This window comes from Lates calcarifer, linkage group LG2 (genome assembly GCF_001640805.2).
Source record: "Lates calcarifer isolate ASB-BC8 linkage group LG2, TLL_Latcal_v3, whole genome shotgun sequence".
NCBI lineage: Eukaryota > Metazoa > Chordata > Actinopteri > Centropomidae > Lates > Lates calcarifer.
In genome coordinates, this window is record NC_066834.1 from 7,424,947 (window position 1) to 7,654,461 (window position 229,515).

General features: G+C 40.6%; 11 protein-coding genes and 3 long non-coding RNA genes across 30 annotated transcripts; 6 read left to right on the forward strand and 8 right to left on the reverse strand.

Annotated features, from left to right (window-relative positions):
* The first annotated feature begins 5,215 nt into the window (after nucleotides 1-5,215).
* sema6dl (sema domain, transmembrane domain (TM), and cytoplasmic domain, (semaphorin) 6D, like) lies at nucleotides 5,216-25,960 on the forward strand. 5 transcript variants are annotated; one of them, XM_018683597.2, is made up of 20 exons: nucleotides 5,216-5,527; nucleotides 11,957-12,131; nucleotides 12,699-12,810; nucleotides 13,847-13,907; nucleotides 14,119-14,181; nucleotides 14,305-14,406; nucleotides 14,694-14,784; nucleotides 15,021-15,140; nucleotides 15,472-15,560; nucleotides 16,381-16,598; nucleotides 16,703-16,834; nucleotides 17,484-17,639; nucleotides 18,093-18,266; nucleotides 18,625-18,765; nucleotides 19,002-19,079; nucleotides 19,207-19,265; nucleotides 19,856-19,912; nucleotides 20,432-20,614; nucleotides 21,667-21,908; nucleotides 22,025-25,960. In XM_018683597.2, the coding sequence occupies exons 2-20, from the start codon at nucleotides 12,005-12,007 to the stop codon at nucleotides 23,159-23,161; spliced, it is 3,342 nt and encodes a 1,113-aa protein (XP_018539113.1). In that variant the 5' UTR covers nucleotides 5,216-5,527; nucleotides 11,957-12,004; the 3' UTR covers nucleotides 23,162-25,960. The 5 variants fall into 5 exon arrangements, with proteins under 5 accessions (XP_018539113.1, XP_018539116.1, XP_018539115.1 ...); XM_018683598.2 differs by lacking the exon at nucleotides 5,216-5,527 and adding an exon at nucleotides 5,561-6,508; XM_018683600.2 differs by lacking the exon at nucleotides 20,432-20,614.
* An 18,159-nt stretch (nucleotides 25,961-44,119) lies between these two features.
* Nucleotides 44,120-47,105, reverse strand: LOC108887909 (RING finger protein 148). Its single transcript, XM_018683596.2, has one exon. The coding sequence runs from the start codon at nucleotides 46,666-46,668 to the stop codon at nucleotides 45,580-45,582; it is 1,089 nt and encodes a 362-aa protein (XP_018539112.1). The 5' UTR covers nucleotides 46,669-47,105; the 3' UTR covers nucleotides 44,120-45,579.
* A 3,136-nt stretch (nucleotides 47,106-50,241) lies between these two features.
* On the forward strand, nucleotides 50,242-68,935 carry LOC127143133 (uncharacterized). Of its 6 annotated transcripts, XR_007814341.1 has the most exons (7): nucleotides 50,242-50,468; nucleotides 52,986-53,473; nucleotides 54,674-55,161; nucleotides 56,362-56,849; nucleotides 58,050-58,537; nucleotides 59,738-60,204; nucleotides 68,042-68,935. It is a non-coding gene; the product is annotated as an uncharacterized LOC127143133 (long non-coding RNA). The 6 variants fall into 6 exon arrangements; XR_007814344.1 differs by lacking the exon at nucleotides 68,042-68,935 and having other exon boundaries at nucleotides 50,242-50,480; nucleotides 59,738-60,242; XR_007814340.1 differs by lacking the exon at nucleotides 68,042-68,935 and having other exon boundaries at nucleotides 59,738-60,242.
* Nucleotides 60,146-75,655, reverse strand: LOC108887908 (uncharacterized). The gene is made up of 4 exons (XR_001961713.2): nucleotides 75,261-75,655; nucleotides 73,021-73,203; nucleotides 68,960-69,048; nucleotides 60,146-60,244 (listed from the first exon to the last, which is right to left on the reverse strand). It is a non-coding gene; the product is annotated as an uncharacterized LOC108887908 (long non-coding RNA).
* A 573-nt stretch (nucleotides 75,656-76,228) lies between these two features.
* On the forward strand, nucleotides 76,229-82,169 carry slc24a5 (solute carrier family 24 member 5). The gene is made up of 9 exons (XM_018683589.2): nucleotides 76,229-76,409; nucleotides 76,760-76,939; nucleotides 77,210-77,293; nucleotides 77,543-77,646; nucleotides 77,796-77,896; nucleotides 78,842-79,125; nucleotides 79,254-79,460; nucleotides 80,565-80,666; nucleotides 80,875-82,169. The coding sequence occupies exons 1-9, from the start codon at nucleotides 76,253-76,255 to the stop codon at nucleotides 81,195-81,197; spliced, it is 1,542 nt and encodes a 513-aa protein (XP_018539105.1). The 5' UTR covers nucleotides 76,229-76,252; the 3' UTR covers nucleotides 81,198-82,169.
* On the reverse strand, nucleotides 82,070-90,735 carry myef2 (myelin expression factor 2). The gene is made up of 17 exons (XM_018683586.2): nucleotides 90,561-90,735; nucleotides 89,298-89,500; nucleotides 88,482-88,534; nucleotides 87,491-87,498; nucleotides 87,306-87,399; nucleotides 86,723-86,914; nucleotides 86,476-86,629; nucleotides 86,322-86,371; nucleotides 86,172-86,232; nucleotides 85,522-85,629; nucleotides 84,991-85,035; nucleotides 84,785-84,883; nucleotides 84,583-84,678; nucleotides 84,321-84,380; nucleotides 83,065-83,249; nucleotides 82,736-82,787; nucleotides 82,070-82,437 (listed from the first exon to the last, which is right to left on the reverse strand). The coding sequence occupies exons 1-17, from the start codon at nucleotides 90,668-90,670 to the stop codon at nucleotides 82,274-82,276; spliced, it is 1,734 nt and encodes a 577-aa protein (XP_018539102.1). The 5' UTR covers nucleotides 90,671-90,735; the 3' UTR covers nucleotides 82,070-82,273.
* A 2,766-nt stretch (nucleotides 90,736-93,501) lies between these two features.
* Nucleotides 93,502-97,219, forward strand: ctxn2 (cortexin 2). Its single transcript, XM_018683593.2, has 2 exons — nucleotides 93,502-94,251; nucleotides 95,214-97,219. Exon 2 carries the CDS (start codon nucleotides 95,283-95,285, stop codon nucleotides 95,526-95,528), a length of 246 nt encoding a protein of 81 aa, XP_018539109.1. The 5' UTR covers nucleotides 93,502-94,251; nucleotides 95,214-95,282; the 3' UTR covers nucleotides 95,529-97,219.
* A 3,531-nt stretch (nucleotides 97,220-100,750) lies between these two features.
* Nucleotides 100,751-112,451, forward strand: slc12a1 (solute carrier family 12 member 1). The gene is made up of 26 exons (XM_018683585.2): nucleotides 100,751-101,228; nucleotides 102,649-102,789; nucleotides 103,064-103,139; nucleotides 103,727-103,822; nucleotides 104,252-104,391; nucleotides 104,498-104,608; nucleotides 104,712-104,823; nucleotides 104,938-105,065; nucleotides 105,245-105,329; nucleotides 105,543-105,700; nucleotides 105,788-105,895; nucleotides 106,055-106,178; nucleotides 106,282-106,383; nucleotides 106,683-106,838; nucleotides 106,938-107,037; nucleotides 107,136-107,247; nucleotides 107,540-107,680; nucleotides 108,346-108,452; nucleotides 108,544-108,626; nucleotides 109,002-109,127; nucleotides 109,805-109,933; nucleotides 110,299-110,410; nucleotides 110,607-110,693; nucleotides 110,849-110,984; nucleotides 111,093-111,160; nucleotides 111,269-112,451. Exons 1-26 carry the CDS (start codon nucleotides 100,974-100,976, stop codon nucleotides 111,402-111,404), a joined length of 3,129 nt encoding a protein of 1,042 aa, XP_018539101.1. The 5' UTR covers nucleotides 100,751-100,973; the 3' UTR covers nucleotides 111,405-112,451.
* Nucleotides 105,808-113,924, reverse strand: LOC127143134 (uncharacterized). Its single transcript, XR_007814352.1, has 3 exons — nucleotides 113,599-113,924; nucleotides 106,908-107,058; nucleotides 105,808-105,932 (listed from the first exon to the last, which is right to left on the reverse strand). It is a non-coding gene; the product is annotated as an uncharacterized LOC127143134 (long non-coding RNA).
* A 138-nt stretch (nucleotides 113,925-114,062) lies between these two features.
* dut (deoxyuridine triphosphatase) lies at nucleotides 114,063-116,430 on the forward strand. Of its 2 annotated transcripts, none has more exons than XM_018683590.2 (7): nucleotides 114,063-114,239; nucleotides 114,938-115,094; nucleotides 115,350-115,441; nucleotides 115,563-115,607; nucleotides 115,704-115,778; nucleotides 116,093-116,163; nucleotides 116,294-116,430. In XM_018683590.2, exons 1-7 carry the CDS (start codon nucleotides 114,122-114,124, stop codon nucleotides 116,348-116,350), a joined length of 615 nt encoding a protein of 204 aa, XP_018539106.1. In that variant the 5' UTR covers nucleotides 114,063-114,121; the 3' UTR covers nucleotides 116,351-116,430. The 2 variants fall into 2 exon arrangements, with proteins under 2 accessions (XP_018539106.1, XP_018539107.1); XM_018683591.2 differs by lacking the exon at nucleotides 114,063-114,239 and adding an exon at nucleotides 114,259-114,429.
* A 346-nt stretch (nucleotides 116,431-116,776) lies between these two features.
* fbn1 (fibrillin 1) lies at nucleotides 116,777-175,302 on the reverse strand. Of its 3 annotated transcripts, none has more exons than XM_018683584.2 (67): nucleotides 175,284-175,302; nucleotides 172,902-172,995; nucleotides 172,387-172,678; nucleotides 170,425-170,507; nucleotides 169,122-169,220; nucleotides 168,093-168,188; nucleotides 167,386-167,481; nucleotides 161,402-161,599; nucleotides 160,156-160,281; nucleotides 158,699-158,824; nucleotides 157,396-157,548; nucleotides 157,010-157,279; nucleotides 156,039-156,191; nucleotides 155,835-155,954; nucleotides 155,603-155,728; nucleotides 154,451-154,573; nucleotides 153,295-153,417; nucleotides 152,254-152,406; nucleotides 151,663-151,716; nucleotides 151,417-151,542; nucleotides 151,197-151,322; nucleotides 150,942-151,061; nucleotides 150,560-150,697; nucleotides 150,415-150,465; nucleotides 150,183-150,308; nucleotides 149,847-150,074; nucleotides 149,627-149,752; nucleotides 148,370-148,498; nucleotides 146,880-147,005; nucleotides 145,169-145,294; nucleotides 144,940-145,062; nucleotides 144,058-144,183; nucleotides 143,322-143,447; nucleotides 139,485-139,607; nucleotides 138,631-138,753; nucleotides 138,397-138,522; nucleotides 136,672-136,794; nucleotides 136,316-136,438; nucleotides 136,031-136,198; nucleotides 134,425-134,493; nucleotides 134,209-134,334; nucleotides 132,677-132,799; nucleotides 132,439-132,597; nucleotides 132,269-132,340; nucleotides 132,056-132,181; nucleotides 131,811-131,933; nucleotides 130,768-130,893; nucleotides 130,552-130,668; nucleotides 130,335-130,460; nucleotides 130,122-130,241; nucleotides 129,297-129,422; nucleotides 126,478-126,630; nucleotides 126,282-126,344; nucleotides 126,068-126,187; nucleotides 125,823-125,942; nucleotides 125,611-125,733; nucleotides 124,954-125,085; nucleotides 123,943-124,068; nucleotides 123,108-123,314; nucleotides 122,501-122,626; nucleotides 122,111-122,233; nucleotides 121,389-121,505; nucleotides 119,909-120,037; nucleotides 119,694-119,813; nucleotides 118,879-119,110; nucleotides 118,615-118,798; nucleotides 116,777-118,422 (listed from the first exon to the last, which is right to left on the reverse strand). In XM_018683584.2, the coding sequence occupies exons 3-67, from the start codon at nucleotides 172,578-172,580 to the stop codon at nucleotides 118,042-118,044; spliced, it is 8,745 nt and encodes a 2,914-aa protein (XP_018539100.1). In that variant the 5' UTR covers nucleotides 172,581-172,678; nucleotides 172,902-172,995; nucleotides 175,284-175,302; the 3' UTR covers nucleotides 116,777-118,041. The 3 variants fall into 3 exon arrangements, with proteins under 3 accessions (XP_018539100.1, XP_018539098.1, XP_050930712.1); XM_018683582.2 differs by lacking the exon at nucleotides 175,284-175,302 and adding an exon at nucleotides 173,164-173,207; XM_051074755.1 differs by lacking the exon at nucleotides 175,284-175,302 and having other exon boundaries at nucleotides 172,902-173,208.
* An 11,497-nt stretch (nucleotides 175,303-186,799) lies between these two features.
* LOC108887900 (SHC-transforming protein 3) lies at nucleotides 186,800-200,545 on the reverse strand. Of its 2 annotated transcripts, XM_018683580.2 has the most exons (14): nucleotides 198,969-200,545; nucleotides 198,666-198,744; nucleotides 198,009-198,571; nucleotides 195,565-195,635; nucleotides 193,808-193,868; nucleotides 193,593-193,712; nucleotides 193,415-193,468; nucleotides 191,154-191,205; nucleotides 190,924-191,050; nucleotides 190,139-190,331; nucleotides 188,843-188,915; nucleotides 187,959-188,055; nucleotides 187,708-187,855; nucleotides 186,800-187,607 (listed from the first exon to the last, which is right to left on the reverse strand). In XM_018683580.2, exons 2-14 carry the CDS (start codon nucleotides 198,715-198,717, stop codon nucleotides 187,479-187,481), a joined length of 1,740 nt encoding a protein of 579 aa, XP_018539096.1. In that variant the 5' UTR covers nucleotides 198,718-198,744; nucleotides 198,969-200,545; the 3' UTR covers nucleotides 186,800-187,478. The 2 variants fall into 2 exon arrangements, with proteins under 2 accessions (XP_018539096.1, XP_050930739.1); XM_051074782.1 differs by lacking the exon at nucleotides 198,969-200,545 and having other exon boundaries at nucleotides 198,666-198,764.
* Nucleotides 200,546-200,650: 105 nt separating this feature from the next.
* secisbp2l (SECIS binding protein 2-like) lies at nucleotides 200,651-218,464 on the reverse strand. 4 transcript variants are annotated; one of them, XM_018683576.2, is made up of 18 exons: nucleotides 218,179-218,464; nucleotides 213,368-213,576; nucleotides 211,717-212,044; nucleotides 211,470-211,608; nucleotides 210,604-210,827; nucleotides 209,805-209,829; nucleotides 209,563-209,678; nucleotides 208,957-209,067; nucleotides 208,719-208,829; nucleotides 207,788-207,955; nucleotides 207,430-207,571; nucleotides 206,656-206,831; nucleotides 206,392-206,524; nucleotides 206,127-206,289; nucleotides 204,783-205,003; nucleotides 204,250-204,404; nucleotides 203,821-204,040; nucleotides 200,651-203,408 (listed from the first exon to the last, which is right to left on the reverse strand). In XM_018683576.2, the coding sequence occupies exons 1-18, from the start codon at nucleotides 218,197-218,199 to the stop codon at nucleotides 202,798-202,800; spliced, it is 3,273 nt and encodes a 1,090-aa protein (XP_018539092.1). In that variant the 5' UTR covers nucleotides 218,200-218,464; the 3' UTR covers nucleotides 200,651-202,797. The 4 variants fall into 4 exon arrangements, with proteins under 4 accessions (XP_018539092.1, XP_018539091.1, XP_018539089.1 ...); XM_018683575.2 differs by having other exon boundaries at nucleotides 209,563-209,681; XM_018683573.2 differs by lacking the exon at nucleotides 218,179-218,464 and adding an exon at nucleotides 214,097-214,159.
* A 155-nt stretch (nucleotides 218,465-218,619) lies between these two features.
* On the reverse strand, nucleotides 218,620-224,777 carry cops2 (COP9 signalosome subunit 2). The gene is made up of 13 exons (XM_018683571.2): nucleotides 224,611-224,777; nucleotides 224,001-224,114; nucleotides 223,823-223,900; nucleotides 223,597-223,722; nucleotides 223,379-223,468; nucleotides 223,208-223,285; nucleotides 222,913-223,087; nucleotides 222,627-222,805; nucleotides 222,305-222,357; nucleotides 220,932-221,029; nucleotides 220,749-220,831; nucleotides 219,873-219,931; nucleotides 218,620-219,221 (listed from the first exon to the last, which is right to left on the reverse strand). Exons 1-13 carry the CDS (start codon nucleotides 224,662-224,664, stop codon nucleotides 219,077-219,079), a joined length of 1,332 nt encoding a protein of 443 aa, XP_018539087.1. The 5' UTR covers nucleotides 224,665-224,777; the 3' UTR covers nucleotides 218,620-219,076.
* Between the last annotated feature and the right edge of the window lie 4,738 nt (nucleotides 224,778-229,515).

The window sequence follows — 229,515 nt, forward strand, 5'->3', positions numbered from 1 at the left end:
TGAATGGCACCTCGCAGCTGCCCACTGTGTGCGTCCGTCTGTTTGTCTGTCCATCTGTGTCAAATGCTGCGTCCGGTGGTAAGGTCGGAGAATGCAACAGCTACCTCCCACCGCGCCCAGCACAAGCTCCCACTCACAGCTGTTCACCAGACAGTCGGTACCACACACAGCACCTGTCTGCATGTGTGTGTCTGTGTGCATGTCTGTGTACGTATGTGTACCAGCCAGATCACACACACACAAGAATAGACCCATACTTCAGAGCGTGTGAACAGAGCAACCTCTGTAGCTCTTCCTTTCCTGTTCACACTTCAACCTCAGCCTGCTAAATCCTGCTTCTATCCTCTTCCAACCTAAATAAAGTCATATCCTTCCTTCCTGAAAATGTTGACTTCTCTTTTGGCTCATTAACTTCATTACTGAGAACGTGACAAGGTCTTGGATCATCTGCGTAGTTGACTGCTATGTTTGGAGCGTTCATTAACAGGGCTACAGTGATAGATTTTAACAGAGATGTTATGGGATCAATGCAGTAATGAAGGGCACGGTGTGTGGGAGGAACCATTTATTATCATTATCGGAAGTAATAAAACTTTTGCCCCCTAATGATGGACTCCCTCCCACACCAAGTGAATGTCAGTGGTAGGCCTGGGCTAGGACACTATCCTTAATTGGTGCCAAGGTGGCATTGCAAGACACATCGTCATTCATTTCATACATAAGACAGAGGGTAACTGTGTCAGCATCAGCTCAAATCCAGAAGCATTTCATTTCTCCAACGTGAGCTCTACGATAGCCGGGCAGATTAAAACATTTAGATAGGAACTGAAATGGGATCAATAAATAATGAGTCGAAAATGTCATGTGTGTCACTCAATCATCTGCAGTTCACATTGATATGGCAGCTTATCGCCGGCTGCAAATTACCCACAGCACTGGCTATGAATATGATTAGCATTCTCATTTTCTCCAAGAAAATTCTAATAAACACAATTACGTTATATCAGAATTTATTTCATACCTTTCTGTGCATTTCCTTGAGTAAATATGGCAGTCATCAGGACCGCATCAAAGCAAACTAGATTCTGTAATTTCTTTAAATTTAGAAGAGAAAACATGTTATGACAAAACAGATTTCCTTCCCTCTTGCCCTCATCTACAAAATAATCTCATAAAAAAGGAAGGTGAAGGAGCAATATGTGCAAACAGAGTACAGGTCATTTCACTGCAAATTACTGATATATGTTTCAGTCCCACCTCCAGTCGCTGTATTAAACTGTCAGCTATAAAACTTGTCACCTTTCTCTGACCTTTGGTTAAAACATATTTTCTATAAAAGCAGCTGATGAAGTAGATTGCATGGCATAATCATCAAATCTACCATCTGTGACGTGCAGCTCACATAAAGAGTCATAATAAAATAACTTTGACATTTGAATCCAAACAGTTATGAACTGCTCGTTGAATTATGCTCACTTTCTCTGTTAGGAAACTTATTATAATAATGCTATATGGTTCTCCGTATTCTTAACAGTTTTCTGATGTATTTTTGGAAACAGAGTCAAAGCCTCATTTCTCTGGTTGAGTGTTTCCCATAGCAGCAGGTGACTGACCTTTACGGGCTGGCATTGCTAGCAATGTGCTGTCAGTTTCTGTAGTGTACTGTTGACTGGAGCAGGTCATAGTCCTGTAAAACCTATAAAAATTGATACAAGTTTGGTTCCCCTTTTCAACAAGGTGAAATATGTAGCATTGACTGCATACTACTAGCAATTTAGGACACCTGTCCCTTTACAACATTTAGGAGGTCCCAAGTGCTCTTTAGCTAGTTAGCCTAGCTTTCTAATGTTAGCATTGATTCCCACTCTGTGAGACTTTCCATTCAAGGTATACCAACACCTGCTTTCATCAACTTTAAAAAATAGCTAGAGACATATGCAGTTTGATCACACTTCTGTAGAACGTGTTTTATTTGTAGTTAATTTTGTTATGTTTTATCATACCATTTGGTGTTTACTCTAATCCAAAAGGCTGGACACAAGAGTGAGTGAACAGATTTTTGACATGGGTGGCCCTAGTGGATCCAGCTGAGTTGGGGATTTAGAGAAAAGGTCTGCATGTAGATTGGAAGACACAAAAGCTTCTCAACAGGACTGCACAGTCAGGTGACAAATGGTGCCCCAGGCCAGTTGAGTGCCAGAAACGGCCTCTTAATCAATCAGAGGTCACCATGGAGGCTCAGGCCTGACTGCCTCCACCCTGAGATGCAGCCATCTGATAGAACACTCAGTGCCAAGCAAAAAGCCCACAACCTTTTCTCCTAGTTAGCACACCACTGATGCGCTTACTGTCATTTCATCAGTTCTGAAAACTGGACCACTCACAGCAGAGACATGTTTGATTTTCTTTTGCTTGGCTCATTATGACAGTAATGCTCTAGTCAGTTGGGCTGTCTTTGACATGTTTAAATTCAACTTGACAGCTTTTAATTTTGTACCGTTTGTTACTCGAGACGTGTCCCCTTAACTTGCTCTGCAGGGATATTCTCAAGTCCTCTGATTAGAAGGTGGGAAATGGTGATGTTGTATTAAATCATCCAACCCTAAGGTTCTTTCCCTGTTTGGCCTCCGCCCCAACCTGAAGCCTGCAGTCCCCCATCCTTGACACATGGCCATCTGTACCGGCATTTCAGGCAGTAAATAAGGGAGTGTCGGGTGGTGCACTCTCTGGTAGGCCCAACCTAGGGCCAAGCCCTCACATTCTCCTCTGCACCCCAAGGCCCACCCTCACACGCCCCCTGGGGTTGACCTACACACTGCAGGACCCCCAAGGGAGCATATCAGGCTTTAGGGGTAGCACAGGCCTTCTGTCCAATGTCTACCCCCACCTTCCACATATATCAGTCTGCTCTTCCATCATTTATCTCTCCATCTCCCTCCATCAATACATTCATCTGCCAGTTCCCACTATCAGTCCAAGCATACTCTCAGACTCATAGACCTTTGTCATTCATCCATCTGCTTCACTGCCATGTTTGTAAATGTCTCCATTTAATCATCTGTTCTCCAATGACTCAATTATGTGATTTGTTCAGAAAGGCACTTTTTTTCAAGCTAGGATTTTGGAAGGCAATCAAAACATTAATGCACTCAACAAGTGTTTTGGCTTCCTCATTTTCAATATCCTCCTTAAATAATCATCTCTCCATTACAGAGTGGTATATTTAGGGGACATATAGTTTGTCATATGTGTAAGTACACTGTAAAATCATGGAGAGTGTGTGAACTATCCTTTAATAAATTGCCTTGCATTGGTAATAATTCATTTTAAGTTGCAAAATAATGTGCTACAAGCAGTTTAAGAATTATTAAAGCCAACAATCATGCACCAAAACCCATTAAAACCTAATGAAATGGTGTCACATTGCCATTACACTCCCAGTAAAACTGTCATTTCACTGGATAAAAGACCAATCAATACTTCAACCAATCACCAGACACCCACAGATCCATATATCTATTCACCCATCCTGCCACTCAGTAGCTGCATGTCTGCAAGTCTTTGACACATTGATCCATCCATCTTCCTCCCTCTCCCACAATAATAGCTGCTTGTGCTGATTCAGTCCCCACAGGTTACTGGGGCATCACACAGACTGACCAGGACTGACAGAAACATTAGCTGTGGTCACATGCACATGTTTTTTCAGTCTGATTGAAATCATTCCAATTGAAGACTTCGGGTCAACTGTTTATATGACGTTTAATAAGTTGTAGTGAGCTAGCACATTTAATCAGGACATCTGTGTGACATGCGCAAAACTGACAAATACGTCATACATTTGTCAATGGCTATCTTATCTCTGCAGCACGTGTTTGATTAGCTCCCTAACCCATCCAGGCGTCTGTTCCGTCCTTTAAGAGTTTGCCTTAAAAACAAACTCTCCACAGAGGAGCGGTTAAGCTTGGTAGCAGATATTAAAATCATCTATGTCAAGATGAAGGATTGGAATTTCATTCATGTGGGCCTGTTTATTCTGTCTGACATGTTTATATGGAGTATTTTTATTCTGTTTGGGCTTTCAAACTGATTAAATTTGACATTTTTTGGCTCCATGTAAACACACCTATTTGAGTGGCTAGACTGAAGTTTGAGAGACAGGCAGAAAGGAAAGGAAAGTCCCACAAATGACAGACTAAAATCTATCAGTTGAGAAAACCCTGGTGAGATTGAAGAAAAAATGGAGAACTATAAGGGGCCTGAGGAAAAAGGAACATTCTGTCAAGTGAAGAGACGGATTTCAAGAAGTAGTATCTTCAAATAAAAAAGACAGTGGGACGAGTGAGGGACAAGCGAAGACAACAACATGCACAAAGTGCCAAACCGGGATCAGGCAGATCAGCAGTGCAAACTAGTGTTTCCTGTGCAAGTATTGAGATGCAGATCCCACTTTCTCAGCTCATAATGGGGGGTGTCAGGAGCATGTGTGTGTGTGTGTGCGCGTGTGTGTGTGAGTGAGTGGGTGAAGATGTTCATGTGGAAGAGATTCACACACATCTGCTAACCTGCTTCTCTAATGGGGTGCAAATGGGCCTCCATTGTCCAGCCCTGCAAACCTGGCTGGAATGACCTGCCACGTTCGATGACGCCTTGAGCTTCGCATGCATACGAGAACATGTACTCACACTGATGTTTACATACACATGCAGAATGCCTAATGCCTATGTATAGACCCGGCAAACAACACTGGATAGGGGTAATTTAACATCCCTATAGTGATTCAGAGTTTCTCTCTGGCACACAGTGATGTTTGTAGCAATAAAAAAGTATTTGTTTTGCCAAAAAAACTGTATTTGAACAGACAAAAGAGTTTTGTAGAATATCTGTAAAATGTTCTGAATGTTAAATATTTGAAGTAAGTGTCATTTTCACCAATAAAACTTTTACTTTTTGTCAGTGGAGAGAATACACTTTTAAAGGCATGATCAACTTGATACTGTGCTGAAGCAGAGGGGTATTTGTGCTTAAACCATCTCTCTTTGAAAATCCAAACATTTCCAAAGCTGTGTTTTACTAAGCAGTAGCTTGACACAACTCAGCTGAAATGATTTTAACTAGGCGCTCTTGCTGACTTGGAGTTGGGGGATGGGGTTTAACAGAAGGGCAGGCAATACGGGGTCACACAGGAGGAGAACTGGGAGGGAGCGAGGGAGGGAGGGGGGTCGCTTTTTCTTTCTCTCCGGGCTCTAGGAAAGAAAGGAAGCCAGAGCAAGGCAGAGAGAGAAGCTCGAACCAAACTGAGGCGAGATGGATGGTGGGGGGAGGGACTGGAGCAAGAGCGCTGCTTATTGGTAGGCTGTGGATCCCTCTCTGGATGGATTGACTTAGCACGGGTCGAATTACACCATTTGCCGTGCATTAGTTTGTTTTTCTCTCAGCCAGGAGAAGTTGATTCACTACGACGCGCACAATATTTTCTTTGGATTACGGCAACAAAAAAGGATACAAAATAACCAATTCAGATGAGGTGAGTTCCTTGCAGCAACGTGGATTTACTTTATTGCGCCGCATTATGCAGTGAAAGTCGAAGGGGAAAAAAACTAGACAGGAGAAGTCTTTTCTGGGAAACAAAATATTTCTTCTGACCACGTCGCTATGCCGCTCTGCAAAACTGATGGTTGCAGGACAGAAATAGTTCAGGTTCGGACTATTTTTACTAATGCTTTAATCCAATATATTACTCATTCATTCCTCGTAAGACTGGCAACATTTACTGTATCTGTCCAGCTCGGAAGTGCTTCTATGCCGCAAATAAAGCGGCGTAAAGGAGAATAAACCAAATCTAAATTGTCTGGTTATCTCTTTTTTGTGAAGCAGTTTACTGATCTTTTTTATACTCTGTAAGTTATATAGTGGCGTCGTCAGACAGTTTATCATTATTGAACTCAGAGTTATGCGAAAATTGCCTGTTTGGATTATCAGAAGAAGAAGCGCAGAAAAGAGTTTTGCGTAAATCTAGGATTTGTTTTATTCCGGTGGATAGGTGCCATATCATGCGCTCCATCGGTCCGCACGCCCTCTCTTACTCTGAAATCAGCATTAAATCAATGATTGTGCATTAAGTCAGAGCGCGGCGCAGTAAGGATAGCGCGTCGTTAATGTTTATGTCTTTTCCCTTTGGTTTCCAAAGTTAATAGTAGTGGAAGGGGGCTGGTGTATTTGGCGTATGAGGGAGGGGGGCTGTGTGGTCGTGGCAGAGCTTTGAAGATCAGTCATCAGAGCGCAGGGGCCCGGGGACGGAGACAGAGCAGGCAGAATCAAAATGCTCTTATGTGGCGAGCGGAGCTGAGATCTGTGCGCAACTGGATAAAAGAGAAAAGTGTGGTCCGGATGGAGCGAAAAATTACAGGAATATTACATGTTGGGTGTTTTCTCTTAAATGGATTTACCAAAGGAATATGACATTCAGTCGGATTGCCCAATTCATGAGTGAATTCGGATTCTCAAGGTAGGTGTCCTCAATGATTTTTAATTATTGATGTAGGATATTTTTAGGGTACACTCCCCGAGTTGTATAAGATGGATCTTGGATTGAATAAAGAGCATATCACTGCCGGTTTCTCCGGAGAGCTACTTTATGAACACAATCCGTAAAGGGGAATCAAGTGCTTACATTTCAAAGTAAAATGCATCATTTTTTAAAAACAGAGATGTAAACATAGATTGTGACTGACCGACAGTCAAATCCGAGCCACGCCATTGTAGTCCTTTTACACACCTTCTGTGCCGAGAAGTGTCCCTTTTTTGCTACAGTTTCAGTTACAGTAGCTCGTCTCTATTGTTTTTCGATCCAATGAGTGTTAAATGGTTCAAGTCGTGAATTTAAGTGTTTTCTGACATTTCGGCTTCACAAAAATCAACTTGAAGTAAAGATAACCTCCCCAGGATTGGACGGACCATGCTGGAAAACACTGTATTAAATAATAAAAGACAGATAGGATGGGTAGTTTGACTTAAATGTTGTTGACTGCTCATTCACTAATGCTTCTTAATTTATTTAATGTATTCCCAATTTCATTATTGCATTCTTATATTGTATAATAAATCGGAGAAGCGCTCGTAACCTCTTAGGAGGCAGACCTGCACGGAAGCCCAGCCCTGTGCATGCATTAAGTGCTGTGGAGGCAGTTAAACGCAGCACCCATCACTGTTGTCACTCCACCGCTGCCCCCCGCGTCTTTGTTGTCTTTTGTATGAGTCCTACATGTGGACTAAAGGGGTCTGAAAAGATTTACCACGGATAAAACTTGAATGCCTTTACGCCCCAGTCCGCACAATGCGAGCACTGGAGCCCGGGCTGCTGCAATGGATTGTGTGCGCAAAAGGAAAGGAGCGGAAGATCTCCACGCAAAAAAACTTGAAAAATTACCAGCTAATGAAGGAAAAGCAATTAGGGAATAGTATTAAAGAGAAATAACAGAATGGCACATCTGTTTAATGAGGAGAATTGTGGGTGTGAGTGTTATAGACGTTTTAGGATTTGTTTTGTGGTGTCTTATTTAAGAAAGAGCAAAAAGAGATAAACCACAGGAGCATATTCTAAAGTTGTCAATATAGACTAACCTGGTGTGCTATATTAGTTGGAAAAGGAAAGGAAAAGTGTACACGCTTGTTAAATTTTAGTCTGTTTTTGGTGGAAAATTTATTGGTGCCATTCTCTCAAACCAGTACAGTTTCTTTACAGAGAGAAAGACAGAGTGGATTTGTTTCAAAACAACAGATGTGTGTGCATTTCCCTGAAAATCTCTAGTGTCTGAGAAAAAGGACAACCCCAAGCTTAGTTACTAAAACTGCAAACTTGATATTGGCAGGAGCACTTCACTCCAGCCAGGTCAAACATCAGAACCAGCTGTGGGTTCGTTGACAGCACAGCTGGTTGGTGTGTCTCACTTCGCTTCACTGGCCATGGGGTCAGAACTCAGCGACCAGAACGACCACCGTTAACCTCCACTACAGCCAGCTGTAACCCCGGAACAACCGCCATTAAACCATACAGTGATCAGTGTTAACCCTTTACAGCCTCATGGTTTCCCTAAACTGCTGCACGGAAATTATGTTGTCCAATCCTCAATTGGTTGAGTGATAGATGTTTGACCCTGTGTGCAGCATTTGGAGTCAAGATGTTTATATAGCTCGCTTTGTTCCCTCTGAACCCCCTTTTAGGAGCCCCCAGAACAGCTCTCCTGAACATAGGTCCACTGACCGGGGGTGGGGCTCTATTGTGTTGACTTGCCCAAAGCCCCTTTTGTTTCTTGGTCACACCTGCAGCTCAGCCCCTTTGTGCTCTACTATAGCAGAACTACTGCTGAGAGCAGCCTTTCTCCTGTTTCACTCCTCCTCTCGCCAAGGTAGAGAAGAAAGGGAGGAAAGCTCGGTTTAGAGTGGCACAGCCCTCTCCTTCTGCCAAATCTCTGAAGCAACAAGTCCAACCAAGCCCCTCAGAAATGATCCTTTAGGGTAGTGGTTATTACTGAAGTGGGAAAAGGAGTAGTAATCATTTCTGGGCCTGTGTGGTGGCTGCTCTAATCATCTGGCTGACTCACTGTCCTGTGTGGCTGCATCTTGATTACTTTCTCAGAGCCACAGTTGAGAGTTGAGACAGCCATGTTAGAGGATGTATCCTGTTTTGGACAGACAGCCACGCCGTGCTTACACATGCATTTAGACATACGTACACACAAGTGCGAGGAGTGAAATGCCTGAAACCAAACTCCTGGGCTATCTGATTTCCTGTGCTGTTAGGTTTACAGTTCAATATGGTGCTAGATGACAAGTCAAACAGCCCCAAGCAGCAGCAGCCATTGTTCTGCTGGGATTACATCCACCCATTACATTCACACACAATTTACAAAAACTCACGCACCACTGTTGTTTGCCATCCTTTTATTAGCCCCAATTCCTCCCAGTAGGACTTCCCTGCAAAAACACATCCATTCTGTGTTGCAGTAGAAGAGAGGTTATGGCTGACATATGCCAGTGAAAGCACAGCTAAGAGGAAAATATGTGTTAATCTGTCATTTTAAGCTCAGAGCACTAAATCTTCAGCCGTAACTACCAGAATTGGGCTACAGACCCCATACACCCACCATCAGTAGAAAAAGTATTCCACCAGACCCCATCCCCCTTCCTCCCTACCCGTGTTTAACACCGTGGGCCTGAGCCAACAACATCAGTGGGGAAAGTGCGTGGTTGTAGGACACTGAAAAGCCTGTAATAACAGAGGTAGAGTGAGGCAAGGCTGAATGGCACTGAGTTGCGTGACAAGCCCAGCGTTTCTAGGCTTGTTGAGGCCTACATGTGCATGCATGCACATACACACACACACACACACACACACAAACACACACTGGAGGGCAGGAACAAGAGAGTGCAAAGGAATAGTCAATAGAAAACATGCTGGGCTCACTAGAGATTGAGGAGTAATTTTAGATCGCTGACCTCTGGATGTCTTCTGTTTCTGTTTTACATTAAAGTTTCTGAGGAAAGCCTTCGCCTGCGCGGTATGGCTATTACCATGCAAGGAATCATGGGAGATCAGAGCCGAGCTTCTGCCTCTGGTTGGAGTATTTTTCTCCTCGATTGTTTAGTGAGGGAGAATGGCAGGGGAAAAAGTGGTGCGAATGTGTGTGCTTATGAAGAGGCGATACAGAGCAGGACTCTAAAGTCTGACAACCAAGGAAATGATTTACCTGTGAACGTGTCCAAGTTTTGGCTGGAAGCACAGCCTGCAGCCTGTATGATAGCACTATAGAATTGAAATGCCGAGCTGAGTTTATTTACCTTTCATAGCTCTTCTTTTTTTTCTATTGTTGTGCGTTAGGTATCTATTCCTGTCCCCGGCTTCTCCTAGAAACTCAGCAATTTATTGCTTGGGTTTTAACACAGCACATTTCTTGGTGCGACAGCGTCTGAACCAGGTAATAAAAAATAGCTGCGATGCTTTTAAGGAACACCACCATCTCTTTTTGCAGAGCAGTATCATCACTTCTCGTTTAGATTAAGCTGCTGACAGTTGTTTTTCTGTATAGATCTGGGAGCGTGTGTGCATAGATCTGTAGATCGTTTGTGTCCAGAGATTCATTTGTATCTAGGTTAGAGTGTGGTGACGGCTCTAGCATCATTGACGTTTGCTGTTATTGAAATATAATCTTTTGGCCCTCGTACAATCCATTTATTTTGTCAAAACACTAAACCCATGATTTAACTATTAAGTGGACTAATTGAGATGAAGTGCTGTCTCGTCCAGGCCTTGCATTACTCAGTCATAATGACATTGCTCTTAAAAGGGCCCCAGTATCCCACAGAGTACTGAATAGCCATGATTACACAGGGTTGATGACTAAAACACGCTGACATTACTCTGATTCCATCTCACCCCCACTTTCATTCTTTTTTAGTGACACATCATCATACAGTAACTGTTCAGGCCAAAATTGGGTTATTAGTGTCTGGGAAAAAAGCTTGATATCAACATGTAATGTCAGCGTAGCCAGTTCATATGTTATGTAAGTCACATACACTGGTTGATGTATAATGTTGCTGTCAGGTAAAGGCCTCATTTTCTACTTGACAACCATGTGTGTTATGGTTCGTTTAGTGTTTTAAACTAAAAGTTTGGAAATATTTAAAGCGCCTGCGGGCATTATTTCAAAATTGTCCAGCCTATTACAAGATGAAAGTGACCAGATTTAGAGCTACAAAGTTCTCACATGGCTTCAGTGATATGGTTAAGTCCATAGATTGCCTTTGCTGGCTGCTGATCTGCCATGCTTCCTGTGTGGATCAATCAAAGCACTAATGGCTTGGCAGGCAGGGCTCACAGACAGCACTGGAGCAGGTGTGCTTTGGGGCTAATTGAAAAATGAGTCAATACTATGTGTGTGCTTGTGCGCGCACACATGCATCAGTCTTTGCATTACACCATTTGAAAGAGTGATTATGTATGTGCAGCCGTGTGTATGTGTGTGTGTTTGTGTATCCCAGTGTGCTCCCAGCTAATCCATCCCTCTGCCTGTGTGACGTCTCCCGGTAAATTGTTTATATCCGTTCAGGCTTTGCCTGCATGAATAATTTGTTTGCCTTATAAATATTTGAATGTACACCGATCATTAATATGCACAGACGCAGTCTGTCTCTAAAGCACCCCTCAACACACTAACATACACACTAAACCCCTGCCACTCCCACAATAAATTATTACCAGTGTAGTTTCTGGTGTATCATGTCTACAATCAGATCCCGAACAAACTATTATCCACAAAAATTACTATGATGTCAAAACAACTGTGCACGACTAGATCCTCCAAACACAGAGATGAGTGAATCACTGCAATAAAGCGCACCAGCCCCAAGAAAAGGCAGGAGCAATAACAGCCAACAGAGCGCTAATAGAAGTCAGCTAAGGTCAGAGCAGAGGCTACACTGGTGATGGTGATGAAGTTGCAATGTGCTGATTAGTGTTGAGCCTGGCCCAGGACAAACCAATTGAAGCACAGATGTACAGAGACAGCAGGCCTGCCACGCTTCTAACAGAGTGGACTTCCGCTGCATCCAACACACACCGAGACACCCCACCGGTCAGTTGGCTGACCTTCCCTTAGACAGCAGATGCAGGGAGAGGTAGAGGGGAAACGCCAAGCACTGCCACTGAGTGCTCAGTCATCAATAAGCCAGAGAGGGCACTATGTGAGCATTATGTTTGTATTTTACTAACACAGTGTGTAGTGACAACAAACCAAAAAAAAGTCACTGCAGAAATTTTACTTTTTCATCATTCTGACTTAAACAAAGGGTTTGGATGTGGTTCATGAGACTACAGTTTGCAGCAGTGGGTGAAATATTGTATGAAATGTGTTACATCTGAAGCAACAACAGCGCACCTTTTGTGTGTCTACAGGTAACAACTCCACTAGTGTGAAACAGGAAGTGTCGTCTGTGAGCAGCCATGGGCCAGAGAGCTGCGCTTCTGCTCAGTGAGCTGCTGTTGCTGCTGCTGCTGACAGCCTCACGCACTCTCCTCGCAGTCAGCTTCCCCGAGGACATTATACCCCTCGACATCGTTGACGCACACTGTGAGTATGCGCACACAAATGAAGTCAGCAGAGATGGGGGTAGATATTATGAATACAGCAAAATCCCCCAAAAAAGGTCAACAACTATCCATAATGTGCACGTTTTCCTCACACAAGCCGCTATGTTGTTAGGCCTAACACACATAGAATAAAGAAAAATACTGGCAGCCTCCCACTTCTAGTCCTGTCAGCAGTTGAGTCTCTAGCATGCCATATCCATAGTAATAAAATCAATCTGCTCTATGGTCAGCTGTGGTATTAAGTGGATTTCATTTTCATCTCTGTGATGTACTGGAAGAAGAAGAGATGTGCTGACATAGGCAGCCATTATCTAACACAAACACAACACAGCGACCCACAGATATAATTGTACAGAACATACAGTAGATATTTGTACTGTGCCATTACTAGCAATTGCAGGGGGATTTGTATCAAACACATTCACAGAACGCCTAATCCGTACAGTTGTGTTAAATGTAGCAAGAAGTGAGTGTGGCTCATCCGTGTAAGAGCGTCTGCTTCTACCACGAGTTTCCCATTAACAGCATGTGTGTGATGTCTTCACAGTTTCACGGAGGTACCCTGTGTTCAGAGGCAGGCCCTCTGGCAATGAGTCACAGCATCGCCTTGATTTTCAGCTGATGACCAAGATACAGGACACACTGTTCATTGCTGGCAGGTAAAACTCAACACACGCTATCTCTGTCTGTTTCTCTTTCTCATTCACACATCCCCCCACACCAATATACTCAGTCGCTCCTTGGCAGGTAAACAGTGGCATAAGGGGGGGTAAAAAGCTCTTAGTATTATTGGTTCTGTGGCTACTAGGCCTGCATCTGATGTATATGGCCACTATTGATCCAGGAGAGGCGTCTATCATCCCGGCCTGATGCTCTGTCAGGGATTTCTTGGCATCTTTACATGTCTTTTTGGTATTTATGGGCACTGGGATTAATCTGACTGCCAGCACAAATATTGTAGCAGGAAATCACCTCGACATCTACAGTATAAAACTCTCAGCTCTGGAGCCCCTGTAATCACCACCAAATGTATCACTGTTGTCAGGTGGATCCTCCTATTGCCAGTTTTTGGGTCATCACATGTGTTTAAGTGAAAGGGAAACAAAATGTTCCTCTCTGTGGGCTTATAAAATCTGATCCTTGTTGGTTTTATGACTTTTTTATAACTGACGTATAATCAGAACAATAAGTGGTTGTATATAACAGCCAGTTTCATAAGTTATGTATTATATTATATGTTTTAGTCTCATCATTTTCAGTTTTTACAAGTTTTGACAGAAAACTACCCCATTTTTGAGAAGAAGACTAGTTTATACCAATTTCTTCTTAGATTTTATATTATATTATTATTTATATTATATTATTGTTTCCGCTTGCAAGAAGAGGCTGAAACCATAGTTCTCAGTACATAAGGTTCTTTAATGACAGGTACAGTTCAGAGAATATTCTCATTATGTAAAATAAACAGCAAACATAAGAAAACAATGCAAATGAGCTGCTGATTGTGCACCAGAGTCCCACCAGAGAGAATGTGAATAAAATACAAGAAATGGCTAAACCACATAGAGGATGCTCAGATTTTTATTTTCAAAACAGAAAAATTGAAAATGTTAAACCTTGATTATATTCTCTGTGCACGTATTCCTGGTTGTGCTGTGTCACTGAGCTGTGTGTTTTGTTGTTGTCTGTCCACAGAGATCAGGTGTACCTTGTCAGTCTGAGAGAATCCTACAGGAATGAGATCATTCCTTACCGGGTAAGATTCTCGCCACAAGCTGCTCTCTCAATCCCCAAACACTAAAAGGGCTCCATAGAAAATACAGAGCCATTCATCACAAACTGGACAGGTTGTAAAATGAGAGACTGGAAAAGGGAGGACTGTGTGTGTGTGAGTGACTGTGTGAGAGTGTATGCGTGTATTTACTGTGCTGTGCATGTGTCTTATTTTTTTTCTTTTTCTTAAACAGAAACTAACGTGGCGATCGGGCCAAACTGACAGAGACATGTGTGCTGTCAAGGGAAAACGCAGAGTACGTATAAAAAAAAACATTCACTTCACACCTTTTTTGTTTTATGTTCCACTGCACGGACATAGACTGCAAGTGATGCTGGCTGCCTCTCAAAGCGCTCTCCCATGTCGTGTCTGTTTTCAGGAGGAGTGCCACAACTTCATCAAAGTGCTGGTCCCCAGAAACGACGACCTGGTATTCATCTGTGGTACCAACGGCTTCAACCCCATGTGCAGATACTACAGGGTCAGTATCCATTGCCTGGGCCTGCCACGGCACTTTGAAAAAGTTAAAGCTTGCATGCTCAGATGTGCACAAAGGCACACACACACACAAAATCTATTGTTGTGTGAATGTCCTTCGAGTAATTTGGGTAACACACCCTTTATTTCAATTTCCTTTTAAATAAATTTGACTGGATTCATTTGACTGATTCATGTGCATGCTGGTGTTTCTGTCTGTGTGTATTTGTTTTCATGGTGTCCCTTGACAAACCCTCTTTAATGTGTGGGTGATTGTTGTGTTCCCTACAGCTGGATAACCTAGAGTTAGATGGAGAGGAGATCAATGGACTGGCACGGTGCCCGTTTGACTCCAAGCAAACCAACGTTGCCCTTTTTGCTGGTAAGGGTCAAACACACACCCGCCCACGCACACCCATAGTCTTGCCGAAGAAGAACTAATGTGTTCCTACTTATGCTCTCATTATCACCTCTGTGTCTTTGCCACGGTAAAATCTGTGCCTGCAGCGATAACAACTCAGCCAATTAAGCCTTATAAAAGAGGAGAAACAACAAAGCATTGAAGAGCAGTGCATCCTAGTTTTTGGTGACTGTGCCCCTTTGTTGTTTCGTTTTTAGAGGGAAAGCTGTACTCTGCCACTGTAGCTGACTTCCAGGCCAGTGATTCTGTCATCTATCGCAGTATGGGTGATGGATCAGCTTTGAGGACTATCAAATATGACTCCAAATGGCTTAAAGGTAAGCGAGTGGCTCTTCATCACTCTCGATCTTTACTTTTCCATCATCTCACTTTCCTGGAGATAACACGAGTCTACCTGCCACCCAGCCAAATGCCTGTGGTGCCTTTGCGTGGTGCATGTATGTACGTGGCTGTCAACTGTTTGTGGAGTGATACAGAGCACTCCCGCCTTGCCAAACTCCGTGGGGATATGGCCTGTTCTCTCCCAGGCAATCTAGGTCACCCCCAGTCATATACAGCCTTGTACAAATCCCTGAAAAATTCAACATGCACAGTGGTGGTGACGGTGCAGAAATACACTTCAACTCTCTGCCTCTGTCTCTCCCTCAGAACCTCATTTCCTGCACGCAGCAGAGTATGGGAATTATGTGTACTTTTTCTACCGAGAGATTGCAGTGGAGCACAGCAATCTGGGCAAGGTAAGACAGTGCACCTGCCGTTTATAATGCATTACATATTCTGCACAGATACAGGATGCAGGCCTTTATCCAAAAAAAAGGCTTACACCTCCCTCAGTGGATGCATTCCTGCCATAAATGGCCTCAGTAGTAATGGGGCCTATTCAGGCGATGACAGTACATCGCATTAGAATATAGGAGAAATTTCAACAGCCAGTGTTTGCTGGGAATGTTCTGCTAATGTAAAACCATTACACAGTGAGAGGATTTGTCTCCCAGAGATTGCTCGCCGTGTGTCTGTCTCCTCCTACGACACACACACGTACACATGCTGAGGGCATTAGGATGTTCTATGTTTGAGGCCAACTTCAGATTTGACCAGGCCTCATCCCTGAGTTGGTCTGGCCGAACTGCAGGAAGCCGGCATCCTCCCGTCAGCCACCAGCTAATAAATATTTCAGCCCTACTAATGCTGGGGTGACACCTGGCCTCTGATGGAGGTTTGCATTGGTAAATTATTAAAACTGTCTAACTCGACTGCTTCACACACTTCATTTATAATCTAAGCCCTGGTAATATGCGCAATCAAACACACATTCACATTGTGCCGCATTAGGCCAGTTAAGGCCATTGGATGTGTTCGTTTTTTAAATGTGTGCTCCAGTCAGGGGGGAACAATCTCCACATGCAAAGCCAAAGATGAGACTGTGTGTTTGTTAAGTCGTCTGTGCCAAGTTGCTACAGGATGGAGGGATGCATTATTCAGTGCGTTGAAGTGTTTTTAGTGACGTTCACTCAGCTTTCTTCCTCTTCCACCCGCCTCAACCCCTGCTCCTCGCAGGTTGTGTATTCCCGTGTGGCCCGGATCTGTAAGAATGACGTTGGTGGGTCACAGCGGGTGCTGGAGAAGCACTGGACGTCTTTTGTGAAGGCGAGGCTGAACTGCTCTGTGCCAGGGGAGTCCTTTTTCTATTTTGATGTGCTTCAGTCCATTACTGACATCATCAACATCAATGGAGTTCCCTCTGTGGTGGGTGTGTTTACCACACAGATGAACAGGTGAGCAATGGCTGCTGTTAGCTGCTGAATTAGCCAATGCAGAGGACAGAAATAAGAAATTTAGGAGTCAAACATGGACATTACAATGGTATACCTCTCCACAGTATCCCAGGGTCAGCAGTGTGTGCCTTCTCCATGGCTGACATAGAGAAAGTATTCTGGGGCCGGTTCAAAGAGCAGAAGACTCCAGACTCTGTGTGGACCCCGTATCCAGAGGAGAAGCTGCCTAAACCTCGGTAAGGATTTAACATTTCTGTGGCTCAAAAAAACCCTTCTGAAGCATAGAAGAAGGCAAAAAAGGCACCACATTAGAAAAGAGCTTTAAACGAGAAATTCAGATCTGAACCTGGCTCTCTTTGGCTTCGTTTGAGCAGGTGACACTTGACTCAGCAGCTGTTTACCACCTGTCATTTTACCCCTTTTTTAACCCTTCTTTGTCCAAGTTGAACCCAGTGAAATCAAATCTTTTTCACTAGTAAGGGACCAGGTTATTAGCTTTGACCCAGCACACACATTTACCATCTGCTGGTGATTAAATAATTAATTTGGAATAATTAGACGCGTTGCATATTTAACCCGTTTACAGTCAGCACGTATATTTGTAGCCCTGCCCTGTGTCCAAAACACAAAGTCCACGAAGCACCTCATTACCCCGGTAAATCATTGATGGAGGATAACCATGCATATGTATATTTTATGTTTCCAGCTGAGGCCTTTTTTGTGATCCTAATAAGCACCTGCTCCTCTCCCCCCACCGTCTTGTTGCACTTTCCATCCATTTCAATACACATTATTATTAGTCTCTGGTGTGTGATCGTATAGGCTGATCTTTGACCTTTTGCCCTCTGTGTGTGTGTCTGTGTGTGTGTGCACCCTCTATCCTAGACCCGGGTGCTGTGCAGGTCATGGTCCAGCTGCGTCCTTTAAGAGCTCCATAGAGTTCCCGGATGATACCCTGCAGTTCATCAAGTCCCACCCCCTCATGGACACAGCTGTGCCTTCCATCGGGGACGAGCCTTGGTTTACCAAGACACGCGTCAGGTAAACAGAAGAGTAAATGAGGAATGGGTCTTGATGATGGTGCCAGTGCAATACCCGAGTTTTGGAACTTCTGTTTTTCTGAATGCCTTACTTTGAGGAATAGAAACATTTTTCTACAAAGCCCTTTTTTCATTTTAACAAAATGTGCCAGTGTTAAATCAGAAGCAGCTCTACAAGAACTTTGCTGAAATAAAATAGTGCAAATGTCTGAATCTGAATAAGTAAAGAAGACTCAGAATCTGACAAAGTTTTTGATTCAAATTTTTCACACATGGGGATATAAATATTGAAGCATTTCTCTAGGCTGATACAAATGCTATTGATGAAGTAAAAAAATAGTTTGACCTTTAGTAACTCAAGAGCAGAGGTGATTATGTATTCAAATCTCCTCTCCTATTCTGAATGGAATAACCCCTACTGTGTGTAACACATGCCTCCCTGCTGTGTGTGAAGGTACAGGCTGACAGCGCTGGCTGTGGACAATGAAGCAGGACCCCACAAGAACTACACAGTGGTGTTCATCGGGGCTGAGTCAGGTGTTGTCCTCAAGGTTTTGGCCAAGACCACCTCTGTGTCCCTGAATGACAGCCTGCTTCTGGAGGAGATAGACGTCTTCAACAGGGCCAAGTAGGGATACACGCGCCTTTCATCCTCTTTCTGTCTGTTCTGTTCTCTTTTTCTCTTCCCCATCTGTCTCCTGGCTGAGGAGTCAGCAACTCTTAAAGTGAAGCTTCCTGACACAGATGACAGAAGTGTCTGTTTGCTTTCTGTGCATGCACAGTACATGATTGTTTTTTTGTGTGTGCTTATTCGTGGATGTGAACACGCAGGCTGCCATGTGTCAAGAGGTTAAAATCCTGTTAAACTGTGAGAAAAAGCCGTATGTGACTTCTCCACCTAACAAGTGATTAAATCTGCTGAGACTGAAACAGTAGACAGACTTATCTGATAAACCTCTGATCATGTTTCTCTTTCCCCTTTCCAGGTGCCTGTCTAACCGTGAGGATGACAAGCGTGTCCTCTCGCTGCACGTGGACAAAGACGCACACAGCCTATATGTGGCCTTTTCAAGCTGTGTCATCCGTATTCCCCTGAGTCGCTGTGAAAGGCACTCATCCTGCCACAAGTAAGTGACGTGCTAATGTGCGCAATGGGGGTTAAAATGTGCTCGGTACGATGGGTCATAGGTTTGTGACTTTATTGTTTTGTTTTTCAGTAAATGTCATAAAGGGAATGATAACAGCATCGCCTTATGCCTCGTGGTTAATGTTCAGTCAGTCACAAATGATTATACTGCACTTTCCAGAATGATTAAACCTGGCGTTTGATGGTGTGTGTGTGTGTGTGTTTGTGTGGTCCCAGGTCCTGCATTGCATCAAGGGATCCTTATTGTGGCTGGAAACCTCATGGAGCTTGTGAGAGGATACCGCCTGGTGTTTTGTAAGTTCTAGTCCCAGCTGCAATATGAAGTGCAAATATGACAGATGAGAAAAATGGGATAATAAGAATTCTTTGCAGCTTTGTGATTAATCTCTGTTTATCTATGTCCTTTTCTCTCTCTTTTCAGGACTGGATATGAGCAGGATGTTGAATTTGGAAACACTGCCCACCTGGGAGACTGTCACGGTACGGATCTCATCTCCATGCCATGCCATCTATCCTCAGACATACACACATTGAGATACAAGCACGCACACACACACTGACGCAAATGAAACACAAACTCATCTCCACACACACCATGAGCCTGCACACTCACACCAGTAACCACTCCAGTAACTTGCCCTTACATTGAGTCTATGTGCAGTATTAACACACACATCTACATACAGTACATGGCCACCTGTAACTAATGCTGCCCACGAGGCAGAAACATGGACATGTACAATCAAGGATCATGCTCAGCTGGTGCAAATGGTAGAGGTCTTAAGATAGCTGATGGCCAGAAAATGTGCCTTTACTGATCTTACCTTTAAAACGTCCACCCCTTCATTTGTACCAACTAAACATGACCCGGGCTGAACCTCAGTATCGATCAGAACCAGAGGGCCTCCAGTGACTACAGTGAGAAAAGGACACTGCTAGCGAGTGCTTTATATCTTCATTGTTAAACCCAGTAAACTGCACTCTTAGTGTCTCTCAGGGATTTTATTATTTTTTTAGTTTTTACTTCTGAATTCCCTTATACTGATTTCTTGTCCTTTTAATTCTTTTAGCGTTTTTGGGCACTACTTCAGCGCCAGATTACAAATCATTTGGCGATCCTACCTCTGGTTAGTTTGATCTTTTACTCAAATGGTTTCTTTCCTTGAGTTCAGCATCTCCAACCCTGTCTTTCCACCACTGCCACCATTCATCTTTTCTTACCAAAACACCTCCTGAATGCCAGTGTCACCCGCTTCATTTTCATCGTCGCAAACGACAGATCCTCCTGGCAACATCGGTGCTCTGTCGCAGCACAGATTCACTTCTTCCTTTTCACTCATCACTTCCTCCTCCCTCTTGCATGCCCAACCACCTCATACTTTGGCATCCTTACTGTTGTGTACCAACTCCTCTTTGATCCTCAGTATCCTCTCTTTTTTCCCCAAATTGTCTAAACAAAAATATGCTCATGTTTGTCTTTGAATGTTGAAACACAACATTTTTGCAAATTTTGATAAAGTCTATTCATTATTTGTTCAGACACTAACCTTGAAAATGACACATTGCCCATGCGTACTAACTGGGATGATAACAGAATGCTTTACCCACATCTGCACAGTTTGTTAACAGTTTGTTTGTTACCACAGACATGGAGTTTTCATCTGCGCCAGTCACTGTCCAGCCCAGTGGGCCCATACACCCCCCAGTACTCATACCCACTCAGAGCCCCAGCTCTGGGCCTGGTCCAGAGCTCTACGGCTCAGGCTTTGTGCTGCAGGATGACCCAGCCACCTCCCATTCTTTAGACTCTATCCCAGGGGGGCATGAGGGTAAGGCCCGCAGGGAGGCAGCCAGCATGCTGCATACAGCCTGATCTGATAGCTGCCCACAACTCTCATTAAGCCACACAAATTTGTATCCACACACAGGTTTAGCTATGCAAAGACATACATGTACGCAATGGCAGCTACTAAAGGTTTTTATTAGATAACATGGCAGATTTTAGATTTTAGTCTTTCTTTTTCAAATGTGTATTTTCATACATAATTTATGTTGCTATACATATTTTTATGTTACCATTGTTTTCTCGTTTATTTTCCTATGTTCTTTCTGTCTTTATTTTGAATTATTTATTCCCACTTTTCTGTTCATTAAACCATTCACTTACTGTTTTCATATTGTTTCTTTATAATCTTTTGTTTAGATTTAGCCTCTGTCTCTGCCACTATAAATTCTTTAACTCTAGATATAGTAACAGTTTACCCTGGCTGGTAGATCATTGACTGGGCCTGCTCTGCCACATCACTATTGTGGCTGCACAGTAGATGACTAACTCTTTCAATGTCTGTGGTTACTAACAAACTTCCAGTAAAGTAGCAGCTATCTCAACACCTGGAGGGCAAACACTGCTTCTCTTTACTCCGACCAACTTCCTGCTGGTTGATCTCTTGTGCGAAAAGATTGATTTGGCTCTCTATCCCAGATAAGAGTCCACTCCTAACCCTTTGGTACCAGTTAAACGCATGACAAAGCGTCTCTAATGGAACATGGATCAAGGCAACACTTTATGGTTTCCCTTCTGAACTAACATAACACTGCTCCTTATAGATGGTGAAATGGATGTGGGTACCTAACAGCTTCTGCCAACTTTCACCATACTTCGTCTTCATCTGGGTTTAGATCAGTAGAAATGTGTCAGTATTTATTGAATTTTTTGTCGCTATCTTGTATTTGGAGAGGGGGGGTATAAAAGCAGAAACTCATGCATGGTTGTGTTCGCTCACAAACATGCACATTTCTGCCGTTGAATGGGGAAGGACGCTTCACTGAGCACTTAGACTCTTGTCACCAGGGAGTTAACCAATACCTCAATGTTTTGTAGGTGTGTGGGATATCCAAGCAGGTGAGACCAACCAGATGGTCCACATGAACATCCTCATCACTTGCGTGTTTGCTGCTTTCCTCATGGGTGCCCTCCTGGCTGGTCTGATTGTTTTCTGCTACCGAGACTCATTCCTTCGTAAGCCAAGACGTGTTCACAAGGATGCAGAGTCTGCGCCATCGTGCTCTGACTCCACTGGAAGCTTTGTGAAGCTCAATGGCCTCTTTGACAGTCCTGTAAAGGTACAGCCATAAGAAAAGCTCCAATAGTACCAGAAATGAAAGTCTGGGTAGAATTGAGTGAACAAGATGTGAAACTGTGTCTAATCTTATTCTGATTTTATTGTGATGTTTTTTAGGAGTACCAAACCAACATTGATTCTCCCAAGCTGTACACCAATCTGCTGAGCAATGGCAAAGACCTGAATACACCCAATGGTGACACCAAGACCATGATCCTGCGGGAAGGCTGTCAGCCCCCTGAGCTGGCTGCCCTGCCTACACCCGAGTCCACACCTGTGCTTCAGCAGAAAGGCCTCCAGCCCATCAAAAACCAGTGGGAGAGGGCTCAGGGCAAGGTCAGTGGGCCCCGTAAGGAGTCCAACTCATCAGCGACAGCCAAGAGTCCTCAGTTTCTTCCTTCTTCTCCTGCTCCTCCCAATGCCAACTCCCACCACCCTCACCCAGCCCTGGGACACTCCCACATCCCGAGTGCAGTTGTCCTACCCAATGCCACACATGACCACCCTAATCTTGACAGTGGAGATGATACACTGCCACATTCGTCTGAAAAGAAGCTGAAGAACCCAGATTCTAGGGGAAGTAGGAAAGACCAGAAGAGGTCTGTGGATGCCAGAAATACTCTAAATGACCTTTTAAAACACCTCAATGACTCTGTGGCCAACCCCAAGGCCATACTTCAAGAGGGATCAGGGCCCCGCCCGAGGCAACATCTCACGCTGGAACCCATGGAGGAACTGACTGAAGTACCCCCCAAGGTGCCCAGCCGTGAGGCTTCCCTGTACTCTCCCTCCTCCTCCCTGCCGAGGCACAGCCCCACCAAGAGGGTTGATGTGCCCATGCCCACCACTCCCACCACACCAACGGGCAGCCTGAGCATGGGGGGCACCCTGGAGAGGCAAAGAGGGGGATATCAGCTCCACCGGAGTGCCTCTCACAGGCAGTCCTTATCCACTTCACCAAGTGGGGTAACCATGGGGGTGTCTGTGTCTCGCCAACACAGTATGAACAGAGGTGGTTACATGCCACCAACACCCCCCTCCAGACTTGACTCCCATGGTGGAGTGATGGGGGCAGGAATGCATTCAGCCCACCCACCTTCTGTATCCCGACAGAGCAGCTACAGTGGGCATGGCTCACTCCCTCGCACAGGGCTCAAACGGACCCCATCACTAAAGCCAGATGTGCCCCCCAAACCCAATGGGTTTTCACCACAGACTCCACAGATGCGAGTGGTCAATAAGTACAGTTATTAAAGGAGCATGGACACTTCTTAGTGAGCGCTTGGCCTTGACTGTAGAGTTTTGAGCCCTGAGGGCTTGTGGGGGGCTATGGATGGGGTAAGGCCTGGTGTGTGTTTGTGTATCGACTTGAGGTGTGTTTCCCCTTTAAATGATATGCACATTCACTCACACTAAAAAGGGAAAATCACACATGTGGCCAAAGATACTCCTTGGGGCATTTTCGCTCCCTACGTCTCCATCTCCCTCCCTTGTCACGGTAGCCACAAGATATGAACAGTGGACGGTGGTGAATCTGCTGCTCCCCATTGTATCTGGGCTTGGGTGTCGCCAGTTCCCATATTAGGTACAAGGTTTAGGACACCAGCAGGGGCTGCTACAGTGTCTCTGCATGTGGTACCAGGTCAAAAACAGTGGAATACTTGAAGAATGGGTCTCATTTGTCACTGCCCTTGAGCACTGTCTTCCCACTAATGTGAACTGAACAGAGAGGAGAGGTAGGCCATGCCTTTGTTAGTAAGATGGCTGGGGGCAGAGGAGAGGAAAATCAATAACCATAGTGTGCGTGTTGCTTAAAATACATGCGACTAAAAACAGCTGAATCAGGCAGCAAGCGAACAGAGAGAGACTGCAGATGTATGTGTTTGTGTGTGTGTGTGTGTGTGTGTGTGTGTGTGTGTGTGTGTGTTGGTTGATTGGAAAGCAGACTTGTGTAAAGGCAGCACCCATATTAGACCCTCATTAGTAATCAAGTTGCCACATGCCAGAGGATGCACCTTAAGACCTGTTTAAGACCTAAGTCACTGTCTTTCATTTCAACAATATTATCTCTACTTTGGTCTTATTTGAACCCATCTGAAGCGAGCCTAAACCATATTTTTGTGTCACTCTGTGGTGTTTCTAGTAATTTGGTTAGGCTGAGGTTAAGTTGGTCAGGCTGGGTGAATACTGGGACAGGGCCTCTGTAACTCACTGGGAAATATTACTTAGTATGTTTGCTGCTACTGGTTTTAGACCTAGGTGTTTGTCTGTGATGCATTTTTTTCTCTATCAGACTGGGATAGCCCCTGGTATTGGTGTGCACATCTGCTTGTGTGTGTGTTTGAGTGTGTGTTATATTGCAGACAGAGGCCAAGAAGTAGTTTTGAGCAACCAAACGCACTGTTAAAACTGATACATGGGGGAAAAAATGCTTCTCTCCAGGACTGAAACCTCCGTTACCTCCACTGCCCCTTTTTAGGAATTATACTGGTGGTTCAAGAGACTTCTTTCTTTATGTAGCAGTGGTATTAAGAAAAAAAAAACATACATTTCTCATCTCATTCTATAAATGAATTTTGAACAAAATTATTTGCCTTTTTAATGTTTTGCTGTTTTATTTAAAGAATTTACCATATGAAACTAAAGCAACACCAATGGTTTAGCCCATATGAATTCAACATTTCAGGGCACTTCTGCTGTATTAAACATTTGTGTCCTCTAATAGGAGAGCATTAGAACTTTCCCCCTACATTAATCCTATTAAGGGTATATTAAACTGACTCTAGAACAATACATGGATGTAACATCTCTGTCATCTGTCGTGCCGTGTTCCCTGTGCAGCTTTCCTGCGAGTGGCCAGTGTACAATCAACACAACATTTACCAATGTGTCCAAATGAGTCATGCTGGGAATGACAAGATCCTGTATATACTTAAATACTATAAATATGGATTATAAATATTTTTAGGCAAGTGAACCTGAATCTGTGCATTGTGTGCCTTATTCACCAAATGAACTACTACAGTATATCTTATTGGCATTGTCAATTGGTCCTCTGTATGTTATTGTCATATACTATATAAAGAATTTTTATATAAGCAATTTGAAATTCAGCAGGACACGTGTTGGAAAATCACTACCTAATCTAAACTGAAGTGACATGGAAACAAATTGACTGACAAACACTCCACTTAAGAACGGTAGTCATACTAAAGGACAGTCAAAAAACATTTATTTGGGGTTTTTCTCCTTTACTGCCGGTGTTGAAAAGTATGGTGTTAATCCACCACATAGAGGTGCCATGCAGTGAATGTATTTTCTTGACAGTGGGATGTAGGGTGGTTAGACCTTGCACTGTGGAGCAGTCGGCTCAATGCAGCACATCCTGCCCACAGCCAATGTATTAACACAGTGTTCACATGAAAGCCGTCTGTTGGCATGGGCGGCGGTCACACAGAATCTGTAAATCCCCCAGGATTGCAGTGACAGGAATTGTTTCTATTGGCCAGTAGGGACGACTGAGGGATCATTTCTCTTGGAAACTGGTACATTATTTGGGTGACATCTGCAATCTTATTTGAGCATCAGTTGCCTGTTTAGCCCAAAGCCACATTTTGTTTACAAGTGATGATTGTATGTAAAGACTTTCTGCCTGTCATCTAACCAGTGTTTGGGCTCTCTTTTCTACTCAACACATGCACACTGACATCACAAAACATACATTCAACATACATTGCTCAACTGCCTTGTACATTGCAATATGAACTGGGTCTTTCTGTTGCAATCTAAATTGAAGCCTTTATATTACAGTCTGAGCTATGTGTATGTGCAGATGAACCGGATTTTGTCATGTAATTTTGATTTAAATACTGTGCAACATGGCGATGCAAGGCCAGCTGTATATATGATCTCCAGAGTATTTGAGCGTGTAGATATGTTGTAAAGTTGTACTGTGAATGTGTAAATAATAATGATGGTCTTTGTTTCATGATATTTTTTGTTGATTTTTTTAACACAGCATGTATAGTTGAAATAAAACATTACTGCACAGAATGAGGGTCTTGAGGGTTTTTCCATGTCAAGGTCATGGGACTTAGCCTGGTTGTGTTTAAGTCAGCTCCTTATGTTATATCATGTGTTTGCGGCATGAGAGAGCATGACAGAGAGCTGGATCTGATCTTAGTGTCTTGTGAATCCATCCTAAGAGGCATGAGATGTACTCAGGACTTACAGTATGACTGGGATGTCAGTAAAACTGTGTGTGTCCTAGCTGAGCTCAGTGAGCTGACTATCAGACATTAAGAGTCTGCAGAATGATTAAGAGCTTCAGACTATTTTTAGAACTGGGTTGTTTTGAAGTTTGGGGCCAGTGCAGAGTCAACCACACCAGATAGCATGTGGGAAAGTTTCCAAAGTAGTATGTTCCTGTAGACACCAAACATCTGGACCAACTACTGCTCAGGGCATAAGATCTAAGCCACCAATGAGCTGTAGAGGAATGCGCGCACACACTAGCGCCTGTGTACAGTACATTTAAATGCATGCAGCATAAACACCAGTGCATGATGTTATGCTCAGATAGGGCTGTGATAAGATTAGCTGTCAACAACAAAGAATAAAAGAGTGATGGTTGGATGAAAGATAATCACTTTTCATGTGTTTCCGGTAAGCAGAATGGAAAATAATTAAACTGCCGGCTAAGGAATGACCAGTCACTCCCCTTTCAAAAAGATGATTGTACACACACAGTCACAACAGCACATGTGCCTTACATAAACCTCTGATAGGCATTAATGTAATGGTCACACAAATACAGAAAAATACATTTTGAAAACAGGATTTGGTGTTAACACGAGAGGAGGAATGCGGATACATCTGTCCAAACTGCTTCGAATCACAAACACGGGATGTCACTGTGGCTTAGCAGTCTAAAGGCATACCACATAACAGCAACAGCTCCAGTTTGAATCCGGTCAGGGACATTTATTGCATGTCATCTCCCCTCTCTCTTTTCCACACATTTCCTGTATGCCTCTTACTATCAAATGAAGCAAAATGGCCAAAACATAATCTTGAAAAACATCACAAACAACTTTTTACCATCATATATAATCATCATTTTGAGTGCTGACTTCCTGCAGAGGCTCAAGTCAATGACCACAGAAACATTTAAAGTCAGATATCATGAAGGGGGTTTCATCTCACGGATCTGCACATAAAGAAGTGCAGGAGAGGCTCTTAGAGTGCAGCCCCTGCTTTTTTGCAGGGAGGTGATGTTGCCCCTTTGGATGTTTGGCCGGGAGGCTTTGTGGCTCATCACTGCCGTCAGAATGTTGACACAAGTGCTCCTTCATTTGCTTTCAACAGGACCTCCTGAAAACTCACACCTCCTAGCAACCCAGCTCTCTCTTTCCCCCCCGCCCTCTCTCTCTCTCTCACACACACACACACACACACACACACACACACACAAGGGAGACATTCTCCCCTCTGGGTGTTCTAACGGGGGGGTTGGGGTGTGATTTGGTTGGGAATGGGGAACAAAGGAGCGCCTCTTGCTATTCTGATGTACATCCCATCCTCTCAATTTATCAGATGGTCTCTTTGAATTAGTGGAGGCAAATCAAACACAGCCAGTGATTCTGTAGCTGTTTCATTCATTTGTCCGTCCGCCTGGCCACACTTAGTCTCATTACTAGCACCGACTGTTCCTGGGCAAAAAGCATGTGTTTGTTGTCATACAGACATGTCTGAGTGTGTGTGCTTGTGTGTGTGTTTATTCCATCTCTCAAGGGACAGGAGAAGCAAATGCCAAAAAAAAAAAAAACATCTCTTAGCTAAATTTAAGTGGAACACTCCAAAATGTGCCTTGAAACTGCAAGAGGAAATACAGAAACACAAAACACTCACAAATACACACACACCACATACTTACACGCAGTGAGTGATTTGGTCCATTTCTCTGCTCTGTGGCTGCAGCATCTCTTTAGAAATTTAAGGACGGTGATTAGCCTGAAAATTATCCATCTATACTCCTTCCTGTCCTTTTTTCTTAAAAGCCCAGAGGTGAAACCAGCAATTACATTTACAAGCCTCAGTCATGGAAAGGTGCTTAGAGGGTTTCTTTGTGGGCTTCAGCGAGTGCATGTGCTCTCTCTCTCTCTCTCTCTCTCTCGCTCTCTCTCTGATGCATTAAAATCTGACAATGTCCTGGTAATGCTTCATTCGAGTGGAATTAAATAACAGGGAAGAAGCTGAAATTTCTTAGTGTTGGATCGGGAAAAAAGGTTTCGATGCTTTTACTGTACAGCCTCCACAGTCAGGAACAGCCATCAAAATCTAATCCATGTGCCAGGCGTCCTTACATTGACAGCTGATTAATGGCACATTTCGCTTTGAAAAGTGACTTAAAAGGCAGACAAGAAAAAGCAAGGAAGAGAGAGGGACTGTTGAAATATGGGAAATGGAAGCACAGTTAGGGAGGAACAAGTATTCCCTGTGTGTTTATGAGTAGATACAGACACTTAGATGGTGGGTAAACTATAAACAAAGCAGCTTAATGAGAGGGAAAAAAAGCATGGCACATACAGGGACTTCTCCCAGTTCTCCCTTACTGAGTTTCAGCCAAGCTCTACAATCAGCTGCATTGACACCACAGAGGGAGACAGTGGGAGAGATGGAAGGAGGGAGAGAAGTAGGCTACAGAGATTTTAATTCATTGGTATATTATATAATGGCTGCTAAGATTTCCCTGCAGTGAATGGCTGCTGTGTTCCCAGATAACCTCTGGAAAATGACACGGCAACCTTTCTTCAATGCCTGCATCTGCACTGCCACCTGTGTTTTATCAAGGGGCATAATTACTAAGAATAAATATGGAATGGGATAGGTGAAAATAATTATGCTGAATCCACAAAGAAAGTGCATTACAAAATGCAATAATGTCCAAAAACAAAAACATTGAGCATTGATTTTTATTACTCATCAGTTTTTTTCATTGTTTTTTGCAGTTCAAACACAGTAGCTCTATCACCTCAAAGTGTGCACTGTTACAATAATGAATTTATTGTTTTCTAAACATTGTTAAAGGGTCAGCAGTAAAACCTGACAATGTAGAACACTAAACCTTCAACATGTGTAATTTCATTAACATAAAAACAGTCACTCTGCCAAATAAATGTATTTTGGAATTAGATGTAACAAGGAATCTTGTTACCCCGCCAAGCTTGACATATTGAGTTTGTAAGCTTATCTATTTCACAACAGAAAATAATAATGAAGAGACAAAAGCTGTTGACATGACATGACGTCACAGGGGAGGATCACTGCTATTAGTATGCTAATGTGGACGAATGTTAACATGTTAGCAGGTAGGCTAATTTGGTGGTGATGTCTTAAAAGTAAGAGACTGAGGCCGCCGTGTATGTAAGAGCTTTGCGTTACGTAAGGTCGACACTTCTACACACACTTTACCACAATTTAATAAACATTACCGTCTGCGATATAGACGTGTTAAGTCCTTGCTCCGCCCACAGAAAACCGCTGCATTTCAAATCAAGCGCTCCCTTGCAGTTGCGCATGCGCCCTGCGGCGGCAGTTCGCAGTATAGGAATGACGTCAGAGAGCAGGCGGGTAAATCAAATGTTTGGAGCAGAGGGCGTGGAGCTAGCTAGTCACTCGACACGGATCAGTTGTTTTGAAGTATCTTGGATTTACGGCGCGTGATATTAAGCAAGAACAAATCAAATGCAAGGACTGTATGAGACTTGTTTCTGTGCCGCAAAGCAGTAAAAGCAACTTGTCCAACCACCGGAAAAACAAACTACAGTGAATGCATTAAGTACAAGAGGAATGACTAATGTTCCCTCACTGAATCTCCGTCCCTGACCAGTGTCAACAAAAGAAGACCTTTTACAGCACATCACTGAATCCATCCAGCTTCCAAAGACAGACTGAAATAATCTGCAGTTACATTTGGCCAGAGGTATGTGTCCAATAAACACTGGGTGAAGGTGGTGCACTGTTAACTCAATTTTGAGTAAAAAGTTTTGGCACAATTTTATTTCAGTTTTCCTTCAAGGAAATGTGCGGCGTCTTAAATTAGCTGGAATGTAATATGGAAATGAAAGCAGCGTGCTGTTTATTTAGAGAGAAAGTGCAATAAAAAAATATTTTGCCCCTAAAATCAATGAATAATCCTGAAAAATAAACATCTCAATATTGATCAAATAATCATGATTATCATTTTTGGCTATAGTCGTGCAGCCCCACTACCAAGGTGTCATTCAACAATCTGTACTTTAAAAGGGTTCTTATACCCATTAATGACCTCTGCACTGACAACCCCCTCCACCCAATATTGCTGCCTTGAAGAGGCTTTAAAAAAGGACTCATGGTTCAGTCACATAACATTGCTCATGTCAACCTTGGGCAAAAATAAATAAAAAGTACATTTTACCCAGCAGTAATTATTGTACATTTCTTTAGAAAATGTCTACATAGTTTATAACTCTTTGCACCCTGTGACATTATGGATACCTTTGAAGACACCACCTACTGTTAGGAAACATGCCAGAAAATAAACTTTTATATGCCATTCAGTATTAAAATGCGTAACATCAACCCGGCGGCAGAGGCCAGTCTGAGAGAAAGAGTCAGGAGACACAGACAGAAAACAGCATTAAGAGCAGGAGGAGAGAGAGAGAGAGATGAATATCTGTTCTATGTGGTTCTTTAAGATGCACAGACCCTGCTCCAGCACCTGCAAGTAAAGGCGCTTATCTGTCAGATTTCATCTGCTCACCAGGCCATGTGTGTGTGTGTATATGTGTGAGTAAAAAATCTGTTTTGGAGAAGGGGTGTGTGAGTGGGGCAAGTTGCAGCAAGCGTATCAAGAGCACATTCACTTACTGAGACTGTGAACACCTGAGAATAAACTGTTTTTGCAAGGGTACCACGACTTCAGGTTAGGGATTATCACAACACAGTGTCCACCTGATAGTTATATAACTCAACCTTCTTTATCTAGGACGAATAAACAACATTATTTCTCCCCTTCTTTTTTGTTTCTTTCCACTCTCTTTATCCACCCCCTCTGAAGCCTGACTCAGGCCCTTTACAGTGTGGGTGTTCTGAGAGCTTTGTTGGTAAACCAGAGGATTATCCCAATTGCTTTATGACTGAAGTCTAGTCTGCTATTATGGTGCTTTGTCATTGGGAAATCACATCTTCCCAGTCACGCACCCTGAGACACACCCCGACACACACACACCCTACCCCCAAGGGGTGACGGGAACCTGCACATCACCTGCAAAACCTTGAGCCTGGGAAAGCCCCGGGTGCACAAATGCATACAAAACACACATAAACAGCCTGTAGTATAGACCTGGCCCCTGGCAAATAGTTTGGCTGAATGAGCAGGAAGAGCTGAAAAAAAGCCATGTGCAGCAATATTTCTTTACATAACAAAGAGCCCTTTTAATTGCTGTTCAGATTGGAATTATAAAATCAGACATTAATTACTGATCACAGCGCACCTGCATGGGGACAGACCATGAATTGCAAAAACACTGAAATATAAGTATGTCCCATGAATCAGCTTATGCAGGGCAGTTGTAAGTGCAGCACTCTGCCTTTGTTACTGGGCTTAATTGAACATAGCTTGGATCTGACATTGGCTAACAACATGAAGTTAGCTCCCTCCTGCATTAGTGCCAGAGCAAATTAATTCTCCCTACAGATCAATGGGCTTATAGTCTATACACATCAACACAGAGAGGTTTCACAAGCAGACTGCTGTATCAGCTGCCTAATTTTCTGCCTTTACTCCACAGCCGTCCACCAACCAACCTTGTTTATCACTGTGAAGAAATCAGATCCACAGACTGAGGACAATACAGAGCCAACAACTTTCTCCTGTTGTTTCCCTCTTTTCCATCTATATAGATACAAACATAAATGCGCCCTTGCTGCCCTACACAGACTCCAGATCAATACGTAATTGGCGTCACACTGAGCAGATGAGCTCTCTCTCTCTCTCTCTCACTCTCACTCTTCCGATCCTGATTGAACACTATCTCTTTGTGTTGTTAAGGCACATCTATAGTCTCAGAGAGAGCGAAGGACTGAAGCAGGGTAGCTGGAAGGAAAAAGAGGAGTGAGGACAGAGAGAGAGGGAAGAAGATGGCACGAAAAGGAGGAAGAGCTGAGTGCCAAGATGTTGCACAACAACCCCTAGTCTTTCCAACAGGCAGAATTATCATTCAGGGCAAAAACACATCAACAATGATCCAATACCCTGGACTCACAGGATACAGCTTAGCGCCACCCCCATCCCTAACAGCACATACCCACACATAACCTAATTGAGGCTTTCAGCCTTTTTCATCTCTGACGACAGCAATGAAAAAATATATTTCATCACATACCCTCTACCCTCTTATTAGATGGGTCTCCATCTAAATGCAGTGCATTTTTAAAATCAGAATTTTTAGAGTTTCAGTCATTCCTGGGCACTGTAGTTTTTAACTCAATGGAGTAAATAGTGAATTTATCTGGGACTATTTTCAGATGTGGGTTAGTATACTTATGGTGCACCAGGGAGTAGGGATTGAGTCAAAATATATTACAGTGGCCATTTTTGTTGTAATGAAGAAGCATGTCAGCCGGTGTGATTAAGTAGCTCATTAATGTGTTTTTAATTGTTTTTGGACAACAGTGGCGGTCTACAGAAGAATAAGTTGTCAGGCTTTGGCTATACAAGCAATACTTAAAATTAGTTCATTGTTGATTTTGTTATTTTTGTGGTATTTGTTGACAATAAAAATAGAGCTTTACTAGATTTTTCTTTTGGATAATTACCCCTCAATAACCATAGAGTCACATAAATAATTATTCAAATGTGATTTATGAATTTGATTTTTGAAAAATGTTTGGGAGGAAAAGCAAAGCTACAATATGTTTATAAGCTACCTAAGCCAGCCAAAATGGAATTAATGATGTCACTGTTTTAAAATCTAGCTTTCTTCTCAGAAATTATAGACCTCAGCCCAATTTCAGCATAGAAATTGTGCCCTGTTAGGACTACCTGCTTTTACAATATGTTTTCATGCTAATCTTCATGCATCAAGTGCTTTTAAAATCTACATCATGTGGGGAAAAATGGCCAAGAACCTTTAGTCCCCAACAGTCTGCCCTTGAGTGCTGCTCTTACAATACCGGCTAGCCAGAGTAGTGGGCTTAGCTTTAGCTGCTGCGCCCCTGCATGATGTGGGAAGTAAAAAGGCTGTCGTCTGGCCTTAGGAGCACTTCAAAAAGCCCAAAGCAGTGTGAGCTGCAGCACAAGTGACAGACACACACAGGGGGGCAATGGCTTGTGTGCGTGTGTGTCTGAGTGTACTGTGTGCATGTGTGTTGCTGCATAGGTGCACGTGTGTTTGCGTGCGCTTATGCATGTGTGTTTATATGTATGTTATGTGTGTGTGGGTGCGTACTTGGATGAGGGGAGGCCTATTAAAAAGCTGCCTGAGGAGAGGGCTTTCAGTTGGGAATCTATGGGGGGCAGAGAGGATGGCAGGGCCATTGTGTGTCAGAGTTCCATCCTGAGAGCTGGAATTAGAGCCTTTCTCCTCTGCTCGGCTGGAAGACTCTGTACCACCACCGACCCTGTGTTTAATTAGAGCAGCTCTAGAGAGACAGCCGGGAGAGAAGAAGCGAGGGAGGAACATGAGTGACGAGGATGAGAAAGAGACAAATGAAAAGAAAAACATAATCATTGGGGGAAAGAGAAGGAAAAATTGGATTCACACCGTTTGGCAATGCTGCGCGAGTCTGATTGGAAGTGTAATGAGGTGAATGATAACAACATGTTATGAAATATGATAAAGGTTAACCCCAGTGGTGTCAATCTCTGTAACATGCCACTGATTTGAAATAGCAGCTAATGCGCCTAACTTTCAGAGTGTATTCGACTTTCAGTTCAATTAGCTTCCACTCTTTCAGGATTCGTCACATAAACAATGTGGAGGAGCGCATGAAATGCCTTTCTGGAGGTTATAGTCCAATCAAATTAGGTAAACAAACATTAATGGATGATAATGAATGTGAGCATTATCTCCAAATAGAGTGGCCATTAATATTGATGATTGTTTTTATCCCATCGCATTACAAACCAAAGCAACATCAATATTTGTCAGAGCAAATGAGTGCAAGAATGTACATTTATCAGTGATTGGATAACTAAGTGGATAGATGGAGGAGATAAACACAGGCTGTTGTCTCCTCTGCTGATGATCTATCCGTTTAGGCTTGTAAGGTTCATTTATGTTAAATGGGTTGATTGTTATGGGAGGTAAGCAATGTGTCAAGCTTTATTCCAAAACAACTCATTCTGTTTAACAGTTAATGCTATTAAGGTCTGCTGGTAAAAGGGTTTGTCTTCGAAAGAGCTTGTTTGTTCACTAGAGGTGCGATCAAAGGGGTTGTCCAACTGAAAAGGCAGATAATACTGGATGTCAGTGTAAGCGCTGTTGTTGATTTGTAGGTTTAGGTGTGTGTGTGTGCGTGTGTACCTTTAAACTCCTACCTGACAAAGCTCCTCACAAAGTAAAAAAAAGGTTTAGTGATGTTGATGATGGATTTTCTGAGACTCCCATGTCATAACACTGTAAAGCAATTAAATGGAAAAAGGTCTATCACGAGCCATCACAGGACTGGGTCTACAGTACACACACACACACACACACACACATGCACTCCCCTAGCACGAGGTGCGTTTTGACCCTGGCTATATTTGGGCTTTCTCTCTCCAGTGTGTCTTAATCCTGCTGTCTGCTGTGGTTCCACCTGATTAGTCTGATCATTCACTTCTGACAGGCCCATTTCTTAACTCACACACACAGACAAAGTCATGCACACTCATACAAGCACACATGATGCATCACACACACAGACAATCTGACGACAATCTCAAAGGGCAAGGAAATAAAAGCCTGAAGAGAATGACGTGTTTTGTCCGAGTCACTCACAAGGAAAATATCCCATCATAGCCTGTAGTTACCAGTGTCACACGTCACTTCACATGGCCAGTTGCAAATATTGGCTCATTTAATGTGAGGTGCATACACACTCACACATAATTAAAGCTTATCAACATATATAACTCTCTAAGGAAAAGCTTTCCACACCAAAATATGCATAATGAACCCACGTATATTCTCCTAGGGGATTTCAGTGCAGAGAGATAGGGGGCTATGAACTCAGAAGACAAGAAACAAATGCAAATGTTAGGTGCGACTGTGGAGTAGACGCTAGGTTTCCCATACAATGCCTGAACAATATTGCCTTCACCTGCTGAGATCTAAAGCAGTAATCAAGAGGCATGGAGAAACATGGAGAGCCATGGCGACTGTTTCTGTGCGGGGGACCTTGCTGACTTTGACTGACTCCCTCAGGCTGCAGATAAGAGTCAGCATCGTTTGTGTTTGTATGTGTGTGTGTGTGTGTGTGTGTGTGTGTGTGTGTGTGGACTCAATTTACTATATCCGTCGGGCTTGAAAACTGGGAGCCCACTATAGTTGTGGGGTTCATGGGGACCAAATTTCTGGACCCCATGAATTTAAATGGCTGTTCTGGCCATGGCTCAAGGCATTATGTTTTAGGGTTGTCTGTCTGTTCCTTTCTGGTAAACATGATATCTCAGTAATGTCTTCAGGGAATTTCTTCAAATTTGGCACAAATATTCACTTGGAATCAAAAATGAACTCATTATGTTTTGGTGGTCAAAGGTTAAGGTTACAATGCCCACACAAAACACATTTTTAGCCATAACCTAAGAATTCAAACGCTAATTAACTGCAAGACTGGTCGATAGGTAAACATCTGCAAGGTAGTAGTTTCCCCACATTTTTAGGTGTAAATGATTGATTAGGACAAAAATTTTTGGTATTAGTGTAATATTGAGCAAAAACAGTGTACCTGACAACCACAAACAGCTGCTATAATGTAAACAGTAAGCAATTGTCCACATCAGAGTATGTGCTTGTTTTGCCACTAACAGGCTGAGATTGTTATTCTAGTCTGACAGCATTATGGATAGGATCTCTTACAGATATAGATCTTTTTATTAAAGAATAAGATCCTTTCTCTTTAACCACAAACATTGCTATGTATCACTACCAGACTCAATTGACAAAAACAGTTATTTTACCAAGCAGAGCTCAGGAGTTGCTGGAATACTACTGCCACATTTGGTTGGTTTGTTTATATCGTTGTTTGGCACTTTTACTCATGTAAAGGATCTGAATATTACTTCCACTGGTTAACGTCACTCAATAACACAAACAAACTAACTGATCAAGGCAGCTGTATTCCAGCAGTTCCTATGTTCTGTCAATGGAGTCTGTTGTCAGACAGTTAAAATAATAATCTGAGCCTGTCAGTGGCAAAAATCAGCACTTTGGTGGATGTACTTTGACACAGACAAATGCCCTGATGGATTACATTGCAGCACCTGTTTCTGCTCAATACTGCACTGACTGCACAGATTTTTGTCCCTATCAATTATTTACGAAAATATGGAGGAATAAGACACAGGTTCAAAAATACCACAGTTGTTCTTTAACGTTAGGGTAAGGGGCTAGGGAATGTCTACGAGGGGGCCCAAGATAGGTAGGTTTGTGTGTGTGTGTGTGTGTGTGTGTGTGTGTATTCATGCATGTAGACTCTTTCTCTCTCTCTGTTACTCCCCCTCTCATTGATCTTGTACTGCAAGCCTTTCTTCAATGACCAACCTGCTGTTAGAGCTGTTACTCTAGTCGAAGTTGATTTAGTTGAGCTTACCATGCCTGAACTCTGAGGGACCATTCTGCTCAGTGGCTGTAAATTACATTTATCTACAAGGTGGATCAAGAGAGGGAGGAAAATGTGTGGTATGGGTCATGTTGTGCGTGTCCAAACCATGTTGGTACTGCTTTCTAATAAGGCACCCTTTATAACAGCTATGAAGCTTGAAACTAATGGCATTGACAGGAAACACCTAGTCTGGCATCAGAAAATATTCAGACCCCTTCACTTTTTGCACACTTTATTTTGTTGTAGATTAAATTTTAAATTAATTTAAGTACATGGTAAATACATGCTTTCAGAAATTACATTTTTGTACTTTATGAAGCCTCTTTGGCTCACTGCTTTGAGTTTTCTTGGGTAGGTCAGTGTATATAAAGGGTGCCTTATTAGAAAATGGTGCCACTACTTCTGACACCAAGGAAAAATTTCATTCCCTGGTGGCATCCCCACCTCACGTAAACCACAAATCCCAGCTCAGTCTAGACCACACAGGAAACTCTCACAAAGAGCTGTGGTTGCAGTTTGGAGAAGGTGAACACAAACAAACTTTGTCAAGTGATTCCTTTTTTCTCTCTCATCTGCAAAACAATCCTTTTCCAGCCTTCCAGCCTGAGGTTTTGTTTACATAACGGCACATGGTATTCTAGATGACCCTACCTGAAACCAGGGATTCATATCTTTTTCCCTGCTCTAACTCCACGTCCCTCCCCTTTCCGAGGCCTCTGTTCAGCTACAGACTGGCTATCCCATTGCTAAGACAAAGGAAGCTTCACTGGGTTGTAACTCATGCCTGCACATATAGAAATTAAGGACAAAGCCTGCTATTCTCCTCCAGCAACAACAACACCTTTTGTCCTCTCTTACAAAAGAAAACACAGTGCATTTGCCAGAAAGAGCTAAAAGAGTTACAAACAGCCTGAACATTTAACTGAATTCGACATTAAATTAGAAAATACATAAGAAATATAAGCTACGGAACAACAACATATAAATTTAATTTCTGACAGCCTGTGGATAAATATGCATCTGTCCAGAATGGTTGAAGGGGAGCTGAGGACTCTTGAGCAAACAAAGGCCCCTACCTCCTCTCAATCCACACACATTGTTCCTCATAGTGTGATATTAATATAAAAATAACTCTCAGGGGAACTCGTACTGTATTTTTGTACTTGTAGTGTTTAAACATACAGTATATACATCACATATCCCTTAATTTGCAAACTCACCAGCTTCAACCTGTAATTAAAAAAAAGGAAGGAAGGAAAAAACAAAAAGTTTTTTTTTTAAATAGAAAAAGCGATTAAAGTCAGTTTGTACAATACGCAGGTGCACTCTTCATTGGTCAGCTGATTTCACTGTTAACAGTATCTTAATATACAAGTTTGTGATACAGAAAATGAAAAGAAGTCACTCCTACAATTTTGTAATCAAGATCTTACATCAGACTTTAGTTTCCTCCTGCTGCCTATCTGATTGCTGGTGTGTGTAAAATGGTATTGCACTAATTAAATGTTAAGGTCACAAGGAACAAGTATGATGATAGTGTTGTATAAAACAAAATGTGGAGGTGGGGCAAAACACAGAAAGATGCTATTTAGAAGAGATTTTACTCAATGAACAGATTCCAGCCAGGACCACAACTGTGTATGTTATTGAAATTAAATGGGGGTTTGGAGTATGAATGTGCATGTTTTCATTGACAGACTAACTAGAGAGGTAACTGGTCAAAAGTGTGTCTGTCGATTTGGATTTGTATGCACACCAGCTGATTCATAGTAATTGGAAAATGAAAATAAAACGATTTTGTGTGAATAGATGTATGTCATGATACGGAGAAATTGTTAATTTTCCATTCAGTTGTGATTAAGTTATGAAGTACAACACACATTTGGATACACACACATTGGATCTATATTAGATGGTTTGCGAGTTAGGCTATGAATGATGGTCCCATACATGTGCATAGCTCTAATATCCTCTACAGTGGAGACAGCCCTCTCCAGGAAATGTTGGTACATCAGTCTTCTTAACATCTAAATCGTCAGTCTGTGCTGACATCTTATCTAGATTTAACCAGTGCCGCAGCCTCCCTCCATTCGTCCCCTGTCGCTGTATCATCCTCCCCCTTCTCTCTCCCCATTCCCCATGCTTATGCCAACTTAAGCCAGAGGACATAACCCAGCCTGGCATGGCAACTTCATACTTTATTACAAACCCTTACATAGACAATAGTTCAGTTGCACTAACCTACTGGATACAAACATTTAAGTTCTGCTTCTTTCTTCACAGATTAAAACTGAATGAGTCTGCTCTGTATTGTCCAAATAATTCAAAAGCTTGGACTCTATTCTTCACATCAAACTCTTATTTTAGAAAACAATAAGAGCTCTTCCTATTAAATTTTTTTTGGTTCTTTTTATATTACTGTATAAACGACATGATCTGCGAATAACTGGCAGGTCTCTGTTAATGCTAAAAGCTGAGTGACACTATCTGTATCAAATATATTCCAATTTTAGCAACTGTTTCTTTAATAATGCAAATGAAGTTGAGCCATGTCCTAGCACTGACCCTCCGTGTAGGAAAATTAGGACAAACCTTCCAGTGACTTTTATTGGTGAACCAAATGGCAGCCACAGCTTGTGGACAAACTGTGTAGGGAAGCCCAAGCAGGCCTGTGACAGATGGTCAGTGTGAACGGGTAACCGTTGACGATGTGTGCTTCGTTCAGGAGAGCAAATTCAGCACAATGGCAGGGAAAGAGACAGAGAAGAACCTGAAGCTTCTGTTTTGTTACTTTAGACGCATAAACCCACAATGGATGGAGACACAAACACACACAACCACGCAAAACAGGACAGAATAATATCACGCCAGCAGGAAAAGACAAGCAGAGACACAGCACCCTGTAGCCTGTTTTCTGCAAACACCATGGGAGTTATGCACATAAAAAAAAAAATCAGCTGACATTAATTCTAGTTTTTTCCAACTCTGTCTCACCTGATCTCTCCCTTACTGTACATCAAAATCCTAACACAAACATTGCCCCCTCCAACCCCCTCATAATGCATCTTTTCTTTTTTCTTTGTCCTGCTAGCTCTTTGCAATTAAGCAAATGGGTCATTAATTAATCGCTGCAGGCAACAGGACACACGAGGAGTTAATCAGACACGATGGATGGACTGCTGGGAAAGAGCATGACACACATACACAATCGCACAAACACATGGCCACTTTCACAAACTATTGACATTTCTGAAAAGTGAGCCTCCAGCAAGATGTGCATGAATAAAAATTACAGAAAATGGCAGGAGTTGATGAAAAGCAGCTTGATCATTGATTCATGTTGTCAAACTGTGCTGAGTGGCAGTTTCTTCTAGGAGGAAACTTTGGTTGAAACCTTGCCTCAGGCCGTCAACATTCAGAGAGAGACAAGAGGATATTTTTCCAGTGTGTGATGGTACACAGCTCAATCGCTGAGAACTAAGGACTGCTGACAAATCATTTTCGAGAAGTATATACAAATAGGGCTATTGATGGGAAAACCACACGGGATTTATATAGACTGGATTTATACTGAGCAAATTGGTTTGACAAGTACAGGGCTGGTCCCAGACAGGTGCAGGCTCGGTGCTGAGACATCACTTTGAATGTTGAGACAGAGGATGATTGTGAATGCAGACGTGTTTTTCAGGCCTTTTCTGCTTTAAAGGTGGGTTTCTCTTGTGGCACACAGAGCCGTTTCTTTTTATCTTTCTCTATATCTGGTTCTCTTCTCCTCTTTCTATTATGTGCGTGTGTTTGTTCAGTAAATGTGTTGTGGTAGGACTGAAGAAATAGCATGCACAAATGTTGGGAATGTTTGGAATCTTCACCAACAGAAGAGAAAACCTAACGTGCCTCATACCACACAGCAAGAAGCAAAAAGAGGCAGCAACTATTAACACATTTAATTATAATTAAATCTGAGTAGGGCTGCAACTAATGATTATTTTATCGATTAATTTTCTGATTGTTTTCTGAATCCTCTAGTCAGAAAATTGTGAAAAACCCTTTAACAATTTCCCATAGTTGAAACAAAGAAGAAAAACAGCACATTGTCACATGTAAAGGGCTGGGGCCTGTGAATCTTTGGCATTTTTGCCAAATCAGTTATCAAAAGAGTTGCTGATTAACATTTTATCTATCAACCAATTGATTAAACAACCCTAATAGTTTCTGCTCTTACCCCTTGGCCACCACCATATATACAAAAAATTAGAATAATGTCACAGTCCCAGAAATCAAGACATCCCACTATTTCTTCAGAATATCATGAAGTGGTTTCTCTTGACTTTTCAGCCAGTCAGCATAATGCTGTATTAATATTTCTCCAGTAGATGGCAGACCTTTAATCACTGCAGCCCATTTGGCAGCTAAACCAAACCAGGCTCAGCACTGAATGAATGATAAGTTTAACAAAAAATAGATGAAAGGAGTAGGTTTTTCCACCTATAGCACCATCTTTTGAACCATTGTGTGGGACACAGATAACCATGTGACATCACTTCCTTCCCCTGCCATTGAGTCAGAGGGGAAGAGGTGTTTCGTCCTCGGACATCCTCTCTTTCCTTTTAACCTCAAATGCTGGCCCAGCCTGCCCTTCGTCTGTCTGTCAGCAGGAAAAAGAGAGCAATTGAGGGTGAGCCAGCCGGCATGTCAAAGGACAGGACAGGACAGGGCAGTGACGCCAGTGACACAGGATGAGAGTTGTTTTGTCCAGTGCTCTCAGCTGATATCTGATCTGCCAGAGGGGCAACAAGAGGAAGGAAGGGCTGATGACATTGAACAGAGGCTAAGACCCTCACCTGGGCAAACATGAAACACTGCTGCTGTGGTGGTAATATATGCAGAACATGTGAAGTAGACTTTTCCTGATAAGATAACACTGGCAGCAAACATTCTTGCATGCTGATGCAATGAAACTACTTAGCCAGATATGAACCACTTGGACTATCAGTAAAATATCTGCAAATTTTTTACAGACGGACATAAACTGATCGGCCAGAAGACATAAACCCTGCAAGGAAGAAAGAGAGCTGTGACTAGTATTCTCAATATTTGCAGCCAATGAAATGCTAGACATGTGGAGTGGTTTGTTTATTTTACACACACACACACACAGACACACACACACACCATGGCTTGTGATCTGATGCTATGTAAGCAGTAAGAGGGGGGAAAAAAAAGAAATGTTTTATGCTGTACCTTACATCATTGACTAATGGATTCATTTGTGTCTTACTGCACTTTTGTAATCAAATTTCCCTCCTTCATTAAGATAATTACTCAGAGTCTGAGACAAGAGAGCCTGAGAGAAGACCAACTACTGTAATTTAATTAGAAAGACTTTCTTTTGCTCTGCTGAGACTGCACTACAGATGGAGACCAGACAGACAGACAGACAGATAGGTAGATGGATGGTGTGTTGAAGCCTCAGTACAGATTTACAGAGGGACCAATGATGAAAACCAGTAGAACTCTTCAAATGGCCCATTAAAGTGAACAGCCAGTGAAGTACTCTATTTCATTATGGCAGGATTTATTACTCTGTACTTTCCACTCAACCAAGAAATTGCCCTGGTACCTGAAGCTCAAAAATGAAAGGATAGAACTGGCTTGTGACCATGCAGTTTTGCCTTTTAGTTGGGAATTCATTCTAATTCATTGCAAGTAGCAATTTTCTCCAGTAGGTGGTGTTGCAGGGCTATCGTAAACATTCACTGGGACAGTGAGGAGATTGGGCCTTAAGCCTGAACTTCAAAACAATGTCTTCTGGTTAATTTAACCAAAAGCATAGCTCTAATTCTTTTATTTTATTTTTTAAATTCAGTGACAAGCCTCCAGCCAGGTTTATTCGTTGGCATGGAAAACATGAGATATTTACTGTGATTAGACTCTACTGGAACAGATAATCTCTAAACCACTACAGTAGTTAATTCCACTGTTTGATTCCTATCTAGAAGTGAAGGTCAAGTGTGGTATTAGAGTACAGCCACCGACTAGTATGCCATTAAATGAAAACCTTCTGACTCAATTTTCTCTTTAACAACTGCAATAAATCAGAGGAGCACCACCGCTGAGCAGAGCGTGCCTCTAACCCAGGGCTTGCCAGTTGTTCCCAGCCTGGCCAGTTAGTTCAGTATTGATTCTCTGTCTTGCTGTGATACCACTATAACCATCTGACCTATGAATGCTGAGGTCACAGCGCTGGCCTGAAATCCAGTACATGCTGGCCCCGGAGGGGAGAGGGAACACCATGAAGGAAAGACTTGGCTCACCCTCTGGGCTCAGGAGAGTAGCACTTTCACTAAAAACGTCTGCCCTCGGCTCATTCTCATTCGTTCGCCCTGTCTTCCCTCACCATGACACATCACCTCCCTTAACCCCATTCATGCATACACAGACTTTTAAAAACTGGCTCTCATGGGCAACTTGTAGAGATTTTGAGGTGACTGCATTAAAATAGCAGGATGTTAACACTGAAGGGGCATCGGAGCAAGGATGGGTTACCAAGCATGCCAAAGGTGCCAGTGCCAAGAAGCCTCTGACCATAGGGGCCACAGACCTAGATGAGAGGGCAAGACAAAAAATGAATATTAAAAATGATATATCTAGAATTTGAATGAGGGAATAGGTGACAGTACGTGTCAAATAAGAAAGGACCAGATACGTGTATCATCTTCTGAGTTTGTTTTTTTCTTGAGAAATATTTCATACCCTCACCTCCTCAGGCCTGAAATAGATAAAATAAATCAAACAATCTGTGAGGAAATATCACTCTATGGTTCAACTGCTCACTGAGCTTATGTTCCACATTAAAGCCATAATCTGTGCTGAAGGGCCATAAACGGGTATCACTTTATTTTAAGAGGTCACAAGCCAAAAAGGTACGGCACCTTTACTCTAGAGAATAACCTCAGTTTACAGTCTATCAGCTGGTCATAATCACACAAGCCCAAACTACTGACTGATAGCAAATACATTCCAGACTTTACTGTCGAGGTACTTGTGATGCACAATGAAAGGATAATAAATAATAATTCTTTCCATTCCATTGCCATGCAGCTGCACATCTCTGCTTGCTCAGTCTCACCCCTCTGCCTATGTGATATGATGATTATCCAGCTCAAGCTCAGGGTGTGTGCTGATTGGCTCCCACCTGTGCAGAGGTAATTACAGTTTCACTCCTCTCCAGCAATCATTGGGAACAAGACCATAGCTCTGGAAGTGAGACACTACCACATACTTGTATATTATTCCCCCTCCACACACACACACACACACACACATCCAGAAACACCATTCTTACAAGCACATATGCTATGCTAAGTTGGCCTCATTTTGAGGAATTTATTGCATACTAATAAGCATCAATGTGATTTAATACAGCAAGTCATATTCATTTTTACAGAACAATTTAAGACTCCTGGAATCTGTAAAACAGTAGTGAAAATGATTTAGTATTGGAAAAATACATTAAGTACCATAATCCATATATCCCCACCAGTAAACAAAGGAATGAAATAACTCTTTAGCTTTATCATTTACAAATGAACACACAATCTTGGAATTGCAAGAATCTAAAACATGTTTCCATATTTTACCCACGTGAGAGTTCAGAGGTAGACCACAAGGATTCAATAAACATTCCAAATAATTCAAAGGAAAAACCTGGAAGACTTTTCTCAAAAATAACAATTTGTGCTTGTATGTGAAAATCAACTGTTCAGAGAATGAAATGGACTATACATAAATTATATATTACCTTCATATCATATCAACAGTTAGAACTTAATGATTGATAAATCAGCCTCAATATATATCATTTCAAAAACCAGAACACATAATTTTCACCTATCCAACAGCCAAGATAACATTTTTGGAGGCATATCATCTATCATATACATATATTACATATCATCAGTTCCTGTGACATTTATTGCATGCTGTGTTTTCAGTGGGACTTTCTGTCTCTCAAAAGTAGCTATAGACCAGCCAGAAAATTATAAAGGACTTGAAATCCTTATTTCATATGTGGTAAACATCTTCCCACAGACCATATTTCTAAAGAGTTCTAGCCCCTCAGGTGCTGTTATTACCTCATCATAGTGCAATGTGTGTTATGCTGTGTTTCCAGTCAAGGGTGTGTTCATAAGGGTGTGTTTGCGAGGTTGTCCAGTTTGACAACCCAACAGTAAAGATGGTTAAACATACTCCAATTCAAAAAGATCAGAAATGAATCAACTGAATCAAGAGAAATAAATTCTGCTCTGATTTCAAAAGGCAGTGGTTAATTGTGAGAGACTGTGAGCAACGCAACCTAACAAGCCTTTTGTTAGAGGAAATTTGGCCTCAATTTCAAACAGACATTCAAATGCTTTGCTGCACTTCCTCCTTAACCAGTGTGTTTACAATGCAAAAACAGAAATTTGACACTGGCGTCTCTCCACAACAACTCAGCTTTCACAGTTTACTCTAACCATTTAAAGGTAGCTTTATGAACACACCCAACAATCACCAGTAATTAGATACTTGCACCAAGACAGACATAAAGAAAATGCAGTGGCATCCAACTAATTATACATGGTCCATTAAAATTTAAAATCTTTGGAATTAAAAAAAATCTACTTTAGCATGCCTGCATTACAAGATGAACAGAGTCTCTCCTGTTGGAAGATTATAGCTTGATTCCATAGTGCTGGTTCAGTTCATCCAAGAATATCTATTTCAAACAGGGAGTTTGACTATGCCCTGGTTAGTTGCTGTTTTGTTTCTGTTGCTGTTGTTCATCCTCTTGTGGCCTCCAAGTCTTCCTCATAGGCCCTGTTGTCATAGCGATGCTGATGTCTCTCTGGGTCAGGGCTCACTGGGTCAGTCAGTGGGACTTCATAGAGGGTGTCTCCTCCTGCCACTGTAATCACAGTGACATCTGGTGGCGAATCAGTAGAAATGCTCTCCTTTGTTTCCTCCTCAACCCCCAGTGCCTTTAGGATGTCGCACTTACACATGGGGCAGGTTCTCCTCTCCAGCAGCCAGGGCTCAATGCAGGCTTTATGGAAGATGTGATCACATGTTAGGACTGTCACCACTTCACCTGCCTTGTAGGATTCGATACACACAGCACACATATGGGAGTCAGAGGTAGTTTCCTCATCATCTCTCTTGAGTGTGCGTACTTGTAGACGCCCAATTGCCTTCTTTGCCTCAGATTTCAGCTTCCTCTCAGTGCGCCGATGCATGTTCAGATTGTAGAGACGATTTGCAGAGATAAAGACAAAGTAGGCGATTGAGGCTGCTGTCACAATGAAGAAGGCGATGGACAGGAAGTAAAGCCAGTATGTGTCCATCCAGGGCCCATGCGGGCTGCCTAGTTCAATAGCCATATTCACATCTGTCCCATTCTTCACCAACTTGACAACCTCCATGCCTTGAGTGTTGCCAATCATGATAGCCACAATGCCAGCTGCGTCTGAGTGTGCCATGTGAGTGGTGGTGTTGCCTTTGCCATCCTCATTATACACCACCACACCAGCTGCTCCTTGACGTTTGGCAGCATTGATCTTCTCACTGAAGGTACAGTTGCCCCTCTTCACCAGGGCTATCCAGGGTGGCGAGCTGAAATTACGGTTGTAAACAGGATCTGGGCCACAGCCTTTGGGGTCTCCCTTGGGGACTACAACAACACCTGAGACTTTCTCTAGGGGAGAGTTACGACCATACACCCCACACTCACAATATTTTTCTACAGTCTCATTGTTGTTGTTAACATAGCTTATTTCCACCATGGCGGTCCAAAACACAAAGGCAGCTGAACAGTGAACAAGCCCTGACAGATACAGCAAAAGCAGCAGACAGTGTTGTGTCTTCTTACCCATGGTAATGCTCTTCTTAAAACAAAAGGAAGCCCTCTGTTAGCTTTCTAGCTTCTTTAAAACTCCTTTGTTAGTCCCAGTTCCTGGTTTGTTTTAAGCCACAGCGATCTGAACACAGCTTCGGTTTCACCCTACCTGCTGTCTATACAGTAATCTGATATGAGCCTCTGGTAACATAACACGAGCTATGCGTCAGCCACTCACCTCTCGTTATCTTCCTGAACCTTGAACACTGAGCACTCCTCGCAGAGGGCAGGGTGCTGGTATTCAACAAATTGAAGTACACAGAACACACAGACTTGTGCTGTTTGTAGAGCCAAGGAACAATATACGAGAAGGCAAGACGCGATAAGCAAATGATAAGGATAATTTTGTGGACATAGGTCAGTAACACTGAGCAGTCCTGTGATACTAATAAAAGCTGCTGACTTTTCCTTGTGTAACAGTGAGCAAAGCAACTTAACCAGTTTTTCTGGTTTGACGTGTTTCCTTCCCCTATTTCTGTGACCAAGATGACTGCTGTGAAAAGCAAACAGACAAGTAGTACTCCTCTGCCTGGTGCTTATTTAAGTTAAAGTTTGCTTTTACCACACATTTTAACAAACATACAGAGACAAATTATGAATGTGTCCTTTAAGGGATTTGCACACAGTCATATAATAAAGGAGTTCCCTGTGTTTGGATACCTAGAGGAATACAGCTAGCATACCAGTGACAACTGAGCTGGAACAGGGCTTTGTCAAGTTTCCATTGTATCTTCTTACACACAAGTGAAAGCACACACAAACACACACACACACACACACACACAAAAACACTATCAGGGAGACAGAGAGGCTTCCGATGACAAATGAAATGGAGAGGTTTTACCTTAGTACTCCAACACACACACACACACACACACACACACAAACTGCACTGCACAGGTTTCTGTAGAATGTACTATTGAATAATACATCTCAGCAGGACAAAATCTGTAAATAAAGGAGAGCCTGGTACTTATTCTAGTATTGCCTCAGCTCACAGTTTTTTGATAACAGGAACAATGGTGCTGCTGTGCTGCTTAACTTCCTGAAACTGACATATTTACCTAAGCACAGCAGAAAGTAAAGTGAAACCTATTAATGTCATATGAACAACAAGAGAGAAAATGTTTTGTTTTTCTCCATAAAAACATTATACTGTAGTGGTGTGAATTTAGGGATCACATTTAGATAAGATAATCCTTTATTAGTCCCCCAATGGGGAAATTTACAAGATCTCTCAGAGTTTCTGCCCAATACTGGCATCTACTGGTCAAAGAGATAAACAGCTGTACTAAGTGAAGATCGAGCTACTCTGAAATCCAGGCCTAAACACTGTGAACAGCTGATAGAATACATGAAGTAAATCATGAATAATCCTTTTTTTTATTATTACTAGTCATAATTTAAATGGTATTTCTGTATTGTAGGTGTGATTATGAAACACCCATATATTTAAATATTTTGGAAAATAATATAATCATAATAATATACATTAATTATTGAATACATATTTATATGAATAAATACAGACCAATATATGTTACAGCCGTAACTGTAAAATAATAAGCTTTTGTTTCTAAACTCAGCTCAAAAGTCATGTCTTCCACTTCCACTTGAAAAATAAAATGTTCATTGTGGGAAAAGGTATTATTAAATCAGAGAGAAGAATATAGTGAAAAAAAAAACATTTCAGATTATGGAAATGGTGGGACAACACCTCTTGTTTGTGATTGGATAGAAGCCTAGTCAGTAGTTTGTTATCATATGACATCAGCAAAATGCAGCTGGAGGTGCCAAAGGTGGGAAGCCTATCACAGGCTCTCAAAATGTCTTCGCTTCTCATCGTCCATGGTTGTCACAGTCAGAGTCAGATAGGCCTAGTTCTCGTGTTTATGTAATGTTAAATTCACTGCTTTTTCTTTACTGTGTTGGGAGTTTGTACCTCTGTCACCAGTAGGCAATTTTAGGGGGGTACCATCCCCCTTGTTAGAAAAATAACCAAAACTCATCCTTCCTGTTAACCTGCCCCCCACCCAAACATGTACACATACAACCCCAGCATGAACAAGAGGTGCTGCCCCACCCTTTCTGTAATCTGAAATGTTATTGTATTTTGAAAATGTGTACTGCAAATGTTGTGCTTTGACCTTCAGGACCACCATAAAACGTAGTCAGATTATAATATGATTAAAAAAATTAAACCACACAGGGGCGCCATTTACTCATTATTGTGTGTTATCTGACAGTGATGTGCTGGGCTTACTACTTCAATGCCAAGCAGGGCCGCTTTTAGGCAGGCATACCTGAGGGGGCAGTCCCACCTGAAGACTAAGCTTCTGCTGGAATAGCTCCTTGGATCACCGAGGCACATAAACCCCCCGACCACGATAAGGTGGCAATCCCCCGGGGAGGGGTTAAAAATAAAGACGAAAAATAAAATAACATAAAAGATCCCTCATCCAGATTTTAACAATTAACACCATAACATAGAGTTTCTCAACTGGATGAGCCTGACTCTAAAAATTTGAACTTAACAGTTAGGCCAAGTAAAGTTTTTGCTTTTAATTCTCTCGCTACGACGAATTTGACGGTGCTTCGCCGCTTCCTCCAGGTTTAACCGTGTCGTGCTGCCTCCTGCTCACTGAAATCTGGCGCGGTCATGTTGTGTCTCGGGAACGAGGATCCTTGCCAGTTTACAGCGGAAGCTGTGTAATGTGTAAAATTAAAGGTAAAACATGAATAAATGACTCAAAGCCGAGCCTTCATTTTCACACAGTGATATTTTGATTTTGTGGTTTAGCATTGCATTTATCAGTCACTCGTCAGATTTTGTTCTCGAACTTTTTTTGTTTTTGTTTTTTGGCCTCGTAAGGATTCACTGATATGATATTGTGGGCGATTTTTAATAACTCCCACCAGTTTTCTTCAAAGTATTTTACATTCGGAAGTCATTTACCTTATATGTGATAGTTTATGTGCAGTGTCTTATTTTTTTATATACCCTACAGTCTATGGTGACTTGGGTTCATTAAACCTGTCATCCATTCATATTCATGTATTTGCTCAAGACTTGTCTCAAGTGTGGTAAATCCTCATCATGTAGAAAATCACGGATGGGGCTGGTCGCAGAGATGAAGCGGGACTTGCAGTACCCCCACCTGAACTTCCCGTGGTGCTGATCATTTTCTCTTCCGTCGCCCACAGCCGCAAGTGAAAGACTGTTAATCCGGGACAGTTAAATAAATTGAGTAAAAAAGTATATCTGACACCCTTAAACCTTATCAGGGGCAATAAAGGTGCCGCAACTTACTACAGTATACATATATGTTAGAGGTGCATGCTCATTAGCTTGGCTATTACAAATTACACGTGGCTCATGTCCACTTTGTCAGAAAACAGTCACAAATAAAGGAGTTTCACCTTCAGATTTCGTGCACTAAGATCCTATTAACCATCTAAGGCCTCTCTCCGTCTTTGCAGCGGATGTATTTAAGACGGTTTCTAGGCGGACCAGAATGGACCGGCCAATCAGCGTTCTTCTGCCAATGTTAACTGACGTACGTCGTCTTTGGCTGCGACGTGTCTCGTCATTGGCCAAGACGTTGTGGGTGGAGCAGAGAGGCGGAGAAACAGATTTAAACCAAGTTTGAACAGTTACTTCTGTTTGCTAGTACTGTGAGAAAATCTCGTTACCGAAGACGTCTAATACAAACTGTGGAGCTGCTTTTTTGTCCAACACGAGTGAGACTGGATGAACAACACACCTGCTGCTCAAATGTAAGGCAAACGGTTAGTGGATAGCGTTTAATTCAATTATCAGTCGTTTTAATCTTGTGGGTAAGAGCGTGTTTCTGTGTTCGTGTAACTAAAGTGTCCCTGACATGAGTTGTGGAGGGTGGTAACTAGTTAGTAGTCAGCTTGTCTGTTTACAACTCCGCTTGCATCTCTTTACAAATACTCTGCAGACCTTTTACTGTTTCTTTGTAATTTTGTGCTCCAGCTTGGTCATTTTAAGTCAAACGGGGGATTATCATGTCGATGTGATCATTTTATGTGTATTTGCGGTGGTATTGCATAGTTTTGCGTCTCTAGTTGTTCTAGCTTTTGTGATTATTTTGCATCGTATCGTGTTCTTATAGTTTTATCTATTCCAGGCCACTTAACGTTTATTTGTGGCCATTTTGTGTTTCGGTGGCAGTTAAGCATCTCATTGCGGTCTTTTTGCGACTCCGTTTTTTGCCTCTGTCCTTGAAGCTTTGTGGCAGCAACCATTGATCCACTGATGGTGACTTTACTTAGCTCAGTTTTGTGTTAAATACAAGCTTGAAAACTAGATTTTAACTCTGTGCTCTTCCACAAGTTTTAAGCCACAAGAGTAGGTCACAATGTATGAGCAGAGATTACTGTAGGAACTTATTATAAAAAACAATTTAAAAAATTGCTTTTCTTTCTGAGATCAATAAAGTCATATTAACATAGTAACGTAATTCAACATAATTTATTCACCTCAAAACTTAGTTTGCTTGTCAATATTCTAGTGTTTAGTTTTCGGTTTTGTATTCTCCTGCTCTGCCCAAGTTTTGGAGGTGAACTATTCTTTACTAATTAGTTTATTTGTGTTTCAAGTGTTGTACTTGTGTTTTTTCCAAAATAATATGTTGTCATGTCGAGTCATATTTTTTGCACTGTAGCGTACAGATGCACTAACTTTACCTTCCAAGCTCCACTCATTAACAACGCACCTCAGACTAGTTCTCAGCAGCGTCTCATCTATGCTGAGAGTCAAAAGCACAGAACCCAAAATCTTCCAGTCACCGTCAATATAACGGTGACAGTGACAAAAAAACGTGAGAGCTGACCATGCATCAGTTGTTTTTGCTACTTTCTTGGCTTTCATCAAGTTCTTTTTCAGAGCTGCAGCTGTAAATCGCCTGACGTAATTTAAATCACCAAAGCTATTTGTTATTTGTTCCTGTCATTTTCTGTCACATGAGCGTTTAGGTACAATAAACCAGTAACGCGGGCTGTCGGCCAGATGGCCGCACATCAGAACATTTTCACCCGACTACTTTCTGAATGTTTCAAGTCACGTCACTGTCACTTTATATAATATTCTAACTCTAATCTTAAACCAGATGACGGATATTTGTCATTAGATGTCTGGATCTCCAGACAGCCGCTCTCAACGTCTCGTGTCCGCGTCGCGGAGAAACATTGATTGTTTTAAATTTGAAACAAGGCCGTGGATAATTCAGCTCCCAGTAGAAACCTCCTGAATGATGAACACTGAAGGAATCCTAACTTAAAAAACAATCTGAGCATCTAAAAACAGTGAGCTAACGTTAGCGGCAGCTCGGTTAACAGCCCACAGGCCTTTATTAAACCGATTTTCAACGTGAAATTACTAAAACGACTCCTGTGAGGACCATTAAGCAACACCCCACACCCACCTCCGGCATAATGCCATAATTCGCTTCTTTTTATTGCCGACGTCTGTTGCAGTCTTTTGCTTGCACCAATACAGAGCAAGGTGCAGCAGAGAAGCAGCATTCGGCAGAAACAGAACCATAAACTAGTGATGGGTAGATGTCGCCTCATGGAGTGTGTGGCACATTCTCCTAACTGTGTTGACACTGTGTTGGTGTATCGCTTAATAGCGACATCTGCTTAATTACAAAAATCATTGCAGGCAACCTGGATAAAGAGAGTGGAGAGAGACTGAACTAGGTTCATTCATTCTGACATGTGGACAAGTGCTAACTGAATGAAAGAGAAGTGTATATATTCCAATTAATTTGTTAAATTAATTAATCATGTCTATAAATTGAAAAAAAGAAAAGAAAATAGTACTAGTTATAATAATAGTCAAAAACTCAAAATAGTTGTGAGTTAATCTTCTGCCTGTGGACTGAAGTGTAATGTTGTAATATGTAATGTAAATGAAGTTAAAATCCTGCTTTCAAAAATTTACTTGGGTGAAAGTTTTTGTTATGCAGTTCACAGTAATATACATGATTCCTCCAGCGATTAGTTGACAGACAGTTAATATAGAAATTTAAGATTTAAGATAATCATTTTAGTAAATTTTTCCTGTGATGATTTTTCTTGTCATATGTGACAGTAATCAGCCCATTTTCTGAGACACTCCTCTAATGTTTGTTAAATGTTCTGGTTCAGCTGTAATGTTGAATATTTTTTTAGTGTTTTCATGGTTAAACTGTTGATGAGGAATAGGTAGTAGTGTATTGATCATTTTCCTTTCTATGTTTCTCTTATTCTCTGATTTTTTTCCAGGTGTCACCACTTCTTCCACGACATCGTCCACGGTCGTCAAGACATCCTCCACAGTAGCTGAGACATGGTCCATGATCGGAGAGACATTGTTGAGGATGAGGGAGACATCGTCCACGATCAGAGACATTGTCTATGATTGCAGAGACCTTGTCAAAGACGAGAGAGACGTTGTCCATGGTCAGAGACATTGTCCCATGCTTCGTAGAGACCTTGCGATAGAATCGGCGGAGACGGGGGTCACCGATTTGATGGCATTGCCCGCGATCAGGGGCATTGTCAATGATCACAGAGACACCGTCTATGATCTCAGAGACATCGTCCGCAATCACAAAGACATTGTCCATGATCACAGAGACTTTGTCCATAATCTCAGAGACATTGTCCGCGATCACAGAGACGTAGTCCACGATCAAAGAGACATTCTACACTATCGCAGCGAGTCTTTGTTCAATGAAGAAGTTCTTTGACACCAGGACAGAGGCCTCCAGGTAATTCACAGACAGCTTTACATAAACTGTCTAACACAGAGCATGGACATTAAACTGTTGATGTTCAGTATTGAGTACATCAGAAAAGTGGAATCATAGAAGTAATCTGCAATATAAAAATAAACAATATATAACACATCAATAGAAGTAATGTAAAAGCAATTAGAAACATCGGAAGTAAGATGTAATTGTCAAAGTAATCTGTTACAAGATGCAGCTTGCAACCGTAAACATTTTCTGTAAATTTAGCAGTAATATGTAAAAAGAAAGGTAATATGTAATGGTAAAAGTAATTTTATATTAGAGGTAACAGTAAAAGTAATCTGTAATATAAAAACAGTGCAGAAGTATTAGTAATTCAAAATAGAAGCAAAATGTCACATTATAGTAAGACATAAAAATATCAAATATTACTGTTATTGTTAAGGATCAGTCAAAATGGGACGGATAAAAATCTTAACTTCAGTTTGATTGTACATGATCAGAAATCATTAATCTTGTGTATGTGCTAGACATACTAGACTACACTGTACAAAGCAATATCAATTCTACAAATAAAACATTGCAGTGACTTGTTCATTAGTGTGTTAATTTTAACTGTTGGTCAGAGAGTAAGTTTAAAAATATCTTTACAGTTTATAATGACCAGTTCTACACTTTCTTACGTAAAGATTTTCACTAATGCTGCTGCTAAGACCTTTGTAAATTTGGTTGTTGTTCATTAATCAAAAACAACATGACACAAATACATGTTAAATATGTGTTAATAGGAAGAAGGTTGAAATGTGATACGATTCTGTACGTGATCATCTGTGGTGGAAGAATAGTCAGACTTTTTACTGAAGTATAATAAACAACACAAGTTAAAATCCTGCATTCACAAATTGCCTTAACTGTTAGCGTTTATTATTGCTGTGCAGTTCACAGTAACATATACAACTGCTTCAGTGATTAGCTGATCTATACACAATTAATAATCATTTTACTTTTTCTCAAGTACTTATTGTTGGTTCTTCAGGAGGTGATGACAGTCAACTGTTCATTTTCTGAAACAGCCCTCTGTTTGTTAAATGTTCTGGTTCAGCTGTAATGTTGAATATTTTTTAGTGTTTTCATGGTTAAACTGTTGATTAGGAATAGGTAGTAGTGTATTGATCATTTTCCTTTCTATGTTTCTCTTATTCTCTGATTTTTTTCCAGGTGTCACCACTTCTTCCACGACATCGTCCACGGTCGTCAAGACGTCCTCCACAGTAGCTGAGACATGGTCCATGATCGGAGAGACATTGTTGAGGATGAGGGAGACATCGTCCACGATCAGAGACATTGTCTATGATTGCAGAGACCTTGTCAAAGACGAGAGAGACGTTGTCCATGGTCAGAGACATTGTCCCATGCTTCGTAGAGACCTTGCGATAGAATCGGCGGAGACGGGGGTCACCGATTTGATGGCATTGCCCGCGATCAGGGGCATTGTCAATGATCACAGAGACACCGTCTATGATCTCAGAGACATCGTCCGCAATCACAAAGACATTGTCCATGATCACAGAGACTTTGTCCATAATCTCAGAGACATTGTCCGCGATCACAGAGACGTAGTCCACGATCAAAGAGACATTCTACACTATCGCAGCGAGTCTTTGTTCAATGAAGAAGTTCTTTGACACCAGGACAGAGGCCTCCAGGTAATTCACAGACAGCTTTACATAAACTGTCTAACACAGAGCATGGACATTAAACTGTTGATGTTCAGTATTGAGTACATCAGAAAAGTGGAATCATAGAAGTAATCTGCAATATAAAAATAAACAATATATAACACATCAATAGAAGTAATGTAAAAGCAATTAGAAACATCGGAAGTAAGATGTAATTGTCAAAGTAATCTGTTACAAGATGCAGCTTGCAACCGTAAACATTTTCTGTAAATTTAGCAGTAATATGTAAAAAGAAAGGTAATATGTAATGGTAAAAGTAATTTTATATTAGAGGTAACAGTAAAAGTAATCTGTAATATAAAAACAGTGCAGAAGTATTAGTAATTCAAAATAGAAGCAAAATGTCACATTATAGTAAGACATAAAAATATCAAATATTACTGTTATTGTTAAGGATCAGTCAAAATGGGACGGATAAAAATCTTAACTTCAGTTTGATTGTACATGATCAGAAATCATTAATCTTGTGTATGTGCTAGACATACTAGACTACACTGTACAAAGCAATATCAATTCTACAAATAAAACATTGCAGTGACTTGTTCATTAGTGTGTTAATTTTAACTGTTGGTCAGAGAGTAAGTTTAAAAATATCTTTACAGTTTATAATGACCAGTTCTACACTTTCTTACGTAAAGATTTTCACTAATGCTGCTGCTAAGACCTTTGTAAATTTGGTTGTTGTTCATTAATCAAAAACAACATGACACAAATACATGTTAAATATGTGTTAATAGGAAGAAGGTTGAAATGTGATACGATTCTGTACGTGATCATCTGTGGTGGAAGAATAGTCAGACTTTTTACTGAAGTATAATAAACAACACAAGTTAAAATCCTGCATTCACAAATTGCCTTAACTGTTAGCGTTTATTATTGCTGTGCAGTTCACAGTAACATATACAACTGCTTCAGTGATTAGCTGATCTATACACAATTAATAATCATTTTACTTTTTCTCAAGTACTTATTGTTGGTTCTTCAGGAGGTGATGACAGTCAACTGTTCATTTTCTGAAACAGCCCTCTGTTTGTTAAATGTTCTGGTTCAGCTGTAATGTTGAATATTTTTTAGTGTTTTCATGGTTAAACTGTTGATTAGGAATAGGTAGTAGTGTATTGATCATTTTCCTTTCTATGTTTCTCTTATTCTCTGATTTTTTTCCAGGTGTCACCACTTCTTCCACGACATCGTCCACGGTCGTCAAGACGTCCTCCACAGTAGCTGAGACATGGTCCATGATCGGAGAGACATTGTTGAGGATGAGGGAGACATCGTCCACGATCAGAGACATTGTCTATGATTGCAGAGACCTTGTCAAAGACGAGAGAGACGTTGTCCATGGTCAGAGACATTGTCCCATGCTTCGTAGAGACCTTGCGATAGAATCGGCGGAGACGGGGGTCACCGATTTGATGGCATTGCCCGCGATCAGGGGCATTGTCAATGATCACAGAGACACCGTCTATGATCTCAGAGACATCGTCCGCAATCACAAAGACATTGTCCATGATCACAGAGACTTTGTCCATAATCTCAGAGACATTGTCCGCGATCACAGAGACGTAGTCCACGATCAAAGAGACATTCTACACTATCGCAGCGAGTCTTTGTTCAATGAAGAAGTTCTTTGACACCAGGACAGAGGCCTCCAGGTAATTCACAGACAGCTTTACATAAACTGTCTAACACAGAGCATGGACATTAAACTGTTGATGTTCAGTATTGAGTACATCAGAAAAGTGGAATCATAGAAGTAATCTGCAATATAAAAATAAACAATATATAACACATCAATAGAAGTAATGTAAAAGCAATTAGAAACATCGGAAGTAAGATGTAATTGTCAAAGTAATCTGTTACAAGATGCAGCTTGCAACCGTAAACATTTTCTGTAAATTTAGCAGTAATATGTAAAAAGAAAGGTAATATGTAATGGTAAAAGTAATTTTATATTAGAGGTAACAGTAAAAGTAATCTGTAATATAAAAACAGTGCAGAAGTATTAGTAATTCAAAATAGAAGCAAAATGTCACATTATAGTAAGACATAAAAATATCAAATATTACTGTTATTGTTAAGGATCAGTCAAAATGGGACGGATAAAAATCTTAACTTCAGTTTGATTGTACATGATCAGAAATCATTAATCTTGTGTATGTGCTAGACATACTAGACTACACTGTACAAAGCAATATCAATTCTACAAATAAAACATTGCAGTGACTTGTTCATTAGTGTGTTAATTTTAACTGTTGGTCAGAGAGTAAGTTTAAAAATATCTTTACAGTTTATAATGACCAGTTCTACACTTTCTTACGTAAAGATTTTCACTAATGCTGCTGCTAAGACCTTTGTAAATTTGGTTGTTGTTCATTAATCAAAAACAACATGACACAAATACATGTTAAATATGTGTTAATAGGAAGAAGGTTGAAATGTGATACGATTCTGTACGTGATCATCTGTGGTGGAAGAATAGTCAGACTTTTTACTGAAGTATAATAAACAACACAAGTTAAAATCCTGCATTCACAAATTGCCTTAACTGTTAGCGTTTATTATTGCTGTGCAGTTCACAGTAACATATACAACTGCTTCAGTGATTAGCTGATCTATACACAATTAATAATCATTTTACTTTTTCTCAAGTACTTATTGTTGGTTCTTCAGGAGGTGATGACAGTCAACTGTTCATTTTCTGAAACAGCCCTCTGTTTGTTAAATGTTCTGGTTCAGCTGTAATGTTGAATATTTTTTAGTGTTTTCATGGTTAAACTGTTGATTAGGAATAGGTAGTAGTGTATTGATCATTTTCCTTTCTATGTTTCTCTTATTCTCTGATTTTTTTCCAGGTGTCACCACTTCTTCCACGACATCGTCCACGGTCGTCAAGACGTCCTCCACAGTAGCTGAGACATGGTCCATGATCGGAGAGACATTGTTGAGGATGAGGGAGACATCGTCCACGATCAGAGACATTGTCTATGATTGCAGAGACCTTGTCAAAGACGAGAGAGACGTTGTCCATGGTCAGAGACATTGTCCCATGCTTCGTAGAGACCTTGCGATAGAATCGGCGGAGACGGGGGTCACCGATTTGATGGCATTGCCCGCGATCAGGGGCATTGTCAATGATCACAGAGACACCGTCTATGATCTCAGAGACATCGTCCGCAATCACAAAGACATTGTCCATGATCACAGAGACTTTGTCCATAATCTCAGAGACATTGTCCGCGATCACAGAGACGTAGTCCACGATCAAAGAGACATTCTACACTATCGCAGCGAGTCTTTGTTCAATGAAGAAGTTCTTTGACACCAGGACAGAGGCCTCCAGGTAATTCACAGACAGCTTTACATAAACTGTCTAACACAGAGCATGGACATTAAACTGTTGATGTTCAGTATTGAGTACATCAGAAAAGTGGAATCATAGAAGTAATCTGCAATATAAAAATAAACAATATATAACACATCAATAGAAGTAATGTAAAAGCAATTAGAAACATCGGAAGTAAGATGTAATTGTCAAAGTAATCTGTTACAAGATGCAGCTTGCAACCGTAAACATTTTCTGTAAATTTAGCAGTAATATGTAAAAAGAAAGGTAATATGTAATGGTAAAAGTAATTTTATATTAGAGGTAACAGTAAAAGTAATCTGTAATATAAAAACAGTGCAGAAGTATTAGTAATTCAAAATAGAAGCAAAATGTCACATTATAGTAAGACATAAAAATATCAAATATTACTGTTATTGTTAAGGATCAGTCAAAATGGGACGGATAAAAATCTTAACTTCAGTTTGATTGTACATGATCAGAAATCATTAATCTTGTGTATGTGCTAGACATACTAGACTACACTGTACAAAGCAATATCAATTCTACAAATAAAACATTGCAGTGACTTGTTCATTAGTGTGTTAATTTTAACTGTTGGTCAGAGAGTAAGTTTAAAAATATCTTTACAGTTTATAATGACCAGTTCTACACTTTCTTACGTAAAGATTTTCACTAATGCTGCTGCTAAGACCTTTGTAAATTTGGTTGTTGTTCATTAATCAAAAACAACATGACACAAATACATGTTAAATATGTGTTAATAGGAAGAAGGTTGAAATGTGATACGATTCTGTACGTGATCATCTGTGGTGGAAGAATAGTCAGACTTTTTACTGAAGTATAATAAACAACACAAGTTAAAATCCTGCATTCACAAATTGCCTTAACTGTTAGCGTTTATTATTGCTGTGCAGTTCACAGTAACATATACAACTGCTTCAGTGATTAGCTGATCTATACACAATTAATAATCATTTTACTTTTTCTCAAGTACTTATTGTTGGTTCTTCAGGAGGTGATGACAGTCAACTGTTCATTTTCTGAAACAGCCCTCTGTTTGTTAAATGTTCTGGTTCAGCTGTAATGTTGAATATTTTTTAGTGTTTTCATGGTTAAACTGTTGATTAGGAATAGGTAGTAGTGTATTGATCATTTTCCTTTCTATGTTTCTCTTATTCTCTGATTTTTTTCCAGGTGTCACCACTTCTTCCACGACATCGTCCACGGTCGTCAAGACGTCCTCCACAGTAGCTGAGACATGGTCCATGATCGGAGAGACATTGTTGAGGATGAGGGAGACATCGTCCACGATCAGAGACATTGTCTATGATTGCAGAGACCTTGTCAAAGACGAGAGAGACGTTGTCCATGGTCAGAGACATTGTCCCATGCTTCGTAGAGACCTTGCGATAGAATCGGCGGAGACGGGGGTCACCGATTTGATGGCATTGCCCGCGATCAGGGGCATTGTCAATGATCACAGAGACACCGTCTATGATCTCAGAGACATCGTCCGCAATCACAAAGACATTGTCCATGATCACAGAGACTTTGTCCATAATCTCAGAGACACTGTCCGCGATCACAGAGACGTAGTCCACGATCACACAGAGTCTTCGTACAATGAAGATGATCTTTGAGACCAGGACAGAGGCCTCCAGGTAATTCAACAGCTTTTCATCAACCATCCAACACAGGGCACTGAGGGCAGAAGTAATAGTAAACTAAAATAGAAGTAAAAATATCACAATATAGTAAAGCACCAAAAATGTCATAGTGTAAAAAGGCATCAAAAACACCAAAGTATAGTAAGACAGAAAATAGTCAAAAATTTGAAAATGATCAAAAAAAGTGATAATATAGTTTGGCGTCAAAAACCATCAATAAATGTCATAGTATAGTATGGTGTCCAAAAATGTCATAGTATAGTTTGGCGTCAAAAATGATAAAAAAAAAAGTCTTAGGTTGGCATTAAAAACCATGAAAAAAGGTCATAGTATAAAAAGGCATCAAAAACACCAAAATATAGTAAGACATAGAAAATTGTTAAAAAATGTCATAGTATAGTATGGTGTCAAAAATAGTCAAAAAATGTCATAGTATTGCAAAGTGTCAAAAACCATCAATAAATGTCATTGTATAAAAAGGCATCAAAAACACCAAAGTATAGTAAGACAAAAAATAGTCAAAAAAAAGTCATAGTATAGTATGGTGTCAAATATAATGAAAAAATGTCAGTATAAAAAAGCATTAAACCATCAAAAAAACCAAAGTATAGTAAGACATAGAAAATTTCATATAGCAAAGTGTTGAAAACCATCAATAATTGTCATCAAAAACCATCAAAAAAATGTATTGTAAGACATAAAAAATAGTCAAAAAATGTCATAGTATGGTGTCAAAAACCAAAAAAATGTCAGAGTGTAAAAAGGCATCAAAAACACCAAAGCATAGTAAGACAGAAAATAGTCAAAAATTTGAAAATGATCAAAAAAAGTGATAATATAGTTTGGCGTCAAAAACCATCAATAAATGTCATATTATACCATGGTGTCAAATATCATGAAAAAATGTCATAGTATGGTGTCCAAAATGGTCAAACAATTTCATAGTATAGCAAAGTGTCGAAAGCCATCAATAAATGTCATAGTATATAGTATGGTATGAAAAATGTCATAGTATAGTTTGGCGTCAAACATGATCAAAAATGTCATAGTATAGCATAGTGTCAAAAAGGGTAAAAAAATGTCACACTATGGTAAGGCGTAAAAAATGGTCAACAAATGTCATAGTATAGCATGGTGTCAAAAATGATTAAAAAAGTCATAGTGTAAAAAGGCATCAAAAACACCAAAGTATAGTAAGACAGAAAATAGTCAAAAAATGTCATATTATGGTGTCAAAAACCATCAATAAATATCATAGTATAGTTTGGCGTCAAAAAAAGTCATAGTATAGTATGGCGTCAGAAACCATGAAAAAATGTCAGTGTAAAAAGGCATCAAAAATACCAAAGTATAGTAAGACATAGAAAATTTCATATAGCAAAGTGTTGAAAACCATCAATAATTGTCATCAAAAACCATCAAAAAAATGTATTGTAAGACATAAAAAATAGTCAAAAAATGTCATAGTATGGTGTCAAAAACCATCAAAAAATGTCATAGTGTAAAAAGGCATCAAAAACACCAAAGTACCGTCAAAAAAACCCTAGTAAGACATAAAAAATGTCATACTATGGTAAGGCATCAAAAACCATCCAAAAATGTTGTAGTATAGTAAAAATGATTAAACAAAGTCATAGTATGGTATACCGTCAAAAATAATCAAAAAATTTCATATAGCAAAGTGTTGAAAACCATCAATAAATGTCATCAAAAGCCATCAAAAAAATGTATAGTAAGACATAAAAAATAGTCAAAAAATGTCATAGTATAGTATGGCGCCAAAAAGGGTCAAAAAATCTCACACTATGGTAAGGCGTAAAAAATGGTCAACAAATTTCATAGTATAGTTTGGTGTCAAAAACCATCAATAAATGTCATAGTATAGTATGGCATCAAAAAAAGTCATAGTATGGTATGGCGTCAAAAACCATGAAAAAGTGTCATAGTGTAAAAAGGCATCAAAAACACCAAAGTATAGTAAGACATAGAAAATTTCATATAGCAAAGTGTTGAAAACCATCAATAAATGTCATCAAAAACCATCAAAAAAATGTATTGTAAGACATAAAAAATAGTCAAAAAATGTCATAGTATGGTATGGCGTCAGGAAAAACATGAAAAAATGTGATAGTATAGTATGGTATCAAAAATTATCAAAAAAATTCATAGTATAGCAAAGCGTCGAAAACATCAATAAATATCATAGTATAGTTTGGCGTCAAAAAAAGTCATAGTATAGTATGGCGTCAGAAACCATGAAAAAATGTCAGTGTAAAAAGGCATCAAAAATACCAAAGTATAGTAAGACATAGAAAATTTCATATAGCAAAGTGTTGAAAACCATCAATAATTGTCATCAAAAACCATCAAAAAAATGTATTGTAAGACATAAAAAATAGTCAAAAAATGTCATAGTATGGTGTCAAAAACCATCAAAAAATGTCATAGTGTAAAAAGGCATCAAAAACACCAAAGTACCGTCAAAAAAACCCTAGTAAGACATAAAAAATGTCATACTATGGTAAGGCATCAAAAACCATCCAAAAATGTTGTAGTATAGTAAAAATGATTAAACAAAGTCATAGTATGGTATACCGTCAAAAATAATCAAAAAATTTCATATAGCAAAGTGTTGAAAACCATCAATAAATGTCATCAAAAGCCATCAAAAAAATGTATAGTAAGACATAAAAAATAGTCAAAAAATGTCATAGTATGGTGTCAAAAACCATCAAAAAATGTCATAGTGTAAAAAGGCATCAAAAACACCAAAGTACCGTCAAAAAAACCCTAGTAAGACATAAAAAATGTCATACTATGGTAAGGCATCAAAAACCATCCAAAAATGTTGTAGTATAGTAAAAATGATTAAACAAAGTCATAGTATGGTATACCGTCAAAAATAATCAAAAAATTTCATATAGCAAAGTGTTGAAAACCATCAATAAATGTCATCAAAAGCCATCAAAAAAATGTATAGTAAGACATAAAAAATAGTCAAAAAATGTCATAGTATGGTGTCAAAAACCATCAAAAAATGTCATAGTGTAAAAAGGCATCAAAAACACCAAAGTACCGTCAAAAAAACCCTAGTAAGACATAAAAAATGTCATACTATGGTAAGGCATCAAAAACCATCCAAAAATGTTGTAGTATAGTAAAAATGATTAAACAAAGTCATAGTATGGTATACCGTCAAAAATAATCAAAAAATTTCATATAGCAAAGTGTTGAAAACCATCAATAAATGTCATCAAAAGCCATCAAAAAAATGTATAGTAAGACATAAAAAATAGTCAAAAAATGTCATAGTATAGTATGGCGCCAAAAAGGGTCAAAAAATCTCACACTATGGTAAGGCGTAAAAAATGGTCAACAAATTTCATAGTATAGTTTGGTGTCAAAAACCATCAATAAATGTCATAGTATAGTATGGCATCAAAAAAAGTCATAGTATGGTATGGCGTCAAAAACCATGAAAAAGTGTCATAGTGTAAAAAGGCATCAAAAACACCAAAGTATAGTAAGACATAGAAAATTTCATATAGCAAAGTGTTGAAAACCATCAATAAATGTCATCAAAAACCATCAAAAAAATGTATTGTAAGACATAAAAAATAGTCAAAAAATGTCATAGTATGGTATGGCGTCAGGAAAAACATGAAAAAATGTGATAGTATAGTATGGTATCAAAAATTATCAAAAAAATTCATAGTATAGCAAAGCGTCGAAAACATCAATAAATATCATAGTATAGTTTGGCGTCAAAAAAAGTCATAGTATAGTATGGCGTCAGAAACCATGAAAAAATGTCAGTGTAAAAAGGCATCAAAAATACCAAAGTATAGTAAGACATAGAAAATTTCATATAGCAAAGTGTTGAAAACCATCAATAATTGTCATCAAAAACCATCAAAAAAATGTATTGTAAGACATAAAAAATAGTCAAAAAATGTCATAGTATGGTGTCAAAAACCATCAAAAAATGTCATAGTGTAAAAAGGCATCAAAAACACCAAAGTACCGTCAAAAAAAAAAAGTCAAAAAAACCCTAGTAAGACATAAAAAATGTCATACTATGGTAAGGCATCAAAAACCATCCAAAAATGTTGTAGTATAGTAAAAATGATTAAACAAAGTCATAGTATGGTATACCGTCAAAAATAATCAAAAAATTTCATATAGCAAAGTGTTGAAAACCATCAATAAATGTCATCAAAAGCCATCAAAAAAATGTATTGTAAGACATAAAAAATAGTCAAAAAATGTCATAGTATGGTATGGCGTCAGGAAAAACATGAAAAAATGTGATAGTATAGTATGGTATCAAAAATTATCAAAAAAATTCATAGTATAGCAAAGCGTCGAAAACATCAATAAATATCATAGTATAGTTTGGCGTCAAAAAAAGTCATAGTATAGTATGGCGTCAGAAACCATGAAAAAATGTCAGTGTAAAAAGGCATCAAAAATACCAAAGTATAGTAAGACATAGAAAATTTCATATAGCAAAGTGTTGAAAACCATCAATAATTGTCATCAAAAACCATCAAAAAAATGTATTGTAAGACATAAAAAATAGTCAAAAAATGTCATAGTATGGTGTCAAAAACCATCAAAAAATGTCATAGTGTAAAAAGGCATCAAAAACACCAAAGTACCGTCAAAAAAAAAAAAGTCAAAAAACCCTAGTAAGACATAAAAAATGTCATACTATGGTAAGGCATCAAAAACCATCCAAAAATGTTGTAGTATAGTAAAAATGATTAAACAAAGTCATAGTATGGTATACCGTCAAAAATAATCAAAAAATTTCATATAGCAAAGTGTTGAAAACCATCAATAAATGTCATCAAAAGCCATCAAAAAAATGTATAGTAAGACATAAAAAATAGTCAAAAAATGTCATAGTATAGTATGGCGCCAAAAAGGGTCAAAAAATCTCACACTATGGTAAGGCGTAAAAAATGGTCAACAAATTTCATAGTATAGTTTGGTGTCAAAAACCATCAATAAATGTCATAGTATAGTATGGCATCAAAAAAAGTCATAGTATGGTATGGCGTCAAAAACCATGAAAAAGTGTCATAGTGTAAAAAGGCATCAAAAACACCAAAGTATAGTAAGACATAGAAAATTTCATATAGCAAAGTGTTGAAAACCATCAATAAATGTCATCAAAAACCATCAAAAAAATGTATTGTAAGACATAAAAAATAGTCAAAAAATGTCATAGTATGGTATGGCGTCAGGAAAAACATGAAAAAATGTGATAGTATAGTATGGTATCAAAAATTATCAAAAAAATTCATAGTATAGCAAAGCGTCGAAAACATCAATAAATATCATAGTATAGTTTGGCGTCAAAAATAGTCATAGTATAGTATGGCGTCAGAAACCATGAAAAAATGTCAGTGTAAAAAGGCATCAAAAATACCAAAGTATAGTAAGACATAGAAAATTTCATATAGCAAAGTGTTGAAAACCATCAATAATTGTCATCAAAAACCATCAAAAAAATGTATTGTAAGACATAAAAAATAGTCAAAAAATGTCATAGTATGGTGTCAAAAACCATCAAAAAATGTCATAGTGTAAAAAGGCATCAAAAACACCAAAGTACCGTCAAAAAAAAAAAGTCAAAAAAACCCTAGTAAGACATAAAAAATGTCATACTATGGTAAGGCATCAAAAACCATCCAAAAATGTTGTAGTATAGTAAAAATGATTAAACAAAGTCATAGTATGGTATACCGTCAAAAATAATCAAAAAATTTCATATAGCAAAGTGTTGAAAACCATCAATAAATGTCATCAAAAACCATCAAAAAAATGTATTGTAAGACATAAAAAATAGTCAAAAAATGTCATAGTATAGTATGGCGCCAAAAAGGGTCAAAAAATCTCACACTATGGTAAGGCGTAAAAAATGGTCAACAAATTTCATAGTATAGTTTGGTGTCAAAAACCATCAATAAATGTCATAGTATAGTATGGCATCAAAAAAAGTCATAGTATGGTATGGCGTCAAAAACCATGAAAAAGTGTCATAGTGTAAAAAGGCATCAAAAACACCAAAGTATAGTAAGACAGAGAAAATTTCATATAGCAAAGTGTTGAAAACCATCAATAAATGTCATCAAAAACCATCAAAAAAATGTATTGTAAGACATAAAAAATAGTCAAAAAATGTCATAGTATGGTATGGCGTCAGGAAAAACATGAAAAAATGTGATAGTATAGTATGGTATCAAAAATTATCAAAAAATTTCATAGTATAGCAAAGCGTCGAAAACATCAATAAATATCATAGTATAGTTTGGCGTCAAAAAAAGTCATAGTATAGTATGGCGTCAGAAACCATGATAAAATGTCAGTGTAAAAAGGCATCAAAAATACCAAAGTATAGTAAGACATAGAAAATTTCATATAGCAAAGTGTTGAAAACCATCAATAATTGTCATCAAAAACCATCAAAAAAATGTATTGTAAGACATAAAAAATAGTCAAAAAATGTCATAGTATGGTGTCAAAAACCATCAAAAAATGTCATAGTGTAAAAAGGCATCAAAAACACCAAAGTATAGTAAGACAGAAAATAGTCAAAAATTTGAAAATGATCAAAAAAAGTGATAATATAGTTTGCCGTCAAAAACCATCAATAAATGTCATAGTATATAGTATGGTATCAAAAATGTCATAGTATAGTTTGGCGTCAAACATGATCAAAAATGTCATAGTATAGCATAGTGTCAAAAAGGGTCAAAAAATGTCACACTATGGTAAGGCGTAAAAAATGGTCAACAAATGTCATAGTATAGTTTGGCGTCAAAAACCGTCAAAAAATGTCATATTATACTATGGTGTCAAATCTCTTGAAAAAATGTCATAGTATAGTATGGCGTCAAAAATGGTCAACAAATTTCATAGTATAGCAAAGTGTCGAAAACCATCAATAAATGTCATAGTATATAGTATGGTATCAAAAATGTCGTAGTATAGTTTGGCGTCAAACATAATTAAAAATGTTATAGTATAGCATGGTGTCAAAAATGATTAAAAAAGTCATAATATAGGTTGGCATTAAAAACCATGAAAAAAGGTCATAGTATAAAAAGGCATCAAAAACACCAAGTATAGTAAGACATAGAAAATAGTCAAAAAATGTCATAGCATTGCAAAGTGTCAAAAACCATCAATAAATGTCATAGTATAAAAAGGCATCAAAAACACCAAAGTATAGTAAGACAAAAAATAGTCAAAAAAAAGTCATAGTATAGTATGGTGTCAAATATAATGAAAAAATGTCATAGTATAAAAATGCATTAAACCATCAAAAAAACCAAAGTATAGTAAGACATAGAAAATAGTCAAAAAATGTCATATTATATTATGGCGTCAGAAAAACATGAAAAAATGTGATAGTATAGTTTGGTGTCAAAAATGGTCAAACAATTTCATAGGATAGCAGTGTCAAAAACTATCAATAAATGTCACAGTATAGTATGGTGTCAAAAAAAGTCATAGTATGGTATGGCGTCAGAAACCATGAAAAAATGTCATAGTGTAAAAAGGCATCAAAAACACCAAAGTATAGTAAGACATAGAAAATTGTCAAAAAATGTCATTGTATAGCAAAGTGTCAAAAACCATCAAAAAAATGTCACAGTATGGTATGGCGTCGAAAAATGTCAAATGCAAGAGGTAGTTTATAGGAAAAGTTATATGTATTAATAGAGGCATTTGAGGGACATTTAATTACATTTGTAATAATGTTTGAGGACTTGAAGGTTTGGACAGTTTCTGTGATTAACATGTTCTGTCTCTGCAGGTGGAGAAGACTGCATCACCTGAAGAGGACAATCAAAGTAGTTAAATGTTCTTAAAGATGTTTAGAGATGTATAAGATTTTAATAAGCATGTCCTCATATGTGCTCACCACTATATGAAATGTTAAGTGAGAGAATAAAACAAAGAGTCTCCAAGTGGTCAAACATCTGTCATTATCTTTGCTGTGGTTTGTGAAATGTTGTCTATAACAGAATCAATAACGTTTTGTCACTTAACTTTTGAAATAAGTGTTTGTATTTTTGAATTAATATCACAAAATGATTTTGTAATGCAGAAATGCCAACAATTCTCTATTTGCAGCTTGCAATTAAAATGTATAACTGAGGCTGAAAACTCTGATCTCTGGCTAAATGCCAAAAACTGTAACCCTAACCCTAACCTCTGGCTACAAATGGCTAAAAGCCATAACACTAACCCTAGTAAATGTAAATGTAAAAAAAAAACATAGTACAGTATGTTGTCCAAGAAGTGATAAAAATGCCATAGTATAGTATGGCGTCAGAAAATGGATAAAAAATGTCATAGTGAAATATGGCATCAGCAATCTCATAAAAATGCCATAGTATGTCATCCAAACAGTCAAAAAAATGTCATATATATAGTAAGGCAACAAATAGTAAGGGATCAGAAACCATCAAGGCCAAATAACCATAAGGCGTGAAAAAGTGGCCAAAAGCTGTAACCCTAACCTCTGGCTATAAGTGGCCTCTGGCTAAAAATATTCACTTTCATACAATATTAAACAGACGGGCAAAATATGTCTCTGTGATCATTGACAATGTCTCTCTGATCGTTATTTTTATATTGCAGATTACTTCTATTGTTACACTTTTCTAATATATTGAACATAAACCATTTAATGTGTTGGACAGTTGATGTAAAGCTGTTTGTGAATTACCAATGTCTCTCTGATGATGGACCACGTCTCTGCGATCATGGACGACGTCTATGTGGTTGTGGATGATGATGTTGACCAAGTGGTGACACCTGGAAGAAATCAAAGAGAAACACACAAAGGAAAATGATCAATACACTACTACCTATTCCTCATCAACAGTGTAACCATGAAAACACAGATAAATATTCAACATTACAGCTGAACCAGAACCTGCTTGAATAGTTCCCTCTCATCACCTGAAGAACCAACAACAAATATTTGGAAGAAAGTAAAATGATTATTAATTGTGTGTCTATCAACTAATCACTGAAGCAATCATGTATTTTACTATGAACTGCACAACAATAATAAACACTATCAGTTAAGTCAGTTTTTTAATGCAGGATTTTATCTTGGGTTGTTTATTATACGTCTGAGTATTTCCTCCACCACAGTCAGTCACATACAAAATCATTATTTCACATTTCAACCTTCTTCTTATTAACACATATTTAAAATGTCTTTGTTTTGTGTTGTTTTCGTTTAATGAATTACAACAAAGATCTTAAGAGCAGCTTTTTACATTTTAACTAAAATAGTGTAGAACTGATTGTAATAAACTGTAAAGATGTTTTTTAAATCATTCTCTGACCAGCAGTTAAAATGAACATACTAATGAGCAACTCACTCCAACATTTTATGTGTAGACTTGATATTGTTTTGTACGGTGTAGTCTAGCACATATACATAACTAAGAATTTCTGATCATGTACAATCAAACTGAAGTTAAGATATTTTTCAATCCCATTTTGATTGATCCTTAACAATAACAATAACATTTGACATTTTTATGCCTTACTATAATGTGACATTTTTACTTCTATTCTGGATTACTATTACTACTTTTATATTACAGATTACTTTTACTGTTACCTCTCATATTAGATTACTTTTATCATATTACTTTACTTATTACATATTACCTGTTGCAAACGACATCTAGTAACAGATATTTTGACTACTACATCTTACTTCTGATATTGCTGATTACTTTAACATTACTTCTATTCCTTGTAGGTCCTGGCCCCTTTTTAGGTCCTGGCCCCTTTTAGGTCCTGGCCCCTTTTACGACAGCAATTGGTTCTGTTGATAACTGTACCAGGGATTTGAATACAACCTTGTCTAGTCTCCTTGATTCAGTTGCACCTCTCACCACTAAAATTAAACAGCCAAAGAGGTCCACTCCCTGGTTCACAGACGACACACGTGCTCTGAAGCAGGCCTGTCGGAAATTAGAGCGCAAATGGCGCAAATCCAAATCAGAAGCTCTGTATCTCCAGTGGCACCAGGGTGTTCTGGAATATAAGCATGCACTGTCTACTGCCAGAGCAGCATATTTTTCAAATTTAATCAATAGCAATAAACATAATCCTAGATTTCTTTTTGACACTGTAGCTAAACTCACTAAAAAGCAGCCGCCTCCTAGCTGCTCGCCCTTTACTGCCTGTGAGTTTCAGAATTTTTTCTGCAGTAAAATTGATGAGATTAGATTAAAAATCAGTTCAGTTTCTCCAGCATCTGCTGCAGAACCGGCTGTGCATCATACTGAGTCTCAGAGAGTTTCTGCTCTGATGAATTTTGACATTATATGTCTTGATTCATTATCTAAGATAGTACTAGCTTCTAAACCCACCACTTGCCTTTTTGATCCTTTACCGGGTAAACTTTCCAAAGATCTCTGGCCAGTCTTGGGCCCTGCAGTGCTGAATATTGTGAATCTATCGTTGACGACTGGCACTGTTCCTTCTAGCTTTAAAACAGCTGTGGTTAAACCTTTACTTAAGAAACCACACCTTGATCCTGGGTCTTTAGGTAACTATCGGCCTGTCTCAAATCTCCCATTCTTCTCTAAAATACTAGAAAAAGTGGTGTATCAGCAGCTTTCAGCTCATTTAGCTGATAATAATCTATTTGAACCGTATCAGTCTGCTTTTAGGGCCTTTCACTCTACTGAAACAGCACTTGCTAAAGTAGTAAATGATCTGCTACTCTCTCTAGATTCAGATTCCACCTCTATGCTCATATTACTTGATCTTAGTGCAGCCTTTGATACTGTAGATCACCGTATACTCATGGACCGACTGGAAAATAGATTTGGAATCTCTGGCGTGGCCCTCAGCTGGTTAAAATCTTACTTATCTGACAGAACTCAGTGTGTCTCTTGTAATAACACTGTATCATCCTTTTCTGATGTGAAATATGGGGTACCCCAGGGTTCTGTTCTTGGCCCCCTGCTTTTCTCTCTATATATTTCTCCTCTTGGCCAAATTATTCGGAGTCATGGAATTAATTTTCACTGTTATGCTGATGATACCCAGCTATATGTGCCTATAAAGGCTGATAATGCCTCTCAAATTAGGGTATTAGAGATCTGCTTGTCATCTGTTAAAAGCTGGATGTCTCAAAACTTCCTGCTTCTTAATTCAGACAAAACGGAAATGCTGGTTATTGGCCCAGTTCGATCATGTAACTATATCCCTTGACAGCTGTGTTATCTCTCAAAGTACAACAGCCAAAAATCTGGGTGTCACACTTGATCGTACTCTTTCCTTTGATCAGCATATTAAAGACATTACAAAGACCGCCTTTTTTCACCTATGCAATATAGCTAGGATTTGGTCTTTTCTTTCCATGGCAGACGCTGAAATTCTAGTCCATGCCTTTGTTTCTTCTAGACTGGATTATTGTAATGTTTTGCTTTCAGGACTACCGCGCACTAGCACTAAAAGTCTGCAAATGGTTCAGAATGCTGCAGCTAGAATGCTGACCAGATCGAGAAGGTTTGACCATATTACCCCGGTTTTAGCCTCCCTTCACTGGCTCCCTATTCATGTTAGATCAGACTTTAAAGTTCTCTTGATGACTTATAAAATTCTAAATGGGCTAGCCCCCTCATACCTGTCTGATCTTCTTAACCCTTATATTCCCTCGCGTGCTCTGCGTTCTCAGAGTGCAGGGCTGCTGTCTGTCCCTAGAGTCAAAAAGAAGTCAGCAGGCTGCAGGGCCTTCTCCTATCGGGCCCCCTTCCTCTGGAACAACCTCCCTAGTGATATTAGACAGGCTGACTCAGTTGAGGCCTTTAAATCCAAACTAAAAACTCATCTTTATGCCTTAACTTTTAACTAGCACATTATTCTGGTTCCTATTTCAGGATACCATTTTTCCCTCGGCAGGTTGGGTCAGTCTCAATGCATCAGTTAAGATTAATAGTTAGTAAATGTTATCCATGATGTCCTGCCGACGAGATTATTATTAACTGTCTTAATATCACTGCATCACTTTAACTGTGTGTTCTTCCCTCAAGCACATTACTGCCCAGGCTGTGCTTCTCTCTCTCTCTCTTCTACTGTCTCTCACTGCAGGGTTCTGCCTCCAGAGCTGGAGAGTCTCCTGCTGCTCCCATGATCCAGCTCAACCCATGATGCAACAATAATTAAAACATTTACTAGTGTTATTGATAGTGTTAGTGCTATTAATGTACCATCGTTTGTCATTATTATTCCTTTAGCTGTAATAATAATTATTACTATTATTATTATTATTACTATTATTACTACTACTATTTACACTTTGACTTAGTCTGTGTATGTGCAATGTTGTCTTTCTCCTACCCCATTCCCCCACCCCCCTCTCTTTCTGTCTAAACCCAACCGGTCGAGGCAGATGGCCGCCCACCTTGAGTCCGGTTCTGCTCGAGGTTTCTGCCTCTTAAAAGGAAGTTTTTCCTTGCCACAGTCGCCTAGTGCTTGCTCATGGTGGGATCTGTTGGGTTTTTCTCTGTAAATCTTATAAGATAAAGAGTACGGTCTAGACCTGCTCTATATGTACAGCGTCTCGAGATAACTTCTGTTGTGAATTGGCGCTATATAAATAAAATTTGACTTGACTTGACTTCTATTAACACAGATTACTTACACATTCTTTTTACATAGCAGATTACTTCTATTATTACACTTTTCTGATATACTGAATACTGAACACAAACAATTTAATGTCAGCGCTCTAAGCTGTTTGTGAATTACCTGGAGGCCTCAGGCCTGGTCTCAAAAAACTTCTTCATTATACGACGACACTCTGTGATCGTGGACAATGTCTCTCTTATCATGGAGTGCTGTCAAATCGGGGAACATTGTCTCTGTGAGTCATGGACAATGTCTCGGATCTTATCCATTTCAGTGGGCGAAGTGGTGACACCTGGAGGACATCTAAGAGAAACATACAAAGGAAAATGATTAATACATTACTACCTATTCCTCATCAATAGTTTAACCATGAAAACACAGCTAACATTACAGCTGAACCAGAACATTCAACAAAATATTTTTATGCCTTACTATACTATGGAATTTTTGACATCTTTTTCTTCTGGATTACTAGTACTTCTGCATTGTTTTTTTTTTACTGCAGATTACTTTTACTGTTACCTCTAATATTAGATTACTTTTACACAGAAACATTCAAAATTGATCCCAACTGGACTTAGTTTGTTGTAGGTAGATGAAATATGGACTGTAGTGTATAATTTGTCAACAGCTATGTGATGTGCAAAAAGTGAAGTGCCTCAAAGCAGAGAATACTGCAATAGCTAATGATCCTAAAGAAATATTGTGTGGAAACGGTGTTATCATTATTTGCTGTATGATTCAAAGAAAATGTGATAGGTGTTAAAGGTCACCGTGTGAGAGTAGATGTTAGTGTTCACTGCATACAATACATACTTTGTGTAATCCATATTAAATTTTTTTTTAAATGATACAAGAAGAGTTAAGAAATAATGGTGTAAAAATCAAAGATAACTTAGTTTAAAAAAAAATACAACCAGGACAGGCCAGAACATAATGGTGTAAAGCAGAGAATGAACAGGCCAAATGAGGACAGGGCCTGTCCTGACATGACCCTGTAAGCTGGAGTTGGCCAGAGGAAAAGCCCAGGTGCTTTCCAGTAGATAGTGGCATTTGGTGATAAGTTAATAGTGTATTTTAATGAGGGGACCAAGGATGGACATTTAGACAAACCAGTGTTTTAATGGTGTATATTTACCAAACCAATAAAATGACCAGAGGGGCATGGAAAGTCACAGCCAAAACTGTAAGAAGAGAGACATGAGCCAGTACAGTTTGGAGCTCTTCTGATGTATCTTGTATGCACTGTGAATTGTTCTCAGGTTTCTTTGTCGACAAATAAACTCTGCTGCCTTGGATACTTCCGTCTCCTGATAATGCTTGAACACCTGAATCTGGCTGAAGATTTCTGATCGCGGCCCAGTTGTTTGGGACTCTAAACCCAATCCACATCAGGACCACATATATAACATGCCCGGATGTACAAAAAAGTCTCATAGGCTGCGGTCCAATAGTCCTTTTTGCTTAGGAAGGTGCGTAACTGAGTGAGATGACTTGGAAGTATCTCAGTGGCAGCCATGATAAGAGCTAGTCGAATTCTCTAAAAGTTAAGAAAAAGAGCGTCTGTGTTTCCTATCTTATCTCCTTCAGCATAGGATACACTGGACCTTCCTTTACAAAAGGAAAGGAGAATTCCTTGCAGCAGCACCATTTAAAGCAACACACTGTCGTAATTATACCGCGGCAGATCCACATACATGTAGTTGAAACAGACCTCCTGTTTTATGATTGTGACACGATCCAAAACTTCTGAAAATCCTTCCCCACCATGGGGGCACATTGTCTTGGAAACAAACTCCTAGAAATTGTAATCACATCGACTTAAAACTCAGTCAGTATACTGTTAAAAGTTATCAAAAGCTTGCGTTTTCGTCAAAGGGGTGGCCGTGGGGGCACCTCAAATGTGCTGTTGCTAACGCTGACATCCTGGTGTAAAGCAGCCAGGTGCAGCCGCAATAGGATACAAAATAACCAGACACAAAACAATGACAACAACATGATATACCGCTATAAACTGAGTTAAAATGACCAGGATGGAACACAAAATTACAAAGAGATGCAAAATGTCGGCAATGTGACTGTAAACACTTACAACAGGGATTTAAACAGGCTAGCAAGAGCTCGTTGTGTTTTCACCATTGTATATAAAGACCCCTAATGTGGACGGGTGAAAACTCACAACTCATGTCAGGGACGCCTCAGTCACGGAAACAGAAACACACTCTTACCCATGCAATAAAACGACTGAGATTGGAAACACGGTCAAAAGATATGTCAATAAAAGAGAAGGCTAGTGCTAACGCTCGCCGCTAACGGAAATGCTAACGCTAGCCGCTATCTAGTTCGACCCATAGCCTTACCTTCGCGCCGCAGGTATGTTCAGCGTCCATGTCTCACTCATCTTCGACAAAAAAGCAACTTCACAGTTTGTTTTAGCATCCAGGCTTCTTCGGTAATTGAGTTTTCTCACAGTACTGACAAACCGAGCTAACGCTTCAGACGTTGGTTTTAATCTGTTTCCCGACTTCCGTTTCTCCACCTCTCTACGCTCCTCCCAGAAGTTCACGACCAATGACGACACACGCAAGCGACAACACAGAGAAAACGCTAATTGGTTAGCTAAGGTCATGGATCACGGATATATTATAATATATCCATACACCCAAAGAGAGGGAGAGAGCGCGGAGGGATACAGGGATGAGATTAAGTACAATTAAGTACTGCAATTATTTGCATTAAGTTTTAACACATTCTTTGTTTAGATGATCTATTAAAATGTGTTTTCTTAACTACTAAAATTTTGATTTGAGGAGGCAAGAAATTTGTTTGGGGGGGCGCATCTATCATTTAGGCCACATCAATATATCTATGTTAACAGTATAAATCCAGACATATCAGCCCATACTGACTTGGGGACGGAGGCTGGGAGATGCGGATGAAAGCCCTGGCAGCATTGTTGTGGGCTGATGTTTTTACATACTTGGCCATATTTAAGGGCACATAAATTTGTGCTGGATACCTGTTACCACAAATGAAAAAAACACACATTTAAAGAGGTAGAGGAACAATTTTAAGGTGGGTTCCTCTTGAATTAGTCCACACCCCTGATGCGCCTCAGGCTGCAGGCTGCACAAGTCGAGTGGAATGACTCGCAACTCGTGATCCCCCATTCTTTGTAGCGCCAGACCTTAAAAGATGCTTTCTCCCCCTGTAATCTCTCTCTTCGCAGCTTGTAGTCGTAGTGTAGTGTTAGATGCAAGCAGCTTCCTTGCACGCTTGTTTGAGTAACGAGACTTAAGGCCCATGACTTCTTGGAATAATTGCTAATTTTGCCTCACTGACTCAAATCACCATGAATAAGGCTGCGGCTCTGCAGAGAAAGAAGAGAAAAGATTTTATACCTTACTTTCTGGGATTTGTAATATTTTTGTATTGCACGGTCCACCTTGTGTCATTTACAGCAGAAACAGCTCAGGAAACCCACTCTGTCAGGGTGCGTCGGGCTCTTGGTAAGAAAACCATATGTTAAAATCAGTGTGTGATTGATTTTGCTCACTTTTAAAGTGTCTTTAAATCTCCAGTGCTTCTAGACTGGTGTGTTTTATCATTCTAATCTATTTAATGTGTCATCATAAATGTCACGGCTCATTTTCATGTTACACAAAGTATGAGTAATCAATTGTGGCTCAACTGTGACAGTGTTTGCTCTGGTAACCCTATCGTCTTATTGGCATGAAAATACCGTGTAACTGCCATTAAGGATTGAACCTCTAGCAACAGGCTGGCTGTTTGGAGTCTCAAGATTTTTACAGTGATGATCACTGAGCTGTGTGTGTGTGTGTGTGTCCTACTGTTTCAGAAAATGAGACAGAGTGCATCTCACCACAGTCCTCCGAGTTTCCTGAGGGCTTCTTCACGGTGCAGGAGAGGAAGGATGGAGGGCTCGTCATTTATTTTATGATTATATTCTACATGCTTTTGGCTGTCTCAATAGTCTGCGACGATTACTTTCTGCCATCTTTAGAAGTGATTAGTGAACGTAAGTAGCATGAAATACCCTTAATGTGTACAGTATCTGTTTAAAAAGGAGGTGGGAGTGGGGGTTCCTTGCATCATTACACTAACAGCACTGTAATATATGCATAATAGGAGAAGACAAGCGCTACAATAAATACATTTTAATGGTCGTTTTTGAGGTAGCAGTTTGTGGTATTGTTGAATTGGATTGCATATCATCAGGTGTCCCTGTCATTGTGTGCATACCATGTAAGTGATCATGTTTTCCTGGTGTTTTTTGCATCTCTCTCAGGTCTGGGACTGTCTCAGGATGTAGCAGGAGCCACATTTATGGCAGCTGGGAGCTCTGCACCAGAACTGGTGACAGCCTTTCTGGGTAATCATAGCAATAAAATAGCAAAAATTACTACCACCAATGTTGATGATGACACCAGCATCACCATCACTGTCACTGTGTTGCCTTCCCCAACCCAACAAACTGTGACTTCACCACCATATGGGCCTTTGATTAGAACATTTTTTTCCTCTTAGTACTGTGATATCTTTTCATTCTTCCTCATCAGTGTTTCCACACTGTCACTGTCCTGAAAGCTAATATGTGTTCTTTATGCATGTTGTGTGTTAGGTGTTTTTGTGACAAAGGGAGACATTGGGGTCAGCACCATCGTGGGGTCAGCAGTCTACAACCTGCTAGGGATCTGTGCTGCATGTGGACTCTTGGCCTCTATGGTACAGTTTCACAACATTCAGACAACGATTATCCACATTCTGACTACTTGTACATAAGAGCAGCACCTTTACTGGGTCAATGCGGAAGAGGCATTGCGTGCATTGTGTTGTATAAGCTGTAAACCATTTGTTTTTGTTTCCATTATCAGGCAGGGCGTCTATCTTGTTGGCCACTCTTCAGGGACTGCCTGGCATATGGCATCAGTGTTGCTGCTGTTATTGCCATAATTTCTGATAACAAGGTGTACTGGTAAGTGTACAGTATGTGTGTATCTGTGTGGCCTGACTGAACCTCAGGGTATGACACAATCTTCAAACCTTACACCACCTGTATGTACACGGTGGCTGTAAAAGACGAAGTCAGATACAACTGTTTATTGCGTCTTGTGACACTGAGAACAACAAGTGAAACTAGATCACAAAACAACTATGTAGTACATTACTGTACTGTGACTCACCTGCATTTATTACACTGACAGCACTGAGTAATAAATGTCTTAAATCATACAGTATCACATCATAAACACAGCAAATGCAACAGGAGTCAGTGTTTTTTGTTTGTTTTTTTTTAAAGATTTCCACATGTACTAGAATTACTTAATTTTGGTGATAGCACAGTATAAGCTGACAAAAAGTACACTTTGTTATGACTAAGATATGGTGTTTTGTTAAAGCAGAACTATGTATGTTAAAATAGAAATCCTAAACAAGCTGGAGTATTGAGTAACCAAACGCGACTCAATACAACTTGCTGGTGTGGGAAAAGAGACCTACAACTGACACAAGCTAACAATGCCTAAGCAGGGGACAAGAACGAGATGCATCAATCAGGAACAACCCCTAAAATGCTCTCCCCACTTTGTAATTTAAAATATATTTTAAAAATCTAAAAGCAAGATCCATTTGAGTTGGTATTGTCAGAGCTTTTAACCATACTCCACAGCTTCCTTCAGTAAATGGAATTAGCTCAGATATTATCATGTGGTCAAGGGTCCTGCACAAGTCAAATCATAATACAAGTTATCTAAGTCCACTACGCTACACTACTTTGCTGCAGTAGGCTATGAGAATTTAGTCAAAAGCTCCAGGAAAAGCTTAGTAAGTGGACCTTGCATTTAGAATATTTACCATTTACATCTCTCCCCAGGGTCAGGAATGAATTGTAATGCTACAAAAATTTATGTTTTGTTTACAGGTATGATGCAGCCTCTCTGCTGCTGGTCTATGGCGTCTACATTGTGGTTCTGTGCTTTGACCTTCACATCAGCGAGTTTGTCCTGAGGAGGGTGAGCCCTTGCTGCACCTGTCTGGGTAAAGGATCTAGGGAGAAGACTGAGATACAGCCTCTGATGGGCTGGAGCGACGACACCAGTCTGCGAGTCCACAGTCGCTCCAGGACTGACAGCGGCATCTTCCAGGATGACTCTGGATACTCTCACCTGTCTCTCAGCCTGCATGGCCTCAATGAGATTCCTGAAGGTGGAATGCATTTCTTAGTGACACAAGTGCACTGTTTTCCAGTATTGTAAAAATGATGTGTCCTTACCTCCATGATGATGTAATACACATTTACTTATATCATTTTTTTTCTGCTTGCATCCTAGCAGAGCATAAGAGCGTGTTTTCCGTGCCGGAGAGCGACCTGAAACGGATCCTCTGGGTTCTGTCTCTGCCCATCATCACTCTACTGTTTCTGACCATCCCCGACTGCAGGAGGAGATTCTGGAGGGGGTGGTTCATGATAACCTTCATTATGTCAGCTGTCTGGATCTCCAGTTTCACATACGTGCTGGTGTGGATGGTCACTGTTGTTGGTAAGATCATTGGTAACTTCTGTTATGAGCTTGTATAAAAACTTTACATTTCTTTAGTCTTGGCTACAAGTGTAAATCAGTCCCACCGCTCACCGGGTTGTTGAGCCCCTGTGGATCACAAGTGTTTGAAACTTGTGAGAAAAATGTCTTGATTTGCAGAGTAGAATCACATGTTGGTCTGCTGGCTAATTCCTGAGATGCCATTGTTCTGGAAAGTTGAGAGGGGGGTTATTGTAGCTCCAGTGGGGCATGTGCCTGCCCAGCTGCAGCAGGATTACAGTGTGCTTCACCCCTAAGGAAACACAGTCATGTGAGCAGTGGGTGTATATACAGAACTTCCCAGAGAGACACAGGTCCATTAACAGCTTTACTCTCCCACCCACCCCCTTCTATATCCCAGATGTAAACTATACAGCTGACCTAGAATCAGGCTAAAAAGCACAACTTCATCATGTGACGGTGGTAGTTCTACTGAAGTATAATGAGATTATTATCCCATAGTCGTCAGATAGGCTCACATGGAGGGAGAGTTTAGCCTTATGAAAGAGCAGGCATGGGACCCAGCAGGTACAACACATACAGTATGTGATTGAGAATGTCACAGTGTGCAATTCAAAGATGCTTGGTTAAAATGAGTGAGTGAAGATTTGGTTGCCAGTGGAGATAAAGACTTCATGAAAATATTTCTTTCCTTAAAGGTTACCAGTCAGAGCCATAGCTGCCTTTGAGGTCACAGGATCATGTTCTCTAATATTCCTGGAAATTTGGGGAGTGTATAATGCCATGAAAAGGAGCTTACATTCAAGGATTACACACATTACACTCATTTGGTTTTGCAAGGCTCATTCTAGAATAAATTAGACAGTTTTAGGGAAAGAACCTACATAAATGAGTTAAGAAGTCTCAGAATAGCATACCTAGCACCAGCACATGATGTAAGAGAAAACATATATAATTCATGCAATTGAACAATTAAACAATTAATAAAATAAAAAAATATTACTTCATCAGTTGATAATTTACTATCCCTATAGCAATAGTTAGTCAGCTGCTGTTCTCTCACCTAGTTTGATCTGATTTTGTGCTGGTTTTATCTTAACACAGGTGAGACCCTCGACATCCCTGACACAGTTATGGGACTCACTTTGCTAGCTGCTGGAACCAGTATACCTGACACCGTGGCCAGTGTGATGGTGGCCAGAGAAGGTGAACATTAATGTCATGTTTCTTCAGCTACAATTCATAACAGTGCCAAATGAATATAGTAGTTTTAGGCCTCTCAAACATTTCCTAAAAAATACCCAGATGCTTTAGCTACACACAACACACTAGGTTTCTACTTATGTTAAATACAGAAATTCTGTGTGAATAGAGAAATCACATACTGTACGTAAATATGTTATCTGTTAAACAGGGAAAGCTGACATGGCCATGTCCAACATAGTGGGCTCTAATGTTTTTGACATGCTCTGCCTGGGCCTGCCTTGGTTCATCAAGACCGCCTTTGTGGACACCAGCAACCCTGTAGAGGTCAACAGCACTGGACTGGTCTTCATTTCCTCCACACTCCTGCTTTCGATCGTTTTCCTTTTTGTAGCTGTTCACGTTAACGGATGGAAACTAGACTGGAAGCTGGGACTTGTTTCTCTCACATGCTACATCCTCTTTGCCACTCTGTCCATCCTGTACGAGTTGGGAATTATTGGGAATAATCCCATAAGACTGTGCGGTGACTGAGATTTGACCTTCTCAGGACTGAAGCCATATTTTCTGACTCCAATAGTCCGAAAACACAACAAAAATGTTAAGCCTATAAATCTTCAAATGTCAAGACAAGAAGACATGGTCCCACTCACATGCTTTTTAAGATACTGTTCCATGGAGGACGTGTCCTGGTCATATCTCAGGAAGAGGTTGATCTCAGTAATATTTGTCTTCCACCTTACTCAAGGCCCATTAATGGAAAATGTGCCATCAGACTGACTGCTGAGTTCAAATAACTTCAGAACTGTCAACAAATAAAAGGTGTCAACTCATTTGGCCTTGTCCTTCTTTTCAGGTGGGTTGGTAACTTAAAACAAAAGAGAGTCATCATCTAGATGTCACTGATAAGCTTTTATGAGCAAGTCCTTAGTGCCTGCAAGGAAGAGTGTTGGAAGTCATAAATGGTGAAAAACAAACAAAAGAAATTTTCCACTTCTTCTGTTCCCTAAAACAGAATCGCTGTTTTTTCAGTTGTTTATAATTAACAAAACTTATACGAACTTCAGATCTGATCTACACTTGCAATAACACCAATATGATCAAAAGTAGCAATTCTGTCCTACCAAAACAAAAAATACCTCAGATCTTCGAGGTCTGGGAATTTAGATTTCTTCCTGTGACTAGTGTTGGAGATCACGCCTAAAAAAAAAAAAACATACATTCTGTCCTTACATTATAACAACTGCTGCCTTTGTGATCAATGCAGAATTTCCCAACTTTTAAGAGGCCACTGTATGGCAGTGTTGAGCAATATTGCTTAATAGATCAACACCTCAGGTTCAGTTTACACACTGAAGAATGCAAACTTTGATACTTTGTTCTCAGGAGATTTTACAACCACCAGGTTTAAAAATTAAAAAGTTTATTTGTTCAAATAAACTGCCTGACAAATTAAAAAGGGCTTACAAAACAAAGATAAAAGAACTATAAACAAAAAAATTGAAACAGCGGACACATAGAGATATGAAGTAATTGTGTTTTTAAAACAAAACAAAAATCGGCAAGAGGGCTGAATGTGGAAGTGTGTTAGTATGACTTCTACAAAAGATCTAGGCGTTACGATCGATGCGGACATCCACCTCTCGGCCATTGATCTTGGTTCCATTCATCATCCTGCAGGCCTTCTCTGCACTCTCCGGTGAATCAAATCTCACTGTTCCACAGCCCTTTGACTTCCCATTCTCCATCTTGATCTCTGCAAACATTACCTGACCTGCAGTACGAAACAAAGAGCAATGAATGCATTCGGAAAGCACAATGTTTCACAGTATAGATTAATGTTCAGCTTGAGATTTCAGCACCCCTGTTCAACCACCGTCCCCGTGTCAATATCAGAAGGAAGGGTTTTCTTTGAGTGGTGTGTTGTATGTCAGTTTGTGCTAATGCATCAGCAGTAAAAAAAAAAAAAAAAAAAAAAAAACAAATTATATATATATATATATATATATATATATATATATATATATATATATATATGGAGAAAAAGGAGGCTATGGAGAAAAAGGACGTACCGCAGTGACTGAACTTCTCTTTCAGCTTTTGCCACGTAAGATCATAGGACAGCTGCAACACAGACATTGATATTTCAGACTATACACTTGTCAGAATTTACACGATACTGTAGCCTTGGAAGGACAAATACAAAATGCAAATAGAAGATGAGTGTGTTAATACTACTGAGCAATTCCATCATAAAATTAGTTGGATTCAAAAGAGAAAAATATGCTAATTGACAGCACCCTACTGTAATGTACAGCACCAGTTAATTCAATGAAACAAACCCATCAGGAACCACTAATAAAGTAATAATAAAGTTCTAACACATGTAGCCCACACTTACATTTCGCACAAAGATCTGGCAGCCTGCTTTGGACCCAGAGCCTCTGTCAGACATGCCTCCACCCATGTGGCCCGGCCCCCCACCTCCATAGCCTCCAAAGCCACGGTTCATGTCCATTCCTGACATGCCCATACGGTCAAAGCTGGAGCCCATACGGTCCATTGACATATTGCCCATTCCACTACCTGCAATTCACACACACACACACACACATAAAAATGAGAGAACAACCAAAACTAATGTGCTGTATATTTTAACAGGGAAGTATATGCAGGTTCCAGCACTGTTTATTTACAGTATATTAATAGGATTTTGAGACAATCATTGCATATCAGAACTACTGTAAACAAAACATTATGATGATGCCTTTAACTATCACTTAGATTTTCATTGACATGTCACTGAAGTGAGTATAAACACTGTAAAACTGTATTGACATTCCATCACTTCAGAACATCAGAGTACAATGTCACTGTGACATTGTTTATACAGGAGAGGAAGACTTTGTACCAGTTTGTACTCTTAGTCACCGAACAAACTCCACAAGGAAAAAAAAAATTTTGAAAGGATGCAACTTATCTTCTAATTGCAAAACACACAGTTTCACTAACATTCTTTTCCATTCTGTATTTTATGTGTAAATCAATAAAATGTTCAACATGGAGATGACTGAGATCATGATCACAAGAACTTTTGCAACGAAACATCCTTGATAAAAAAAGAAGAATGTCAGTAAACATGACATAACTGCTTTTCTCTGAAAAAAGGGAATTTCAGCCATTTTTACAGGCAGCAATGTTGACTGTGGCACAAGTTAAAACAAAAACTAGACATGCTTGCTGAATATCATATTAGAGTATATTACAAGTACTACAAAGCTTCAATGCATGCCCAGTACAAATGCAAAAAAGGTTCCTTATTCATGACCCAAACAAAGTGAAAACTGAAACATAACCAGGGTCAGTACATGTGTACTTGACTGGAAGACAGTCTCTCCAACCACTAGACTTCCTTGTCACCCATACCTGTTCAGCGAGTTATGAGGCTTAATGACTTGCTACATCAAAGTGCAGTAACACTCATTCCTCCTTTTACATGATTTGTTGTATAAACTGCCAAAAGACTATAAAATGATTAGAGGTTATAACTATTAAATTTCAACAGTAATAAAAAGGCTTGTGGCTCTGCTAGAGGGTTAGGACAAGAAATGATATATAACAGATTTAGAAAAATGGTGAATGGAATATCTCATGTACCTAATCCAGTCCCCATGTGCCCCATGCCACCACTGCCCATGCCTCCTCCATAACCTCCGCCTAAAGGAGAGAATACAAGCCGGCGCAGATTAGATCGCAACATAACAAGGTCACAAAAGCAAAGCAAACAGTCAGCCTATAAAACAGAACAGCACACATAAAAAATACAATTCCTAAAAACCATTTTAACTCAAAGCCAAACTACACAGAGGAACTTACGTAACCTTCCGTGTTTGGTTTTTAAGTATTAAGTATTGCTTACCCATTCCTCCGAAAGAATCCCCAAATCCTCGATTCACTGGCATGTCACTGTGGCCAAAGTCACGATCCATTCCACCCATTCCTGACCGGTACATGTCTCCACACAGAGAAGAAATGCAACCTTAGACTGAAGTTACCACACAAAGGTACATATCAATGTTTACGGTGTAACAAGTGAACGAAGAGCGAGTAAGCGTACTTACCTCCCATCCTGCCAACTGGAGCCATGTCTCTCCCTCCTCCAAAGCCACCCATGTTGCCCATGCTATCCATTCCCCCAAAGCCCCCGCTACCACTCATTCCTGAGAAAAGCAGCACCAGGTTTCAACATTGCTCTCTCTCTTTCATTCCACAAAAAGCAGACCTTTGGAATTTCACAGGGAAAACTCATGAGTAGCAAAAATCTTACCTCCACCAAGTCTGTTCATTCCACTGTAACCTGCAACATCCATACCTATGGCAGAAAAGGATGTCAGTCGGGCCATGCCAATACACATATTGTATCGATTTATATCAAAAGTGTGTATAAACACACAGAAAGGTACTGGTTATGAAATGTACAATGGTGCTTATGTCCACGGCACAATGTCCATCACATCATCTGTCATCTAAGAGTGTAAAAGTCCTGGTTTTCAGCTGTTCAGCTCTACTTGTCTTATCTCTTTAACCTATACTGACACTGCTACAAGGTCAGAAGAGCAGCCACATAAATGACAGCCAGGAGTTGATGGTTACACGTTGACTGCTTGTTGATTGCTGACGCTGATTGTTGTAGAATGGCGTTCAAAGTTGCTGATTAATACTGTCTGGTAGTGCTAACGTGTGGACATGCATCTAATTCTCTCTGACCAGAATTTGCCTACAAACTAATTTGCAACACAATATGTGTGGAGCATGTGTAAGCATTTTCATAACTAAAAATATTTGAGAGGTTACTGACCTCCAGGTCCCATAGAGCCCATGCCTCCTCCTCCTCCACCACTCAGGCGGTTGGCATTTATAGGCTGCCCGCCTGGCCCCAGTCCCATGCCAATACCACCTAGACCCCCTGCAAACAGAGTAATAAAGAATACACATGAAAACACAAAATGTATTTTATTCATATGTTTTTTTTTTTTCCCCCCAAAAATCAATGTCCATAAAAACTGTTCGATTACTGTATGCACAACATACCTTTTTGTACAATTAAAAACGCTCTTTTAAATAAATGCTTAAGAATTATTCTTCTCAAAAATGTTTTTCAATATTAAAATGCAGTAGCAAATACTATTTATTTTATCATATCTTTATGTATGAAGCAGCATGCACATGACAGAGGACATTAACAGGCCAACAGCTATCCTACAAATGCGAAATAACTTGCAAGCGACTGAATATTTCACTTCACACTAGTATACTGCTTCAGCAACATACCTGGGCCTTTCTATTATCACTGTAAAATATCTATGCAAACTTATTAATATCTGTCATTTGATCTAAGAGGGAATCGTACCTGCTACATTGATAATGTTAGTGCTATACTTAATTCACTGAGCTTATTTCTATGGATCTAATCTCAACAAGTGACTGCAGGAAACACAGTGTACTCACTTGGTAACTGAGGTGTTTTTTCTACTTGACGGAAATCATCAGGAGGAAGAGATTTTTCATCCTATAAAACCACATAACAAATTCATCTTCATATCCTCTGTACAGCTTAAGTTACATAATAACTATAGGGTAACTATATGGTATATATACCATTTTAACGTGCATCTGTCTGTCAAAGAGCATCTGTCCATTGAACATAGCTGAGTCCAAAGTCAAGGAGAAAGTCACCGTAAAATTTCACAGCTTTGATTTGAGTGCTTTTTCCTATTCTTTATATATTTTAGTGTTCAGTTCTGAAGGATACATATGGCCTGCACAGCCTCCAGTGGTTGCTCAAAAGTCACTGTTCCCATTCCGCGGCTCTTGCCATCTTTATCCTCCTTTACATCTGCTCGCTTCACCACACCTGCCATGCTAAACACCTCCTTCAACTTCTTCCAGCCCACCTTGAAATCCAACTGTAAAAACAACAGAAAGACACCACTACTTTTAATCAACATGCTCAACCATTGCTGGTTAGATTTGGAAGTTGCTCATTACAATATCCTCACGTTGGCCACAAACACTGTAGTGCCTAGTCGTCCGGCCTGCAGCGCATGGATGACCTCAGGTGGGATGTTGGGGTTGTTGGCAATGGAGGGTGGGAGGTTCATCCCACCAGGCCCCATGTCCTGCCCTCGACCTCCCTGTTGACCTCCTCCCATGCGCTGCAGCACACGCCGGGCATGTTCCCCATCAGGGTCCTTACAGAAAGAGAAAAGAGATACATTACAATTTACTTTTGATGTCAAATTTTATGAAAAATGCCAAATCAAGATATAGGTAGCACAACTCACAATTGTACAATGCAAGTTATCAAGTGATATATTATTGTATTTTATTTTCAGCTCCACCATTTTTGAAATCAATAAGATGGTAAAACTCAAAAACAACACTTTCTGCTGTTACTGGGAAATTTGCATTTAAATAGTGAAAAAACATAAGATGAGAAAGTGGGGGGCAAAAAGAAAAAAAACTGATTTATTTACTCTTTGAAGCCAAAACAAGTAGACTTGTTTTAAAAAAACTAACTAAAAAATAATAATCAACATTTTCAATTTTGCTGTAAACCATTCAACCGTGATTGGTCCCCACCTCCTTGATGTTGAGTGGCCTTCCATTCAGGTCGTGTTTATTCATAGTTAATATCGCCTTCTTCACAAACTCCTCATCTTTGAACTCCACCACACTGTTGAAACAGGAAAATAATGAGTCCATTCAAGCACAAGATTAAAAAAAACAAAAAGTTATATGTTTGATAAAGGGCAGTAGTTTCTTACCCACAACCCTAATCAGGGGGCATCATAGGAGTCCAGGTAGCACACATTTCCAAAGTTGTGGGAGTGAACAAAGTATAATTAAAACCAAGACAAATCAGTGGAACATCATTAATTTACAATATCAACATGCCTCTTGCCATTAATTGTGCATGTTTGCCATATTTTGCCCACTGGCTTGAGCCAGCAGATTTTTGGTTGTTATTGCAAACAAGCTTAAAAGGCTACTATGAGCATATTCTTTATCATTATCTGAAGCAATGTTGACAATTAAAATGTTTTAAATAACAAACAAACAGTAATAATTATTATTTATTAAAAGTTTTGGTAAAACATCTTCCACTAACAGATACCTGTGCATTGTAATTTACCTGAATTATTTTAATGTTTTGAACTGGACACATACAAGGAAGAAAATAAAAATTTAAAAAAGCATTACTGTATTTACTATATTTAGTACATTGTTTAGGGGTAACCAGTTTTACCAGTGCAATAAAGAAAAATTTAGTGGTTCAACTTTACATCTATAGTACACATTTTTGCCATAGAAGAACAAAACATAACCATAAAACACTACAGGATCTTTCAAGACTGTTTTGTTCCTTTGAAGTGAGAGCTGTGCCATAGAACAAAATTAGTAAGTAAGATTTTGAGACATGAGGGTAATCAATAAGACAAATCACACAACCCACATTTCCCTTTGGAAAATGGCCAAACAAACAAACTTTTAAACCAATTGAAATGACAACAACAAAAGCAAAAGTGTACTCTTAGATGAGTTCATTAGGCTACTTTACCAAAATCAACAGGACATCTCCCTTTCAAATGAATATCAATCATTAGCCATCTATCAGGCTCTAAACACAACCTACAATATCTCCAGTTCAGTAACATAGTAAGACCCAAAGGATCAGAACCTAAAAGAGCACTTGATTAATGAGAGCCTGCTGAGGGCATTTAAAACCTCGTGCAGCAAGTTGGCCACATCACTTACCCTTGACTTTCCTTCTGCATCCTTAAAGAGCTCCACGTATGTAACCTCACCAACTACATGAGACATACAAAGGAAAAATACCAAAAGAACAAAGGAATTTAAGTCACCAAGTCTTCAAGTCGCCGTTGGCCTTGGCAATGCCGCTACAGATGGAGATGTCCCATTAATGATCAACAGTCAGCCCAGACCAACATCCCACCAGACAACACCATGCCTTTCTGGGCAGTGACTGAGACACCCAAAGGCCAAGGCCAGAGAGAAACACAGCTACATTAAACCTGGGAAATTCAAAACACTTCAACATGATCAGTTTGTCAACAGATTCCATTCATGGCAGTGGAGAGTTTTAAGCTGTCCATTGACCTTTCAAAAGGCTTCATGAGACCCCCATAAATTCAAATAGTAAAACATTACAATATTTTCATTCATGTAAACAAGATTCACCTTGCAACAGATGCAACAAAAACATTCAACAATCAATTCTACTACTGGTTTGAGGTTACATTTTGGAGCTGACAATGCCATAAAACAAGTGACAATGTAACTACATTCATCTTCCTTTTCTCGCAGACATATCAGCCCAAACTAAATTAGTGTCCGTCCAAAAGAATTTATTAAAACTCCAATAACCTAATATCACACTATGCTGGTTCCCTACTATGTGCACTAAGTACATCCAAAGAAAGCTACAAACTAACTGACTACTGCTAGAAGTAGAATGCTCCATCTGGTAACAAACAAAAAGGGTCAAGAACTTCTAATCAGCTGAAGAGATAGAGAGAAGGGGAGACACATCCCCGTCACTGGGGACATTACCTTTCTCACGCATGAGATCTTTAATTGCCTGCCACTTCATATCATAGGGGATATTGCTGATGAACACCCGGTTCCTGTGGGCACCTTTCTTTTCTCCACCATGTTTTTCTTTGTAGGGATGGTAGCGGTTTCCTCTCCTGCTCCCAGAGGACTTTTCTTTAGCATCATGCTTTTCTTTGGAGGGCTTAGTTTCTTCAGCATCCCTACAAAAGGTACAAAGTTGCAAGTCAGAGAAAAGCCCATGTCACAGCCACATTCAGTGATCACATATTGTAATCTGTATGTTAGAAGACCTGTCAATAATTTACCTCAGGGAAAACAGTCAAACGTGTTATAAAGTTGCATGATCAAGATCAAAATAGGACCATATTTCTATAGAACACTTTGCATGGATAATCGTCTTTGAATGGAGTGTAAAGGGATTACTTTGCAAAGAATTTGTCTTCCTCCAACAAGTACAATAGCTAAGTAAATGAAATTCAAGATAGAGGTGAACTAGTAGTTCCTGGTAGTTTTCCTGTCATATCCTTTGATTCTGCTGGCAAAACAGCAGTGTAGCTACATGGACTGTCACAAAAGTAAACATAAGTCACTGGAGAAATCATCTTCGGTGAAGATACGATGTGTTTAACAAGGTCAACATTGTATTTTTAAAATATTGCAGTGTTAGGACATTTTAGCAGAGAATAAAGAAGGATATTTTATAAAAAATAAAGAAAGGACATAATTAATTGGAGTTATTTAGCAGCGTCGCCGAGCAAATAAACTCAAAGTATCTTAGATCAATGAAACTAGCAACTGAGTTGAGAGCAGCAGGGATGCTAACGCTAGCTGGTTTCTCACAACAAGTACAACCTTAGTGATTACTCCAGCTTGCTACCTTAAAGGGGTTAAGGCTAAGTTTAAATTGTTGATATGCCAAACACTGAATTTTTTAAACTGTATTAGCGTTAGCTATCACACAACCACAACAGAGTCTAGGATTAGCTCCCTGTGAAGGCTGACCTATTGCACCAGGTTTGACGTTAAGGCAAAAGTGAACCAGCTTGAGACTCCAGTTAGAAAGTATATAGCATACTTCTGGCTTCATGTTGGCGACAAACCTCACATCATCTATCACACAGGTGCTTTGTGGTGTTTGACAGCAGAGGTTAGAGAGGCTTCTTGGCTAACAATAGCTAGCACCCCAGGACTCCATTTTAGCTTAACTTGCTAACGGCTGCACAAACGGGACTGACCGGACAATTCATCGTTTTAACTCACGTTTTCACGCCATTCGGTGTTTCTTGAGATGTCTCGTCGGTCTCGGACTTGACGGATGCAGAAGATTCGTCTTGCTTTGGCTCCTCATCAACAGTTGCAACATCTGCCATGTTGAGGTTTGCTTGTCGCTCACAACACAAGATGCCTCTGACGCTACGCAGTTCAAAATGTGCAGGGGAGATTTGTGCCTCCAACGCGAGATTTGGGAGCTGTTGCTAGGCAGCCTGTGAGAATAGAATAAAATCGAATAGAATAGGTATTAGAGTCGAGGGGCCTGGGGAATGAGCACTAATAACAACACGGGAATGATATTTGGAAAGGTTGTGCACATGATTGCGCTGAGGTTTGTAGACAGTTTCAAGAGTCAGCAAGTGAATAAGGGAGTGAGTGAGTGGCTGAATAAGTGTGAGCGGACAAGTGACACTTTCTGATGAATGTTTCTGTGTTTCTGAAAAGTTCCCAGGTTCCCATGTTAATACCTGTCCATCCCGCTAAAGCAGTTTGATTCATGCACATGACAAAGTCAAAAGATATCTACTACAACCAGTAAGTCCCTGAATACTCAATACGTAAATGTTGTTATGCTAATAATATATTGCAACAGCTGTTTGTACTATATACTTGTTTTTTAATCTCAGACAGTAATTCATAGAGAAATACAAGTAATACATATAACCAACAATATTCCAGGCAGCACACTCACAGTGTCAGACCATAAAAGTCTGGCCTTATTGATTATAGTACAGAGCCAAGCCAATTCATCATTCCTGAAGCTATTGATTGATGTACTTTTATTCTACTGGAGGAACGATTTCATTTTCTTTATACAATATGCTGTAACACTTGTAGAGAATCCTCTTAGCATGTCCGTGCAGATGCCATAAGAAAAAAACAATTCAAAAGTTGATATAAAATTGTCCAGCTCCTAATTGCAAAATTTGTTTTTTAAACACGAGGACACTCACCACTGTTGCCAAGTGCTTGCTCATGGTTAGAACTGTTGGGTCTCTGTAAGTAATATTATAAACAGTATGGTCTAGACCTGCTATGTATGAAAAGTGACCCGACATAACTTCTGTCATGATTTGGCACTATATAAATAAAACTGACTTGACTTGGTAGCAGTAAAAAAAATCTTGAGTAGCTTGCCACAGTTGTAGATTTTTATCTTTTTGTAGAGACTAGAGTAGGCCTTTGGATCTGATTTCTTACAATCAGTGCCAAAAAAAACTTCTTTGCTGTGGCTTCCTTGGAAACACTCCAAACTAAAATATTATACACTTGAAACATCAAGTTGTATTTACAACAAACCAAACAAAAACACAATCAGAAAAGTTACTTTGTCACAGCATAGTCAAACTGGAAACTCACACCCAATGGTAATATGAAATTAATTGTTTATTTATGGCATAAATACCATAAAATTGCACAATATAAACTTGGCCTATGTCTGATATGGCAATTGCCAGCTCACTGAAGGCCTTGACTTAACTTTGGCCACATCAGGAAATGCAAAAATGTTTGTGGTCATTTTTCAATAGCTTCATTGGTATCTGTCTGTAATAAGAATATCGATTATTAGATTTCTTTTTAAAAAAAAGTTATACCATCCTTTTTAAATGAAAATTTAATTTACAATGGACCATGTAAATTTAATTAAGTTGTGGGCCCCAGGAGAATTAGTAATTTGTGCAATTAAGCTAATGGAGGCCTAATAAAGCATTTAAAATCTTGGTAATTTCACTGCATCTGTCTTTGCACTTTCATGTAAAGACTGTATTATCAGTAGTATTATTACAGAGGTGTGGTGAAGAGTTCATTAACATTAAAGGGAATATTGTTAGAGCAGTTCATAGAATCCTAGTTTTATAGTCCTCAGTATCAGTTTTGCTGCTGACCTGTTGTCTGACTGAGATAAAAGTCTGACAACCCTTATCCTGTGGACACTGTATATTTTAATATGGTTTATGCAACAGGTTTAGATGTGTGAGATGTGATCTGAGAAGTTCCCCCTCCAGAGCCAATAGAGTCCAAAGCATATCAACTCACCTTGACATGCAAGTAAAAGAACATCTGCAAGTTCTGACCATTGACAGATGTGATAAAAGCAATTCAGGAGCAAATGTTCTAATGTAAGTCATTGAACTTCTGCTCATTTTCACATGAATGGACTTTGTTGGAGCAATTCTCAGTAATGGATTAATGATAATAATGGCATATGATTCATACAGTCTGTAACTTGACCTTATCCATACTGACCACACACTATTGTGCCATGACCCAGTAGTTTTACATTTTGACCTTGTCTCTTAACTTGACATGAGGGCAATACAGAAAATGTCTAATGGTTTTACTGTCCATACAGTGTGACATCTCTTCATCTAATTTTCAAGAACTGTCCTTGAAATAAATGGGAATAAACCTCTGTCTATGAGTAGCTGACTTGGCTGACTCATCTCAGTGGGGGGTCACACTACCTATTTCTAACCAAATATAGCCAAGTATTAACAGCACAGTAACACTAGAAACTGCTACTGACCCAAGGAAAAAGAACAGTTCAAAAGTCACTGCAGAGGCATAAAACTTTGAGGTGGAAGTAAATGAGAGGGAGGTAATTCACCTGTGTTTAGATTCTCTCAGGGAATTTTTCAGCTGTTTACAACCGAGAAAGTAAAAAGGAACTCTTTATCACTTTTAAGCCTTGAATTATTGCACATCACACACTAGTGATGGCCATCTCCCCCATGGCGTGCCTTATCCTTAGATTCGAGTCACTGCACCACTGTGACAGAAACTACATCGCTGATACGAGTTTGTACTGCATAACAACGGAACAGATGGCCAGACGGTTCACTGCTGCATTCTGTTACAGCGGGCAGTCAGATGACCTGCTGATTGTTTTCTTATACAGTACTGCTTTTCATTCACTTCAGTAAAATCTGTTTAAATACTTCTCCCTCAGCATGTCCAGGGAGCTTGCATCCCTAGGGCTTTATGCAGAGGGGCTAATTCAATTTGACCACAGCAAACTGCACCAATTAAAAACACATCATCAAAGCAGGCTTTGAGGATAGTGCTGCGCTGGACCAAAAATACCTTTGCAGCAGCATTTACTGGCCAGGAGCAGTGAGAGGCAGCATTTCTCCTGCTGGCTGAGCCATGATATTCCTGTCACATTTTGGTGGAGTCATTTTGAGAAGAGCCAAAATAAGGCAGGGAGGGGAGAATGAAGAGAGAAGAAAAAGAAGAGGCGGATTGCTTGTTTATGCTGCTGCATCTGCTGTGGTGTTGCTGAAGGGGGGGGGCGAATGTTGTGAATGACTGAGGCAGCAGAGCAGCTGAGTGAGACTAACAAGTGGTTGCCATGCAGCAGGAGCAAGCGTGCGTGCTTCTGGAGGGAGAGACAGAGAAACAGAATGATAATGAGTAGGAGGCAGCAAGTAAGGGGGCATGAGGAGAGGAGCTGTATCTCTGCGAAGAGACACATATCATAGCTCGATCCAGCCTCTCCCATCGCTTCTCTGTCTCTCTCTTTATCTCTAGCTTTTTCTTTAGATGAGAGGTTAGCCTAGCACATCCAGTATGCCAGCAACGGATGGATTAACGGATATATGTCTGGGGGATCCAAGACGGAGGAGTTGCTCGCAAGACACAGCAGCAACAGGTCTGTAAGGATGGAACGATAATGACGGTGAGATGCCTGCTTTTTCTTTCTCCAGACATCCACACGAGAAAACCTGTCAATGCAGTCTCTCCTTTCTCTTTCACCCTACCTCACTCCCTCTCTCTCTCCTCTCCCTCTCTCTCTCTCTCTCTCACCATGCATACTTGTGCAGTGTCCTCCTCATCATTCTACTTCCTTCTCCCTTGTCTGTCTTTCCCAATTCTCTCTGTTCATTCCCCTGTCCCTGTCTGTATGTATCCTCCCTCTCTCATCTAATCCCCCACCCCCTCTGCCTTCCTCTCACTTGAGCCACCTGCTGCTTGTGTTCATATGAACATTTGATGAGCAAAAGAATGACAGAGGCAGACTCCCACTTATGTGGCCACACCAATTTTGTGATTATGTTTGGTCAATCACCGTTGCTTCTCTTGTCTGATGGAATTACACTGGCTGGCAGACATCTGCTCACACGCAACAGGTAGAGATCGCTTTCTTCTAAACCCAACATACGTGCATAACATCACATGCAATGTAACATTTTCATTGATGCCTTACTGCTTTGCCTATGTTTAACAGCTGGCTATGCACTGCGACACACTGTAATTCGACTTAAAGGAATGTAGTCATGGCACTGGCTCATTTTCCTGAACCCGTTTCCCTGCAGTCTCCCTCACTCTTCTGTTCATGTTTGCTTTTTGGAATTTTCTGCAAAATTCCCAGAGGGGTAGACTGAGAGAGAGAGAGATCGAAGTCTTCGGACATCTGTTTGATACCACACTCAAAATAGGCTATTTATAGATACCTGTAGCCCTGCTCAACATTTAACTGTGGAATTTCTGTATTTTCTCTACCATGTCTGCACCCTTATTTCTCACAATACGCAGCGTATGTATTAAGTGTTATAATACTTAAATAGGATGATTAGATGGATTGTCTCTGCACAAGAGACAAGACAGCACTAATGAAGCCATCATGTAATCTCTGTCCAGGTAACATGCAGGCTTCTAAACGCCTGACCCTATCGGAGGAAAGATGAGGCACCTAGATGTTGGTTTACCATGTTTAGCGTCCACTACAACCACTCCCTTGCTGCCATGAGCGGAAACGACATGATGGCGCACTCTCTGACTCTGGAGCAGAAGACGGCATTTGCCTTCGTAGGGATGCTACTGGTGTTCCTGGGGCTGCTGATAGTAAGGTGTTTCAGGATCCTGCTGGACCCCTACAGCAGTATGCCGTCCTCCAACTGGGCCGATGGCATCGAGGGGCTGGAGAAAGGGACGTTTGAGTATGCCCTTACTTAACACAGGGACACAAACATCCACAGATGTCCTCAATGAACAGAAATGCCTATAGACACACACACGCACAGACACAAATACACTTGCACACATGCCGACTCGCATACAAGCCACAGCCCTACACAACCGCCGTACCTGACACTGACACACCATTAAGACATCTCTCTGTGACAGACTCAACCAAGAGACTCCAGCTGTGTATGTTGTTCAATGTGTGTGCACTGTTAGTTCAAAGCCAGTGTAGAGTCTCTCTACTGTATGTGACTACATGTCTGTTGTGTGCGTCCGACCAAGTGTGAGGCAGATGCTGTGTCATATTCTCTGCCCTTCTGCCAGGGTGTTGTGCATTTCAGCTCATCGATTTACACGGAAATGGCTGAAGCTCCCTTTAACCCATGCCTACAAGTTGAATGTCTGTAGATTGTAACAGGTGGTAAGAGGTGGATGCTTGTGGGACTGGAAGGGGAATTAGGGTGTAGTGGGATTATTCAGATACTGTTTGAAGACTCAGGGACAAGATTCCTCATGTGAACTCAGAATGAGAAACAGAGTGGTTCAACATCTGCACAGCAGAGCCATTCTGCGCAAGAATGTATACTGTATGTTTTGGATACAGGGTATTATGTCAAACCAGTGCTTTGTGGACTAATCAAATCCAAACTGTTGGTAATCCAAAGGGATACTGATACTGCTGCTGCTGCTGCTGCTGCTGCTGCTGTTGCTGGTGTGTGTGTACAGATTGGTCCTTTCCATGGTGTCTTGTTTTTTGAGGTCATGCAGTGAAAGGCAACTGAACAAACTGTGATTTACATTATGGTGTTACTGTTTCTAAATGATGCAAAAACAACTCTCAGAGTTTGTACTGCTGCTGGTTTTGAGTGATGGTTCACTGTATGATTACATGTCTGAATGAAACTGAAAACACAACTGTTTACTTTTGACAGTATGTCTGCAAAGACATATGACAATGTTGATTTGTGGACTGTCAGCTTTTCCGTCTGTCAAGAGTTCTGTCTAAAGGTTGGCTGATGTGATCGAGCCAAAGAACTTTGAAGGAAAATGAGGATAAGAAACTAGGAAGAACTCTCATTTTCAGCGCTGCTTGTTTTCTAAAGACAAGGAGAAACTCTCACTACCTGTCTGCACAGGAAAAGGTCACATGGAAAATAGGGGTGGGATGTCTGTCAGCACTGCATGTAAACATCTTTTCCCTCCTATTCTCAGCCATCCTCACTCATTCTCACCTGCTCTCTTGCCTCCAGACAGAGGAAGACAGAACTAAACAGAGAATCTGTATTATTACAGCAGACTGGTCAAAGTCTTGAGTGTTCCTTTGCTAATTTCTACGATCTACGGTTTCTCCTTAGTGCTGTGAATCTGCCTTACTGTGACCTTCAATGGGTTTATGTGCCTTCATCTAGAAACATTAGAGCACCTGTTTATGTGTGTGTGTATGCGAGCGTGCGTGTGTGGCATATCATGATGACCGATGTGCGTCTCCTGACCTGTTGCTTGCTCAGCTGGTGGTAGAGATTGCTCACTGATATAGATTTGATTCAATGATATGAAATAAATAGAATTTCTTCACTTTAAAATATTGTGGGTCAAATTGTTGCTTTCTGTGTCTTATTGCAATCATGTGAAGTAAAAAGTAAGAGATTGATTTTACAAATCAACATGATACTTTAGGTGACAGCAGAAGCTCAAAATTCCTCCTGATGAAAAATTTTAAGACTTTTTGTCTGCTCTGCTTTTAAACTCAGGCAGTAGTTGTTCAACATTGCTGCGGCAACAAACAGAGAGCAAGAGCAGAGCATTAGAGCAGAAGAAAAAGAGGTGTTTTGAATTTTTAACACTAACACTAGTAGGAGCAGATTCTTATACACTTTATGATATGTGTGTAAAGGCCAGGTCTAGAGAGAGAGAAAAGGGCTAATGCAGCAGTAAGCTACGCACACAGGCACCCACTGACAGACTTGCGGTGACAAGGCAGGTCTTGAGCTGCAGAGCCTTCCGCACTCAGGGGCCAAGCCACCTCACACCTCCCTCAACACACATCATTGGTCAGGAATGCAATCATTATTGCACCATGGTCTCTGTCACCTATGTGACATCCTTATCTGAAATCTATTTTTAGTGTTAAAAAACACTGCCCCTTTCCTCTTAAACCTCAAAGCCTACTAACCTCAGAAGAAAAACTACCTACAGACTGTAAATCTATCAAACTTTAACAAATGTGTCTGGTTTGTATTGTGCTTTCACATCTGAAGTTTATTTAAAATTCCATAAATCTTTTCTTTTGATTGCACCAAAATTAGAGACAACTAACCTCGTCTTTGCATACAAGAGGAAGAATTATGAGGAAAGTGCCTTCAGTTATAGTTACACTGTGCATATTTCAAATGATGTCCTTACATTCCTCTGAATGCAACAGCAAACAGAGATAAGGAATAATTAAAATTATTAGAAATATTCATCTTTTGTTGATTTCCTTCTTTTAGGGACATAGAAGTAATTAGGACATTAATGTAATTACACTTTGCTACTGGATTGACAGAAAATAGGAGCTGAGTGCTTACAGAATCCTTGCAGGGCCAGTGAGTCAGCTAAATAGTGAACCTTAGCTTTTGATTATCAATCATCAGTTTTATTACTTGTGGTCTTCGAACCTCACAAGCTATGTCCTTGATTTGGAGTGATAAGACCAGGAGGTACAATAGCTTCTCTATTACTGAAGTTATCCAAACAGCTCTAAAAGTGTATAATCTACATGTAATGCTACTTTTAGATGAGTAATTTCCAAAAATAGCTTGAGGCATTCAGGTGAAGTGGTGAGTAATGAAGCTAATATTTTTTTATTAAAAAAGGCTCTGTTTTATCCTTTATTTATGGCTTCATGTAACTTCATATTTTATTCATACAACACAAATAAAGTTTATCACCAGATATAGTGGAGCATTCTGCTGGTGACAGGAATTTACTACCCTCCAACAAATACCTGCACTGGTTGCCTTGTGTTAGGAAATGAACTGTAGCCAACCTGAAATTTTAAATCAGAACCCCTGTGTCAAACCTGGAGCCCAAGCAAAGGTGTGTTTGATTTTAGACTTGGACTTAACCACGTTGAACACTGCTAGAAGCCTGTATGGATGGATAGGTCAGTGATTACCTACTGTGAGTTATATTAACATTTTATAACAGTTATTAATGATTAGAAAGCCATTACGTTTAATCATTTACATTTAATCGAGTCCAATCTTCAAAATACAACATGAACTCAACACTCACTTCTTCAATATTTCTTTAAAATATAAATACAACTAAAAAAATAATTTGATATTAAAAAAAATCAAAGTGGGATCCACCTTAGCTAAACATTTCTATTTAGCCAGCATGCAAGAGAATTACATACTGGAGAGTCTTAAAACTAGTCCATACACTACATTTATGCAAGATTTTAAATTCAATTTGATCAACTGACTTTTCTGATAAGTGTCTCTGACAGAGCAGGCTGCAGTCCAGCAGTAAGCTTCTCTATAACAAAGCATACAAGACATATGTTTGTTTCTGATCAACAAATACCATCAGTCAGTCTACACTGACTGGGCAAATAGTGGAGATGAGCTATAGGTTTTAATTAATCACAGCCCTTTAAGATGTAGTATCAGGAGTCCTGTCTGCTGATATGTGCTCTTTTGTACTTAATAACTTTTTTCACATTGCAGTGAGCAGAGCAAAGTTTGAGAAATACTGCAAAGGGGTGTTTTTCTGCCTTTTTTGAGCCCTTTGGACATTAAGTAGAGGAGAGCTTCTCTTGTTCACTTTACAAATTGGAGCATATGCACCTGCTGTCAGAGACTTGCCATATAGGCTCAACAGATCTCATTGGAGCACTGCATACTCTAGATTTACTCAGGCAGAGCAGGCAAAAGTCAAGCAGCCCCGATAATAAAAAAGAATCACCTTAATCTCAAGTTCAGACTGTGGGAGAGTGAGGATTGTTAACTACGTAGAGACAACTGCAATGTAACACACAAGAAAAGAGACCTTGCTCTGTGTTAAACACAAAATAAAGGAAGGATTAATATCAGCTGAAATGACCCTTTTCAGTTTGATTAGAACTGAGAAGCGAGACAGAGGCAGAAGAGAAGAGGAGAGTTGTACTGCAGTAGTCATTTTATTCCATGTGGAAAATTTCCTCTCTTCAGCATGACTCAGTCAGTGTCATTCTTGTAGAAAATTGTAACAACTTTGAACTACTGTGTTCTGAATCTGATAAGCATTGTGCAATTGATTGCCTCCATTCAATCTGCACATAAAAACACGTGCTGGAGTATTTTTCTCAGCCTGCAATACAGCCAAGGTCAGATTTCAAGTCATTAGTCTGCCTTTCACCATGTGCATAAATCACTGTGGTGTATCAGTAATAAGGAAGTTTACCTGTTAAGAGGTCTTTTAAAGGCACTTTAGAAGTCATGTGGCTATAGAGAAGTGCCTCCGGCATGTTCCTGTAATTCATGGTCTCATATTAACTCTCATTTTCCTCATGAATACAACAATTTCTTCTGTGCTTTACCCGACCCGCCAACGTTCCCACTCAACACTTTGTGGCAAAGAGAATTATTAGAGATAATGTTTATTTAATCAGTTATATTACACTTATGAGCCCAATATCTTACTCACTGTAAAACTGATTTGCCTCCTGTTATCACACTAGTTATATTGATTATATCCCATTGCTTATGCTTCTATCTGTAATTAAATTAATATTTACCCATCATCCCATATTAGCTTATTCTTTTTCTGCCGCAGTTGTACATACCATGAAGACTTAGCTTGCACCTTACCTTGAAACTTTTCCTACTGAGTTATATGATTCTAGTGGGAACCTCCACATGGATGTTTCCCTGTGATTCATCCAAAGGCCTGATAGGTCTTAGGAAATACTATCCATAGCCCCATAAACTGCAACCACAGAACAACATGTGCTGCTGCCCTGCACTTCAGACAATAATATTAGTAATCAATTCTCCAGAACTTAGGCAGCAAGCGCCTTTATCTCTCGTTTGGCGTTTATGACTTGGTTAATCGTTAAGCAATGCCTTTGTGTCCCCTAGGATGGAGCAAGGACATATCTGACACCCCTCGTTGAGTTTGAGTCTGAGGGTTGATCCAGAGAATTAGCCAATAGCTGAGAGTCTGGGATGCAGGGTATATAAAGGTAGGCCATCTGGGACAAACTTGAGTTTACTCACAAAAAGCTCAGAAGACAAGCGCTCTCTATAATTCTAATCCTAGCATAGTTTATATATCAATAAACAAGGATAACCTCGCCAGTTGCAGTGCTCTGCTCTTTTTAAAGCACTGTTGGATGACTGAAGACTTAAGACCTACATTGTTCTCTTATCCTTGACTGTTTAAGTCTGAGAATCCCTTTCAGCATTCCTGATGGAGAGGTTCAAGTCTAACGGAGGGGAGCATGTTAACTCCGCTTATGATTCCACCCTGGATGAACCTCCCATCTATGAGACCACCTTCTCCAACGGGGAGCACCGGACGGTCCGGCCTTCGGTGGTCAGTGCCTTTGGTCACGACACTTTGGACCGAGTGCCCAACATCGACTTCTATCGCAATGCGGGCAGTGTGAGTGGTCACCGGGCTGTGCGACCATCCCTGCAGGAGCTCCATGATGTGTTTCAGAAGGTGAGTTCATGTTCAAGTTGGTAAATATGAATGTTTCAGGTTCTCGTCACTTGTGGCCTCTTCTTGTCTTTTTGTTTTCCTTGTAATACACAGTCTGCACCCATTTTCCTCTTCTACCACACATTTGTCCTTCACCTCACCTTCTGCAGAACACAGCGTACACCTGTTTTTCTCCCTGAGTCCCAAATCCAACTCAGTGACTCTCTGACTGCAGTCTTTGTTCTGCTCCATAGTCACACAGTCCATTCACTCAGTTTAAAGACTCAAAACAGAGTGAAATGGGACATTTTACAGTGGTTTAATCATTCCACCATCATCACTTTCATTGTGTCCACAATTCGGCCATTATCTATTTGCCTAAAGACTTGTGAAACCAAAAAGGACACTTGGAAGTTATTTCTGGAGCTCAGAACAGCCATCAACAAACTTGATACACTTAAGAGTTTTTAGTGCTTTTTATTAGGCTGTTATACTGCTTTGTGTTGCAAAAGAGAGGGGGTTATAGGTCATTTGGGTTTTATGGGTTGAACTAGATTAGCATTCTGAACTTTTTTCATTTAGCCGTCTTCCTCTGCAGAAAATGAAAGAGACTATGTGTCATTCCAGTTGAAGACTTTTTTTTTTAAAAGATCTTAAAGTGTTCCAGTGATTCATGCAAGAATCCACAATTTATCTGGGAAAACTAAATACAGCTGACTCATAGTTTTGTTGCCAAACAATAAAATGAGTTTGATTACTTCAGAAAATGACTATGGTATATTTAATGTGGAAATATTTGGCTGTCAATGTTTTAAATGAATTACCCCGACACAAATTTACACGTTTCAAGTAGTCTAAGATTTAAATGACTCATTAGTATAATTTGCTGTAATCACCAACTCCATGCCACTGCAGCTGAAAGGGCTGGCAATTTGTTGCCAAGATCTCTTTCTTTCAGTAACTGGAAATGAAATGCATCAAAGAGGTCTCACTAAATCAGATGTCAGGCTATTAAGTGTCAGGCAGGAGAGTTATTTAAGATTTCAGTATTCATCTTCATAGAAAGTTGAAATGAGGTTTGTCTTTTTCTCTCCATTATTCTCTTCGGTTTTCAAGGACACACAGCTGCATAATGTCTCTTTATCAATCTTCATCCAAATCAAATCACTACAGTTTCCTCTCCCTTTCCAAGTTCTCCCCTGAGTATAACAGAGGAGGCAGGAGAAAGACAAACACACATTGTGCATGAAAAGACTGTGTGTATCCTCTCATGAGAGCTCATAAACACAGAGGCCCCAACTTCTTCATAATGACGTTCTTTTTCTTGCAAGTATAAAATGCATACTAACACCTAAATTGCTAAACGCACAATTAAGATAAATATTAAAACAAACTGACGTGTTTCCTTCCCCTTATATTTGCCTCCACATTTTCCCAACAGAATGGAGCAATCTCTGTGCCAGATACAGTGGAGGACGACGTTGAGGGGAGTGACGGGACCCCCTCTGATGATCTGGAGTCTGCTGTTCCTATTGACAGCAAAAAAGGAGCAGTAAAGTTTGGCTGGATAAGGGGTGTCCTGGTGAGTTATGTGGGGTCATGTCAGGCTCCCTCTGCTTTATAGAGACAGGGTCACCTTATATAACTCTGACCCGGCAAGATGAAGGCTCCATGTGGCTCTATAACACAGCGGGGCCAAGTGGGGCTTTCAAGACCATAGTATAGTCAACTATGAAAACTATGGTTAGAACATCTGTATGCTCCAATATTTATCTCATTATCATTACAATGTCTCTGTCCCTCACTTGACATGAAAATAAATCATGACTCACACATATCTGTCTTCTCCTCCACAGGTGAGATGCATGCTGAACATCTGGGGTGTCATGTTGTTCATCCGTCTGTCCTGGGTTTTTGGTCAGGCAGGCTGGGGTGAGTGAGACAAGCATACATGCTGGTCAGATGGGGCACATAGGAATACATAGACCCTTTGCACATAAATGAATTTTATACAGCATTTGATCCTCTTCACTTGTTTTAAAATCCTGTGGCTACCTTCTACTTATCTTATACTTATATAGGATAATATAGGGTGATTGAACTGGGACAGATTCAACTTAACTAGCCTTTTTGAGGTCTATGATTGCGAGAGCCAAACCTCTATGTGTAGCGTGTGTGTGTGTGTGTGTGTGTGTGTGTGTTTGGGGGGGGGGGGGTTCTTCACTGTGTGTGTTCATTGCTTAAGAACCTATCGATTGGCAAAGCAGCTTTTGTTCAGGAGGCATAACTAAATGGTTTTGAGAATCAGAGAAAGCCACGGGCAGTTGGCAGAGCAGGTACTGCAAGACGGCTGTAACTTATAGCCTCCAGGACTTTGACTCTCATTGAGTTTTTAAAAGCAGCCATGGGGAGGAGGGTGTCATTTCACTATCAGAATATAAGAGACCACCTAAATGTAACGGCTGAGCAAGTTGTGGTTGAAAATAATAGTTTTAAGCTGTTACATGTGTGCATTTCAGGTCTGGGAATTGTGGTCATCGCTCTCAGTTGTGTGGTCACCACCATCACTGGCCTTTCTATGTCTGCCATTTGTACTAATGGTGTAGTCAGAGGAGGTAAGTCAGTGCATAGTCAACATACACACACAAGGCAACTTCATATTCAGAGAAGCACAGTGACAAAATAACTTAATTCAACTATTGACTAACCTTTCTTGCTGGCATTTCACTCATAACTCATACAAGAGAGTCACTGCCGCTGGCACCAACAGTTAAAGATTATTTATAAATTTATATAGCCTGAGATAACACACACTAGTTCTGACATAAAATCTTTCACTGAGAGAATGGAATGAGCAGGAGGATGGTGTGTGCAGATAAAAGATACAAGGCTCAAACCTGCACCTGAATGTCACCTCTTGAAGCCCTTTCCTCCGTTTTATAGCCTACTTAACTTGTCCTGACATTAAATCAATGAATCAGTGATGTGGTGATTAATCATCCACTATTTTATGTATGTGTGCGTGTTTCATTTTGTCATTTCAGGAGGAGCCTACTACTTGATATCTCGAAGTTTGGGACCAGAGTTTGGCGGGTCGATCGGCCTCATTTTTGCCTTCGCCAATGCAGTGGCTGTAGCTATGTATGTGGTGGGATTTGCTGAGACTGTGGTCGAATTGCTCAAGGTGTGTGATGTGCAACGATCAGTTGACTGTTCAGGAAATGTCTCATTCCAACTCATTTTGACTATACACTTATCCTTGCCTCTTGCCTACCCTCTGTTACATTCAGGACCACTCTGCCCTCATGGTAGATGAAATTAATGACATCAGAATCATTGGATGTATCACAGTGGTGTTGCTCTTGGGGATATCAGTTGCAGGAATGGAATGGGAGGCCAAGGTGAGATATGAACATCATGCTGGTTGTTTGCCAGTCTCTGGGCTTATCGTGGTAAAAATGTGGAACCATAACTTTTATCAATTCAATTCATTTGTCTCCATAGGCACAGATTGTTCTACTCATTATCTTACTGGTGGCCATAGTGAACGTATTTGTAGGAACCTTCATCCCTGCAACCGAGGATAAGAAATCCAAAGGCTTCTTCAATTATAACTGTAAAACACCTTCTCCAAATCTTTTAACTTAAAAATGTGAATTCACAAAGCACTGTTCATCTAATTTTATCTTTCCCTCTTCATTTCTCTTCCCTCTTTCCCTTTTTTTCACAGCAAAAATCTTTTTAGAGAATTTCATGCCGGACTTTAGAGAGAAAGAGACATTTTTCTCAGTGTTTGCCATCTTTTTCCCTGCTGCAACGGGGATCCTGGCTGGAGCCAACATCTCTGGCGACTTGCGGGTAACTTTCTCAGAGGGGTCATTGCATAAGAGCCATGCATTGGAATCATTAGCTGCTATGTTACATAGATTTATGTGGGTTTTACATAGGCTGGAAGTGATTTTTTGAAAAACACACTTTATTTTTGCACATGGGATAGAATCATAAACAGTTTTACAGAGATCTGTGTTATTTCACAGGATCCCCAAGCAGCCATACCTAAAGGTACCTTGCTGGCCATTGTGATCACTGGTATCACCTACCTAGCCGTGGCCCTTTGTGTCTGTAAGTATGATAATTATACATTTGTGTTGTTAACGTAAAAACAACCTTTGGCGGGTACAGATAGACCTGATTTAGACATAAACCTTACATACATACATTAGATTCACAGATCTTGACTGCACATCCAAATTTTGGAATATTTAGAATTTCTGAGAGGTTGGTTGTTAGACTTTTATGTTATCAATGCATCTGTTCCTCTCTCTAATTGGTCAGCTGCCACTGTTGTCCGCGATGCAACAGGAAACATAACGAACGCCATTGTTCCTGGTGGATTTTGTAATGGTTCGACGGCAGTTGCTTGTGAGCTCGGCTATGATTTCTCCTCCTGCGAAGTGGAAAAATGCAAATTTGGCTTGATGAACAATTTCCAGGTACGCAGCCTCTAAAATCTATTCCTGAACACGAGAAAGAGTCTTGTTTCACCTCTAACGCTCTCCTCTCCTCGCCCTCTGGTACAGGTGATGACCATGGTGTCTGGGTTTGGTCCCCTCATCATTGCCGGAACATTCTCCGCTACTCTCTCCTCAGCCCTGGCTTCCCTTGTCAGTGCTCCCAAGGTCTTCCAGGTCAGGAACTTGCCATGCTTTTCTAAATGCAGTGCAACTAAAACACCAATGTTTTAGAGGAACTCTCCACTAAGAAACAACTAATTATTACTCTCAACTCCTGTAAACAACAACAACAACAAAAAAGTATTTTCTAACTCAACCTCTGTCTCTGCCCAGGCTCTGTGTAAAGACAACATCTACAAGGCCCTGTACTTCTTTGCCAAGGGACATGGCAAGAACAACGAGCCAATCCGCGGCTATATCCTCACATTCATTATCTCTGTAGCCTTTATTCTCATTGGTCAGTGCAATTGTCTCTCATGGCCTGGACATTACATCCTCACAACTCACAACAACAACAAAATGTATCATCAGACTGATGTTTTTTGTTGTTGTCTCCATAGGTAACCTCAACACCATTGCTCCTATCATTTCAAACTTCTTTCTGGCATCTTATGCTCTCATCAATTTCTCCTGCTTCCATGCATCATATGCCAAGTCTCCAGGTGGGTCTCTCTATAGACAAAGTAGCTTATAAATGAAAAATTCTGCCAGTAAACTGAAGTAATTCTACTTGTTTCCATCTACTGATTCCTCACTTGTTTTCAAGAATTATGTATAAGTGACTGTGGGTACATTAAAACAAGGCACTATTACAAAAAGTACCTGATTTAAGACATTCCCCCAGACAAACTGAATTGCATTAGCTAATTAGATTTTGATTTGTTTCTATACAGTCTGCAGTTACTTAATAACTGCAGACTGTATAGAAGTATACCTACTGGTCTTTCTTCTGTTTCCCCAGGTTGGAGGCCAGCATATAAATACTACAACATGTGGCTATCCCTGGTGGGCGCAGTACTCTGCTGTGCTGTCATGTTTGTCATCAACTGGTGGGCAGCTCTCCTCACATACGGCATTGAAATCCTCCTCTACATTTACGTCACAGTCAAGAAGCCAGGTGAGCTGTGCGTGTTCACGTTTGCTTACTTTGAGGTACATTCACGATGCCTCACATGGTAGACCTTACCTGTTTGGACTTTTTTTATTTTCTTTCCAGATGTGAACTGGGGTTCGTCCACGCAGGCAGTGACATTTGTGAGCGCAGTCAGCAACGCTCTTTCTCTGTCTGGTGTGGACGATCACGTCAAGAACTTCAGGTAAAAGTCTGCATTGCATCACTGTGGAGACAAAAATGTCTATTTCAAAAAAATACAGGACATTTTCAGACATTTTAACATTTTTGTGTCTTGCCCAGGCCTCAGATCTTAGCATTGACAGGTTCAGCACGGACCAGACCAGCTCTCCTAGATCTGGCTCACTCCTTCTCTAAGAACTATGGCCTCTGTCTCACCTGTGAAGTGTTTGTGGTAAGGTTATATCGTAATCTCATTAATTGCAAATGCAAAAACCACAGATATTACCAAAGCAGCATGTGTCATCTTCCTCAAATGTTTATTTAAAAACCAAACTTCTATTCAAAGATTTGCACATCAAGCAAGTTTAAATTGTGTAGAGTGCAGATTACACATGCAGTAGTAGTGAATATCAAGCAGGGATGAGGGAAATGCCAACTGTCTGGATACCTTAAACTAAAGTTTAGGGTCAGTTGTGTCTTCTGAATATGAAAAAGGTCTATGTGGGATATCATTCTCTCCCCAGGGCCCGAGATCTGAGGCTCTCCAAGAGATGAATGCCGGCATGGAGAAGAACCAGCAGTGGCTGAGGAAGACCAAACGCAAGGCATTTTACGCAGCTGTGGCCTGTGACAGTTTCAGGGAAGGGACTGAGAGCCTGCTGCAGGTCAGTGAGGCCATTATTTACACAACATTTCTTCAAGTGAGAGGAAAAAGAAAACCAATCAAACCAAGTAACCCAGAAAAATCCACTCGATTAATGTGTAACCTGCGTGTTTTGATCAGAGGGTGACAACACATTTAGACATTGCAGAAATTGGTTTTATTGACCTGTTTCTTCCGCACAACACAGAGTATCTATTGCTGTGTTATGACACTGACCTGCACTTGTCACAAGTATCTGCCCAGGACATTGGTGCAGGAGGAAGAAGAGGAGAGAGTTAATGAGGAGCAGGAAAACAGTCTTATGACTCTGGCTATCGCACTCTCGAGATAAAGCCTCAGTTCATTGTCGGGATTGCTTACTTCAAACAGCACGGCAGATTAAAAGCTATAATTGATTAACACTGCATTGGATGAGCCCCTGGAGACAAAATGAGATCTACTGAGTGATCTGGTCATAACTTCTGGCAGTAAAACAGCTTCACAGCCTTCTTGTCTGGGACATTTTGAAACTTTTTAGATATTGTTTTTCTTTTCTTTTTTTTTCTCCACTTAATGAAGACACCAGGTTTTACAACCCCAGGCTGGTGCCCATGCTGCTTGAGTTAACAGCTCCATCTGATTTGGGGTTTTATCTTTATGCTATGGGTGTTGTGCTCTTTCTTACAGGCTTCTGGTCTTGGCCGTATGAGACCCAACACATTAATGATGGGCTTCAAGAGAAACTGGAGGACTGCAGGCACAGAGTCGGTGCAGAATTATGTGGGGATACTGCAGTAAGTCACAAATAAACACACACTAATCAACAATAAAACATAGACAAGAGATCTGTGTGTTGAGCTGGTGTTCTCATTCTCTTTTTGACAGTGATGCATTTGACTTTGAGTACGGGACAGTGATACTGAGGATGAACCAGGGACTTGATGTGTCACATATTGTTGAAGCAGAAGGTCAGTATGAAGACTCTTTTTAACAGAACTTTTTTTTTAATCTACAGGAACTCAACTATTATGTGTATGTAGTGCTTTTTGAGCAAGCCACACAAAGGTGGGTTAAGCAGAAGGATCAAACACACACACAACTTTTATTCTTGCAACAACCTACAATAAAACAGCACTGATAGACCTGGACACTCTGTTCTGTAGATTACCAAGTATTGATAAGGGTCAGGTAGTTAGCAGATAAGATGACAAAAATAGCTACCAGTTTACAACTGCGCTGCTGTGTAAATCATTACAATAGCAAAGAGAAACACGGCTAATGTAATGTATATTTACAGTGACTACATATTGATTGTGAACTGTAAATCTGATTCTGTCTTTCAGAGGAGATGCTAAAGGCAGCGAAGGAGCAACAGGCACTGGAGAAGGAAATGATGCCAAATGGAGGGAAATCAAGAGGACTGTTTAGGAAGTCCCGGAAATCTTCTCAGCAAGTGCTCACGACCAGAGGTATCTATCAAGTGGTTTTTACTCTCTGTTAAAATACCTGACATTTCAGAAAGGCCTCAGCCTAAGGTGTTTAAAGCAACAGCTGCATCAATAAATGAGTATGGTCTTTAAATATTTGGAAAAAGAAGGTACATAATCCATTTCACTCTCCTCAATGCATTTCTGCTGAGTCAAAGAGAATAACATAGCACACATCTAACAAATGAAAGCAATAACACACATCGTTTTTGGAAACTTCTCCACACTCCCATTGAGATATAATTGATCCAAGTGCTCCCACTAAAGATATCTCTGAGGGTCTAATCCAATAATATGGTCCCTTTAGTTCCAATTGAAGAGCACCTCTTAAGAACAGCCCCTTCAACCCAGACAGCAGAGGGTGTCTGCAACCTCTCCCTCAATCTGTCTCTGTCTCTACATCTCTCACACGCACACACCACCGAGCTGCATCTTGGCAAGACAGCGATGGTCATTAGTATACAATCTGCATCCTACTCACTGGAACATTAGACCTGAGAGATGGCTGTTCCTGCTGATGTAGAGTAAGCCCTTAACGTTGGTTTGCGCTCGTTTCCCCATCCAACTTAGCTCTGCACGCTCTGTCAATAAATTACATTCCCTCCTACAGTTGCTCTCCCTCGTCCAGCTCTCATTCTTCGCATCTTTTTCTCTCTCAGTGTCAGTGTGCGGCCCTCCGCCCCCGCAGGTTGCCAAGATGAATGAGAGGCTGTTGGAGGCCAGTTCTCAGTTCAAGAAGAAACAGCCTAAAGGCACCATTGATGTGTGGTGGCTGTTTGACGATGGAGGTAGGTGCTGGTTCCCCTAGGCAGCCTTCCTTTATGTACCTTGGCTATAGATTATAACAGATACGTGCACAGAGACATGCCACGTCCTCCATTACGCTAATGCAGACAATCTGCCGACTGGAGCAATCTGACTGAATAAAATAAATAACACCTGAACAATTAAATAAATCCTGTGTTACTAGACAACACCTGTAGGATAAAAGCAGAAATATCATATCTGGTCATAACCACAATCTGATCACTTGTGGCCTGGCCTAAGCTTGATCTGTCCACCAAATTCATGGAGCTACTCTCTGTAAACAACTAGATTTGTGGGTATTACAATAATTTAAAAAAAACCAACTAATAAATGTCCCCTCTCTCAGGTCTTACCCTGCTGCTCCCCTACATCCTCACCACCAGGAAGAAGTGGAAAGACTCTAACTTAAGGATCTTCATCGCAGGGCAGCCTGAACGCAGTGAGCTGGATAAACAGGAGTGAGTAAAAAGAACAAATCAGTGTTTCAATATCAATTATAGGGTGGAAGTTAGATTCAGTAAATTATTTAGCAAAACCAAGATATGAAAATTAATGAGACAACAAAATCAGTTTATGATGTTATTTAGCATTAACTGAAAATAACTGCCAACACTTGTACAAAAGTTAATCAGTGTGGAATAATCTCTCTCGCAGGATGAAGTCTCTATTGCAGAAATTCAGAATTAACTGCACTGACATCACTGTCATTGATGACATCCACCTCAGACCAAGCTCTGACAGGTAACTACAAGTAATTACTAGCTGTAATAGTGACAGCTGAGCAAATGGTGCAACAGTAATAGCAAAATTTGATTGCCTCATAATATACATTATATGATTTTTTAAAAATTGAATATTTCCACAGTCAGCTCATGCTCTTATCTACTTTCCTACAGCTTGAGGAACTTAGAGGATATGATTGAGCCTTTCCGTCTGCACGAGGGGTCTAAAGACACCGCTCAGGCTGAAGCCATGCAGAAAGAGCAGCCCTGGAAAATCACTGACAAAGAGCTGAGCGAGTTCGAGGAAAAGGTAAAGGCACTGACACTAAATTATCACTTTCTATACAACACAGACATAATAATGCATTAGTTTGGTTGAAATTAATTGTTAAAAATAATAACTGCTGCTGTTTTACAGACCAACCTCCAACTACGATTGAATGAGGTGCTTCAGCAAAACTCCAAATCAGCCAATCTGATCATTGTGTAAGTATAAGAAACAGCTGGCAGAATGATATTACACTGCCAAGCTTAACACCCAGAGCAGGAGGAAACAGTGTCTAACACACAGTATGTACTTTTACCCCTCTGCAGGAGCATGCCCATTGCTCGTAAGGAATCCATCTCTGATTTCCTCTACATGGCCTGGCTGGATGTTCTGACCAAGGACCTTCCACCAACACTGCTCATTAGAGGCAACCACAAGAGTGTGCTTACTTTCTACTCCTGAGCACCTTGCAGGCTAAACATCAGAAGACAAGGTAGCTGGAAAGGGAAAAAATGGTAGTATCATATTGATGGACTATGGTCATAAAGTGCACAAGAATCTGGATATTATTCAGACTTCCAGAGCGACAGGGATGATTAACACAACCCAGCCTGTTTAGATAAATCCTGACAAGGACATTCATGCTCTAATTCTTATTTGGACATAAGAGTAGTGGAACAATTAACTGTTTGACTTGCAAAAAAAAAATAGTAATAAACAGAATTTTTCAAAAAGTGTTCAGCTGGTGACAATGATAAATTAAAAGCTCATTTTCAGCCACAGCTCAAACCTTGTTAATATTTTACCATTAACCTGCTTTTATTGCTCAGAGCTGTTTCATGAAGGTTTGTGGCAAGCTGTGCGGGCTGCGGTGAGCTTGCCAACCAGCAAACATTTTTAGTGTGATACTACACTGTGCAGCTACCAAAGAACACGTTTAACTGAGGGGACCAGACTAGTTTCAATAAAGAAAAAAGCATCTCTGACACTAAGTTCATAAGTGTCAGAGTTTAAATGTGAATTTAGGATCACAGACAAAGGTTGAGCTCTTCCTAACATGGTCAGATCAGTCCAATGAACAAAGGCAGAGACACAGACAAACAGACAAGGCTGCTCCCGGTGGTTACACTGAGTGAATGTGTTGCCTGCTGCCATGTGATTGTAAAATAAATGTATATAGTAGATGTCTGAATTTGGTAGTGGATATTTTTTGAGCATTAAAAAAACGTTTCCTACGTGATTAATAGCATTATATTTGCTAAAGGTTTGATTTTGATTTGATCTTTTATAAACATTCTTGATATTCAGTGAGTGTATAATATATATAATATACTGGTATTATAAAGCTGTTTACCTGTTCCACATCATACTGTTTAAATATTTTAGTGGACAATTTAGTGAAACACAAGATTGTAAACAATTCTGTATATTATAGCTTATTGTCTATCTTCCTATTTAAATATATAACTGTGATTATCTGAAATGAAAAATAAAAATTTTGAACTGAAATTGTCTCTGTCATTTTTTTTAAGTGATTAGATGACATAATATTCAATATTTTTTGTCCAGAGAAATGTGTCAGGGGAGGGGGAACCTTTTTTTGTTACTGTCCACTTGTTTGTTTTGCATGTTACTGTATTTACATTTTTTGAAAACACATTTTCAATTCTATATTCTTCCTAGTAATTTCATGGTTGTTATTAAAACACAAACAACCAGGTTTTTATGTGAGAAATACAAGCATAAAGTCTAAGTCTAGGAGAAACAAATGCATTTATGTAATGCAAAATGATTTCTAAAAGGTCTACAAAGTTGGTGGTCAAACATGCACATCTTGAATAGAAGCAGCAAATGGAATGGGAATTCATCCTGAATGGCAATGCTGATTTATTGCCAATGGAGGGCAGCAATGAACTAAATTGGATTGGACTATAAAGTGATGAGAGCAGTTGGAGGAGAAAGTCACTAAGAAACTAACTTGCTCAACATTCAAATAAATGTGCATGCTGTCTATATTATGATTCGATTATAGAATTTATGAACAAATAATAGGCTACAAGTCAAAATGTATCTTTGTATTTTAGCTAAACATACACATCTGTAACCAGTGGTGAATGAAGAACTTAAGAACTACTTAAGTGTCAATACCACAGTTTATTGTTACAGGTAACAGTCCCACATTCAAAGTTACTGTATTGGCAACAAAATACACTTAAAGTACCAAAAGTAAATTGAACTTGTTATGCTCATATCCTAATAAGATGTATTATATTATTTGTTGATATGCATTGATGCATTAATGTGCAGGATCACTTTCATGGTGCAGATGGTAAAGCTGGGGCCTATTTTAACTACTAGCATAATCTCTATTTATAAAATACTTGATATTGAGGACTGAATGAAGGGTATGCTGATTCTCAGGTAATATGTTGAACGCTGTGAGTGTGCAGTCAGGTATAATGAAACAGCAGGAATTCAAGCCAAACCAACTGTGGTTTATTGCAGTCTGGTATGGTAGGTGATTGGGTTAATATTTACCGGGGGTGGTTGATCTATGCAGTAAGGGTTAACAACTAATTATATGTTTTCATCTGACAGAAAATATAACGTAACATCTCAAGCAAAACAGGAAGGTAACAAGCACTAAAGAACTCACATTTTCACCCAGAAAAACAATTGTCGACGGGAGAGGCTGGGCTTCTGCTGCAAGTGGGCCGCAAGGCTCACACCTGAACTCAGTTCTATAAATAAGTTCCAGGCTCCTCCTCCTTCCTGCTCCTCCTCCAGAACTGCTCCCCAAAACAACAATAATCTGATCTATAACTAGCTACTAACTACTAACAATACACTAGTTCTCACATTGAAATAGTGGGGTTATAAGTACAATGTCTGACTCTGTTATATAGTGAAGTGTCAAGTTGCTTAAAATGAATACATTGTCGCGCACTTACCATTAAAAACTCAGACCGTGCACAATTCGATACAACACAGAATAGATTATTTCTCTCTACATTTCTACTCAAACAAATGCTTTTGTTTAACACTGCAGTCATTCTAGTCTGCTGAAGTGAGGCGCTGCATGACACCAGGAGAAGGAAATGCATAGCTGCAGACGGTCATCAGCTGAGAGGATGTAGCGTTAGTTAGCCGTTAGCTTAGAGACGGCGTTAGGTAACAGTATGACGCGAACGCTGCGAAGGTTACGGGATCTCCAGCTACAATGTGCTCCTATTTTTAAAGCAGCTCAGCTTTTTTCGGGAAGGGAGTTTCGTTCGCAGATGCCCAGTTGTAACAAAGGCAAGCAAGACATTAGGATGAATAAAGTCATCGCTAGCAACATGTCAAGCGCTTGTTGACGTTAGCTTTGCTAGCCTGCCTAGCATTTTGGAACGTTCACTGACCGGTCTAACAGGTTTATTTTTAGTGTTTTGTGTTCTCTACGGTGTACCGACACTACCTCTGCGTCTGTTATTTTCTAGTGCAATGCGTAAGTAAAGTGAGAAGTATTCTTAAAGTATTTATGTATGCTTTTGCTATGTGTATTTTTAACAGCTGTTTACACATGCAATTCTCGCGAGAACTTGTTCGAGAGCAAAATAGTGACGACAGTTGCCATAGTAACAGAGCATACTAACTTTCTTGCTGATTTATTAATTACCATTAAAATATTGTTCATTCAAGGCGCTTTTTTTTTAAATAAAAAACATGTGGTACCTTAGACGAGCTATTGGGGATGTCTTCATTTTTATGGTGTACAATACACTATCGCTTTAAGAGTACGTGGTTTGGGGAGGAGCTAATTTGGCGCAACTCCCAGCGCGGGAGATCTGTTCATTCAAATAGTAGAAGCGCCAAGAAACTCTGAACAGAGGTTTAGTTTGTCTGCATTAGTCTGTTTCCTATTTAGCAAATAGTAAGTCTTTATTCCTTTTTAATTTTTTTTAGTGTATTATCGGTTTTTAACTGTGAAAACTCTGCCAACATGCCCGTCCTAGAAGTCACAGATGCTTCTGCAATTTCTCCATCAAAGAGGGCAAAGTTAGAAACAAAGCCTGCTGACGAGAGACCTGTTCTCAGATTTGCTAAACTTTCTGAGCATGCCACAACACCTACCAGAGGCTCAACAAAAGCTGCAGGATATGACCTCTACAGGTTGGTTATACTTTAAATGAAACTTATATTGGGCTCCATTAATGACCTACTGTGGACGGACTCAGTATGTTTTAATACTGTGACCACATTTTCTTTTAACGGAAGTTGTAACGACTCGATATAACGTTGTTTGTGAAATTCAGTTGTCTATTTCTCCGATAGAATTTGAATCCACTTCATGTTGCACAAAAGCATCTGTCATATGAATATAATACCGTGTAAACCAGCTAACCACAATTCTCTGATTTTACACAGTGCATATGATTACTCCATTAGTCCTATGGATAAAGCTATTGTGAAGACAGACATTCAGATTGCAGTTCCACATGGCTGCTATGGGAGAGTGGGTGAGTGTCTGACATGCTGATGCAACCCTGCAGCTCTGGTAGTACGTTTTTCCTCTTGTGTCTGCAGACTGGAACTGTAACAGACAGACTGTAACCATCTCTTGCCATTTTTACTTCTCAGCGCCGAGATCTGGACTGGCAGCGAAACACTTCATTGATGTTGGCGGTGAGTCTTTACCTACTTACGCTTAGAATCCTTGTGAGTGTATGTTTTAAAATATCTGGCATTTAAAATGTTTCTAATATCTCTGTATGTTCTCAGCTGGAGTTGTGGATGAAGACTACAGAGGAAATGTGGGAGTTGTGCTCTTCAACTTCAGCAAGGAGACATTTGAAGGTGAGTTGTGGTGTCAGTGAAAAATATCATTTAAGAAATAAAATCAAAGGTACCATCAATACTTAACCTATAGATTTTATCAGTAAGATGATGCATTACTGTACATTATTCTTTCCATTTAGAACACATAAGTGGCAAAAAGTAGGCTGCAAATAAGTGTTTGAAATGCTAACTTAGTGCACCATGTTGCATTTAACTTCTAATGAGTGGGAATTAATGAATGATTTTGCCATCCATTCATTTAAAACTGTTTGTACAGATGTCTCAGTTACAAATTGTTTTTTCATGTCCTCCTCTTCCTCTTTGTCTTCTAGTGAAAAAGGGTGACCGAGTTGCTCAGCTGGTGTGTGAGAGGATCTGCTACCCAGATCTGGAGGAGCAAGAGGTAAGAGAATGCCTGTGCAGACATTGTCAAATGTTCCGATATATATGTCTCTTTACTGCAGTAATTTTAAGTATAATAATCAAAATCAATTTGATGACAATCAAAAAATGCTCTGCTTGTTGTTTTTCAGACACTAGATGAGACAGAGCGTGGTGCTGGAGGCTTTGGGTCAACTGGACGCAACTGAAACCTCTAAAATGTGATTGCAGTGCAAATGTATATGTTGAAAATATAAAGATTAAGTCCTAATAAAATTCTCTTTTTGTACTTTTGGGAGTCTGGTAGTTTCACTGGGAGTGCCATCTACATGTTCTCAGCAAATGTTATGAGCTCTGTCTGAAGTTCTTGTTTGACCATCCACACACAAAAAGTTCTACAAAGTTCCACATGGGGGCAGTGCAGGACAAGGATTTCATACCTAAACATAAGTTTGGCTCCACAACCAATTTCATCAGAATAATGTGAGCCTCACCAGCTAAAACATTCAGAGATCATATTGCACTTAACTTGGGTTACACACAACTGAGAAAGAATGATGTCTTAACATGAAGCTAGTAGCTGCCCATTGAGCTTGTTAATGTAATCTGGATAAAGGTGAAAGCACAGCAGTGAATACATATACACCAAAAAATATGTTTTTATTGTGAATTTACAACTAAACCCTCACTGATGTGAACAGAGAACACAGACTGGTGTCAGGCTGGTCCGTGGCAATGCAGCACTGATTGTACTTGTGAGAGAATTTGTGGCCACGAAGACCTCAGTGCATAATCATGAAGGCCCAGGTTTGGCATCATCAAATGTGTGTTGTGTGTGCAGGTGTGTGTATGTATACACAGTTTACAAAGGAAGTAGTTGGTCATTATAAGCACCATTACAAACCCCTCTATTCCAGGGGCTTCCTCTAGTTTACAAATGCTTCATAGATTAAAAGTGGCATTGATTATTACAGTATAAACACAATTTACATGTAGTATAGAGGAGAGCGGACAGGCTATGAAGCTAGCTGTTACGGTTGCAAAGACATGAAATCTTCAGAATGGCCGATGGGATTGTATCTTGTTGACTACTGAGTTTTGTATAGTAGTACAGTGCATTCAGAAGTCTATGTGGTTGTGTTGCTAGCACCAGTAAATATGAATTATTCTAGTCAGTAGGAAAGATGAAAAAGCATAGTTTAAATATGCAGTAGGAGTCATTCAAGCTCAGACATGGCTACATCTCAATAGTCCATAGTGGGTTCTTTTCCTCTCCTAACCATTCTCATAATCTTTTTTTTTTCATCTTCACTCCATTAAATTAATATCTGGGGAAGGAGAAATGTGTTAACTTCCATGTATTCAGGTTTGTTCAGTCATTTACCTGAGGGGAGGAAATGAATTTATTTCAGACTATTGGGACTCACCCTTTTTCTTCCACCTAAGCCAAGTTCTAAAAAACTCAGCCTTTAGAGCTTTCTGCAGTCCGCATGCCCTTCAAAATGGCACCTGATTCCACATATCATTATAGAACATTAAACCCTACAATTAAAAACCATTCACACTCTCAATAGTGCTTTACACATAGCTGATGTTGTGTGTCAGGGCAACATGTTCTTCATTTGACTGAAATCTTTCATATTGCCTCATTCAGCTGGTATTTTCCACAGAAATTGTATGTATGATATGTAGAATCATCTTTGGCAATCAAATGACACAGTCCCTCCCCCCACCCCCTTCTTGTCTCTTTGGTGGCGAGCCCTTCTCCCTGTTGGAGCAAGTAGAAGTTGCCCCTAGCCACTGACCCAGAGTCAGAGATGTTTGGCCTTTTTGGGGGGTGTGAGCCTGACACTGGATTAGCAGCTGCCGGCAACATCTGCCTGTCTCAGTCTTGTGATGGTTAATGGAGGATGATCTGCACCCTCATCTTCAGTATGTCTCCCAGCTGTCCTGTGAGGTAGTCTTTATCATGTCGGTCCTCCAGCTCAGCCAACTCCTTCTTCTTGTAGAGGGGCATGCTGCTGATCTGAAGGTAGTACGCCCCTGGGGGGAGGGCCTTCTTCTTGCTCAGATGCAGGTAGCTGACGCCATCTCTCTGGTTGATCTTGAAGTAGCCTTGTTCGTTCCCGTAGTCGATGCTGTAGCGCACGTGGTCGCTGAGGGTGGATAAGGCTGGGGTGAACTGAAGGATGTGGTCACGACTACTCAGGTCGCTGATGTTCAGGTGGAGCTGCAGGGTGTCCTCAACATCAACACTGGCCAGACTGACCTTCTCAGTCAGCTACAGAGAGAAAATGTGGTTCAATGGAATTTAGTGAATGGAAGATATATGACCTACAGTACAACATGTTTTTTGTCATTAATCAAGACAGACAAAAGGACAAGATGTAATAAAGGTGCACACAAAAAAACTGGGCTGTTGTCAGGATTTTCGCAGTAGTGAGGTCCAGAGTTCCATTGACAGACAGATTACCTGCATGTGCTCCTGAGGATATTCTTGTGTTGAGTTGGTGCTGCGACGTTTGCGTCCCTTCTTGGGATAGCCGTTGATCTTACATTCGTAGCAGGCTTCAGGAGACAGAGAATTATCATCCACTTCACCTCCTTGTCCACCACTGGGGCCACCACTAGTAAAGCCCAGACCAGTGACACAGTGCCTGAAAAAAAAGACAGAGCAGATCAGTCGACTAGAAACACCTATAGACAGCTCTCACACACAGTCACGTCATTAACATACCCTTGTCCTGCACGGAAGTATCCGGGTGGACATCCACAGAGGTAGCCCCCGTCTGTGTTAGAGCAGCCGAACTTGCAGGGGTTCTGGCTGGTGGAGCACTCGTTGATGTCTGTGCAGCCTCCGCTGGTCTGCTCGTAGTTGAAGCCAGTGGGGCAGAGACAGCGGAAGCTCCCAAGGGTGTTGTGGCATGACGCTCCCCCGCAGATTTGGCTGTTCAAACACTCGTTCTCATCTGGGTCACAGGAGGGTGACAGGAAGGAAACAAACAAGAGGTCATTCCAGTTAAAGGACATAAACAATACTGGGAAAGCCTGCATTGAATGTTGTGAATTCAAACTAAAAATAGAGTTTTAATTAACAAAAGCTTGTTATTTTGGGACATACAGAGAGGCACATTGGTTTTTGGTTTTCATCCTTTTAGAATCTGATATTTTCAAAACCTCTCAAGCCTCTTTCTTGTCACCCTCATAGTTTGTTTTTTGTCTGTTTCTTGTCTTGTAGATTTTTTAAGGTCTGCAAGTGGGATATTGAGCATTAAGTTTTAACATAACATTTCCTTTTCTCATGACCTTACCACAGTAAGGGAAGGGTTGAAATTCCACAGAAAAGGAAAAACACTTTGGACATATTTATATTTTAAGAGTGGCAGGAAAGAGGTGAAGGATGGATAAGTTGTTTTAAAAAGGTTCCAGGTCGGACTCTAGCCCAGAACATCAAGGCTAGATTGTACATACTTTGGCAACCAAATCATCAGGATGCCCCAAAAGGAAAGAATTTTTATATTTGCTGATAAAAAGAACAGTGGTATTACTCACCCACACACTGGTTCCACTGGTAGTGCTGCAAGTAGCCTTGTGGACAGCTGCACCTGTATCCACCAACTAAGTTCTGACAGCCATGCTGACACCTGTGGTTACCATCACACTCATCCATATCTGTCAGGGACAAACACACAAAGAAAACTACTGTACTGCCTATTTTCTGTAATTAATCAGCTGAAACTGAGGTTTGGTGTCAGTTGTTTTCAGACCTTCACAGGTTTGCGCATTGGGATCTAATGAGAATCCTCTCTGGCACTCGCAGTTGAAGCTCCCTGGAGTGTTCTGGCAGACACCGTTGGAGCCGCACAGATTGGGGTCTGTTGCACATTCATTGTTGTCTACATAGAGAGGAGAGAGGAGGGAAGGTTCAGACAAGGGTAAAACTGCAAACATGATATAAAGGCTGATTATGACCCCGATTTGGATGTGCTGAGTCATTTTCAAATCCTGGGGTGTCAACATTGGTCTCAAAAAACAGGGCAGGTCACCATGCACCGTTGGTACAAATAATCTCAGTCTGCATGTGTTTAAGAATAAAATCTCTCACCTCCTGGTTCAATCTCAGACCAGAGGAGGTAACATTAAACATTTGAGTGTGAGAGCTCATTCTTGACCTTGACAGAAAAAGGAAACTAAACTCTATATCTACTTGCTTGCTTTTCCTGGAAAAAGGTAGAAAGTGAGCCTCAAGTTTAGATTATTTTGTCAAACAACACGAACGTGTTTGACTGTTGTGATTGGAATCTATGCAAATCTGAATATGATCACATAGTTTAAAATGTGTAGTGACTACAATCAAAGCGGAGAGAGATGTGATCTCTAAACGTCGGTTGTTAAATGTGTGATCCTGGATTTTCATAGTCAGTTGAGATTTTTTTTTAAAATGTGTTCCAAGCTTTAGATCTCCATTTGGTCAAACTGTCAACATATGGGACATATTGTAGTGCTCAAAAAAAACATAGAGGGAGTCTATATTTTCCTTAAGCACTACCTGGCAATCCAAACAAGTCCAAAAGCAAGTATACTGGATAAGGACACATAGGAGTCTTTACAGCAGCTGCTTGAAAGAGCAGATGTATTTGATGGAATGAGGTCTTACATACAGTATTTACAATATGCCTGGAAAAGTCCCCAGTTCAATAACAATATTTTAGGGCAGTGGTTACTGAGGTATGATAAGTGTTTTATGTCACACCCATGTTTCTTCTTTACTCCTAAACACATCCACACCTACTGTATGTCATTTGCCTGGGGCTATTCCTACAGTCAAAACTGAGGGTTCCCTGCCTTTGATTTGATGTGAGATCATGGGAGCTGCTTTATGGTCTGGAAGAAAAAAGGTTGTGGTAGTCACGGCGATCCGCTGCAATGTTCCATAACAAAGCATCGCTAAGCTGCCATGACTACAAACCAGTCCAGCCTAATAAGATCAGTGTGATATCAGCCGGAGTCCATTAACTCTGAATGAGAGTTAGTAAAGGTTAGACAAGAGGGTGCTTCAGGGGTCTTTTATGAGCTGGGCTGGAAGACACTGTAAGAAAAGTTACAGTGTGAAAGAACAAACTGTGTGCACTTTGGGCATGTAGTACATCCCTTTCAGGAGTATACAGATCATTGTATAAAAAAGCATTTCTAATTACAAAACATTTGGTTGTGCTGTATATCTATGATCTGTATGTGTGTATTTACCAATGCAGGCAGTATGATGCTGGGTGAAGCCAGGAGGACATTTGCAGGTGAACCCACCAATGGTGTTAACACATAAGAACTGGCAGTTGTGCTGTTTGGTTGAACACTCATCCAGATCTGAAAAAAAAGACAAGAAGTTGTAGAAAGTAAAACATAAATTTGACAGAAAAGCGAAAACTGTTTAGTAGTTTGTGTGGTGCATTTAAGATACTGTGGTAAGAACTGTGTCAGACCACTGTATTGTATGCATTACTGTATGGGGGCTGCTCTTTTCTGAGTCAAATTCCAGTCCTTCTACAGTCACTGACCTGCAAATGAACTGCAAATGAACCAGACACCGGAAACACAGAGGGGTACTGTAGAGGGGGGAAACTACAGCTATGGTAAATAAAGATGAAAGAGGCCCCACAAACCGAACACCATGAGCACACTTGTTTAGACGTACAAACAAGTCTGGTAAACAGAGACACAGACAGATGCACTGTGTCCGAGGCAACACAGAGCGTCGGGTACACGTTCATGGACAAACGTGTGTATACGCACACACTTTTTCAAACGGAGCGTCTCGGGACAGTGAGCAGAACACTGGCGAAGGGCCCAAACCACTCAGCACTACAGAAGCCCTAACCTGGAAACTAAGTCAAGCAAGAAGAGCCGCTGAACTCATCTGATCCCAGTAGCACAATATTTAGAGGTGGTGTTTTTCTGTGTGTGCGTGTCACCTTTGCAGCTCTTTCCATCTTCTTGTAGGATGTATCCACGAGGGCAGGAACAGAGGTAGCCTCCCTCTGTGTTCTTACAGATGAAGTTACAAGGCTTTGGTGCCTGTATGCACTCATCCACATCTAGAGAGAGAGGGACAGGGTAAGGGTGGGACAGAAAGAGTGAGAGACAGAGAGAAAGAGAGAGGGAGTTTGATCCTGCAGCCAGAAATTCCATAAGGGGAGATGATGAGACAGACAGACTCAGGCTGCATTTTTCAGAGGAGTGTGTGGGCAGTCCACCCACGTAGTTTCAGCTCTTTACTAGACAGCAGGAATGAGAATGGGAGGTAGGCATGGTAGGAAAAGAGTCCATAAAATGTAAGTGCTGGAGGTGAAATTAAGCCTTACCCACACACAGCGTGCTGCTAATATCAGTAGTGTAGCCAGGTTTGCAGGTGCAGCTGTAGGAGCCCAAAGTGTTGATACACTGACCATTCTTGCACAAGTTCCCCATGACACGACACTCATCAATATCTGGACGGAAAAAAAAGAGAGGTTAGCCCCAGACAAATTTTTAGGGAAAAACTGCTCTATTTAGCTGTGCATCAATGCTATGTCAAGTATAAAAGCAAATTAATGCTTTGCAAATGATTTTACAGGCAAACAACAACAGTATGTTAATTTAACACCAACCACTGGTAATTGTTCTAGTTTTCAGGCGCAGGGACCATTCTGATATTATAGTAAATTAATGCAAAGTTTTTCTGAGGGCAAGTCTTAAATCTGTAGCCGTCATGAAAACCAAGAAAGAATTTGAAAATTAATCCAGTTTGCCACTGCAAGTTACTGAAATGAAAAGAAGCCAATGGTTGCCTGTCAGCTTTGAGGAAATAGCTAAAGATGTAAAGTATTTGTGACTTGTGGTTTACGGCTTAGTCATGTAAAACTACCAGTATGGTCATTTTAGTAATAATTTATAATAATTTAAACTCAAGCCTCTTCAGCAGTAAGATACCTCTGCCATCAGTGGTGTACCCAGGTCCCAGAGGACACATCCTCTTATACTGGGTGGTCCCCGGCAAGGGACAGAGCTCACAGTTTGTGCCCCAGCCTCTGCCTCCATCACAGCAGCACTCTGACTTGGTCACCATGTTCCTGTTACTAGAAGTCATCTGACACAGAGTGGTCAGAACCTCAGTGAAACAGAACCCTTCACGGTTATCTGGAGGGTGGGAGAGAGACAGAGAAAGGAACGTAAACGCAAGACAAACAGACAAGAAGATGACAAAAAAAAAAAAAAAAGAGGTGGGCCTCAGGAAAGCAGACCAAACCACCCAGACAGGATGTAAATAGATAACCCACACTGCTCTATCACCTCTGTCTGTGAGGAGTAAGATAGCCATATAACCACAGAGAGACCCTGGAGTTTTTCTCACAGAGTTCAGCACATCACGTCTACCCTGAAGTATATATTTAGATTAGGGAGGAAGGCTTTGAAAGGACTTCCTTTCCCCTATCTTGTCAGTAACAGATACACAGCTTTAATGAGACTGTCATGGAACAGTTAAATTCCCAGACATTAAAATTACTTTTTCACCTTCTTAGCCAAGACTCAATTGAATTAAACATTTCTGTTCCAATATAACAGCCATAAAATCTGTAATTTTAAAAAGAAATCTATGGTGTTATTTCCTATGAGGAAACAAACATGGATAAGTAAAATTAAAGAGGCATTATGGACACAACAGACCCTGATAAAAACTGACACTGAACTCAAATAAGTGAAAGTACAGCACAAGCAAAAAAACACAAACAATTAGAGCAAGATATATTGGTAACAATGTACGTACCAATACATTCAGTCTGTGTGGGGTTAGCGATGAAACCTTGGTCACATCTGCAGCGGTAACTTCCTACTGTGTTCTCACAACGGCCGTTCTTACAGATACCTGGTTTGGCTGTACACTCATTCAAATCTAATACACACACACACACACAAACACACATAAACAGTGTGATGATAAAATGGAAATATTTGTTACATAGGACTTGATGAAATTCTTTAAGTGGAAGTTCAACCAAGTTTTCACACACACAATATTTCACATTCTTGTGGCAGCAAACATGTTAATACACATTTAATTATGTTCAAATCATTTCACAAATCTGTTTGTTTCCCACTTTTCCTATGGCCTCTACCCAAACTACTGTCAGTGTATACTGTTCATATATTTATTTCCCCTATTGTTCATCATGGTATCATTGTCTTTCATTACACCCCAGTGCTGCTCCCTCTCTACATCATCGTCAACATTTAAGACTTGGAGCATTAGGAACACAGCCTATATAAAAGGGCCATCAACTCAACTACAAACACAACTTTATTACTCTTGTCCTATGAATGCCTACATATATAAAGTAATTAATCCTTTTTATCAATGTTGGTTTCCAATTTACCATTTGCAAAGGCAGGATTTTAAAAGGTTAAAACTTCACCAATATGAGTTTTTGACCAAAACCACTGATTGCTAGTATTTTGTGAAAAGATCAAGAGCTTAACGTTTGTTTTTTATGGCAAAAATGTGAAGGATTTTGTGTGTCGCCCATAATTATATTGTTGTGAGTTTCACAAAGTCTCTCATGGCTCAAGTCCATTGTATGACAGTAACAAACATCCACTAGTAACCAGAACAATCAAGGATATGGGGTGTGAACAACTCCTAAAACATAATCAAATCCAGAATACATCACTACAAAGTGGATGAGTAGAAAAAGTTTTATGCAAAGTGAAGCTGAGATTTGATGCCACAAATACAAAGTGATGGTCTATGATTTCACATGTGATAATGTGATAACCTTACCCATGCATCCCTCTCCACCAGGCTGCCGTGTGTATCCAGGGGAACAGATACACATGTATGTGCCAATCAGGTTCTTGCAGGTCATGCCTCTGCTGGCACAGTCATCTATGCCATCTTCACACTCATTCTGATCTGGAGGAAAAACAGCACATTGAGAGGTAAGAGGACGCAGAAGTGTGAAGAAATCTATGCATGTGTTAGACCAGTGATGCAACACAGACACTCATACACACTGCAGCACTTCAGAGTTTAATCCAACCACCCAATCCAACCCTGAGCTCTGTAGTGCTAACAGGCATGTGGCGGGAGAGCTGGTGGTCTGTTTGGAGCTCTAATGTAAACAGTGACGCTATAGACACTGACAAGTTCCTCCTGTCTCAGCGCTTCCCTCCAAATACAACCGTTGCTATGGTGCCCGAGCTATCTGAGAGTGCGGAGGTGTAAATAGTGACTCGGCCGGTTACAGTTTCCAGAGAGTGTTTTAAGTTTGTCCGAGCAGAGAACCCTTGAGGATTTCACAGAGATAGTGTGTTATGTAACTGTGTGGATAGGGCCAGCATGTCTCTGTGAGGAGCTTAGTTTATTTTCTACCAACGCTTTCCAGTAAACGGACCATGACTGAGAAAAGTGTATGAGTGAGTCATTTAGTTGTAGCACCTTTACACATCCTCTTGTCCTCGCGCAGAACGTAGCCCGTGGGACATTTGCACTCGTACGAACCCACCACGTTGACACAGCGGAAGGCGCACAGTAGAGGATTCTGTGCACACTCATTGATGTCTGGAACAGAAGGCAACAAGTTACAGGTGCACTATAAGACCACAGTGGCTGCATGATGGAAGTGAGAGTGCATACATAACGTGACATACCTTCACAGGTCATCATCGGACCAGGCTCAAAGCCGTCATCGCACGCGCACTCAAACCCGCCAATGACATTAGTGCATGTGCCGTTTCCGCAAGGATTGCCAATGTCACACTCATTAGTGTCTGTATTGAAGAAAGTTACATAAACCCCATTAATCACTTTAGTGTTATATTAACATCCACCAGGTGAATAACTCAGTGGAAGTGTGACAGAGACAAAGAGAGGAGGAAGATGAGGATAAACTGACCTTCACATCTGACTCCACTTATGTCCAGGCGGTATCCCATGGGACATTCACAGCGGAAAGAGCCGTCTGTGTTGATGCACTGGCCGTTAATGCAAGGGTCATTGATGCATTCATCAATATCTGCAATTAAAAAACATCAGCACCAAGAGAATTACATTCCACAACATGACAGAGATGCAAAATAGTGAAGATTCAGTGTTAATGACACACATACCTTTCGGGTGGTCATCGTCACCCCGTTGATATCCCTCATTGGGACAGAGAATAAGATATGCATCTGGAACCATGAGATGTGAAGAGTCATACATATTATTAAATAGTATGAATGATTTTGTCCATGAGCTTGCATACCTGAGTATGTGTGTAGTGTGTGTGTGTGTGTGTGTCTATGGCATTGGAAGAGTACATACCCTCTCCTTTGCTGGGGCAGATTTCACAGGGGTCTCCCCAGCCTTGACCTGGCATCCCAGTGCAGCAGCACGCTGCCTTGGAGGTGTTCTGAGGCTTTGGAGCCAGGCAGCGCCCATTATCAAACTTGGTGTAGCAGTAGTTCACACGGTTATCTAAAGGTTAACACACACAGAGAGAGGACAAATGTAGTGACAAATGACAATGATGATTAATGCAGAAGGAGAGTGACAGATGGAAGGAGCAATACCCATCAAATGTCTGATATACTTATTGTTTACTCCATCACTTTTACTTGTCTTAAACAAATAGCTTGACACTTTGGCAGATTCATTTATTCATTTTCTTGCTGAAAGTTACATGAGAAAATTGACATCACTCTAAATGTCTGTCCTTTAAATATGAAGCTAACAGCCAGTTATCTTATTTAAGCATAAAGACTGGAAACAGCTAGCCAAGAACCTGTTCAAAGGTTAAAAAAAAACATAAAAGCTAAAGCTTACTAATTAACACAAAAAACTGACAAAAATGGATCTTGTTTGCTTAGTCTGCTCAAAACAAAAGGTTTTGACACTTCATTGGCACAGAGCACCCTGTAAAAGTGCAACTTGTCAACAAAAGTAAGATCATTTTTGAGGTTAGGCATCTTGATAATCTTCTAAACCAAAGTATTTTTGTCTTTATAGAAGGCAAATTCTGACCCTGTTGGAATCAAAAAGGAAAAAATCTTGATAACTTAATAAAAGTTTGACATAATGGGCATATGATCATTAATTTTTATCATTAAGTTTTTATCACATTTTATTACTGTTTAGCTAGATTACAAGGTTTAAATGAGTAATTGAAGAAAAATTCAGGATTTTTTTTTTATTTCTTATTTTTATTTTTTGCATCTGGGTCTTACGGTCACACTTTTGGCCAGTGTTTCCAGAGGTCAGTGTGATATCTAATTACCACCACCACAGAGGTTTGGATGAGTGTTAAGCAAGTCCAATCTTAACCCAAAAGCCAACATGATGGTCTACACATGATGAATGGTTGAGGTCATGTTTCTGTGGTCAAATAGGACTCCATTGTAAAGCTGTGTCCAGCAGTGTACATGCCCCAACAACCCTGATAATGACAATGAGTATCGTGTTAGAGTGATCTGGGCTATAGATACTGTGAATTAAAACTACAACAATGAGACAAGAGAGACTGGCAAATTATCTCGTCAGTGATCAGTGTTTATCAGCCTCTCTCTCTCTCCCTCTCTCTCTCTGCTTCTGAAGGCTCTTGTTCCTCCCGAACTAGGCAGGCACTTACTTGTAATGAGAAGCATATGTTCGCGCTCTCCTGCTAGCACTGGCCTTCACTGAACTCAACACAAATAAGCTCTCTGACCACCATAGATCACACACACACACACACACACACACACACACACACACACACACACATATGCACGCACACCTGGCTCAGAGGCAAGGATCACATACATGAACACCTGGTGCTGTGAGGGGAATGTCAAAAAGTGTCATGTTACTTTCCTCCATGAAACTGATTTGTCAGCCTTTCCGCAAAAGAGATTTATGGTGCTTTGTGCACAGCTGCTGTGCGAGCGTGTGTGAGTGCACGCACGTGTGTGTCTGCATGTGCATATGTCATTCTTATTTTGTGGTTTGTAGCTGAAATATAAATATTGACAGCAGTCAAATGTTATGCTTTCTTACTATCGTCACCTAAAATGTCAGTGCTGCATAATTTCTTTAAATCAAAGGCAAAATAATTAATTAGATAAATGAGATTTGAAATAAATCACAGCTTGGCCAACAAAAGGTGGTGACACAAATCTGATGGTGGTGACAGATATTTAATGGTCATGATTATGGAAATTTGCAAAACCCCAATGGCATTATAATTTAAAACATATCATTAATGGGGGAGTCCCGGGAGACACATACCATGTACTGTTATCGCAATATGCTGAGTATGATTCCAACTACAATCTGGTGTTGGATGTCATCACCCTCTGTCTCTCCCCCTGTTTCTCTACTATCTACTCTATCAATATGTCTACCTAAAATAACTATTTATAATGTCTTCTCTCTCTATGGATATATAGACGAAATATTCACAGATTGCATCAAAAAAAATTAATTAATAGTAGGAGTGTACATAAACACCCACACATGATTTTCTTCATTGCCTTCATGTCTTTCATCATCTATTTTAATAAAAACAAGTGTTTTCTCAGTGGGACAGGGTTTGTCCTTGTTAAAAAACCTTGACCTCTTTTTCTGCCCATGTTGCTCACTCTCCACCCAGCTCCTCCTGTTTATCCCCCCAAAACCCTTGGTCGAGCACTTCTGACACTGGAGAGAGAAAAAGTGAAATGCAAACTGTAAACTGCCTCACTAAACTGATGATGTCATCACTTCAGTGTTTGGAGGGGGAACTCCCTAACAGAGGACTCAGCGCGCACCCACCCAACCCACAAACACACATATGTACATAAACACACACACACACACACACACACACACACACACACACACACACACACACAAGTGAGGAAATGGAAAAGTGATCTGTTCAGAGCCACCCTTGGCCTTGTTGAGGCAGCAGCAGCAGAACCAGCTGGAACACAGTGTGCTATCATGAAAGAGCAGGAAAAGTCCAACACCACCGACTGCTGCTTAGTCTCCACCAGCACTCAGAGACAGACTATGCACAAGTATTTACACTTTAAACTTGATGCATAGGATAGCTTTATAGCCTCTTCTCCCCTCTTTCTCACACCCACCCACCCGCACACACCCACACACACACATACAATTACCTAAACATCTGAGTCCGGAGGCAGAGACCTGGAAGCCTTCAGGACACAAGCAGGTGAAGCTTCCTTCAGTGTTGGAGCAGGTTCCAAATGTACAGAGCTCAGGTGACTGGGAGCACTCATCAATATCTGACACACAAAGAGCAACAACATTAACCACATGATGAAGTTTACACATTTTCAAATCAGATCCATAAAAACCCATTCTGAATTTCAGAATTCCATCTTACAGTGCTTTATTTACATCTAATTCTACTCTGAGTTACTGCAGGGATGAAGTCATCTCAGCACATCACGGTCTATCCAAATGTGATAAAACAGAATGTAATCCCACTAATGGGTAGTTGGATAAAGTCATATTATCTGAAGCAGCCCCCAGGTCACGTGTTCCCTCATCACAATGACCAGCTGCTGCTGTTACAGATGCTGAGAACTGAGTGCTGTTCCTCTCTACTTCCAGGAACAGAGCACAAGGCAGGAATGTGTTGAAGTCTGCCGAATATCTCTTCATCAGCCCCACTGTATAAACAATCCAAGTGTTCTGGCTTGGACCCACTCCCACATGTGAAAGGGAGAAGACGGGTGTTCTGTAGGAGTGGGGCAGTTGAAGAGAAGGAGGCGATGAAGAAGCAGTTTATTCTCTTCTTGCACACCTTGTTGTTCTAACCTGTGATATGTGCATGTATATATGTGTGTGTGTGTGTGTGTGTGTGTAAGCATGTCTAAGGTGGGATTCACTCCCACCTGCAGATACTGTAATTTATTACTTAAGAAATTCCTGTTTTTATTTGTCATGATGCAGAAAGGACTGACTTTATGCTACTGTACCTTCACAGGTTTCCTCATGGAGATAGTAGCCAGGTGGGCAGATACACCTGTAAGAGCCATCCAGATTCAGACAAGTTCCTGCACCACATGTGCCTGGATGCACTGCACATTCATTGATGTCTGAGGGGGCGGGGAGATACAAAAGGTATACATTGTAAAGCATACATGTTATATTCAGATAGAGATAAAAAATGAAAAGTGGCAGTTCCTTACCTGCACACAGTCTGCCATCTAAAGAGAGCTCATAGCCATCATGGCATATGCAGAGGAAGGTGCCCACCGTGTTCACACACTGCCCATTTCGACACAAGCCTCTCTGCGTTGCACACTCATCGACATCTGACCAACACAAAAACACCACAACATATCACACAAAGGCTATAGCGCTCATGCTTTTTCTCTTTTACATCACATCCACAGATACACGCACCTATGCAGTCACTGTTGTGAGAGTTCTGAAAGCCGGGGTAGCAGAGACAGTTGTACGAGCCCACTGTGTTCTTACAGGTCCCATTGCCGCAGGGTTGTCTCTCACACTCGTCCACATCTGAAACCATCATATAGTTTCTCATCACAGTTTTGCCTCAGATGGTAAACACAGTACACACTTAGCAAAGTAACACTGATGGGAACCAACAAAACTTACCGACACACATTGACTGGTCCCGCGTTGTCTTGAAGCCATTGGGGCAGATGCAGCGATAGCTACCCAGCGTGTCAATGCACTGACCAGGATTGCATATACCAGGGTTCTCAATACATTCATTTCGGTCTGAACAAGGAGGAAAAACAGTTGTTAACGTGTGAAAGAAGAAGTATGCAGTACAGTAGTATACAGTCTCACTGAAATATAAAATAACAGTTATAGCAGCATAACTAGCTAGTCTATTTTTGTATATTGTATATTTTGCATTTTATGCATTTTCATACTAAAATAACACCCGTTTTGACAATTCTGTGACAGCGAGCATACATTCTGACAGCCTTTCATTTCCAGTCCATAATCTTGCTTCTCCCACTGTCATCTGACAAGGCTCACTTGAGACCATGACAGCTAAAGAGAAAACGATTGGGAGTTCTCTCCTTTATTCAGTGAGACCTAACAACTCCTGTCCAAACTAACACCAAAACTCAACTTATCAAACAACAAGTACCTGGTCAAGCATGATCCAGCTATGCAAAACTAAAATTTGGAGACGTCCAAACAACCTTTTATAAAATCTGACAGTAATTTTTCATATTTATTAATAAATAGTGTTAATAGTGTAATTTTTAAATACTTTCAATACATTTCTCATTATGCTTTGCAGCAATGCTTAATCTTTTCAAATAGCTGCTAATCACTGCATGTAATTCACATATGTCAGTTTTCTCTCATTGGCCATGTTTTGTTGTTAGCACTCGTGAAAAGCGGGAAGCAAAACAGGAAGACTCAAAGAAGTCAGCATCATCCTCATGGAAGACAGCAGTTTTTTGGCTGCTTCCCCTAATCTTTTTTCTAATCCTGCTCCATGCTTCCACCAATTCTATAATCTCGCCTAAGGTCATTAGAAGTTAACTAAACTGCTGGTTGAATGAAGAGTGACGGCCAAGCATCAAAAAAATCATGTGCTGTAAAATCTGAGTACTGTTGACACCTTTTACCTCTTCAAATGCCATGCTGTATTTGATAACCACTTACAGCCTCACCTAGACATTGTCCAGTGGGAGTGAAGCGATATCCAGGTTTACACTCGCAGCGGTAGCTTCCTGGCATGTTCAGACAGGCTGCATTCTGCTGGCACACGGGTCCATTCTGACATTCATCAATATCTAACAACAGCAGGGACAGAGGTGTTCAAAGACTCTTTTCCAAAGAGTGCATCAATATAAAAACACTGACCTGATAATTCAAAGCATCGTATATTTTGTCACCACCTTCAACTGAGTCTTACCTTCGCAAATCAGCAGCTTGTCGTTGTAAATGAAACCGATTGGGCACTCACACCTGAAGCTGCCGATCATGTTGATGCAGACTCCGTTCTCACACACTCCTGGGATTTCCCTGCACTCATCAATATCTAGGACGAGAGAGAACGAGGGGACAAGATTAGAGAAAAACAAACATTCCTTTTTGCACATAAACCTTTAAATGGAGGAAATCTTACCAATGACCCGTCCAGTGGTGATGTCAATGTAATATCCTGGTCTCTCACTGCCGCACAGGATTGCAAACTCATCTGATTGGATACAAGACATGAGTTTATAAAAGTTCACTTTTAGTTTCTCATACTTTCTATACATATGTGTACTAGCATAAGTGTGCACGGGACCTCACCAGTGCTGGGCACAGGACACTGTTCACAGGGTTTGTTCCATGCACGGCCGATGTTGTAGGAGCAGCAGCACATCTTTTTGGTCATGTTGAAGGTCAGCTCTCCATCACACGTCCCGTTGTCAGAGTAAAAGTTTCTGTAGCAGTAGCTCTTCCTCATGTCTTTGTATTAGGAGAGAGGGTTAATGCAAAAATGGCACACCATTTAGCACAGTCGTGAGCGTGCAGCATGCAAACTTACCCATGCAGTTGTTTCCTCCATTGACCTGCATGTAGTCCACAGGACAGATGCAGGTGTAGTTCCCAATAGTGTTGTAGCACTGGCCTGGGCCACAGATACCTGGTCGTTCACACTCATTGACATCTGCGCGAAAGAAATTTGTCCATTATGCAGTGTCTGATTTTTTTTTAAATATATCATTTTGGGGCTTTTTTTGCCTTTATTGGACAGGACAGTGGCGAGAGACAGGAAATAGAGAGAAAGAGCAGGGGAATGACATGTAGCGAAGGTCTGGCCGGATCGGGGGTCCGGCACTAAGGCCTATGTGGTACGTGCCCTAACCATTCAGATATCAGGTCATCCCATGCAGTGTCTGATTTATATTCCCTTAGCTGTAGTGCCACACAATTATTTTGCTAATTTAAAACTTGTGTCTTAAAACAGCACCTGTGATCTAAAGGAAGGAAGGACCAAGGAATACATCATGATAAACATTGCCTACATGGAAGAACTGGGAACTACCTATATGCAGAATATTATGATCCACGTCTTGATCTATCTTTCTTGTTTCCTGGCAACCAGTAAATTCAATGGGAACTTTTCAGCTTTCAGCCAAGACACAAATGTAACATGTATTTGCTGCACTGTTTTCCTCTGGGCATATTTCTACACATTGTGTCTTTAGGCAAATGTACATTAACCTCCAATTTTACATAAATCATCTTTTGTGAACATAAATGACAACTACAGCCCGACACAGGGTAGAATTTGCTTTTAATACCTTCTACTCATGTCAATTTCCGTTTTTTGTAATAGCTTTCCTTATTTCTATACTTCAAATTCTTTCTCTACCAACATTACCACCACATAGCAAACACAGTGTTTGTTCCTCCTGACCCAGCTCACAGCTGAACTGCTGAATGACTAGAGACATGGTGGATGTACAGTCCTGGACTTTGCAGAATAGACACTCGCTTTTGTTCTTCTGGCCAACAAACACACGCTAATTAAAATGCCGCCAGCCACATGTCATTGTCTAACTCTTCTCTCCCTCCTCCTTTCTCCTCTCTGTTCCTGTTTCTCTTTTCTAAACACCCTTCTCATTTATCTCTTTTCCCACTCTATCTTTCATTCCCCCGTCTTTCCCTCCCTCCGTCATCGCTGCCCTGTCTACAGGGGACTCAGTGTACTTCCCTGAGGAGAGGGCTGACCACATCAGAGCCTCGCTCCTCTGGACACAGTTAGGCGCTCAGCAGTCTCATCATCGTGACTGAGCTTTGCTGGGTTAGCAACAGACGGGAACTAGAGCAGACACATATTGAGCTAGAATGAGTTGTCTACGGGGACAAAAGGGTCCAATATTTCTTTGTCTTTTTGCTCTCAGTGCCTTTTCCTCTCTCTCCATGTGTCCTCGCTGAACGAAGGCCTCGCCAGCTGGACTCAATTTCCTTCCCACTGAAATGTCCCGAGGCAAGAACTAGAGAGGAATAGGTCACCTGTGTGTTCATGTGTCTGTACTGGACTGCGCAGAAATACAAGTGTGTGTCTAATACCTTCACAGACTCTGGTGTCTGTGTTGAGGGCAAAGCCTCTTGAACATTCACACTGGAAGCTGCCAAAGGTGTTGATGCACTGTCCTCCCTGGCACAAGCCTGGCAACTCCTGACATTCATTGATATCTGCCAGAGAGAGGAGACACTCAGTAATATTGTGGGTGGAGGGGGTGTTATCTGTTTGAGCGTATACATGATAGCATGTTGCTGTCTGACCTTCCAAGATGACAGTGATTGGGTTTGGTCTGAAGCCTTCTCCTCCGGGACACAGCGTCTTGTACTCAGCTGGAACACAGAACACCGCACCAAATCAGATTAAGCAGCAACAATGACACAACACACAAACCACAATCAGTGTTGTTTTCTTGCAGGGTTTGACAGTAATGACTGGCTGATGGTGAGACGCTGAGTTAAGTCACATGCTCAACTGGTCAGGTGCCTGAAAAAAAAAAAAAAAAAAAACGGTTCTGGTCCTCGACCCGTTTCCTGTCGCTCTCTGTTCTTTTTCTGACCAGCCATCTCAGATCTCAAGAGTTATCTACAGAGCCCAGTGGACCGGACATGACTGCAGCTACTCAGAATTACAAAGTGAAAAGAAAAAGGTTTTGTTCTTGTCATAGAAGCAAGCATTTCCTTGAGCTGAAAAGCATGAGTCATTCCCTGTAATGTTTTGAACCATCTGTTGGCAATTTCCAAGCAAGTTGCACAAAGCTGTCTCATCTTTACCAGCAACAACAATTACAGCAAACACATACTCATCGCATGACAAGAGCAGGCAGCATGTAGCCTGTATGTTGGCAGAGCAGCTAACTCACACTTTATCGGGGCCTAATCTATTTTTTGGTGTTACAGGCAACAGGTGCCAAATGACTGACTGATTTACTCTTTCCATGTGGTAGAAAACAACTAATAAATGGATTTGAAAGGGTTGTTGATCAGACACGCTGTTGATAAGACTCTTACATTACTTTGTAAGATAGTGACATTCCAAACTAACTTTTCAAAACTGGTTCCTTGTTCACGCAACTTTAAGGGGGTTATCTTTAAGTTTTCTCTGCTTCCGAACATGGTTTCTTGCCAGGAGCTGGTGGTGGTGATGATCACCTCGTCACAACTGTTCATAATATTTCCTCTGAGCAGCACTACTTCTTCAAGGCAGTCTGGTTGGTTGCTATTAGAAGGTGACAGGTTGGCTAGGCCGGGGCTATCTGGTAAGTATCCTAACTTCAGTAGAAGAAAAGAAGTGAAAAAAACTAGACGCAAAACATTGGCCATGCTTTCCACCACCACAGCTCTTGGCGAGTAAGAAATGTTTGAGTTTGATGTGAACCAACATTTCCTCTAAACTGTTAAGTAAACAGTGATTAGTGCTAACACTGACTCTACTACTAGAATTTTTAACTTATTCAGTGATGGAAGACTGTGTCAAAACTTCAGATCAGTTATGGACTGGTGGAAATAAATTCTCATGTCTTATCGTGCAACTGAGCAAATCAGGTGTGCAGCTGCCAAAAGCCGAACAGATGATGAACTATCTATACACATTACATACGTATTAACAAATTCAGTGCAGTGATGAAAATATCAATAGCCAGTAAACACAGTTCTAAATTTACTGTGTGTTGAGTCTGGTGGGCCATACATTAACAATAATCATCAGCTGTAGAATTTCACTATGGCTGCCAGCCAGGAGGTGTCACCTCAGAACCCTCTATTTCGCTGCGTATGTCTAGCTAAAGGCCACAAACATTGCTATTGAGCTGAAACATCAAAATAAAGCTAAGTGCAAAGAGAGAGTCTTAGTAATGATGTGATGACTTACTTGTGTTGACAGAGGGGCATGATTCACATGGATTTCCCCAGCCTTGGCCGAGGGAGCAACAGCAGGATGCCTTTGAAACCCCAACTCCGATCTCATTGGAGCAGACCAGGCTCTCAGATGCATCTCCTCGGGAACGAACATCCAGGAAGCAGCTTCCAGAGCGAGTATCTGTTTACATATACACACACACACACACGTGTGTCTAGGTATACAGGTGTGTCTGGCCTTTTGCTAAGATCTAACGTCAACAATGTGCAGTGCGAACTTGTTGTTGTTGAGTCTCACCTACACAGCCCACCCGAGTGGGGTTGAGTTCAAAGTCTGCCGGGCAGTTACAGTGGTAACTTCCAGGGATGTTGACACACATTCCATTAATACAAATGGTTGGGTCAGCGCATTCATTGACATCTGAGAAATTAAGACAAAGCAGCAGTCAATAAAATGTCTTCGTGTCTTCAAAATATATTTGAGTTTTTTTATTTCTTGTCAGTGATGAGTGGGGGCAGTGACTTTTTCTCTGTATCTCAGGGTATATGAGGGCTTCTCATCTCTTCACTGCTTTTACACTCTTTCAAGTTTCTTCTGTTCATTGGGGTATAAAGGAAGGATCATTGGGCAGGCAGCTGGTTGACTTGTCTTACCTGTGCAGTTGCCTCCACTCCTGTCCAGCTCATAACCAATGTTACATTCACATCTAAAAAGTCCTGGCATATTCAGGCAGCGTCCATTGACACAGATGTCAGAAAAGGTACATTCGTCTATGTCTGTAAAAAGATGAAGGGAGAAAGGAGGAGAGAGGGGGAGGGAGAGAGGGAGGGAGAGAGAGAGAGAGAGAGGAGCCCAGCTGTGAGGGATTAGTGGATCATGGGATCATGGTGGAAAATTGGCAGCCAGCAATAGGAAGTGAAGGCCGCTCACCTCTGCTAAAGAATGACAGTTCTGGGGCAAAAAAATGCCCAGACATATCCAGACAGACACACACACATACACAATCAGAGCAGCAGCCAAGGTTATGAAATTGTGCTCTTCCACATCATTAGACTCTGCACAAGTCATTATTGTCCAGTCCTGCCTGAGCTGAGAAAGGGAGGACTGGACAGGTTATTTCAGGATGTTTGACACATCAGCACAACGAGGTCAGTCTGCTCATTCAATTGAGTCCAGCAATGCCTTATCACTGGAAGCATGAATCATGCTTGTCTGCTACCAGTCATAAATATGTTCATATGTCAACTCTACAGTAGCACAGCTCTGGGTTCATACAAGATCACTCTTCAGTGATTCAAGTCTACATGCAATCTTACGTCACCTTAATATTTAATTCTATTTATGTAAATGAAACACCAAAAAAAATCCAGAAAAAGATCTGCTGTTTATAGGACACCTAGAAAAGGCAAACCAGTGTGGCATGTAAGCAAATCATCAAGGGATATATCTCAAAGGTGCATACAGTTGTGTCTTAAATAAGAATCTCAACAGAATAAGAGACTGTACACATATCATTTCAGCCAATAGGATGTCAGGAATTGGCCAAAGATTCAGGAACAATAAATGTCAATGCAACGATTGCAATGTTTCTATTGAGTTACAGTCCATCCTTTCCTCTGCATCAGGAAAACTCAGTTACCAGATTTATCACTCTTAACTATACAACCTGGACACTAGCAAAAGAAAATTATGCTGAATTAAGATTGCAAGTTAACGTTAGCCAAGTGGTTATTGGATTCATACACTATTCATACACTACGTTAACATGAGTGAAAATAAGTGGGGACACAGTAAGAAACGACTTTATGTAAAGAGCTAAATAAATCTTTACATACAATCTATGGTTAGGACAGAGGCAGAATTTGTCTGTTAATTTGACTGTCTCATGAAAAGAAAAATCATTTGACTGACTAACTGATGTGGTAATTCTAACTTCACGTGTTAACATCTGTCATAGACTAAAATTCATTATTCACACACATATATATATATATATATATTGTTGGCTACAATTTCTCATAACAAAAAGTGATGTTGAAATTAAAAAAAAAAAAACAACAAATCAATCAAACCAAATATGAAAAGGGAACAATTGAATGATCCGCTGCTGTTGTCGGTTCTTGCAGTGTTCTCACAACTAAAACCACTTAGATTCTAACCATATTGTGTACTTCCCATGTCCAAAATACTACCTCACGAGTTCCACTTGAAAGAAGCATCTGTTCGGATCGGTTGTTTCTCCAAACAGGAAAACAAACAACCATTCACCAGAGCAACACCAGACCTTTTTGAATCACTCAACGTAATTTAGGATGTGGGCACCATTTCAGAGGTCTGGAACCAGGATAGTCAGGAGTAGCAGTGTCGTATTGGCTTACCCTCGCAGGCTTTGCCATCAGGAGTAGGGAAGAAACCCATGTCACATTCACAGCGGAAGCCTCCTGGCAGGTTCAAACAGTGGCCACTCTCACACAGGTTGCTGTTCTCTGCACACTCATCGCTGTCTGTTGTGGTGATCACACACAGAAACACAAGCCGTAAACACACCATGCATTCATGCATATTTTAAAAAAGCAACAGTGTGGTTTAGCACATGGGTTTGTATGTGTGACCTGAGCAGTAGAATCCATCTCCAGAGAATCCATCCTTGCACACACAGCGATATGAGCCCATGGTGTTGAGACAGTCAGCATTGTTGTTGCACATGTGTGTCCCATTGGAGCACTCATCCAGGTCTGAAACACAACAAAAAAAATAATTTATGCAGGTGGAAACTGCTTCAAAGGATAAGGCTGGTTATATTCCATGTTTTTCATACTCCTAACAAAACCCATGAAACGACCAAAACCAAACGCAGCAGGCCATCTCTAAAAACTTTGTAACTACTCTACCATAGCTGTGGCTCGGATATATAATCAATCATTCCAAATAAAGACATAAATCTTAACTGGCACAGAAATATTTCATTTAAAAAAAGGCAAAGTAATTTTCTAAAAAATCTGGGCAGAGTAGTTTTAAACAAAAGTTACTCAGGCAGGAGTAAACAGTGCATTTGTTGGGGGTTTCTTTTAAACTATGGATTAATACACAAGTATTACAGCACCAGGACAGTGAAGGTAGTACTGACTCAAAATTAACTTAATTGCCTGCAGTGTAGGACCATGTCAGTCAGTGTAATGATGTTTATTTATTATTTTACTAGTTTTTGGACAACAATGTTTCTATGGTACAAAGGAATAACATAAGCTACTGTATACAACACTTTGGATTGTCTATTTTCAGATTTTTACCATTTTGTCTGGGTGTTGAATCACAGACTTTCATTTAATAAGATTTTTTCACCTCATCTTTCTTGGCTATTACAGAAATTTTAATTCCTCCAATTTTGATGCATCATAATATCATGTCATATATACTGCAGATTATATATACTCTCTCAATGGATCTATTAAGTGGCTGCATTTACCTGTGCATTTGAGGCCATTGCCAATCCACCCTGGAGCGCAGTTGCACTTGAAGCTGCCGGCTGTGTTGGTGCAGGTAGCATGTCTGTCGCAGTTATGAGCTCCGATCTCACACTCATTGATATCTGACAAAGAGGAGACAAACAAGAAAAATAGACACTGCTCTGATGGTCTGGTGATTTGGGTCTACATTCTCTCCAGTGGGGTTCTTGGCACTGAGGAGCGAGTTGATGCTTGGTTTGAATTGTATAAAAGGCGGCGGCAGGAGATGACAGAACTAAGTCTTTCTGGCTCACTGTCTTCATCCACAAAGAGCTGTATGAAGGCACAGAGACATTCTCATGATCTCGGATACTAACAGCCTTCCTGCAAAGGTTTAATGAGCAGACCCAGACTGCGGATTTTCATTGTGAAAGTGTGTCCAGAGAGCTATAAAAAAGGCCAAGAGGGAGAGTGATATCCTAATGCTGAGGCCTTGTTCTGTCTGCTCTGTCTGAACGAGTATTTGTGAGGTTATTTTAGGCAAAGATTTCCCTCTTCACCCACAGACCCACAGACACTGCACCTCTCACATGAGGCTTTTGTAACAGCACATTACAGACCTTCTCTTAATGCTCATGTTTTGTTTTCTTGCCACCCCAGCTGTCAAGCGTGGAAATTCAATCTTTCCCAAATATAATTTCTATAAAAATGTGATGTGGTAATGTGCCAGGTCTACAAATAAACATTCCTTTACTGCAAAACCAAGATAATTATATCTAACCTCTGCCAATGTATGAAATATTGAGGGTACTTAGTAGATAATGTGGTTATAAAATACCTCTCTATATGTGCAAACCTATTGTATGTGGCCCTGGATTCTAATAAATGGACAACAACAATTAATGGAAACAATTAAATTGGCTGCTAATAAAATCTGCCCTGCCCATAAAGCTGTTTACATCCTGCAGGGTGTAACCAATAAGGATCTCCATGAAGCAGCTGGTGGTGATAAGACACAGTGAATGTGCCTGTGGCTCTGCAGCTCTGCAGCTCCTTCAGTGGTTCCGACATGATCAACTACATGGCACAATGGAAAAAGGCTGCATGGAGCTACAACAATGATGGCTGCTAATGTGAGCCAAAACAACCCTGCGAAACCTTGACCAATACAATACCTGGCTCCACGCCTGAGGTGTGACTGCTACAGCTTTGAGAGAAAGATTGTGCAAGTGTGTGAACGTGTGTGTGTCGCTGTACATCAAGGGAAGCCATGCTATGAACTTGATCAAGATGTTAGGACTTATCAGCCAATGAGACACACTCCTCTCTGTGTGTCTGTCTTTGTGAGGGTAGTAATTCAAAACACTGTCAATTAGAGATTAACGCTGCTGGTTTACAGTCTTCCTGAGGAGAGGGTACGGTATATTTACACTACATTTGATGATGGGGTTAATATGAGGGCTGGGAGCGAACAAATCTCCCCGGATTACAGACGGAATTAAAGATCATTTCCCCCGAGCCTTTGATGACAGAGAGAGCACAACAAACACACACACATTCTGATGTGGAAATGTAAAATGCAAACAGGGGTTGTTGCATGCGAGAAATGTGTCAGCGGTCACAGCTGGTGTCAAAGAAGAGGTTTGATTTAACTAGACTAATGCTTGACAGATGAAGGGCTTTTTCAAAAAGGAGAGCAGAGAATTATACATCTGCCGTGAGAAGAGGGGGACATGTCTAGCCATCTCCAAGTTTGTCTGTTTATCTTTTTACTTTCAGTTTAACTGACAAAATACCTTCTTGTATGGCAGCCTTTCTGAAAACCTGGCCTTGCAGTAACAGGTATAGATTCTTTTCAATTAAATTGTCTCACTTCTCTACATTTAAAGGCTCCCCTCTTTAATTATTTGGGTTATCTCTGACACGCTGGAAGCCTTTTTCCACTGTTTTTGTGAATAGCTTTCTGTGTGCTGTCATCTTTCCTCTGTGTTTGTTTTGACATAAGCAGAATTATGAAACTATGTGTCTTTTGATGAAGAATAACATCTGTGGCCACAAGTGATAATAACTGGATAATGGTAAATATTAAAAGTTACACAAGAGACGAGTCATAAAGTTAGTAAGCTGACTCAGTAATGTCAGTTACACAACAATATCAATCTAAGGTTTGCTAATATTAGCTACCATAAGCTACTGGTCATAACAGACCAGGCAGAATGAATTAAAGTGAGAATATATGTCAATTAGGAGACAATGGTAAATATTAAAGTGTAGTGTGACAGTGGCTCAAGTTGAGAAGAGTCATTAAGCTAGCAAACTGATTCAGTAATGACAGTGACACCAGAATATCATTAAACATTAGCCACCATAAGCTACTAGACCAAGTAAGACTGTAGTAGCAAAATGGGTGTGCTTCAACTTCTAATTTCTACGAGGATTACTGCGTCATTTCTTGTTTTTAAAGTCCAGTTGTCTTGCTTTAACTTATATCATTTGACTGTCCGATCATTTAGCAAAAAGATTAATTCAACTCGCTTAACCCCTCACCCTGATCCTCTCCTTAAATCTCAGAGCCCTGTAAAGTCCACCAGTACATCTCCACCCAGTCCTAACTTTCCAATGTACACAAGGAAACAAAAGCACTAAAGTCTATGTATAAATACTCACTCCCTGCCCCTGAGTTCTCAATGTTGTGGAATAAAAAATTCTTGTGGGAGCTTCATCAACAGCTGGATCAGATCTGGGCTTGAGAGCACCACTCACTCATTAACACTCACATACACATGCGAGGGGATTTAGTCCACACATACCAACGTGGTCACATAAGGCGTTTCCACAATGACAGCCGATTTCTTATGCATTTTTTTCGTCTGAATATACTGGATGGGAATCGTTTCCAAAAAGAGTAGCAGGTTTTGTTCACTTGTCTACGTATAACAAGACATCCTGCATGCCTGAGAGGAATTAGCGTCTTGATTCCCTGGTATTCTGGGGCTGAAACTCCAAACCTGTGAATCAGAACCGGCTGCTTTACTGCAACTCCAGGTTTCTCAAAACAAGGAAAATACTGTATGGACATTTTAATGGGATTAGAATGAGCAAGTGTGTGTGTGAGTGTGTGAGTGGGAGGGGGGTTTTGAATCACACTTCAGACAAGCCTGTTTATTTGCGTCTGAAGGAAGACGTGCTGCTGCTGACTATGTGTCTGAATCATTTCGATCGCGGAGACGAGGCCAGATAAGATCACTGCCTAAACTCTTAACTAGCCCTTAATTCCAAATTTTTTAAGTGGCCTTATAAATCAGATGAGAAGTGAGTCCAAACTAGAAAAGGACTCTGCCGGCCGGATGGACTTTGTATTTATGTGTTCTGGAGCCGTTACAGGTGATTACGTGCCGCAGAGCTCTTCCAACCATCACGTAATGTTTAACTGACCTTAATGAAAGAGCAACAAAGGAATAAACAAAGGTGCAATGTGATGCATACATCTGACTGAAGATCGTGATCTCATTGCCCCTGCTGCTGTTGCTGCTGCTGCACGTGTGTGTTAACATATGTGCATTTGTGAGCATGTTTCTCATCAAGTCAGACAGGAGCTCTTGAATGAGGGTGAGTAATGTCAGAGCTGCTTCTGGTTAGTTAGACATTCTCCTTGCATCCTCTCATTTCTCACCTCCCTCCTCAGTTTGCATTCACTGCGTCTGACAAAACCACACACAACACACCTCTCCTTCACCACTTAATCGGCAGCCACTCTCCACTGACTCACCATCCTTTCACTTCTGTCTACGTTCCTCCACTGGCAGGACATTCTGTTGTAGGTAGGGAATGCTCATGTGGGTGTTTGTGTCGCTCACCTGTGCAGCCTGTGGTCCCCTTGCGCACAGAGTATCCCAGGTCGCAGTGGCAGATGAAGGATCCCTTAGTGTTCTCACAGTTCCCGCTCAGACAGATGTTTGGGTTCAACTCACACTCATCAACATCTAGACACAAAGGGAGGAAACAGTGAAAACAGAGAAGGAGCAAGAATGTTAATGTGCTAAACACAACTACACTGAATGGAAGGTTCTGACAATGAATAAAACAGAATTAGCTCATTTGTTGATTCGGCCTGACAAACAGGTTTTACTAAGCCGTGATATATTAAGGTGACTCACAAAAGAATTACATCATGGGCTATATTGAGGTTTTAAAACATGTTTACTTTTAATAAATACAGCAATAAGAAAGCAAATGTTTCTGCAGACCCATTCAGAAGTCCTTACATCACTGATGTCAGGTTTGTGTTTTCACACTCAGTGGAACCAGACAGCTAAATGTCACGCTTTCCTCCCCGCTCTAGCAAACTAACACAATGTTCACTGTCTTATAAATCAAAAACAACAACATTACTCTCAGTTCGCTCACACACAGACTCACAGATCTGAGTCATTAAGTGCTCTGCTCATGACTCATATCTTGGATAACCTTTAAGATGATCATTACGTTGTTTCAGTAAATCTCTGAGAAACCCCTGGATTTAATAAGCACAGTGCCACAGAGAGTATGACTGCTGGAGTGTTTTATTTTGGGCATAAAATCTGCATCCGTTACCCAGGCATGTCTTCATATCCTCAGATGACATGAAGCCGTCAAAGCATAGGCACTGGTACGTCCCTGGGGTGTTGGTACACTGGCCTCCATCGCAGATGTCTGGGCTCTCCTCACACTCATCAATGTCTGAAGATTGAACACAGAGGGGGCAGAGAGGCTAATTAAAAATGGGAGCAGACAGGAAAAACTGTTAAAACTGTTAAACTTAATAATCCAGGGTTATTTTGAGGTATTACTTACCGTCTACGAACACATCAAGATACACCAATACATATGAAAAACCTGCTGTACATTTACTTTTTCACTCATAAATCACCAAGTTCAATTCAGGACAGAACTTGCAAGATAAACTGAACATTATGCTGAGCAATGGCACAGCAGTTCTTCTTCTTTTTTCTTCACAAATTACCCTTGATCTCTGTCTATATATCTGTCTCTGTTAATTAAAGGAATAAGAGTCACAGGAGTCGGTCTATGAACAACACATGAAACCTGCTGTCGTTCTCCAAAATGAACAACCTCTCAGCCAGTGCTGTTAAACTCATTTAAGCACCATCTCCCTTTATCTGACAATATTTTGAAGCTAATAACAAATGAACGGTCTTCAGATTTAGTCTTTTTTTCTCTGTGGACCAGTGTATGTTTGCTTTAAACATATGCCAGTCTAATTACAGCAGTTGTCTCTCTACAGTATAAATTAGGTTTCCTGATATGCTGCTCTTAAATCAGGTCTATCTAAACACAACCTTTGAAGTATCTTACTTCTAACCATATGTGTAATGTACAGAGAATCTTTACTGTAAGCCTCAATTTGCTTTAACGACCACATCTTGACAAATAAGGCAAAAGCACACATAAGAAGACGATAAAACAGCTACTCACCAGTGCAGCTTCTCAGATCAGGCATCAGGGCGTATCCACTGTGGCAGCTGCATTCATAACTACCCTCGGAGTTGGTGCAGAAGGTCTCACAGCCACCATTCTCAATGGTACACTCGTCAATGTCTAACAGGCAGAGAAACACTCACTGTTACATACCGGTGGCATAAAACCTCAGTGAAAACTAAAAATTACATATTTGTAAGGCAACAGTCACATATTCAGTACCTACCAACACACTCCAGTCTGTTCTCAGTAGATTTGTATCCTGTGTCGCAGGTACACTGGTAGCGGCCGATCATATTGACACACTGGCCGTTCTTGCACAGCCTGTCGCTCAACTCACATTCATTGATATCTGTGAAAGAACAAAGCAACTGTCAAATTCTTACGCTCAATCAATAAGGATAACCCACATGTTTAAAGCTGAAGGTAACAGTAGCATGTCTGCATGATTTCTGGACGTTTAAATCCTTGGACATGACATGCAAGTCAGGATGGAGTAAATGGAATAAGACACATGCTTCTGAACTCCAGCAAACTTCAAAGTGTCACTGAGGAAGGCATCCACCTAGTCCTAGCACTCACAATTATCATAATTATCAGCTAACCTGCTGATTATATTTCAGGTAATCAACATGTTTGTCTGGCCAACAATCCAAATCTCCATGATATTCACCAAAGACTTACATTAAAAATGTCCGGATAGTTGCCTTTTAACAGTCCTGTCAATTAACTAACTGATTAACTGACTAATTGTTTCAGCTCTACACCCACACTACATAACCAGTGCTTTTAAGTGTACACATGTGCATAAACAATTTAATTGAGCACCTGCCTGAGACCAGTCAATTACAGTGAAGACCATTAATAAGTGTTAAAGTACAAATTGTGACAAGATGTTTCATTTGCTATATAAATGAAGTTTATTTATATCCTAACACTTCAATGTGTTGCTTCAGCAGAGATAATGAAGTCCATTGTCCCAGAAGAGAGGAGGAAGGCGGTTTTCAGTAATGCGTTCATTGTTTTTATTACTTTGCGTGGTAATAAAGAAAATAAATGATCTTACAGGGCAGTGATTGAGAGTTACATCATGGACTGAAACCTTGACACACTACATGAGCTCATCAGAGTGAATAATGCACGATCAGCTCAATGCTATAAACTAAACACTGTGAAACTATAGAAAGCACTAGAAAAGCCATGCTCTTGTTCTTGAAGAAAGATTTGGTCCCTACTTGTCCAGTCAACATGGTGCTAAAGTAACCAAAATGTGAAAGAACAAAGGCTTCATACAACACTGACTGACTTACTGGAAGAGTCTGCTCTTTATTCAGACAAAATGTTTCGACCTTCACTGGGGCATTTCACAAAATGTGTAAAACACTGCCGTATATATACACACACACAACAAGATGGCCGACTATCAATTAACCAATGACAACAGGACACAGAAAAGTCTATTAAGCCTCTTAAGGATGCTGCATCCTAAAAGCATAAATTTCAGAATAAAAATACACCAAACAGTAAAAGCTACAATGCCATAAAAACAAACACATAATACAATCAAAAAATAAGGATGTTAAGGAGAAAAAAAATTAACAATTTAACATAACTAACTACTGTAACATCAGAGAGGTTTTACTGTGTTGTTGTACTGTGTCGTCATGTAAGTGAACCCTCCTTAGTGTCCGCATGTCAACATACTGTTCATGTAGGTACACACACTGGTCTAGAGTTCATATCAGCCCATTTATTAAAGAACATACTGTGTATCCCACACATACACAGACCTAACACTCCCACCCCCACACAGAGCCTCAGTGAGCCCACACACAGAGACAGACACAGAGGCAGATGGAGGAGGGCGATCCAAAGCTCACTCACACACACAGGACAGAGAGGAAGAGTTTGCCCGACTCTCCTCTCTAATGACTCACCTAGACAGGCCGACCCATCGGGTGCGATCTCGTGTCCCTCGGGGCACACGCACTGGAAGCTGCCCTCTGTGTTTACACAGTCGCCGCCACGGCACAGCAGAGGGTTCCTCTCACACTCATCGATGTCTGACAGGAGGAAGACCACAACCATGCACATCACACACAAAAAAACACAGAGATATTTAGTGTCAGGGTTTAGTCACACTTGGACCAGTTTCTGCAAATATTAGTTTCACCTGTCATGTATTAAAGTTACATTATGTGATGTGATATGCTTATATGATGTGAGGTCTGACTGGCTTTGGCACAATTGCAGGTCAAATTTCACCTTTGTTAAACTTTGACCTGCAAATTAGCGAGACTCCTGTTCAAGAGAGACTGTGGGACTGGGACTTCCTGATTCAGGAAGTACTTGAAGTGAAAGAAATACAAGCAGCAGCTCAACGGCTGGCGGCGATGTTGAGAACATAGATCGACAGTAACAAAAATAAAGAGTTTGGTAAAAAGCTGTATATATCTTTTACTTGTTAGTTATTTTTGTTAGCCTGCTAGGCCAGTCAGTATCAACAGCTTATGACTGAAACCCTGCCCAAATTATTTCCAGTCCCAGATACTTTTTTTTTTTTTTTTGCCACAGCATGCAAGTAAATTTTGTCTCGCCAATTTTAGTCTAATGGCGGCTTTAGGCCAACAAAAGTACTGAGACTTGCCATTTTGTGTGTACGATTTCTCCAAAGAATTTAATCAAACGGCGTCAAAGGCAGACCAGAGCAGAAATAGAGCATTAAGTATTTTCACAGATGGCAGAACATTAGTACTCGTAGCTTTATATAAAAACCATTTTGCTGGGCAGCCGATCGCGTGTCCCACACATGCGGGTCAAGTATGCAATAAAAAACAATTATCTTTAGACTTTATGGAGCAGTATTGTGAAGCGATTGTGACGACACTTGGGCTGCACAGACTAGGCTCTCTCAACACCCCACAGGGGTTTAAACAAAGCCAGTTTAACTCTCCCTCTCTCTCTCTCTCTTTCTCTCTCTCTCTCTCTCTCTCTCTCACTCACACACACACGTGTGTATATACAACAGCACACAGCCTGCAAATTTCAGATTACATCAGCCGTCTAAACAGTGAGTTCCAGGTCTGGCATGTTAGCCTAAGCACCTCATCCAGAGCTTATTGCCCAAGAGGGAGCATGGAGGAGATGGCTGGGCTGTGATTGGGACGTGGGTTGTGTGGCAGACCTTCCCTGTACTTGGAGACCTTTATTGGCTGGCAAAGCCCTTTGCTCTCAGATACCGCGACTTAAACAGGGTGTGAGAGATCAAGTTTCTCACTCACATCCTCACAGACTAAATGATTTCATATGAAAAAGTGCTGTCTCTGTATGTAACAGAGCAAAATCCGATCACGCTGAAGAGGCGATTAGCTGTATGTATGTTTAGTGCCTGCAGGTGTTGGTTGGTGTGTGAGGATTTGTCACTCACCCATGCAGTTTTTCATCATCATGAAGCCGCTCTCGTAGCCCTCAAAGCACTCGCATTCAAAATCTCCTGGCGTGTTGACGCACCTGCCCTGTCCGCACAGGTCAGGAGAGATGCGGCACTCATCAATGTCTACAGGAGAGGAGAGCAACAAAACAAGAAAAGGTAGAGATTCCCTTTACAACTGCACAAACATTAATGCATGCAGAGAAAATCACTTTAATTATAAATACAGAGAGATAAAAAAAAAAACCTACAATATACCACAGTGATTTAACACAGAAGTGAGACACATGTACGATCAGTGGCAAAAGAAATGAAGCTATGATATGAAATGTAAACATGTGGCAAACAAAGCATTCATACTTCACAAAAAGTTAGAACATGAAAGAAAGACTATAAAATAAGAATAAGGGGTGAATTTGAGGTCTTCAAGCCGATTCCTCCAAAGTCTAATTCTAAAGGCCTGATGCCTTTTCATTTTAATCCACATTTTGAAACACTTAGCCCAAAGACTCTGGGCTGGGATATCATTCATATGGGGTTAAAAGGTCTCAGATATCATTTACTTACAAGGAGCCTATAAATTATTTCAGAATAAAGTAATGGCACTGGCATTTAAACCTAAAATGATGTGTGCACATTTCAACAGAGCAATAATGCAGCTAAGCAGACTACAGGGACCAGCTCCAACAGGCCTGAAGCAGCCAGACTCCCATTAGACTGAATGAGCTGAATGTAGGCAATGGCTTTACACCACTTTACTGTAATTGGTGTTGGCAGAGGGGATTCAGAAAAGGGGGACTGATGAAGAATGGCTAGACTTGTAAAGATACAATGCAGCTGCAATATTGGCATAGCATGTTAGCTCCTGCATTACTGTCGCTATATGAGCTGCTGATTACTGAAAATCTATTCTCTGGAGTTATTTAAATAACCTAGTTAATCAACTGCTGCATGTGTTGTACTCACAAGTAAGGCCATATCTAATGATTATTTGTGTTACTGATTCATCTGTCAACAATTTTTCAACTAATTGTTAAGTCTTCAAATGTTTTTCAAATTGTGACATATACCCATTATAATTTCCACAAAATATCTTAAAATTTGCCCAAATTGCCCAAAATTCAAAGAAATGTAAATTGTAGATGCTGGGACCACAATCTAAAATCAAAACTAATCTCAAATTGCTGTTGATTTATTTCTTTATCAACTAATTTACAGAACAATTAATCGACCAATTCCATCAGCGCTACTCACCAGTGCAATTTCTCTCATCAGAGTCCAAAGCGTAGCCGTTGTCACAGCGACACCGGAAGCTGCCGATGGTGTTTCTGCACCTCCCATTTGAGCAGAGGGTGTTTATCATCCTGCACTCATTTATATCTAAAGGTAGAGAGAAGAAGGATAAAGATAGGTGCTAGATCATTGATAAGACAACCCAGGCTATCTATGCAATGCTGTGTGGTCAGTGCAGTACCTTTGAGGAAAGGCCTGCCGTTGATGAAGTCACCCCTGTGCGAGAAACCTGGGCCCCGAGGACAGAGCTGTGCATATTCTTGAGTGCCCTTCTCCGGACATTCGTCGCATTCCGGGCCCCAGGCCACGCCAACCGAGCAGCAGCAGGCATCCACACGGTGCTTCCCTGGGATAGGAGCCCCACAGCGCTCATCCTCATGGGTGAGGTAGCACTGCTCTGTACGCAGGTCTGGAAGTCACAGACACATATTTTGTATGGATGCATGTAATGAGAGTATGAAGATCGAGTGTTCTAGATTCTAGTGCGTATCACACGTAACACCAGATCAGTACCCACCAATGCACGTCCTGCCGCTGACATCAACAGTCATTCCGGGAGGACACTGACAGAAAAAGGAACCCGGTGTGTTGACGCACTTGCCATTGATACACACTCCGGGAAACACTTGACATTCATCCACATCTGACAGCAGAGAACAAACAGAACAGCATCAACAACAGGCCCAGTGTTTCACATCGCTCATAAAGTCTGAATTTCCAGATCTACATGTCATCGCAGCAGATCTTACCTTCACAGACGTTTCCTCTAACTCTAGCAAAGCCTTTACTACAAATTGGATCTGAAAAAAAGAGGGAGCACAATACGATCAAGTCAATGCAGTTTTATGGTAAAATTAGAAAGTGGTGCAAAATGGCGCAGTTTGATCATCTCACCTTTTTCACATTTGGCACACGGGCTGTTCCAGGCCTCTCCCAGTGTGGCGCAGCAGTGGGACTTCAGTGTAGCCCCGTTGATGTTGACCTCACAGCGATTATTGACCATCTTCAGCCAGCAGGTGCTCTTAGTAGTCTCTGATTTATGAAACAAACATTGTAGTTACTAGACAGTCAGTTATAAACTAGTGACTCCATGCTCCACCTGTTTCTTTTCTCAGTTCTTTCAAAGCGTTCATTTCAAACGATCCAAACTTTGGTAATATTTTGCCAAAATATAAAGAGTTTCTAATTATTTTTATACTGAATAAATAAACATTTTACCACTTAAAGTACTGTTTTGATAATTATATCAAATCCAAACAACATAATGCCAGCTTACCTATACATTCCAGTCCAGAGCTGTCCAGTGAACTGCCCATTGAACACAAACACACAAAGGACCCCTGGCTGTTCATGCAGTCTCCATTAATACAGGGGCTAGAGTCACACTCATTCACATCTGTAGGAGACAAAAAAACACCAGATTTCTTTTCTCAAATTGGCCATCTCTTACATGTAATCTGACACAGCAGGCACAGTGCATGCAGTGGTGAAGTGACATTTTGCTGTACAACACAGTGAATGTGTCTCTGACCTTCACAGACGTCTGTCTCAGGATCAAAGCGGTAACCTTTGGGACACTGACAGGTGAAACTGCCTGGTGTATTCCTACACAGACCATTTTCACACAGCAGTCTGTTCATCAGACATTCATCAATATCTGAGGAAAAAAAAACACACACACTGACTTCCCCGACAATGTCTTATCATATCAAGGACAAGAGGATGAGAATATCACGGAGCATTTCACCTACCAACACAGTTTTTGCCCGTCAGGTCGACCTCAAAGCCTTCATTGCAGGTGCATTTGTATGTCCTCAGCATGTTCTCACACACTCCGTTCTGGCAGATGTCAGGGTCGAGGGCACACTCGTTAATATCTGCAAAGGCGAAGAACATGCTGTTGTCAGAGTAGGAAAAAACTATTTGTCCCCTTTTGGTCTGCATGGTGTGTGCTTGAATTCCAGAGAAACACACGCAGGCATGCTTGTGGGAATTACCTCTTCCATCGCCGGTTATGCCAACACCATTGGGGCACAGGGCCAGGAACTCAGCTGCAACACAATGCACAAACAGCACAGTTTGGTTGATAAAAAGAAGAAATAACAGTGTTTGAGAAAATATCACATTTGCCAAAATCCAAGAAATCTCAAAGAAAGAAATTTAATACCATGTCATTATCCATTTCCATGCTTTCTCATTTAGCCTAGATGTATATAAAACCATCTCCTTAATGTGGTGCAGCTCTGGCATCTTTTGATACAGAAACTTTAATTGGCAGGACTAATGAGAAGTGACTGAATGATGTGTGTGTGTTTGTGCATGTGTGTACACGTGTGTGTGTGGGGAGGCTGTCAGTGCCTCCTAACTGTGGGCCTGTGGGACTTCATCATTTTATTCTGTCATTTATGAAATCCAAGCTGGTATGTCAGAGAAGACAAAGCGTTTGATCTGGCCATCGCGACTTTGACAGGTGTGTTTTGAATTAAACGCAAGCTGCATGTGTGTGTGTCTGTGTGTGTGTGCATGTGTCAGGCATCAGGAGGTGGCTCCATATGTGTAAAAGGGTGGAGTGATTGGAATATCCATACCAGAGCTTTGTGGTGGGCAGGGCTGGCAGGGCTCTCCGTAGGCGTACTCTGTGCTGGCACAGCAGCACTCAGACTTGGTCACAGCTCCAAATAAAGGCCTAACACACTGCCCTCGCTTGTAGCCACCATAACAAGAACTGCGCATATGTGTGTCTGTTTCGGACAAAACAAGACAGACAGTGTATGAGAAACACAGACGAGGCAAGAGATATGGAAAGAGGCTAGGGCCAGACAGAAAGAGAGAAAGAGAGAAAGAGAGAGAGAGAGAGAGAGAGAGAGAGAGAGAGGGAGGCGAGAGTCTGTAGCTCCAATAAACAACAACACTGGCAAAACAAATGGTTGTTCTCTCTCCATAATATCCTGGGATTTGAGGCATTCTCTTGCACTGATATCATCCTGACTAAAAATCTCACCCAGACTGAATAACAGCATCTCAACAGTTCCACACAATACACAAAGAAATGTCATTTGGGGGAAATGTGGGAATGTTGAAAATAAAGGCATAAACAGATCTGGTCTCTGGGTGCCAGTCCAGGGGATCAGAGCACAAGGAGGCAGGAAAACATTTATCAGCGTGGATCAACACATGCTCATTAATGTTAGTTAACATGTGGTTGCAAAAGGTTAACAGGATGAGCTGTCGGTAAAGTTTATTACGACATCATACGTCTATGCTTCATTCAGTTTTGTTATTCAGTTTTATCACCAAACTGGAAAATATTTTTACTGTGGTTATTCTGGTTAAAATGTGAGACAGCTACGTTTACCTATTCTGAGAAAAGCTTTATCCAATCACTGTTGGGTAAATGAGACAGAATTTAGGCAGAAAACTGAGAACCTAAAGAGAAGCTGCAGCCAGACTGAAACACGGGGACACGTCTGTTGCCTTCAGTAACTCCTGGAGCAAAGATGCATGGCTATCTAGCTGCTGTCATCCAAAGAGAGTGTTGCTTTTGTTGCGAGACTGTTATGAGATTACTGTTTTACCACATGAACACATTAACCATTCCTAGAAGCAAAACTACAGCTAGATTTACTCACCGACACAGACCCGTCCATCCAGGCCCACCGCCATCCCAGCCATACACTCACAGCGGAAAGATCCCTCCGTGTTGACGCAGTGTCCGTTCATACACATGCCTGGAGTCTCACACTCATCAATGTCTAGAAACAGACACCACAGAATAATGTCTTCATACACTTCTTTTCACAAGATAAATGGTAAAAGGCCAGAATCTATTAAAGTAAACCAATTTCCTGCCGAAGCAGTGCTTATTAAACTCCTCAGGCACCTGATTCATTAAAAAAAAACGAAGCCAAAACTGCTGCACAGACTCAGTTTTATGACTTCAGCTAAGAAAACATTCTTCTCCATCCCCTTGATCCCATCAGTGTATTACAATAATTATCATAATGAGCGTAAACAATGATATGGCATGCACACATGTGTGTTTATGTGTGTGTGTGTGTTCTGTCTGGGTGTGTTGGGGGACAGGCAGACTGTAGAAAGACAGGGCTACACATAGACTACACATTTCATTAATGACTGCATACATCAGCGCACTTCACCCACACCCTACCCTCTTATTTATTTATTCTGCTGTGACTTAACCAGGTCAGTGTCTCTGAGATCAAACGTCTGCATCTGAAGCTATGGGGAGCAAAATGGCTGTAGGTTATACACTGAAAAGACTTCTTTATGGAAGATTTGTTGGCTGGTTGGAGATTTAAGGTACCTATTTATAACACTGCATTCCATACAACATCTGATCAGTGTCTCATCCAACAAAATGGTTGATCACTTGCTAGTCTGTGTGTCCTAATCAAACCAGAGCCTACAGCGGCACGTTTTCATAAGAAGACAAAGTTTCTTTTCTCTTTGCGTCGAACGAGTTTAGGAAAGGCTGTCTGCTAGGATCTCAGAATAGGCGGGCCCCAACTATCCACATGTCCAGCTGGCCTGCCAGGATGCTGAGGGATTTTTCCAAGGCTTTTAGGGGGATTTTTGCCCTGTGTGCAAAGACTCGCATAATAGAACTACTAACATGCCAGAGAGGTAGCCACCTTCCAAGCGACCTGAAAATGCAGGTCAAAAGAACAATTGACTCGAAACACATTCTGGTAGCCAGTGAACATGAGAATGTAGAGATGTGATTTTAATAATCTCGCAGCGTGAGAGTTCCCCCGACAAACACACCTACACACATGCGTCCACTGGTGTCGAGCAGGAACCCAGGTTTACAGATGCATTTGAAGCTGCCGTCTTCATTGATACACAATCCATTGAGACACATGTTCCTGATCAGACACTCGTCCTGGTCTATGGATGAACAGAAACAAATAGATAGATTGATAGCAATGCATTTAGGAAAGATAAACTGGTTAAAGGCACAAATTGTGAAGTTAACAATAAATTTCATGAACTTTACATTATCACTAACCAGAGATAAACCACATTTTAGTTTATTTCATTCCGCCTTCAACTGTCAGATTGTCACTGAACAAGTTTGCTTTAATAAGAGTTCTATTGTTGCTGTTGAGCAATGCAGTGGAAAGCAAAACCCTATTAGTACTATTTACAAGCTATTTTCAAAACCCTTCCTGGGGCATTCAAGGACACTCACATATTTGAGAACTGATCGCTCACAAATCATTACATTTGGGAGCTATGTATGCTGTCAGAAAATTAAATACTGAGCAAAGACGGGAAAATTTTAGACTGAAAAGTGTTTCAGCCAACTTCTTAATATTTGGTCTTAAAGTAAGTAAAGAGTATAAAGGACCATGGTATGCTGGATCAGAACTAGTTTGTGCCTGGAAGGCATTTACAGTTTTGCATATGCATTGTTTACACAAAAAGTGACAGAAATAGTTGTGTCGAGAATGAGAAAAGAGAGCTAGAGAGAGACGTTCAAACCCTACCCCCACCTCCACCCCCCGTCTAACAGAGGGAAGGTGTAAGGGAAGCAGTTTCCCAAAGCTATCCCAAAATCCACCAAACAGTTCTAATCAATGATAGGTTTCCTGTGACGAATTACCTCTCTAAACCAAGACTTTACGGCAAACTATAATGAATGGAAACAAAAGGATGCCTGCAAGGTAAGAGGTAAATACTAACAACATGGAGTCATTTGTAAAAGGGTCATATTTTGTACAGAACTACCAGCATGATCTTTTAAATTCCAATCATTGTGGTACATGCAACCAACAGGCTTTGGTATTAAATCACCGCCTCCAACAGATCCACGGTCCATTAAACATAAATATTACACATACTGTGGTTATTACAGAGAACCACTCGCTAAATATGTCTCTACACCATAAATGCAGATGCCAGAAATTGACAGACCTTGACAGTTTTTGCCATCTGCTGAAATCTCAAATCCAGCATTGCACACACAGTGGAAGCTGCCCTCAGTGTTCACACAGCGGCCATTGTTGCAGATACGACCGTTGGCCACACACTCATCCAGATCTGGCAGAAACAAACAAGATAGCACAGTAAACACATACATCCTCTTATGGTGTGTGTATATATATGCGTGTGTGCTTGTGTGTGTGTGTGTGTGTGTGTGTGTAACCTCGGCACTCAGTCCTGGTTGAAGTGGTCTGGAATCCAGCAGGACACTGACAGATGTAAGACCCAGGCGTGTTCACACATTCCCCATGTGCACAGGGGCTTCTCTCACATTCATCGTCATCTGAAGAGCAAACACAAAGCTCAAAAACCTTCTTCACCTTCATGCACCTCGGGCTTCATGCATCCTCACTCCGTCAAAACTTACCAATGCACTCTCCCCTTCCATCCAACCTGAACCCCATGTTGCACTCACAGCGATATCCAATGCCTGGCATGGGGATGCACCTGCCATTCAGGCAGAGGTTGCGGTAGGCCTGGCACATGTTGGTGATATTCTGGGTTTGGATAATGACAGGACCTGGTGGAAACATTTACACAAACATATCATCAATGAATCATAAAATGAAAAATCCACAGCATCTGTCTTCATTCCTTCATTCAGGACCATGTCGACTGGAAGAAATTTAGTTTGACATCTTAATTTGTAAGAAATTCGCTGAACAGAAAATTTAGTTACTATGCTATAATGTGCTAATGTACATACAGTGGTACAAGCTAAGAATTATTGGAACATCTCACCTGCCCACAGAAGCAAAATGTCATTTGTTAAGCTGCTTTGTCAGACCTATCTATACACTAAATTTGCACTGTACTGAGATTTGGCAGGGCCTACTATCATCCTCTTTAAGGTGAAAAAATGCTGAGTTGTTTAAATGTCTTCTTTCTAAGAAACCCAAACTCTGCCAAAACTCCCTTGCAAAACAGTTCCAATGGAAATTTTACTGCAGAAGATTCTGCACATGGTTATATCAACTCTTGACATTACTGGTCTGCAAACGTATGATAATGTTTACTTTTTCTGAATACTCTTTAAAATATCTTTACAGCAGTACCCAAATGAAACAAGCAGCACCATCTCAGCGCTCAATTCAAGTCCCAGTCAAAGTTTTCCATCATTAACATGTAGCTCATTAGCTGGAGGGCGTGGGTTGGTGTTGCTCAAAACTGGGGTTTTGAACATGGCAAAACAAGATCAGTGGGAGGTGGAGCTTTGCACATCCACTGAGTCAGACCAGAAAGTATGAGTTGTAAGTGGATTTGGCACATGTCAACTTTGAAGACGTGTGTGTGTCTGTGAACATGTGAACCAAACACAAACAGAAAGTAGGAGCATACCTGGCGGAGGAGGCTGTATATGTCCCGGAATATGAATTGGAATTTGGCCTGGAATCTGACCCGGTACTTGGCCAGGGACCAGGCCTGGAACCTGGATGGGAATTTGACCAGGAATCACTCCGGGTACCTGGCCAGGAACTTGCCCAGGAGTCTGACCAGGATATGGAAGTGGGTAGATGCCGGGTAGATCGGGGCCCCCTGGGACATGACCAGGTATCAGTACCCCACCGTTCCCATCAGGAAGCTGGAAGCACAGTTTCTGGTGCTCTTCTACAATGAGCAGATGTGAAAAACAACAGAGGGTTAGCTTTGTGTTAAGACATGGAGACACATAGTTTAGAAGTAAAAATGTAAAGCTGAAGCCACGTGATGATGAGTGACCCCACCTGTTGCACGAATGGGACATATCTCAGGGGTGGACCCATCGGACCAGCAGCGTCCACTATCACAGCAGCACTGAATTTTGGTCATGAGCTGTGAGTTTTGGTTGGCACAGCGCCCGTTAAGCACACTAGCGTAGCAGTACCCACCGCGAGCATCTGTGGGAAACAACACAGCATGAAGTCAGTTTAACTAACCGTGCTGCATGGAATATGGCATGTATTGTCTGCGTGTTGAGCAAAATTGGCAAGAGTACAATCAAAAAGTAGCCGCCGTTGCTTCAGATTTTCCATCATTTGGAAAGTGGAGGCCATTTCCAAGTCATCACTTCCTATTTATCGAGAACCTTTCCTACATCCTGCAGTTTCTGGCACTGTGCACCAGCATGACTAACACACAGGTTCCCCATTAACATAAATATATCATGTCTTGTTTCACACCCCGCCCATCCAGCGTATTCACATGGAGAAACGGACATGCTACACTCCTGATTGCTTGGTTAAGTTCGACAAGATGTCAGGCAAGTGTAGAGTTGGTTGGAGGAAAAACAGTTGGGCCCTTAAGGGGCTGGAGTAGATGCTGAACTCCAGTGTTGCTGCATGGGAAACAGACTAAAATGTTTGGCGCAATGGTTTTCTGGAGCAAAAGACTCAGACATTCCTTCCTCACAAACATCCTCTCCTGGGGGGGTAATATGAGTGTGTGTTTGCATACGTTTGTGTGTGTGTGTGTGTACATCTAACAGACTATTCTGACCAAAATTCCTCCCTGGTCTGTTTTGGGTCAAACTGAACTGAACTTGCGAGCTTTACTGGAGGCTGTTCTGATGATTGTGTGCGTGTATTCGTGTGTGTATATGTTAATAAGTACTGTTACCAACTTCCCAGGATGTGGACCGTACAGTGACACACATGCACACACTGACTTACGGACAGATGCACACACACACTTCCCTTCTTCCAAACCATGATGTAAAAATCACCTGAGCACAAGAGGAGATCACTTTACTTCTCTCACTGTGTCCCCTCCTCAGTTTTAAGAGAATATATCTCATTGTTGTGGAACTAGAAACAAGCAAGTGACTACTGACCTAAATTCTACCAGCTGGAACGCTGGACAGATTTCAGTTCTTTCTATGCTCAGTGCCAGGCATAAAGGGAGAAGAACCAAAATGGGGTGGAAAAAGGAAAGAGAATGAGGCAGCACCTTTTTTGCTCAGCTGCTTTGTCTAATAATTTATCTATCCCACTGACAAAGAACCAAAGCAAATGCAATGCAGTCAATTTTCCTGTGCGACAGAGGACTCACCTATACACCTGGATCCATCCAAAGAGGTATGATACCCCTGGGGACACTTGCAGAAGTAGCTGCCAACAGTATTAGAGCATTCACCTACACTGCAGAGACCTGGAATGTTTGAACACTCATCCAGATCTACAGAGAGGAGAGGAGAGGAGAGGAGAGGAAAAAAAGACTCAAAACATTTGGACTGTTTCCTGTTTAGTTGTTCTGTGTTGCTAAAAATTGCACAGTAAGTGTTGATGAAAGTGATTAAACTGCAAAGTGACTTGAAATCACACATGGCCTCAAGAGTTTCTAGAGCACACGTTGGCAATGACAATGGAAATAAAGCATTGTCACAGGATATTAAATCCAGGAGCCTCTGTGGCTGCTCTTCTGTTAGCACTGTTAACCACCAAGTGCACATCATCATGCACAAAGTCTGTTAAGAAACACACTGTAACTTAGACCCGTTTGAAAAGTCTTTTACACAGTCCAGAAGTTTTCCGGCAATTATTTCTGGGCATAAAATAGCACATATTTTACTCTGCATTGGAGTGCCACAAAACCCTGCACAGTCTGTTTCACCAGAGTTAAACTTGGTCTGGAAGTTGTCATATTCATGTCTTAATGAGCCAATATTTTTCACAGGCTAACGGTAGGCCTTTATTTCTGGAAAAACAGAAGTGATGCAGAGGAGTGTAGCGAGGGTTTTATTAAAGCTTTTCTTTAGCCAGAAACATAAAAAAATTGTGAGTCTCTCAGTGGATACAATTATAAAGAAAGTAAGAAACTGAAGACTGTGATCTAACAATTCTGAAAGCCAGTCAGAAGTTGATAATTAGGATCGCCAGCTAAGAGAAAAATGTCTTTCCAAAACTACATGTGGACACATACTTCAATGGCTGTCTCTAGGTTTATGTTGTGCATTGATATACCTGGCTGAGAAGCTGTTTTAAATTCTGAACAAGAAGTTAGCATTTAAAATGCTAAACTAACAGTGACATTAGCACAAGTGGAGAGGAGTTATAAGGCAGCAGGTTTAAGGTAGTAGCAGCAAAGTGCAAGCAATGGTGCATTTACTTGCCCATTAATTCAACTTTTCATTTGTGAGAGGAAAAATGTGTCACACAGCACATAGCAGAGAGAAAACAAATAAGATCATCATTTCTTTCAAGGTTCACAATTAAGTGTTATGCAGAATAACTGAGAGAAAGCTGAGTGCTACTTTGGTTTAACTGAACTTATTTCAAGGTAAGGGTAAAGTGGCTTATGTGTGGTCTTTCCCCACAAAGTAATAATCAAAATACCGCGACTGAGGTGAAGTTACCACAACTAGACGGATGTGGCCTTTAACTCTACGTTCACACTGTTAATTAGGAAATTTTAAAAGAAAGATTTTTAGTCTGCTCTGTCATTCAGGCAGACACTGAAAGTCAGACATTTCACAGTTTTACTGTGACGGCTGTGAGCTTGATTCTTACCTTCACATTTCTGTGAGACCTCGTTGAACTTGTGCCCAGCGGGGCATTTACATTCAAAGGATCCCACTGTGTTGATACAGTTTCCTCCTTGACAGATGCCAGGGATGGCCTGGCACTCATCCACGTCTGCACATACAGAGCATACAATTAAAACACAACCTAACACACACACACACACAAACCGGCACACAGTTCCTTTTAATGTACAAAACAAGAGAAATGACACAGACATGGTAAAATAAACTCAGTGTAGGGGCAAGAGGACAACACACACACACACACACACACACACACAGACTAACATTAACACACAAATCTGCACATCCCTGGATGTGCATGGACTGAAATTGGGTCTGTTTTAACAGTCTGGCCCTGACTTTCCAGCGATCAACAGAGTGACAAGGGAAAAGAGAACGAGAGAGAGAAAGAGAGAGGAATGTCTCCTGCAGGAGGAATAGAAATTGAGGCCAAGTCGACCAAGGAAGAGATAGAAAGAAGGAGAGAAATACAGAAAGGACAGGTCTACAGTCAAATAGAGGGTTGTAGTTGTGATCACATACAATGGCTGATAAGTAAGAAGATGCTTGCAAAGGAAGGACACTATGACATAATTAGAGAGTTAATTCAGAGCAGTGAATCAATCTCTCTGCCCAGCAACTTTTAGAAAAACTTGAAATCTGTGACTTTGCAAGCGACATTGATGACTGATTTAAATTCATTTAATGAATTTGACTGATTAAAACAAAGATCTCAGGCTGAAAACCTCCAGGAGGCTGTGACCTGATGCAGTCTCAGAGCACTCCATGTTCCTCTGGGTCCTGGCTCAGGTTCGCCTCCCCTGCAGAGGTTCTGATGTTGTTGGGTCTGGAGCAGGCAGGCAGAGGGCCGTCTTACCAGAAATGAGCTCTCCCACGTGGCACCGCCACTGACCCGTGTTACTGACTCTGACAGTCCTGCCACAGCGGGTGTCCGTGGGCATTCCATACACATGTGGGAGGCACTGCCACCCACCCCAATTTAACCCAATTAGAACTAATCCTCTGGAGAGGGGATGGTGGGTAGAGATGAGGGGATGACAGAGGGAGAGCGGTTAAGGCAGACGAGAAGGGAGAAGGAGTTAAAAATGGGCAGAGAGAATAGAAACAGCACTTTACTTAAAGAAGGAGAGGGGAGGGAGGGTGACAGAGAGAAAAAGAAAGAGACAAAAACAAAAAAAGAGACAGAGACGCTGAGGAACAGACTTTACCTTGGCACGCCCCAGTGCGGTGGTTTGGTATGAACCCTCTTCGGCAGGGGTGAGGTTGGGCAGGGCACATCTCACAGGGGTGACCCCACGCCCGTCCCACTGTGGCGCAGCACAAAGTCTTTGTGCACACAATGCCTGTGAGCTGGCCTTGACACATCTGGTTATTCACAGAGGCAAAGCATGGCCCAGTGCGGTAGTCTGCAGAGGGAAAACAGGAGTTATTTTTTTGGTGAAAACTTAAGTATATTTCTTCATTTCCAGTGCAAACAAAATGCTAAAAAAAAGGAAGATTTGGTAGCCACTCAAACACATAAACAGAAAGAGAAATCTGAAAAAAATGTCTCGTATATGCTAACATAACTACTCAAAATAAATGTAATTTTACATGACATCTGCAACATAATTACATTATATGTGATGAAAAAGCTGCAGAGCGGACAGTAACACACTCTATAAAGAATGCATTGTCTGTTCCTGGCATTTTAATCGGTCTGGCTCTCAGGTGCATCGTATGTGCGTGCGTGTGTGTGTGTGTGTGTGTGTGTGTGATAGAGGAAAGCAGAGATAGGGAAGAGGTCTGGAAAAGCTTTTAAAGTTGTGTGGGCGGCTGTGGAGAGTAATAGACACTAGCAAAAGTAAGCAAGGACACCCAGACGATGAAAAATCAGTCTGGTGCACATATTATAAGATCATCAGCTCTTTAGTGGGTTTTAAGGCAGAATGGCACATTTCCCACATTGTGATAAATTAGTTTTCTAGTAATACACAATGTAGGGAATACCGGCAAGAGGCTGACTGACAGGGCACATCTATGGAACACAAGCTACAGCAGTCTAGAATTAAAACTAAATAGCTTATAATAAATATGAGCTCAAGAGTGTGAAGAAAGTCCCTCCATCAAGATTCTTAATCTTTCCTCCCCTTCAAACTGGTTTAAACCTCATTCCCTTGATCCCACTGCTTGCATGCATCTATCCCCTCACCTCATCCTCTATCCAAACACCACTCCTTAGTTGCAAACTCCCTGTGGATTTAACAAAAATCACTGAATCTTATCAGGTGAAGGATTGGAAGATGGTGAAACAGAGATAGGGACAGAGAGAAAGAGAGAGGGGAAAACTCATCCCTCCCAAAAGAATCTGGCCAAGATCCAAAGGCAAAAATCATTTCCACATTTCACGGCAGACAACAGACAACGAGAGGAAAGAGGGAGACCGGTTCCAACAGCGCAGTCGTTTAAAACAAACGAGACATTGTGCGTTTCCCGTGTGGACCGGGGCCCAGCCCAAACCCGTCACGTGCACCACAGCCTCCACGATCTCTCTGCCTCTGGCACATGCACTGTGTGAAACAGAACTGGGTCATCTCTGCTTCTCTTTCTCTCTCCCTCCTGCTCAGGCTCTACTGGAGACCAAATGCTTTTGATTCTTAGTCTACTTCTCCTTCCACCCAGAGGTGGAAAGTAACTAAGTACATTTACTCAAGTACAGCTTTGGGATACTTGAGAGGGACCCTATTTACGTCTTAGTTCACTACATTAGTTTGAGAGCTACCAGAAAGTTACAACTCACTACTTTGAAGACAACATTTCAGGCCAAACACACGCTAAATTCAGATCACATGAGGCAATGTAACATTAGTACAACAAATTTTATATAGCACCAGCTGGACCAGCTATAACATTTAAGGAATATTTCAACATTTTGGGAAATATAATAAATGAAGCTACTTCTGGCAGCCAGTTAGGTTAGCATACAGTAGCAGAAAGACTAGAAACAGCTAGCCTGGCTAAAGGTCAGTCCATCCTAAACAGTCCTGCATAAAACCCCCTGTAAGACTGCAACCTGTTGTTGTTGCATTTCAGTTTTTCTACAAACATCATACAACATCCTAATACGTGAACTTTAGGTGGTGCAGGCAGGCTGATTTTTGTTACACAGCCAGGCTAACTGTTGCCTCCTGTTTCTGGTCTATATGTTTATCTAAGCTAACTGTCTTCTGGCTCCAGCTTCATATTGAATAGACTGATGCAAGAGTAACATTGTTCTTCTAATCTAACTCTAGGCAAGAAAGCTATTTCCCAAAATGTCAGACTACTCCTTTAAAAGCATCAGTAACTTATAGCACTTCCAGGGGGCCCTTTTCAAAATAAGTTCTTTCCTTTGTGATACTAAGATATAATGTTTTCTGCAAAGTGTTCTGTACTTCTTTTTTCTAATGCAGGACTTTAACTTGCAATGAGATACTATTAAGTTGATCTCATTTTTACTTCCACTTCAGCAAGGGATCAGAATAATTCCTCTATCACTGCTTTCAGACAACAAATCCGACCAGTTGCCAGTTTTCTGTATCTACTTAAAGCCTTAAACATTATGTGCATTACCTATGGCAACAAAGGAATCCGCCGTATATAGGAAAAGCAATTACAGGAGCTATGGAAACTTTTTACATGGCGCCCATATAAGCTGAGTTTCTCTTTTCATCAAATTAAGGTTTATGTGTTATTACTGTCAGACCATCTGACATAATACCTGCTCATTACAGATGTTAGTGGAGGAGAGCAAACACTAAAACACAAAGATCATGAGCATGAAATAAAGCAAATACAAGCACAGCACTTAAACAGTCAGCTGAGGTAAACAGGGAGAGGCGGACAGCTGTAGGGTGAAAGTGGTGTCATTTCATCCGTCATCTTACTGTCTCTCTGTGAACTGCATACAGCTGGGGGATCCACCCATGTCCTGTACATCTGGGAGCAATCGCACGTGTTCACACACAAATGCGCTCAAACACACACACACACACACAGAATCTCAGCCAATGTCCCAACCCCTCATCCACAGTCTAGCCAAAGATGATCTCAAAACAGACCAAAACTTACAAAAATGCTGCTCTTGTTTTTGCTTTACTGCTCTACTTTTGGAAACATGTTTGCATACTATCATAGATGCATCAGGAATCAGCATCTTAATATGGGAATGGATAGTTTGTTTTGACTATCATTAGCAAGGGATTTCAAGTCCAAAAGCGTTACTTTTGGAACACAATAGAAACGTTGGCGTCCTCAGTGACCGGTGAGTTTATGCACAACAACAGCCTTGGTGTGAACAGGAGGGAAACCCGCCGGGAAGTGGGTCAAAAGAGTTTCCTGGATTAACTCCAAAATGTTTGTACACACACAGAAAAATCCGTCCACCTTTTCCATAGCGACCCTTTGTCAATCTTCCCTTTGCAGACAGTGTTCACAGCATCTATGCATACCTTAACATATGCGTAATTTGTGCACATGCATCCGTGTATGCCTATGTTTGTGTGGTTTGTGTGTGTGTGTTTTCCGTGCATGTGTTATTGGGTCTTATATCTGGGTGGAGCCTTCCCTACTGGCCCGTCAGCAGATTTCTCCATCCTCCCAGGACTAGCAAGTTGAGCACACACTCAAGCACACACACAGTGAGACACACACACAAACACACACACACACACACACACACACACACACGGTTATCTATCTACTGAGGTTTGCGCTGGGCCAGAACAGAGCCTGATAGGAGAAAATCAGTGAGGCATTAAGAGACAAGTGAGGCCCTCAGCTGACTGACCAGCTTCCCTGTTGTGCTCTGGCTGCTGACTTATTGACTGTGTAACTCACGTGTTGCCACGTTTCAGGCCAGTCTTTCACCACCATCCCAAGTGAACTCCATGGCGTCATACCGAAAGCTCGTCTTTATTGCTCCGTAGCTAAACGACTCTCCAGCAGGAGCAAAAAGAGCCCTGCATGCAATCAGCAGCGGTGTGGCTGGATCTCACCAATCCCACATTCCAACCTAAATCACATTTGTAACCAACAAAGAAGACGTTGATGTACCAGGCTGCATTTTTTACTGCAGTCAGCTGTGCCTGGTGGTGGGACCACTGGTCAGCAGATTACCAGTCACTTTAGCGGTCACACATCTCTGCAGTGGTGATGCGCTCATGTTGAGCCCTTGATAGCACCAGGATATTTCCCCATCCGAGAAAAGCTCTGGGTCCTGAGTGCAGCTACTTCTCCCCTGGTCAGATCACGTGTTTGTGGAAAACCTCGTGTTCTTGCTAATGTGATAAGATCAAGCCATAATGGGGCACGGTTCTGTAAACTGCATTAAAAACTGTGTGGGGTTGTGCATGTGTGCATGGATGTGTACGCACATGCACTTTATGCACAACCCCACACAGTTGGTTGTGTTTGCATGAGAGCACAATGGCTTTCCCCTGGGAGGTGATGGACCTCAGCCAAGGAAATTCCAGTGAAAGTAACTTAGCCCAAAACACCACTGTATCCATTGGCCTGCTTTGTCTATCTCTCTTGGTGCAACTAGATGCAAGATGAAGGACCGAATAGCTGATGATAATGGTGATAATAATAATGTGACAAAATCATGATTACATCACAAGTCCCAAGAGCTTAACACGACATCTTCAAACAGTTTGCTTTGTCCAACCAACGATCCAAAACCAAATCCAAAATTAACAATGATACAAAACAGATTGAAGTAGAATATCCTCACATCTGAGAAGCTGGAACCAGACAATATTTGGCCTTTTTTGCTACAGATATTATCTAAATGACTAATCAAAACTATTGTTAACTAATTATCTGTCAATCAAGTAAACACCATACAGCTTATATTATAATATATACAGTATATTCTGCACAATAAAATAAAATAAAATAAAATAATATTAAGACATGCACTGGCCATGTGAAATCTTGGATTTCATGGAAACATGAACACACAGTGACACAGATGGATACCTTAATTCAGCACAATATATAGTGTTGAGACAAATGAATGAAGATGGAAGTTGGTCTCCAAGCAGCTGTTCTCAGACACACACACACACACACACACACACACACACACACACGCACACCAAAAAGTATGCAAAAAGTTTCACTCATGGAAAGACACTATCACCACAGCAAACAGGAAACTACTATTCATAGATCAGCAGACAGTGTACACTTTTCATGCTTGTCACCTTACATGGAAAATTAGCGTTTTCAAACCAGATGTGGTCAAATTCTTTGCTCGCAAATCATTTCTTCATCAGAAGTCATCACACACAAAACACAACAGCACACTGTTTCTGATATTCCTTGTATTCCCTGGAAAGTATGTACATCTAAAAGATAGTGTGCACTGAAAAAAAGCTCAATTTGAATTCCTCAACAGTCTCACAAACCCTTCAGCCAAGCTTCCACAGGAAAGACTGGAAACCAAAGTCACAACATGCAGAAGAGTGCTTCAGCAGATAAGGCTGGTGCTAACCCACAAGGCAACCAGATAGTGCCCTATTAGCTGCAAGGTTAAAGATACTAAAGTAAACCAAAGGACAAATCCTCAAGACCCTACTGACAAGCCTCTGAATCATGGCCTTGTTAAGAGGGATGTTACTAATTAGGAGCTCTGCTGCCAATCCAAATGTTAGCTTTACAGGGTCACCACTTTGACCTCTATAGGTCATCAGTGTCACAGCCCCCCGGCACAAACGCCTGCACACACGCACAAACACAGTGCAGGCCGTGCTCGGTTTGCGTGTGCTTGTATATTTTGGAGCTTTTGCTCACATGTGCCAGAGAGCAACCACAGGAGGTTGGGAGGTCTTCAGTTAACAAACAGCACACATTTAGAAAGACATTACATTCCCCAGAGCGTTGTTTGAGAGCAGATGTGGAAAATAATGGTCATTTCTGAGCTCAGGCTTCACATGCAAATGTTCCACAACAAACCACATTCCTGGAGCCGGTGGCATGACTAAGCAGGAATTGTCTTCAGTCACAGAAAACAACCGCCATTCAGCACCGAGTCACGTTTTCACAAAAACAGCACGTGTGGCTTTGAAAACCACTTCAGCTGTAGTGAGTAGTGAATGTAGAGCACAGAGACAGCGTGATGTAAGATGAGTGAGAGAAATGCTGAGTCCTGCAGTGTGGCAGTCATTACCTCTCTCACACTGAGCCCCGGTGAAGCCATAGGTGCACACACATCTGTTGGGAGCCACACATCTTCCTCCATTGAGACAGCCATTTTCACAAACCGCTGGAGAAGAAAAGAGAGAAAAACAAACAATTACTCGAGGACACTACTGTGACTTAAAAGGAATTTAACGGATATTTCTGGTTAAACAAATTGGGTCTTAAGTTTGTAGTTTCTGTTGTTTATAATAACAACATTGTCACTAAATTAATTACAGAGATCTGGGAACACGATGACATTGCTAAAAAGAAGGCAGATGTCGCAAAAAACAAGCAGCCACAGACAAGCAGTTTGGGCACATTATCTAAACCAATTCATTTGGAGGTCAAACCAAGAGTAAGCAAAATGCAGTGCGTGGTGCACACACGACTACTGAAAGTACACAAGGTCAGAGATGAATCAGGACGTCAGCCTGGACACTGTGATTGATGTTTAAAAAAGTTTCATTAACAATTTTCCAGTTTTTCATCCAAATACAATTGCAATGTTGCCATGATCATGTCTCAGCAAGTAACTTGTTGAGTACAGAGTTATCGTTAATAACAGGAAGGATGACCAAAACTACAACTACACTAAGAGTCCACAGTTATGCTAGCAGCTCTATGGGGCTGTACCTGAGCACAGCAGGGTTTTCTGCTAATGCTAATGCTAGCATGGGTTATTATGATCCTTACGTTGCCCACAGTGGTTTCCCACGTAGCCTTTCTGGCACAGGCAGTGGTCCTCAGCACATGTTCCCCCGTTCATACAACGAATGTTACAGTGCTGGACTGTGGGCAAAACAATGCAAACACGGACATTCACACAGAGGAATGTTGGGGTTAAATTCAGAGTACACAAACATACACTGCAGATTAGATTTACAACATAAACAAAATGCACTTTGAACCATGTTTCTCGAAAGTTGTGCTAAGACATAATTTCCTAGAAATTTATGGTTTGCAAACAGATGAGCGCATTGGGTTGAAGCGCTGTGAGCTGCTTCAAGAGAGCAACATGGAGGAGATGTTGACTGTGGACGTCTTCCAAAGCACACACACACCCAATCGACTCATAAACACACACACACACACACACACACACACACACACACACACACACACACACACACACACACACACACACAACAATCCACGAGATTGACCGCTATTTGCCAGAACGTGATTGCAACATATATCAATTGTTGCAATCTTGGGGCAGTTTCAGGGGATGTTTTCAGGAGATTCTTTGGCTTCATATCTCATATTTTTGTACCATGCTAGTTAGTGCTCATTACTCATGACAAGGAGAAGAAAACCTAAGAAAAATGATTCAAATGGCACTCATAAAATTTGAACCACTTACAGCCTCTTTAATTTCTGTCCTACAGAGGAAAAGATATGACAAGGCTGCATATTTTCTGTCCTCTATCATCTGTCACTGCTTGTCATTATTGTTACTGCATGGAGAAATGTTTATCTTAAGATTACAGCTCCTTTATTTTTAAAAAAAATGTACAGACAGGGGTGTGGTGTAGGCTGTCCAAAAACACTTAGTTTTGACTTCATACACTCCTATTTCTTACCATTATTGTGTTTATCTATTGGCTAAGTACCAGTTATCCCCCCCATCTATGTACACTATATAATAAAACCCATCAAGCTCATGACTGCAAGCTTCAAAAGAGCGGGAGGCGATGAGGGAAAGGGGAGGCGATGAACAACCTGACTTGGATCCACAGGATGGGGCAATCTGGCCGTTGGGACAGGTGCACATGTTGGGTCTGGAGCAGAAACCATCTCCACATGAACTCCGGCAGATCGCTGCAAAGATGGAACATGACACTCTGTCAAACAACATAAAAACGTCAGGTGCAAGATAAAATAACATGCTCGCTTCATGGCCCCGGGGTCTGTCTTGATTGTGCGTGAGAGAAAATTGATGTTATGTGTCTGTTGCCTGTCAGCCTGTCCACTGCAGGATTTGAAGTTCAGATTAGAATTTCATTTGGTGCAATTTAGGCAATGAGCTAAACCTCATACTGACCTCTCATCTATAATATTTCAAAACTCAAACAGACCACAGTCCAAACATGGCCAAATCTTCCTTTTAACCATCATCATGTTTAAGTTATAGAGGCCCACTTGGCAATAGCGCCAAGCTATTTTTTTCTTTGAGTTTTTGTTGCCATAAATGTGTACCAGTTGGTGTTTTCAGTCTGTGCTGGCTGTTTTCGTTCAGTTGTTCTCTTTCCCACAGACTGTTGTTGGCATGGTCCCCTGCCCCCAGCTCCCATCAGGTAGAGTCCAGCCACTGACCCCTACTCCCTGAACCCCACTGCTTAACAATGTCATTAGAGCCGCGACAGGCATCCTGCCAGCCAACCAGCCAGACTGCAATCACACAACTCTACAGCCCCTCAGACCTTCCTGTCTAGAGAGGGCAAGAGAGAGAGCGAGCAAGGGAAGGGAATAAAAAGAAAACCACTGACAGAATATCAGAGTAAATGGACCAAAATTATTGACCAATTCCCACTTGTTTTAGGTCATGTTATTGGCTCATCACCACCATCGGCCACAATAACCCATTGCTTAGGTAAAATTATTGGGCGATCAAACACCTTTAAACATGTCAGTGGCAGTATTTGGTTTGTATAATTCCATAAATGAGTCTCAATAACAAGATCAAATGGACAATATTTGTTTCATAAGACTCATTGAAATAGTGAAATAAAGTAAACTTGCATACTCGGAAAAAGCAGTGCATTTTATTCCTGATATTAATTTGACAATATTGAAGAAAGAGGATCAATCCATATCTTTCTCTACAAATCGAAGAATATTCAAACCTGGTCTGAAATTAATCCAATACAAAACAAAAGCAGGGTGCAAGGTACTGATAACTACTGCTGCTGGTGATGATGATGATGATGATGATGATGATGAAGAGCTCAAACTTCTACCCTGACCTGGATTTACAACCTCCCTGTGTAAAGAGCAGCTGTGGAATAATGGAGATGATACTCACGAACAATGCACTGGTTTCCTCCAGTCAGAGTTTTCCAGCCTGGGCAGCAGTAGGCGTTGTTCCTCGAGCCACACACATTTGGTCTGTGGAAGACGCAGCATCAGAGGATCAATAATCCATTTCACACAGTTCAGATCACTCTCAAGTCAAGTCCATTTGTTTTTGGGGCTTTATGATCTGTACAACATACAAACCCCTCTGTCTTTAGATCCTCAATTAACCTCTACTGTGGTTACTGATCCAGAGACTATAGAAACAGATCCTCTGTTTTTGACCCTCTCTGCAGAACACTTCATCAACAGGCATAAGGACACATCACTCAAGGACATTTCAGCAGGGTGGTAATTTGCAGCCTGACCCAGCTGTCTGCACAAAGGATCAAAATTCAGAATTCAGTCATCTCATGCTCACCCCCAAATGTTCAGGTAACATTTGTAGCATTAGCAAACACAGAGGCCCCTCTGGAAATACTGAAATTATGTTTTCAAGGCCCCCCCAACAAAAAGCCATGAAATGTCCATCACATTTCTAAAAACATGACGCTACATTATGTGTTTCTCAATTACTATGCCAGAGGTTCCCAACCTGTTATACTTGTGACCATTTGATACGAAGCAAAGCCTACTTATGACACCTCATCATGGGTGTCACCGAAGTGGTGAGCAATTCAACTGAAGAACCAATATCCCTTATTCCCAGTATTCCATCAGGAGCAAACTTTTTTCCTTTTTCTAGAAAGTTATTTCTTACCCCTGAAATTACCTAGTGACTGATTTGTACTCATATTATGATCCATCCCAACCCCCAGGGTGGGAACTGCTTGCCCATGCTACTGCTTAAGGAGATGTTGCTACTGTCGGGTGCGGCCCGGCATGTAGCATTTGGCACTTCCCAATAGAAAATATTCTTGGTGAGGAAAATATTATGCTGCACAAGGTGTTTTAAGAAATTTGATGATGGAAGTGAAAACCTGGGCCACCCTGTCACCTGCAGATCTGTGACAAGTCTACAGCACATATGTGAATTTGTAATCACCTCCATATCGACCCAGGGGTCAGTGTATATACTGTGCGGTGCAAGCCTGTTGAATGTCTGTAACATTCTAATAGTGGTAAGTCAGCGTGACACAGTATGCAGCCTGTATGTACTTCCTGCCTCTGAACCCAGATGTTCTGATAAATTAACTTAAAGCATGTCAAATAAAAATGCCTGTGGAGAATGCTCATTGAGCTGTCTACTGTGTGACCTTCATCAGCTGTTTGCTGTCATCACTGGACACAGACGTTCTTTCTTTTCTTTGCTTTTCCTTTCTTTCTTGCTTTCCTTCTGTCTGTCTCCCCCACCCCACCCCCTCCCTCCCTTATTCACATACACACACGCACACACACACAACCTCTCCAGCAGTGACCCACTGTGTACAGCTGCAGATGTGATTTATCCACAACTGGGGTGTGGTGTTTTTGGCCAGAAAGAGGATTAGGCTGTTAGTCAGTCTCTCTCGCGCTCTCTCTCTCTCTCTCTCTCTCTCTCTCTCTCTCTGCCACAGCCACACACGACCAATGGCCTCCTTTGTTTGGATGTAATTTATTATTGCAGTCAGCAGGAATGTGATATTCTTGCCAGTATTTAATTACTAAACTTTGCTCCAAACTTCCCATCACAGACAATGTCATTCATGGGTCTCGGTCTGCCTTATTAAAAACACACACACACACACATACACACAAGTGTTTTCTGACCGTCTGTGATCATGTAGGACCAGCAAGTTATATGTGAGAAGAGCAGACACCTGCTCCGGGCCAAAATGTAAAAAACCCGCTGGGAGATGCTCATTTCAAATTAAAAGTTGGGGTGAAATTGGAATATAGTGCCAGAGCAAAAAAGAAAAGAAAAGAAAAGAAAAGAAAAGAAAAGAAAAGAGTTCCCAAATTGGACTAATGGGGATTATCATAGTCACATTACCCTCTGAGGACGTCCGTCCCTCCCCTCCTCTTAGCCCTGCTGGCTCTGGAGTCGGTCTGCTTGGTCACCAGCTCGCTGTCCCCGGCATCTACCAACTCTGCAGCAGCGTCTCCAAACTCGGCGCAGAGCGACAGCAAGGCCACCAGAGCCACGGCCAACTGCAGCAGCCGTCCTCCACACTTACTGTCCGGCATATCCTCTCTCTATCAAGTGTACAACTCCAGTGCTCGGTAGAATAAAAGTCACCTTAACTAGTTTCCCAGCCCGGTCGACCTCTGCAGTGGAGTCAAAGCTGCAAAACAATAGTTAAAAAAAAAAAAAAAACTATTTGGAAAAGACGCAGAGGAGAGTGCAGGAGATGCTGCGCAAAAAAGGAAAACAACTCTGCTGCGCTCTAAGAAGTAGCTGGTATGATATGACTTCTGCCAATATTAAGTTAGAAAATCACGCAGCCCAGCATGCAGTGTAGAAATAATAATGTGCAAAACTGCGCACGAGTGAGTGGTTTACTTTACCTTGTCTCCCGAACAGGAGATTCGCCTCAGACCCGACAGAGGACTGCTCCCACTTTTACTTGCAGGTATAGCTGAATAAACGTTTAGAAGAAAACTGCGGAGAAGAAGAGAAGTCACTCAAATCTTTCGCTCAGCTGCTATAAATAACTGCGCATTGTTGACTTTTGGAGTCTGCTCGTGCGCATCCAGTTGTGTGTTGATTTTGCACAGATAAAGTTAGAGGAGCTGATGCATTCCAGAGGATGAGAATGGCAAAACTCACTGTGACTCTCCCTCACAGCAGAGCTTTTTCCTCATCCCTGCTCTACTCAACTTTCCCCAAAACTTTTTTTTCCCTTTCTTCCCCCTGCTCTCGCGATACAAAAGACTGAGTGCAAAAATGCAGGAGTTAAGCTCTGGACCTTTAGCTTGATCTTTTAACTGTTACAATAATATCATAGTCAACCGAGAAAGGCTTTGAAGTGGAGGACAGCAGCTGATCCAATCTTAAAAAAAAAAAAAAAGTTTGAATGTAAATAAGGCACTGAGATCTCCTTTTGCATTTTTTTTTAAACAATGCACCTGTTCACTCTTAACTATAAAATGTGCCATGTACCACTTCCTAACAAGGCAGGAATTTTATAGTGAAGTGTTATTAAGCTGTAGCCAGTGGCTTTATCAATGTGAATACACTTACTAATGCTTTATAGTTTATTTATGGTCCATTAATAAGAACAATGGACAGGTTACCAGGTTTTTAAAAACGCCTTTGGTTGGTAGTTACTCCTTTTATTTGGCAATAATGAGTTATAATTGCTGGTATCCTGCTAGTAAACACTCTTGGATTTCTCACTTTCTATGTCAAATATCATTAACAGCATTCTCCTGGAAAGGTTAAGATTTCCTGCTGCCCCTTTCTAAAGAGTAGTTCTTCCTACTGAACTGAAAAAGCTAAAAAAGACAAAGTGGATATCTTTAATTTCACTGGAGCAGAATAAACAGCTGTGAAGGGAATTCTCCGTCAACTGATAATCAAAAAGTTGTTGATTTAGAAACCATTACTATTACAACTAAGAAACTAAAAAGTAGTTATCCTTTCATCCAGTTCTCAAATTCATGTGAATAATATATGAAAACCCTTTTATTCTTCTTGAATTATGTCCTATAAATATTTACACTGTGTACACTGTATGTTTTGAGGAATTTTGTCCGGTGCAGTGATAGTTTTCACACACACTGATTCATGTCTGCAGCCACACCCAGCAAATATAGAGTCAGCCTGGCTCCTCTCTCAAGTATGCTATCACTCTAAAACCAAAAGAAACCCCTTGACACTGTATATTCCACTAGACTGGTTTCCACTATCAGCCTTTTTCCCTGCTGCTTTCTTCTCTTCACTATTATTATGCACATTCTCCTCTTGCACATGTCTGATCACAGCCTCAACCTGCACTTATTCATAGATTGTGCGTTGGTTCTGCACATTTAATTTAATAGGTTTGAAGACAAGACAATAGTTACATGAAATATGATCAGTACAGCAAAAGAGACAAAACATTGAATTTTTCTTTTTTGTTGATAGATACCACTGCACCCCATCCAAACCTCAGCTCATTTCACCTCTTCTGCAAAGAAAATGGTTGTTGACCTGCCTCAACAGGCATCTTGCTTTACGTAGTATTTCATCTTGTGTATAGGATCCTATATTTATCATTAACTCAACTTCCACAACTTTTTTTTTCCATCCTTAGGCACTCACAGGTTGAGGCACACATCTCCACTTGCTTTGCTGACATCGCCAGTTGGATGTCTGCCCACCACCTCAAACCTAGTCTCAACAATACTGCGCTGCTTCTTTTCCCCTGGAAAGTCCTGCCCTCTGCAAGGCCTCTCCATCACTGCTGACAAGGCCACGTTTACTCCAGAACAGACTGCCAAGAGTCTTTGTCTGCCTCAAGACAACCAACTGTCAGGCAGCACCCGGAGTGCAGCCACAGTGCAATCCTACAGGTTTGCTCTTAATAACCTCTCTCCAATTCAACTTTTTCTTATCAGTGCCCTTACAAAGATTCTTTCTTTTTATTTGAGCTATGTCCTGTTTGGTCTACTGACATTGGAGGCTAACCCATCTTCACTTTCATAGGTTTCTCCATTTTACTCCCTTAAATTCTTGTTAATTCCCTGATCTTTAGTACGTAATTTGACACACTTAAACTTTGGTATAAGATTTTAAAGAGATCTGCTTCCATGCCTTTACATCATGGTCCGGGCTGGGTTTTTTTGCTGGCTTTCACTCTGCAGGGCTTCTGGTCATCACTTCACCAAGTCCCAATTCAAACAAATAATGTACACCTTCACCTAAATATATACTTTGCTCTCTTTTTAACACCACAGCAAACTCACGTTTGAAAGTTCCTCAAGCCATTTCTGAGCAGTTTTCGTGATGTGGTGGAGTGTGTTGTCCTGCTGGGGCTGGGCCCTCTAGTTAGGGAGTGCCGCTGGGTAGAGGGAGTGTGTCTGGTCTGCAACAATGTTTATGTCCAGATGAATGCCAGGACTCATGGTTTTCAAAGCAGAACGTTGCACTGTAACGAGATGATCAATGTTATATTCACACCTGTCGGTGGTTTCGATCAGTGGATGTAACAAATTGGACAATGATTTTTTTTTTCACACAGAATTTTATTGACTTAAACCCATTGAAATAATTAGTAATCACAGTTACTGCCACATCACCATCTCTTCTTTACTTTATCTCTCTCCCCTCTGCTGCTCAGTCAGTAAAAATCCATTCCCTGTCTTTTGCTCTCTCACATTATTATTATCTTGTCATTGAAATATTATTCGGGATTCTGGACTCATATCCATTTCCTCCATAATAATGGAAGTAATATCATAATGGAAATACTGGTGAACACATTTAGTGATATAAGAATGTAAATGGGAACTGAAACTGATCTTGCCATTGGACTCGTTGTAAGATAAGAACATCACTCTCTGTAAGTGGTATGTATGAGCAGCAAGGGATGTTGGCAGAAGAGACAAAGGTCCAGGGGAGAGGATAAAAGGTCTTGAGCTGAGGAATGAGAGAGTCTGGGGGAGAGGCAGAGGGCAAAGTGGCTGCTGTTGATTGGAGTGGATTGTTTTAACAGTAACATAGCCTCTCCCTGGTCTCTGAGCCTCGACTCAGATCAACCTCTGAAACATAAGCGGGACCTGGGTGTGAGGAGCAGAGATGACGGCGAATAGCTGAGTGCTAGGGGGCACAATGGTTCAGGGCATGTTGATGGGTGTCAGAAACAGCTCACTGGCTTTGACACCAAGAAACTCTTCACGTAAGGCATCAGGTACATTCACCTAAGCATACTGTACTTAAAAGAGTAGTCTGACAATTTGGGAAATAAAAAAGATGCCACTGTCATGTCAGCAGGAAGGCAATGCATTTGTTTTCGTTTCATTAAAGGAATAGTCCACTTTTGGGGAACTTTAGAGGAAATTTTTTAAATCTGTGAATTGATCCAGGCTCACCATTTTCCCCTGTATCCAATCTGCTGGCTATAACTTTATAATTATAGTACAGACATTAGAGTGATAGCCATCCATCTTGACATGAAATCATGTATGTGTATTTCCAAAATGTTGTACTATTCCTTTAAGTACAATTTTGAGGTATTTCTTATATAGTATTTTTATCTCACTGATTAACCTACTCCATTACATTTGGAGGAAAAGTAGTTCTTTACACTCTATTACATTTATCTGACAGCTGCAGATACCAGAGTATATTCAAACACACACACACACACACACACATACACACACACCACATTGCCAGAGTGACGTCAGAGCTGAGCGCACTGCAGGACTGTTTCCCGTGAAGCTTCAAGTCATGGTTCTCATCAACAAGACGTAGAGTGGGAGAAAGCAGATGCCAAGCAGTGCAGGGTTGCCCTCTGCTCTTCTTCCACATAGAGGAGGTATCATTTACAGTAAGACACCACTCCCCCCACCCAGACACCCACCCACCTCTGTGTCTCACCCCATCTTTTTCTCAGTTAATCTCCTTACTGTTAGTAACTGAGCGTGGGTTTCATTTTAGGTAATGTTTACTCCTCTGGCCTGAAATGGCTGAACTAAAAAGTCTGAAATAGCAAGACTGAAACAGAGGTCAGATAAACAATTTTTAGAGTGTAGTCTATATCCCTCAGACAACCAAGTTACTGTCATTTAATAGTAACACAACTTATGTTCTATAATTTACTTGTTTCTTGCTTTAATGTTCACCATAACAGAAGCTAATTTTTGCCCCCGGCTGCATCATGAATATTCTCTCACCAACTCATTTTCATGTGTTTCATATATCCCAAGGCAGTTTTTTAATAGCTTAGATTGAGATTGTCTCTCACTGTGCTGTGAGCAGTAACTGTAGCGAGACTTTCTCACACTGTGTGTTGTCTTTGGCTCCAGCAGCCACAGTTCATTTCCTTTTGTCTTCTGCAGCACAACTGCTGCCAATATTCATGTGAAATATTTCAAGAAAATGAGCTGCAGCAGAAATGAGTCTCCCCATCTCCTCCCCCTACTCTCTCTCACTCTTTCTCTCTCTCACACACACACACTCTCTCTCTTTATGTGTGTGGGTGTGTGTGTGTAATAAGTTTGGCCCCCGTCGCTTTTTTGTCATGAGGATAATGTAATGAAGGAATCATATCAACTACTTTGGGCTTAGGCATCTGTTATCACATATGGTCTCCTTCATTAACATACACAACACATAATACAGCGTGCACTCCTGCAGCACAAAATCAAACATAACCACAAAATAACTCAGAGGAATCCCTTTTCGCCTCCAAATGGATCATTTTCCCTGTGTGTACCTAGGCACTGCATGAACTCATTTCCCTTAAAAATTGTTTCTCCAGAAGAACAGAATAGAATTTTTCGGGCCATAAAAAGTTGTAATGGGTCCTTTTTACGGTGAGGATGCCTCTTTTAAGCAACAGCTATGAGGAGGGGGAAAGAGGAAACACAGGGTTGACAGTATGAGTCATCTCTGAGTGTCTGAGTAATAGCTGGTATACTCACCATGGATGTTTTTCGGCCACTCTCTGCTTTGGGCGTCATTCCTGATGGGGAAAACAGGACATTGCATCATAACCCCTACCCCCCATGAATGGAGAAAAGTGGTGAGAAAGCCCCATGCATCCCAGATCCTAAATGTTATCCCTGTTGAGAGCTTGTATTCATGGAAGTAATAAACACTCATGAACCTGCTAGTATAAACAGCCAGGAGTGTATGCACAGAAAGTTTGGGTGTGTAGGGAGTTTCATACACACATGCCCCCAACGTAATAGGTGAACAATTTGGAAATACTATTATTTTTCCACTTTCTTGCTAAGAGTTAGATGAGAAGATCAATCAGTATCAATCAACTGAATGCTACAGACAGATGGTCGGTTAGCTTTAAAGACTGGGAAAGGTAGGAAAAGCTAGTGGGGCTTTATCCAAAGGTAACTAACTCTATTTGCCAGCATCTATAAAACTCACCAATTAAAATATCATATATTGTTTGTTAAATTCATACAAACACCAAGGTTTGTGGTTTTACTGGGATTATGTGACTTTTTCTTGACCAGGAGCAGTGATTTATTTTAGTCTCTGCTGCTTACCCAGCAACCTCATTCAAGACTATGGATTAAATAAACAATGTTGGTTACCTTTAGCTCAGATTTTGATTTGTAGTTTTGCACCAGATTTTCCCCTTGATATCACAACTGCAGCACTAGATGGGGCTTTAAATAAATTAAAATAAATTATTTGCAATAACTGTGTTTACATTCTTTTATTTACATTGTTGTATAGCGACAGTGGGCTGTGATTAATAGCGCTAATGCCACATTTAGGTAACTTATTTAGTGAAGGGAGGGGTGTCTGTAAAAGGTAGGATTCAGGCCCCTTGTTTTTTTTTTTTTTTTTTTTTTTTTGTTTGTTTGTTTGTTTTTACATTTTAAGCCAGTGTGTGTATGTGCCTCTCTGACTCCACACTATCAAAGGCTTCACATGTGCATAATATTTTAAGTTTGCAAGTTTAAGGCCTCCATTTGGCTTAGATAGCTGCAAAGATTTAAGCCTAATTCTTGGGCCTTTTTTTTTGCCAAATGAATTTCTAAATTATTTCATCCAAATCATCAAAAGCTTATTTTGGCATGTAGTCTGGGCACAACATTCATACGGAAACTTTCAATGTGATCCAGTAAAGAAAGAGGGACAGAGAAATTAGTTTACCATATTTAGCATCAAACAAATCCCACATATATTTTTATCCCTTATATATATATATATGTATATATATATATATATATGCAAACTTAACACCTACAGTCTGAAGATATCTATAGCCTCTGTTTTACCACATTTACCTTGTAATATTGAGTAATATTCATACTCATAAATAAGCCTCTTTAAATATGGCATTGTTGATGTAGGTTCTGTCAAAAATAATAGTACATCAGCAGCATAAAGTGATAATCTATGCTCTATTTATTACAATTCCTTTTATATCATTATCATCTCTAATGAGTTGGGTCAGCAGTTCAGTGCTAATGGCAAACAGCAGAGGTGATAGAGGGCAGCCTTGTCTGCATCCACCTTCCAATATAAATCTTCCTGATCAATAATCATTGACTTTGACAGCAGCCTGCAGAGATGCAGCAGCCTCAAGAGTGTTTGAATCCAATCTATAAAGTTAGGGCCAAATCTGAACTGTTTTAATGTTCAGATTAAATATTGTCATGATATGCGATTAAATGCCTTTTGAGCACCTAGTGATATAGTCATTGATTCTGATTTCTTATCTTTTTAATGGGATATTATGTTTAGTAGAAGCTGTAAATTATCTCCAGAGTGTCTTCAAGTGATAAATTCAGTCTGGTTAGGATGAATAATTATTTGAGTGATTATCTGATGAACTCGTCTAGCCAGTGGATAGTATTTTTGGCTTGAGCTATCCATCCAGGCTGGTCTAGCGACCCACTTATCTCTCTCCACATGTGATTTACGCAGAGTCATTGTCCCCCCACACAAATCTGACCATCTTAGGGATGGAAAACATTCCCTGTTGAGTTTTCCCGCCAGGGGTTCGCCGCCACCATCTGTAAGAGACACTCAGCACAGATGTAGAGACCCATAAACACACTCCATGCGAATAGACACATAGAGGACTATACTACTCACTATTAAACACTTCTCCAATATTAATATGATTCCTTTATGCTAGGGTATCATTTCTTGCTTAACCAAAGCGAGAGAGGTAGGGGAGGTGAGGAGGATGACAGAGAAAGGGTCTGTCAACAAAGACACAGAGGATGAAAAGATGGCTGTGAATGGAAAAGAGGACACAGAGCTTATTTTGGCCTGATGATGGTGCAGGATGACAAGTAAGATGACCACCAAAGTTATTACAGTTCATCCTGAGGGGAAGATGTTGAGATATCTCACTAGAGACTGTGAAAAATTTGACCTGCTCATGGCCCTATATGAAAAGTCAAGGTATCCTGAAAGTCAGTAGAATTCATCCCCAAAGTTTCATGACAACCTACAGTTGCTGAGACATTCAAGTCTGGACAAAAAGTAGTGGACCAGCTGACCAACCAAACGACACTGCCATCACAAGAACTTAAGAGGGTGACAAATATGGGAAATACCATAAAGCAATGTTTTTACACCACATAGGAAAATTTTTTAAAAGGCTTATATGTTATAGGGGCTATGCATGAACAAATATACATCAGCCAGCCACATTATCAAGACCACTCACAGGTGGAATGAATAACACTGATTATTTCATTACAATGCAATTGTTGCAGACCAAGCACACTAGCACTCCCCAATGGCAGCAGTCTGCCCCAGCAGGACAGCGCACCCTCCACACCGCAAAAACTGCTCAGAAATTGCTCGAGGAACACAACAACTGGCCTGACCCGGCCTCTAAACTCCCCAGATCCAAATCTGATCAAGCATTTGGAACAAGCCAGATCCATGGAGGCCCCACCCTGTAACCCACAAGACCCAAAGGATCTGCTGCCAATGTCCCAGTGCCAGACACCACAGGACACCCCCAAAATTTCTGTGTCCATACCCCGTCTGGTCAGAGCTGTTTTGGCGGCATGAGGAGACCTACACAATATTAAGCAGGTGGTTTTAATGTTGTAGCTGATCAGTGTATTTTCTATTTATTTGCCAAAAAGGGATTCAGAGACCCCAGTTAGACCCCAGAGGAATCAGACTCAGTCTTATTAAATAAATACTCCAATAACAGAAATCCAAATAGACTTCTTTGGGATTTGTGAGGCGTAGTGCTGCATAAAAAGTACAGTTAACACCAATCAAAAGACCTAGTGCATATGACCATCCATGGTATTTAACCATGTTTTACAGGTGGTGTCTCTGAGCGTCCAAAGAGACATAATCCATAATTTTCTGTAGCTTCTGAAATACGTCATCGGTTCAAAGTAATGAAATATCAAGGTGATAAAGTAATATTTAGTTTGCTTTTGTTGCTGCTGAGGAGGGCCAGGGTCTCTGAGACTGCAAACAGAGAGTCCTGTATGACAAAGATTCACTGAATCATCCCCCCTGCTGTTTGCTAGAATCCAAGTTTTGATCTCAGCCTCAGCTTGAAATCCAGGGGAGACGTGTGAGCTGCTGGCCAAGCCATGAGGGAACGGCAGAGGAATGGAGAACGAAAAGAGACCAACACTGGAGGAAAAGTCGCCTTTTGAAGTTGGCCAATAGAAAAGTTTTGATTCAAGTCTCCCACATCTGTCTGCTGCCTCGTGCAAGAATCCTGGAATCCCCCACCCCCTCATCATCACCGTGTCTCACTTGCGCGTGTGTGCGCACACACATACACACACACACACACACACATACACACACACAAATGCAGACTTGCTTCCAATCCACCGACACAGAGCATGAAAACAAACATTTTCAAGGAAGTTCTTAAGCCAAGTGGCAGATAAGCATGGCTGCTAACTGAACATGAACATGCACACACACACATACACACAGCACACACACAGATACACACACACACACACATACAAAGTCATACACTTGGAGCAGAAGCTAATGGCATGTACTGACACTGACCTAGTTTCCAATGGGGTAATGATAAAGAGCGAGTGGAAAGATGAAGATTTGGAAGAGGTAAAGAAACTCCAGGGCATGTTGCGCTTGAGGATACAGTGTGTTGTGCATGTGAGTGTGTGTATGTGTGTGTGTTTCCGTTCAAAAAAGGTCTGCCAACAGCCAACAGTCCACACACCCATTAGAGCTTCAGAGACAAGCCGTCATGCTAAGCTGGGGTAGAGGGCTGAGGCCTGAGAGCAGAGGGAGGTAAAAGCTCAAGCAGAGCACCGCTGAGGAGTGAGGCGATCACTGTGGGGGTTACACACACACTCATCTATTCTGCACTGACTCCGGCCAACAGCAACTCACTGTATACTCATTTAACAGAGACTCTTGGCCTGCTCCTCTCCACAGCATGCCCTCACTGGTTCCTGACTTGTGGAAACAGGAAACAGAACCAGGCACATAAACCAGTTGGTCTCTTTGTTTTTGTGCATTTGTTGCAAACCTCACTTGACTCACATGTCTCCTGCTCTGCGCTGCCTCTGGAGGAACATATGTGTAGATTTTGGCATGTCAGTTGACTGCTGCAACACGGCTCAGTCAGTGGCCAAGTCTTGTTTTGTTTCCTCCCAGATTTGAACTCTGTGTGACTCTGATAACATTGAAACGAGGAACAATTTCATGCTCTTGTACTCTGGGTGCTTTTTACGACTTTAATTGTTCCATTAAGGCGCTTCAGGGTCTGGGAATGCTTCGTCATATGTGCAATGTGTGTATGTGTGTGTGTTCCTTTGTGCAAGTGTGTGTGTTTAAAGTTAATGCCCTCAGGCTCATCAGCACTCAAGTTTATTCTATAAAGGAATTCAAAGAGTTCAAGCTTTTTAATTCTCTGGATCTGAACCAAAGCCACAGAACCTGAAGATTAAACTGACTGTTTATCATTTCCTGTCTCAGAGGCTGTCATGTCACTGGCTGGGTTCAAGGAATGCACACACATGCACTAATAAAGGCACACACAACACGTGATTCAGAGACTTTTAGTATCACAGAGACTCTGATAATTAACCTACTAACAAAATGTCCTGAAAGTTTAAAATCTCTCAGTGCCTTATTGTGAGGAAGGAAATCAGGAGCTTGTGTAATAATGTTTGCATTTGTTCCTGGGGGTAATGACTTTGTCAGTGATGTGTGTTAATTAGATTATCATAAAATAAGTTACACCTGAATACAGTGACAGTTTTGTGGAAACTACATTATTCAGTAAGTTAAATCACTGGTTCACATGATAACAAAAGTTATAGTGTAAGTGTGGTTGCAACAGTTGTTTTCATTATTGGTTAATCTGCTGATAATCTTCTCAATTAATTGAGAAATCTTTTGTTCTATAAAATGTCAGAAAAAGGAAAACAACAACAACAACAAAAACATTAACAATATTCCTCAAACTGTTCTCACTCACATTCACACCTACAGGCAATTTAGAGTCGCTGATTAATCTGCAAACTCCACCCTGAAAAGCCCTGGGTGAAGCAGGGTTCAAACCCAGAACTCTCTTGCTGTGAAGTGACAGGGCAAACCACTGCACCTTCCTCAAACTCAAGTTTGCATATTCAAATTTATTTATTTCTTCAGTCTACTATAAAAGAGTATAGAAGAATATTCATTCTTGAAAAGCTGCACCCAGTGAACATTTGCTTCAAAATGTGATGATCAGTGATTAATCCATGATAAATATGATAGTAGTTGCTTTCTGTCATGTAATTTAACACCTCTAACATCCTAACTTGCCTTACTCACATTTATTGTGTTTAAATATTTCAGCACTGTGTTAAGTGGAATACTGACAGTGATTTCTTTGAACTTCTCTAGGTCCCAAAATTCACATTAAACCAGATGTGCTTGCCTTTCATGCTGCCTTATGTCACTGGATTATCTGTGGTCAAAATTAGCATCTTATTAATAGAGTTTTTCCAAATGGTCAGCATTGGTTTTAGAGGTACATCATAAACAGAGCAATGACAAGGAGAATTGCTCAAAGATTGACCCAGCCTTATGTTTGTCCCAAAACTGCTTTTACAGTAACACCACACAGGCGGCCAGCTGCTGCTTTTACATTAATGGTAGGTCAGGGGTCAAACAGTGACCTCACAGGTTTGACAACGTGTGATCATCAGCAGGCCTCACAAGTGTGAAAGAATGGCATCACACACTAGGTCATTGTTGTTCTTGGTGAGTTGTTTTGGGCGAGGTCCGTGTGACTCAGAGAAAATCCAGAGGGACGTAATAGAAGCAGGAAAATAACTTCGCTCGGTTGAAAAATCACTTCATTTCACAGTTATGATAGCTTTCATGTTAATAGATGGTAGTTATATCAGATTTTTTAGTTTGAGGAGAGACACTTTCAGTTTGTGTTTACTGACTGAATCAGATAAGATACAAATGTCATATTTAACTTGTGCAGAAAGTGTGCAGGAAAGAGCAGAGATAACATTTCAAGCATGTTCATTTCCTGTTCTTTGTAACACACCAGAGATGCCTGCTTTCTGACACCTCAAAAGCTGGTTCTGTGATTACATCTGACAGAATTATCTGAACAGACAGGCTTTAAGTGTTGTTTTTCTTAAGATACCCTCTCAGTGTTTATCTTTTTTTGTGTGTGTGTCAGTCCTTAGCAGAGCTGCTTCTTTCCCCATCAGCTGCCAGTGGTTCCCCGATCTCAGCCTAACAAGCTGTGCTGAGGGTGATTAATGTGGGCGAGACCCTCCAAGTCTCTCTCAGAGGACAGCGAGGGCCACAGCCTGAAAACAGTCAACTGCATACTTTCAACACACAGTCATCTTTTTGCTTCAGCAAAATCTGCAAGTGACAGGCTGCTGAAAACTGAGGGAGAAGTGTTGCGGCAATTATTATAGCCTGTTTACTACCAGTCATTTTCACTGCTGTTTCAAACACACATCTGTTTCATGAACACTGAAATAACCAATGAAATGCAGGATGTCACTGTAGTTTAAATCAGCGGTTTGAGTCTGTGTGCATTTGTCATCATGAGCATGTTACATACAAGATTACTGAGAAATGCAACCACCACATAAACAAATGGAGAATTTTAGAAGTAAAGCCAGAGAGTATTTGACCAATCAAGGAAGCATATTTTGCCTTAAACTGAAGGGGAAAGAGCTCCTGTAAAGACTGATAGCACCATCTTGTGGCTTAAAGAATCTGGGCACTTCAATGACTTCCACAGTGATTATTCACCCATATGTGGGATTTTAAACTACAACTAATCCAGTCATTGTTTTTTTAAAATTATTCTCAAAAATGTTTTGTCTAAAAAATCTGAAAAATGCTGTTATAATTTCCTACAGACCAAAGTGACATTTTCAGATGTTTTGTTTTGTTTGAACAACTCTTAAAAATACAAAGAAATTTAGTTTCCTATCATGTATAAGAAAAGCATCAAATCCTCACATTTGGGAAACAGCAAATATTTGGCATTTTTAAAAGATAAACAATTATTCAGTCAGTTGATGTAATCAATGAAGCGACTAGTCATTGCAGCTCTAGAGGTTGCTATGAAAGGAAATTTCAAAATGTATCTTTTCAGTGTGAAGCTGGAGCATTTAGCCAATCAGATTTTGTTTTTTGGAGCAGAACCTACTTCTAATTTCATCAAAATGTTACAGCTGGTGATTTCTCAGCTACACCATCAGCTCTTTCATCAGACATCAGCTCCTTCACTGTGTAATTCAGTAAAACACCTGTTGTATTGGTGATGTGATCAGATGTTCAGATCAGATGTTTCCTTAAACATGCAGTTAATATGATCATGCCATTTTCATTGCATGGCTCTCACACAGTTTGTGCAGAAGTGAAGTTGCTTGTTGCACCATATGTCATCAGCCCAGGAAGAAGTGCCACAGTAGACTGCACAATCTACTGTCTGTAGTTGACCATGTGTGCATTTGTCTGTGTTTCTTGAAATCTTACCGGAAGGCCCCATTCTCCATGTGTACTTGGTCTCACTGATGCCAGAATATAAAACAAAACTGAACAATCAATCAAACACTTCCTCCTCTTTGTGCAGCCAGTTGCATTGAGTATTTTGATTGGCTGTTAAACACTACAGGAAACAGTAGTGTCACCTTGGGCTCCGCCAAAATAAAACAACAAACTACACTCTTATGTCTCAACTACCCATGTAAATAAAACTTTAGTGCAATGGGATGTTAAAATATTTTCATCCCATCAACTGATTTTGATGTGTATTATGATTTTTCTGACTAATATACATGTGCAACTTTCTTGCTGAACCAATCATGAAAATTAGAGGATAAATCAATGCAAACTGGTGTGAACCTTTCTAGAGCAGTTGTATTTTGTACTTTACTTTTAAACTTTTTGCATTGTATGGTAGTCACATGGCAAATAACTGTGGAAAAAGTAACATTTAGATTAATGTTAATGCCTTAAACAGCCATGTGTTAGCACATTTTTTCCCAGCAGTATCAAATATGTAAGTTCATCAGTGTTATTACTTTTATTTCATCAGCAGAGATGAAATCCAGGTATTAAATATCTACACATCACTATGGAAGAGTAGTTATGTGTGTTGGAAGTACAATGGCAAATGAATGTTTTCTGCTTTCTTAATTAATAATGATTTGTGTCATGTTGTTATATGATGTGTTGTGTTGTCTACAGGTGTAAGAAGAAATGCCACAGCTCAACCACAAAGTTTTTGTGGTTGGAGGTTGAGCAAGAAAGACTTGACAAAGTCCAGTGATTCATTCTGTAAAAGAACTAAGGATGTATTTTATTACAATTAATGGAGAACAAAAACATTCCTATTTGCATATTTGCCAGTTTATCTAAGACTAAACTACAAATCTGTTTCTGTAGACTCTGGTTACAAAGAATATTTGAATTCCGTTTTCAGCATGTAACAAGTGGGATGAAAAGTCAAGCTTAGCAAATGGGAACATAAAACAATAACATATCAAAACAAATGAACGCAAGACAAATTTAGCATGTAAAAAATGATTGTGAAAGCCTGCCAACATTCTGGTAATTTCCTCCCAACACCAGTGATTGTGCTTAGACTTTAAGTAAACACCGGCAAGTTCAGCCCGAGAGAGAAAGAGAGAAAGCGACAGAGACAGGATGCTCTGCAGGCCAGCTGCTGTTCTCAACACAGGGCGAGGCACAGTGTGTACATGAGTGACGATCTACTTAAACGTCAGGAAAATCAAACTATTCACTGCACTTACTGTACAAAATGTATGTGTATTAATGGCCAAATAATAAAACATTCTAGAGAATGATGTCTCCTAAAGTGTTTATGGTTCTCTTGTTTGTGTGTTTTTTGTTTGTTTTTTGCATGGTCACATTGTGCCTCGGCTCCAAAAACGTTGAGAACCACTGCTGAAGGCCACTGTAGTCATGTGACTGCCGATGAACGAGCATTAGTGTCTTTGCAGGATTGGCTGTTTCAGACGCAGCTCACTGCTTCCAGAAATGATGGGCATCTGGTTCTCCATATGGAAACGCACCAGGTGACCAACACTCAGAAACACCTGATCGCGGGTCCGCACCTGGGTCCATGCAGAAAACACAGACAACAGGCTTATGTATTGAGGCCAACTGCCATTCTCCTCTCCTCATGCATTTAAAATCCAACGCCACACCTTTTACCTGTCCGTGTGGGTCGACCAGCAGTAGATGCCGCACAGTGGCACCTTCCATACCACTGAGTACGTACTGACCAGAGGCAGAGCTGCTCTCTCTGACCAGGAAATCCCCACTACAGGTGAGAAGTGACTCTGCCTGTTTTCTTCCTAACCTAGGATTAAGGACACAAAGTTACAGAGAAAGGAAGAGCGGGATATACATCAGCAGACAGACGCTGGATTGGTGGTAGAGGTGCAGGGATTTTGGTTACCCACCTGCCGTGGAACCAGCCTTCCTTCTGGATCAGGTTCTGGATCAGTGACTCAGAGAGAGGAGTACACTGTTCAGCACTGACGTCAGATTCCACTGAATCTGATGGAGATACAATAGAAGACGAATATAAAAGGTCAAGATTAAGTTGCACCAATCAGGATTATATCACCGTTCATTTCAGTTTTCTGTTGCACAAAATCTTTAAACTTAGTGTTAAATAAATATGTTGAATTACACTAAATCTACTTAATTACAATTCAATTCTGATTTTGATTAACTTTAAACTGACATTTAAAGTGTTTTAATGGCTGTGTTATAATAAAGCAAACTGAGTGTGTTCTCTGTGGGAAAAAAGGTAGACTGGACACAACTAAATACTTAAGGCATTACAGCTTCAGCAAAGAGTCTAATAGACTCAACAGAAAAGATGGGGCTGCTGGTCAAAAAGCTTAAATTCATATCTTTGTTATTGTTGTTGTTATTTAATTTTGTTTTTAATTCAAATGTCATTGCTGCAGGATGTAGCAGTGATGGATCTATTCATTGGCTTTTGTTAGCGATTCAACTTGGAGCTCATTTATTCTGACCTTTATTCTGACTGTTTTTCACTTGTGATTAAAATAAATATTCCTCTTTGGCTTACTCATACACAGCTACATACAAGTACTCAATAGTGTTGATTAAATTTACATTTACTCATTTGGCAGATGGTTTTATCCAAAGCTACTTACAAGTGAGGGACAACAGTAAAGTTTCAGTTCAGTAGGAGACCTTGAAGTGAGCATTAAGTAACTATTAAACATGCATACAGAGACATACTGTATAGACATACAGTATATGGACACAGTGTGGTTTGGATTGGGAGTGTACTGATGATGACTTTTACCTGCAGGTGGAGCTGGAGTTCCTTCTGTGATGGAGCAGTTCTCATACAGTGAAACAGGCCGAGACAAACGAACCTGCAACAGCACTTGATGAGTCATACACACAAGACAGAGATGTGTGTATGTGTGTGTGTGTCATGACAAGAAAGTTGCAGACTCAATTCCCGGACAAGCACAATCATTGAGGAGAAGGTGAATGAGGAGTGCTTGTGCCTCCCCTATTACTACAGAAGTGCCCTTGAGCAAGGTACTTAAAGTACAGCTGCTCCTTCTCAGTGGGAAGCAGATAAAATTATGTTGTACAGGGGAGGTCCAAGGTGTAATTGTGTGGGTATTTGTGCTCAACAAACCCATCCTGGATAAAGCCAGAGTATGAAATGTACAATGCGTGTATCATATTTAAAAAATAATGATATAATCATTTATTTATTTTAAAATGTTTTGTTGTGTCTTATCCTCTGGGTGTCATGGCATGGAAAAATCAGATTACTTCAAATTATGCAGTTCATCTGTGAAATATAATTCTACGTATATAAAACAGATCATATCTCATGGCCTTCCTCAATGGATGTTGTTGCTCAGTTGCCATCATTGTATAATGTAAAGTTATTTATTATTAACCTTTATTTAGCCATCTAAATCCAATCTAAGATAACCTTTTTTGCACAACAGACATGTCCAAGATGGCAGGGCTATACATTTCAGACAGGAAAAAACAACATCAGGCACACAAATAAAACTAAAAACCAGGGGACAATGAATTAAGGCTTAATTAAGATAAGGACAGAGAAATGTACAGAGATTATCGATATTAAGAAACCTAAAATGAGCTAAAAACAGTAACAATTTGTAAAAGAAGCCTTTGCCACAGAGTTTACAATAAACTTGAATTCAGTCTGAGATACCAAGTTCTTTAATTTAATTTCCCTCTGCAGACCATTCCCAGTGGGTGGAGCAGAAAACATGGAAGTTTTATTTACCAAGTTTGTCTCTACACTAAGGACAGACAGCAGATATGTGTCTATCATGTGATTATGACTGAAAGATGAGCTCTGTGAAATAAGCTTGCAAAGATATAAGGGAAGTTTGTCAAGAGCAGGTAGATGTTTTTTTTTTTTTTTTTTAGGTACAGAGTTCACTGATGAGTTAGTGGTTTGTGGCAAATCTTAATGCATTGTGTGTTTTTGTTGAGATTTGTTTTTTTTTCTGTTCAAACTGTTGTTTCAAAGGTCTAAACTGATGTTAAAGCTCAACTGATTAAATATTGTTTGAGTTTCTGAACAACAGTTAACTCTTACCCCCTGCATGTCAGCATCCTGTTTGTTCTCATCCCTTGTGATGCGCACGTCCTCCATTCCACCAGGAGGAGGCGTCTTTCCTGGGATCACATTGTAGTAGTCACAGTGCTCACTCACTTCACCTCCCAGCTTGACATTTTGGTCTGATATTATCTCCTTGGGGCCCCAGTTGTGACAGATTCTCACTGCTGACCTACAGGCAGAAAGTTACACGATGTTAACGTCACTGCTGAGAAGCTGTGACATGACTTCTGTTAATATAATGCACACGCACATAGACTCAAATAAGAAACACGTCAAAAGATAGAGACACAAACTCAAATTAAAAGCATTTGCTGAGCGTATATAGTGACATTGAATTTGAATAAACAAAAATGCAGTGCTACACAAAGAAATAGTCATTTTTATTGCTGGTTAATTTGTGAGTCATTTTCTTGATTAATCAATTAATCATTTTGTTTTATAAAATGTAGGAAAATTGTGGAAAGTCCTATCTATCACTTATTTATTTACCTACCTATCTAATTATAGATGTAAATTTGTACTCAAAAAAATATTCAAACAATAAGTAGATTATTAAAACAGTTGTTGATTAATCAACTAATTTTTCAGCTGTGAATAAATATAAGGAACCATGGATCAAACTTCATTTACATTCAAACATTCAACAATGCTGTCATAAAAGCAGGTGAGAAGAATTATTGGTCAGTGTAGGGTGAGACATTGCTTGGCAATTTATTGTGCTGTGTCACCAGTATGATAGCCACAGTATACAGAAGGACAACCTGGGATTGGTGGACAGGAGTGATGGCGTCTGGCAGAGAAGTTGGCGGAAACGCGTCTCAAAGGCCTGACCGATGCTGTTGATAACCTCGCAGGCCCGACCCTGGGGACACTCCAGGATGTGGCATGCTGACAGTGAGAGAGAAAGAGAGATGTTTCCTCCTTAATGAGTAAGACCTTGTGTGATTGTCCAGCTGAAGCCCAGCTCATTATAATGAGAACTGTCCCTTACCTCTCTGATTGGTGAGATCCTTTGCAACATAAGCAATGCAGTCCGCCATTTCCTATTAACAAATTGAGAGAGAAATAATGTGCCGAATGCTAATATATGCATGCTCCTAGTAGACCACATAGTCACATGGACCATTTCACTAGGTTCTACACTTTAATCTATCCTAATCCAAAATAGCTGCTATCAGTCATTCATTGTGTGCAATTCCATTTCAAAATGTGCAGTTTCTGTATTTAGTTCATTTTCTGTCTCTATGTATAAAGTCCTGTGTATACTGCTCTTCTGTTAATATTTTTTATTATATTGTCATGTTTATACTGTTGTATATATTTTTTATAGCATTATCTTGTTTTTATCTTGTCTTTTACTTGTATATATGTCTTTTTCTATGTTTTCAATCACTTACACTGCTGCAATAATGTAAATTTCCCCATTGTGGGACTAATAAAGGATTATCTTATCTTAGTATATTCATAGCTAACATTAGCCATCAAAAGCTGCCGGACATACCAGACCAAGGGAAGCTTTAACAGCAAAATCTCTGAGTATATTAAATTGAGCAAGGGTGGATTTTACTGCCCATAAATTCAGCTTTTCATTTGTAAGAGAAAGCTATATAATGGTTTCTTTCAAAAGTGACATAGGCTCACTTTAAACCATCTGTATCCTGTGGTTGTTGTATAGTTCAGTTTATAACCTGTACATCTGGTGGGTTCAGTTCATAATTATAACATTTTTTAACGTTTAATCCTTGAAAACACAGCAGACTTTCTCAGTTAATGGTCATCCATGTGTATTCTCTGTTTAATTAATTCACTCCCTCTATCAGTGGCTCTCTGATACTAATACAAGAGCAGAGTCAGCTGAATATGTTTCACCACAAAGCCTCTGTGGCAGATTGATTTTAATTCCCTTCCACTATCTTCCATGTGTCTTCCAAGCCAACTGAGCGAGGCTTAGAGCACACTACAAGATTATTTTAGCTAATTAATTAAACAGCGAGCTATAATCCCATCCATAGCTTCTCTGGTGTTGTTCCCTGGAGAGAAACTACCCTCCTGTTCTCTCTAATCTTTGGCCAGTGCAACCTCACAGTATCAAAACAGCAATGAAATATGTTCTATGTACCCAACATTTGCAGTCACTGTTTGTTTGAGTTAAAAAAAAAAAAAAAAGTTAATGGATACAAACTGAGGCATAAACAACTGTTTTTGTTTGTCAAGCAGTTGTGGATTGACCTAGACAGCAGCTAATGACTTACATATCCCACTGGCTGTTCAAACATTAACAGAGCTGCATTGATTCTTTTTTCTTCCTGATGATTTGCACTTGTATTCATTATAGACATTCAGGCGACAGGAAATTTTCACTCCGGATGAATAACCCAAATTCAGTCATATAGAAATAATGTGGGCATGGGTGGGAGGGGGATACATGGGAGTTATTAGTTTGAAACAGATGTGACGAGGTGTAAAGATCATGTAAGTGCATACCAGTTCTATTGGTTGTATTAGAGCATGAGAGAATCTCATAATTTGTTGTTTGTGCATTATCCTAAGACCTAAGAATGGTCTGAAAAGCCAACTTAGGAGTAAAATATTTGTTTGCTGAGTGTGAAGAATAACATTTATCAACTAATTAATTTGTATGTAACTTTTAAGAACAGCTCTCAACTCAAGTGGTCATATGACTAATTACATGTATTTTATTTATTTTTCACAATAAGTCATTGTGTTTGAGTGAAATCCTTAAAATCCTTTTACAGTTGAAATTAACAAGTGAAACTGACGACTATCTAATCAATTTCTTATATGCAGTAATTTGGAAAGTGTCTGTAGAGGGAGGAAAGTCCTCTGCTGGATCTGCATTCATCACAGACTGAAGACACCTCTGGGTCTCTTGTAACTTCAAGAGTATTTTAAGTCAAAGGGATATTTGATAAATGCCTTTTTTCTTAAGTTTGTAAGTAGGATTAAATTCTTTCACTAGAGTGATAATTTTCAGTTTTAGCCCCTTGATAAATGTGGAGTCTGAACTTGCACCAACATCTACAAGCATTGACGGATCAAAAGCTGGGGTAGGAAATAATTCAATCCACCACAAATGGAAGCAAACCAAGCAGTAATCAAACAAAATCAAATTACTCACTGTGTGTGTGTGTGTGTGTGTGTTTGTGCACATTCTACCCTGTTTGTGTCCCTGTCTGCCCATGAACGTGTCTGTACATGTGAAGCTTTTGGCATTTGAAAATATGAACATACTGAGTCCCCTCCTGAGGCAAAGGAAATGGCCTGCATGGGGTGATGGGCAATCTTCTGAGGGAGAGAAGAGAGGAAGAAGGAACAACAAAACAGAAAAAAACGCATGGTTTTCATTCCATACCTCAATAATTCAGATGCATGACAATTATAATTTGGTTTAGTGTGTTGAAGCTGTCACCTGTAAGGAGGAGGCGGCGATCAGAGTCACACTGTCCGTGGAGACAGAGAGGATGATCTTGCTACCAGAAAACTGCAGGTTGATTTGACCCAGAACAGCAGAGAGTCCCTTGTACGCAGGCTGATGAGGACAAAAATCACAGTTATTCTTGTTATGTCTGTGTTGATTGCGTCAGTGTGTGTGTGTGTGTGTGTGTGTGTGTGTGTAAATGATACCCTTTTAGTTTTCACTGTTGTCTTGGCTGATGTCTTCTCACACAGTCTGCTGATTGCCTCTCTGCACACACACACACACAAACACACACACACACACACACACACACACACACACACACACACACACAGAGGTATGCATGCACAGATTATAAACATGCATACATACAAACACACAAGTACATGTACACACCAAACACAGAGATACCTTTGTAAATATTGTGATGCTGTGCGTCCTGCTGACATGTGACTTGCATGTGAAAACATAAGGGGAAGGAAACTACAGTAGGAGAGGGCTTGTCTACAGTAAATCAGTTAAATAAATTATACTGTAACATTATATTAAAAAGTAGCACAATATGCAGAATTAGATACATTAGGGTAAGCAGACTCTATTATAAGTAAAAATCTACTCTCAAAATCCTATATAAGCAGAAGTATTAGCACCATGCACTTTACATGTAAAAAGTACGTTACAAATCAAAAATGATCTTTAACGGGTATTATACATTATTTCATTTGAGGATAAAGTAGGAAAAATAGAATAAAGTGTAATTTCTTCCAAATTGCATTAAAATACAGAACAAAATAATAGAGTCTGAGTTCTGAAGTAAATTAATTTAGTTTATTTCTTACACTGAAGTAATTAATTTTAGCACGATCTCATCTTATGACACCTTTAAATTGCTGCTTACACACTTTGCTGCATAATGAATACTTAAACTTTTTATACATAATACACTTTGATGATGATACTACTTTTATTCCAGTAAAATTCTGAATGCTTCACTTGTAATGGGAGGGAGGCACAGTGGTGCACAGCAAGAAGGTTCAAGGTTCAAATCCTGGTTCACATGGGGCTTTTCTGGGTTGAGGGAGCTCTGGTTCACACAGTTCATTATAGTAAGATTATAATTAACCACAGAACGATACTAATCAAAGCCACACTGACTGCTGACTTCAGTGCACCATTAAAGCAGCAACACTTCGACATGTATGCACGTTACATATAAATTCTTCAAAAAAAAAAAAATAAACATAAAAATATAACATATAAAATATAACATAAAAATAGAAATTCTCTACCTGAGAGCAAAATGACATTTCTGAGTCTAAAAGCACTATATTTTATGAATTTATTAAGAGCTCTCTAAAGAATGCCTTCAGAGAGCTGATACTTGGGTCAAAGAGGTGAAAGGATACAAACACCCACACATACAGAAATAACATCCCACTAGGAAACAAGGCTTTTTTCCAGGAAATGCTTTTCTTCTCCTTGAAAACAAATTGTATGTAATGGATTGAGGTCTCTCCCCCTCTCTCTCTTAATAAGACTATGAGAGATCATTAGGAGGAAATTCATCTAATTGGATTTTCTACCCCATCATTCAGCAGCGTTGTTGTGAACAGAGGTTGCTGTGTACATCAGTGTTTTGGCATCCTGCACTAGGATGTCAATATCAAATGATGAGGAGAAAGCCCCAGTTTATGAAACATTATACATTTAATTTGATTTCCCCCTTTGAAACATTTTTTAAAATAAGCCACACATGTCTTGATTGGTAAATATATGTTGAATGAATTTAGTCAGTCAGGGTAAAGCACTTTTGTATGTTCTTCTTCTGTGCACAAGCAAAACATCAAGTTATCCATGCAGAGTTTTATTCTGAGCCCACGTTAACAATTAGATAGATTGTTATGTATCTGCATATTCGTGCATGTGTGTGTGTGGTAGTGGTAGTAATGCAAGGACCTCCTACCGTGTGACTTGCATTCTCGTATCAAAGTCGAGGGTTCTCATGGACTGGGTCACCTCCACGCTGCCCATGTACTTAAAAAGATACAACAAAACACCAGTAACCCACTGATATCAATGGAAAAATCATTAATCTGGAGGCAGCGATAGTAGATGTCTTGAGTGACCCTCAGACAGAGTGCTGATGTGTGGTTGGCAATCTTTGCATACTGCTCTTCCTCAATTTAAGCGTCTCCGCATGACTGAAATAAAAATCAGACAGACTGAGGAATGATTAACAAAGGATAGGAACTGGAAAGAACTAACTTTACTCTATCATTTGTTTTCTCTCTTTTACTTTCTCCTGATTTACCTCTGAATAATATCATAACTTTAAAGGCTTCAGGCTATTTGTAGTGCTTCATTTTGTGCATTGACATAATTGATCTATTCACTTTTGCCTGCAGCCTGAATCCATCACTATGCAGATGACAACCATCTGTATATCTGTGGAGCCTGATGACCTTAGCAATACAAACAAACAGTCTACCTAAGGAGCATTACAGGTGAACATTCAAAAAAAGAAATAATGTTATATGGATTTAAAACAGTAGCAGCAATTTTTGGCTGGACTACTCAAGAAATTTGTTAAAAGGCTGTGGCTAATACAGAACACAGCTTTCCAAGCTTTAAACAAGTAAACAAGATTAGGAGTCTAGAGCTACGCTAGCGGTACTAAATGCGAATTCCAGCAAGGACAGTGCTAACATGTTGATGTTTAGCAGGTTTAATGTTCCTCATCTTAGTTTAGCACATTAGCATGTCTACATTTGACATGTAGACATGACACAACTACAGGTGAGGCTGAGTGTTTTTAGTTTTGCAGGTATGTCTCAGGTTTTGATGTTAAGTACTAGACACACTGAAGAGGAGGGGAGCCAAACACAACTATTACAGTTTATGATGAGAGGGATGTAAATGTCTAAATTTCATGGTATCAACAATAGCTGCAGAGAACTTTCACACAACACCTCATGATGGTGGTGGTGATGAAAATTCAGATGATTCACCAGTTGAATTTTTCTGGGACCCATGTACATCTGTGCAAATCTTTCTTGCAGATTTGGAGATATTTTACCATATAAGAAAACTCTGACCTGCTGCTAATGTTAGAAGAAAAATCAGGAGATCACTTAAGCTATGAGCAGCATGGTTATCTGGACCAAATTTCACTGAAATCGATCCAATAGCTGACAACACACAACAGGTCACTAAAAAACAAAAATACCAATGTCATGGTGGCACTAGAGGAACTGTCAGGGAATCACCAAAGTGAGTAAGATTCATCCTTTGGTGATCATGAATGTCTGTGCAAAAGTGCACACCAATCCTTCCAATAGTTGTTGAGATATTTGAGTCTGGACCAGAGTGTTGACTGACCAACCCACTGATCTTTTACGCTCATGGCTGCTGGTTTAGTTCATAGAGTGCTGGAGCATTAATTGCAGTTTTTCTTATGGACCATAACTGTGGAATAGCCTGTGCATGGTTATCCAATATGCAACCTCTGTACTTAAATAGTTTTGGACATCTTGGACATCTGTATTTGATTATAAAGATTTGAAGAGAGTAGAGGAACAGTTAATGCAACCAGGCAACACTGGGGCCATGTGCTCGGATACACTTTGGCAAGTCTCATTTCTATTCGCCACAAGCTTCAGCAGAGCAAACCTTATAGGCTGGAGGCAGGATGAGTAAGTCCATTGATGGAGACCAGACTTACATCAATACATGTGTGCGTATATGGGTGGGGTGAGTGGGCGGTAGAGTAATGTATGTGCGTGCTTGTTGCTGGAGAGGACAATCAGACAGTCCGTTCTCATTTCCATCAGTGGTCAGCTCATAGGCCCTGCTTCTAATCACCCATGCGGACACACCTCCGGTTCTAGGACAGCATGGGCTCTGCTGATACCGGATACATTCACACACATGCACTCACACACACACACACAAGCAAGCAGAGCAGATCTAGAGAGGAGAAGAGAGCCAGGATGAGTCACTACTGCCTACACAGGAAGCTCTATCTGAGAGGGAGGGGGTGAATGTACTAAAGTGAGTGTGATAGTGTGAATAGAGCAGAGGGAGACAGAAGAGTGTTTTTAATATGTGTGTGTGTGTCAGTCTTACGTTCACATGTGTGTCTGTGTTGGCGCTGATAGGAATTAAACTGTGCACCTCAACTCTCTGCTGGGACCCTAGATATGAGGTTAGCTCCACTTTTTTGCATTGCGTAAAGTGAAGAAGCTTTACACTAACCCACAATCAACATTTTCATAGCGTTTAAACACATTAATACTTTTTATCAAACTGGCAGAGTGAAAAACATGAAGATTAGTCTGACAAGGAAGCTCCCACATATTCTTAGTTGCAGTCATGCACTGTTATTGGTTAACATGTGGTGATAGGTACCTTGATGTGATGATGAACTGCTCTGTTTGCCTTCCCCACCACTGTACAGTCATCTGCTGCAGAGGAAGCCTTCAGACAGCACAAGCCGTCTCTGTGCTGTGAGCATGGAGGACAGCCGGGGGTCCAGGGGAGGCTGGCCATCCGATGCAGGGTGATGGGTCTTTTTGTGCAGTGCAGAGCTGAGTGAGTCAGATTTTGGCCGGTGGATAGGGGCAGATTAAGGGATGGTTGGCTACAAAATCTCTGATTAGGTCCTGATCCCCACTCTGTTCTGGACAAGGGTCTGTCAGTGTGTCCATCAATTGTTGTGTCTCCAGCTGTGTTCATCTGTCCCCTCAGGCCCCGCAGAGAAATAGGACTTTGCAATCGGATGTTGGCCACACGGGGGATGAAGTCCCTCAGGGTGGACGGCCCGTGGTGTGAGGGCGTCCCGGGATCCAGTTGGGCAAAATCAGAGTCTAAGCCAAGTTCCCTCTTGAGGGGCAGCATTCTTTGGGGACAATCCTCCAGAGATGTCAGCGAATCGTTGCGCAGACGACTGTATTTGGTACGTTTCAGCATGCCTGTAGAAGATGAAAGTATTACAATCAGATATGCAGCACAGTGATTTTCATTGTATCGATCATGTCTGTAATGACTACAAAGGAGACGAGCTACCTGGTAAGAGTCCTGTCTGTGATTTGAACCTGGGTAAGGTTTGCTCTCTCATAATCAGGGAACTGGACAAAGGAGAGCACTGGGATAAAGTAAAAGAGAAGTAAAGGAAAACCTGCCAGAAATTAGAGATTAGACATATATGGCACACAGAGACTTGACTTGATAAAGTACATCTGAAATGCACTGAGCTGAACATTTTGGTTGAACTACTAATCAGCTGATCTTTGGGAAATTATCTGGTGTACTGTGTGCATAGATTATTAAATGGTATTACTACTGCATATTACACTAGATTCAACTCACCAGTGTGGGACTGGGGATGTCCTGTGTAGTCTAAAGTCCAGTCTGCTCCGCTCTAGTCATGCTGAGTACAGTCCCATCCTACTGACCCATACACTTTCTCAGTCAGTTGCCAGGCTCTTCTTGCTCTGCTTCACCTCCACATCAACTTTCCTCCCCTCTGTCTTTTTCTTTCTGAGGCACGGCAGAATTGTGCGGCTTTTATGAATGAACTTTTTTTTTTTTAATGAATGAGAGGCTCTCCCTCACTTCCTCTGTCTCTCTATGACGGTGCATGCAGATGAATGTGTGAATGGAGCAGAGGAGAGATTGACAGACGGCCCCTAAGGCTCCCTCCCCCTCCCTCACCCATAAACTACCATCCAATCACAGGCGAGTAGGGTGACTCATGCTGCACACACACACACACACACACACACTTATACACTGAATCAGAGCCAATACAGTACATGAGTGCTCTATTCCTCTCTTCTAACATCACTTGCTCCTCAGAGATGCTGTTAAAGTGTGTTATAAATACATTATTAGCTTAGATTTCCCACTGAAAAATGTTTTCTCTTAATTTTAGAAAATGAGGATTCAACATATATAATACTTGTAGAAACAGCTCAGATTGACTTGATTTACACAGTAACAGACATTCAAGACTGAACCTAATGCATGTCATATTCAAATGACCTACATGAGGAAGGGGATTTGACTGAAACATTTGCATTTCCATTTGATTGCAATCAGAGCAATATGCCAGACGCCAGCTAAAGAGTGTTTTACATACTGTACTTAGTCCTGATTAAAAGATTGTCTTTCAACAAAAAAAGATGAGTGTAACAGAACCTCTGTATTTCATGTACATAATAAGAATTTACAGAATAATGGAAGTATTTCTGACTTCAGGACTTTTCTTGAAAACAAATTACTTAAGCACAGATGATGTGAAAACTGCAAACTTAATGTAAATAAGCTGGATGTGATAATATGAGGACCAGACAAGTCCTAAAGTCTGTGTGTTAAATATTATATCGCAGAGCTTTGTCTCTTCCTAGTGGTCATGCAGTGGAACTGCAATCTAGGCCTGCAAACAAATCATTTTCATAAACTCATTTAAAGGCTATTTTCTTGATTAATTAGTGCATTGTCTATGAAATGCTGGAAAATAGTTTTTAAAAAGTGCTAAACAAATTCATATTAAAGTGACTATTATATTCAGTACTGTGCAGATGTTTTAGGCACTCTAGATATTTTTACTCTTATCCTTCATCAGTACCATCAGGGAGGTGTCTGATCAGTCCCAGATTAATTCTGCAGGTGGACAATGAGTCCAATCACACAGTGAGGGTCATAAGAAATACTGATCTGATTTAGGTTTTTTTCTGTTTACTGCACTTCACATGAGGTTAATTGATGAATAAAAATTAATTATGGAATTATTTTTATTTTTATTTTTTTACTTTACCATTAGTGCCTAAAACTGCCTAAAACATGTGCACAGTACTGTACAACAAATAAAAATCATCAAATCCTCACATTCAAGTACCTGGAAACATTGAGTTTCAGTATTTTTGCTTGAAAAGTGACTAAAATTATTAATTGATTGCAGTAGAACTAAAACATAAAGCAGAAGAATTAGTGTACATGCTGATGTAACAGTCAACAGTTACCAGAAGATGAGGCACCAGTCAAACAAGTTACTTAAACAACATTTTAATGATGTTAATCATCAGTTTGTATAGGTTAAGAGTGATAACAGGATTATGAGAAACAGCCTCTAACAATGTTGCTAGTGATGTACAGTCTGAAGGAGACGGTCTTAAATATCCATATAAAGACAAAGAACACGCTGAAAAAAGTACTTCATTGAACCGTTTTTTTTTTTTGTTTGTTTGTTTGTTTGTTTTGTTTTTTTTGTTCACATTAGTTACAAGACCTTTACCAGTACTGTATTTACATAGTGCAAAAAACACACTTGCTGTCAATTAACATACTTCAAACACTGTGATGGAAGTCATAGCAACAAAAAGCCTACACACACAGCGTACCTTTTATCAAACTAGAAATACTTTCATAATCCCAAGTATGACATTCAGTACACTGTCATCTCCCATCTCAGGGCTTCACATTGCATACAGCCCGACATACTGCATTTACACACCGCATCATCGTAGACAGGCTGAAATCTCACTATGATTCACTATCAAATACCATTATCAAATTGGATTCCAACTGTTAAAATGTTAAACTATCAAATGGCTTTAAGAACAAGATGATTGTATTTTTTAATACAATGCAAAATCAAAATCTCTTTTGTACACATGTATTTACAAGGGTTCACCATTAAGATGTGCATGACTTTGTGATGACTTGTTTGACCTACAGTGGTGACTCTGCCCTGAGGAGGGAGCTTCTCAGCTGTGGCGGACTGACTTCAGAGCTGGGTGCCTACATAATCTGTCTAAAGAATCTAGATGAGCTCCACAAGGATTAATTTCACTTGTAAGAAACCATGTCTGATTCGTTTTGTCAACGTGGACACTTTTAAACTTCAAAAATGCAGGTAAACACCTGCTATGAGTTAACTTGATTTAAGAGGCATTAAACACCTTTCTAGTTTCCCAGTTTTTTTTATAATGCTGTAAACTACTCCAGCGAGTAACTTTACCAGTATGTTCTGTGTGTAACTGCATATTTACCACAACATCAGCAAAATTTCTTTTTAGACAAAAGATCTCAGTGATGATAAATCTGATACACAGACTTCTAAAAATGTCTTAGGTCAATACAAAGGCTTGGTAAGAGACAGCTTGAGAGCCCCCCCTCCCCAATCAGAAAACAAACACCACCAGAGAGAACGGGAGCACTTTTTTTATGAAGCACAGACAGCATCTGGGAACTGAAGACAATTCCAGTCAAAGGGAAACAACCCCAAATAACTTCACACTTAGCAAATCAATATGGACACACCATTACATACTGTAGTAGAACCACCTAGACAAGGTTATATACACAAAGCTTGTTTTGCTTCTTAGAAGTTAAGTCATTTGAGTCATCTGAATACAGAATGAGACACATAAAAAACACACTCTGAAGACTGATGGGTGGGAGTGGTTTTGGTAGAAACTCAGAGCCCCCCGACACTGTAATATTCTGTAAGGAAAGCTAAATACCAACCAAGCAGTAATTAAGAAATGCATGTCTCTCCTTCCCTCATTGAGCAGTGAGGTGGAAAAAACACATTATTTACAAAAATAAAGCTAATGAACACAGCAAAATAAATGCAAACTACAGTATGTGCCTGTAAACACACACGCGCGCACACACACACATACACACAATACTTGCAGAGCTGTAAACCTTGCAGGGCTCTGAATAATGTAAGATGAGAGCTGAGAGGTTCCAACCTTCCGTCTCTGTGAGCTACAGACAGCGGTTCAACACCTTTTAGTGCTCATCACTTGCTCCCAGAAAAGTCCCCGGCTCTAAAAGAGTTCAGTTTCGGAGGAGGAAAATCAAAAACTTCCCTCTGAATTCAAGTGTAGCAGGTTATGGGCCGAAGAAGTGAGGGCAGATGAGTGTTTTGTTAAGAAGTGTCAATTATTAATCCCTCAAAATGTGTTAAGTTGTTGTTTGGTCTGCGACCCTGTGTGTTTGTAGGTTGGTCAGTTTCTCTGTAATGGGCTGTGTGTGAGTGTTGGTCAGCTGGTTGGATACCTGAGATTATGCCTAGTGTCAGGGGTTAGAGACAAAGGAGAAAAGCTGCTGGTTGTTGTGAGGAGGGATGTGTGAGAGCAACAGAGGACAGAGTGAATGAGTACATGGCAGAAAAGGAGAAGTGATTTCAGCCAGCAACCTTCTTGGCCTCCACTTGCTCTTTGCCCTCCACCATCGACTCTGTGATGTCCACTGAATCAAGGTCTTCCTCGTCCTCACTCTGCCCTCTCTCCTCATCATCTTCCTCTTCCTCCTCCTCTGTACTTTCTTGGCTCTTTCCCAGCTGCAGGTTTTCCAAGGTCTTTGACACCCAGGATTCGATACGGCTGCTGAGGGTGGGCACCTCTACAGAAATAGGTTCAGGAGTGTAGTCTTCCTCCTCCTCATCCTCCTCCTCTGCCTCTTCTAACATCCCGGGGACTAAGGTGGAAGTGGTGGAGGTAATGGAGGAGTTCAGTGGGCCTCTGCAGCTCCCATCCAATGAGCCTGTCTCAGTGCTCTGCTGTGAGGCCAGCTCCAGCCGGTCGTCGACACGGACCTCATCTCTCTCGCCAGCACCCTGTGTCTGAGGCCCTGGCCTGGGCTGTGCAACAATGGAGCCAGGCTGGGTGGCATTGGTGGTGCCTGTCGGTGCCTCGCTGTCTCTCTGGGTGGCTGTGGAAGGTGCAGGTCGACTCGGCTCAGCCTCTACAGGCTCCAGGGCATCTGAAGTCTCCACCATACTCCTCCAGTTGGTCTCTGAGGGGATTAATACATTTGTTAAGCTCCATTTTCTTATCTCTGCAAAATTAGCCGGTGGTGGAAAGTAACTAAGTACATTTATTCAAGTTCTTTATTTTCATGCAATTTTGACGAAATTACACTTTACTTGAGTCCCATTACTGTACTTTTTACACTACATTTATCTGACAGCTGTAGTTACTTTTCAGATTAAGATTTTATATTAAAAATACATAATCGTATATTTATATTGCATCACAACCACTAGATTTATCTGGTGACCCTTTGGAGTAGGCCTGACCCCTAGGTTGGGAACCACTGAACTGAGATACCAAACGTAGTTATAAATCAGTACTAACAACAGCTACAGATAACCCTAAAAAACTATGACAAAGATGAAAAGCAGAGAGACAGAAATGAGGGAACTTACCGTACTCCTTTTCATTGACCTCTGAGATGGGCTCAGAGAAAATTGAGCAAAAGGAGATGGCAGAAGCAGCGGAGTGGTTACGGGAATGTCCCATGTAGTGTGGGACTTTCTTGTCATTTTTCAGAGCCTCCTCTGCCTGCTCCTGCTCCAGAGCTGATACCATGTCCTTGTAGGCTTTCCTAGCCTCTTCTGTCAGAGACACTAACCGGTTGAAGAGACCCTGAAGGAGGTGAAGGGATTTAACCAAGTCAGTAAGATACAAAAAATATAGACATAAATGAACTGCTTAGAGATGATTCTGTGTTTCTAGAGTCCCTACATGTCTCAACTGCTCTATATTGACTACTAAGATAGATGTGATGTTAAGATAGAGAGATTAGATGGATATAAAATAAATTTATTACAATGAAAGACTTTCAGTGGATGTACCTCAGCTCCAGAATAGTTGAAAATGCCAACCACGCTGACAGGCACTAGTTTGTTGACACAGCGTCCAAGAGCTTTTCTGCCCAAGGCAAACACAAACGGGATCTCCTGCTCCCTAGCCATGGCAATTACATTGTATAAAGCTTCATCCAAACCACCTGCAACACAGTAAACAATAAGTGAACTAAATGCATCAAATTTGAGAAAACAAATAAACAAAAGAGTAGAAAATGTCAGGCAATGAATTGAACACAGGAGTGCCAAAAACTTGCTGTTTTGGCCATATCTAAGTTGGGACCCATTATTACATGACTGCTGGATTTGTACATGCTTATTTATACATCCAGCAGTCACTGTGTGGAGAAATGTAATTCATTTGAAGTTGTGTTTCTGGCCATTTAAGTCCAATATTTATTCAATTTTTAGTCTGTTTCTGTTCTCTGCCAACTCCTGAGAGAAGTATCGCTATGTTCATCAGCTGATCACTAACTGTTTGCTGCTGAGCAAGTAGTGAACAGTAAGGTGACATTCCTCACCTTTGGCCTGGATCTTCTCACAGTTGGGAGAGATGATCACACACTTAATCTTATGCAACTTCATGTGCTTGGTGACCTCTCTGAGACCCATGACCAGGCGGCGTTTGGATTTGGCCTTGGTAGGATCCTTCTGGTAGACCCGCTCCTGGAAGCGAACCAGTTCCTGTAACAGCAAAGTCACACTCTCGTCGATCTCCTTACTCAGCACTTGGTTACAGTACCTGCAGAAGAACAAAAAAAAAAAAAAAAAAAAAAAGACATGAGAGGGCACAGAAAAAAAATCAAAGGATGTTATAGATATTCATGTTAACTAACACAAATAATGCTGCAATTAATCAAAGACTTTAGAGCTTAAACAATATTACTATTAGAATAGCAATTAATTGTGAAAATAAATTTTCTTGCAAAATTTATTTCCTGGTTTCAGCCTGTAAGTGTAATGATTTGCAGCTTTTAGTTAACTGACCAGTTTTAGATTTTGGTCCAACAAAACAAGCAATTTGATTATATCAACTTAAACTAAAACTGTGATGGAGCCCTGTGATAGACCGGTGATCTGTCCAGGGTGTAGCCGTCCTGACGTACCATAGACCAAAAAAGTATTTGAAGAAATGACCATCAGAGCAGTCTATGATAAAAATAAATGTTGGTTGAAGCTCTAAAAGGCTTTAGTCTTTGTTGTTATCCTTAAAATGACTCTCACTTTAAGTTTATACAGCTGTTCATGACAACTTTTTTAATTGCTTGTTGGTTATGCTGATGCCATTTCACTTTGTTAGCCCCTTTTCTGATCAAGAAAAGCACTGCAGCCCCTCTACAAAAAGCACCAGATAACATGCATATTTGCAGTAACTTTTTGGTTTGATGAAATATCTATCAGAAAGTTGACGTAGCGTGGTCTGAAGAACAAGTGACCTACTGGTCAGAGCTGAGAGGTGGAGCTTGGCTACAGAGGCTATTTGGAGGCTTTAAATGCAAAATTCTGTTAGAGAAGGGTGGGCTGGGACAATAGGCCTACAGCAGAAGATGCAGAGGGACAAAGCTGCATTTGTGACCACTGGCATACATTTTTGCTGAGAGGGGACAATGTGCTAGGCATCCTTGCCATACTCCACAATTCTTTATTGTACAGTTCCGCCCTTAAAAACACCCGTTAACTTTCAGAGTGCGCTTCTCACAGCCAAGGCTCTGTGAGTTTTGAGTGGGACAAATATTTGCTTTGCTAACCCATTTTTGTTATACCACATTTTTTAAGACATTCCAATGCCAAGGATCCCTACAAAATGTCTGTCCTGTTCTATGTTTTGCTTCTCACTCCATATGGGGTAAAGAGTGTGTACTTACTCTCTGAAACGTCGGCTGTGGATCTTAGTGATGGCATTTGAGGCCATGGGACTCCCGATGCCAGAGCTGGCAGGAGAACCCTGGGACACTGGGGTGATGCTATAGGGAGAGTTCTGACTGGCTGGGGAAAGGGACGCATCACTGGGCACACTCAGACCATTCTCTATGGTACAAACAGCAGAACAGTAATAGCAGTAAGAATCTGTTTTGTGGATAAAAAAAGACGGGTACAACTGAAATGTTGTTGTTGATGAATTGCCCTCACCTTCTTGGGAGGCAGGCTCTCGTGAGAGATCATCAGTAAAATGTAGACACTCATCGCCATGCTCCTCCTGCCCTGATGACTCTTGTTCCACACTTGTCTTCCCTTTTTTTCCTTCACGTTCCTTCAAGATAATCTATAGAAAAATAGAAGGAAAACAGAATGTCAAAAACAAGGGGACTTCCACGATTCAATGATCCCAACTCTTTTTTACCAACTATTATACAAACACTCCTTAATCATCAACTTCAACTTAAAATCATTAACCTTCTTAAGGGCCGTTGGCCGTTTGACTTTAGGGATCTCTCTCTCCTTCCCTCTCTTGATACGGGGTGCAGTGGAATCCAGGGCATTATGTGGAGTGGAGTATTGCTGCTGATGACCCTTCAACATGGACGGCACATTGGTTGAGCCTGAGCTGTGGAATGGAGTGGTTGTTCCAACTGGAGAGGCAGACAATAAAGTTAGCAGATGTATGTGAAAATGTGCACAGGGGTTCATATTGTCTTTTTTGAATTAGGACTGTCTGAGTCAATTTAAATGTCATGGTCTGGCCACTTAGTAGGGGCAGTAATTCAAGCTGCTCTCAGTTACAGTTACCACGTCAGCTACACAAACGAGTCCTATTATGTTAAACAGAAATCAAGAGCATGTCTTAGCTTTAGTGTTTGACAATCACTATATTTTCAAATGGTGATATTACATTCTGTTTTTTGGATTTCAACTGAAACACGGGGGTAAAACGAGGGAAGGATTTCATCATCTGCATTAGGGTTAGGGACAAAAATGTCCTAAACATCCTAATGACTTTCCTAATGAATTCCAAACCAGGAGAATAAGACTACACCAGCAACAAGCTGACCATCAACACAGTATGAAAGACACTCTGAAAGACACTTTAATGTTCCAACAACAACAATACATACTATAAGCCTCAAAAAACTGTATTGAGCTTAACCCATTATAAATTATTTCAGGGATACTGTACTGTAAAATCATTTTTTATGTTGCTTGTTAATCTCTGATAGAGTTTAAGAATACCTGTAAAAGACAGCGGCTTTGTATTGGTGAGTTGTCTGGCCTTCATAGCCTGCTGATGTTTCTCCAAAGCTGCTAGCATGTCCCCCAAGTCCAGCTCGACAGAGGTTTTACTCTTCTTCCCTGCTGCTTTTGTGAATGCCTCCTGCCAGACGAGGAAAGAAAAGGCAGAACAAGGTCACACCCATGAAATACTCAAATACAATTTAAGATCATAAAGATAGTCATAGGTCAGGCAGTCCAGCAGTGAAGACCAGAACTGATGAAACAAGGCTAAGAAAGGTGTCAACAAATCATAGCATTCAAACCTTTCAGTGTTAGCCCAACCTACACAACCAGCAGACATAGTCCAGGTTTATACCTGTAATTTCTTCTGTTCCATGCTGATTTCAGAGTACTCCTGTGCTGTGGCCAAGGCAGCAGCCAAGGCCTTCTTCCTCTGGCTCTTGGCTCTCTTGGGAACAGAGGTGGTAATGGGGATAGGTGTCTGCACAATGTTGATAGGGGAGTTTTCTGGTAGGTTATCCAGCTGTGATGCATACAGAGACAAAAATGAACATTTAGTAGGGGTGTAAAGATACAAGAGTCAGTGATTCGGCTACACAAACATACAACCAAAAAAACAAACATGGTGTGTCTGTCAAAAAAAAACTTTCAAAAGTGTCCTCTCTCTGCACTTTCACATAAAGCTTTCAATGTCCACAACACATTGAAGGAAATGTCGATACCACCATGCCTGATGTTTACATCACATTCACAGTGTTCAAAATATGCCAGTAGTACCACATACATTGCCACTAATTTAAAGGTGATATACACACTAACAGTAATGTTACCAAGCAGAACAGGCAACAAAAGACAAGAAGTGTTTGTGCCAGCAGCTAATGCTACCTCTAAGCTTCTCCTGGTTTAAGGTGAAACTGTTCGTATCGTTCATATCGTTTTTAAGATTATCAAATTCAGGGGGATCAGAATGACCCAGGAATACCCAGTCAGCACAATTTTAGTGAAAAATTCAGCCTCCTTAGTGACAAAAAGTTATGCAGCGGATCACCCAGGAATAAAACTATTAATTCAGATGAATCAAGTCGCATTAACTCTGTTCCCAGCAGTCCAACATACTGTATTGTTACAAATTTATATGCATTGTTTTTGTTAACAAGAGTGGGCTGTGCTTCTAAATACAAATCAAACTGTCTGAGAGGGAGAGATAGAGATCCTGAAATAGTGAGCACATGACACAGAGCACACACAATCAAAGACAGACATGTTCAGAAAGCACTTTCCCTTACCAGGTTTTTAGGCAGTTTAGGTTGCGTGTGTGTCTGGGCTGGAGCAGATTCTGGTTTGGTGCCGCGTTGAGCAGCCCCTCCAGTAGCTAGATCTGGGAACTCATCCTCATCCTGACGAACAAGTACAAAACATTTAGCACAATACACTCTACCTAATATTGATGTGTAATGAAAGTGATGGAAACAGTGACGCACTGAGAAACTTTTACAATGAAATTTACAAGAAACCTACTCTCACCTCAAAGTAAAGGGGCTCTGGAGTGAGCTCAGTGCCAGCGACTACTGCTGGCTGTAGCCTTTGTTCTGACTGATTGGGTGGCAAACGCCCTGGGTAGCCACTATGGAAATCCTGAAAGGCAGAGAACAGAGGAGTCAGACAGGGTGCCTGCTAGCCATAAAGCTTATTGCCCTTGGTGAATTTTTGTATTTTGTAGTGTATTTCATACTGACTGATGGAGAACATGGTAGGAAAAGCAAGATCAAACATACTAAAGCTTGCAAGTTGCTGTGGATATTTCTCTTGCTCATGAAAATTTCCCAGTAGATCATCTCATCACGTCATTCAGTTGTTACTAAACTGCTGTTTATTTGTGTAAGTGCATTTTCTGTTCACCAGTATACACATATGGGCTCTGTTCCCCACAAGTGAATGGAGATTTGCTATACACTGATCCCTCCTCATCTGTTGCTCAGTAAGCTTTACAGGATGGAACCTTTACACCAAAAATAACTGCATTTTACTTGTTCTCATTAATTACTTCAATGTATTTGCCTGACAAACAGGAGTCTACTCTGTGTCAGTAGTCAGTTCTACTCTGTGTCACTCCAGTGGGATCTACTGTACCTGTGAGAAGTTTCTTTGTTCAGGATTCTTCCTCTGGTCTGCTCTTTGAAACTGTCCGTTTCTGTCTCCCCAGGACTTGGGGGTAGCCTGAGAAGCTACATTTACCCAGGTACCTGCTACTGAATTAAAAAAAAAATAGGTTGAAGAAAAGTCTCCATTCATTTGTAAAATATTAGATACTGGATGTACAAAAAAATATGGCTATTAAAGACTCATTCAAAAACATGTTGGGTTAAACTTACCTGTCATTACACCGGCCTCTACTCCCTGTACGACACAGACAATATGCAAAGGGTAGAGAGGAAAGACAAGATATATAGTATATGTTAAATATGGTACATACAATGTGCAAAGGTAATTTAAGGATTCAATTAAACGAGTATGTCTTCTGTGCAGTGCCAAGCACTGTTGTCTTGTATGCTGTGATATGTACTAGCTGTCTATCTATGATGTCTTCCTTTGTTACTTCAAAATACTGTTGTGATACTGCTTAATATCTATTAGCAAATAAAAGGAGGATTGAGACAAGTGCTTCGGCGTTATTTAAAGTGTACTCCACTTATGAAATTAACTAAATGAAAAACTGCACTTGACTGTTAGCAGAGCAATGTCATAGTAAATAGGTGTGTATTTGGAATTCAGCTGGGAAAAATGTTTGCATTTCCAAATAATGTGACTGAGGTCAAAATTATTCATTTAACTTAACCCTTATTCTCCTCATGATCACAATCAAACCAACTTTCTGGGGTTTGACTTAAAATTCTATTGTGACTAAACCCTGTCAACATATTCTGTTTCAGTCTGAAATACATCACATTACTCAAACTGCCATTTCACTCTAAATTCAAGAATGCTCAACTTCCTACTTCCTGGCCTTCACAGTTTTGTCGCGACTTCCTCAACAGCACTAGAGGGGCTGTCCAGCACAGCACCCATTCAGAATGAAGGAAGTACTGTTCAGAGGCACTATGAATTTACTGAGTATGAGGTAAAACAAATTCTTCAAAAGAATCTGGAGCTGATGCCAAGTAGCTAACATACCGTTGGTGCTGTTGTATTCTCTGCTGTTCGTTGTGTTACCCCTGCTGCCTGGTTGTGTTTGGGGCTACAGTAGCCACTGTCACTGTCTATATCTGCCTCACTGGCGCCCTGCTCATTGTAGCTTTCTGCTGGATGGGATGCCCGTCTTCTCTTTGTTCGGTTTTTCCACAATAGAGGACTAGCCCGCTCAGCAGCACACCGCCCTGACACTTCACCTGGGAAATCTGAGGACAAGGTGGGAGAAACCAGACCTATAATAAACTTGGTACACTGTGTTACAAAGTGGAATGCAACTGCTGCTATCACATTAAAGCTTGAGTGTTGATAAAAAAAAGGACTATAAATAACACTGATGACTCACTGAAAGCAAACTTAACCTGGAGTTAACTGTCTGACGTTTTTCATGTGACATAAAACAACAACTGACCGACAAAAACTAAAAACACAGGCTCTAGCCTTCTCAAAAACAGAGACATCATAGGTGACATCACAAGCTACACATGTCTCGAACTGGAAACTCTGCATTCCAGTTCTTTCAGAAGTTAAGTACAAGCATCATCAACATCAACCTGTAAGACCAGACACTGCACTTATTGGCATTGTGTCCCATTTCCTCACTGACAGGAAGGATTCTTGTTCACAGGCACAGCAGCTAACTTTAAAAAGTCTGGAATGTTTAGAGTGTCAGCTTCCTTTTAGCCACAGGATTAAAGAACAACACTTACGTTGGTCATACTCTTAGTTGGAAATTCAAACTTTTCCACTGCAACAACAAACAGACTTCTCATCATCTTCTTTTCTTTTTTTATTGCTAAAATACCTTGCATTAAAGGACTTAAATGTATCTATTGCCACAGTATTCTTACCAGTCTGCTGTGCTGCATCCACTAGCATGACTGTCTTTGTCCTTCCATCTGGACCCAAGGTACACACCTCCTTCTGCACAGCTACATTCCTTGTTGGAGGCCGGCGACCCCTTGGAGGCTGGCACACACCCAACTGTTGCTGCAGGAGAAACAAAAACAGGCAGTGCATGCTCACTTAATAGGCTGAGGATGAGGAGGGTGGATGTAAATGTGACAGTGTCACAATAAGGCTGTTGACCCTCTGTACCTTTGGGAGAACATTAGGCCGGACCATGCCTCTCCCCCTCTGGCTGGCCATCCCATATGCTGGGCCCAGTGGCAGTGGTCTTTCCCCAACATCTGTTGAGACTGGGTTGACCACACCAGTTTGCACAGGACCCGCATAGGTGCCAGGGAAGGGCTGGTAGAAGCCCATCACAGGTGGACATGGAGCAGGCATAATCTGGTAGTAAGCATAGTCATTGGATACAGGAGGCTGGGGGGAAGACAAGATGGGGTAGGCCAAGTATGGACCACCAGGGGTAGGGTTAGGCTGCTGCCAGCGCAGCTCCCCTCCATTGTACATAGGATGTTGCCTGTGAAGCAAAAAAGAGGTAACATGTTAAATTATTGTAAATATCCTACTCTATTCAAATAATTCTTCTCTGCCAGTGCTACAAGCAAGTCTGGATTTAATAAACATTAGTTTTTTGCCCATTTCCATGTGCACTGTTCTTTGAAAATTCTGACTATTTGTGACAAATGGGGATTGAGAAGCTGTCCAAATCTATTCCAAAATGTCCTGCCACAACATGAACACACTGAAAGTCCTCTCCCAGTGGATATAGTATGAAATACTACACAACACTTTACAAAATGTTACATGGAAGGCTGTGATGCAGGTTATGTTGTCTTAATACTAAGCTATCTAGCTTAGTATGTCATCTTAATATTGTTTTATGTGTGCTCTGTGTGCCTGCATTCTGTGGGAAAGGAAGAGATTAAAAATAAATGTAAAATCAGACTCTGTATTGGCAGATACTCAAAATTAAAGATTAAGAAAAACAAGAAGTTAAGAAAAACATGACTGCAACATCCTGAATTTATCATAGCATTGTGTTTGGTTTACTGGACTCTAGGTCCCTTATTTGAATCACTTTTCATTTTGTATTTTTCTCCAAACATGCAATAATGTTTGGGAGATTTTTTAAAAATGTGTTTGACAAAACAAGATTAAACTTCATTTAGCAAGAGAGAGAGGTGATGCATGGGTTAACATCTGTGATGTCGCACTGATGTGTATGATGGTTTGTTCGCGGGTGTCACATGGTATGAAGAAATGTTGATAAGGATCCAGATGACATTTTCACAGCCAGCTTACTATAGCGGGTATTTCCTTGCATTCAAATAGTGGGGAAGGAAACAAAGGAACGGATGTGTGCAGGATACAGCAGATCACTCTGGACAAAGAAAGAGCCACTGGAAACATAGATTGTGGTTCCATGTAAACTCTGCAACTCTGGGGAGGTTTCCATTCATAATTAAGCACTCTTAACAGAGCAATCTTAATGGCTCTAGCTCAATACACTGTTTAAAGGATCTGATCGTCATCTCTTTTGTGAGGCACGACATTAGGGACGCAGTGTTCTCTTCTTATTATTATAGTAAACAGAGTTATTCTGAAAATAGAAGGGTCCAGAAGAAAGAAGAAAAGATTGTTCTTGGGCAGTTCAAAATTGGGGCACCACCCTTCCCACAATGCCACAGGGAATGGCAATATTTTTGCCAAAATTGACAGCACTGGCAAAATCCATAATTACCATGAACCAGAACCACACTGTTAAATGGGGTTGAAGTGGCTGCCTTTAGAATGTCACCCATACCCAGATCTCCCCCTGCAGTGACAAGAGTAATGGTACCTATTTGGTTGGTTCTCCTGAACAAAAGGGTAGCAGGTGATGAGGTAGCTGGGTATAGGAGTGGTTTCCACCCCTCCACCACCTCCTCCTATGCCTCCGCTCCCTCCTCCACCACCCGCCTCTCCAGCAAGACTCATGCTGACCAGGGATCCTTCAAGACCTTTCCTCTGTGGGATGAACGGTTCCACTTCGGCTGAAAGCTTCACATCCTGCACAGAGACAAATGGGCAGCCATTACTGTCACACTGTGAACAATGGCAGCCAATTAATGACTACATGGTGTACTTGAAAGAGAAATAGTCAAAATAGAAAGCACAGACCTATTTTTTAAAATTGCTTAAATAAAGTGGCTAAAGTCAGTCACCACATTCTCTGTTTGTGTCATAAGCCCTGCGGTTTGCCTTCCCCATATCTGTGTACAGTACAACATAATCTTTTATTACTCTTATTGCCTTCCCACACCTATCAAACTGGATATGGTGGAAACAACAACTGATATCACCGTAGTCATGAAAACCCACCTATGTTCCTACATAGTTTGAATTTACTTTTTGTGTAGGTTGTGTAGGTAGGCCTTAAAATAAAAATTAAAAAGGCCTAAGGTTACAACTTTCCAACATGAACTCTAAAAACATTATAAAAAGATCTATGCCCAGGAAGTCTTAAGTTATTAATCAGAGTACTGAATGTCTGACAGAGAAAGAGAGAAGTGTATGCAGACTGACAAACCTCTTGTGTGTTTAGTGGTAATAACAGCTGAGCACTGCGTTTCCTCATACTGTTCCAGTTAGTTTACAGTCTTAAGTGTCCACAGCCATCAGTAAAAAGGTATCAGCCTTAAAACAGGGACATAAAAGCTTTCTGCGTTCATAGATGACATAACACACAGCTGCCAGGGGATCTAAGCAAAGTACACAACATGTCAAAGAAGGCCTCCAGCTATCCATCCAACTTCTTGTTAATATGGTGAGATGAGTCTCAGTACCTCAAAGCCTAAAGGAGTTTATAGTTTGTCTGAGAGATGTTTAATTTTATAAATGTTATCATCTGCTAAGAACTGATGAAGCCTCTTGGATGAGAGGTCTTCAAAAAGTCTTCAAGCAAGCATCTACAACCAGGAAAAGTTGCCCTTGATTAAACTTTTCTTGGATAACCGTGACCTGGATGACTGAGAATATTAACAGATATCATCTGCTAAGATGTAGCTAAATACACTGAAAATTGATTATGCAAGGTAACAGTAGATGAACATATAAAGCTTTTGTCTGAGGCCTTAAATGCTGTGTTGTAGACTTCCCTCAAAGTCTTTGACACGCTATAGCCTTTGAGAGCCCCCAGGAACAAACACCAGACTCAGACTTGTTAGGCATATACCGTGGGTTATTTTATCAAAATAAGGAGGAAAAGTTATTAGTTTCTAACCAGTTTTCAACTGTCACAAAGATATGGGAAACAACAAGCAAACTGGACTAACATGGAAGACCATCACATCCCATACATCAAATATCAAACGACAAGGCAAATGAGGATGTGAAGAAAATCATTTTTCTAACTATAACTAACTGACTGACTAACTAAAGCAGGAGGTGTATTTCTTTCCCAAATCCTTATAAAGAAGCACAAATGTAGCCGTACATTATCCCTAATATTTAGATACACTGTGTGTCATAATGATCATGTGTTGACGTAATCTGGATACAACAAATTCATTGCTGTAAAACATTTCTTGAAAGGAATGATAGGAGTGGTTTCTCTCCTGATTACGAAAGTGTCACTTTTTTATTAAACTGCAGGCAACACAGAGCTTTGACGGACTCAGATAAAGACCATTTCCTGAGTGCAAACTACCACAAGACATACTACAGTAAAAAGCTATATAAATCAAATCAATAAAGCAATTCAGTCAAAAAGCTGTGAGATATTTACAACAGGCACAGGAACGATCATGACCTCTCCAAGTCCCTGTGTACTAAGTCGAGGTCTTCTTCTGGTCAGTCTGGTTCTATGGGTCTCCAGATTTATGGCCAAACACACCAAGCCAACAGTCAGGCTCTTGTGGAGTAGGAAATGATACAGCAGACCACAGAGAGGCCAAAGATTAGGGGTCTGGGGCAGTGGAAGGCAGACTTTGGAATCAAACACAGAAGTATTTCTAAACTCAATCAGCTACTTCAGACTATTGTTCTGTAGAAAACTGGAGATACAGTCTTAAATAGGTAGGTCACGCTTAGTGATGACACCATCTAACAGTCAGTATAGGCATGTATTTCCTTAATATGTTAAAAGCAAAAAATAAAATCAGAAAGCATATCACTGTTTCACATACACTGTTGTATACCACTGCTGTATCCACATTGTACTGCTACATCTTTTGACATAGTAATCCTTAAAGTCATAAAAACTTCAACTTTCATTTGAGATTCCTCACATGTTTGTCAGACAAAGTAAACTATCAAGAAATCCTCCAAAAAATGAGCAAAACACAAATGCTGGGGTAGTACTACATTTTCTCAGTTTACGGTGATTTTGCTCAACAAGTGAAAGACCTCATGATATGATGCCATAAAAATGAAATTAGCGAAGTAAATGAAATTAACAATTTCAGGCAAAACCTCAATTTTCCCCCTAACTTACAAAAATAAAATGACTGCCCCTCTTGTCCAGCTCTTTACAGTCTTTTTCCATTCCTGTCTCTGTTTGAAAGTATCTTTTACACCTTTGGGTGCTCCTCATTTGACACCATGTTGGCACTGGTCTAACCCAAGGTGGCAGCTCTGTCCAAGAGGTCCCATTAAAAATAATCTGCTATTCTGCTAAGGATGAGGAGAGGTGACAGGGTTCAGAGTACAAAGATGCCCCCTCACGTCTCTGAAACAGTGGTCGGGATGCATGAATATTGTGTCAGTGCAGCCAGTGGATGTCACACAGACAGCTATTGTCTCCCACTGCCACTGTCTGTGGGTGGTTCCCTCATTTTTCGTTAGGTAATCTATAGAACCCATCCTGTCTAAAAAGACTGAAAGTTCTGCCAGTTCAGCAGAGAAGACCAAACTACAGATCTAAGAACAGATTTTTACAAACTCCCAGGGAGTGAGAGCAGCCTCCATGCCCAGACTGATAGAGCTTCAAGGGTTTAAGACCACAGTCGTTGGTCTGAACCTGTACGATTCCACAGTATAGCTGAAAGGGTGTTATAGGATTAAGTTTTAGAGGATAAAGTAGGGACAGTAGTACAGGATAAGCTAATTACACAGCAAGCCGTAGCATGGAGGCTTCATGTACACCAATGGTGAATCTTGAATTCTGAACACTACTGGAGCAATCCAACTATTAAAAGGAAAAAGTGAAGGAGAACAGAGCTGGTCAGAGGATCAATCTCTTGATTCAACCATGGGTCTTTGTGTATCTCTGTGTTCGTGAGAATAGCTCTGATTGTGAGGGAAGGCAATGAGGTCAGACCCAGATGTGCATCAGTTAGGGATGACAGAACTCGGAGTGATTCGACTGGGGGCTACTGATCTCACAAGCCTCTGTTTGTGCAAGCATTTATTCTCACACCAGTTGCTTTCCAATGCAACCAGACAGTATCTGTGTCTGTACTGAAAGCAGGGTGGGCTGTGTAGATAGTGGAGCACATTCATTGAGGCTTTTAAGAGGTTTGACAATAACAGAGATTGAACTGATGAATTAAGGTAGGTAGATAAGTACGCCTAGCTATAAACCAATGCAGTCTAATACAACAGTCCATAATTCCTACTGTGATGGAAGTTATAAAGTTCAGTTTATGTTTAAATTGTTTTAGAGAGGCGTTAGTTCAACTATATGGTCATTTTGGAGGATGTAGTTTGCTTAACTGTACTGCATTATACAGTGAGGTGTGTCTATCATCTAGCCTACCCTAATTTATATGTATGAGGTGGGCAAAATCATAGACACATTTATTCTGAGGATCCCCATGTTGTCACCTAATTAACATCATAACACCACAATAGGCTGATTTACAGGTTAATCTGAGGCATTGGTAACACGCCTTGGGACACCAAACCCGAACAATCAAACTAAACTTTCTGCATTGCAAACGGCGTCAGAGGAATGCCATACATGCAGTAGAACCAGACATTCCTCCTGTGACGGTCCACGAAACCTCTCCTCCTCTCCCGACAACAACACTACTCTGATGCACACATTCCTTCCTGACAGAAACCTTTTTGTGAAGTTCATCACTACAAAATGTTACCAAACATTGCGATTAAAAAACCACCAGCTTGTATCTGCAGCCCTGTTTCAAATGACTAGCGCCGTCAAATGACAGCTGAGATGTTTAGCTTTAGCTAGTTAGCTAGCCAAGCTAACATTGGACTTTCTTGTCTTTCTGGGCTTAACGCATGGAAATGTTGTCATGAAAATACATCGGAATCATTTTATAAAATGACTAAAACCACATGCATCGCATTAGGAGAAAAGAAACGAATTATCCGCTATCTTTTACAATGAGCTCTGGTTACCGTTAGCTGTCTTGAGGTTAGCTTACTAGCCAAGTGGGATAACTGTCTTGCTACTGCCCGTGACAAAACACCAAATCATATCGTGTTGTTATTATGGATAATGACTCAAATAGCTAATTTAAGTCTAACAGAAGCAACGCCACTATTTGTAATTGAAATACCCAAATAGCGGTTTTTCGAATAACGTCAAAGAGAAACCAAATTTGGGCCTCGGCAGCTTAACTAACGTTATATTTCCCTTTCAACCCATTGAAGCTATAGCAAGCCCCCGACAAAAACCAGATAAATTTAGAAAATAAACTGTACCTTATTGTCACTAGCGTCCATGTCAGTGAGCCTCGCCGCGACAGACCTTCATTGACCACTGTGTGGACGTCAGGAGATGGGCCCTTTTAATTTCTTCATTGTGAATAGATGACAATAATAATGATGATCAGCGAAGGGCTGTAGTGATTCACACCCAGTTCTCACTAACTGGACCCCACCGCTAACTGTTGCTAGATGGTGCTGCGTCAGCTGGCGGAGCTGCGCACAGACCGGCCTGTGGCTATGAGCTTCTCTGCTGCCGAGAAAGCAATCTGCTGTCAGTATGGAAATGGGAGTCACCTGGAACGGAAGCCGCCGAGGCCCAGAAAGCTCTGACTGGCTGGAAAATGCAGTACGTCATGAGTGCATTGAAATATCTTCCAGGAGGGATTCAACTCAAGCAAAAAAAAAAAAAAAAAAAAAAAATCTTGATAGCTCATGTATGACAAGTGAAAACATTTTTATTCGACTTCAGCTCCACACAGTTCAAACTTAGCGGCTAGTCAAAGGCAGCTGAACCATTTTAGTGCTGAGAGAAATCTGTTTATTACCAACAGGCATCAGTATACATTAAAATACTGTGTACACGTTTTCATACACATTTGGACTTCTTTTTTTTTTACACAACTGAAGCATGTGTGTGTTGCACATGGAAGGATCTGCCAATCAGGAACATGAAAAACAAAAATAAGTGTCAGTGATTTCCTCTCATCAGGACAAAACACACTTTTGAACACGTTCTTGTGGTTCTCTGAGTCTTCTTCAAATTGATGGTGGCATTCTCAAAACCTGTGCTGTGTATCTTGCCTCAGATGATATACTTGAAGCAGCACAGTAGCATACTTTATGGATGTATTCAAACATGCCATCTTCCTTGTGTCTTGATTTTTACATGCCATCATGTGAGCTTGCTAACAATGGCTTGGTTCAGAGAGTTCAGCTGATTTGTCCATTTGTCTAAAGCTGTGTAGCGAGCCCCTCCTCTCTTCTGGTAGTCCAGTTCTAGTAGCTGATTAACTTGGTCAATCCGGCCATGGATTGTGCTGAGTAAAAAAGAACAGTGAGTGAGCAGAGAAGGCACATGTTGCATTAGAAAAATAAATCTTGGACACCACAACTCCATGCATACAAAACAGTCCAGTCTCTCCACACAATTTAGTCCTGCTCTCATAGTTGAGCCTTAAATGCTTGTAATTTAATGTATACACTTGTATTTTTGGGACAATACAGTAAAGACAACAATGACTGCAAAATAGGTGGCATCATTTCTTGAGAATACTTAGAAATTAAATCCCAAAGGCAAAGTTTTAAGATTTCACCGCTTCTGAGGTCTTGTTTTTTATGCTTTCAAATGAGTGACATTAAAAATGAAAAAAAGAACATTTCAGACCATGATGGCTACATGTAAAAATTATTTGTTTTAACATTAAAGTCAGCCGTTTTTGAGTTTGAGTAATCTGGTGTTTTCACTTCCCTCTGAGCTATTTATGTCAGTTAACTTGTACAGATATAAAGCTGTAAATAGCAGATCTACTTTAGTATGATAATCAATTAAGTGCAAGATATAACCAAAACTGCCAGGTCATACCGCCTGACTCCTTTACGGCCCAAATGATGCAAACTATGAGGAACTACAACTATTTACAGGAAGGGAGCTGTTTTTTTCTCAGCAGCCACGTGAGGGAGAAACTTACTTATCCAAGATGCACTGCACCAGCAAACTCTCCACATCACACACATCAATGTTCAGCTCCTGAAATCAGACAAGACTCATCACCACATCTGTAAAGGTCAACTATTCTGATCTGACAATAAAGAATGCACTGAGCTCAACACACTGCAGATCATATTGTAAATATTATGTTAGATGTGTTGAAAGAGACCCACAGGGGAAGTCAACCATGCAAGTATGTAAAGAAATAAATTATTAAATACAGAGAATAGGTTGAAAAAGCATTAACAGATACCAGATACAAGCATCAGTGATGAATGTCGCCATGTAATGAGAGGTGAACCCAACTCATAAGAAAATACCATTACTACTTCCTCTTCTTTCGTTACTACCATTTTAAGTAAGATACAAGTATAGTGACATAGAAAAAACATAATTGACATTGCTGAATTCTTTAAAAATCTAATTCAGTAAACACTGCTTTTAAGTAACTGAGATACAGAGTGTACCACTTCAATAATTTAAATACATTTGTGTTTAGTGTTGCTTTTCATGTGTGGATTTCATTGTGCATAATTTATCTTAATACTGCAGCTGTATTTAATTTACTTGTATATGCTAATGCATGCCATAAAAAGCAGAAATTTGCAATGTTTACTATACTTGAGTCGGGAAAATGTGAGATTATGCTTTTTTTAAATTATACCTCTGTCTCTGTCTTCATTGATATGACTGATAATCATAAAAATGTAAATAACCCACTTAAAGCGGTCCACACAAAGTCACATGGTCCTCAGTGGAAATAACTGTCTAATAATATTCCAAGGGGGTGCGATCAACGCGGAAAGATAACAGATGATGTCACTGTGAGGGACATTTTCTGATCACGTAGACTTACCTTAGAAATGAAAGGGATGTGTATTCTCGTGTACGGTTTGATGAGTTTGATAAGTACTTGAGTTCTAATGTTCCGCAGGAGCTCTGCAACACAACATTGTATGACAAGTTACAGATTAAAAAGACATATGTTTTTCCAGCACATCTATCATGCATGTGGACTGAAGTCACGTTCACCACTCACCCTCTATGTGCTCTCTAATGAAGGGATCGTCCATTATGTTACTGTGATTTGTTTTTAAGATCTTCTCAAATTCAGTGATGTCATTGTTCTGGTAGGCGCTGGAAGGGAAAAACAACCAGTTTTGTTATACTATATACACTGTGTCACCATGACCCACAGAAAAACTCTCATCCTGATTGCTGTTCAACACGTTTCAAAATATCAGACTTTTACATAAACACTATTCTTACTACAGTTTTGGGTGTGCATTCTTCGTTTCTTGTTTGTGCAATAAAATTTTAAATATATGCATGGAACCTGAGCAATTTGAGACAGTGCCCATAACTTATGTAAACATGAGGACAAAAGAGAGCAAACAAGGAAGCACAAGAACACTAAACGCTTGGAAAGACAATGGTCATGTTCCATAATTTATACAAATACTGTGAAATGTACACCCATGTTGACAGAGCTGTTTTAGCCACTTGTATAAATCATTTAAGGTCTATTCATGTTGTTAATGCATCATTTTGTACTGAGAGGAAATGATATATGGCATGCATTTAAAGATGTGTACACACCAAGCTCTTACAGAATGAGAAGCACAGCAAAAATACTGATCAAAGGCCATACAGCAAAGGATCTAGGTTGAAGTGATACTATTCATTCAAAACTGTGGAATTATTTTTCATTATAAGTACTCCAGGTTGGTACAAAGATGCAGGGCACAAACCACTGGCAAGTGCACCATACCCAGTGTGCTGAGGGCATGTTGGCACACACCTAAGAGTACATTTGCATAAGAGGTGGGATTTTGGATAATTCATTATTGTATATAATAGCTAGTGTGCTCAGGACTGGTCACAATCAGAGCCAATCACACCTCTCCTTCATTCTCTTTTATGAGTTGTTCTCTTCTTACAATGACATTATGATTTTTAGTAATCGAGCCTGCGGTGACTCTGCCTGACACAACCTTACAACAGAATGCATGGAACAACATACAACTATCTGAAAAAGTTCACAGTTCAACCAAATTCAAGTTCAACGAAGCCTGTTAATTGAAAATAAAAAGAGAACCATGAACTTTTTACCCAGAAGAACTGTTGTAATAGGTGTTTTAGGTGTGTTTACATTTGTTCTAACTTAGGAATAGTTTTAACTGTAACCTTATACAATGGTTAGTGACAAGACTGTCTCGCTATTCTTGTGGCGTATCCATTTTTGCTTATTAGCAAAGCTGTGGCTGCTGAAATGGTATAAATCTCAGAGTAAAATTGTAAAAGTAAAATGTTATAATGTATATAATATATGGAAAAAACAGTCAACACTGGAATAGCAAAACTCATTATGTAAACAAACATTTTCCCATTACTATATTAATGCATGCTTACCTTACTAAGTTTGTCATTGCTAGGATCTCTGGGTCATTTTTGTATGGTTTGGCCTTTAGGAAAAAAATATGAAAAGTTATGTCTGGGATTAAAACTGAGGTAAATGCTCACTGATTAAGCAAAAAAACCCCAAAAATGCTTTCAGCAAATAATTCTGATTAGACACAATCGAGCTGTGCTTTATCAAAAAATCAACTGCAAACTACACAAACTTATGTGGCAACTAGCTGTCTTGTTCTTTCCTGTTTCATATCCTTACAAACAGTACATGCACAGTTCAGCACACAAAAGCATTTAAAACAGTCAGAAATATTTTCAATACCTCTTGAGAGTCAAAAGGGTTTATTCCTGACTTCATCAGCATGTTGGCTAGGACCAGGTACTTCAGGCATGTTGTCCTTCTTGGGCTTCCAGACTCATCGTAGTTTTTAAAGGCCTCAAAGAAATCTGTGTGAGCTTTCTCAAACTCACCCTCTCTCAGATGCATCTTCCCACCACATTCTGTTCAGGAGCAGACATGCACAGGTCATTCAGCAGACTGGGACAGTCATGTAACACAAAGTTAAACAAATGCTCTGTGAATGAAACACATAGGTGCACCCTCATACCTCTGATAACTCCCATTATGAGCGGGTGAGGAATGGCAGATTTAATATGAAGTGACTGCTCATATAGGGCTTTCAATTTCTTGTTGTTTTTTTGTGCTGTGTACATCTGGATCTCCAAAGCATAGATCTCCAACAGCTGTGTGCCTTTCTTCAGGTCATCTTCTCCATCATCTGTCTGTAGTTGATCAACACAAAACAGCCACTTATTAGATCACAACTGCTTTGTTGTTTCAAATTGAGGAAACTTACTGTTGCACATTCAGTCAAAAAAATAATAAAAAATTGAGTTCATTACCTGACATGACTGGTGAAGTTGCCTAAGAATCTTTTGCAATTTCCCGTACTCTTCTCTCTCCAAGTACAGCTTCCCCAACTGCAGGAAAGGAACAAGAGAAAAGTATTTTTGAGCACCAGTTTCACAAGGAAGTGAAAGACTACCTGGAATCAAAGAAGAACCTTTGTGTACCTTTGTGTTAGTTTTAAACCACAATCTGTCATTTTTTGCGTCTTTCAAAGCCTCCAGTGTGGTTTCGTAGAACTCCTGTAGCAAGTCCATCTAGTAACACAGGGCACACATTTCAGCAAGACTCTCGCTTTGAAACCCTTGGTACTCTTGAGTTCCAAGGACACAACACATGTAACTGTCGGCTGGATTTTACTCTGTCTCATATTGTCTGTCCACACCTGTTTGGAGGTAGAGATATAGTCCAGAATGGAGTTGATGGACTTCTCTGAGTAGTTCCTGGTGACAGCACTTCTGATGTATGTGAGGAGCTGTTTGTATCTGTTCATCATCTCTGGAAAGTTGGTCTACAGGGTTGAGACACATTGAAAAATCATACTTAAAAAAAAAAAAAAACATCTGGTGGGACCAGTATGAACAAATTATAGCATGTGCTACATGACATACCAGCTTGAAGTTGATCTTGATCATCTGTTTCAGTGCTTTGAATCCCCATTCTCCTTTCTCTCCTTCTAGTTCCAATACCTGACCACACAACAAAATCAAGAAATGTCAGTTAATATAATGTTATTAATGAGATGTATATATACAGAGATCTGTTTGTTTTTAAAGAGCACCACTCCACCTTCTGGAAACTACTGAGTGCTGCTTTGGGATCATCCTCCTTCAAGGCTTTTGAGTTGTAGTACTGGTTCTCCAGGTCCACATTTGGCTCTGAATTACTGTCCTCTGAGTATTCCTAAGATTAAGCATATGCACGTTCAAGTCCATTAATTTATGTTATACGTTTGCACACAAAACATATTAGAAACTCCCAGCTAGCTAAAGCGAGGCTAAGCAAAGCAAATTGAGTCTTAACATTATTCTGCAAACATGAGCCTTGAGCTAACGTTAAGTTAGCCATCGCCATGGCTTGGTAACTGGCCGACAGACTTGCCTTTCATGTCTGCGATTTAAATCCACTGACAGCTGAACGCATGTACCTTAATCTAGCTATCTGGTATGTTTAATGTTTATTATTAGTAGCCAGCTGCCTAGTGTCTTAAGCCAACTACCATTAGCCGGCTAGGAAGCTAACATTAGTCATCCGTTCTCAGTTTGATATTAGCCAACATGCTAACTAGCTAAACAGCTAACGTTAGTCAGCCCGTACTGTCGGCAACGCACTGTTAGCGCCAAGCGGACAAAAACCGTCGGAATTTAAAACCAAGCTAGGTCATATTAGTTGTAAATACCAGGTCGTAATCTTCTTCATCATCGCACATGAAATCGTCTTCCATGTCAGACATCTTGATGGTGTCCCTTGTCCTTACTCAGAGACAGACGATAGTCCGGCCTGTGCTGTGTTTTGCAGCGGCGGTGAGGTGGTGGAGTGTCAGGGCGGTTAAGGAGCAGGAACCCATTTCCGACTATAGATGGCGGTATTGGATCGTCTCAGATACACGAATAACGTTACACTGTGAAGAGGTTTTACCAGCTGCAGTCCTCTGGATGTTGAAGCATGACATAGCTGTTAGATGCTTTTTAAATAACGTTCTGGGATATTGTAATATATGACTCGGTGGTGAAGAAGATTTACTCAATTACTGTACTCACGTGTAATTTTAATGAACTTGCACTTGAGTATTTCTATTTACATGTAGTATTTACAGCTCCATCAGTGTGATACGTAAGGATTAAAATAGAAAAAATAAAACTAGATTCATAACAAGAAATGTTTCAGCTCTTTTTGTCCTAAACTAGACTACCAATATATCCACCACTGACTTTAAGGTCTTTAGCTTATCAATAATAACTACCACAGAAACTGTGGCGAGAACATGAGTAGTGACCATACAAGGGGTAACCAGAGGCCATACACACAAACACACACAACCACTATCACCACACAAACATGCAATGTGTTCAAAGTGTTCAAGATTCTGAATCTGAATTGCTGAAAGTGTGAAAGGTTTTATGAAAGCCAAGTCAAGGACAACAAGTGAGTCATATGAGATATTAATCTGTAAAATGACTGGTAACTATAGATGTCAGATTAATAGAGAGGTATGTATAGTGTAAGTATAACTTTGCACACAAATGGTAAAGGCACATTTTACTTATACTGTATACAGGGCTTGAGTATTAATCTCCATCCCATCAGATCCAACTGTGCGTGTCAGATTTCAGTCACCCCTGTGAATCAGGTTCACGTTAAATGGATTTTGTGACTGTTCTCTTCAACAGTCTTGGCTGCCACACACACAGAGACCACTGGCAGCTTTGCATCCCTCTCAAGCCTCTCTGCCTCACTCAGAGGGTGAGGTGGGGGTCACTCCACATCCAACCATATGAAAGATTTTATTACTGAAGACATTATTTTCCCGCTCTGAAAATTTACGCAATCAGCTTGTGTGTCATCAAGTTATGTGTCATAAGTTTATTTCCCAAAAACTGATGAGTCCGGGTGAAAAACTCAAGTCCATCATCCTACGCAGTCAGTTTGGCCATAATATTTACAATATCCAGACATGAATCACCAACACCAATACTAGATGGAAGAATGTATTCACAGACTGACTTATAACTTTAAAAGCATTAAGAAGGCCCAGAATATTACTTTTGCAAGTGTGTGTGTACAAATGTGTCATAGGCAGTGCACTTTCCTCTGCCTTATTATCTTTCATGTGTGCCCTGACAGAGTTTTTGCGTCTCTTACATAGAAACCAGACTATTCTGATTTCTCTGCATTACAACTGGGCTGGTGACCTGTGTCTGTGTTTTTGTTTGCACTGTGGTTACATGATACAGATGCGCACATCCGTTTGTTGCCTGCGTGACATGCATCATTTTAGCAGCAATCGTGCGTGTGTAGTGTCTGTCATCATGTCATTAATTGCACAGCATCAACGCAAAGACTTAACAAATGAGCAGCACCTCTCTACTGGAATTAACAACACCAGAGAATCTGTGTTTCTGAGACAAAAGACACATGGGAGCTAATACACCCTGATTTGTCATCACAACACCCACACAGCCTCTTGAAATTTCATGGCATTAGGCCTATTCACATACCTGGAACACACCGCTGTAACCACAGACTGACTGATCTGTCAAGACATTCACAATTAAGGGTGCATTTCCCAGCTGTGGTGGAAAGATGCTGCAGCACTTGAAGGGCAAAGGAGGACCCTTTCAGCCCAAACACAATACAACTCTATCTCATGCACCAAAGTGCAAAAGGCCTTTATTTATCTGACTGAGTCAGGGGGATGGTGTGATAAACACAAGTTCATCATGTTTAACCTTGCCTTGTAAACCTACTAACCTTATTTAGAGATCCAATCGTGTGGTATTAAGCCTTATAAACACCTCAGAGCAGCCCCTCTCCTTTTAGATAATCTTTGATGATTCATTTGATAAAATTAGTACATTGATATTATTCCCTTGGCGTCAATGTATACACTGGGTTTTATAAGCCGTTTAATTTTGGGTTGCCAAAAACTGTTTTATGCCGAACCTAATAACCTTAATAGAGTTAATATAATCTAATTTCTGACAGTTCCTTAAACATGAGACAAAAGTCTTTAATATATCTCCAGCATGGCATCTGGCAGCAAAAGCCTGAACACCTCTCCCAGCAGGCTGCCTGCTTGTATATTCTACACAAACAGCTCTCACCACTGAAGTGCTCACACAAGGGTGCTAACCCTGGCTGTACTGCTGCCAACTCCCTTGTAGGTCATTACTCATACATGCACACAAATGCACACAGTCACACACGTAGCTATTCATATAATGTATATACCTATATATATATAAATATATATATATGTGGTCTAATATACACACCTGCTTAATCATGTGTGCCTCTGCATGCACATGCTGTTAAATGCCCTAAGAGCCTGCACAGCTGCCAACCTTGTTCAACCTACCCTTAGGTCATCATAGCTGCTCTCACTTCTCAACTTGTGCAAGATGCGTGACTAGCCAGTTTGTTTTTTCTCTTTTGATTTATTTTTTTTTTTTGTTGCTGTTTTCATTTTTACAAGGTATGTAGAAGCGTGTCTCAATTTTATGCAACAACTTCCATCAAGTGGGGCTGTTATTACAGATGAAATCCAACTTCCAAGAGCTGAAACAGCAGCTGCAGCCAAGTCCACATGCACCCCTTGTGCATCACACGCTAACGTACTGTGGTATGTATGTGGTATGTGGGCTGGGGTTTGAGGGTGTTGGGGTGGCTGGAGAGTTGTGTGTATTATAAATGTATGGAGGTTACAAAAATACCATCTAGCGAACACTTTCATTCTAGTTTCAGTAGGGCTGGTGGACACAATGCTTGCGACAATAAAATTCCAGCTTAATTTGTATTGTGCAAGAATAAATATGAAAAACCCAAAGTAAAAAGGAACATTTCAACATTTTGGAACATATGTATATTTACTTTGTTGCCAAGAGTTAGAGGAGAAGATTGATCCCACTCTTATACGTGTACATAAAGGCTTGGAAGCAGGGAGACACAGCTAACCTGGCTCTGTCCAAATGTAACCAAATCCCTCTATCAGCACCTCTAAAGCGGCAATTATTAACATGTTATATCTTGTTAGCTTAATTCATGGAAAGACCAAAGTCTAAAAACAACACACAGTGTAACATAGGGATTATGTGTCAGACGTTTTCTCAGCTGGTCACAGGAACTGTGCCAACAAGACTCCTTAAGGTTTCAAATCTGTGTTTCTTATTATGTTGAACTATTCTTTAAAGGATGACTCCACGTCCAGCACTCATTAGAAAACATAACAAATATGAGGTCAGACATATCTGTGGTTTCTGTCAACTAAAATTCCTTAAATGTTTTTAATTGCAGAACAATTCTCCCTACACAATCACAGAGTTAGTAATATTTCTTGTTTGAGTACAGGGGAAGTTGGTGAGAGTTTATTGTTGCTTCATAACTGCAAACATGTCACAAAGTCCAGCCAGCCAAAGCTTTCCCTGCAGCACAGAGCACCAGAATATCCCACCCACGCTTGCTGATGTGACTCCCCACCCACCTACACCCACCCACACACACACACACACACTCCTGACAATGGCAGGCTAACAGCTCTAAGCTGCCCTGTTTTTATTATTCTCTTTTGTAGATGAAAATCAAAACAGATGTGGCACAAAAGCCAGTCCAGCTTCTAGGTCAGGTCTAGGATGCAGAGTGCAGGATGGGTGAAATACCCATCGCCTCTCCTGCTCTCTTCTTTCTCCTCCAACTCCTCCTCCTCTGTTGCTTCTTGTCCTCTCCCTCTCCCCTGGCGCACTCATCCCTGTGAGTTTGGTTTAGAAAATCAAACCAGGAGACAGGGTATATTTAGATGCCCTTACATATTTCAAATGCCAAGGCTGAGGCCGTGGGTACTGGTGGTTTGCAGCTTCATGCTCATGCAAAGCAGCAGAACCATATTCAGGACCAGCCTGACAGAAGATCTGTGATGCTTTAGATGCCTTCATTAACATGAGATAACATCAAATTCTCTTGTGGACAGGATGCTGGTTTTGCAAAGTGAATCCCTAACAATGAACTTACCTTCTGTTGTTCTGACCTGTCAGTGAAAGCAGAGTGATTTATGCCCTTAGCTGACAGCCAAGCTCAGAGGAGCCACGGCTGTGAAAGTGCTTGTCAGGCATGGTGTTATAAAACCTCTGCTTACACATAACTCATCTCTTGAAAGGCGTGCATGTGTCTTCAGCTTCTACATACAGTGAGTATAGATCAAATACTGTACCTATTTCTGGAAGCTTGCCTTCTAGCTGTGGATTATTGTCTTCTTGTTTTTCATGCAAATTCACCTTGTGGTTTGATTTTTTGTCTATTGTTTGTCATCTCTTTCTGGTCTGCAGCTGTCATGGCTTTATTGTGCCATCTGCTGTGACTCTTTCACTGGAGAGGAAGATGGCAAATGGCTTGGGAAGACTGGCAAACATTCTGTAGCTGCAACAACTGCAAGGACAAACAACAGTAATACTCTTATAAGCTTTACAGTAGTTTATACTGTACTTTCTGCAGTGGCAGAGCCAGAGGGTGGCCTGAGTTGAACATAGTCACTGCAGTCTGGCTACTTCACATTGCACCACATCATCAATTATAGTTTCCTGTGGAGGGGTCT

Bases quoted from the DNA above. Each gene is read 5' to 3' on its own strand.
- fbn1 (XM_018683584.2), bottom strand. From the start codon at position 172,580: ATGCCGGACAGTAAGTGTGGAGGACGGCTGCTGCAGTTGGCCGTGGCT. The intron at 143,448-144,057 runs GTAACGGATGCA...CTTTGTGTCTAG, and splicing joins GGATATGAAGACATGCCTGG to ATGTTGATGAGTGTGAGTTG. The intron at 130,461-130,551 runs GTGCGTGTATCT...TGTGTTGGTCAG, and splicing joins TCACAACAGTGACTGCATAG to ATGTCGATGAGTGTGCAACG.
- LOC108887900 (XM_018683580.2), bottom strand. From the start codon at position 198,717: ATGAGAGAGCAAACCTTACCCAGGTTCAAATCACAGACAGGACTCTTA. The intron at 193,869-195,564 runs GTAGGAGGTCCT...GTGTGTGTGCAG, and splicing joins ACGAGAATGCAAGTCACACG to AGAGGCAATCAGCAGACTGT. The intron at 193,713-193,807 runs GTATCATTTACA...TGTCCTCATCAG, and splicing joins CAACAGTGAAAACTAAAAGG to CCTGCGTACAAGGGACTCTC.
- cops2 (XM_018683571.2), bottom strand. From the start codon at position 224,664: ATGTCTGACATGGAAGACGATTTCATGTGCGATGATGAAGAAGATTAC. The intron at 224,115-224,610 runs GTATTTACAACT...GCTTAATCTTAG, and splicing joins ATGAAGAAGATTACGACCTG to GAATACTCAGAGGACAGTAA. The intron at 220,832-220,931 runs GTGAGTGGTGAA...GTTGTGTTGCAG, and splicing joins CATTAGAGAGCACATAGAGG to AGCTCCTGCGGAACATTAGA.
- secisbp2l (XM_018683572.2), bottom strand. From the start codon at position 214,144: ATGAGGAAACGCAGTGCTCAGCTGTTATTACCACTAAACACACAAGAG. The intron at 208,830-208,956 runs GTGAGAGTAGGT...CTTGTTCGTCAG, and splicing joins CAGAGCCCCTTTACTTTGAG to GATGAGGATGAGTTCCCAGA. The intron at 204,405-204,782 runs GTGAGGAATGTC...ACTGTGTTGCAG, and splicing joins TGAGAAGATCCAGGCCAAAG to GTGGTTTGGATGAAGCTTTA.
- slc12a1 (XM_018683585.2), top strand. From the start codon at position 100,974: ATGGAGAGGTTCAAGTCTAACGGAGGGGAGCATGTTAACTCCGCTTAT. The intron at 102,790-103,063 runs GTGAGTTATGTG...TCTCCTCCACAG, and splicing joins GCTGGATAAGGGGTGTCCTG to GTGAGATGCATGCTGAACAT. The intron at 109,934-110,298 runs GTAGGTGCTGGT...CCCCTCTCTCAG, and splicing joins GTGGCTGTTTGACGATGGAG to GTCTTACCCTGCTGCTCCCC.
- sema6dl (XM_018683597.2), top strand. From the start codon at position 12,005: ATGGGCCAGAGAGCTGCGCTTCTGCTCAGTGAGCTGCTGTTGCTGCTG. The intron at 16,835-17,483 runs GTAAGGATTTAA...CCTCTATCCTAG, and splicing joins GAGAAGCTGCCTAAACCTCG to ACCCGGGTGCTGTGCAGGTC. The intron at 20,615-21,666 runs GTAAGGCCCGCA...AATGTTTTGTAG, and splicing joins TATCCCAGGGGGGCATGAGG to GTGTGTGGGATATCCAAGCA.
- myef2 (XM_018683586.2), bottom strand. From the start codon at position 90,670: ATGGCAGATGTTGCAACTGTTGATGAGGAGCCAAAGCAAGACGAATCT. The intron at 85,630-86,171 runs GTGAGTACACTG...CTCTGTTTGCAG, and splicing joins AAAAACACCTCAGTTACCAA to GGGGTCTAGGTGGTATTGGC. The intron at 84,884-84,990 runs GTAAGATTTTTG...TGCTTTTCTCAG, and splicing joins AATGAACAGACTTGGTGGAG to GAATGAGTGGTAGCGGGGGC.
- slc24a5 (XM_018683589.2), top strand. From the start codon at position 76,253: ATGAATAAGGCTGCGGCTCTGCAGAGAAAGAAGAGAAAAGATTTTATA. The intron at 76,940-77,209 runs GTAAGTAGCATG...CATCTCTCTCAG, and splicing joins TTTAGAAGTGATTAGTGAAC to GTCTGGGACTGTCTCAGGAT. The intron at 77,897-78,841 runs GTAAGTGTACAG...TTTTGTTTACAG, and splicing joins TCTGATAACAAGGTGTACTG to GTATGATGCAGCCTCTCTGC.
- dut (XM_018683590.2), top strand. From the start codon at position 114,122: ATGACGCGAACGCTGCGAAGGTTACGGGATCTCCAGCTACAATGTGCT. The intron at 115,608-115,703 runs GTGAGTCTTTAC...GTATGTTCTCAG, and splicing joins ACACTTCATTGATGTTGGCG to CTGGAGTTGTGGATGAAGAC. The intron at 115,779-116,092 runs GTGAGTTGTGGT...TTTGTCTTCTAG, and splicing joins CAGCAAGGAGACATTTGAAG to TGAAAAAGGGTGACCGAGTT.
- LOC108887909 (XM_018683596.2), bottom strand. From the start codon at position 46,668: ATGGGTAAGAAGACACAACACTGTCTGCTGCTTTTGCTGTATCTGTCA.
- ctxn2 (XM_018683593.2), top strand. From the start codon at position 95,283: ATGTTTAGCGTCCACTACAACCACTCCCTTGCTGCCATGAGCGGAAAC.